General features: G+C 44.4%; 3 protein-coding genes across 5 annotated transcripts; 1 reads left to right on the forward strand and 2 right to left on the reverse strand.

The window, feature by feature from the left end:
* Positions 1 to 2,263: 2,263 nt before the first annotated feature.
* Positions 2,264 to 35,751, reverse strand: ADPRHL1 (ADP-ribosylhydrolase like 1). Its single transcript, XM_074990803.1, has 7 exons — positions 35,448 to 35,751; positions 22,656 to 22,820; positions 18,243 to 18,368; positions 15,802 to 15,942; positions 9,576 to 9,703; positions 4,726 to 4,858; positions 2,264 to 3,168 (listed from the first exon to the last, which is right to left on the reverse strand). Exons 1-7 carry the CDS (start codon positions 35,659 to 35,661, stop codon positions 3,011 to 3,013), a joined length of 1,065 nt encoding a protein of 354 aa, XP_074846904.1. The 5' UTR covers positions 35,662 to 35,751; the 3' UTR covers positions 2,264 to 3,010.
* A 6,194-nt stretch (positions 35,752 to 41,945) lies between these two features.
* Positions 41,946 to 102,304, reverse strand: DCUN1D2 (defective in cullin neddylation 1 domain containing 2). Of its 2 annotated transcripts, none has more exons than XM_074990816.1 (7): positions 102,130 to 102,304; positions 98,376 to 98,592; positions 94,647 to 94,815; positions 84,363 to 84,493; positions 60,495 to 60,577; positions 48,387 to 48,483; positions 41,946 to 47,494 (listed from the first exon to the last, which is right to left on the reverse strand). In XM_074990816.1, exons 1-7 carry the CDS (start codon positions 102,130 to 102,132, stop codon positions 47,415 to 47,417), a joined length of 780 nt encoding a protein of 259 aa, XP_074846917.1. In that variant the 5' UTR covers positions 102,133 to 102,304; the 3' UTR covers positions 41,946 to 47,414. The 2 variants fall into 2 exon arrangements, with proteins under 2 accessions (XP_074846917.1, XP_074846925.1); XM_074990824.1 differs by lacking the exon at positions 102,130 to 102,304 and adding an exon at positions 101,373 to 101,593.
* A 228-nt stretch (positions 102,305 to 102,532) lies between these two features.
* Positions 102,533 to 199,889, forward strand: TMCO3 (transmembrane and coiled-coil domains 3). Of its 2 annotated transcripts, none has more exons than XM_074990837.1 (13): positions 102,533 to 102,755; positions 109,947 to 110,470; positions 131,967 to 132,146; positions 137,273 to 137,464; positions 148,363 to 148,491; positions 150,287 to 150,379; positions 159,487 to 159,673; positions 168,876 to 168,993; positions 170,005 to 170,200; positions 175,604 to 175,754; positions 185,569 to 185,648; positions 186,295 to 186,444; positions 198,302 to 199,889. In XM_074990837.1, the coding sequence occupies exons 2-13, from the start codon at positions 110,024 to 110,026 to the stop codon at positions 198,413 to 198,415; spliced, it is 2,037 nt and encodes a 678-aa protein (XP_074846938.1). In that variant the 5' UTR covers positions 102,533 to 102,755; positions 109,947 to 110,023; the 3' UTR covers positions 198,416 to 199,889. The 2 variants fall into 2 exon arrangements, with proteins under 2 accessions (XP_074846938.1, XP_074846948.1); XM_074990847.1 differs by lacking the exon at positions 198,302 to 199,889 and adding an exon at positions 188,683 to 188,982.
* Positions 199,890 to 230,651: the final 30,762 nt, after the last annotated feature.

The following is a 230,651-nucleotide window of genomic DNA, read 5'->3' on the forward strand; positions in this document are numbered from 1 at the left end:
AGCCCCAGCTGTTCTTGCCAGGATCAGCAAGTGAAGAAAACAATAGCTCCAACCTGGGGAGCCGGTCATGACAAGCTGCTTTATTATAGGCACCCCATTGACCTACATAATGATCCCATTGCTTAGCTAAAGGCTTCTATCAGGCAGGGAGAAAGAGCACATGTCCCTGTTAGAAAGTTTTTCCCACCTGCTCATGCAGCAATGTTGAGGCCTGGCCAGGTGGTTTGTAACTGTGGTTTAAGTTTTGATAAATTAGGTTATTTGCATCCCATTTGCACTAGCTGAGTGCATCTTCTTTTCTCTACACTGCTAAAGTTATTGTCTGGTTGTCAGTGAGCTGGCTCTTGCTTCAGCACCTTCTTGGCATTAGCAAGGTTTAGTACAATTGAGTGGAGAGGGGGTTTAACAGCAACATTGGGTCAAAGCTTGTTGAGAAAGGTGGTTGGTGGTTGGTTACTGGGAAATGAAGGTTGCTCTGTACCACAAGAACAATCCACATATAAAAGTATCCAGGGGTTGGCTATCAGGAGCTCTAACTTAATGTAAGTTGAATCTTGGGTCGAGTCAGATGGTCATGATCTTATATCTTAGTCCACCCTGTGCAGAAAGGCTGTGTTAATCTGGAGACCATGCATGCTATTCTGAAGCCACATGGCTTTGCTTGTAATTTGGCTCAAGGAATTGCCTATGGTGAGGGAAAGCAACAATGGTGTGCCTTTGTGGTAGAAGTTGCTCTTATTTATGCTGATGTTTAAAGCCTGTTAGAGCTTTAATAAAGGGGTAGCCAATGGTTTATTTTCTCCTATGGAAACAATTTGCCTATGCTGGAGCTTCTGTTTGTGTGAACTCTCCTTCTGCCTCGAAAATTAAGTCTGGGCCTTTTTCCTTGCGAATGAGAGGGAAGCACAGCAATGGGATAGCGTTGATAAATTCTAGAAGAATAATATTGACAATTGCTAACTTTAATATTGCAACAATATGTTCGTTCATTCTTCCAAAGTCTAATGATGAGGGATGCTGTCTTTATGGAATGACTATTTCTTTCTTGCTGGAGATTTTTCCTAGGTAAAGGACAAGTTACAAGAGAAAAACCTACCTTATTCAGGATACATTCTTCTCTCCTCTTAACTACTACAGTTTTTATAAAGGGAATGCTAGAGGCATTGTGAACCAGAGGAACATTTTCAGAAAGTCTTGATGTTTTCTTATGTATAGTCATAAGTTACAAATAAATATTCTTCTTTGTCGAAACATTAACTTATGCTCAATATGAGAAAGCAGCATGTAGGAAAGGTGCAAGGAGAGACCATGCTAAAGGAAGAGCTCTTAATGTTATTCACAGTATAGCATATATTTTAATAAAGATATTGGTACGTGGACCATCTCCCCTCCTAATGACAAAGACATGGATCACCTGCCCCACTTTCTAGCACATAACATCCCAATGGCAATTGCACCGATTGTTTATATGGAAAAGAATGTATGTATTTTAGTTGCCTTTTTAAATGCACATCAGTGGGTAGAAAGAGACAGGCGAAAACAGGACCACACGACCAGTCAGCTCTCTGTGATTCACTAGAATGTTCTCTGTGGACCACAGTTTAAGAATCACTTTGCTAAATTTTCGCAGGGCTCAGGCTCTGCCTTGAATATGCAGAACCTCATTTGCATTATAGCGGCCGCACACGATTCAAAAGTGCCGCTTTCAAAATGCATGCCGCCCATGTGGATGGGGGGAGGGCCTTTCGAAAGGCCCCTGTCTACATGAGCGATGTGCGTTTCAAAAGTGGCACTTTCGAATCATGCGCAGCTGCCATTACACTAATGAGGCACTGCATATTCATGGCAGAGCCTCATTAGCATCTGCAGAACTCCCTCATTACCATGCCCCTTACAAAAGGAGGGGGCTAGTGTAGATGCGTTCTAAATTCTGCTCTCAGTTACTCCTGAATTAACACTGGTATAATTCCACTAATGGAAGTTATTTCTTATTTATGCCAGTATTACAAAATACACTATGGTTCACTCAGTTCCACTGTGTTATTCAGCTCAGACACTAACTTTTAAGTTAGCCATACAGTTAGTTGGTTCTCTGTTTTAAAAGCAAAAGTAACTGTTTTCACTCCAGGCCTCTTTGTGAGAGAAATCTCTGTCACATGAAACCCATCTTAGCCCGGTTAGTGACCTACTATAGCACTTTGATGACCTCAGCCAAAAATTCTGGTACTGATACAACAACGGAGAAGCATGATCTAAAAATGAAGCAATGATGCTTATGAAGAGCATAAGATGAATTTATTTACAAATATTTCAGCCAGTTGAGTTTTTAAAAGAGTTTTGAAGCATCTACAGTGGAAAAAACCCATAATAATGCAGAAATATTAAACACAGTGATGCCTTCTTGTACCCTGGGTGTGTTGTTAGTGGTGGCCTTTCCTTCCTGGAAGCTTCCCACGTAAAAATATATATCCACCGTAGTACTGATAATAGGTTAACATTGCATTAATGAATGAACTGTGAGATGTGCAAGTATCACAGAGATGTTAGATGTGAGGAGGAAGAAAGAAGGAGGTGGCTGAACAGTCAAAAATGTAACATCTACAGCGAATGGAACATCCTTATAAAAGGGATGTGCAGCAGAAAAGCATTAGTTTTGAAAATTAATTACAAATGTGAACAAGAGACTACTGATACTAGCTTTTTAGGGGCAGCATTAGTAAGGGAGACAGAATTTAATCAGAGGGTATCATCTATTTTCACTTAAAATAACCTGACTGACCTGCGTTGTACTTTAAGAGCAAGTTTGATACTCAAAAAATCCCTGCATCTGTGAAAAACTGAACATCTACTGTATCCAGCTACTTCTGAATGACTCAGTTAGCTGCACTTATACACATTCCACGTAGCTTCTGAGAACTAAACCTCACTAGCCTAGAGTAGCATTATTAGAATTAGTTATCCACAGTGTTTGACACAGTCTTTATAGAAATAGAAAAATGGAGAAACTGCTTTACTTTTCCTCCGTGGATCGTCGGTAAAGAGTCTCGCCCAAGTATTCTAGCCTCTCCCTGTGTTCAAGATCCTGGTACAAGCCTTTGGGCACCTTGTTAAGGCCGTAAAGCAATCCATACAAGCAGCCAGCAATAGATCCAGTGGCTGCGCTCTCACCTGTAAAATTAAACATAATTGTGTGCAGTTATGTTGTAGTGAAAACAACACCCTCCTTTGCAGCTGTACCATTACACAGACAAGGGTGCTTCAAACCACTACCACACAGATGTTTATTTATACGGGGTGTGGCAAAAACGATCTCAGAACAGTAGCTCTTAAGAATTCACCAATCAGTTAGAATTTCAACCTCCATCCCTCACCAGCACTAAGTGTTTGCTTTGCATAAGGCTGCATCTGAGAAGGAAGAGCTCTTCCCCAGACCTGCAGGGCTGGTCAGTAGACAGCTCCAAGAAAGGTCACAGAAACAGGCAGGCCACAGTGCACCCTGTCACTCCTGTGTCTCTTTGCCTTCTGAGATTAACGGCTCTTTTCCTTTGGGCAAGAAGCTACTGCAACAAAACATACCCTTTCCCTTAAGTGCCCCTCAGCACGCAACTAACCATTCTGGTTAACCCATGACTAGAAAAGAAGAGTAGCTGCAGGTGGTACCATTAGATTACAAAAGCTTGAAGGCAGAGAATGTATTTAACATTGTAATGGTTTAAAATCATGTCACGGCTTCATGTACCTATCCATAACATCTTGTGTCGAGAGCCCCGTTAAGTTTCACAAAGCTACGCAGGGATTGGCTAGGTCAGCACCTTAGTCATGGAGTCTCCATAGAATGCGCAGGTTGTGCGTTCTGTGGTGCTGGTGATTCAGTGCCCACAGCGGGGGGTGGATGTGGGGAGGGAAGGGCACAGTGATGTTAAAGGAACTGTCTTTGGCCTGAGCTGCCACACAAAGCTGTTAACCACTGGTGTGTGTTAAAGAGCACGTGATCTTATTCATAACAGTAAGGGTGTTAAACTGGGGCCCCGGACAAACTCCAGCTCAGGTAACCACATTCTCTCTGCCTGAACACTCCCTGCAGTTTTAATTGCACACGGTTTTCCTTTTCTTTCCCCCACCCCCTGCCTCCCTCTTGGAACAGAATGTTCAGGGGCGACCAGGGCGTGGATTCTAGTGGGCGTAATGTCCAAGTGTTCCCACCCCGCCCACTCCCCACCCAGGGCCCTCCCTTCCTGTTCCACTCCTCTCCCTGCCCCTGCTCTGCCCCTCTTCCTGCAGAAATGCTGTGACACTCCTGGTGGGTGGGCGGGGGGGGGGGGAGTTTCCCCTCCCCCAGAGCAGCATGGCCTAGGAGTAGCGCTTTTGGGCCATGCCACTGCAGGGAAGAGGTGGGACTGCCCCCGTGCTCACTGGAAGTGGTACAGCACTCACAGTGAGTGCTGGAGCAGGCAACACAGGGGGAGGGGGTGCATGTGGCCCCGTCTGTACCCCCATGTTTCACCTATGCTTACGTTGTTTTTCTGCATGCGGTTCTACAGCAGCCGTCCCAGACAGAAGTGGCTGTATATAAGTGGTGGGTGAAGTGAACCCTACCTCGAGATCTGCTGAGATGTCTGTTTCAACAGGACTGAGATTAAAGGCAGCATCTCCTGCCACAACGACCAGCTAAGCTTTAGGGGAGGCAAACACTTGATATTCTGTAGGAACCAGAGGATTACTCACCCCTGTGGAACATTGCTCGGTTGCAAAGTTCTGTCCAGTCACCACCACACCCTAGCAGAGCATCGTATGCAATCATCGGAGCGTCATGGCCTCTTCTTCCACCCCGGCCTTCAGAACTCCATCTCCTGTAAGTCTAAAGGAATAGCTGTTGTTTGGGTCACAAGGTTTGGGTCACAAGGTGTTCACCACCTCCTGCATGCAGGGTGATATACTGTGCGACCCTGTTACCTCCAGATGGTGGATAAGGGTCTGCATCCCAGGGAGGCTCATATCATTTGTGGTGCTTTATATGGAGCCATGGAAGGGCACCGCTGATCTAACCATTTAAAAATGCAACTGGAATATTAATTTTAGCTGATATTTTTTTCAAAGCCTTCATCTGCTGTCAAACTCCTTGGTTCCTCTGCTGAATAATCCCCTCAGAAGTGGCACTTTCTCTTTCACATTTGTTCAATTTGTAAATATTGTATTTCAAATCCTTCTTTCTGACCTTAACCTGTCAGGTCTTCCCCACACCCAAAGACTGCTCAGCACAACAACCCTGAAAATGATCCTCAAATACAAGGGGCAGAATACAGCTCAGCAGCAAAATTCCCTGGGTATTATGCAGTGGCCCATCGAACAGGCCCTTGAACAGGTGCATCCAGATTTTAACCTTTTAACTGCCCCAATTTCCAAACCACATCCAAAGTGCATCTGTTATACTGATGCCAAAAGCATCATTTGGTTTAAAAATTGGCGTACAAGCCTGATTCCCCACCTCCACATTAATGTAGAAAGCACAATATAGCAACTTGAGTTGTACCTCACCGACCCACGGTGGAATTTGGCCCTGGACTTCTATGAAACATGCAGCTTTTTCCTTGTGTTTCAGTCTAGTCCCTTTATGGCGTACAGAGGCCTGTTGTAACTGCCCGCTACCACTTTAAGAAGAGTGCATGTATTTATCTGTCTGTCCCTAGACCTAGATGGACACTTGCCAGATCTGTAGTGAAGCATGGCAGCATTCAGCAGTCAGTCTGCAGACAGCTAGCTAGGGTCAGGGGAGACAAGCTGTACTTCTCCATTCAGGGAACAGCCTGTTTTATTTCTCTCTGTTTTGGATTTCTTGTGTGTTCCAAGAAATAAAGAAATTCTAAGAAAGAAAGTAATGTTACCTTGCAGCCTTCCATTGGGAACAGTATATATTTTATCTTACTTCAGTGTTGTCATGCTATGAATATAACTTTCACTTAGGTATTATATACCTGTATGCTGCACTCACCCCTGTGGGCCTCAGGCTAGACTGCATCATCAATTTCTCGTTACATTTAAGCTTACAAACCAGTGGCAGTGCCCAGCTGCTTATACTGTCATCTTACACAAAAATACTTTGTCTTAGTTCTACAGCCCATAGTCATATGATGTAGCACTGATTTACACATAAAGGCCCAGTGGGATTACTTGCATCAGTGCTATTCTGGATCAGGGCTGCAGACGGTATCCTTTACTTTGAGGGATGTCACTCATTTTAGTCCTCATGATACCTCCAGATGGGGTGGCTTCTAGCTTTTTTGCAAATGGTGTATCTCAGAAATAAAGGAACTTAAAACTGAAGATATAGAATGTTATTAATACTAAGGAATGAAATCCCAGCATTTTAAGCTTCTTGCATGGACACTTTTCTGTCCATACTTTGTCACCCATAGCATCTCATATTTGTGCCTTGATAGCTTGAGAGCTATGATTGCAGAATCAAGCCTTAGAGTGCACTGCAGTTTCTATTGGTGCAATTTATTTAACACAGAGCTGAAGAGTGAAACTAGGGTGACCAGATGGCAAGTGTGAAAGATCAGGGCAGATGATGGGAGATAATAGCTGCCTATATAAGACAAAGCCCAGAATACTAGGACCATCTCTATAAAATCGCAACATCTGGTCACCCTAAGTCAAACTCATATTTCCTGCAAGATGATTTGTTCCAACTGTGCCCACTGCCTCCTTTTTGTCGCATGCAGTCAGGCAGGGATAACTGATCTCTCATTCTCACCAAATTTCTGGGCCTATAGAAGTGGCAGCCCATTATATAAATATTCCTTATTAATCTGAAGTGTATTTATTTTTATAAATAAAAAATGTTCTTTGCAAATACTTTCCAATAAATAAAATCTGGCCGTGTTGCCTAATATCCAAAGCATTTGCAATTTTGCGGGCATGCGCAAATGGGTGCTTTGCATGGACTGACAGATGCATGCATGATTTTAGAGGTCCGTTTGAAAATTTAGCCCTGGCTAGTTCTCTTTATTGTAGCACTATAGAAGGAGTTCCATGTACTACTGACCAACTGACAGGAATGCAGGGAAGAGATTTGAAAAGGATCAAACTGCAGGTCTGCTTTGAAAAGAGACTGTGAAAGTGGTGCAGTGGGGTCTCATGTATTTCCCCCTCCTGGACCACAGAGTAAATGTGTTCAATTTACAAACAAAAAGTTGTATTTTCCAACTGTCAGTCCTGCAGGCAGCCAAGGTGCTACAAGCCCAGCAAGGGTCTTTCCTTATTGTGGATCATCAACAACAAAAGCTCTGAGTGCCGAAGTGGTCACATTAGTGTGCAGAATTTGGTCCTTGTAACTGGAAGTTAGTCAGCTATTCTGTTCATAATGAATGCAGAATGATGTTATTCAGCTCAACCTCTCATATAGAAGTTGTATTGACACTCATAGGAGCAAAAAATAGTAATAACCTATTTTCACTAAAGTAAGAGTATAAGACTCAATACACACAGGGAGAAGAGCTGTTAAGTGAGCAGGTACTGTCTCCCTATCTATTACTGGTATTTTGTTATCGCTATTGGTGCCTTCCACCATTTATAAGAGCACCTAAAAGTTCAGATAGTCACTTTTTAGAACAGGACCATGCTCTAAGGGACTGGGAGAACTGATACAGGGCAAGTGGAAAAGATCTGCATCTTAACTGCCAGGCTACTAAGTAAGTTGGAAATGTGAGAACAATCTTCAAATAGTGGAAAGCCATGAACACCAAGGGAGAAGATGAATTTATTTAGTGTGGGTCAAGAACAAAAACAAAGCAGACTAGACAATAAAGTACCCTGGCCAGCAGTGAAACACCATCTCCTGAGATACTTAAAAAGAGACTGGACAAAACCAGTTTTTAGGGGTCAGTTTGGTACTCCTCAGGAATGGTCTAGGATAGTGATTTTCAATGAGCCTTGAGAGATTTAAGTGCCCAAGTCCCCTGGAAGTTTCTATGAGAATTGGTCACCTTTAGGGATCTCAGCGGAGGTCAACTCAATTTCATCTTTCCCTAGATCAGCGGTTCCCAAACTTTTCAGCATCACGCCCCCCTTTTGATTTTTAAGAAACCCTCAGACCCCCCCTGCCTCTTCTTTACCATCATCCAAACCCTCTTTTAACAAAATTAAATTCGTAATTTAAAATAAACACAAAAGCTTGATATAAATATGTTGTTTAAAATTAAAAATAAGCACCAGCAGTTTTTCTTGGCCCCTTGTGGGTGCCCACATCAGCTGCCTGCTCACCTGAGACCTGTGCTGCCAGAGCTGCCCACCCGACTCCAACACTGCTGGGGCCAGCCAGTTACCTGGACGCCCAAGCCCTGTGCTTCCAAGACGAGCCATCCACCCATCAGCCGCCTGCTGCAGCCATGGGCCAGCCTCCCAAACCGCCCGCCCAAGCCCCTTGCTGCCAGGGCCAGCTGCCTGCCCACCATCCCAAGCCACCTGAGCCCCACATTTCTGGGGCCAGCTGCCTGCCTGCCAGACAGCCCAAGCCCCTCTGCTGCCAGAACTAGCTGCCCACCCACCAGCCCAAACCCCATGGTGTTGGGGCCAGCCGCCTGCCTGCCAGCCTGAGCCACCTGAGCCCCATGCTGCCAGGGTCAGCCGCCTGAGCCCCACACTGTGGCAGCCAGATGCCAGCCCAAGCCATCTGAGCCCTGCGATACTGTGGCCAGCCACCCAAGCCCTGCGAGTCCCACAAGGTGCCCGTCCAAGCCCTTCCCTTCCCATAAAGCCAGGCACCACCAACCCCCCACTCTTACCCCATCTCCATCCCCCTCACCCGAGCCAGGCACCCCCAGTCCCCCATCTAACTCCATCCTCCTCCCTGCTCAACCCACACTCTTTCCCCTTTGCAGAAGGCAGCCAGTTCCACATGGGCCTTCATCAGCTGCCTGCTTTTTATAGCAGCTGTGCCGGGTCACCCACGTAAAATGGCGGGGGCTGCGAGCTGGAAGCAAAGGCCGGCTCTTTCTTGGGGTGGTGGGAATGATGGGTGGGGGTGGCTCATCTCGCACCCTCCCTGCAATTTCTTCACACCCACCCTGGGGGGCACACTCCCCAGTTTGGGAATCCATGCTCTAGATGTTTAAACATCTAGCCCACCTGATTTCCCTGATTGTGGTACGTCTCCATGTTGGGGTGTACTGGCCTTTTAAAGAAAAGAGAAATCATGTTGGGGTTGGGGGGAGCAAAGTTCTGACTACTTTGTTCTCCTTTCCTTTCAGGTCTTCTTTTATTTAAAGTGCCAGTATACCCTGCTGCAGTCCCATTCTACAACTGTCGCTTAGAACCTTATTCCTGATTCAACGATAACCCGTTGAATCGTTATATTCACGCTATATTATATTGTCATTATATTAACTCATGTGTTAAATAAGACGGAATAATTTTTCTTGTTAGTAAATAAACAAAAAAAACCTTTTCAGAAGAACCTCTGCACTGTCAGGCAGCAAAGACATTTAACAACTGTCTGGGATTGGCTCTCTGGAAATGTGTCCATTAGCAATGAGCTTTTCTGAGCTCTTCTTCAAGTTATATTTGCAGATTTTTACCTTTTCTCTCTCCTCAGCATCATAATTATCAGGAAAGACGGGTTTATTCTGCTTTTCTTCAGTGATTTCTCTCTCTTCCAAATAAAACTGCCATTTGGCTTCAAAGTAAAACCAGTGCTCCTGATATTCTGAATGCAAAACAAACTAATGCTGTAATATTTCACCTTGACAAGACTTTCAGGTGCACTTAAATTGCTTTTAAAGAAAGAACAAAACAGGGTTCTCCCAGCAAAACCTTGTATACTTCAGGAATTTAACGTTAATAATTCATACACACAGAAGCATGTCTTTAGCAATAGGATTAAACTGAATGTTCCATTTGATTTTATCAATGGAAAAGGTGCAGGAAGGCAGGAAAAGTGAACATGAAAGGAAAGAAAATTAAAAATTGCAAGATCTGTAGAATTATCTTAAAACATGCAACAAACTGGAAATATGGCATGTTATGAGATTGAGCCAGTGCAATCTTCTTCTGAAATGCTATAAAGAAAAAGGACAAATGTGAACTGCAGGAGGGAAAAATTAGTCTATGCCTTTGTTTGTTGGTATTCCTTCATAGCAAATCATGAATATTTAAAAAATTTATTTTTATTTGGTAGAGGTTTTTAAAAACATGACAGCTCGGGTGTGTGCTTCTTTAAATTATAAAGATGAAGACTGGAAGACTCAGAGATGTGGACTAGAGAACTTTCCTCCAAGTTGTTTGCGTTAACCAGGTTTTGAAGACCAAATAAAATACAAAATGTTTTACAGAGTCTTAATATAAATCACTTTCCACCTCAACTATTCCAATGTTATATGTATGATTTCTCTATTGTCCTGAACCAACTAATTTTTTAGACACCCATAGACTCTTCCAGGAAAAACTGGGGAGACAATAACTTCCAACAGAAAAACATACCAAGAGAACACCCTTTAGGCCTTCTTTATACTTCACCTACTTTTTTCTCCATTCAGTGAAAAAAAACTGATTCCTAAAATCACATACACTTAACTTTATGCATTTGAGTTGTCCCATTATATTCACTGGGTCGACTGATGTTCTTGATTCAGCAAAGTACTTAAGTATCTGCTTACCTTTTAGGCAAGTGCTCAAAGCCAAAGCTGTTCACTAAAACACATAAACATTCATTTCAGCCTCATCAAAGGCAATGGTGTACTCATGTGCAAAGTCAAACACATGCATGTTTATTCACAGGATTGAAACCAATAGAGGAAAGATTAAAAAAAGGCATAGCAGGCAAATCCAACTAGGGTTAAGAACTCAAAAAGCAGTGAGATGGAGAAGGCTATTAAATAAGACATTGGAAACTACAGGAATATTATTGCAGCTATATTCAGCATCTCTGCTGCTCCAAATTAAATACCAGCTAAGTCTAACTTCTATTTTCTAATACCTTCCTTTTCAACCATGGTGATAATCACGGTATAGATTTCCCAGTGGGAGAACAGAGGACTGGAATCCTAAATTAATCCAGTGATTGCATGGGTTGAATCTCTCTAGTCTGGCACCCTTGGGACCTGACCAGTGCCAATCAAGAGAATTTGCTGAATCACCAGAGGTCAATATTGCCTTGCAGATTACCAACAAGTTCACGGCTTACTGGGCCCTTAAAAGACATTTAGGGATAAATTAGATCTAACGAACAGCACAGAACACTGAGAACCAGAAGTGGTGGTTATAAACAAATGGAAAACTTGGCCTCACCCATGATAAGTGGTCATCCAGCTAATTAAAATCAAGCTGGACCATGGATGTTGCCAGATGAGAAAGTGCCTGACTAGAGAGGTTCAACCAGTTTATGATATTACTGTACCAAGTCAGGTACTCTCTAAAAACTGATGATGTGCTGTGATGTATGTACAGACAGTGTGTAAGAAACTTAAGTACATGCTCTGGAAATACGTTCCTAAAATATGTTATGGAGGCAGTTGATAAGCCTTAGACAATGGAATGTGGATTTGCATGTCTGGATCAAGCTTTGTAAGCCAGAGGACAATGAAAGCATATTTACGTGTAAGGTAAAAAAGCCATCCAATCAACAACCAGAAAACAACCAGCTGAGCACACTGGGAGACAAAGCCTGCGTCCCTAGGAAATTTTCCTGGCTCTTGAGATCGAGACAATGTGCTTTGGAGAATATAAAAGGAGCACAAAAAGGAAGTCTACCCATCTGTCACTGTGGGAACAAAGAGCCCAGCACCCTAGGATTTGTGAAAGTGGGATCCTCTGCTCTGAAGAGCTAGAAATGCTGGTAACCAGATTGAAGTGAGAAAACTGAAGGCAAAGATTATTATCAGCTAAAATGTAGTTTCAGTGCCTAGTAAGTATGTTTGGTTTGGTTGGGTTTCCAGTCACACTGCCCCCCTTTTCTCTTGCTTACTGTCAGCTAAATCTCTCTTCTCCATTAATAAACAAATTCGTAGAGGGTGAAGGTATGATGGGAGTGAAGACTACAGCACTCCTCATGCTGCCGCAGTTGGTGGCTCCAGGGAGTCCATCCCCTGCCCTCATGGATTTCCCTTGGAACCACGCCAGGACCTAGACTTGCTGCAAAGGGCAGGATTCTGTGCAGGTGCAGGACATGAAGGAGCATAGCAATGAGAGGCTCCAGTTGACATTTGCTGACATGGGCCACCCTTAACACCACCAGCAGTAGCCTGTTGATCACACCACTAGACACTTTTATTTTGTTATGGGAAGCCCAGGAAGCAGTTGATTAGTATCTTAAATCTGTGTTAATGTTGTGAAGACGAGGGCTACAGTAGAGTTTAAAAAAGAACTAGATAAATTCATGGGGGATAGGTCCATCAATGGCTATTAGCCAGGACTGGGCATGGAGGGTGTCCCTCGCCTCTGTTTGCAAGACGATGGAAATGGGCAACAGGGAATTGATCACTTGATGATTCCCTGTTCTGTTCATTCCCTCTGGGGCACCTGGCATTCGCCACCGTCGGCAGACAGGATACTGGGCTTGATGGACCTATGGTCTGACCCAGTATGGATGTTCTTTTGTTTGAAAAGACAGAGTGAAAATGTCTACCTAGCCGTTAAAAAAACATGATAGTATTTTAAGAGAAAAGTAGACTTGGTTTAAATTCACCACCACACACAACCGATTTGATCTTCAGGTGGTTGTTAAAACTGGCTTAAAAACTCAAAAGGCCTAGCGATGTTTTAAAAGTGTGTACACTTATCCTTCAATTTACGAACTTTTACTAATTTTTGCTACAATGAACCATGTCAGTTTATACCCATTTTTCAATTTATGAACACTATTTTCACTACCATGAAGAACCAGCCTTTGTCCGAGCATCCACAGAACAGCCAGTGCTCTGCTGGCAGCTCCATTTTTGATTTACAAATTTTCACCTTACGAGCAGGTTTCATCAAATGAATAACATTCGTCAATTGAAGGATAGGTGTAAATATCTGCTTTTCTATAGGCACCCTGGTGCCTCAGAAAAATAAATGAGTATTTTCCCACAACACTGCTGTAAGGTAGGGACCTATTATTGTCCCCTGTAGGTGGAGGAGGTGAAGAACAAAGAAATTAAGTGATTTTCCAGCCTAACGGAAAATCTGCAGCAAAGCCAGAAATTAAACCCAGACATCCTAGTCATGTGCCTGACCCACAAAACCCGTCCTTCCTGTCTTTGGGCCCAATGTTTCAACTCTTGGTGGTATCAAGTACTTACTTGTGCTACAGCAGTACTCATATTGGTGTCAGTGGATGACACATGACAGTAAGTGAAATAGGTCTTTAGTGCTTAAATGGGTCTCATCTTTGTCATGGAAACAAAGAGAAAAACTTCTGAGAAATGGTTTGGTAAAAATGTAGGGTTCTGTTCAGCAGAAATGCTCTTCAGTGTATCTCAGTATTCAAGGGACTCAAGCCTGAGGTGTCAGATTTTTTCCTCTTTCCAAAATAGACCCAAGCGCTACAATGCCATTATTATACAGTGCATTCTTCAGGAGTCCCGCATATCTTTACACATCTGTGGTGGGTTTACTCCGGTGGAGTGACAGAACCCTTCCATACAGACAAAGAGAGACTTCTATCTCCTAATCCTGCACCTGCTACTCTGAGGCTTTGTCTCTGAAAAAAATACCCAGAACGAACCTAGGGCAGGAGAGGCTCCAGTAAAAGAATTTAGTATGTTCTAGAAATGCATCTTGCTTGTGCACAGTCTTCTGAGTTGCAAATTTATCTCCCAAATAAATCTTAGCTGTTGGATAGTTCAAGTAAGGATTTATGTGTCGTCTGTCATTGGGCTATCCATGTTGTATAGTCTTTTAGGGCATATGGAAAAAACATTCTATAAGTAACATTTTTGGAGACACATCAAAGTGGCTTTGGAAGTGAATTATGTTACATCAAATTAAGGCCATCTTAATTCTAAAGGAGAGCATTTACACAAGAATATAATGTGGCTTAATTAATTTCCTTAAAATCCCTTAGCTATTTATGGTTAACTTTCCTCAGTGTCCTCATGTTGACAAAATCCTATATCCATTCGTTCACATTAGGACAATAATACTACAAGTTGAGCATGTCTAGTCCAGCACCCTCGGTCTCTGTCTGGTGCCAAACAAGAGAATTTGACTAACTCATTTGTTAGCAGCGTTACCAACACTTCCACTGCTTACTGGGCTCTTAGAAAACATTTAGGGATAGATTACAGCTAAATATCAGTACAGAACACTCTGAGCCAGGACTGGTGACTCTAAACAAACTTTATGGGACCATGCCCAGAAAACTTGGCCACGCCCATGGTAAGTGGTCATCCAACTAACCAACTTCATCCTGGAGGATGGATGTTGCTGGGCGAGAGGGTGTTAGACTAGAGAGGTTCAACCTGTGCAGTACAGTGATCCTGGGCAAACAGGCAGTAAAAACCTGTTACGTAAAAGATGCATTAACAGTTTCTGTCTCAGAAGTCCTGTTTCACACAACCCTTTTGAACAATGAATACAATAGAACACATCCCATATGTTTGCATGGAACTTTTGCTGTTCAGACAAACAGACAAAGAATGAATTAACTGTATTCTAGCCATCTGCATCTTCAGCTGATTTAGTTGCTTCCACTGGCAAAATGAGGAGAACCTATTGAATTTGTGGTGGAAAAATTTGCATTGATCACTTGGCTCTCTTCTACTGTACCATTAGATGGAAGGCAGCTGAAACTGCCTAGATCTTAGCATACATGTTTTGCAAATGACTTGCTGACTTCAGGGAGGTGAACAGCTTCTGATGCCCAGACAAAGGGGTGTGAGGGTGGGGGGGTGGCAGGGCGGCTCCATGCCCTTCAAGGGGTGAAGCCTCAGGCAGAAGGGGAGGAGCTAGAGCAGCCAGCTCTCACCACTGCCCACACCAGCATGCTGTACCCCCTCACCCCCAATCCTGAGAGCCATGCTGAGAGTAGGGCACGGCACTCTGGTGGCAATTTAAAGGGGCCCAGGGCTCTGGCTGTTACCATTACTGCAGGAGCAGCACCCGGTGCCCAGGAGCTCCATGCCCTTTTGAATGCCAGGTCCCAGAGCAAGTGTCCTCTTTGCCTCCCATTGTCAGCAGGCCTTCCGACACTGTACAAAATAAACCTGTGCAGTGTAGCGTTATAATGATCGTTTGGTCTGTTTACATAGTGCCTTCAATCAGTGAGATAACTTGCAACTAGTAGGAAAATAAGATCTCTTCCCTGAAGAGCTTGCAGTCTGATGAGCCAACAATATGGAAAGGCAACATGTGAGAACAGGAGATGGCGGGAACTAATAAAAGTGGTGGGATTGAGCAATGAACTTGAATGACTGTCTTTCTCATCATCATCAACAACCGTGGGTTCAGTGCCCGTTGGTGTCTGATGCCTCTCTCTCTATTTCCTTCCATCTTTCCCTGTCCAGTGCGGAGTGGCTTAGTTTCTAGCTCCGCACCAATCTACCACATCATCTACCCATTCTCTGTGGGGTCTGCCTCTCCTATTCGAACCGTCCATTATGCCAAATACCAGGGTCTTGATTTTTCATTCATCGTTCATTCTGCAAATATGCCCTAATAGCTGTATCTTCCATTGTATAACCTTCTGCAGCAGGTTCTCGTTCGGCTGTATCTGCTATATAATTCCTCACTGGTGACCTTGTGCATTCATCCTATTCTCAGAATCTTTCTATAACAACTCCTCTCGAACGGTGTTCTTTAAAAGTAATGTTAGTTCATGAGTGTTACCTGCCATGTGTCGAATGGTCTTTTTGCAATATTCTTCAGCCATTGGGACCACCTTCATCATTTCCCTTCCCCACTGCGCAAGTGGTTTTCCTTGTATCGCATATGACGCAAATAGAGCTGTACAAAAGGACCCTAAAAAGCCTAAAATTAACACATAATATTAATAATTAGCAACATGGAATCTAGATTTCTACTGTAATAATAATGCTAAAGACATCTTTGGCATAGCCTCAGTAAATCACTACTCGCTGCGTCATATCTCTAGGACAGCCTAACAAATCCATTTGACCTATGTCTTTCTGTTTAACAAGCTGACACTTGCTATGTCAGGACTCTTGCCTAATGCATGCCGCTCGCTGGATGACGACTTATTTCACATATGAGGGAGCTTCTGTTCTCAGTGGTATAACATGACAGAATGTAATGCAAACATGCAAAATAAATATCATATGTTCATATGATACTTAAAGTCTTTTAACTCAAGTCACCTGGAACAACTGACATGGACCAAGTAATTCAGTTATACTCTAAGTCACTTTGTTTGCAAAGTCATTCAGCTTGCAAACTGGTTAGGATTTTAGATATAATACAGTTTCTTGTTCATTTTACTCTGCGTAACTAAGTCATTCCTCCACAGACATTACGCACACTACTGTGATCTTTACTTAGGTTTCTTCCTGTTTTGTTTTGGGATTGCCCTGCCTTCCACAGGAAGCTGTGCAAGTTGTCCAGGGTGTATATATCCAGGATGCAGGTTACAGAATTTCACCACATTACAGACAATATTTTCCTCTAAGAAACACTCACAATGTTGGCTGCATCAGAACATAACTTGCTTGTTTCCTACAGCTACTTGTGACATTTTTCAGCTATTCTTACACTCAGTAAAATGCCCAGTACAAACTTTCAAATAAGGCTAAAAAGGCAGTCTGGTAATTGTAGATGCTGAAGTTCCACAAGAGCATGTGCTTAACTTCAAGTGTATGAGTCAATAGTACTGCTCACGGGTTTAATGTTAAGAACTGTTTTAAGTGTTTGCTGGATTAGGGCCTTAATCCTTCCAGGAATGTCCCCAGCATTTCGGCCATTCAATCTTTAACGCCTAAAGGCGTCAGACTATGCCATAATACTGCTTCTCCCCACAGAACGACTTTTCTTGTGAGCATTATCAAAGAACAAAGGAGCAATGAGAAGCAAGCCACGCACAGGTGGGGACTGGGTGTTAAAGACGTCATCAACACCCAAATAAAACAGTACAAAATGCAACCAATTGTATGACGTTAGGAGCACAATGGTTAAGCCCTCGTGTGATTTGTAACCTTAGCATTTTGTTGGTGTCACTAGATTTATTAAGTGCAAAAACAGCTATAGGAAAAAACTTTGTTGACAGACTAATTCTGTCCTTAAAGAAATCGTCAAGAGTAAAAAGCAAAGGAATTTATGAAGTTGCATCTCCAAATAAAATGTTTACACCTGATCCATGCTGCAGTTCAGTATGTGGGGTTTTTTCATAGAATCATAGAATCACAGAACCATAGAGCTGGAAGAGACCTAGAAAAGTCATTGAGTCCAGCCCCCTGCTCTAAGCAGCACCAAACCCATCAGATCAGCCCCGCCAGGGCTTTGTCGAGCTGAGACTCTAACACCTCCAGGGATGGAGACTCCACTACTTCCCTGGGTAGACCATTCCAGTGCTTTACCACCCTCCTAGAGAAAAAGTTTTCCTAATGTTCAACCTGGACCTTTCCAACTGCAACTTGAGACCATTGTTCCATGTTCTGCCATCCGTGACCACTGTGAACAGCCTCTCTCCAGCCTCTTTGCAGCCTCCCTTCAGTAAGTTGAAGGCTGTTAACAAGTCCCCCCTCAGTCTCCTCTTCTGCAGTCCCAATTCCCTCCACCTTTCTTCATAAGTCATACGCTCCAGCCCCCTAATTATTTTGGTCACCCTCGTACAGGAATATAAATATAAAACTTTGGAAAACAAACAAATAAAATCTGTTTGGTTTAGACAAAGTCTTTGATTTCTTCCTAAACCACATGAATTTGAGAACATCTTGACATCCAGTTTGCTTCTCTTCACATTTATAGATAACACAAGCTGATGTGGCCAGCCTCTTTTACAGAAAACAGTAAGAATAAACCTATGTTTGCCGGCTGCATCATCTGTATGAATGTGAAATAGTTTGATCAGGATAGTAACATGGAAATTCTTCAGTTATTTCAGGTGGTGTTTAATTGAGTCTTCTACCCTACAGCTGGCATTTGTACAAACTGAACAAATACTGTACATGAGGCAAGGCTCAAACCGGGCCTCTAGAGGTATGCAGATACAGCAGTAGTTTAACCAAGTGAGCTATTAGGAGCTGCACTTGTTTGATCTAAACTGAAAATCAGTCATACATCTCACAGGCAAATCATTTTATTTCAGGGGACGTTACCTGTAGGGTGATTATGAGTCATTCGTCCACATTCGATGCTCACTTCAATAAGGGTTTCTAGCCTCTCAGGCTTCCAGTATTTCATACCTAAACACATGGCTTTTGTAGCTGCTCCAAATCCAGAACCTACATTGAGAGAATGTTACGGACTTTTAAAAGGAAATGGTTATGCCCAAAGCATACGGCACTTTTCTGAGCCTCATTGCCTCCATGTGCGGGAATGGAACCTCACTGCCTTTGCCACTACAAGTCCTGTATGGGACACCGCAGATTCACACAAATAAGCGTGCTCCTTTGTTCCCTCGCTTAAGTCAAAAACTTCTGCACTCATTGCTCAGTCTGGCTGACACAGGAGTTGTTTTGCTTTTTCGTGACACCAATATTGAGCATAGCAGTCGGAGAACCAGACAAGTGCAAAACACAACGTGAGGAAAGCAAATCTTTCAGCTTGTGCATTTGTAGGGCCTATTTTTCAGGGAACTTTTGTAGTGCTGAATATGCTTTGGCAAAGCTTCCAGAATGGCAATGAGCACTCAGTAGTTCTGCACATTAGATCCCAGGAGTCTCCATTTGGGCACCCAGAATTTGAGGAACACACAGTTAATAAATATTGTGAAAGTTCTGGCTTAAGTGACTTATCCGACATAAACTAGTGGGCAGATTCATCAGCATGGGGAGCTCAAATAAACAAACAAGACAAACATTCAAGTTTAGTGCTGTATTTTCCCCCTACAGCAGGTTTTAACCAGAACATGCAAAAGGCTCAGAGGGTATGTCTATACCTACTGAGGAGCAGGAGGGTTTCAGCGTGCCGTGATTGATCTTCCAGAGATCAATTTTGCCACATCAGTGAAGATGCAGCAAAATGGATCTCTGGGCTCGGTGCCACATGGAATAAGGGACATCGGCATGAGCCCGAAGGGCCCTGATCTGCACCAGGGAAGAAAGTCGATCCTGATGTGTTGATTCTAGCTGCGCTAATAGTGTCGCTAGAATTTCATCTCTGGGATTGACTTTGATTCCTAGTGTAGATCAGGCCAGAGTTATACATAACACATGTAACGGGACTGTTCCACTTTCTGCAGGCTGAGAAAGGAGAAGACACGTAATTTTCCCTAGGTAGCCCTTCTGCTACAGTAAACAACCTCACGAGAGCTTCCCTGACCAATGCCCTCTTCTATCTGCAGCTCTTTCCCAAGAGGCAAGAAACCTTATATCCAGCTTCCTACAGGTCACATCCTGGCTCTCAGTTATGCACCTTTAGCCAAAGGTTTAAAGGTTTGCAACAGATGCACTTGAATGCATGCAGGAAATCAAAGCCCCAGTGCCATGTTCAGGGCTAAGAAGAGTCTTTGCAGGGCCCTCAGGGGAACCAGCTAGCTAGTTCAGGGGCACCAGAAATGGGTGTGGCCTTGGGTGGAAAGGGCAGAGCTGGAGTTCATCTGCCTCAGCCAGTCCTTTTGTATCACCAGGGCTGCAAGGACAGAATTCCCCCAGTGTAACATTCAACTGCCCTAACCAGGAGACTATCCTTTCTGCTGCGCTGCAGTCCCTTGCCTCATTCACTACACACCAGTGCAACAAACGAGACAGGGTGCCAGAGAAAACAGTCTGTCACTGCACAGTTTTGATTTATCCCCAGGTCACAATTCAGCCTGTACACTCAATGATAAAAACATAATTAAACACCACATCATTATATGTTATATCGACTATATATTTTAGAGTACATCTGTGTGTCCGTCTGCAGTGCTACATTTGTTCAAGAACTCCTCTTAAACCATAAGCCCTATGACCACAGAATTTGGAGTGCAGCTTCGTCTTATCCTAACTTAAACCAGGGTCAGGGTTTGCTTGTGCCTGGAAAGTGGGAAATGCCTGAAATTCCAGGATTGCCCAGAACATTGAAAGGGAGAAGCACCAAGAGAAGTGATAGCATACTTCAGACTCACCAATGGAAGTAGCGAGCTCAGGGAACAGGGATGTGGCAGAGTGACCACTGGAGGCAGTCACAGCAGGAAAACAGTGGCCATGTGGAGACAGGGCTCTCAACGCTGCCTGACTTTGGATGGGCAGGTACTCCACTCTGCACCCCACAAGGAGAGCCCTGCTACTCAACTGCAACCTCCTACCCCACAGTTAGCCCCACACCACATGCTGGGACAAGAAACCTGGCCCTGCCCACCCCTCAAGATCATTCTGGGTTGAGAAACGTGGCCCAACCCAGCCTCACTTTAATTGCTTGTGCTGTATTCCCCTATCCCAAATACAGGACGGGGGAGGGTGGCTCCCCAGCTGCAGCTGCCAAAGGCTGCCACTCAAGGGATCTCTCTGGCTGCCCCGCACCTGGGGGCACTGGGAATGGTGCAGTAGCCATGCTGGTGCACTCCCGGCTTCCCTGTGCCTCAGGGAGCTGTAAAGAAGGAGGCAGACATCCCCTATGCTCAACATACCTCTCACTCTGCAGGGCCCCTGCTGGCTCCCTCTGGGGGTGGGGCTGGACAGCGCATGCGTACGTGCTCTCCAGCCAGCAGCTGTGCCTGTGTGCCAGCAGGGGACTGAATACGGGGCAATTAGCCCCTTTGTTAAAATAAGTCGGGACGACTTTCTGGTGCCCAAAACACAGGGCATTCCTGCCAAAAACAGGACAGATGGCCACCCTATCCAGCCCCCCTCTGGTTTTCACTTTTCTTCATTCAAGTCAAGCTGTTTCCTTCTTCTCCAACCTGACATAGGCACGAGCAGGGGGAGCAGTGAGGCCACGGGCCATATGACCTCACCTACCCACTCCTGTAATAGACCCCAGCCTACAATGGCAAGTAGATGCTCCATCTGCGACTGCCAACTGCAAATATCTCCAATGGCAGATGATGAGACACTGGATGGGGAGGGCTCTGAGTTACTAGGGATCATGTTTTCCTTCTTGTCTCGCTGGTGGATCTTGCCCACATGCTCAGGGTCTAACTGATCACCATGTTTGAGGTGGCAAAGGCCATTCCCCTGACTTCAGACAGGCAGAGACCCTGGGTGGGTGAGGGAGAGGGGTTCACCTTTCTCTGCAGCATGGGGCTTACACCACATGGCAGATTTAAACTAGTTTAACTGGTTGAGTCTCTGTAACCTGAAGTTGTTAAACCATAATTGGAGGGCTTCAGTAACTCAGACAGAGGTTGGGGTGTTACAGAAGTGGGTGGGCAAGGTTCTATTGCCAGCCACGTGCCGGAGATAAGTCTAGATAATCATGACGGTGCCTTACACCCTTAAGCTCTGAGTCTTCTTTTTAGAGAATTCTGGTATAAGGCCTCCTAGGAACCATAGTTCCAGCATGAGAAGATGAAGAGGAAGTTTGAGGAGCATAGTTAGGAGCTCAACAAGATCATTAAATAACTGAGGCACTCTGTTTTTAAAGATATATCTCTAGATTTCTCAGGGCCACACAGGCAGTCTCCTGCTGAATTTCCTCAAGCTCTGCTTCAAATCAACAGGAGCATACAAGTGCCCATCAGAAGGGCCTTGCCCAGACCCTGACACACAAGAGAAGTATGTGGATTGGAGTTTCCAGGATTCCTTTCCTTCCCGCCCAACAGTCCCTGAAGGCTGTTTTGAGGAACTGAGCATGTGAGAGAGGAACCATCATGTCAAAGAGGGTTGACTGGCAAAAATAAACAATGATGGCATTGCACCGCAGTGGTTTAGTCATGATATTGCATCAGTTTTTGATGGCATTGACTGGTGTTGATGCAGTATCACCAAAATGGTGCAGTGCCGTATCAACTAAGGGAAATGTCTGCAAACAATACTGCATTTTAGTGACTACTGTGCCTATTTCATTCAATGAGAAAGCGACTCTCCAGTTCTTCAAGATTAAACTGTGTATATATGTGCATATGTTACTAAATGTATAGTTTATTTAGAACTATAAAGAACTGGAAGAACTGGAGTGCCAAAAATTAAAGCGCCGCAAAGCGCTTCAAATATATATTATATATACACACAAATGTGTATGTGAGAGAGAAAGAATAATGCTAAAGGATGGTAAACTTATCAATTTGTCTTTTTCAATTGCACCATTAAAAAGAACAAAAACTATAGAAGCAAAATGGAAACATGATGGAAAATATTCCTTAAAATAAACATGAATGTCAAGGATAAAAGTCTGGACCAGAAGCATAAGGCCAAGAATAACGTTTCTTTAAATAGATGCTAAGCAGCCCAGAGTTCATTTACACAAGGAGATAGTGCCCTACAAAAGGAATTTCTTGCATATCACTTGCAATCTTTGGACAAACATGAGATTGTTACAGTACTAACGGCTTAACTGTGGGCAGGGGAAAACAATTAATTTCCAGATATTTAACTTCAAATTACGTGTGCTATTAACAATCAACATATAACAGAGAGAAAATACTGTACCCTTTTCATTAAATGGTGTGTGCCAAGCTAGCAGATAGTTATCTGGCTTTAACTGTGAGCAGCCTTCAATGGTAGCAGGGTCTGGCCGTCTCCCTGGAAGTCTGTCAATAATCTCAACATAGCGTTTTACCAGCTCACGGTACAAGTCTTCTAAGCACCAGTAATCTGTTCAGAATAAGGAATAAAGGACCATTAAAGAAATGAGCAAAAGAAGAGGGGAATAGTGAAAAAGAAAAAAAAACAACTTTAATTATGCATTTTTAAAATATCACTACACTCGAGTCTCCTTGATCCAGGTGTCTGTAATCTGGGAACACCCAGGGTTCAGACCCCTGCATGATTGCAGCACCATAATGATGATAACAACAAAATAAGTGTAAATTCAATGAAACAAAATGAAATGTGTACATACATACTGTACTGTCTACCACAAATCTAACTTGTAAATGTGGGCAATGACAGAGTGCTGCCCTACACGCTTAAGATGTGTCTCCACAAGCAGGGTCTTCTGAAAGATAAACCAAAAAGCAGGGGCACTTTCGAAAGAGCGCACAAAGCGTCTGCAACCAAACCGTGCTCTGTTGAAAGTAAATGGAAGGAATGCGGCGCTGCTTTCAAAAGCCCTCCTCTGATCCCGGATCAGGAAGTACAGCCCCTTTCAACAGATTCTTTAGAAAGAAAAACATGTGTAGATGCTCTACAGGCTGCTCTTTCAAAAGAGGAGTCTTCCATGGCGCTGGCCAGCTGGTGTGTGGCGATGCCCTGGCCTGCAGCTCTATGAGCGCTATGTCCAGCCTCGTGCAAAGCCGAATGGACCCATAAACCCTGTGGCAGGAAGCTGAGAGTGTGGTAGCAGCAGAGACAGCAAAAGCTGCACTCAGCACACCCTCACCCTGCAGGCCAGATGGGCAGCAGCCAGCCCCTTTCCCAGGAGCCCCAGGGCCCCCCGCAAGCCCTCACAGGATTCGCAGGGTCCTGGCCAGCCCCCCCCAGTAAAGGGATCCCTCATGGACTGAGCCCAGAGCTCAGGGACCTGCTGGGCCTCTGGCAGCAGGAGCAGGTGCTCTGGAAGATGCAGGGCAAGCAGCAGAACATGGCTGCCTTCACCCACCTATCCAAAAGACTGGCCACCCAGGGATAACCTTACCGCACCCCCTGACCAGGTGAGGACTGAGTTAAGAAGTTCCGACAGGGCTATGCTTGGGCCCAGGACAAAGGTGGCCACCCAGGAGCAGGTCCCATGACCTGCTCCCACTACAAGGAGCTCCAGAGCCTCCTAGGGCCTAAGGACAGCTCCCCACTGCCTGCTGTCCTGGACACTGCAGCAGACAAGCCGCACCATGAGGATGAGATGCCTGGACCCAAGGGTGACCCCCATACAGCTACAGCAAGAACCCACCACAAAGTGGTTGAGCGAGGAGGGGGATCTCATCATTGACCTGCCCTCCAGGTCCTCCAGCTGTGCCACAGACAGCTGGGCATTGCCGCATGATGGTGATGGACCCTCTGGTAAGCACCCGGTGGGACACACAATCCAGCTTACAGGGTGGGGGCATCACAGCCACCAGCAGGCCACCCACACATCTCAAAGATCTGAGCCAGACACGTCCCAGCTGGCCATGGCTCCCAGCATGCCATGACGGCCACCAGCAATGATCAGCACTCAGCCCCATGGACAGTGCCATGAGCAGCATGCATGGAAAGTGGGGTGGAAGGGCTGGACTGTGCCTGGGGACTGTCCTACATGGGCAGGCACCCCTTCAGCACCTGCAATACCCCAGGCCACCAAGCCATTGGACAGGAAGGTGGGGGGCATGGCTCTTGGGGTGCTAGTGTGGGACTGATGTGCCAGCCACCTCTCCCTTTCTATCCATACAACAGTACTGTCGGAGGGCCAGAAGAGTTCTGTCCCCTCCATCATCCTGGATTGCCCACCAGAGGTGGCAGAGAGGGCCCAGGCATCCCTGCCAACAGCACTATGGCAGGCCCAAGGCTGCCACCAGGTCAAGGTGGTGGAGCAGTGCCTCTGCCTGGAGGACGCTGACCTCGCTTGGCAACAGAAGGCCTGGGAGGAGCTAATGGCCAGCCTCCAGGACCTGATGGGCATACTGAGAGAGCACATAGCCCACCTGGCCCACCCCTGCCCCCCTCCAACCCCTGGTGCCCCACAATGTACCCGCCCTGCTGAGTCCAACCCCGCCAAAGCCCTCCCATGTCCCTACCTCCCTGTGCATCCCGCCCCATCCCAGACATGCCAGGGACCCTCAACCACAGGAAGAAGGTATCCTGGGACCAACAGAGCTTGTGGCCATCCACCCCTGCCCTGGACTGATGCCACACTCCCATTCCCCAGGTTGACTTCCTCCCCTTCCCTGGGTCCTCTTGTATTTAGTTTGTCCCCTGTTCCTCATTGTGAATAGTTCTGGTCCCCGTTAACCACCTAGTTAATAGTTTTCATTAAGCAGTTTATTTTTGCACCAATCCTGTGTCCCATGCTCATGGTGGGGGTATGGTGAGGGGTGTAGGTATGCAAGGCGATTGTGGTCGGGGGACAGTAAGGGGTGCATGAGTGTGGGGGGCTTGCATGGGGTGGCTGTAGGTGGGGGGTCACTGGGGCCCATGGGAAAAGGTCTCCCAGAGGGCCGCCCTGATGTGGATGCCATCCCGGTGTACCTGGCAGCTCGAGGCAGTGGCTGGTTGTTCAGAGGTGGGCCCGGCCTCAACTGCCCACCCTTGCATGAAGGCCTTGCCCTTTCTCTCCACTATATTGTGGAGGATGCAGCAGGCACCCACCACATGGGGGACAGGGTGCAGGCCACCCTCCAGGCTCATGAGGAGACACCACCACTGGCCTTTCAGGTGCCCAAAGGCCTGCTTCACCACATTGTGGACATGGTTGAGGTGGGTGTTAAATGCCTCCTGGGTGGGGTGGGGTGGCTATGTTGGGCCAATTAAGCCAGGGCTGCAGGGGGTAGGCATGGTGATATCCCCAACCTGAAACTCCCAGGGGGGCGGGGAGTGGGGGAGGAACGACGTATGTCCTGGCCTCCATGAGGTAGAAGAGGCTGGAGTTCCGGAACACCCGGGCATCATGTGTCTGGCCTGCCCATCCCACATAGATGTCCATGAGGAGGCCCTTGCTGTCCACCAGCACTTGGCGCACTACTGAGTGGTAGCCCTTTCGGTTCGCATAGCTGCTGGTGCTGTGTGCCGGGGCATGGATGGGGATCTGTGTCCCGTCCAGGGCGCTGAAGCAGTGTGGGAAGCTGAGCATGGTGAATTCCGCGATGACTGCATCACATGCCCCAAACAGATGAGGAAGAGCATCGAGGATGACCTGCATGAGAGGGAGGGCATGCGCTTTCGTGAGGGCATGATGGGGTGTGCCCAGCCCCTGCCCTCTGTCCCCTCCCAGCCCTTGATCCCCTGGTCCCTCCTGGTCCCATGTCCCCAGCTACCAAGAATCCCCCTTGCCCTATAGCCCTCTTCCCCGCTCCCTGTGGCAGGTGTGTACCCAAGCATGCCTTACCTCCATGAGGACAGCCCAGCAGGATCCTGTGGGGGTGGTTCTGGGGCCCCAGTGAGGGGACTTGCCCCCAGGAGGAGGTGGAGGGCAGCTGTGACTATGTTGACCAGGTGGCTGACCATGGTGCTCAGGACAGCAAGCTCCAGTGCCAGAAGCTGCTGCTCAGAACCCATTGGGTGTGGGTAGCTGTCAGATCCAGGCACAGGTGCTGTGGGGCATCTGGAAACTCTGTGGGCCTCAGTGTGTGCAGGATGGGGCTATTTGGGAGGGGCACTTTAAGGGAGCGGCTGGCTGCGGGTCCCAGAAGGCTGCGACCTCATCCATGGCGTTTTCTGGTCCCCTTTGTTAAAAGAGCACCCCTGGCTATGTAGCCACTCTTTGGAAAGAGCGGATTGCAGGCTTGATCCTCTTTGTGTGCGTAGACGCGCTCTTTGAAAGGCAATCTTCGGAAGCTATCTTCTGGATGATCACCTTTCGACAGCGCGCTGCAGTGTAAACGGAGCTTTAGTGTTTTTCTGCTTAATTATCTACATGTGATCATTAAAAACAAAACAACAGTTTAAATACAGTGCGTTAAGGGTTTATCTTATGACATTTTACCCATGTAAGCTACATCTACATTAGACCGATCTGTCGACAGAAGTTACTGTCAGACGATATTTTCCAACAAAACTTCTTTCAACAGCTTGCAGCCAGACAGAAAAATCAATCCACTCTGTTAACAGAGAACATCCGGACTGTGTGGCTGCAATCTCAACAGAACGGCCAACTGGAAGCACAGCAGACAGGGCTGCCCGGTGACCCAGAAGCCCTGTCTGTCAACAGAGTCCCTCCTGGAGCGTCCACACCGCGTTTTTGTCTACAGATTCTGTCAAGAAAGGTGTTCAGCCTCCTGGAGGAGAGGAAGGAGGCTGTGAACAAAAGTGCCATATTCTGTTGATTTACTGTCCACAGAACGCATTTTTAATATGGGTGCGCTGCAAGCGTTGTCGACAAAACTCTCTGGTGCAGACGTAGCTGTACAGTACTCTGGAAGGGTTTGTACATACAAAAGCTCAGGTCCAGCCAAAGAGTTTGCAAGGCACACTTACAATGGGGCCCAGCTGGCTGGCAGGGCCGAAGGCGGCCTGTTGACAGCAGGGTCTAGCTGGTGGGAGTGCAGGGCCCTGAAGATGAGGGGCCAAGGCAAACACCTTATGTGCTTTGTTTTAAGGCTGGGCTTGCAAAAGCTTTAGAAATAGACTTTGTTTAGTCTTCATGTATGGCAAACATCCACGGGCTGGAAAATTCCATAAACTGGCATAGCCTGTTTCACAAAATTGCCATTATAAAGTGGTTCAAGAGTATTTTTCATTTCTAATTTATGTGACGATTTGTACCATAAATGATACAAACACATTTACACAAACCTTTAAAATGGTCTCAGATAGAGTATATCTGCATTTACTTCCTAATTACAATAAATAATATAAATAAGCAAAAGCAGAAAACATAGAAAGACGACATATTTCTATTTAGTTAGTTATTATTTTAATTCTCTTCATTAACTTTTGATTCAGGGTCCATTTAGGCCCTCATTGAACAACATATTTAGACATCTGGCTTACTTAAAGGGAGTGAGATGTCCCTTTGACATTATTGTGGCTTTCAAGTGCTTAAAGACATACACATGCTTCAATACCTTGACAAACCAGAGCCTCTGAGTTTATTTGTAGACCCTAATCCAGTTCAAGACAATTACTCCATTTAAAAAAAATGCCAGCATCTAGTTTTTAATTCTGATGATTCACATGTAATTAAGCACAGGGACAAATTAGTATTTTGAAATATATTTTATTAATTGTATATTATGTAATTAATGATCATTTAGTAAGATTTTTCAGGCTGTTTTGTGCAGGTCTCTGTCTTCCTATATTTCTCCAGAGTCCAGCATGAACAACTCTTGGTTTGCAGTAGGTATTACCAGGATATAAATTATGGTGAGGAGGAGGAGAAGCATTAATAATAAAAGTACATCTCTCGAATTTTTATAATTTTCTCAGTAAATGATTCTTTAGAACAGGGCCATTAACTACAGTTGCTTGTTGCTTATTTCTACTGTGCCAAAATCTGAAATCTTTACTGAAATCCTTTTGTCGCAATAATACTTTGCTTCTTCAGTGGGACTACTAGTTGGAGTAAGTTACCATTTAACATAAGTTAGGGTCAGTGAAGTTCTCAGGAAGTTCTTAGAGAGATAAGGTGTGTGAGATAAGAGCACTCTTTCTCTCTCTATATATATATAGATATCTACTGTATATTTTAGAGTGTGTCAATCTGTCTGCAGTGCTACGTTTGTTCAAAAACTCCTCTTAAACTGTAAGCACTATGGCCACAAAGTTTGGTGTGCAGCTACCTCTTATCCTAACTTAAACCAGGGTCAGGGTTTGCTAGTGCCTGGAAAGTGAGAAATGCCTGAAATCCCAGGATTTCCCAGAACACAGAAAGGGAGAGGTGCCAAGAAGAGGGATGACATACTTCAGATTCACCCTTGGGGGAGCAGCGAGTGCAAGGAACAGCAATATTGCAGAGTGAACACAGTGGCCGTGTAGAGACAAGACTCTCAACCCGGCCTGCCTTTGGACTGGTGGATGCTCCTCCCTGTGCCCCACAGGGGAAACCTTGCTGCTCCCCTGCAACCCTTCTAGTTTCCCACCCTCCAAAGACAGGCATGGGGGCAGATGAGGTCCACAGCCTGACCATATCTTCTCACCCCTGGGGACAGTCGAAGTGGGCCCAGAAGCAGGAAAAAAATCTTCAATTAAGGACCCAATCAAAGCCAGGTGCATCTTCTTGGCTACATCTACACTACAGAGATCTCTCAAAAAAGATGCCCTTGTGGAAGGTCTCTTCCAAAAGAACTTCTTTTGAAAAAGCACGTCCACACAGAAAAACGTGGCTCAAAAGAGCGATTTGCTCTTTCAAAAGAGAGCACCCACATAGTCCCCACGTTTTCGAAAGAACAGGCTTGGGTTTGAAAAATCAGGTGCCATGAGGACTGCTCTTTCAAAAGAAGGGCCCTAAGGAGTGCCTATACACGTTTTCTTTTGAAGAGGCTTTCGAAAGAAGGTGCTCTTCCTGAAACTGGAGTGGAAGGGCGCTCTGGAAAGGAGTGCCATATTCCTTCAATTTACTTTCAAAAGAAAGTTTTTGTGTGTAGACTCTGCTGGATATTTCAAAAGAGCCCCTTCCTTTGAGAAATCTTTTGAAAGAACTGGCTAGTGTAGACACAACCTCTGTGTATATATCAGAGCATGGCCAGTCCACATCAACTTATTCCAGTTGGGCTTAAAAGAAGACACCTGGTCCCTTGAGGGAAATAAGACCTGCTGAGTCAGGGTTGTCCATCAGAAAAGGGCTGATGAGACCTGCCAGAGACGTGGGGCTAGAGAAGAGTTGTAGATGGTTCCTGGAGAGAAGGCTGCAGAGCAAAAAGAGGCATTTGCTGGCTAACTTCCCCAAGCCAGACAGTCAGGGCTGGAGACCAGAAAGCAGCGAGGGAGGTACCTGCTAGCTCCAAGCTGGAGAGCTGAAGCTGACAGCTGGAGAGTGTTAAGGGCAGGGGAGCAGCTGAGGTGCTTAACACCTGACATCCCCGCAATAGGGAACTGGATCCAGGGGAACAATGAGCGAGCTAGTGTGAGGAGGTGTGGTCCCCAGTGAAGATATTTTACTAGCAGAGAGGCTGTGGGGATCCCTGCTGGGAAAAGCAGGGCTGCACTCCAGCCAGCCAGTGTCTGTCATGGCAGAGAAATGGAAAATGAATGATTGGGAGCCTCAGGGTGTTGTGTGGAAAGAGTCACAGCAGAGAAGTGGTTCAGGTTGCCCCTGGAAACACTGGTATTTTATTGGCAATAAACATTGGGTAAGGAACCAGCTAGTTTGGGACTTTCGCTGGGGCTTTTTAAACTATTTTTTGGTAATAAATAGGCCCTAAGAAGGGCTGTTATTCAAGCAAGAGTGCCTGAAATTGATTCTGAATGGGGGAACTGAGGCAGGAGTGCCTGTGGAACTGCAGAATGCCCTATGACAGAAATAATTAGTGCAAATCATACGCCCTCCGGGGAACGCTAACCTAATAACCCACTATCTCACCGGTCAGCTCTTCAGAATAATGGAAGAGATCCACGGCACGGAAGTTCATAATCCAAGGATTTTCTTTAAACGGCCATATTTGCAACAAAACAAGGTTAAAAACAGCTGTTTCCCTTCTTCCATCTCTAGTGCATCATATAAAACATTCCTCTCACCCCACATGGAATCCCAGAGTTGCAAGGACATTTTCATTGCATCCCCACTCACTACAGACTTAGAAGCCATTTTAGGTAGGTGGGAAAGAAGAGGCAGACATTTATCAGTTAGATAGCTACATGCTTCCTTGAAGATGATGAATCACACATCAGCTACCTGGAGCAAATGAAGAGTGGTTTTGTCACCAGAAGGTGGGTCCAGGACCAGGCCTTTTCTTGTATTCTTTTAAAAAGAATACTGTAGCAGAAATTACTTCAAAATGAAATCCGAGAGATTGGCAAACCTTTGCCTATTACTATGAAAGTAGTCTTCAATGCCAAACTTCACTCTGGCTCAGAACATCTTGGGAGTGCCTTGGTGGTACTGCTGTCATAATTCCTTTACCTGAAGACCCAGAGGGGAAGTTTTCATGCTGGTATCTTAGCTGTTGAACCCACACTTGCTTTGATTCAGAACTGACACCTGATTATTTAAATGTGTGTTTGTGTCTGGAGTTAAAAAGCCTGGTTGGGTTCAGTGATGTCTATATGGTATCTGCTGCTCTTGGTAATATCCATAGGTAACTTGATCCCCATTTCATGGCATAAAGGGTGCGTCTACACTATCCAGCTACTTCAAAGTAGCTGGCACAACGTCAAAATAGCACACGTCGCGTCTACATGCACCATGCGCGATTTCGACGTTGACACCGACGTTAGGCGGCGAGACGTCAAAATCGCTATTCCTATCCAAAGATGGGAATAGCGCCTTACTTCGACGTTCAACATCGAAGTAGGGTGTGTGTAGACGATCCGCATCCCACTACATCGAAATAGCGGGGTCCTCCATGGCGGCCATCAGCTGAGGGGTTGAGAGACGCTCTGTCCAGCCCCTGCAGGGATCTATGGTCACCACGTGCAGCAGCCCTTAGCCCAGGGCTTCTGGCTGCTGCTGCTACTGCAGCTGGGGGTCCATGATGTGTGCACAGGGTCTGCAACCTGTTGTAGGCTCTGTGGACCTTGTGCTGTGCAGCCTGAGTGTTTCTGGGAGGGGCCCTTTAAGGGAGCAGTTGCTCTTGCCCCAGAAGGGCTAGTCCAGCCTGTGACCCCGTCCGCAGTCTTTGATGGCCCCTTATTTCGATGGAGAATGCTTGTGTGTGTGGACACTCCGCATTTCCTTCCGGGACGGCTCCTTTCGATGTTCCCCGTCGCTACTTCGATGTTGAACGTTGACGGCACCAGCCCTGGAGGACGTGTAGATGATATGCGTCGAAGTAGCCTATTTCGATGTTCTTACTTCGAAATAGGCTACTTTGACGTAGTGTGCTAGTGTAGACGTAGCCAAAGTGTGTACTGAAAGCACTTGTGGAATTTATTCATCCTTTGTTACAGGATAAGATTTTCTGCTTGGGAGTTTGGCCAGATTCCTGGGATTGACTCTAGGCTGCAGTTGAGTCAGTAACAGCTGCCTTTGCTGCTTCTTGTATACTTTACAAATGGTTTTTTACCCCCTATGCCTTTGACAGAAATAATTAATGGGACTCAAATAATATTTGAATATGGAAACTCTGTGCTTTGCCTTAACAAGATAAAGAGCACAAAAGCTGTTTTTTCTCTAGCGGATTGTTACCAGAAGAAAAATCAAGATTTTAAACAACAAAAACTTGCTGAGTAAGGAACAAATGAAAAGCAAAGTGCTCACTGCTGCTGTGAATAATAAGAAATGGTACTTGTCTTTCACTTCCCAGGATTTATTAAAATCCTGCCTTTACAGTACAATCTCTCTAGGGAAAAAAATCACACTTACACCTTGCTTTGTTGGAGACAATGTGAAGGAGTATAAGAATAATACAGTAACAGAACTGATAACAGTTACCATATTTCATGATTCCCCATTCCCTACCTCACTTGCTTCATGGCAGGAACATAGAGTGGCTTGAATGGATATGGACATTTTACCAAAAAAGCCATTCAACATAAGTTCTCGTGTCATGTCCATTTGATGCACATCTCTCAGCTTTTAGAATCACAGTTTGAACTGTAGGCCCTGTCTTGCCAGCTCACTCACACTGCAGCCCCTTCCACACACACGGTGCTCATGTAAATAAGCATGTCTGTGTGGGATCAAGAGACCCCCCCAGCACTGAGCAGTGGAGCAAGTTCTTCAGTTGTAAGGTCTTCACAACCCAGGCCACATCCACTTTTGTGTTTAACCGGTGGGGCACACTGAGTTGGAAGCACAGGATACTTCCACAATACAAGTATGTAATATGAAAACACACACATACAAGGAGAGGTGAATGAAGAGGATGTAATGGAACGTTCTTGACACTGCCACAAAGGAAGTACCACTGCCACTACGCATGTTGTTTTCAACCAATACAGCTAATGGATCTTCTTCTCTGTTTTCATTTTTTTGGGACTGGGGTAGGGTCAAGTCTTAAGAAACTTCCCTTTCAACCCTGTGCTTCTGCATCTGCATCAAGGACACCATCTTAGAGGAGGAAGACAGGAGCCTTCAAATGCTAACAATGCTGCTTCTTAAGCTTCAAATGAGAGAAAACGATCCATTTAGTGGCAGTTATACGTGAGAACACAAAGTCACTGGTACAGGTAGTAGCCGTGGAGTGGACTGGAGTGGGTGATATGGCTCTCAATTAATAAATAAATTAAAGGAGAATAATGTAATTAAACCCAAGCAACATGGGTTTATGGGAGACAGATCCTGACAAATTAACTCGTAAGTTAAAGGATGGGATTGCAAGTTTGGTTGAGAAGCATAATAGTGTGAGTGTAACATCCTTAGACTTCTGTAAGGTGTTTGATTTGGCATCACACAATATTTTGATTTAAAAAAACCAGATTGATACACAATTAACTCATTATGTATTAAATGGATGATAAGATGTCTGACAAATGTCCAAATGTAAATGGGGACTTGTCCTTGAAGCTGTGTGTTTCTATGGCTGTCATGTGAAAGCTCCCATCCACAAGCAAAAGGAAAAAAAAAAACCTTCAAAAGAGGCTGCAATGTGCAACTGATGAGCTGGAATTCATATGCAAATTTGACACCATCAGAATGTTATCTAAATATGAACAGGGAATGGGTTTCTCATTACAGTAAGTCATTTTCCACCATAGGTATTCTCACCTTCTTATCCACTTCCACCCAGATTGCATTCACTCTGATGTAACACTCTATATCCTTATTAGCTGTTTCTTTTTCTTTCACTTCATACATTTGATGAAGTGAGTTGCAGCTCATGAAAGCTTATGCCATAATACAATTGCTAGACTTCAAGATGCCACTGGACTCCTTGTTATTTATGTTCTATAGCTTAAGCTCCTAAGTAACCTAACAAAGAGAAAGTTAAGGAGTGACTTAATTACAGTTTATAAATACCTACATGGGGAATGAATATTCCTAATGGGCTCTTTAATCTAGCAGAGGAAAATATGACACCATCCAATGAAGGAAATTAAAGCTAAACAAATTCAGACCAGAAATACGACACAATTTTTTATCAGTGCAGGTAGTAAACCATTAGAACAATTTACCCAGTATTGAGCTGCATTTCCATCACCGACAAATTTTAAATCAAGATTGGATATTTTTCTGAAAGATCCCCCTGAGGAATTATTTTGGGGAAAGCTCTGTGGCCTGTGTTATCAGGAGGTCACACCAGTTGATCTCTGTGTTCCTTCTGGCCTTTAATCTATGAATCTGTTCTAATATGTTTGTGGTGATATGCTGTTGTTTTTAGGGATAGCGGTGCTTCTGTTGTATTTCAGTAATAAAATTCACTACTACACTAAAGCATGACTAACTCGATTACAAGCAGGACTTGTTATGCCTTGCAGGTATCATTTATATTTTTATAGAGCTTAAGGAGGCAATATGATGTGCATTAATCACTGACCATATTCAGAAATATGTTAGACTGACATCTTGTCCTTATCTTTAGTGTATTAGCTGTCCCTCAAACCATTGGTTAGCCAGTAGCCAAACAAGAAGTATCCAACATTCTCTTCAACTGACCTCTGGACACTAAATTTAGAACAGTTCAGCAGCAGGCAGATAAAACATGCACTAGGAGCACAAGTAATATTTCATTAACTTAGACAATACATACATATATCTCTATATGCTAACGTTTAGTTATATATTATTACTTAATGTGAAGGGAAACAGACTACTTTTGAAAGAGAGAGAAATATTTGCTTCATTTTGAATAAAAAAAATTTGCCAAAGTTACTATGTGCTTAATTATGTATGACAGGGGCTTGCTAATCTTAAAAGTTTTGGTTCAATGGCAGTGTGGACATAAAGCCATTGCTTTCTACCTTAAGCAAATGCAGAAGTATTTGTTTAAACTTGTGTAATTCTAGAAAATTCTAGATGCATATAAAGACAGCAATAACTGTTTTAGTGTATTTAAGGTGAAAACATGATCATTTTAAAATGGCTGTCTGTAGATCAAAGATGCCCATTTTTCTAACCAGGTTAGTCTTAAATGAATTTAAGATCATCCAGTGGCATCATGAGGTACTGTACAGCATACAGCACAGAAACAGTGTTAAAGGTTAGTTTAGATGTATTTTTTTCTGTGCAAGAGCTTCATTCTTTTAAAGAGGTTTACTCCCAGAGCGCAATATTGTTCCCTGAAATATTTATTTAATCAGCTTTTCATTTTGATAGATACCGAGTGTCCTACTGTATTAGTCTTTAATTTTTATTATCCTTTAACCTTAGAAAACTGTAGGGAGGCGCTTCAAACCTACGAAATCAAATCTTGTTACTTTTTGTAATTGCCAGACTATCACTTTGACTGGGGAGCCAAGGTGTAGGCTTATATTTGTTACTCAGTAAAGCAGAAGCTTTAGCATCTGCATAGTTTCTCACTGTTCCTATATAATTTAGGGCCTGTTTTAAGGCAGCTAGCAGCTCCATAGCTTTGTTCCTTGCCAGTCTAGGTTCGGTAGTCAGTCGTTACTTACCTGTGATGACGGCCTCAGCAGTAGCCATGTGCATGAGGGTATTGTCACTCACTGGCCATTTGTCTGCAGACAGCACCAGTTTCTCAAGCCCTCCAATTTCCTTTAGTTCCTCTTGGATCTTTGCACCTAAAGTACTGTTCTCTCGGGTGAAATTTCGATAACCAAGCGCATCCCCTACCGCTGCCAGCAAGACAGCAGCTTTAAATTTCTCCATCACCAGGGACTTGGACACTTCTTCCTTTCCTTTTGTCTGAAGCAGCCACGGAGTTCTGATCTTTCTTTGTTCCTTTGCCTCTAGCTCAGCTCAACCAACTCTTTATATTAGCCATTGTGTCACTGCAAAGAGCTCTCTGTATAAGGCAAGGCTTGCCTTTTCTGGCTTTACAGGTGCCACCTCTTGTCTCCAATCCAAATGAAGAGAAAATATTTCTTAATCCAAGTATATTTACATGGGTTTAGTTAACTGTAAAAACATGTGTGTACAATACACAAGAAGTGAAATGCAAAGAGCAAAATCATTCCTGCAATGCATCATAAGGCAAGCCAGAAATACTTTAACTATCAAGTTTAAGGAACTCTATACTCAGCTAAACAAATGCCTGGTAAGAGTGTTAATTTTTTTAATAACTTGTAAATGAACACATTTTTCCTTGGGTCTGTAATATTTTAGAATTAGTTTTTCTTTATGGACCTGATTAAGAAACAGGATGGATGCACAAATCTCTCCAAATGCAATATTCAAGGTTGGTAAATTATGTAAACAGAGCCCAATAAAATTCAGCAGAGCTTTCACTTTTCTAACTATAGCCAATGGCAATGTTTTATTATCTGGAGGCACAGATGGGTTTGTTACTGAATTTAGACAAGTGACCCAGAAAACAACTGGTTCCAAAATAACCTGGCTTGTCCCTTAAAAAACACCCCTCTCCACTTTTTCTGCTGTCGCCTTAACAGTAAGAATACTTTATTAATTCAGAGCGGTTTTGGATAAAATCAAGCAAAATAATGACATATATCACACCTAGTACTGTCCTGCTCTCTAAAGGGGAATGCACTTTTCATACCAGAATGTCCTCTGGCTGCATTTTGGCTGTGATAGGAGATTACCATCGTGTTTTGAAATGAGTATTACGTGGTGATCATGGGGAACTAGGAAAATTGTTTATACAGAAATCTTGATAATCTAACATTCTGATAAACACTTTGTACTCAGAGTTTGGTTTACCCTGTTTCTACAGACATGACCAGCCCATCTGTGGCATGGTGTGGGGTGGGAGACTCCAGTGCTTGTACATAATACCTTGCCCCTGGGCACAGCTATCTCCATTCACTCTCTCTACATTGCAATAAAAAACCCAGAGCACCAAGTCCCATCCCACTGCAGAGTAGGAGTCAAGAGGTTCACAGACTCAAAGAAGCCTGTGGCCTCCTGCTTGTCATCCAGCTGGCCTCTGTCAATGTCCCTATGGCCATCTGGCAGAGTCACGCTTCTCTTGATAGCGTGTGATCCCCAGCACAGCACCGCCCACATGAGAGGGCCCATCTTGTCCCCTGACAAGACTGACGAGCAGAGGGAGCACAGCAGCTCCGCGTGGAGTGGAAAGAGGAAAAGCAAATGCTGCCTATTGAGGATCAACCCTCAAAGAGAGGATGACAACCCCAAATGTGGAAGCAGTGGGGGAGGGTCAGGCTTGGGAGTAGGATTCGGGACCATGGCAGCTATGCCACTGGGGGCTGGCTGGCAGCATCCTACCGGTTACAGGGTTGAAGGGGACAGGGTGAGAAGGCCCCTCCATGGCACTGAGTGAGATGCCACAATAGACTCAGCACTTGTCCTCTGCATCAGGTGTTAGGATTGCTGGGTTGGGACGCCCCGCAAGTTGCCCTGGAAGCGACCACCCAGCCTCAGGAGGGGGCACGCAGGATGCTCAAAACCTGGCTGTTCAGCACCAGCTTTTGCCACAATGGGATTGGCAAACTCGAGCTTGCTGTCAGGCATGTACGAAGGGCAGGGGGGCAGCCTCCCTGGCAGAAAGTTGTGGGAAGGAAGGGTAGGGGGGCACTGAAAGAGACTTGACACCCAAACCAAGGGCTGCTGGCAGAGGACTGTCTTCTGCTGGTGTTAGAGAGAGTCAGACCCATTGTCTCTGTCTCCCTGAAGATGATCTCAAGGCTCCCCCTATCTTCTAGGCAAGAAAATCTAGTCCCAAGCCCCCTGGCATTGCCTTGGCCCCCCTGTCATGGACCCCAACCCAAGCAGAATTGTTACCTGGGGAGGATCAGGGACTGGGCAGGAAGAGTCATTGCTCTGGCAGAGCTAATGCTTTCCCAAGACACAAGGAGTGTTTTGCATCCCTCCTTGCCGGGCCAGGGGACAGTTCTTCCAGGGATGTCTCAGAGTCTGGGAAAGGAGGTACCAAGCCTCCCCAGTGAATAATTAGTATAACAGAGGGCCCTGAGAAGACACCACAAAGGACCCCTCCAAACTCCCGCCACCGAATGGGGCTGGAGCTGGAGGAAGCAGAGGATAAAAAAGGGGTGGGTGAACCACGTCCAGCAGCAAGAAGACGCAGTGACCAGCATCACAACACAGGGGAGAGGGAACCACAAGGCAGACCACCTGAGATGCAGTAAAGAAGAGAAAGCAAGGGAAGGAGAGCCCCAAAACAGGGGACAGAGTGCGTGTTGGAGGGGGAAGGAATCTGCAAAGTGGAAAACCATGGGTCGGGGGGAAGGAAGGTGTAAGCAGTAGCTGGGAAAGGGGTGCACACAGCAGTGTCTTATTCCTCTCCTCTTAGGCCATATTTACACTACAGCATAAAGTCGAATCTGAGGCACTTCGCTGGATTTTACATTGTGACTGTTCACCCATCAAATACTATTATTTCAAATTTAGGGGACGCTATGGCCGATATCCTTACTCTGACAATCTGAGTGGGATTAATGGGAAGTTCGAATGTAAGAGTTTGGAATAACGGTAGTGTGTAAACAGCTTCCATTTAAACTGGTTTTATTGGCCTCCAAAGGAGCCCCCACATGTATCCCACAATGCCCCACAGTTGTCCATTCTGGCCAGTTGCATCTCTGATGCTCTGTAGGTGCGCAGGTAGCAGAAAGCCCATGAATTTGAATGGTATCAGGAATGCAAATTCATTTTCTTTCTAACCAGTTTTCCCCCTCCACCCTGCGGCAAAGATTTTGGGGGTTGGCTGCTGATGGCGAGAGGGAAGTCATCACATACCCCAAACCACGCGTGGGGCATTTTTTTCTCCACACTGCACCAGTGAAAAAACCCAGAATGCTACAGAACTGAGGGAACTATGGGAAAGGTTCCCATAATGCACTGCTGCAAGAGTCAATCTTTGGTGATTTAGGGTGGCAGCACAAACTTGAAGTTCTGGGGAGCTGAGGTATTCAAATTCAAATTCAACTCGTAGTGTAGATGTAGCCTTAAGGAGGCTCTTGCACTGCACTGTTCCTAGTCCTTCAACTTTCTTCCTATATAAAAAAATTAATGAACATCTTGTTTTTCCTCCCACCCTCCTCATTTCACTATGACTAAGAAGGGCTCCCATGGCAAAGAGGCAGCACATGCTAAAAGGATTACCTATCACCCTTGTATTCAGGGGTTGCCTTAACACTAGTTTTCATAGAGGCTGTGTCTACACTTGCATTCCTCTTTCAAAAGAGGCACGCAAATAAGGGGAATCAAAAATGCAAGTGAGGCACAGATTTACATATCTGGTGCTTCATTTGCACAACCTTTCAAAAGAGCTCCTTTTGAAAGAAGAAAAGCAGTGTAGATGCAGCTCTTTCAAAAGTAACCCCCATCTTTGAAAGATTGGATCCATGGATTATAAGATGGGTAGAAAGCTGGCTTGACGGTCAGGCCCAACGGATAGTGGTCAATGGCTCAATAGCTGGATGGCGGTTGGTTTCAAGGGGAGTGTCCCAAGGCTCGGTTCTGGGGCCAGTGTTGTTCAACATCTTTATTAATGACCTGAATCAGGGACTGGATTGGACCCTCAGCAAGTTTGCAGACCACACTAAGCTAAGGTTAAGGTAGATACGTTGGAGAGTAGAGATAGAATCTAGAGTGACCTGGATAAATTGGAGGATTGGGCCCACATAAATCTGAGGCAGTTCAACAAGGAAAAGTGTAGAGTCCTGAACTTGGGATTGAAGAATCTCAAGCATTTTATAGGCTTAGGACTGGCTGGCTAAGCAGCAGTACAGTGGAAAGGGACCTAGGCGTTATGGTGAATGAAAGGCCGGATACGAGTAAACAGTGTGCCCTTGTAGCCAAGAATGCTAACGGCATATTAGGGTGCATTAGGAGGAGCACTGAGAGCAGATCTAGAGAAGTGGTTGTTCCCCTCCATTCAGCACTGATGAAGCCACATCTGGAATACTGTGTCCAGTTTTGGGCCCTCCAGTATAAAAAGGATATGGATGTGCTGCAGCAGGTTCAGCGGAGGGCAACAAAAATGATTAAGGGTGCGTCTACACTAGACGGCTACTTTGAAGTAGCTGGCACAATGTCGAAATAGCACACGTCGTGTATACGTGCGCCATGTGCTATTTTGACGTTGAAATCGATGTTAGGCAACAAGATGTCGAAATTGCTATTCCTATCCGAAGATGGGAATAGCGCCCTACTTCAATGTTCAACGTTGAAGTACAGCATGTGTAGACGATCCGCATCCTGCTGCATCGAAATAGCAGGGTCCTCCATGGCGGCCATCAGCTGAGGGGTTGAGAGACGCTCTGTCCAGCCCCTGCAGGGCTCTATGGTCACCGTGTGCAGCAGACCTTAGCCCAGGGCTTCTGGCTGCTGCTGCAGCTGGGGGTCCATGCCATATGCACAGGGTCTGCAACTTGTTGTCGGCTCTGCAGACCTTGTACTGTGCAGGCCGAGTGTGTCTGGGAGGGGCCCTTTAAGGGAGCGGCTTGCTGTTGCCCCAGAAGGGCTAGTCCAGCCTGTGACCCCCTCTGCAGGCTTTGCTAGCCCCTTATTTTGATGGGGAGCACTTGCGTGTGTGGATGCGCCGCATTTCCTTCCGGGGTGGCTCTTTTCAATGCTCCCTGTTGCTACTTCAACGTTGAACGTCGATGGCACCAACCCCAGAGGATGTGTAGATGATACGCGTTGAAGTAGCCTATTTCAATGTTCTTACTTCGAAATAGGCTACTTCAATGTAGTGTGCTAGTGTAGACGCAGCCTAAGGGGCTGAAGCACATGACCTATGAGGAAAGGCTGAGGGATTTGGGCTTATTTAGTTTACAGAACAGAAGATGGAGGGGTGATTTAATAGCAGCCTTCGACTTCCTGAAGGGTGGCTCTAAAGACGATGGTGAGAAACTGTTCTCAGTGGTGACAGATGGCAGAACAAGGAGCAAAGGTCTGAAGTTATAGGAGGAGAGGTATAGGTTAGATATTAGGAAAAACTACTTCACCAGGAGGGTGGTGAAGCACTGGAATGTGCTGCCTGCAGGTGGTGGATTCTCCATCCCTCGAGGTTTTTAAGTCCTGGCTTGACAAGTTCCTGGCTGGGATGACTTAGTTGGGGTTGACCCTGCTTGAAGCAGGGGGCTGGGCTAGATGATCTCTTGAGGTCCCTTCCAGCTCTATGATTCCATGAACCCTTTTTCCATTATTTTATCGGAAGAAGGGTTCTTTCAGAGATGGGATTTACTTTCAAAAGAGCTGCGTCTACACTGCTTTTCTTCTTTCAAAAGAATATGCAAATGAGGCACCATATATATAAATGTCACCTCATTTGCATGCCTCTTCCGAAAGAGGAATGCAAGTGTAGACAAAGCCCGTGTCCACTTAACTTTAGGCAACTGGTGCCTGTTAACATTTTTACCTTGCTCCACCACTGCTTCAGTGAAAAGGAAAAACAACCTGTTTTATTAATTAAGTTTCATGCTCAAAGATTAGTTTAATAACCAAGCTCCATATTGCCAGTCATAAGCTGTGTCACTTTTAAGAAAACCAAGGTGTCTTCTGTCCCCATCAGTGTATTATGTCAATTATTAAACATCACTGTATAACACAGGCATGTGATTTAAGGCCAGATGTGAGAGAGAGCAATAAAAAGAGTTAGAGAGGCCTGGGAAAACTGCTTCCTAAGGAGCACAGCTCGTGTGTTGGAAAGAATACCACTGGAAACCATGATCTATGACAGGTAGGGAAGTGAAGCGGAACGAGTTGATGGAAGGAAGTTTATTCTGGGGTTCACGGCCTGAGACAGATGTTTGGTCAATTATATTTTACCCTAATGATTCCATCGCTACAATTTCTTTTTGAAATCTGAGGCTGTTCAGCTAAGCAAAATGGACAATTTTCTGTTAAGCCTAAACACTAAAGACTCATTTTTGTTGTTTCTTTGTCATCTTCTAAATGACTGGATAAGAATGCAAGGAGCTAATAAATAAGCTGAACTGTCAAACCACCAATCTTTACAAGATTTACAAAACAAGAGAGAGAGAAAAAAAAATGTACTGAACAATTTGTTAGTGTTTTGATTCATTATATTCAAAATCTATTTATTCTTTTCCATTGCAACAAAATTTACAGATGTACAGCTTTCTTAGCAACAAGACGGATGAGGTGCATTGCATTAGTGAATGCCTGCAGGCTTGTTCTCTTTAACATGACAGACATAATAAATCACATTGATTTAGAACTATCAAGTACAAACTCGATGATTCATTTAAGGTAGCCTAACAAGTCACACCAAACAAATTGGCACCAACTTTAAAAAATTACACAGTGTGTCTAGGCACTAATTCTGTACACAGTAAACAACCAAATAGCAGATTTCTGTATAATTTTGCTGTCATTAACAGGTCAGCCTAGACACTATCAAGATATCCATTTACCTAAATGCCAAGTCATGGCCTGTCCCCTTTGAATGAGTCTGAACAAAAGACAAAAGCAATCAGCAAAGCAGTTACGTGAAAGCTAGATATTTATATTTAGCACGCCTATGGATTAACAACCAAGGGATGTTGTTCTGTGGTAGTCTGAAAGAGAATCTAGGCCAAATTCCTGATTCAGTCGCAGAGGTGCAGACGACCATGAGCAACATGGAAGGAGAGTGTTCCACCTAAATCAGGGGTAGGCAACCAAAATAGCAAAACACCAATTTGGTAAAAAAAACTCAGTAATTTAAGAGCCACAATGCATGTGAATACAAGATGGTCCTTAAAAAAATAACGTCAAATCATACTTTTTGTATCTCCTATTTTAAGAACAGCACACACATAATGATTTATAATGTGATAAATGTTTACTACAGGACATTTACAAACTTTTTACATACTCTATTTTCTCACACTTTACATGTGTTTGTACCACTGTCTTCCTGACTTTCACTCCCAAACCTTCTCTCTCTCTGGAGGTTAGTAAGGGGAGTTCTCCAGTGTTTTAAGATCACATATTGTTTGCTATTTAGATATGAGTTGTTCATTTTTGGGTTATTAGATGTTCACCATTTACCAAAAATAATCAGGAAGAATTTTTTTTTCTTTTTTTAACTTTGCAATTATAGCATTGGGAGCCACAAAGGTTGCAGACCCCTGGCCTAAGCAATAATGAATTGCATCATATTGGCCAGCTAATTTCACAAAATTGCTAGGGGACCCCTACCAGGCCCTTCTCATGTGGAAGCTGTTTTCCACCAAGCTCTCACAGAAGTGAGGGTTTAAAGTGGGTGGATAAAAGGTCCAGGGAAACTGAAGCTCTTCAGGAGCACAGAGCACCCCTTCCTCTTCAAGTAAGAAGGGCAAAAGCAGACAAGACCAACCTGGCTGCAAGACTCAGTATTTTTAAAAAGTTTTCCCCTTTGTCAAAATTAATTTTAGACATTACACGATTTGAACAAAAGGCAAAGCAGTGTCAGATTGATTCTAGCAAGTGTTTAGCATGACTAAATGTTTCACAAGCTCTGCTGTAATGGAAGCTACCCAACTGCCTGTAATGGAACAATACATTAAGCAATTCTTGCTTAGTTTGTGATGTATGTAACTATACTTAAGGTTATAATTGTCTGGTAAAGGACTATTCTATTGCATTTCGTTGGATGTATGGAGTTGAAGATGTTGGAAAGGGTTAACATTTAATATCGAATGGCTATAGACTATCTATTCATCTATTTGGTTTTATAAAAACTGTGCAATCCTTTCTGCTTTTTTTTGCTTTAGCTTCATTGGATTTATGTAAACTCATTTAAAACATACATACAAATGTATTTCTAAGCAGATACTTCAGGGATTAAACTAAAACAGTTATTATACGTATTATATACCGATAGCCCATATAGATGGGGAAAGTTATCTAAGGACTGAGATACTGACATCTAGTGGATAAACTGTCAAGCAAGACATGCTTACAAATGCTCAATATGGTAAAACTTCACGAAGAATAATAAAAAAAAATTGGTAATTTTTTTTAAAGAAATATCTGCAGCGGAACTTATTACAGGAAATTTCAGTATTCAGACAAATAAAAATGTCCACCTCCACTTTTTACCAGGAGGCACAATTTAAATACATATAAATGGAAGAAATTGAAACAATATTTCCCTCGTCAACATGATGTTTATGGAAAGACAGACTATTACTGGAGGTTGTCTTCACATAGAAGTCAAGTACTAAAAAATCAAAATGTTAAGAGGTGTTTTGAAATACTGTGAGTCTTGCAGATCTTCATGACTGATGAAGCAAAATGGTACAAGAAGTTATGAAATGTTCACATGATCGACATAGAATATGATCTAAATATTAATTCATTAATAAATTACATAGCACAGGTTAATTCCATATCATCCTTAAATGTTGTGTGCCAATTCAGCTTCAATTAAAGAAAAGATTAATCACAGTTGTAAGTAATTAACAGCTCTTTCTTAAACAAACTTTTACAATGATGATGACACACATCAGGATGAGGTAGAGTTTACAACAGCCCTGAATATTAATGTAATATGAATACTCTGCAATGAAATCTCTCTCATATGCACTTTTTGTGCTTATGGATAAGACGACAGCATAGACAAAGATAAGATTAATCCCTTGTGTTAAACCATGTCTGTCACCTTCATAAATGTACAGGTCATGGGAAAAGAGAGAAGACTGACCAAATTCAGACTCGGTATAAACAAATCTAACTCCACCGTCTTTGCGACAGCCATATTTATGGGGGTGTTTCATTTTAGGTGCTCATCCTTTTCTCAAGCCCCAAAATCAGACAAATTTCAAGGTCTGTTTGGTCTCTGAATGTGTCAGTGTATCTTTGCACCTCACACTGAGGCTATACAGTGCTGTGTTATCAATCCTCCCTCAATGCCTTCTCCATCTGAATGCTCCACTGAGAACAATTCAAAGTAGAGGGGAAGCGCAGGGCAGAGAGTGGACCACACACAGAGCGAGTAACCTCTTCTTCTTTGAGTAGGAACCCTAGGAGTGCTGCATGTCCTGTTCAGCTACTACTTGGTTATCACTTGGAGCATGGAGCTCCAGAATTGAGTCCAGAACTGAAGACAGGATAGCATTACCAAGTGCTCCATCTGAACCAGAGGTGAAAATACTGGAATGATTTGAGTAATATCCTAGATGTTCCTTGTAGAATCTATTGTCACCTGTGGGAAAAGAGGTTTGAGCACCAGCTGCACTATGACAAGTGATAATACACCCAGAGATCCATCTCAACAATCTCTTGGCAGAATTTATGGAACCTGCTTGGCTCCATCTGCAATGGCAGTTAGTGGTTTAGGCGACTTCTGAAATTGCTTGGTCCTGTCTAGATAGAAGGGCATTGCCATCCCAACTTTTCATATATGAAAGGAAGTATTCTATTCAGACTTATGTGGCTTTGCAAAAAACCAGCAGATTACCGGACTGGTTTAGATGATATTCTGATAATACCTTAAGTAAGAATTTAAGGTGTGGGTCTGAAGAGACGTTATCCCTGAATAACTCAATAAAGTGAGGAGGATCTGCCTCAAGGCCCCCATTTCTCTGACTGTATGAGCTGACATAGCAGATAGTAAATAGGCAGTCCTCATGGATGAGTGAAGCAAAGAACAGGTTGTCCTTGGTTTGAATGGAGGTCTTGTGAGACATGTTAAGTACAAACGTGAATGTTGCAGTTAGAGTGGGGTCCCTCATGTGGGAGAGAATTTTCCCAAAACCTTAATAAACCTAAAGATACAGTGTGAACAAATACAGAAAATCCTTTTACTGGAAGATGAAAAGTTGATATAGCAACCAAATCAACCTTAAACTGAGCTAGACAATAAGCTCAATTTCTTTAAGTCCAACACAAATAACAGGGAGTTCCTTGGCACCTCAGACTAATAAATGTATTGGATCTTGAGCTTTCATGGGTAAAAGACACTTCTTTAGATGGAAATGGAGTTGAAAACAAGAATCCAGTGTTTATATAGTAGGAAGTGAGAGGAAAGGATGGAGGAAGAGGGAGAGAAAGAAGAAGGAATTCCCTGTCTCTAGTAGGACCAGTTAATGAAGCAAATTAAATTGGATGTATCTCATTCCTGTGAGTAAGAAAGGAAGGTAAATTGCCCTTGTAATGGCTAAGCCAGTTAAGATCTCTATTCAGGCCAAGGTTAAAGGTGTTAAGCTATAAAATGATCTCCAATTCAGATGTCTCCCTTTGTGGTACAATTTTTTTTGTAGAAGAATGACTGCACTACAAAATTCCACAAAAGAATTTTACCACAAGATTACAGAGGGTTTAAGATGCATTCACACCTGAAGTGGGAGCGCTCATGGGGACACTATTCAAAGAAGAACTATTACTTGTTTTACATAGTATTTGGACCAAGACGTAAGAATCTTCATAATGTAGGGGGAAAAAAAAATCAATCCCCTGCCAAAGGTTTTCAAGAAGGGAAGTGAAAATAGACTGCCTACACTTGGGTTATATATCTTTATTTTGACTCTCTTCCATTTTGGGGTTCAGATCAGGAACTGCATGCCCAGAAATATAGCATTTAGAGGGAACCTAGCTGTTTCACAGTAAAATGAAGGTTACTGAAATCCTCAAATCTCAACAATTCATTATTTACATAAAAGTAAATGGGAAATGGAAAGTTGATGAAAAACTGAATTATGTTTATTAAACTTGAATTATAAATGTGTGTCTTTGGTTGTTTAATGGTCTATTTTTAAAAAAAGTAAAGACGACTTATCAAACAACATTGTATATAATCACACTCAAACCATCCTTGGAGTCAAAACAACGTAGAGGTGTTTTTGTGCAACAATGTTATTGATAGCTAACATAACCATACACACGGCAGGGTGACCACTGTGATGAAGAAATTAATCTTACAAGGGAAAAAAATGGACGTGGTCAAGCTGTACATTATTGAGATCTTAAAATATAATTCTAGAATCCTGGCACCAAGTAAAAAGTGTCAGTGTTTTATTACATGTTTATAGCAAGGCAGATAGTTACATGGGGCTGACTTGTATAAAAATACAACATACTAGATAAGTTTTATTTAGGGATTTAATTTATATACCACAAATACTGCTTTTATTATAAGTACAATATAATACAGTTTTAATTATGCAACTGCTGGTGTTCATTTTGAATCATGAACGCAATGGCATGCTGTGCTGTCAAAACTTTAAAATGGCCTCTAAACTTCTCCAAAGTATAAAATCATGCAAAATCTACATCCTATATGATACAATCAGTACAATAATTGAAGCCAATATCCTATGAACAGCCTGGGCTATCTTGAGCTTCTTCTAGCCATGTCCACGAGTCAGCCATCATTTTCTTTAGGCAGAAAGGAGCAATATCAAGTTTTGTCAGTAACATCTTGCCACAACTACTGAAACCAGTGATGGTATGCACAGTTATTGGCGAAACATCTTCATTACCTGATACAGTTCAGACTCCAAACTTAGTCCATTTGGAAGCGTCTGCAGTTAGGAAGTTTTACGCCTTCCCCCTGTGACTACTGGTCGTGCGTATTCCACAAAATCATCTATGAGAACAGGCCATGCTCCTAAAGAAAAGCAAACAATGTAAAAAGTAATAGCTATAAAACTTTAATCTATTTAGTCTTTAAACACATGGGATATTAATTTCTTGGCATGATCTAGATCTTAGTCATTGGATTGGATATAACACAGTGATGGCATGGGCAGTCTTTCATGAAGAGAATCTGTCTAATAAAAGAAAATATTAAACCATGCTCTCTCTCATCTGTATTTCATAGCAAAAACTATTTACATGTTATATCGCAATTTCTAGTATGAGATGTTTATAATAGTCTTGAGCTAAAAGCAAGATTATGGTGCTCCTATTAGAGGCATTCATGTAACGGGAACTATTCACACACTAATGACACCCAACATGTTTGCAGATTTAGGGCCAAAGCAGACTACAGTTTAGTGAAAATACAAAAATACAGAAAGATATTTGTCCCCTTTTATATATTTTTCCTGTCAGAGAAGGTTTAGTTTTTATTACTGGACATTTACATTGATTATGAACTAATGAATAGAGTCAAACTTAATTTTCACTGCCAGACTTCCATACATTTAAAAAGATATTTTTGTGTAGATATTTTTGTAAGTTTAGCCATCTTAATTTAAACCTTAAAAAGGTTTCTGTATGAGAATACATGGTATTATTGTGGTTCCTGTAACATAACATGTTAGCAAGTACTGTACAAATGCAATCAAGGTCTGCTTACTTCCATCTATATATTAAAACAAGATCCTGTTCAGCCTACTTACTGACCATGCTCTTGGCAATAAATATGATCTAGTATATCTGTAGCTCTGCTACTGATAGACATTTTAAAACATTAGGTATAAATTGCGTTTATTCATAGAACTACAGTAATTTTGCTAAATCCAATTTTTACAATTATTGAAATTCATATTAATTACCTTCTTCATCATAGTTGGACATATCATCTGCAATCATATTTCCAAAATCTAGCAGAAGATTCCAAGTATCTTTTGGGATTGATCTTTTATGGTGTTCCTGTGTAATACAGAAACAAACATCGTTATTCAAGACACCTCATATTTTAAAATTCTGCAGGTGTTTTAATTTCAGGTTTTACTAAAAACAAATCTTATATTGTCATATACTAACCCCATCCTGTACAATTGTCTTTACTAATGTAGAAAGCTTTAAGAAAACTGTAGAATAAAATGTACCTAAAAAGTAACAGAGAGATAGCCGTGCTAGTCTATATACTATCAAAACAAAAAAGCTATCTAAAAAGGTAATTGTACAGAGCATATTTAATAGTAATGATTTATTTCTCCTGATCTATTATTATTATCATTATTATTAAGTTTAAGAACAATGAATGTTAGGGTCAAACACTCAGATAAGCAATCAGCCAAAGTCCAGGTCCATATTCCACATGTTCAGCCCTGGTGGCTTCAGCTTATTGGTAGCTTCTGTAGGATCACACTGGAACTCCTTCCACCCACCCCTCCCTAGTTTAGAAAGCTGCAAGAACAGCTCTTCTGGTAAGATGGGGAAGTAGTCGCTACATATCCTGAAGAATCAAACACAGGTGGTGCGGGAGGGATCCTCCCCAGCTAGAAAATACAGGAGGACCCCTGCAAGCATAAGGTTGCTAGAAAGAGGTGAAGAGATTGCCATTGACTGTTTCCACTCACAGAGGGGAGAAACTCAGTCACAGGCATGCAGACAGCTAGGTGCACTGTCCAAAAACCTAGGGCGGGTCCTATTTTGAAACAAAATCAAATCTCTGTTGCTTCCATACGTGTATGATGAATCTCTATTAGATCACAAGCATTTCCACTGCCACACAGGTTTTAGTGGAGTAGCAGCAGATACACAGCTATAAAATTACAATTTAAAAAACAAGATTCAGAAGGGTAGATGTGTTAGTCAGTATCTGCAAAAACAATGAGAAGTCCTCTGGTACCTTATAAACTAATAGATTTATCAGAGCTTAAGCTCTTGTGGGTCTTTGCCCATGAAAGCAAACTCCGATAAATCTTTTAGTTTTTAAGGCGCACAGGACTTCTCATTGTAAAAAACAAGATTGGTGTTCTCGGGGTTCTGAGTTGGCAGTCAGATCAGATCACATTAAGATTTAAGAATACAGTTGATTTAGAAGTACATTAACTCTTCTGGCTTATAAAATAACAGATTATTTGCTTAAAATGTGCGTATGATTTGATTTTAAATAATTACTTGCAGACAATATTATGTTGCGTTATTTCTGGAAAAACTGAAAGTAACGTAGTAACTCTGTGATGGGGTAGATAAGGCAAAGAGAATTGAGAGCCCATGGATCCCGCTGGCCTGGTTCTGCTATCTGCGCAGGGGAGAAAGGAGACGCAGCCCAGTTCAGGGTTTCCCAGGAAGAAGAGCAAAGATCTACTTCTGATGTAAGGAAAGCCTGGCTGCAGCTCAGATAGCTGGCTTGCCAACTGGAGCAGTCCCTGCTAAAAGGGAAGATCAGATCTTGGGGGAACCTGTAGAAAGTCCTGGGACAGAAGGGCAGGATCCTACCAAAGATATATCAAGATATATAAACGCTGTTTTGAGCTGTTTTTCTGTTCTTTATAGAATTGAAGTTGCCTTGGGCAGAAAGTCTAAGCACCATGACTTCAGACCTTGCAAGAAACAGTGATCTACCAGAGGAGACTTACAACTAGGTTTGTTAGTAACAGAGAGGAAGCCGTGCTAGTCTATACACTATCAAAACAAAAAGCAGTCAAGTAGCACTGTAAAGACTAGCAAAATAGTTTATAAGGTGAGCTTTCGTGGGACAGACCCACTTCTTCAGACCATATCCAGACCAGAACAGACTCAATATTTAAGACACAGAGAACCAAAAACAGTAAGCAAGGAGGACAAATCAGAAAAAGATAATCAAGGTGAGCAAATCAGAGAGTGGAGGGGTGGGGGGGAAGATCAAGAATTAGATTGAGCCAAGTATGCAGACGAGCCCTCTCATGGTTCCTCTCATGTATTCGTGGAACGACTGGATCATCTTCAGTAACCGTGGAGGACAGCCTATCTCGTGGAGCAGTTTGAACAGACCATCCCTGCTGACCAAGTCAAAAGCCTTGGTCAAGTCGATGAAGGCTATGTAGAGAGTGGCTTTCTCTGCTCCCTGCACTTCTCCTGCAGCTGCCTTAGAGAGAAGACCATGTCAACGGTAGACCTCTCTGCGCGGAATCCGCACTGCGATTCGGGGTACACCCTCTCAGCAATCTTCTGGAGTCTGCCAAGGATGACGCGAGCGAACAGTTTACCAGTGACGCTTAGCAGAGAGATTCAATGGTAGTTGTTACAGTCGATTCTGTCTCCTTTGTTCTTATACAACGTTACAATGTTAGCGTCACGCATATCCTGTGGAACCTCACCCTCTTTCCAGCACAGGCACAGTAGCTCATGCAGGGGTTCCAGGAGTGTGTCCGTGGCACATTTGATTACCTCTGGCGGTATACCATCCTGACCAGGGGCCTTTCCAGCTGCAATGCTGTCGATGGCTGTCTTCAGTTCATCCACAGTCGGCTCTTGGTCCAGTTCATCCATTACTGGTAGGAGCTCGACGGCATCGAGGGCTGCATCAACCACAACATTCTCACGTGAGTACAGCTCGGAGTAGTGCTCAACCCAGCGCTCCATCTGTTTGGCTTTGTCAGCGATGACTTCACCAGATTTGGATTTCAGAGGTGCCATCTTGTTCTGGGTGGGTCCTAATACCTTCTTCATACCCTCGTACATTCCTCTGAGATTACCAAAGTCGGCACAGGTCTGAATGCTGCTGCATAGCTGGAGCCAGTGGTTGTTGGCACAGCGCCTGGCTGTCTGCTGTACTGTTCTTCTGGCCTCTCTAAGTGCTTGCTGGGTACTCTGGCTCGGTGAGCGTTTGTACTCCAGGAGTGCAGCGCGCTTCTTTTCAATGATCCAGTCATTCCACGAAAACATGAGAGGAACCATCCAATATGACGGTGCATTATCGGATGCTTTCAGAATCAGGAGCGGCGTCAAACAAGGATGCGTGCTTGCTCCGACATTGTTTGGGATCTTCTTCGCACTCCTCCTGAAGCATGCCTTTGGATCTTCAACAGAGGGCATCTTGCTGCACACAAGATCTGATGGGAAACTGTTTAACCTTGCAAGGCTGAAAGCTAAGTCTAAGGTGCGGGAAGTCCTCATCAGAGACATGCTGTTCGCAGACGATGCTGCTGTAGTGTCTCACACAGAAGACCAGCTTCAAAAACTGCTGGATCGGTTCTCCAAAGCGTTCAAGGACTTTGGCCTTACCATCAGCCTAAAGAAGATGAACGTACTCAGTCAGGATGTTGCTGAATCCCCATCAATCAGCATTGACAACTATACGTTAGAGGTTGTCCACGAGTTCGCTTACCTCGGGTCCACCATCACTGACACCCTGTCGTTGGACACTGAGCTAAATAGGAGGATCGGAAAAGCGGCCACAACTCTGTCCAGACTCAGCAAGAGAGTGTGGAATAACAACAAGCTGTACACTCACACCAAAATGCAAGTCTACAGAGCCTGCATCCTCAGCACCCTTCTTTATGGCAGCGAGACTTGGACCCTGTATGCCCACCAGGAAAAGAGGCTGAACGTCTTCCACTTGCGCTGCCTCAGGCGCATCCTTGGAATATCATGGAAGGACAGAGTGACCAACACTGTCGTCCTCGAGCAAGCTGGAATCCCAACCATGCACACCCTCCTCAGGCAGCGTCGACTCCGCTGGCTTGGCCACGTCCGCAGGATGAATGATGGAAGGATTCCAAAAGATATCCTGTATGGTGAGCTAGCCTCTGGCAAAAGACCTCCCGGACGCCCCCAGTTGTGTTACAAAGATGTCTGCAAGAGAGACCTCAGAGAGGCAGACATCGAGCTGGACAACTGGGAAGATCTAGCAGATGACCGCAGCAGATGGAGGCAGGGGTTACACAAGGGCCTTCAGAAGGGCGAGATGAAGATCAGACAGCTAGCAGAGGAGAAGTGAGAGCACAGAAAGCACAATAAGGACTTGCCAGACACCCACTACATCTCCAAGAGATGCAGCAAGGACTGTCACTCTCATGTGGGTCTTTATAGTCACAATAGATGCTGTAAATGAAGTCCTCAATTGAAACTTTAAAGGGAGCGATCCATAGTCTATGCAGACTGAAGGATGCCTACCCCAGGGCAGACGAGCCCCTATAGTGACTCAAAGTTCCCATCACGATTTAAACCAGGTGTTAATGTTCTGAATTTGAATATAAATGTCAGTTCGTCCACTTCTCTTTCTAAAACGGAGCAATAATGTCTCTTCAGAGACAGAGAATCTGTCAACGACCTCAAGTTATGTGTGTTACTGAAGAGACATTATTGCTCCGTTTTAGAAAGAGAAGTGGACGAACTGACATTTATATTCAAATTCGGAACATTAACACCTGGTTTAAATCGTGATGGGAACTTTCTGAGTCACTATAGGGGCTCGTCTGCATACTTGACTCAATCTAATTCTTGATCTTGCCCCCCACCCCCTGATTTGCTCACCTTGATTATCTTTTTCTGATTTGTCCTCCTTGCTTACTGTTTTTGGTTCTCTGTGTCTTAAATATTGAGTCTGTTCTGGTCTGGATATGGTCTGAAGAAGTGGGTCTGTCCCACGAAAGCTCACCTAATAAACTATTTTGCTAGTCTTTAAAGTGCTACTTGACTGCTTTTTGTTTTAACTAGGTTTGTTGTACTCAGGTAATGAGGGGGTGCTAGAGAGGTAGCCTCATTACCATCTGATACACACAGAAAGCTACATTAAAAGAACATTATCAAGGTTGCATGATCAAGCACTACAAAAAGTTAGGAAGTACCAGAATTAAGACTACCTGTGCAATCTAATTCAGCCCCCTGTATACATGCAGTCTTTAATTATATAATTACATTAATTAATATTAATTTTTCCACTAGATCCTTGCCTCATTGAGCATAGAATGGAGTGTACTTAATGAGTAGTTATTTAACAGTTTTTTCTTTTTCAACAGGTGACCCCACACCTTGTTTACTGTCCAGTAGTCAAACCCCACTTTAAAGACAGAATTAACATTCTCCAAGGCTTTGCTGTGTTGTTCAACATAATAGAAAATGAATACCTCAGTTTACATGAATGTGCCACCATCAATTAATCACATAACTCCAAGACGAAGGACAATGAGGAGTCATTAATATGAATGGTTCCCATTCAACTGGGAAGACCTTAGAACAATGGGATGGCTGAAGTCTATGAGATCCAATTCTACTTGTCTTAGAGACAAGCAGTGAAATATCTCCAGAGGAGAACAGAGGCTGAGATCTCAGAATAGCCCTTTAGGGCTGCGTCTACACGTGCATGCTACTTCGAAGTAGCGGCACCAACTTCGAAATAGCGCCCGTCGCGTCTACACGCGTCGGGCACTATTTCGAAGTTAACTTCGACGTTAGGCGGCGAGACGTCGAAGTCGCTAACCTCATGAGGAGATAGGAATAGCGCCCTACTTCGACGTTCAACGTCGAAGAAGGGAACGTGTAGACGATCCGCGTCCCGCAACGTCGAAATTGCTGGGTCCTCCATGGCGGCCATCAGCTGGGGGGTTGAGAGATGCTCTCTCTCCAGCCCCTGCGGGGCTCTATGGTCACCGTGGGCAGCAGCCCTTAGCCCAGGGCTTCTGGCTGCTTCTGCGGCAGCTGGGGATCTATGCTGCAGGCACAGGGTCTGCAACCAGTTGTCAGCTCTGTGGATCTTGTGTTGTTTAGTGCAACTGTGTCTGGGAGGGGCCCTTTAAGGGAGCGGCTTGCTGTTGAGTCCGCCCTGTGACCCTGTCTGCAGCTGTGCCTGGCATCCCTATTTCGATGTGTGCTACTTTGACGTGTAGACGTTCCCTCGCTGCGCCTATTTCGATGTTGGGCTGAGCAACGTCGAAGTTGAACATCGACATTGCCGGCCCTGGAGGACGTGTAGACGTTATTCATCGAAATAGACTATTTCGATGTTGGCTGCACATGTAGACGTAGCCTAGAAGTGGAAGGCATACGGACAAGGAGTATGAAGGGACCTGCTGAGTTAGTGACCAAACAAAGCTGAAAAGAGCTGGTTGCAGAGATCAGAGAGAGACTCGATGATTCAGTGAAGCCATGAGCTGGACAAGTACAATCCAGCAAAGTGGACCCAGAATCCTGAATGGATACAGGCCCAAATACTAAGGAAAATGAAATAATGAGGAGGAAACTGAGGCATGGAGCAATGAATCATAGAATGCTAGGACTAGAAGGGACCTTGAGAGGTCATCGTGTCCAGCCCTCTGCCCTCAGGGTAGGAACAAGTACTGTCTAGACCATCCCTGATAGACACTTATCTAACCTGTTCTTAAATATCTCCACAGATGGAAATTCCACAACCTCCCTAGGCAATTTATTCCAGTGTTTGACCATCCTGACAGTTAGGAACTTTTTCCTCATGCCCAGCCTAAACCTCCCTTGCTGCAGTTTAAGACCACTGCCTCTTGTTCTATCCTCAGAGGCCAAGAAGAACAAGTTTTCTCCCTCCTCCTTTTGACACCCTTTTAGATACCTGAAAACAGCTATCATGTCCCCCCTTAATCTTCTTTTTTCCAAACTAAACAAGCCCAATTCTTTCAGCCTTTCTTCATAAATCATGTTCTCTAGACCTTTGATCATTCTTGTTGCTCCTTTCTGGACCCTTTCCAGTTTCTCCACATCTTTCTTGAAATGAGGCACCCAGAACTGGATACAATATTCCAAAGGGGCCTAACCAGCACAGAGTAGAGCAGAAGAATGACTTCCTGTGTCTTGTTCACCACACACCTGTTAACGCATCCCAGAATCATGGTCATTTTTTTTCCCAACAGCATCACACTGTTGACTCATATTTAACTTGTGGTCTACTATAACCCCTAGACACCTTTCTGCCATACTCCTTCCTAGACAGTCGCTTCGCATGCTGTATGTGTGAAACTGACTGTTCCTTCCTAAGTGGAGCACTTTGCATTTGTCTTTATTAAACTTCATCCTGTTTACTTCAGACCATTTCTCCAATTTTTCCAGATTATTTTGAATTTTTACCCTATCCCCCAAAGCAGTTGCAACCCCTCCTAGCTTGGTATCATCTGCAAACTTAATAAGCACACTGTCTTTGCCAATATCTAAATCGTTGATGAAGATATTGAACAGAACCAGTCCCAATACAGATCCCTGCGGAACCCCACTTGTTATACCTTTCCAGCAGGATTGAGAACCTTTAGTAACTACTCTCGTGTACTGTCGTGTCCAGGAAATGTATCTCTCACATGGAGTAATCATGTGCCAACAATGCCCAGATGCTTTGTATATTGGACAGACTTCAAACTCTCTCAGACAAAGAGTTAATGGGAACAAAACAGACAAAGATATTCCTGATCCACAGACCTGTTTGCCAGCATTTTAGTGGAGTGGGCCATTCTGTTAATGACTTAAAAGTTTGCATCTTACTGAAAAGGAATTTTCACAACAGTCTTGAAAGAGAGGCTGCTGAACTCTCTTGTATATTCAAATTCGACACATTAACATGTGGTTTGAACCGGGATGTGAATTTTCTGGGTCATTATAGGGGCTCTTTTGCATACTTGGCTTAATCTAACTCTTGACTCCCCCCGCCCCCTTCTGCCCCTCTACTCTCTGATTTGCTCACCTTGATAATTTTTTTTGACTTGTCAATCTTGATTACTGTTTTTGGTTCTCTGTGCCTTAAATATTGAGTCTGTCCCACGAAAGCTCATCACCTAATAAATTATTTCGTTAGTCTTTAAAGTGCTACTGGACTGCTTTGTTGTTTTGATAGTGTATAGACTAGCACGGCTTCCTCTCTGTTACTATTAAACAGAAGTTTGTCCATGGGCAGTAGGTGGAGCCCATCCTGCATTTGTGGAAGCTAGCCCTGAGTCCCCTCTTCCTCCCACCTGGAGGAGCCCTTAGGAGCCCCCTACCTCAGCTGGAGAAGCACTCGGCCAACTGAAACCCCAAGCCCTCCAACCCTGCCCAGAGGAGTCTTGGGCCAGCTGCAGATGAACTGCACCTCTCCTCCCCAGACCTCCAGCCTCTTGGGGAAAAGCATCTCTCTGACTGAGAAGTTTTTGCTGGTCCCCACATAGGTTTCAGAGTAGCTGAGACAGTAATTGCTACTCAGCTTCCTGGACTCCTCCATAATCTTTCTGGAATCCGTGCATGACGTTGTGGATAATTTCCAATATCACTGTGTTGGAGGTTGTATTCTCCCAGGCGCTGCAGAGCAGGCTTAGAATTTCTGAAGGGATGTGTGAGGTTTTCCAGGGTAAAATGAAGGAACTGTTCTACGAGCACTATGATCAACCCATCAAAACTGTCTGTTTGAAGTGGAATGCTGAGAGGGACTTGGCTGAAACCATGGGCAGCACGTAATGGAGGCTGTGGGAGGTTCCTTTCCCTGATATGGGCCACATAGCTTTTCCAGTCTTGGAGCCACAGCAGAGGGGATGGGAAGGACCACGCTGGAGGCGGGGCCTCAAAGAGAGGCAGGATATGAGTAGAATGGGGACAGGGACATTAGAGCAGAAAAGGGGCAGGGCAGTGGGAAGAATGAGGCTGGGGCAGAAAGGGTGGAAAAGAGGAGGGATTGTGAACTCAGATCTCCAGCTAGGGCTGAGAACTCTGCTGCAGTCCCCAGCTCTCAGCTGCCTTCCATGGTAAAGAGCACAATCAGGGCCTGGTGGGGAAGGGCCAAGCTTTTAATCACATTCCCCACAGCCGGGGCTAAGGAGGGGCTGAGAACTATGAGGGCCCCCATTCTCCAGAGGCCTGGACTAGAAGAGGCATGGGCAGGAGGCTAGCCTCTTCATCTTTCATCTGGAGAACCCGAGCTTCTTCCTCTCAGGTTCATATGATATCTGTGTATATTGAGATGGATACTGGGATGAGTACTTATATGAGTAGTGTGAACAAGCCTTGAAAGGTGGATGAGGGCTATAACTTTCTTTTGTAGCCAGGTGTACTGATCCTGAGGGATCACAGAGTGTCCCTTAAATCTTTTAATGTGTGGAGGAGGCATCAATTTTTTCAGGAAATATCGTGGTGCTCTCATTAGGGCCTTCTTGAGGTAGATGGAAAGATGAAGCCATGGGGCCCATTTCATCACAATGATAGTTGAAACAGAATGGGCTGCAACAATTGCAGACTGAAGAGACTTTCTGCAACCAGCTGGCCTTCATTAACCAAGGCTTTAAAATACTCCTTGTGAGAGCCATGGAGTTGGTCAATAAAAGAACTAAGTTCCACAAAGTTCTGATCGCTCACCACTACCAGTTCCAGGGTGGCTGAGGAGTAGGCTCAGGTGCTTCCAGTTCCAGCCATAACTGGCAAACTAAGCAGTACAGTGGTAGTGTTAGACCACACTATCAGTAATAAAGACCTGTTGCCTTTGGGCCTGCTAGTGGTCCCAGTGCCACCATGGAGTTGGGAAGGGGCCAAGTAGCTGGTACCATGATTGACAAAGCAAAGAAGCTGCAGGTCAGATGGTTGTCCATATGAAACTGGGTTCCATGTGGCAAGTGACAAGTGTATTGGGAGGTTAGCTTGTGTTCTGATTCAGAAAAATAAAATAAAAAAGGGCAGTGTGTAGCAGGTGGTTGCCAGTGAGTCAAGAGCTCTCAGTTAAATTGGTTCTGGTGCCCCAATACTGAGCAGAGGAGAATCTAGTATATTGGACACTGTCAGATCTATTGCACACCAAAAATCTGTTGGCATGGAGGGGACTGGTACTTGCAGAGGCTATTGGTACCAAAAGACTTACACAGTGTTGGAGGAGTGGTCCGGAAAGTAGGGCATGCTGTTGCCTGGCTTATTTCCAGTACTGTTGGTGAAGAGCATACTGATGGCATCTTCCCCAGGGCATATCTTCACTGTTTCTCATTTCCTTGGCATTGATGCTTCTTCATCTATGCATATTGGGTCTTTAAGTATTTTGACTTGACCTATTGATTCAGTACTGCTCGTGTCCATTGTACCAGATTTTGATAGCTTTGACACCATCAGTACCAAAATGATACTAAGTTGGGGATTGGTTTTGGCATGGATTGGGGCTCATGGACCTTTTCTTACATGGACCTCTTACATGAGTCTCAGATCTCTTTTTCTTCCTTAGTCTGGGCTTCAATTGCTGACACAAGCCACACTTCTGTAGAATGTTTCTCTCTTTCGTGTATGTCCTGCGGTATGTCCATTGGTTACTGGAATGTATTCTGTGCAACTGAGGCTCTTTTTGAAATCCTAAGAGCTGAGAGGAGGTTCCCCCTCCCCTGTCCACACAGAGTACTGGAAGGAAGACAGTCCTTTTCTTCTTCCCTTTCTTTTAAGGTATCAGCCAAAACAAAACAGCAAAGAAAGAAAAAGGGGCTTCCAAAGAAGCTCAAATTAGCAATTATAAGAGAGTTAAGGATCTGCAAAAGGACTGGTTCTAGCTCTGTCTTGTAGCCAAGGGCAGTTGAGAAGGAAATGAGGAGGGACTGCATGCACATGCTAGTCTTGTGGTAGGCTGGGAGCAGCACATACACGGGCGAGATCGAGTACTCCCAAAATACTTTGATCAATAGCACAGGACAGAGATACGCCTACACTGGAGCACCCAGAGAGAGAATACTTGAAGAAGAAGGAGATGTTTTCAAGAAAATATTCTCTATGCTATGTACATGAAGACTTCATGTAAATGAAGTAAAGTAGATGAATAAGTCAGATGCTTAATGACAATAACTTTGTTTCTAAAGCCTTTGTAAAACTTTTATTCCACTATCTACAGAAGTGTACTGATGGATATTTTTAAGTACTGTAACTGTCACAGCTTGTTAAAAATTGTTCCCTACAGAATGAGTCAACGTAATGGCTCAAACAGAAATAATTCACTCAATTTTTAACGTAAAATAATGATTCCTAAACTCTCAAGTTAACCACAACAGTGCTGAAATTTAGAAATGGGATATTTTATGCACAAATATTACAACGTGTATCATTTTAGCTTGGTACAAAACAGATCTGTGATCAGACTTCCTGCCTGATGACAGAATGTGAGCTCAATCTACAATTTAAGGAGTCAGTTTGTGTCTTCAGCCTTCATAAATAAAGGGTACAGAGTCAGCCTGGGTCTAGCCAGACCTATTCAATAAGCGCCCCAATCCCATTGTTTTAATTGGCTGTCTCCCATAGTAATGGGATGTGGCTGAACTAAATGGATTCATCTGACAGCTTGATTAATAACAGGGCCTTGTAATAGGACAGAGAAAACTCGGTACCATGGAAGAACTACAGGAAACAAGTCAGGCTCCTATATGAGGCTGTGAAGTAGCTTCTGGAAGGATTCCAGGGGTGAAAGGTCAGATCTCTATCCCAGAACTTAGAAAATGAAAGGTAGCTCAGAGGGTCTGAGCTTGGGAGAGGGAGTCACAGGAAACAGCCTGAGAGTCAACATTCTATCCCAAATCAGATAGACAAAGGGAGCCCAGAAACTGTTCTGAAGAGGAGTTCAAGAGTGTGTATGTGTGTGACAGAACCACCTTGTGTTTGCTTGTGACTGTTACCATAGTAAAAGAGGACTGAACTTAGAGTGACCCCAGTCAGAGGGCTGAGCTACATAAATGCCTGGAAGAAAGAGAAAACAAGTGGAAACAGATTGAGTATGTTTGCAGCATCATTCTCAGCTAGTCGGGGAGTGCTTCTAGACAGGCACACCTTATGGAACTGCCTGTCGGTATTATTTCCCTTTCCCAAGTTAGAGAAAGTGTACACAGTATCCATTTAGCTTCCATTAACAATGCTGCCTATCAGTTTTCATAAAGCAAAGACACTGAAAAGGAAACTGATGTCATTCACTGTTTTGTTGTTGCTTTTTTGTGTGTGGTGTGGGTACACAATCTCACAGGCTCCAAGATTCACCTTAATATTGTAAATTAACACAGATAGCAACAGAAAAATATACTTACCAATAAAAATTTATTCCAAAGGTCTAAAAATTTAAACCTTCCAGATAAGACTAAATTCCAGTATGCAATTGCCATTTCTAAATCTGCAAGAAACAAAAATACATATTACAGGGCTTTGTACACAGTGAACTCTCACAATTAAACAGCTGTCTCAATTCAGCTCTCATTTTTTATTTTATCCATAAATCTAACTATATAAGTTCATTGGCTAGTTTTTAAGCCCCTTTCTATAACGAATGGTCTCAAGACCCAGTTAAAAAGCTGCTTGAATGTTGATATGCGGAAGCCTAGCCTGTGCCTCCATGGTACATAGTGACAATGTATTTGTTAAGTGGCTGATCTGGAATGCTCCCCAGTTAAATAGGTCATATACTACCTGAGACTTTGCTCAGTTACTTTTAACTTGCATTGAAAGCCTTACTTTTCAAAAATCCACATTTTGAAGTACTAATTCACTATGAAGTTATAAATAATCAAAGTCACCTGGTTTCATTACTGTTGAATATAGAAATTCAATAGTAATAAAGACATATGGAACAATGGTGGCATAAAGGAATCCCAATTACACACAGAGAAGGATAAGAGGAGTAACAGACTCTTGAAGTTATTATTGAGAGTACTAGCATATCTTTTCCCCTTATAGCTAGCACTCATTTGTTATCATGATCCCTACCTAAACTCCATTTTGTAAAAGGTATTTAATATAATATCCATCTAGACAGGCATAAAGCAATTCACATGAAGAAAATGGTATTGACTTCACATTCATATTTGGATTTAAAACAATAACAAATCAAGTTATTTAGCTCGAAAAATGTTGGATACCTTGCCTCCTTTCTCATTTTGTATGTTAGATTGGCATTTTTTAGGCATTTTAAGGTGATAAAAAGCCTTCAGTCATCTGGAGAACAATATTTTTGCAGCAACCCTCATGACAATATAGCTTTTCTACAAGTCACTTATAATAAGAATGCTGTGATATATCAAAAGAAACTAATGGCTTTGGGTGCCTCACTTTTGGAATACTCGCCTTGAGATGCCTTCAAATTTGGTTGTACATTTTTAAGGTGTTTGGATGTCCCAAAAAAGTGAAGTTCCTACAATAAACAAACTCGTGAAAATCTAGGTTGTGGACTACAACAGGTAGTCGCTTATGTGAATAATGGCAAGAATAAAGCAAATTTTAACATCATGGATACTGGAAATTCAGAATTTAGCAAAGTAACCAAGTGAGTAGGTGTTAAAGGAATGACTGCTTTCTTACTTCACCTGGGGAGGAACTCATTCAGATGAAATTTGAACAAGGGATTTTTGGATCCCAAAGCAGTTCTGTTTGTTAAAAGGAGTACTAAATATCTACAATGAGACAGATTAGTTTTAACCATGAATTAAGCTGCAATTGTCCAAGAGTCTGAGCCCATAAAAATTATCCAGCACCTCTGGCTGAAAACAGGTTAATGATGGAATTATCACCTTGCTCATACATCTCTACTCTACAGCTGAATTAATTAAAATCACTTACGTTGATATGTGATGTTCTTTTGTTCTACAGCAACATTTATTCATTCAGTAAATTAAAATTAAAAACTCAGAATTTAGCCCACACACTCTGATGGAAGAATTTGCCACACAGTGATCCTGGGCTGCAGTAACTGGACCAGGATGAACTGCACCAGAAAATGTAAGGGTGAGATGTTATGCTCTGATGCCCAGTGGGAAAATTTCACTGGCTGGGTAAGCCGGGGTAGGGATGGCTTCCTGATTCACAGGTGGATCTACCAGACAAATTGCCTCAGAGCAAGGCCACACTGGGGCAATAGCAACAACTCATGTTTTTGTCTCTCCTGATCTTTTCTAAGAACCAGCTGATGAGAGGGATCAGTGGGAACACATACATAGATCCTCAGCCAATGGCAGGAGGAAGGCATTGGAGAAGAAGCCTCTGTCCAAGTTCTGACCAAAAAAAAGAAGGCAAACAGGTCCACTTGGGGAGTTCCTGGGAGATCACACTTTGGAGGATTAAAGGAGCTACCTTCAAGTGGAGTGACCCCTCATGGTGAGAGAAGTCCCTGCTGAAGTGATTTTTCTAGGGCATTCCTGAATTCTGAGAGATGATCTACCTCAAGACAGATATCACAGCCGATGTAGAAATCCCAAGATTGCCTCTCGGCAGAGAGCCAACAGGTGTGCTCCTCCTTTCCTGTCAACGTAAATCATGTTGTCTGTCAGGACTCTCACCACTTTGTCTGACAGATGCAGAGGGAAGATCCTGCAGGCCAGCCAAACTGCTCTGTGTTCCCTGATGTTTATATACAACATTACCTCCTCAAGTGTCCACAGATCTTGAGTCTGGAGATGTCCAAGGCACCTGACACAAGCTCAAGGGATGGAGCGGGACCACTGAATGGGACTCCCTCTTGGTTTGTCCACCACCAACTCAAGGTTAATGTCACCGGGGAAATAGTTATGCTCTTTTCTTCAAGTGGTGCTTGGCGTGGGATTAGGCTGACATCAGCCCTTGCTGGTGGGGTTGCATGTGGAGCTGGGCATGGGATACCACGCATGTGCACCCTGCCATATGGTCCAGCAGGTACAGGAACACCATGACTGTTGCGACGGGAAATGCAGAGACTTATGTGGTAAGATCTGACAGGGTCTGAAACCTGTCCAGCAACAGGGATGCTCTCACAAGGATTGAGTCAAGCATGATTCCGATGAATTCTATCCTTTGAACTAACAACGACATTTTGTCATTGACCAGGAGCCTCAAGGAGTGGCACATGGCTTGAAGAACCTTGATGTCACATTGGACCTGCACTTTGGAACAGCCTTTGACCAACCAGTAGTTGAAATATGGGTAAATCTGAACACCCTGGTGCCTGAGGTAAGGTAATTGACAAAGGTGCCTGAAGACCTTCATCTCTGCCCTCTTAACTGTATGCATAACAGTCACACCACAAGATCATACGCTGCATACGCTGTTTTCTTCATTCAGTGCAGCAGAAGAATGGTGCTCAGAGAATGATATAGCTGGTTCAGGCTTTTTTTTTGTGTGTGGGTGTGGGTGTGGGTGTGGGCGCGTGCATGCTATCCTTATTGTTCTTATCCCACCTATCAGGAAAGATGTGGACAAACAGGAAAGAATTCAAGGGAGAACAAAAAAGTGATAAAAGATTTGGATTAATAGCATGCTTAGTGTCGAGAAAAGGGCTGTTAAACAGACAATGGGGTATTTACTGTATAGTTGTGATTAACATTTTATGTCCTATGTAATCATTATAAGCTAAATACTATTAAATAGAGGATCATTGAAACATAAGATTGATCAGTAGTTAGAAAGGATAATTACAGATCAGGTATCTAAGTAAGCAGGGCTGCAACACAAGATCTGCAGGCAAAGGCCTGCAAGATTTTAGCTCAGCTATTTTAGGTCCTGGGAGATCAGAAATGCTTAATATATGTAAGTAACCAAATAATGACCCTGTGCCACTGGGTTTCCAGAAAAGATGTACCAATGGGTAGCAGTGTGAAAAACTAACAGTAAAAGTAATACTTAGCTTACAAGATCCCCAGAAGTTACATTTTTCTAATACATGCCCTAACCACAAAATGCACAATGTATATAAATGCTACTGAGATATAGACAGGGTCACATTATAAAAAGAGACTGCCCACAGTAGGATAATTGAGCTCTTCATGGGAAACTCATCCAGCAGGAACAATCCTCCCTCCAGTGATGCTCAATTCATGAGAGATCCAGACTGTAACACTATTGTTAAGGATGGGAGTATAACTATATTTGTAATTTGTGCAGAAGTATGTGTAGAATTTCTATATGCCTGGACAATCATAATTTTGATTGTAATGTTAATAAAACTTGTAAAATAGGCTAGACCTTCTACCTGTGAATGTGTGTAGTGACCCTCCTTTTGTCTTTGTGTTCCTAGAGACGCTAAATCTGAAGTAGCAGAGGTGACTTTCAGTCTACCAAACTTGAAATTCTGGTGTCCGAGACAAACCCTTAGTAGTATAATACAGTAAACCCTTGAGTTATGCAGGGGCTGTGTTCCTGCAACCCCTGCATAACTTGAATTTTCACGAAAGTTGGGGGGAAATGGGAACCAGGCTGCTGCTGCCTTACCCCAGTGATGTGACTGTCAGCTTGGCAGCCACGTGGCTAGGAGAAGAGGCTGCAGAGCAACATCAAGTTGTGCTTAACTCGTGTTAAAGGGAGTTACATGCAACTTGAAGGCGTGTATGTTGAGGGTTTACTGGACCACAATGCAAGCTCACTCTAAGTAAAAGGTTACAAATGCTGCACTTTATATAACAACCTCAGTGGTAGTTATAACTAGTTAATGTAAATATTCATGCATTTAAACAAGATTAGATGACAATTCTGTAGAGATACAGAAACCTGAAAATAAGCAGGGCATGCTTTTCCGTTGCCATTCATGAATTAAAGATTTATTTTTCTTTTGGGACAAAGTTAATATTACATAAAATGACAAGCAAAAGAAATATATTTAAAAAAAATCCGTATAGTTTGCCATTACTTGGAAAAGTTAATCATGACCTTCATAAAAATGTAGAACTTGGAAGAGACCTGAGAGGTCTTCTAGTCCATTCCTGTTTTGGCTTGCATCCACCTTACAAAAGTGGAAAGCCAGGTGTGACTTGTCTAAGCTCGTACACGGTTAATGGGAACAAAGGACTCGAATGAGGCATATTCACCAAGTTAAAAAAGCAAAGTGACAAGAAGTTGGCTGCAGAGTAACTGCCTTTGCTTCCTCCTCAAACCAGAATTAAAGGTAAATACGAACTACAACAACATGCTGTGTACAAGGAGAGCTTTCAGCTCGCGAGAGACATTAGCCGTGGGGCAAAGTCCCACTTTTCTTGAACTGCTTAAAGTGCTCTTTATGTAGAAGTGTTTAGTTTTACAGCTGATTCCTTCAGAGCAAATATTAAAATACAGTTACACCTTAAATTACTAATGTTAAAACGAAAAGAGGAGGAGGAAGTAAAGGCAGTAGTACTACCCTTATAAAAAGCCTGACAGGTAAACATTCTTAGAGAGTCTTTAAATCAGTTAGAAAAATATTTGAGTCTTAATACTTCTTGGTGGCAAGCAGCTAATTAAGTTCCTAACACCATAAATGGTACATTCTTCCCCATCTTTATTTTATGGCTGTAAAACAACTGAACCGCTGTTACTATAGCTATGTCTTTTTTGATTAATTGGTTAACTTGTAATTGCATTTTTTCATCTTCTATTGCATCTCATTAATCTTCTTACTGATCCTGTAAAGCTTTGCTACTTTAAATAAGCCAGTCACTATTATGAGGACCTTTTTGTTTATTTGTTGAGCTACATGTTACAAAATAAAGTGCCCACAGTAAAAAGTAATGCTGCTTATGCATGGACTGCTTCTTCTTCTGTATTAATAGAATGTAGTCTTATAACTCGAAGTACACGAGCAACCTTAACTATAATTTGTGCTACCTGCTCTGCTTAGAAATAGATACAAAAAAATCAATTTAAAAGAATGTTAAAGTTACACAATGAAGTTTAGTGCTAGGAAATGCCAGAATCAAGATAGAATTATTACACACAGATGAACTCAATGGCCATGTCTACACTAGCCCAAAACTTCGAAATGGCCATGCAAATGGCCATTTGAAAGTTTACTAATGAAGCGCTGAAATACATATTCAGCGCCTCACTAGAATCCTGACAGCTGCGGCACTTCGAAATTGACGCGGCTCATCCAGACAGGGCTCCTTTTCGAAAAGACCCTGGCAACTTCGAAATATCCTTATTCCTCTCTGCTGTTAAGAATAAGGGGATTTCGAAGTTGCTGGGGTCCTTTAGAAAAGGAGACCTGTCTGGACAAGCCGCGTGACAGCGAGCCGCAACAATTTCGAAGTGCCGCAACTGCCGGCATTCTAACGAGGTGCTGAATATGTATTTCAGCGCTTCATTAGTAAACTTCGAAATGGCCATTTGAATGGCCATTTTGAAGTTTTGGGCTAGTGTAGACACAGGCAATATGTTGGAGAAGAGTCAATACAGCTTTTGTAAAGGAAAATCAGGCCTCACCAATGTATAAGAATTTATTGGGGTGTGGGAATCAACAACGTCCCTTTGCATAAAACATGAACCAGAGATCATCCAGTGAAATTAACAGGCAGATGATTTAAAACAAAAGGAAGCACTTATTCACAAAATACACAACCAGCTGGTGGAACACACTGTCAGGGGATACAGTGAAGGCCAGAAGTTTAATTGGGTTAAAACAAGCATTAGATATGTTCACAAAGGATAGATTGATTCAAGTCAAGGTGATCAGGGTTGCATCCCATGCTCTGGTGTCCCTGAACCCCTTCCAGAAGTTGGACCTGGAAGAGCAGTGATGTATCACTCAATACATTATCCTGTTCTTCCATTCCCTCTGAAGCATGTGGCACTGGCAACTGTCAGAACACAGAATACTGAGACAGAAGGATCCAGGATGGCAATTCTTATGTTCCTGAGGCTGCCTGTGCAACCTAATTCAATTCCCTTCTACTTATCCACTATGATTCAATCTTAAATTACATTATTGCTTACAATTTTTCACATCTACAAAATAAATAAGCAGCCAGGGATTTCCTCAACCTGATTAGAAAATTCTAAGGACATATTCCAAAGTAGCTACAACTTCACAAAGGAAGTTGCATTGCATGCATTTAGCTATTTCGAGAAAAGAACAAAGGGGAGAGAATTTTTTCCAACTTCATTTTGGATAGTCTTTTCCCACTCTTTCTGAATTTACCCTAGGACTATCAAAAAAAAAAAAAAAAAAAAAAGACAAAACATGATTACACCATGCCCCCTTCACAAGTCCCTCAGCCTCAGAACAGTGGAGGCAGAAAGTGACTTCTATGGTTAAGTGTCATACATATACTGATCTCACAGAACTAGAGGGGACCTGCAGAGGTCCTCGATGCCAGTCCCCAGCACCCACAGCAGGATCTATCACTATCCCTGACAGTTTTTTTTTCTAAAATCTATTTGCTCCAGATACCTAAATAGCCCTCTCAATGATTGAACTCACAACCCTACATTGAGCAAGCCAATGTTCAAACCACTGAGCTATCTGGAAGCATATTGTACAATTCCATACACTTACAATAAAAAAGTCTAGAGTAGTAAGGAAGTCAGGATACATAAAAAACAAAGAAAAGAAAAGAAAAAAGAACCCCATGCAACAGCATGTCTCAGAGCCTGGGTCAATTAACTTGGGTTCATGGTAGCATTGGGCTAAAAACAACAGTGGGGACATTAGGTGGGCTCTAGACCCTCCACCCCCCAACCAGATTTCAGAGGCCAGGATCAAGACTGAAGATGAATATCTACACTGGTATCTTTAATCTTGCAGGGAGAGCTTGAGTCAGTTGACCTGGACTCAAGACTTACTGCCATCAGGTTGTTTTTTTTGTTTGATTTTGTTTTTTGTCTTTTTGCTGTGTAAATGAACCAACAGCCTCCAATGTATATATACTGTGGGTATTACTTTTTTCTTCCAGGTTCCCTGGAGTAGTCGACTTTGGATGTTTTCCTTTTGTTCCCGGACTGTAACTGCATGTGAGATATTTCTTTCTCTCTCATACAGTTCAAACAGAAGTTTCATAGCACTGTCACATCTATTTTCAAGGAGTCCTTCTGACAAACTGCACTAAAATCTGACTTATGTGCCTGTAAAGAATAGGATTTTCTCAGTACAAGTCAACTGATTAGTTACAAAATATGGCATAAAAATTGCAAACTGTGCAAAACTGAATCCCTCCTTTTCCCTTCCACTTCTGATTAATCATAATTTTTACTTTAAACTACAGGTTGAACCTCTCTAGTACGGCACGCGCTTCTCCAGCAACATATGTAATATGGCATGATTTTAGTTAGCTGGATGACCATTTATCATGGGTGTGGCCTGGTTTCCCATGGTCCCATAAAGTTTGCTCACAGCCACCAGAACTGGCTCTCAGCGTTCTATGCTATTATTTAGCTGTAATTTACCTCTAAATGTCTTCCAAGAGGCCAGTAAGTAGTGGAAGTGTTGGTAATGCTGCTAGACAATATTGTCTTCCTGTGGTCCAGTAAATTCTCTTGTTTGGCACTGAGCAGGTCCTGGGGTTGCTGGACTAGAGAGGTTTAACCTGTACAAGCTTACTTGTGATGAACGTGAATTAAAAAAAAACCTTTGCCAGGCAAGAATCATGACCAGTATGGTCCATCACAGAAACCTGTCCATCAGATTTGCAAAGACTAAAAGAAAAAAAGACCCTCCAACAAAAGACCAAAGAAGCAGAACATGAGATATTACTAGTATTAGTGAGCTATACCTCAATTAATGTGACGACTATCAGCAAAATACTGTGTCCTACATCACTGCTTTCACAGGCTGCTATGCTTCTCAGAGTATCAGCAAATAAACAGATTAAGACTACTGCTTAATTTACAACAGTGAGGCCCTTGTAAGGTAAAGAGCATGTTAGTAACTCTGTAATCAATCTTTCTTGCCTGAAGAGAGCTTTGCTAACGACAAAGTAAAATCACTCTGAATGGCAGAGATAGCTTCATCACTGGGAGAGCATCTTCCACCAAAAAAACTGTCCAGAAACATTTGATGAAGAGGGTTCCAGCTCTCGAAAGCTTACACTCAAATAAATGTGTTAGCCTTTAATTTGCTCCAGGAATTTTTTTGTTTTTGCTGAAACAGTTGAACTCTGCTACCCCTCTGAAACCGTCTGCACCAGCACTTTCAATTGTTAAAACATATTGTTCAGGGACAATTTTTTTTTCCAAATACCTGGGTGATAAAAGTTTTAATGACAAAAGTGTGAAGTGCACATAGCCTAAGTTAAAGAAACTCTCACACGTGGGAGAAAGGAACAGTCATGGAACTTCCCACTTTCAGGACTAAATTCAGAATTTATTGCTTCATGTTAGCTTCTCCCTCAATAATTTATTCATCCACAAACTGATCATACCTCTTATTTCATACAAATAACCTCTAACAAAACAAAAAGCAGTCAAGTAGCACTTTAAAGACGAGCAAAATAGTTTATTAGGTGAGCTTTCGTGGGACAGACCCACTTCTTCAGACCATAGCCAGACCAGAACAGGCTCAATATTTAAGGCACAGAGAACCAAAAACAGTAAGCAAGGAGGAGAAATCAGAAAAAGATAATCAAGGTGAGCAAATCAGAGAGGGGAGGGGTGGGGGGGGGGGAAGTCAAGAATCAGACTGAGCCAAGTATGCAGACGAGCCCCTATAGTGACTCAAAGTTCCCATCACGATTTAAACCATGCATTAATGTGCCGAATTTGAATATAAAAGCCAGCTTGGCTGCTTCCCTTTCCAGAACGGTGCAATAATTCTTCTTCAGTAACACACATACCTTTAGGTCATTGACAGAATGCCCCATTCCATTAGAATGTTGACTAACTGGTTTGTGGATCTGGAGTGTTTGATGTCTGTTTTGTAAGGGTGCCAATACCGGACTATCCAGTTACGTGGACTCCCTCCTCAAACCCTATGCCACCAACGCTCGCAGCTATATCCAAGATACCACCGACTTCCTGAGGAAATCACAAAACATCGGAAAAGTTCCTGATAATGCCATCCTTGCCACAATGGATGTAGAGGCTCTGTACACTAATATTCCACATAAAGACGGATTACAAGCAATCAGGAACACCATCCCCGATGCCACCACAGCCAATCTGGTGTCTGACCTCTGTAACTTTGTTCTCACACACAATCATTTCCGTTTTGGGGACAATTTATACCTCCAGATTGGTGGAACTGCTATGGGAACCCGCACGGCCCCACAATATGCTAATATATTTATGGCTGACCTGGAACAACAATTCCTCAGCTCTCGTCCCCTATTACCACTCGTCTACTTAAGATACATTGATGACATCTTTATGATTTGGACCCATGGTACAGAGGCTCTAGAAGAATTCCACAGAGACTTTAACAATCTACACCCCACCACCAACTTATGCCTCGATTACAACATGCAAGAGATACATTTCCTGGACACGACAGTACTAATCAAGGATGGCCTGATCAGTACCACACTGTACTGAAAACCTACTGATCGCTATACTTATCTACACCCTTCTAGCTTCCATCCTGCACACGTGACTAGATCCATTGTTTACAGTCAAGCTCTTAGGTACAATCGCATTTGCTCTGATCCAACTGACAGAGACCAAAAACTACAAGAACTTTACCAAATATTCATAAACCTGAATTACCCACCAGGAGAAGTAAAAAAACAAATCAACAGGGCCAGACGAATACCCAGAGACCAGCTACTCCAAGATCGGCCCAAAAAAGCCAAGAACAGAACACCACTGGTCATCACCTACAGCCCCCAACTCAGACCACTGCAACCCATTATTAAAGACCTACAACCTATCCTTAATCAGGATGCCACACTCCAGAAGGCCCTGGGTGACATGACTGTTCTCTCCTACAGACAACCTCCCAACCTCATGAGGATCCTCACTAACAGCCACAGTCTATACCCCAGGAATACCAGTCCTGGAACCTTTCCCTGCAACAAAGCCCGCTGCCAGCTTTGTCCACATATCTTCTCTGGAAATACCATCACTGGACCTAACCAGTTTACTCACAGAATCACGGGCACTTTCTCATGCTCCTCTACTAACATCATATGTGCCATCATGTGCCAACAATGCCCAGATGCTTTGTATATTGGACAGACTTCTAACTCCCTTAGACAAAGGGTCAATGGGCACAAAACAGACATCAAAACACTCCAGATCCACAAACCAGTTAGTCAACATTTTAATGGAATGGGGCATTCTGTCAATGACCTCAAGGTATGTGTGTTACTGAAGAAGAATTATCGCACCGTTCTGGAAAGGGAAGCAGCCAAGCTGGCGTTTATATTCAAATTCGGCACATTAACACATGGTTTAAATCATGATGGGAACTTTCTGAGTCACTATAGGGGCTTGCCTGCATACTTGGCTCAGTCTAATTCTTGGCCTTCCCCCCCCATCCCTCCACTCTCTGATTCGCTCACTTTGATTATCTTTTTCTGATTTCTCCTCCTTGCTTACTGTTTTTGGTTCTCTGTGCCTTAAATATTGAGTCTGTTCTGGTCTGGCTATGTTCTGAAGAAGAGGGTCTGTTCCACGAAAGCTCACCTAATAAACTATTTTGCTAGTCTTTAAAGTGCTACTTGACTGCTTTTTGTTTTGATAGTGTATAGACTAGCACGGCTTCCTCTCAGTTACTAAATAACCTCTAAGCTAATTCTCCCCAAAGGTTTGTAAGGAAGACTGCTCTATTTTTTAAATACTTGAGAGATGCACAGAATATTTAGACAGAGCAAGCATTTCTCTCGATAATCTTGCAAACATTGTAAGAAGTAAAGAATGTACCAAGTATACCTGCTGTTGCTTTTTTAACACTAGTAGTTCAAAATCTGGATTACTAATTGTACAAAGATGATTCCCCTTCACACAAATGTTGAAGTAATTTTTGGAGTGTCGGAGACTTGAACAATGTACTCAATGCATATTACTATAGAAGCTAAAGATGCTGCTGCATTAGAAAATAAGGCATATAATGCCATCTACAAATGGAGAATGAAACCTCCTTGGAGTCCTCACGCAAAGATGGTCTATCTACTGATCAAGGATTCCACTGAAATGCAAACCGAAATGCTCTTCTCACATACAAAGTTCTCTTGCACATTCTTAGCAAATTGAACACAGGACATCCCTCTGAACCAAGTGAATTGCTGAAGAGATTTCAGCAGTGCAATGAAGACCAATCTGACCAATTTCCTGGCAAGAAGTAGAGGTGGACAACCCTGTAGCCAGACAAAGTCTCCCCCTTACAAGCCAGCTTGCTCGCTGCCCCCCTCCCCACACTGAGGAGCACACAGGGCACGGAAACAGCTGCTGACAGCACAGTCTTTGATGCCCTCATTGAGGCCCAGATGTGCTAGCTCATCGTGACCTTGAGAAGCAGAAAGTACAGATAGAAGGCTAACAGCCCAAACTATCAAAATGAGAGAGAGGGGGGGCGACCCTCAGGAAATCACCCCAGCTGGCATTGATGGATATGATGCACACACACATACCACCCCAGAAGGGGAAGTCCCCCGCTCACACAAAAAGAATGTTCTGTACTCCTAAATTGCTTATCTCCTGTCTTACAAGTGCAAATTAAGTAAGAAATGCCCTTGTAACAAACTGGTGTCACAAAGACAGACCAGTGTGATCTGGCACCTTAGATAAGAAAGAGAATATGTAACCCAGAGGGGTATAAAAGATGGGCCCAGCAGAACTCTAACTTTGAGTGCATTCCACCAACTACCTGCTGGTCGGGTCAGGTGATTGCCTCCCGAGGTCCACAACTGGGGACGCCCAACCTCGTATTCGTCTTTCCGCAGAATTGAGTGACCGATCCGGCTTGGCTACGCTGGTATCGAGAGACGCAGAGAGGGTAAGATATACCCATGCTAGGTCTCCATTTTTTTTGTGCACAGCTAAAGAATTAGAGCTCTGTAACTAGACGTCGTTGTATTAAGATATCATTGTGTTAGATGGTAACAGATATCTTTGTATTGGATTGTAACGTAACTTGTTAAAACCTGCACTTTGCTAGCATATAAGAAGTAAACAATAGCCTTTGTAACCGCACGCTTATAACTGTAGCTTAATAAACTTGTAACTAGTTAAGCTCTAAGCCTGACCCGGTTATCCTTTTGTCACTACAACACAGCCGGCACAACAAAAAGAACTTTAACCGTTTGGTTACTACAGCCTGGCCGTAGGAGTGCTAGCAGCTCCTTGCTCTAACTTTAAAAAAAGACTGGGTTGCTTAGGACCCAGGGGAGTACCTCACCACACATTACCTGGCCACCGGCTAACAAACCCCCTAGAAGAAATGTTTGAAAGGTCCTCTGCTCTTCTGAAACAAAAACAGTCCTTAGGAAAATAGTACTGTACACTGTTTAACTCTCAAACGTTAGTGCTTAGAGCCCACAAGTAAGAGCCATAAGGATGTTCAGGCTAACCTTTGAGTCCAAGGGAGAAATAGTGTGGTAAGACCTCATTCCAAAACTGCCTCTAGGAATTTGATCATTTTCAGGTGTAATTTGACCAAGGAACAATTAAGCTTGTACCTTTGAACCACTACGTCATACAAGAGCTAAGACTCAAACCCTTCTTCAGACCACCTTTAAGAGCCAGAAGAGACAGACCACAAGTGAGATTATCTTCAATTGTCCTATAGCAAGCAAACTCCAACTTCCAGATTCAGTAATAAGATCATGAGGTGCAGATTAAACATAGGTAGAACCATGATGAATCCCAGAGTCTGATAAATCACTAAAAAAGACCTTGTCAAGTCTTACTAGTGAACTATACCTTAACAAAAACAAAATTCACCTGGAAGGCATTTAAGTGAAATGTTCTATAAATACCACAGCTGTCAGGACTACGTTGGATCCATTAAGACATCTATGGCAAGAGGCCTTGCAATCCTTTGCAGTAATCTGAACACATCTGAGAGAGGGCTCAAAGGGCCAGAAAATCCCTGGTCCTGAGATGAGTCCATGATCTCTGCTCTCCCCAGCAAACTGCCAGGCTCACTTGAGAATACAGCCCCTGCCAGCTGAGTTTTGTACACTTGATAGCATACTGCCTATTTGTTAAATGAAAGGTGTTCTTTCAATGGGTGGAAAGTAGTCGAGTGATCCGTTGACACGGCACAGTCAGCTGGATGCTCCCAGAGCACATTTGCAAAGGGTGCTTCAGCTTCTGAAGCCCACCACCTGTTTGGCTTTCTTTCTTTCCCTTGGGATTCCCTACTTTCCTTCTTTGTGAATAATATCAAGTCTTTCCCTGTTCACGTGGATCCAGATTCTTCCACTGTTTGGTGTTCTTTCACCAGGGAAAAACTAGTTGAGCAACCTGTTGCCATGCTTCAGTCACCTTCTGAAGCCCACCTATTTGGTTTTCTTTTGCCTGGGATTCCCTTCTTTTCTTTCTTTTCTTCTGAAAAATGGCTGTTTGCTTTTAACGAGTGCGGAATGAGAGCAACGCAATGTGGGAAGATGACAGTGGGTGCGCATCTGGTTAAAAGGTTGGTAACGTGGACCACTCAAACCATTTCTTTCATCAGGGAGACTTCTGAAAAATGGCCCTTTGTTTTCCGTAGGAGGGAAGTGAGATTAATGCAGTGCGGGGAAAATAACATCACACATCCACAACCACTTGCGGGGCATTTTTTTCCAATAACGCACCAGCAAAAAAAACCCAAAATGCTATGGGACTAAGGGAATGGTGGGATAGATTCCCACAATGCATTGCTACAACAGTCAGATTTTGGCAACTTAATGGTGACACTAAGTCGACTTTGTGGGGAAGTACGGACACATCTTCAACTTTATAAAAAACTCACTGTTACAAAGTCTACTTCGATAAATTCAACTTTATTTCACAGAGTAGGCGTATCATAAGCTAACGAATAGGTAGTAGTGTTTTCTTGAATTTGGGAGGCTTAATGACCCAAACCAAATTCTGTTGTATCAACAGGGAAATAAGCTCCCTTTACATGCTGTACCAAAACGCCTACAGCTTACACAGAAGTTATGGGAGAGATGCAGAATTTTCTAAGTGAGGGTCTTTGTCCTGCGTTATGCAGGAGAGCATACTAAATCATAATGGACTCCTCCGGTGTTAAAAATCTATGATTCGAACTGAAATATGTGTCTTAGGGCTTGTCTACACTACCTCCCAACTTCAAAGTGAGGATGGTAAGTAGGGTGTTGAGAGTTTATTAATGAAGTGCTGTGGTACATACCCAGCATTTCATTGAGCAAACCTCTCCCCCTCCCCCGGCAGCAACTCTGAAGTGTTAAATTCCAAAGTGCCAGCTCACATTTAGCCGTGGCTAACCTGCCAGTATTTTGAAGTGCCTGGGCAACTTCAAAGTCCCTTTACTCTTCAAAATTTTGAGGAGTAAAGGGACTTCGAAGTACCCTGGGCACTCTGAAGTATTGGCAGGTTAGCCGTGACTAGATGTGAGCTGGCACTTCGCAGTTTAATACTTCGGAGTTGCTGCGGGGGTGGAATTTGCTTAATGAACTCCCAGGTATGCACCACAGCACTTCATTAATGAACTCCCAGGTATGCACCACAGCACTTCATTAATGAACTCCCAACACCCTACTTACCATCCTCCCTTCGAAGTAGGGAGGTAGTGTTGACACAGCCTTAGAGATGTAAAGTGTGATCTGAGTGAAAAGGGAACAAGTACCACATTGGCTCTGTCCATAAACTCTGGTGTGGTGGAAGTGGTTGGCCTGACTCAGCTCTGCAGAAACACCCTAAGGAAAGGCTCCAAATATTGGAGGAAATGGAGCTTGTAAACTCATAAAACAATTCTTGCATCTTTTGTTAACATGATGTGACTAGTCATTAAATCACACAAAGACACAGCTCTTTATGGAGCAGTGGTAGACAGATAAAAACAAAACTAGTCATCTAGGGGTAGGTTTAGAAGTTGAAATACGAAAAGAACAAATTAAAATTTACTTAGAAAAATTAGATGTCTGCAAATCACCAGGGCCTGATTAAATGCATCCTAGAATCCTCAAGGAGCTGATAGAAGAGGTATCTGAGCCTTTAGCAATCATTTTTGGAAAATCATGGGAGACGGGAGAGATTCCAGAAGACTGAAAAAGGGCAAATATAGTACCCATTTATAAAAGGGGAACAAGAATAACCTGGGAAACTACAGGGCAGTCAGCTTAACTTCTGTGCCAGGAAAGATAATGGAGCAGGTCATTAAAGAAATCATCTGCAAGCAATTGGAAGGTGATAGGGAACAGCCAGCATGGTTTTGTTAAAAACAGATCATGTCAAACCAATCTAATAGCTTTCTTTGATAGAATAACAAGCCTTGTGGATAAGGGAGAAGCAGTGGATGTGATATACCTAGACTTCAGTAAAGCATTTGACACGGTCTCACTTAATATACTTATCAATAAACTACTCAAATGCAACTTAGATGGGGCTGCTATAAGGTGGGTGAACAACTGGCTGGATAACCGTACCCAGAGAGTAGTTATTAATGGTTTTCAATCCTGCTGGAAAAGTATAACTAGTGGGGTTCCGCAGGGGTCTGTTTTAGGACCGGTTCTGTTCAATATCTTCATTAACGATTTAAATATTGACATAGAAAGTACACTTATTAAGTTTGCAGATGATACCAAGCTGGGAGGGGTTGCAACTTCTTTGTAGGATAGCGTCATAATTCAAAAGGATCTGGATAAACTGGAGAAATGGGCTGAGGTAAACAGGATGAAGTTTAATAAGGACAAATGCAAAGTGCTCCACTTAGGAAGGAACAATCAGTGTCACACATACAGAATGGGAAAGGACTGCCTAGGAATGAGTACAGCAGAAAGGGATCTAGGGGTTATAGTGGACCACAAGCTAAATGAGTCAACAGTGTGATGCTGTTGCAAAAAAAGCAAACATGATTCTAGGATGCATTAACAGGTGTGTTGTGAACAAGACACGAGAAGTCATTCTCCCGTTCTACTCTGCACTGGTTAGGCCTCAGCTGGAGTATTGTGTCCAGTTCTGGGCACCGCAGTTCAGGAAGGATGTGGAGAAATTGGAGAGGGTCCAGAGGAGAGCAACGAGAATGATCAAAGGTCTAGAGAACATGACCTATAAAGAAAGGCCGAAAGAATTGGGCTTGTTTAGTTTGGAAAAGAGAAGACTGAGGGGGGACATGATAGCAGTTTTCAGGTATCTAAAAGGGTGTCATAAGGCAGAGGGAGGGAACTAGTTCTTCCTTGCCTCTGAGGATAGAACAAGAGGCAATGGACTTAAATTGCAGCAGGGGAGGTTCAGGTTGGACATTAGGAAAGAGTTCCTAACTGTCAGGGTGATCAAACACTAGAATGAATTGTCAAGGGAGGTGGTAGAATCTCCATCACTGGAGATATTTAAGAAGAGGTTAGATAGATGGCTTTCAGGGATGGTCTAGATAGTGCTTGGTCCTGCCATGAGGGCAGGGGGCTGGACTCGGCCTCTCGAGGTCCCTTCCAGTCCTACTCTTCTATGATTCTACGAAAAGGGAATATTCCTACAGCAACACAAAAAAGCCTATTGCCTATAGCCATTGCCTATGTGTGAGAAGTCGTCGCACCAAAACTCCCATCTCCAACTAGGCTTTTATGCTGTGCCTAGGAAAACTGAGGCACCTCCAGGGCATTACTACAGCAACATTAAAAAAGCCATATGAACAGAAGAGGATAAAAAAGGAAAAAACTAATTAAAAGCTTTACTGTATCAGAAAAAAAATATTTGTTGCAGGAAGTAATCTGGATTTCTCAGCTGATATTGAGACACAGATGCTGACAGCATATATTTTATTGGAATTTCTTATTTCTATCTTTTGGTATGATGCTGTACACTTAGTCTATGGCTAAACTATTATCGCTGTTTCAGGATACAAATCCCGAAATAGCAACTCAAGGGTGTGGTTTTCCATTTCCGCTACGCCTCGTTGTGAAAGAGGTAGTGGAAACCTCAAAATAGCCTCTTATTTCAAACTTCAGTGCTGTCTGGATGGCACTGAGTTCAAAATAAGGTAAACTCAAAATAACAGGCAATTTGTGCAACACAAATTGTGTAAGTTATTTCAAGTTACGGCTGCAGTGGAGCCATAGACTCATGACCAGAGTAGCCTAGGGAACACAGAAGAACACATTGCTTTCAACAGTTCCAAATAAACTAACAACAACTTTGGATTACAAAAAAGAAATTTTTTAGGCCAGTGAACAACAAAGACTAGTTTTTGTTAAAGTTAAGATAATAAAACATTTTTTAAAGATTAATTCTTTCATTCTATTGTTTCTATGTATAGGCCTACCCATAGATTAAATGGTATGAATTTAAGCATAACTTGACACACTGAGAGCTCAGCCCTGCCTTTATTCTAAACTTTGTTTAAAAATAAAACTGTTGTGCATGGATATACAGAATATTTAATTTTTTACAGATATCTCACATATTTATACAGTTACATGAACTGGTGGATGAATATACAGCCTTACCAGAACTTGACAATCACAGAACATAAACACCCAACTATCCTACAGTGAAAATTTGCTCCAGTTGACCCTCACAAGCAACCCTGCCAACCATAATAGTGAAGACACTAACAGGACAAAAGGGCTCACATCAGGAAGAATGAGATAGTCACTTGGGGGCCTCAACTTTTTGCTTTTATATTCATATTTGGTTTTGGACTTAAGTAAAGGCATTTAAAGCTCCTGATATTTTGTCTGTACATTATACATGAAAATAAAATAAAATAAAAACAAACAAAAAACAAACAAACAAGGTCATAGTAGAGAATCTTGATAGTTGCAAAGATAACCTTCAGAAAGTGCATCAACGCACCACTTCCAGAATCTGGAGACATCTACTAGGGCCTCATACATACTTACATTTTAGGTTGTCATAGCTACAGTGCTCAGGGCTGTGAAAAATCCATGTGTCACAGTGTGTGTAGGGGGGTCTCCAAGCTCCACACCCCATCCACAGTCAGATCTGACTTTCATGTAGAACAGAAGGTTTATTAGCAGAAAGGGCCATGGCGTAGAACAGATTTGCCAGAACAGAAATCAGAAGCAGTCTGTACACGCTATCTTTGGAAGAGGGGTGACCAGAGTGCGTCCCTGAGCCAGGGCCCTGGCCCTCTTTCCTCCCTGTCAAGTCAGCTACGACTGCCACTCTCCACTTGCACTGTTCAAATTCAAACCAGCCAGACCTTTCCTACTGTCTTTGTCATGTTTCCCAGCGGGGAAAAAAATGTCACCTGGTTGCGTAGATTACAAAGGCCATGGAGGGCCATTGCCTATGTGTGAGAAGTCATCACACCAAAACTCCCATCTCCAACTAGGCTTTTATGCTGTGGCTAGAGAAACTGAGGCACACCCAGGGTGTTACTACAGGACAGTAGGAAACACATGTAACCTAACAAAGGGACTATAATCCCCACTCTATCGCACCACACCTCTGAGCGCTGCAGCTATGCTGACTGACCTAACCTCTGGTCAATCCAAGAACATTTATGTTGATTTAGCTATCATTGCTCATGGAGGGAATATTCCTACAGCAACACAAAAAACTTCCATCACTGTATGCTCTGTCTACATTATGGGGTTATGCTAGAATAGGCTATTTTGAATTCTATGCCTGCCCTTTAAGTATTTGTAACTCCACCCATATTGGTGTCATCTGCAAATTTTAAAGGCATACTTTCTAGTCCATTTTTACAGTAGTTAAAGAGTTAGAAAGTATCAGTCCAGACCCTTGAGGAACCCCACTAGATATGTCCTTCCAGTTCAACAGCATACCACTGGGAACTATTCTTTGAGTACAGTCTTTCATCTGGATATGCCCCCACCTTAGAGTAATTTAATCTAGAACATATTTCCCTAGTTTGCTTATCAGAATGTTATGTGGGAATATGTCAACGCCCTACTAAAAATCAAAATATATCACATGCACTATTTCCCCTACACCTAGTGGGCCAGTAACCTTTCGGGGACCATATCAATTGGCCATTCAACCTCCCAGACACCCAGCCTTCCCACAATGGCAATTAAATTTGGCGAGCCCCATCCCTCATGTTGGGGATTTCTGTGTAGTGAAGGGAGAAGACAAAAATCTTTTTCCCTAGCCCTTTCTATCCTCTTTCTTCTAACTCTGGACCCCTTCACGCAGGGAATAGTGGGTGGAGGGCCAGCTGAGAATACAGACTGTACATAGAAGCTATATAGTGGACTGGGAACCCAAAGACCCTCTCCTCAGCAACTCTCTTTTTTCCAATTCTTACCACCTAGTCTTCTTCATGCTTTTCATTGACCCCGTATTATCTGGAGGGATCCGATGCAATCAAGGGAGGGGGGACAGTCAGTGGATGTTCAGTTGAGAAGATGCTGTCCTGCTGATTGTTATAAAATCCTTGATAACTCAGTTACAGCTACTGTTTCCAAAAGCAATTCGGTTATAGAACGAGATTCCTGTTAATTTGGCGATCTTTGCTGACGCCCTACTTTTCCTTCTGTCTGGAAAAATGGACGTTTGCTTCCCACAAGAGAGGAATGAGGGCAATACAATACGGGAAGATGTCATATACTAATGAAAATACCCAGAATGCTACAGGGATGAAGGAACTGTGGGATTGGTTCCCATAATGCACTGCTGCAAGTCGATGTCTGCGAACTGAGTGTGGCAGCAATAAGTGAGGATAGTCAAATTCAAATTTATAAAATCCAGCATTACAAAATCAATATTAATAAATTTGAATTTATCTCATACTGAAGACAGCCTTAGAATCAGCAGAACTCTAGCTTCAACCCATATTCACTGATGGGTCAGTTAGCTGCATACCACTAAACTCAATTTCAAGATTTGTACATGTGCAAGGGAATGTGATTATGGGCAACAGTCAAGCTACAACCTGAGCTAACAATGCAGTGAAGACAGGCTGTAAGAATTTCCCCAAAGCATAACAAACTAATAGAAAAAGCAATTACAGTAAAATTCCTTTAATCCGGCCTCTGATGGTCTGGAAATCCTGATGGTCTGGCATCTTGCAGAAACAGTCCCATTTAAAGAGATAATCCAGCAAAATTCAATGGACTGGCATACAGAAGTCCCCTGAGATACTTGTGCCTCAAAATTCATGTATGTTGGGGGCTTGGATGGTGGGTTGGGGCTGTAGGAGGGGCAGCTGGGTTAAGCCTGGGGTAGGTTAGGGCTGCTGAGGGGTTTGGGGGTGGCAACAGCCCAGAGACCTGGGGAAGCGATGGCAGCCACGGGCGCTTCCCACCCAGAGCCCTGGGGAAGCGGCGGCAGCAACAACAGTGGGTGCTCTCGGCCCCGGAGCCCCAGTGGGCCTAAATATGGAACAATTTGTCCCTTTTAAAAAAAATAAGTAGGTACGCCTTTTTGGTATCCCAAATATGGGACTGTCCCGCCCAATATGGGACGGTTGGTCACCTTATGATGTGGGAGGCGTGCAGGTGTGTTGATGTCCAATAATCTGGAAAATTTGGTAATCTGGCACCTGTCTGGTCGTGGGCGTGCCAGATTAAAGGAATTTTACTGTAAGTACTTTGCAAGATAGCCTGACTCTTGTAGATTACTGCTTGTCCAAAGCACTTGGCATCACGGAATTCACTGGTTTTCATAACAACATAGAAGCATACATATATAATTTATATGTTGAACCAGTTAAACTCTCAGTGGACCAAGTTCAGACCCAATAAAAGTGGGTGTAAATCCACTGAAACCAAGAAAATTACATACCTACGTAAACTTGCCTGATTTTGACACTTTTCTTGAAAATGCTAAAAAGTTAACTTTCCAAAGGCTGAAAAATACATAAAAACATAACACCTTTTAAGAAACCCAACACTACCCAATTCAAGTAACATCAAGCATTACCAGAAATGTTAACGTTCCCAAGACCTCAAGTTAGCAGTAATACAGTAATCGATCCCTAGATTCCTCTTAAGATTAATTTTCATTTCTGTTCTGAGTTTTCTCTCAAGTACCTCAGGACAGTCTGGTGTTCCTTACATAAAATACCATTTTTAGGCTAAAGAGATACCATAAATCTCTGGGTCTATCTAGGGGCAGTTGCTAAGTCCTTTCTCCTTGGACCAGATAAGTTTGGGAATTAATATACTGCTCAGGTTTTTTTGGTGACATATAAACAAGCCTATCCAGACCTACAATTCTGATTGTGGTGCTTTCCTATTTCTTTGTACAGATTTAGGTAGATATTTTTTGTAATATAAATTTTAAGTATACTGGTTTCTCTTTTGGATTCAAACCAGCTGAAACAGCAAATGGCTTCTAATATACTTTTAGGTATTCCAAGTCAGCTATTATACAAACTAAATCTGCGTTTGGTTCAGTTTTGCTCTGGCTCCAAGCACTATGATTTTTAATAGCTCCTGTAAACTCTTTCATATCCAGCATTCCATCATCCAGAACTCTCAAATAACTGACATTTTAACCGTAAGTAAATGTTAGTTACATTTTCTATAAGTACCATATAGTGAAAGTAAATAGAAATAAATACAGAAAATACGGTATAATTTTACAAGGTACAATACTACTCCTGTAGGTAAATAAAATTCTCTGCATACATATTTGTTCGTTTCTTAATATCTAATCTTGTTTTTCTGTAATGTAATGCATTGCTAAGTATACCTCTCCATTATCCAGAATATTTGAATATCCAGCAACCTCCAGTTCCGGGGCTGCCAGATATGAAAGAGTTTACTTTCAGTTGCAAGGCTTCATTCATTTTAGTACATAAATCTTTAACAGTTAAGCTTTAACTCCAGGAAAAGTTACAAAAGCCAATACTTAATAAGTTTTTAAGTGGACTGATTCAAGTTGCTTATAGGCCCTCACAAAAAGACACTGGCTGCACGGTTTTGCCAGATACTTAAGCTACAAGATGATAACTAGTCTGACAATGGGAGAAAGACGATACTTAAAGAAAAATAAAGTTGATAAAATGCCTCAAAGTTTAATAAAAGTCAGTGGGAAAGACAAGAATCACACACACAAAGTAAAACCAAGTAAAGAAAGAACAAACCCCAAAGCCAAGGATTGTCAAACAGTTTTTGCTCCTATTCTTGTTCATCTTCAATCTCCTTCCCCTCAAGCTATTTTTACCATGAAACAAGTGTTTGTTAACATCCATGTCAATATCAAAGTAATTCACAAATAAATATCCGGAATAAACTACCATTTTCTCTAAAACACCTCAAATATAGCAGAACAGAATGGCGACAATTCTTACAATGATAATACAATAAATGTTTTGTTAGCCCTCATGGTGTCTGGTTTTAAAAAGATGTCTGCTCCGGATAAATATCTTTATCATCTTTTGGACAAAGAAGGCCTGCTACTTCTAGATGTATCCACTTACAGTCTAGGTAAGCACCTTTGATTTGACAAAAGTAATAAGGAAATAGCCGGTATAAAGAGAAAAGATCTCTTTAGAGTACTGCATCAGGCAGTGAGTAAAGAATACTAGTTGTTATATTGACAGCAACAGCAAGGTATGGGTCAAGATGAACTTCCAAACAGAGTTTTGTTAAGATAACAGCAAAAAAGCAATACTGTATGCAGATATCTACCGATTAACTTGGAGCTGTTCCTACAATGTTTTATGGTAAATTAGATAAAAATGAAATGTGATACCAAAGCAGGCATACGTTAGTGTCAGCCTCCAATTTTCATTTTTGTAAAATTTCTGTACAGTATAGTGGGGTTTCCAAGGTTTAATATTAAAATAATAGTAATAATTAATATAAGCCTACCATTTTTATAACAAACAAAAGTTTATTTAGTGCTGAACAAAACAAGGACGACAATGTGGCACTTACACCTGAGCAGTCAAATCTAAGAATCACCTTTAATTCTAGTTACAGATTTGTGTTAATCTTTCTAAGGATGTGCTTGCCATACGACTTATGCAATGAATTTATTTAACTTATAGAATAGCTATATGATGTTAAATGTGGTTGGGAAATCTAGCTAATCCACCTCACCTAATGAAGTATTAAAAAAAGATTAAATGGGCAAAGCAATCATTAAGTGAATCTCACTACAGTCATTATTTGCAACTTGTGACCAGTGTGTTATTGAAGGCACATGAATTGAGATTGTTGTTTTACCCTTCTCTTCTTGGTTTCTATACTCACCTAAACCTTTTTGTCCAGGGTTTTTTGCAAAGGTAAAGGTAAACTGATAAAAATCTTTGAACTTTATTGGATCCTTTAGCTCTTGTTCCAATCTCGGCAATTGAGCTTTTAGCTTGTCTATGGTGTCACACCTGCCACAGAAGAGATATTATTTGTCTATAAACCATACATAAACCATTTTAGAAAGAAGTTTATAAATATTTATTATTATAAACACACAAATGACTGACATAAGATTCAAGTAAAGTGTGTCACTTTGTTTACTTTACTACACGTTTAAGGGACCTGAGCAGAATAAGGGGTATGTTATACACAAGCACCAAAAGTATATAGACAATAATATCGAGCCATTTAGTCTATGGATTTTTACAATAAATTTCAGTGAAAGAATGGACTATCAGCACCTAGTCTGACCTCCTGCATAACAGTACAGAGAATCTCACCCAGCAGTCCTTGTATCTAGTCCAAAACTACTCGTTAAACTAAGAGCACAGCTTTTGGAAAGACGCTCCATCTTTGCTTTTAAGACTAAGTGAAGGAAAATCTCCCACATCCCTAGACAAGTTGTTTCAGTGATTGACTACCCTGACTGTTAAACTTTCACATCTTAGTTCTGCTCAGTTTGTCTAGCTTTAGCTTCCAGAGCTGGATCTCAAAAGTCCCCTGGAGGGTGATGTAATGTTATAGGAATAAGTAACAGCTTTCCCAACTGTGTTGTTGGATATATCATACGTTACCACTTGTTTATTCTCAGAGGGCTAGCTGTGTTAGTCTGTAGCTTCACAAAAAACAAGCAGTCCTGTAGCACCTTAAAGCCTAACAAATTTATTTATTAGGTAATGTGCTAAATTTGAAGTGGGTCTTACCAATGAAAGCTCACTTATTGTTTTTCTTGGCTGTTAATACTGAAGACTTCTTTTGTCAGTATGCTTGTTTGTGCATGTGGGTGTGCAGGAGTGGCAATTGATGGATACAGTAATAAGTGTGTGTGGGCATACCTCAGACTGCATTATCAGAGCTGATCAGAAATCTTTCTCAATTCATTGAATTGAGGGACTCATGAACTTTCTATCTTAAAACAAGTATCAGAGGGGGAGCCATGTTAGTCTGTATCTTCAAAAACAACAAGAGTCCCATGACACCTTCAGATATTTTAGAGCATAAGCTTTTGTGGGCAAAGTCTCATGCATCTGATGAAGCGGGTCTTTGCCCACAAAAGCTTATGCTCCAAAATAACTGTTAGTCTGTAAGGTGTCACAGGATTCTTGTTGTTTATCTTAAAGCAGACCACCACAGTAAAATAAAATTTAAATATAACTGTAATCCCATTAAACTGTAATATACTATTTCTTTATTACTTTTATTGCTGTTACGCCAAATTTGAGGATTTTTTTTAATTTACTAAACCATCCACCATAGCCTATGTACACCCTACGGGAATCTGTACAACATGTGAAGCTTATGATCAGTGTTAACTTTAGAAATCTTTTCAAGCACTAAACTGTATCACCCACACTATTGCGTTTCTCAATCAAAAACAGAGAAAGACAAGTCCTCCATCATGATCTGAAGGCCAATGGAGTCGTACTGGCAAATCATGGCTGAAGCAAATTTTAAAATTGAGAGCCTTCTGCCAAAACACATTAATACTGAGGCATTGCCAACAATGTTCCCTTAATTTTTGCCATCTATGTCCAGAATAAATTTTGTTATATCCATACAGGCAGTATAGATGTGCACCACCAGTAAAAACAAATGCTGCTGACCGTGGGCACTCTGCTAATCAAATGGGCTGTATTTGAATCTCTCCTGGGTGGCCATCAAATGTTCAGCTTGCAGGGAACACTGATTGCCCATGAAATTAGCCAATTTGACCTTAACTGACTCAGCCTAATATAGGAAGTATCTCATGAGCAGGAAGCGTTGCTGAGTGTAGCCAGCACTATGAACTGAACCTGGACACAAGTAAAGAAAAACAGAGGAGTTGGAAGCACATCTTGAATGGCAGGAGAGAAAATGGAGGGATAGGAGGGAAACAGATCATACTGGCTCTTACCTGTTCCCAATCCAATCCTGGGCACTGCTTCAGCCCATACGGGTGCTTTCATCACTTCTCCCTGCCCATTTGTGCACACAATTACTATCTCCCCACTGGTGGGGTGTGCCATGCCCTCAGCCATTGGTTGGCCGGGGGTAGGGAGGAGGGCTGGCCAGAACCTGATTGTTTGGGAGCCGAGAGCCAGTCAGTCAAAGGGGAGGGAGCAACTGGAGCTAGATGGCATAAGAGAAAGTCAGAGGGGAAGCAAAGATAAGCAGGGACAGAAACACTGGTACTACTCACCACAATATTAAACCGTTGTGACAATGGGCCTACAGAATTGCATTAATTGAGAACACAATGTAAAAATATACATGTGAATTCAGATGATGTCATGGTAACATAACAAATGTAGATGAATAAGTGTATGAAACGGAGAAGACAGAATTAGTCCAAACAAAAAGCTTCAGATATAACTCAGAGAGGCTACGTGTACACTTAGTAAAAGCTTCAAAATGGCCATGCTAATGGCCAGGTCGAAGAATACTAATTAGTCACTGAAATGAACATTCAGCACCTCATTAGCATGCCAGCAGCTGCAGCACTTAACAATTGCTGCATTTCACCCACCAGCTTCAAAATCCCCTTAACTCCTAGGAGTTCATAGGAATATGGGGATTTTGAAGTTGGCGGGATCCTTTTGAAAAGGACCTCAGTGTAGACGAGACACATGGCATCGAAACACATCATTTCGAGGTGCCGCAGCCGCCGGCATGCTAATGAGGCGCTGAATATGCATTTCAGCGCCTCATTAGTATTTTTGATCTGGCCATTAGCATGGCCATTTTGAAGTTTTAACTAAGTGTAGACACGGCCGGTCTGTGTTAAGATCATGCTTGATAAACAAAACAGTATGGAACCAGAAATCAGTGAACCAAAACTGATGTCAAAAGTTAGTCCTGAGTGTGGACCAAGAAGAAAGGTGGGGCAGGTTATACTGCCCACCACTCCTTTTCTGGGTCCTTAAAGAGAGAATACGGGGAGAAAACCTGGCTACTAGAGCAAGCTTCTTCATCATGACTGCCACCCCTTCCATCTTCTGGGATCCCATGCTTTGTCATCCTGACAGATGTCCTACTAGACCAGGCCAGACAGAGGGACCCAAGTTCACACTGCCAGCTCTACTGGCTCCAGCTGAATCTCAAACACCAGATGGTTATGAAACAGGATCACACTAACAGCAGCTCATCTCAACTAACCTCTTCTCTTTTGTCCAAAAGGACAATTATTAACGTCTTTGATACCTTCTGAGAGACTGCTAAACAACAGGGGTTTTCCTTCTAAAAACTTTCTACAGCTAAAGGGAAAGGGAACAAGAGATGTTGTTAAAATGAAAGCCTTTCGTAATACTCTAGATTTAAAATACTGGAATTGTTTTTCCTTTTTCCCTTTTAGCTTAAATAAAAGGTTTAAAGAATTTTAATAGTGTGTTTACCATGGTACTAAGGTGGCTGGAGTCTCTGTACAACAACCCCAAATACTGTTTAATTTGGACAGTACCTGAGTTATGTTAACATCTTTGGCCCACATATTCCTTCTAAATTATACAGCAGGACGCCAACCATCACTGCTTTTCACCACCACCCTACCCAGAGGCAACAAATCCACCTTCCTTTGGCAACAACTCTTCCTTCAGAGAATTATCCTAATAAATGTATTGTAGTGAAAACTGCCAGCTTAATTTTTATTAGCGGAGGCTTCAAAAATAACTTTATTAGAACACATTGCCAAAATCTATTTTGACGTTCAAAGACATGGATAGTCATTGCAAACCTCATGGAGAAATGGTCAAAACTGCTTTACTTAGTGCAGCTAAAAGAGCATTTTACCCTCTTTAAATGAGCAATCAGAGACTCAAACACTTCTTTACATCAAAAACTTCTGGTCTAAAGGTATATCAACTCCCTGAATACTGCAGGCAGGTGATATAATTTCTAGATGTTTTCTGCCAGTACCATTTTGTCTATATTAAGCCTCAAATTCCTTTAATTTAAATCCCAATATATGCCTAGTGTTACTAGAAAAGGAAAGCTAGTGCAGCACGAGTTCAACAAAAAAAAGGGTTGAATCACCTATGATCAGCATGTCAGTGGCACAAACATCCAGATCATGAACCTATTGATCACCTACATACTCACAGCCTCATACATGTGTTGAGCAGAATTCTGCCTAAAGCAGCCCTCAGCAGAACAATACCTCTAGTAAGACGTGAAACCACTAAAATCTGCTGGTAAGTTTAAAAAGAATCAGCATGAACACCTTTCGCTGACAATGCTAGATGGTCTAGCAATTATCCTGACATCTCCAGCCAAAAGCAAGAGTGAAAATGATGAAATAAATCAGAGGGCTTCATATGACATCAAAGTGGTTTTACTCCCTTTTTTCCATACCCACTTCACGTCCAAAAAAGAAAGTTTCAACAGAGGTTAGGAACTGATGAGGTTGCTAGCAGCAGATGGTTTCTTGAACAGTGGGCCTAGTTCCCATTTGTGTTTTACAAAAGTTGTTACCTTATTAGAATCTTCCTGCAGCACAACAATCTCAAAACAACCTAAATGTTATTAGCCATGTGACATATAAGGTCAAGTCATAGGCAAAAGCTCTTCATGAGCCTCTAAATCGTAATCTTAATTAGCGAAACTCAATTTGACCCTTCTGAGAGTGCATCAGTCAACATGAGAAGAATGCATTGCATACATCTTTTCCATGAGATATTTGTGTATAATTTTATTTATATATACACCCACACAAATACATTTGATTAATCACAGTTAACTTACATGAGTAAAAAAAAAGTTAATCGTGATTTAAAAATATTAATTGTGATTAGTTGCACTGTTAAACAACAAAATACCAAATGAAATGTATTAAATATTTGTGGAAGTTTTTCTACATTTTAACACTGATTTCAATTAAAACACAGAATACAAAGTGTACAGTGCTTACTTTATATTATTTTTGATTACAAATTTGTGCACTGTAAAAATGAACAGGTGTTTGCATGCTTATTTTGTAGCTGGTGTTAGAAGGTACAGTAAACCTCCCTTTACGTGTCGTCATGGTGCATGAAACTTGCTTTAATGTGAGTTTCACATAACGTGAAGCTGCTGGGCTGTCAGCCTGCATAACTTCCCACAGCAGTGGGCAGCTAGGCAGGCTAAGAGCTCCTTCCTCCTGCCTTCTCAGAGCAGTGCTAGGCACCAGTCTGGGAAGGTAGGGAGAAGACTTTTAGCTCGACTAACTGCCTGCCGCTGCTGGCAGCCAGGCAGGCTAAAACCCCCTTCCCAGAGTGGCACAGGTGTTAAGCGGACAGCAGCGCTGCTCTGGGAAGGTAGGGAGAAGGGTTTCAGCACCAGCCCCTGCAGCTGGCCCCTGCTGCAGGCAGCTGGGGGCATTAAAACCCCCCTCCTTCCCCTCTTGGCCAGGCTCACCCCCCTCACCTCCTACACTGGGGGCTCCGGCTCCAACCTACACGCAGGGCTTGGCTCCTACCCCATGCTCACCACCCTGCGGCCCTGGCCCCAACACTCCCGTGCCCTGGCTTCAACCCCCTCCCCCCCGCAGCCCTAACCCACCATAGGGCTAACTCCCCTGCCCCGCTCCCAACATGTGGAACGCAACTCTTGTGTATCTCGGGGGACTAGCATAAGTAAGATTTAAGTGCAAAACATGTCTGATAAAGAAAAAAGTTATGGAGCTACCACTTCCAGATATTTTAATTTTTTAATTTTGGTTTTTATTTATTTTAATTGAATTTGAATATCCATTCAAACAGAGGCTGAAAATTCAAAAGCAAAAAAAAAAAAAAATCTAGTAAACAAGAAATACACTATTCATCACTTTCCAATAGGATAAAAAAGCGAGCATTAAGAAGCTGAATAAATGCAAGCTTCGCTATACAACTGCTTAAATAAATGCGCACATATATATAGTTTACCTTACTGGTAAGCAAAAAGGTTAGTGAAAAGGGTCTCTCTAAATCAACTTCTTGTAATGGTTATCAACCAATAAAAATAAAAACTTATCTTTAAGAAAATAACTGAATTACAAATGCAAAACATAATTAAAATAGATTGTATATTTTCCCACATTTTTTCTAAGTAGGAAAGACTGATTTAAATTAAAGCAATTTATATCAGCAGGTAGGAACCTTGGTTTAAACACTCTTTTCCACATTGCTACATTTTCCCTAGGGCTTTCACTTCCAATTTCCAACTGGCAGCTGAAAGCAATACCTATCCTTTACATCATCAAATATGTATTCTAACATAAAACCTTAGCAGTGACTTCATATGCTTTAATATCAACAGATTAAAACATCTGACTGTCACCTATTCTACGCATTTGGGAAATCATTTTGCTATACTCCTAACGAGGTCAATATTTAGATTTTGCTTTAAAATGCCAGTTTGAAGCACAAGCACATATTTCCGTGCACCTGCAATGTGACGGCTGTCATCTTGGCCAAAACCAGTTATTCAACAGAACTAAAACATACTTGTACTAAAGGGCCAGGCTCTCAAAAACATCACAGACTTGTATCCACAAGTCAACAAACACACTGGTGTATGGGTGACAAGCAAAATGTGCATAAGTTAATGAAACATGAAACGTGTATATTGGGAATTCATGGCATATAGTTTAAAAATCATAGTTTGCAAAGCATAAAATTGGTGGTAAAGTGGTGAGACAAATCCTAGATTCTATCACTGATTCTGGTAGGAACGTGGTGTATAGTCATTAGACACCGGACTACAAAAACTGGTTTAGTCACTCTGGCTGTGTCTACATTAGCAAGTTCTTTTGAAAGATTTTTGGAAAGAAGGGGGCTCTTTCAAAAGATCCTGTGGAGCGTCTACACATAAAAAACAAACATTCTTTCAAGTAAACGAAAAGAATACAGTGCTCCTTTCGAAATCACTCTTCCTCTCCTGTTTCAGGAAGAGCGCCCCCTTTTCAAAGCTTCTTTCAAAAGCAAATGCATGTAGATGCTCCGCAGGCCCTTTTTTATCAAACAAGCAGTCCTCACGGGGCATGATTTTTGATCCCCAGCCCATTCTTTCAAAAGAGTGGGGGCCGTGCAGACGCTCTCATTTGAAAGATCAGATCACTCTTCTGACCCACTTTTGTGTGTCTGGATGCCCTCTTTCGAAACAGTTCTTTCTGAAGAGCTCATCCGGAAGGGCTTCTTTCGAAAGATCTCTGTAATGCAGACGTAGCCTCTGAAAAGCCGTGACTAAGACTGGGTTTTTACCATATTGGAGACTAAGATTCTATGCCTGCAAAGACTTTGCATAAGCCCTATTAGCTTGAAAGGGAAGAGGTAAGGAGAGTGGTCCGTAAGTCTTTCCTGTCTGGAATTTTAAAAGCAGTTGAGAGATTAGATGTGAGTTCCTAAATTTCACTTCCATGAAAGTGACTAGTATTACTGGGTTTCCCTAAATCTGATAGGAAGAGTAGGCTAATCAGAAAGGACCACTACTGATATGAATATACGAGTCAGTAATCCTGGGAAACAAAATCAAGAAAAAAAAAACAACATGACGCTTCAGTGGAATTTTGGTAGAACTCAGAAGCATACATTATACAAGAGAATAGTAACCGAGAGGGAGGCGTGCTAGTCTAGACACTATCAAAACAAAAAGCAGTCAAGTAGCAGTTTAAAGACCAGCAAAATAGTTTATTAGGTGAGCTTTGGTGGGACAGACCCACTTCTTCAGACCATAGCCAGACAAATATTGAGTCTGTTCTGGTCTGGCTATGGTCTGAAGAAGTGGGTCTGTGCCACGAAAGCTCACCTAATAAACTATTTTGTTAGTCTTTAAAGTGCTACTTGACTGCTTTTTATTATACAAGGGAGCTATAGTCACATTCAGAAATGTAGCTTCTTAAAGCCCTTTGTGCTTATTTTGCTATGGTTAGCTTTGTAGAGGTAACACAGTCATGGATGCATGGCATAGGGTCTATCATAGTTTATTTATCTTCAAAATTATCAGCTACACTTGAGTAGTAAAATGTCACCCCACTGGAACACTCAGGTACAATAGCTACAGACATTTTCAAAAAGAAAACACTAGCACTGCTGAGAGGAACTGCAGGAACACAGCTCCATTTAAAATGCCAGATTTAGTTAGACAAATCATCTTTGTAGTTTGAGCACATCAGCTATGAAAACCACTGACTAAAAAATGAATATGGAACCAAATACCATTTTTCAGACTATGTAACATGTGAATCTAATTGGAATGGCAATATAGTTTAGTGGAAGGTCACTGAACCAGGAGAGAGACATGGATTCTATTCCTAACCTGCCAATGACTTGCTGTGTAACCTCCAGCAAATCATTGCACTTAAGTTACTGTTTATATTTGCTTATATTGTTAGCTATCTGAAGATAGGTAAAAAACAAAAAGCAGTCAAGTAGCACTTTAAAGACTAGCCAAATAGTTTATTAGGTGAGCTTTGGTGGGACAGACCCACTTCTTCAGACCATAGCCAGACCAGAACACACTCAATATTTGAGGCACAGAGAACCAAAAACAGTAAGCAAGGAGGACAAATCAGAAAAAGATAATCAAGGTGAGCAAATCAGAGAGTGGAGGGGTGGGGTGGGAAGGTCAAGAATTAGACTGAGCCAAGTATGCAGACGAGCCCCTATAGTGACTCAGAAAGTTCGCATCCCGATTTAAACCATGTGTTAATGTTCCGAATTTGAATATAAAAGTCAGCTCGTCCGCTTCCCTTTCTACAAAACAGCGATAATTTCTTTTCAGTAACACACATACCCTGAGGTCATTGACAGAATGGCCCATTCCATTAAAATATTGACTAACTGGTTTGTGGATCTGGAGTGTTTTAATGTCTGTTTTGTGCCCGTTGACCCTTTGTCTAAGGGAGTTTGAAGTCTGTCCAATATACAAAGCATCTGGGCATTGTTGACACATGATGGCATGATGTGTCAACAATGCCCAGATGCTTTGTATATTGGACAGACTTCAAACTCCCTTAGACAAAGGGTCAACGGGCACAAAACAGACATTAAAAACACTCCAGATCCACAAACCAGTTAGTCAATATTTTAATGGAATGGGCCATTCTGTCAATGACCTCAGGGTATGTGTGTTACTGAAAAGAAATTATCGCTCTTTTGTAGAAGGGGAAGCGGACGAGCTGACTTTTATATTCAAATTCGGAACATTAACACATGGTTTAAATCGGGATGCGAACTTTCTGAGTCACTATAGGGGCTCGTCTGCATACTTGGCTCAGTCTAATTCTTGACCTTCCCCCCGCCACCCCTCCACTCTCTGATTTGCTCACCTTGATTATCTTTTTCTGATTTGTCCTCCTTGCTTACTGTTTTTGGTTCTCTGTGCCTTAAATATTGAGTCTGTTCTGGTCTGGCTATGGTCTGAAGTGGGTCTGTCCCACCAAAGCTCACCTAATAAACTATTTTGCTAGTCTTTAAAGTGCTACTTGACTGCTTTTTGTTTTGATAGTGTATAGACTAGCACGGCTTACTCTCTGAAGATAGTTAGTGTCTTTTTTATTGTGTTTGTACAGTGCCTCGCACATTGGGCTCTGGTTCATGACAGAGGTTTCTAGGCAACACCTTATATAAATAACTGCCGTTCTCAAGTTTAATATCACTGAAATACTTATTTTCATCTACTTAGCCCAATAGCGAACGTTTAGCGGATGTGCAGCATTCTAGCAAAAACACTAACTTCTGGGATTCATGGTCCATAACCTATTTAAAGAAGTGGAATAAAGAAAGAACACTTCACAGAACTGGCAAGAGCAACCATCATACAAATAAAAGGGAAAATCATACAGTGAAATAAAAAAAAATAAGAAGCAGAAATACAGCAGTGTTTTTCTAGGAGCTATAATAAGTGATAAAATGGCAAAGCAGCAGACAATTCAACTTGAGATGTGGGAAAAAAAGGCATTAAGATAAATACCCGGAACAAGTGAACAAAAATACCCTAACAGACTTAGAGGAAGGTGACAGAGAGGATGTAGATGGGATAGTAAGTTGATTCAGTCTAAAGAAAGGGTAGCATGGAGTCAATCCATGGAATGCTTTAAAAGCTTAATATCTAATCCAGTTTTCCATCAACTTCAGTGGGAGTTGGCTCAGGTCCTAAAAAGTTTTGAACTACAAAAAAACCTGATACACTCACCCCAACTCTGTCATGCCATCTATAAATTCCTTTTTACTGAATTCACATTGAGTGGCTGCCTTGAACTTCCATGCTATGACCAAGACACTGATACTGGCAGGATCCAGGCTTAAATCATCACAAAACTGTTGAATGCCATCAATACCAATTTTATTTTCATCCTGTGGGTCTGCAGGGGAAAAAAAAAGAAGGTTACAATACATACTAAAAACCTTCCTGTATCCTAATGACCTGAACATTTTTGATATGCTACAGTGAAGAAGCTATTGTATTAGTAATACTCAAATCTAGCAATTCTTAATGAGGATACCAACTTGAACTGTAGTCTATTTCAAAAAGTGAGTTAAAAAGATATTGCATCTTTCAAAGACCATTTGCTAATTTGAACTGGCTTTTTATTATTTTTAAAGCAACGACTATCCCTTCTCCCTATTGCTGTTCAAAAGACTCACATAAACAACAGCTGGACCTGCCTAGCTCTAAGAAGGAAATAAAAATGCACAAGTAGATAAGGCATTTACTGGTTAGAACACTATAAAAGGTGAAAGAGAAACTTCCAATCTGACTTACAGAGCAAAGTATGAGACAAGAGCCTATAAGTGAGGTTTTTTTGTTTGTTTTTAATACTTGCAGAGTAAACAAATCAATGAGACAGGATTTTGCTTAGTTCCTATCACAACAGGCCTCAAGCTGGGTGAGGCCATTCAGCAGCCCTGTAATATATATTAAAACCTTCAATAACAAGTGGTTGAACCTCTCTAATCCAGATCTCTTGTCTGGCACACTCCATAATCAGGCATCATTTTAGTTTGCTGGACCACCACTTATCATGGGTGTGATCAAGCTTCCCATTGTCCCATAAAGTTTGTTTACAGCCACTGGTGCTGGCTCTCAGTGCTCTATGCTGTTATTTATAGCTGTAATTTACCCCTAAATGTCTTGTAAAGGCTCAATGAACAGTGGACATGTTAGTAATGTGCTAGAAAATATTGACCTCCTGCTGTTCGGCAAATTCTCTCATCTAGCACCAGTCAGGTCCTGACAGTGCCGGACGAGAGAAGTTCAACCTGTAGTTAGGATAGAACAACACATAGTAATTGCCAGTGTCAGTTTCATCTCACAACCACAATTATATATGTTTAAATATGAAAAACCAAATCTAACATAAAACCACAAAGCCCCTCCCAATCCTTCATGAATATTAGATTTTTAATTAGTCTAACAATAAAGAAATGGTCAAAGAAACAGTTACTAACAAGCATAGCAGCTATTTTATTTTACTACAGAAAATCAACTGGACTATAATACAGGATTCTCTTGAAATGCACTCTGGTTACATGAACACAACTAGCATCCTCAAAGTTACCCTTCTAACTTCTTAATATATAGTCCGTACTAATTACAATGCAAAACTGTTTTTTTTCCATATTTTACATGTAACAAGTCATAACTATTTCTTTAAATACAAAACCTTATTATATCACAGCCACAGTTATAAAGCAAAAAATTAATTTTCATATTTTGGCTAGCTAATCTGAAGATTGTAACTGTTTAGTTCTTTCTTAGACCCTTGATCCTGCAATCTGATTGTCTTGTAAATTCATGGGTTTGAAATGCAGATTCGTTTTTAAAATTGTTTTGGTTTTCCAGAGGTTTCTGAATGCTTAAAGATTAAAAGTAGCCAATAATTAAATAGGAATTTGATGCAGCAAACAGGTAGTACTTGCTTATTTCTCTCCTGGACATAATTCCATTGAAATAAATGGAATTAACTGTTAGAAGAAAAAGTAACGCTATCTAGTGTGTTGTATGGATCAGGCTCCAAAAGACTATTTTGATGTGTAAATTTTTAAATCCTTGAAACATTTGTAGTTAAATTGTGTCTTCATTGAAGTCAGTGGTAAAACCCTCACTGGCTTCAAAGAAGACAAGATTCCACTCAGTGTTGTTATTCACAATATCGGGACAACTGAGGAAATAATAAAAATAAACATGCAGAGAATTGATTTTGATGTTAGTCATTAAATAAACAGAACACGCTTTGGAAAGGATAGTACAGTTAGACAATAAAATATGTGTCATCTCAAATTTTAAACTCGACACCATCTATACATTTTTCTTTCGTTTCTATAAGCAAACCCTTTCAAAGGGTTTAAAAAGGCACCAACCCTGGCTAAGCAACTAAGATACAAAGTTTAGTATATGATGAACAAAAGAAAAAGGTGTGTAAAAAACAATAGAAACATTTTCACATTTAATTTTTCTCTGAAAATTTGTTTAGATTTTCATTATGTCCTTACAGCATTTTCAGTCTTGACAACATTGCAATAGTGTGCTTATGCATAAAAAACAACAGAACTGACTATTTTTATTCACCAAAGTGAAATGACTTAAAAAAGTAAACAGCACAAACAATGAAATACAACTCATAAAATTCCTTCAGTATTCAAGTATGGATAACCTTACAGAATTTAAGTGTGTGTGTATCTACAGATATTTAACCTCAGTGTACTTTATAATTGCCAAACAAAAAAAATGAAATAATAAAACTGATTTAAATAAAAGCAAAATTAAACTAAGTATGTGGTTTAGTAAACATCTACAAATATATACAAAAGCAATGTTGCACTTTTGTCTGAATCTCTGTGCTCCTACAACACAACCTTGTTTTTAAAATGATATTCTGAAAATCATCTAATATTGAACAAGCCTTTATGTTATTTAAAAACTTTCAAAACAGTGTAGTTATTAATGTAAAAGAAAATATGTATATACAAAGCTATTCTGGTGAGAAGCATAACCATATAGCGGGTTTAGAAAGAATTCAGGATAGACAAAAGCTGGTAAAAAAATCCATTTAACATTTTCTAGAGAAAGATTTACAATTTAAGCAACAGGTAGTAACGATTCAGAGCTGCTTCATTCTATTTAATAAACATTTACATGCATTATATATAAAATATTAACATTTCAAAAGGAGCTCTTACACTGGATCACGTCAATTCTTACACTTCCATGGCCATTTTTCCCCTTTAATTTTTCCTCTTCTTTTAAACACTACCATAAAATAAAAAGAAATGGAAAATAAAACACAACTCCACCTTTAATTCACTACCTTGTGAGTTTGTTCTTCCTAGCATATCTAAACAGCAGGTGATCTGGCATTCTGATGTAATACGCAAGCACAAAGGGTAAATTAAGGATGGAGTTTCAACTTTAATTCTCAGTATCTTTTCTTGTTATAGTTATCAGATGCCTTCTCGTAGCTGAAAGTGTTCTTGTGGTTTTTCATCTGAGCTATACTTAAACGATTTAACACAGAAATTACAGTAGTAATTTCATCATGCAAAGTAACATCACATACCAAAATTCCTTAACATGTTCATGGACAAGAGAACAAATACAATGCATAATGCGTTCTTACAAAGCCACGATCATGTCCATAAGTTACTGTCTTTAATCCATTTTTTTTCTAACATATGCAGTCCTTCCTATTGTTAAGGTGCTTTATACTTTATAAAACAAATTTTTTTATAACTCTGTAGCGAATATTATAAGACATGCAAGAAGGAAAAAAAAGCCTTGCATTCCAGAGAACTTACTATTACAGCAATATATAGAAAATGAAAAGCAGAACATTGCACTAGAAGTCTTAAAAGATGTTATCAGTAGCAAAAATGCAAAGTATAAATTTAATTCAAATGAAATAAATAAAAAAGTGATCCTTACCTTTGTACCTGTTATACAACTGTTCTAATTTCTTTCTGTCTACTGAATTTTTCATGGATTCTTTGTAGTACAAGTCTGGGTTCTGGAAGTAGTTGTCTGTTGCCACTTCTAGTTTCCACTCATTCTGCATTAAGCAATATATAGCAGTCCTTTCACCAGCCTGGGTAAATGCCATAAACTGGCGGACCTTGTCCTTCTGAGACGATTTAAGCTTATGCTTTGGGATGCAAAAGAAGCAGGAAAGCCAATGAAGCTAATCCAGAAGTTTGTGCAGCATTCTACTACTAATGCCTATCTTTTAAAGGGGTTTAGTTTTCTTGGTGTGACAACATTCACTTTAGAATTAAAGGAAACCAAAGCCCTGCTCTTCTGCAGTTAAACAGACAGCATGTCCGGAAACTGAAATGACAGCATCTATATGTATGTTGTTATTAGCAAATATCCTCACAACAGCAAATTCACGTTTGTGTTACTGCTTAGGTAAACACATTGACTTCCAGATATTTCCCATTAAATTCAGAATTATTTGATCAAAAACTCTTTAAAATACAACTGTTATGACAACTGGGTCTATTTGCTGAAAATAAATCTACCGTTAGTGATAAAATAAGCTTCAAAGGCATGAATCACACAATAATCAGAGATATGGTAAATAAAGGCCTTTAGAAATATCTGAATAGTTTAACAGGTGACTTAAGATTTTTCAGAATTTCTAGTGCTAGTGAATAATATTGTCTTCCAGTTGATTACTTAAGACAATTAAAGTCACAAAGCACTTTTCAATTTCAACACCAGGAACCATTTACTGTCACTTTCAGAAAAAGTGAGCTGAAAAGAAAACAATACTGATAAAGCAGCCAAGCAAGAGAGTCATTCCATGGTTGTGTCTACACGTGCCCCTTCCTTTCGAAAGGGGCACGTTAATGAGCAGTTTTGAAATATGCTAATGAGGCGCTGCAATGAATACGCAGCACCTCATTAGCATAATGGCGGCCAAGCGATTCGAAAGTGCGGCTTTTCGAATCGCGCGCCGCCCATGGATAGAGGAACTTCCGAAAGGAACCCCCCCCACAGTTTTCAAAAGCCCTTCTTCCTATCTGGTGAGCATCTTTCAAACCCGCTCATTAACATGCCCCTTTCGAAAGGAAGGGGCATGTGTAGACACAGGGAATATGAATTCACAAGAAGTTTTTGTAAATTTCATCAAGGCTTTAATATATTCTGATAAGAGATGTTTACTTTAACCATTGTGACTGATTACTTTGTTATTTGGTGAAGGAAAAAAAAGGTTTATAGGAACCATGATTTTTTTTTCTCAGCAGCAATGAGTTGCAGCAAATCATAGCTCTACAACATCCCAGAAAACTTCTGGAGAATGCGAGAGTAGAGGGAAGAGGTTTTAAATACAGCAAAACTCTGCTACCAGTGCGTGTTACGATTATTGTCCTCTGTACGTAAAGTAACTTTTAAAAAAAATCAAACTCTATTTGGGTTTCAATACATCTCTTTATTCATCATAGTCCACTACAATTATATACCTGGGTAGTTAACTAACTTATAAGGAAAGACATTTTGATAATTTGCTGAACTGTATTTAAGTCAACAGTATAAAGTGAAACACTGACTCACTGATGCCTAGTTTTTAGAATACACTCATAATTTATTCTGCTGCACATCACTGTTTCATGTTCAATGTGACATTGCAGTCTAAATATAGATACATCTTCTCGTCCACTCATCTCTTTTACACATTCTAGATATAGTCATATTATTAAAAGATTATTGGAGATGGTCGTATAAGACAAGAACTGCTTCATGTGCACAAGATACAGACTTCATTAAGTTATTTTCTAAATATTGAAAAAATATAGAAAAGAATACTCTTGAAATGGGAACATCATTAATTATAGCCACAACAGAAATAACTGCAAGTGATTTTGATGAGGAAATGTTCAATGTTCTTTGCTGTTTCACTACTGGAGATATTGTGAACATTTATATTTTTGAAAACGCAATACATGAAATCTTTCTACAATGAAATTGTGCACTTTTAAATAAGAGTCTAAGTTACAACTGGTTTAGTATTGGGACCCTTCATAATAGGAATCTGTGATAAAACCATGACAACTAAAAGTTTTTAAAGACAAAGCTGGTGAGGTAATATCTTTTCTTGGAGCAACTTATGGTGATGAAAGATACATGCTTTCAACAACAGAAGTTGGTCCAATAAAAGATATTACCTCACCCACTTTGTCTCTCTAATACCCTGGGACAACATGGCTGCAACACTGCTTATTTGATATGTAGTGTACAAACTTTAAGTAACCTATGTCTCTTTTCTGCTTCAAGAGGCCACAAAGAGGGAAAAGATTATTCAATTCATCTCCCTGCCAATGCATAATTGTTCTCTAAAATACATTCAAGTCCCATTTAAATTACAGATATACATACACAGACTTTTATTTTTTAAAAAAGAGGTATGGAAATCACTTTTTCTAGCAAGTTTTCTTCCTAAATGACTGCAAAATAATGTATATATGTTGTAAGAAGTCACAATGAGGTGACATACTTTATGCACTTTTTCTTGAACATCACAAACTGTCACATCAGCAAAAGGTCTCAAAACTGTTAAAACTAGATTGCACATTAAAACAGATGTTGCAAGATGAGTCAGGGCCTAATGTGGACTCTTTTGAAAATAGCTTTGATTACGTTTTAATTCATTGTAAATTCCCGCTACTCTTCTGGGCTTTCCAATTATACACTTGCATACCAGTAATAACCTTAGAATAATGCTCAGTAGAATATGACTGCTTTATTTTCCATGAATTTATATTCACTCTACACTATACTCCATCATATGCTTAATCCAATAACTGTCTAGATGTGCGGTTCTATTTCCTCAAACATCCTTGTATCTAGGTGCCCGAATACAATTTAAGCTTCAGTATTACCCTAACAGGACTGTGTTTCCCACTCCACTGGATTTGTACTCACTAGACTGACTTTCTTTGGGGACCGTGGTGGGCTGGAAGAAAACTTGCCAGATAAACTCCTGCAGCCTCTCTTGAGGAAAGAGACAATACCCTTCTTTGACAGCAATATACGAAGTCACGGTTGGGATCGCACAGTGAGGGGTGAAAGAGGGTTTCCCTACTCTGGAGGATTTGTCACGCTCGTTTAACTCTCTCTCCTTACAAAACACCACCACCGAGCAAGTCAGGCAAAAACTAGGGTGGCGGGCCCACTTCAAGACGCTGGGGCGGGGGAGGGGGGGTAGCTCGCCTGAAGCTCCCTAACCCGCCTTCCCCAAGCTCAGCGCAGACACGTGCAGCTCACGCGCCGGACAACCCCTCTCCCGCCCCCCAGCAAGGAGCAGCGCGGTCCCGGCACCTGCCCAGGCCCCTCTAACGCCGTCCCCCCAACCTGTGCAGCCCAACTCCGCTGGGGGCGGCGGCCAGGCCTGGGCCGGCCCCGAGGCAGGGGGAGGGACTCAGCTCCAGCCACCTGCCCTGGAAGCCCAAAGCCCAAAAAAGGGCAGGTCAGTGCCGCTGCCGCCTGGCTCAGCTCTCAAAATACCCACAGCACCGCCCCCTCCCCCCACGGGCCCTGCCGCGGCTCCCAAACACCCCAGCTGCCCCCGGCCGCCGGGTTCTGGGGCCCTGCCGCCCCGCCCGACATCTCCCCCCGGCGGCTGGAGACCCCGCGGCGCACTGGCCGGGGCGGCGAGTGGGGAGGCTATTTTCCCACCTACCATCTTATCACCGGCGCTTTGACCAACTTCACTGCCCAGCGCCGCCGCCTCTTGCGCAGGCGCGCACCGGCTCGCCTCAGCCGCCTATCGCCGAGCGCGCTAGGCAGCGAGGGGCCCTGGGCCCGGCCGCCGCTCTGGGTGCAGCAGTCCCCGCCTCGCCGCAGGCACTAGAAAGTCAGCGCCCCACTGGAAGGGCTCTGGAAACTACAACTCCCGTGATGCACCACACAGACGAGCCAAAGACAGTTACCCAAGATGCCCTGCGCTATCGAGCCAGGACTGCATCTCCCAGAAGGCACTGTGCGAAAAGAATGCGGCGGCAGAGGCCTCGCAGGGCGGGCTGGGAACTACAAATCCCATGGCACCTTGCGCTTAAAGGAGCCCTGTCCGCACTCCGGGACTTGGCAGCCGGCGTGGGTGTGATTTCTCACCAGAGGGCCCTTGAGACGGTTGGTTGGGCGCCCAATAGGAGCAGGGTAACGGCGCGCGGCGCCACCTCGGCTCTCCAGCGGCAGCTGCCCTGCTCCGGGCTGGCCCCGCCTGCGGCAGGTGAGCCGGGCGGATGGAGGCAGCGGCCGCCGGAGGCTAGAGCGGCCACCTCGTCTCAGCCCGGCCGCAGCCCTGAGGTAGGAGCGGGCCGGGCCGGGCCGGGCCGGGCAGGGAAGGGCAGAACAGTGACTCGGGCCCAGCAGCTGCGAGCGAGTTCCCCCTCTCCTGCCACCCGCGCCGCGACCCATAACAATGGGGTGCGGGGCCGGACGGGCCGGTGGGCACAGCCAGCCGCGCGGGCCCTCCCGCCCCGGGTAAACGCCCCCCACCCCCGCCCATACGGCCCATGTCCTGCGGGGTCACCACCTCCCCCCACTCTGGGGGGACCCCCACAAGCACCGTCCATCTTCCCGCCGGGTCGCTACCGGGCCACCCACGCACAGCACAGGATTTTCCCTCTCTCCCAGACTGAGATGCAATAGATTTCATCCCCGTCGGGGTGCCATTTCCGCTGGCTGGTGGGAGGGGGGTGGGGCATGAGGGGGCAGACTGAGGATAGTGGCTTTAGCAGTGTTGTTACTTAGCACGCTCAGCAGAAGCCACCCAGCAAATGGGAGAGGTTCCAACCCGTCCACCCCCTCCCCACCTCACCTTTGAAGGGACTACTAAGGCACTTGAAAACTCTAGGATTTTTTGGCGGATAACAGTAAGTAGTTGGGAGGAGCACTGTGTCTAATCTAGTGGCTGTATAAAAGAGAGAAAATTAATTCATTGATCAGCTCTAATACTAACATATTCTGACATCTTGTGGCAAGTCACTTAAGGGACGCTGGTTACCCTTAAAAATGTTAATGTGTGTGCTTAATCTACAGGGAGAGAGACTGTTGGGACTCCTGGGCTCCATCTCAGCCTTGGGAGGGGAGTGGGGGGTCTAGTGGGTTAGTGCAGGGGACAGATACATCTGAGCTTTATATAAGAACACAGGAAGGGTCCATCTAGTTCAGTAGCCTGTCTTCCAAAAGTGGCCAATGCTAGCTGCCTCAGAAGCCATGAAGAGAAGAGGCAATTGTCAAATGATCCATCCCCTGTCATTAATTCCCAGCGTCTGGCAAACAAGCTAGGGACAACATGCCTGCCCATACTGTATAGTGGCCATTGATGGATTTATCCTCCTTGGTCTTACTTTTGTTTTTATTGGAAGCCTCTTGTAGTTTGGGCCTTTCCATCGTCTCCTGGCAAAGAGTTTCGCTGGTTGACTTTGTTTTGTTTTAAATCTGCTGCCTATAAGTTTCATTGGGTGAGCTTCTTGTGTTACATGAGTACAGGAATAAATAACATTTCCTTGTTCTATCTTCCCACGCCATTCATGATTTCGTAGGCCTCTAACATATTCTCTTACTGTTCTGTCATTTCTTTTCCAAACTGAAAAGTCCTAGTCTTTTTAATCTCCCTTCACAGGGAAGCTGTTCCTTACCCCCTAATCATTTCTGTTGCCCTTTTTCAATTCCAGTATATTTTTTCCTAGCTAGGGTGACCAGATCTGCATGCAGTAATCACACCATAACTTTATATAGAGGCAATATGGTATTTTCTGATTTATTATCCATTCCTTTCCTAATGAATCCCAGTATCCTGTTTGCTCAATGTGCAGTGGAAATCTAAAAAGCTGTTCCCAGGGAACTATCCACAATGATTCCAAAATCTTCCCTTTAGTGATAACAGCTAATTTAGACCCCATTGTTTTTATATGTATAGTTAGATTTATATTTTTCCATACGCATTACTTTTTATTTATCAACACTGAATTCTATCTGCTCTTGTGTTGCCTAATCTGTCAGTTTTGAGAGATCCCATTGTAACGCTTTGCAGTCAGCTTTGGACTTAACTGTTTTGAGTAATTTTGTATCATCTGCAAATATTTGCAACTTCACTGTTTACCCTCTTTTCTAGAACAGTTATGAGGGGCTGGACAGCAGTGGTCCAAACACAGATGCTTGCAGCATATCCCTATTTATTCCTACTCCCCACCCCATCTTTTAAGAGTATGTGGTAGTTTTCATGATGCGCTAAGGATCCTTCAATTACTTGAATGACAAGCCTTTTGTTATCTTAATCTGCTTGCCTCCCTGTTTATAAACAAACTCCCTGCCCTAAAGGCAAAGCTGGAAGCAGCACAAACTCTGTTGCAGTTACAAACTGCCTCTGAAGCTTGGGCATGAACTTGGAGATGCATAGCTCCTCCCCACTGGATGGATCATGACCTGCACAGCATATCTCTTCCTCCCCTAACCACCTTTTCTGGAGACCACTGCCCTATACCAGCTCTCATACGGAGAATCTATATTATTGCATATTTACCCACTTCCTGCATCCAGGTGGTGTGAGGCAAGAGACTATAATGGAAAAAACCTAAACTTCTGCTCGTTTCCTTATTGCTAGAGAGCATGAAACTGTATAGAACCTGAAAAAATCTCTTTCAAATATATCTACAAAGGAAAAGTAGTCCTCACATGTGCAGAAATAGATGTCTAACAAAGTCTTCAGAAATTCTGTTCCTTAATGGATCTTTTTTTTTTTGGGGAGGGGGAGGGGGAGGGAGGTGGTCTGATGCTTCCTTGGGTTGTGAGATACTTCACTGTCACCTGCCCCTAGCCTGAGAAGGCCTTGTCTGTGCCTGCCATAGGTCAGCTCCCCAACTCCATTGGCCAAAGGCAACAGAAGCACTCATCTCTAGGCCTAGCAGATGCCACTGTCACTTTACAACAGAGGTGGCCAAAGTATGGGGTGTGCTCCTGGGGGGCATGGGAGTCTGCTTGGGGGCACGTACAGTAGTGTGAGAGAGAGCGTCATCCAGCCTCTTTGTCACCAGCTCTGCTCTGGTCCGGCTCCTAGACCCAGATTCAGCTGCTGGTCTCAGCTTTGGTCCAGGCTCATGGCTGATGCTGAGGACAAGGCTGACAATGGAGTTGCAAGCGGGTGTGGGCCAAGCTGCCAGCCTTCACCTCAGCCCAGCAACAACTCCGCTCCCACGTCCACCTTTGGCCTCCTTACCTTGTCTGCATCTCCTCCCTCTCAGTTACAGCCCCTCCTGGCCCTTGGTCAGGGTCATGGACAGTGCTAAGTGGGAAGGGGGGAGGGAGGGAAACCCCAAACCTCATGGGCTTGATGAAGGCAAGCTGGTCCATGGGCTCTCCCTAGAAGTGGGGAAAAGCAGTATAGGCTATAGAGAAGCGCTTTGTGCAGGCATTGCCCTCCACTCTCCACCCCCATTTCTTTCATTGGCTGAATAGCAGCTAGTGGGAGCTGGCAGCATGCAGAGCCACATATAGTGACATTCGTCCCCCACCCCTGTTCTATGCTGGGTAGTTGCCTGTGTCTCCATCTCCGCCTCGTCCCTTCCAGACTTTGCACCAACTCTCCTCCTGTACCCCTCCCTTCCAAACCCTGTACCCTCACCCCCTGCCCACTCATCCCACCCGGACCTCACAGCCCCCCCAGCTCACTCCTGCACCCTATCTTCTACCTAGATCCCACATCCCACCCCAGCCTACTCCTTGGCAGCCCCCTCCTGTGCACTGAGCTCCTCATTCTTGGCCATACCCCATAGCCTATTGGGACCCCACAAAATCTACTAGCCTTAGTTGGGGCCACATCTGTGAGCATGGGTGGCTTTTTCTGGTTTCATATGTTTTTTGTTCTTTAAATTCTTACTTGTATGTGGTCCCAGACTGATTCTTATGTGGGTCAGTGATCTCTGACCCAGCAAAGGCTCCACACCCCTGCATTATACTTTAAGGCACTGTAAATAATTCAAGATTATGGCAGGTTGGATCTCAATTATCCACTTGAAGCCGTCACCAGATGTGCTGGTCATGCCACTGAGTCCATCTACCTGTCCTCCGAGATGCTCCACCACCATGTCCTGCTGTGCCAAACGATCTGGTCTACCCCAGCCAAAGTATAGAGTTGGGTTAACAGCCCCTCAGCCGAGCAACACAGATGCTGAACAAGCTCAGCTCTGGGAGGTCTCAGCTGTAAGCCATTGGCAGCACCCAGGGATGCTTCCTCAAAGAGGATAAAAACCCCAAATAAATCTGCCTTACTCTTTATAAAAGGTTTATATAGAGACTGCTCATAAGGTTAACCTCCTTTATCAATGAAAGAGTGGGTGCTCCCCCCAGGTAACAATTATTTACATAGGGCGTGATAATAAAAATGTTTTCGTTAAGTATGAAAAGTAGGATTTAAAGTAAATTACTCAGGTAAAATAAACTTGCACTCGCATTAACGTGAGTTAAGCGCAACTCAAAATCCCGCTCTGCCCAGCCCTGGCTTAATGCCCTCGACCTTGTATGTCCCCGGTTCAAACCCCCCTTTGCAGCCCTGGCTCACCACCCCACTGCGTCGAGCTCTGGCTCAACTCCACCCCCTGTGCCTGGCTTTGGGTCACCCCCCTTCTGCAGGGCTGTGTGGCCCCGGCTCAACTCTACCTCCCTGCAGCCCCACCCCACCGCCAAGCTTAACCCTCCCCAATTACCCCCTTGCCCCCAAACCCCAGGACTTACCTTTCAAAAGGAGCTCCAGATGCTCTTACTGCTTCCCTGGCTGCAGAAGGTGTGTTCCGCTGGGGAAGAAAGCCACCCCCTGACTTATGCAAAATTCGAGTTATGTGAGGGTGTATGGGAATGCAACCCTCGCATAACTCGAGGGACTACTGTATACACAGTCAGCAGATTGTAACTTGAAAAATTATTGTGTAAGATGAAGGCCTAAGCCCATGCAGTGCAGGCCTGATTTGAGGCGTGAGGACAAGCTAACAATGGACAAACATGGCTAATGCAAAGCAAAGCTAAATTGTGAGCAAGAGTCAGGCCCCAATAACAGAATGTGGCACAAACACAGTGCCATGCTAATTGGTAAGTATCGGAGGGGTAGCCGTGTTAGTCTGAATCTGTAATAGCAACGAAGGGTCCTGTGGCACCTTATAGACTAACAGCAAAGTTTTGAGCATGAGCTTTCGTGAGCAGAGACTCACTTCATCAGGTGCATCAGAATTGAGTCTGTGCTCACGAAAGCTCAAGCTCAAAACTTTTCTGTTAGTTTATAAGGTGCCACAGGACCATTCGTCATTGTTACTAATTGGTAATCGGCCCTGGCGCAGAACAATAATTGGTACAGGTCAGAAGATGAAATCACAAGCTACCACCAGCTCATTTAAAAATGAGACCTTGGTACCAACTTTTCATAGACATAGGCCCAAGTTCTGGAAAAGGTCTAAAATTGCAGCTTGATGGATACAGATGATCTAATCAAACCCCAAAGTACAGGATGATGGCTGACAACATCAGAGGGTGGCAGCCTGATACGTTGTCAGTGAGGTGTGATTTGTTTGTATCTATATATGAAGTGGTGTCTTTGCAGGGACAGTCTTTGTATGACTTAGTCAGAAATTTCCATTGCTCCCTGAGTCATTCCAGTGTGGCAGGTACATATGCGCAGTGATTCAGTAGAGTCTACTGATAACTGTTAAGGTACTTTGCTTTACAATAAACCTGGCTGTGTGCCTTCAATCCTTATCTGGTCTGTGGTCTTTGGGGGCCCTCTCAGGGCCCACAGCATTGAATGCACACAAGCAGCCTCTTGTTATCATCATCAACGGAGCCAAAGACCCATGGGAACACCTTGGCAGTAAATCTTCCTAACTAGAATTAAATATTACAGGATGCATTTTGTCTAAAGCGTCTTCGAGTTATGCATATTTATATTCATAAGCCAATTTTCATAAAGCACAAGGGGGGGAGCTGTGACAGACATTAATGTACATATATTTTAAATGTAGGCTTGAAGACTGCAGCTTGTTCATGGATGTTGTAAAAAGAGCAAACTTGTATACTAGTAACTAAGTATAACCCTTATCTTCATAGTTTAACAAATAAGTTTGAGAAAACACATCAACATCTTCTCTAAAAGAAGCATAAGTGACCAGTGTGGTAGTGCTGAGTTTTACACAAGTAATCACATTACCAAACAATAAATACCAGTTGAAATTTATTAAATATTTTGGATGTTTTTCTCCATTTTCAAATATATTGATTTCTTTTACAATACAGAATAAAAAGAATAAATACAATACCAAATAAATATCAGCGTTTCAAGATATTTACTTGCAGATATGCTAAATATTCAAATTTCCTATCATGCTTTGGCCACAATTCCAGAGGACGTGCTTCTATGATGATAATGATCATTAAAAAAAATAATGTGTTAATCGAATTTGTGGCTGAACTTCTTGGCAGAGAATTGTCTCCTGTTTTACCTGCATTCAGCCCATATATATTGTGATAAATCATGGATGATGACCCAGTACATGTTCATTTTAAGAACAGTTTCACAGCAGATTTGGCAAAACACAAAGTCCTAGTGTGAGATTTGTAAAAGTAGCTATAGCACTCAACCCAGAGTGTAAGAATCTCTGGTGCCATCCAAAATCCAAGAAGTCTTAACAGAACAATAATCAGATGTGGAGACTACAGAACCTGAACCTTCAATAAAGAAAATTAACCTTCTGCTGGTGGCACTCAGATGCTAAACATGAATATGTATGTACACTGTTTTGGATAATTATCAAGCAGAACCCATTATCTGCATGGGTGCATGATTTCTGGAATGGTGTTTGAAGCAGAAAGGGACATGTAAAGCTTTAGTGCATCTGGCACATACGTATCTTGCAACACTGGCTGCAACAGTACTATATAAATGCCTTTTCTCACTTCCAGGTAACATTGTAAGCAAGAAGTGGGAGGATTATTTCCCACAAATTGTAAGAAAACTTGTTTGAATGATTGGCTGAATAAAAAGTAGGCCTGAGTGGGCTTTAGAGCCTACAAAGTTTTACATTGTTTTGTAGTTGAATTCAGTTAAGTTTTGGACATAATTCTATGTTCAGAAGCTCAACTGAGATAGAGTTCAACTGATAGAGATTGCACTATAATACTTGAAAAATGCTACTTTTTTGTTTTTTTTTATAGTGCAAAGACTTGTGATCAAAATTAAATGTAAAGTGAGGTGTGCACTTTCAGTTTTGTTTGTAATTGAAATCCATAAATTTGAAAATGTAGAAAACATCAAACATATTTAAAGAAAAGGGGTTCTATTATTGTTAGTGCAACCAATAACACAATTTTTAATTGCTTGGCAGCCCTACTATCTGATCAAAGGAGAACACACACTTTTTATTAGCCTTAATTTGAGACTGTTTTTGCAATTGTTTTTGATCCAGTGGTCTGACTCCAAACTATGTTTGACAGTTAATTTGTGTTCTCTTTCAGTACAACATGTGTTTTCGAAATGCAGAGAGCATATTGTAGAAGGCTTTGGACTGTTCCTGGTTCTATACCATAATACAATGAAGGCAATTGAATTTAATTCTCTATGGATATTGATTTCACTGCTCTGCTGCCAGTTATTGGACACTGCAGAACATGAAGATGTAGTAAAACATGCAATAAAGCTGCATCGTGGGAAAGGTGCTGCTGTCACTCAGAGAAAACAATGGGTCTTAGAAAATTGCAGAAAGCTATCTGGGCTCCTTCGCCAAAAGAATGTGGTTCTCAACAAACTAAAAAATGCAATAAAATCAGTGGAGAAGGACTTGGTGCTGTCAGATGAAGAGAAACTTTTTCAAGTGCATACATTTGAAATTTTCCAAAAGGAGCTGAATGAAAGTGAAAATTCAGTCTTTCAAGCAATCCATGGACTCCAGAGGGCTCTTCAAGGTGATTACAAAGATGTTGTAAACATGAAAGAAAGTAGTAGACAGCGATTGGAGGCTTTGAGAGAAGCTGCAATAAAGGTTAGTTCTTTCCAATTTTACTCATGCATTATGCAGCATAATACACTAAAGGTTTTTTTAGGTACAGCCCGACCAATTTCATGGCTGTTTTTTTAAATGTGTCAAGGGCAGATTTCACAGTCTGTCCCCATGACATCCAATCTCCCCATACTACCAGGAGCCTGGGGCTTCGAGTTGGTAGTCTGGCCAAGTTGGGAATGGATGGACTGGACAGGATACACCCTCACTTCTGCACTGGAGAAACCAAAGAACTAGGCTTCCAGCTTCTGCCCCTACCCCTTCCATGCAGCTCCTGCTGCTGCTCAGGTTTCCTTGCCCCAGTGGTGCCCTGAAGGAAGGAAGTAGGTTGTTTATGTATGAAAAATACAGATATACACCAAACTTTCAACATATTTCAAACTTATTCCCAGTGTAAAGATGGAATTTTGAGCAAAGCTGAGAGTAAATCTGTTCTTTTCAGGGAGTAGGTAGTCCGTCGTGTCCAATGATGACGTTTTGAGCTTGCACAGGCTCATCAGTTGTGGACTCGCATGTGGCTGAGGAGTCCAAGCTTTGAATGGCGTGGGCGTTCACAGTGGGGGCAAGGGAATTGTCCTGGCTCTGTTGGTGCGGCTGCTGCTGTTGCTTTCTTCTTCTTCTCATGAGCATCAATGACGCATACACGTTGCTGCTCTTCAAAGTTGTCATACGTGTGTCGTATGAGAGCACACCAGCCTGTTCCGTCTTTTTGCATTCTGCTCTAGCTGATCTGCTTTTAAACCAGCATGAGCAATGTTGGCCTTCACGCAGTCTTTATATCTCTTGTGAGGCCTACCTTGATTCCCTTTGCCCTGGGACAGTTCACCGTAGAGGAGTTGCTTAGGGATTCTTGACTCCTCCATTCATATGATGTGCCCTGTCCAGCAAAGCTGGGCTTTCAGAATCCTGGCTTCGATACTCGTGGTTCCTGCTCTGTCCAGGACTTCCAGGTTCATAACTGTCCTGCCGTCGAATGTGCAGTATTGACCTCAGGCTGTGTGGGTAGAAGCGCTCCAGCAGTTTTATATGTTTTCTGTACAAGGTCCAGGTTTCACAGCCATACAGGAGACTGGTCAGGACTACAGCCTTGTACACTTTCAGTTTAGTGGACTGTCGGGTATTGTGCTGATTCAACACTCGTGCTCTCAGACGTCCTAGTGTCCGTCTGGCCTGGCAGATTCCGGCATTGATTTCTTTGTCAAGGGAGCCATCGTTGGCTATCACACTGCCAAGGTACTTGAACTCCTCTGCTGATTTTTAACTCTGTTCCTTCAATAAAGATTGAAGCGGGGAGAACAGCCGATCCTGGAGCAGGTTGAAACAGTACCTCAGTCTTTCCTAGGCTGATGGTCAAACCAAAGAGGCAAGTGGCATCAGCAAACTTTTTGACGATGAGCTGGAGATCAGATTCCTTATGTGCCATAAGTGCACAGTCGTCAGCAAAAAGGGCTTCAAGGATGAGCCTCTCAAGCATCTTGGTTTTAGCCTTCAGACAATGAAGGTCGAAAAGTGACCCATCAAGTCTGTATTTTATGTAGACTCCATGGTTCACGTCCCTAACTGCGTGGCTGAGGACGCACGTGAAAAAGAGGTTGAATAACACTGGGGCCAGCACACACCCTTGCTTCACACCATCGGATATCTCAAAAGGATATGAGGACTTGACATTTGAAAGAACAAAGCCAGTCATGTCATTGTGGAACAGGTGTATGAGGTTAATGAATCTTCTCGGGCGGCCAAGTTTTGATAGGATAATTCACAGGGCTTCTCTGTTGACGGTGTCAAACACCTTGGTCAGGGCTATAAAGACAGCGTACAGATCCAAGTTCTGCTCTATGCACTTTTCCTGGACCTGATGAACAGCAAAGATCATGTCAATGGTGCTGCGGCCTGGGCGAAAACAACACCGTGTCTCTGGTAGGTTCTCCTCTGAGATGCTGGTAATCAGACGGTTGAGGATGACTCGAGCCAAGATCTTTCCAGCAGTACAGAGAAGGGAGATGCCCCAGTAATTTCCACAGTCAGCTTTGTTGCCCTTGTTCCTGAAGAGCGAGATGATTGTGGCATCCTTAAAATCTTTGGGCATGTCTTCTTCCCAGATGCTGATCAAGATGTGAAAGGCTTCAAGCGACACGGGTCCTGCCGCTTTGAAAATTTCAGCAGGGATCCCAGGGGCTTTGCCAGAACTGGTCTGGCTGATTTGCCTTTTTGACCTCATCCATTGTAGGGGGCAGGTCAAGACTGTCTATTGTGGGTTTCTGAGGGATCTGGTCTAGGGCCACAGGGTCGACAATAGAGGGTCTGTTGAGAAGGTTGCTGAAGTGCTCTCTCCATGTATTGTTGATGCTGTTCTTCTCCCTCAGAAAGGTCATGCCATCTGCAGACAGGAGAGGTGTAGCACTTGGCTTTGAAGGTCCATATATAGCTTTGATAGCACTGAAGAACGTCTTGGAATTCTTGGTGTCAGTGAGGTATTGGACTTTGTCAGCTTCACTCTCCCACCACTCATCTTGCATTTTGTGAAGTGCCATTTGCGCCTGGCGCTGAAGGTGTTTGAAATGATCACGTTTGGAGATTGAGGACTGATCATTTTGCCATAGCAGAAATGCATTCTGTTTTTCCTCTAAGATCTTCATGATGGCTCGTCATTTTCATCAAACCAGTCTTGGTGAACTTTGTTTTTCAGTCCTGGTGTTGACTTGGCTGACTCCGTCACCAGGGTTTTGAACTGGTCCCACTTTTTTGTTGGATCTCTAGTCAGAGGTCCATGGGACGTCAGCACTTCATCAAGGCAGGCAGTGAATTTCGCACAATGACCAGTCGGATGCAGCTTCCCAAAGTTGAAGGAGGGTCTGACGACCTTGAGCTTCTTGCGGTGCAGAGGTGTGATGCGCAGCATAAGGACTGATCTGACGAGTCTGTGATCAGTCCAGCACTCGGCTCCCTGCATGGCCCTGGTGATCTTAACATCTTGAATGTCCCGCCTGCGACTGATGATGTAGTCAGTCAGGTGCCACTGTTTTGATCTCGTGTGCATCCATGTGGCCTTGTATTTATCGGCTTGCCTGAAGAGAGTGTTGGTAATCGTCAGGTCATTTTCTGCACACAAGCTCAGCAGAAGGCGTCCATTGGCATTCACGTTACCAACGCTGTGGTGCCCCAGCACCCCTTTCCAGGTCCTACAGTTCTTGTTGACTGTAGCATTGAAGTCACCCAATAGGAGAAGCTTGTCACTAGGAGGAGTTGCTTTCACAAGATGGTCAAGGTCCTCATAGAAACTTTCTTTTGCTTTGTCACTGCTAGTCAGCGTGGGGCCATAGGCACTAATGACTGTAATGTGGTGAGAGTGTTGAGGGGGAAACAGAGTTTGATCAGATGCTCACTAATGCAAGCTGGTAGGTCAGAAAGCAGGTGCTGAAGTGATGTCTTGATGGCAAGTCCCACTCTGTGGATTCTCTTTTCATTTTCTGGCCTGCCTTTCCAGAAGAAGGTGTAACCTCCTTTTGATTTGCAGATGGATCCTTCCTCTGCCATCTGGTCTCGCTCAGGGCGGCTATGTCAGTGTTATAACGTGCCAGTTCTCTTGCTATGAGGGCCGTTCTTCTCTCAGGCCTCATAGCATTCTCCCTGTCCAAGAGGGTGCGAACATTCCATTTGGCAAATATCATTTTTCTTTTCACTGTTTTTCGACTGCTGTGAGGGTAAACCTGTCAGCTGTGGCATGCTGGCCATTTTGGTTGGGACGAGCAATTTTTGGGACAACTTTTTCTAGTCCCCTCCCTCATTTTGATCTGTCGCTTTGCCCCTCCACCATTGCTGCAGACAGAAGTGATGAGAATGTGCAAAGAATCTGTGTGGGAGAACATTTAAAGTGGAAAAGCCGTTGCATGGGGCAGTTCCACTCTCTCGACCTCTACACAGCCAGGCCTTCCCTTCCCTGCTGCTCCCATTTACTGCTACTGCCAAGGGAGGTATCTGTCCACCAGCCACGTAAGATAACCCAGCTACGCCCACGACGGCCTCACCCCCTGCCCACATTACATACACAAAGAGAGCATCCTGCCCTGACCCATGTCCCCACCACACTGACCCAGTGTCTGGCCCTGAGTTTCCCCAGCCCTTTCCTCCAACTCGCCGACTCCCAGCCCCTGGCCCAGAGGGCCGTCCCGCAGCCCACCCTCAGCTCTATCTTATTCTTATATTTCTTACAGGTACTGTGGTATTATAAGAACAAAAAAGCAGTAAAGTAGCACTTTAAAGACTCACAAAACAATTTATCAGGTGGTGAGCTTTCGTGGGACAGACACACTTCTTCAGGCCATAGCCATACCAGAACAGACTCAATATTTAAGGCACAGAGAACCAAAAATAGTAATCAAGGTTGACAAATCAGAAAAAAGAATGATCAAGGTGAGCAAATCAGAGAGTAGAGGGGCGGGCGGGGCGGGGAGAGGGGAGGTCAAGAGTTAGATTAAGCCAAGTTTGCAAAAGAGACGGTATTATAACCATCCCAACTCCCTACCTGGTGGGTGGATTGCAATAGACAGTACCTTGTAAGAAATGTAAGTTATTCATCCCTGGATAAAGAAAAAAATAATCTAGGAAGAACTGCTGACTCCCAACTCCAGCATCACTTTAGAAGGTAAAGAAGTATGTTCACATATGTTGGCAGTAATGTATTTTTTGGCATAATTGTCCTTTTTTGTGTCAAAACAAGCTGACTGAGATTGCCTTCTTTTTAAAAAATCACTTTGAAACTCAGAAGTGTGATAGTGAACCATGAGTATTTCACTGATTAGTGTGGCTCTCCGGCTTCACCTTGGTCTGTTAGGGTTCACCAGAGGTAGCCCCAGTCAAATAGGCCTGGCAAAGTTTAAAGAGATGGGCTGGGTGAGGTAATATCTGTTCTTCTTCGAGTGTCCCCGTGGGTGCTCCACATTAGGTGTCGGGCTCGCCCGGCGCCGCAGATCGGATCTTCCAAGCAGTTTCTGCCGGACCGCGCATGCGCCGGTGCGCACCGCTCCCCCGCGCGCTCCCGGCCATGTGCGCGATCCGGTCCCCGCCAGTTCCTCTTAACCGCCGTCGGCTGCAGACGGAATCCAACTAGGCTAAGGCCAAGTAGCGTATTCAACGACTTTATCTGTTTTTCTTTAAAGTTTTTTTCAGGCACTTAGGCTACTACGAGTTAGCCGGTTGTTATTTTGTAAAAAAAAAAAAAAACAAACAACAACGAACAAGCTACGAGCGGGACAGCTCAGCCAGTCCCAGTAACAAGCGCCGGAGGCCAGGAGCTAGGGCCATCAGCCCTCCTGCTAAGGCAGGCCATCGGATGGGGAAAACGGCACAAAGAAGGTGCTAAGTACCCACTTAAAAACTCAAAGACTCACCAACAATGTCCTCTTCAGGCTTTAAAAAAAAAAAAAAAAAAAAGTGAGTCCTGCCGAGAGGCGATGCCAGTGTCCGATGGGCACAGTCTATGCATAAGGTGCCTGGGGGAGTCCCATGTGGCACAGAAATGCACCTTCTGCGCTAAATTAACAACCAGAGCACGGAGGGACAGGGAGATGAGGATAAAAATGCTGCTTCTTGATAAGGCCCTCCAGCCCGAAGCGCCGGAGCGGCCGCAGCAGGAGGGACCCTCCGGGGCCCTTAAAAGGAAAGCTGCCTCCCTCACTCCATCAGCGCAGAAACGGAGGAAAGTATCTCCAGTCCAATCCCTGCCGGCAGCAACAGCGAGCGGGACGGGAGGAGCAAACAGCCCCCAGCCGCAGCAACAGCTGATCGGCGGCGGCACGGAGAGCCACGTGGAAACGGCTCAGCCTCCGATACTCAGCCAGCCACCCCGCACCGCAGGCAGGGCGGCGGCTAAACAAGCGCCGGTACCGGCGGCACCGCAGGCAGCGGCACTGACCCCCGGGGAACCGGCGGTGCAGAGCGCGCAGGCACGCAGCCTGCCGGCACCGGAGGACACCGCACATGCGGCACCGCCCTCGAGCGTGCTGAGCTCGGTGCGGACGGGGCTGGAATCCCCTGTATGCTCCCCAGCCCGATCCCTGCCGGCAGCAACAGCGAGCGGGACGGGAGGAGCGGGCAGCCCCCAGCCGCAGCAACAGCTGATCGGCGGCGGCACGGAGAGCCACGTGGAAGCGGCTCAGTCTCCGATAATCAGCCAGCCGCCCTGCACCGCAGGCAGGGCGGCGGCTAAACAAGCGCCGGTACCGGCGGCACCGCGGGCAGCGGCACCGACCCCCCGGGGAACCGGCGGTGCAGAGCGCGCAGGCACGCAGCCTGCCGGCACTGGAGGACACCGCACGTGCGGCACCGCCCTTGAGCGTGCCGAGCTCGGTGCGGACGCCGGAATCCCCTGTATGCCCCCCAGCCCGATCCCTGCTGGCAGCAACAGCGAGCGGGACGGGAGGAGCGAGCAGCCCCCAGCCGCAGCAACAGCTGATCGGCGGCGGCACGGAGAGCCACGTGCAAGCGGCTCAGCCTCCGATAATCAGCCAGCCGCCCCGCACCGCAGGCAGGGCGGCGGCTAAACAAGCGCCGGTACCACCGACCCCCGGAAAACCGGCGGTGCAGAGCGCGCGGGCACGCAGCCTGCCGGCACCGAAGGACACCACACGTGCGGCACCGCCTTCGAGTGTGCCGAGCTCGGTGCAGACGGGGCCGGGATCCCCTGTATGTCAGGGGCGGAGTTACCTCCTCAAGGGAGGGGGAAGACTGCACACAAGAGGAGGCATTGCAGCCCCTCTCCGCACAGGGCTGTGGAGTTGCTTTCTCACAGCCCTCCGCTATGTTGCAGACTCCAACTAGAAGGCAGGGGTCCCCCCCCAGCCTACCCGGAGCCCCCTTCTCCATTTCTGCAACCAGCCTCACCCTGGCTGGGACCACGCAGGGCATAGACACCATCGGCAATCTACTAGGGAAAAATCCCTACAAACGATCTCGTACCCCCGAGGGCAATTGCGACCGGGGACAGAGACTTAAGCATCTCAGGGGGGACTGGTTATGGAACCCCGAGATTTTTCCTCGCAAACCTCTAGTGAGAGGGTGTACCATCATCAGCGGGAACCGGAAGGGTCCAGGGAGACGTACCCCAGCGGTTCCTCGCTCTCCTCCCCGGATGAGGCTACGGCCCCGGGGGACGTCCATCCTCCGGACGATCTCAAACAGTTCCAAGAGCTGTTTTACGAGGGTGGCCTTCACGCAAGGCATCCAGACAGCAAAGGTGCAAGAGCAACACCATAAGCTCCTCAAAAATCTGAGACCTCCGGCCTCCTCCAAAATAGCAATACCGCTGATGACGCAATCTTGGAGTCTGCCACTATGATATGGCAGACTCCTGCGACTATTCCGCCTGTCCACAAGAGAGCGGGGGGGGAAAAAAAAAAAATACTTCGTGCCAACGAAGGGCATGGAGTTCCTGTTCAGCCACCCACAACCAAATTCTTTGGTGGTGGAGTCGTCGCAACGTGGGGGAACAGACAAACATGCCAAAAAGCTAGAGCTGTTGGGCAGAAAGGTCTACTCCTCCTCCACGCTACTGTTGCCAATGGCAAATTACGCAGCGCATCTAGCGAACCATAATTTCGACAACCACATTAGGTTAACCTCCCTCATAGACTCGCTTCCAGAGGGCACGAAACCAGTGCTCAAGGCCATCATCCGACCATTTTATAACCAGTGGCAAAGGATCACCACAGACAAATGGGTGCTGGAGATCATAGCCACGGGGTATGCTATCCCCTCCCAGTTGCTCCCACCGCCATGACCTCCACCCAGGGCCCCACCTCCAGGAGGCCTCCCATGTAGCGAGGCTCAAGCAGGAGGTAGACCATCTCATGCTTGTAGGGGCAGTGGAAAGAGTGCCGGAGCAACTGCAAGGGAGAGGGTTCTACTCGAGGTACTTCCTCACGGGGAGGTCCATCTTAGATTTTCGAGGCCTCACCGGTACCTGCGCAAGCAACGCTATCGGATGATCACAAATGCCTCCATCCTTACGGCACTAGACGATGGAGATTGGTTCGCAGCCCTCGACTTACAAGGTCCTACCGTTTGGGCTCTCCTCAGCCCCCAGAGTCTTCACCAAGACCTTGGCAGTGGTGTCAGCCTACCTGCACAGGCAGGGGGTATTTATATTCCAGTATCTGGATGACTGCCTACTCAAAGGGGCCTCGAAGGAGGAGGTACTACGCATAATATGTGTCACAGCAGGCACGTTCTCTTCGCTCGGCCTGCTTATCAATCTGACAAAATCAAAGATAGACCCCACACAGGACATAGAGTTCGTAGGGGCACGCATAAATTCTATTACAGCGAGGGCGTATCTACCAGAGACTCGCTTTCGGGCCATCGGCTCCCTCGCGCAAGGCTTCACCTTCAGCCCTATGGTGCCGGTTCTGACGTGCTTACAGCCGCTGGGCCACATGGCAGCAGCGACGTTTCGTAGAACAGAACGCCAGGTTACACATGCGCAGCATGCAGCATTGGCTGGCGAGCGTATACAAACCGGCAGCACACACTGTTCACAGGATGGCGTCGCCCACAACAGAGGTGCGCAAATCCCTGCAATGGTGGGTAAACCCCGGGAACCTGCTAACAAGGGTACCCTTCCACCAACCACACGTATTGGTTTTTCTTACTACAGATGCCTCCCTCATAGGGTGGGGAGCACACATGGGCGAAGAGGTGACGCAAGGGCTGTGGTCCTCCATGGAGCAGTCACTGCACACAAATATACTGGAGCTCAGAGCAGTGTTCAACGCCTGCAGACACTTTCGAGACCAAATGAAAGGCAAGGTAGTCGGGATCAGTACAGACGATACCTCCACCATGTTTTATATAAATCGGCAAGGAGGAGCTCGGTCCCGTGCCTTATGTGTAGAAGCAGTCCGGTTGTGGAACTGCTGCATCGCCAACAATATAACCTTGAAAGCCTCGTACTTACCAGGCACTCGCAATGTGAAGGCAGACCAGCTGAGCAGGTGTTTTGCACTCACGCACGAGTGGCAGATCCGTCCCAATCTGCTGCAACCGATTTTTCCACGCATGGGGTTTTCCCCAGATAGACCTGTTTGCTACTTAGCACAACAAGAAGTGCCCACGATTCTGCTCCAGGGCAGGACTGGGACGGGGGCCCCTGAGGGACGCCTTCGCGATCTCATGGAGGGGCCCCCTGCTTTACGCTTTCCCTCCCACAGTGCTCATCCACAAAGTGTTGCACAAAGCCAGGAGGGAAGGAACCTGAATGATCCCGATAGTCCCAACGTGGGATCGACAGCAATGGTTCCCCCTACTCCTGCGCATGTCGGACCGGCCACCGATGTCCCCTCCGGTGGCGCTGGATCTGCTCACGCAAGCCCAGGGGTCCATAGTGCATCCGCACCCCCAAGGCCTGCGACTACAAACGTGGTTAATCCATGGCTCAGCTCCCTAGAGAGCACATGTACGGAGGAAGTGCTGCAAGTCCTAGAAAGTAGCAGGAGGACTTCCACCAGGAAGACCTACAAGCAGAAATGGACTCGCTTTACGGCATGGTGTTCTACCAAACAGCTAGCCCCCTTTCGGTGCCTATGGCTGTGATATTAGAGTATTTACTGGACCTCAAGAGAGGAGGACTCTCGCTATCCTCGTTTCAGGTCCACCTGGCCGCCATTTTGGCGTTCAGACACGAAGAGGAAGGGCACACGGTGTTCGCCCATCCCATGGTTACCAGGTTCTTCAAAGGGCTGGTAAGCCTATACCCCCCTCAGAAACCGCTTCCACCTCCGTGGAACTTGGACCTGGTGCTTAATGCGAAAAGGGGACCACCGTTCGAGCCTTTGGCCACGGTTTCTCTCCGCCTCCTTATGATGAAGACGACCTTTCTTCTCGCAATCACGTCAGCTCGCAAGGTGAGCGAGCTTGAGGCAGTTATGGCAACGCCACCCTGCGCTGTTTTTCCAAGGAGGCGGTAACCATACGGCTGCATCCAGCCCTTGTTCCTAAAGTTTCTTTCTGAGTTTCATACTAACGAACCTATTGTTTACCCTTGTTTATCCAAAGCCTCATAACTCTAACAAGGAGGCGCGCCTACACCTCCTGGACGTGAGGAGGCGCTAGCCTTCTATATGGACAGGACCAAGTCCTTCCGGAGAACGGATAGGCTCCTAGTCTCTATCGCTCCCAAATCAAAAGGAGAATGTCTCTCTTCGCAGAGAATCTCTAAGCACATCGTATCTTGCATAAAAATGTGCTACGAACTCAAAAAGACTCCTTTACTGGCCACGCCCAGGGCTCATTCCACTAGGGCGGTGGCAGCATCAACAGCCTTTTTTTCAAGGGCGTTGCGCTAAAAGACATTTGCAGAGTGGCGACCTGGTCATCCTGTGACACCTTCGCCAAACATTACGCCCTTCACAGGGTATTCCAAGAGGATACCCGTCTCTCGGCAGCGGTCCTCTCGGGGACAAGCTGCACATAATCCGATTACCCACCTCCTATCTTGGGTTACTGCTGGGTAGTCACCTAAAGTGGAGCACCCACGGGGACACTCGAAGAAGAAAGAAAGGTTACTCACCGTAGTAACGGTGGTTCTTCGAGATGTGTCCCCGTGGGTGCTCCACTACCCGCCCATCCTCCCCGCTCCGGATCTCTGTTTAGTGTTTTGCAGGAGCATCCGAGGCGGTTGGTTAAGGAACTGGCGGGGACTGGATCGCGCACATGGCCGGGAGCGCGCGGGGGAGCGGCGCGCACCGGCGCATGCGCGGTCCGGCAGAAACTGCTTGGAAGATCCGATCTGCGGCGCCGGGCGAGCCCGACACCTAATGTGGAGCACCCACGGGGACATATCTCGAAGAACCACCGTTACTACGGTGAGTAACCTTTCTTTATTGGACCAGTTTCTTTAGGTGAGACAGATAAACTTTCAAGATTACACAGAGCTCTTCTATGGGTCTCAGAAATCTATTCAGAATGTGGAAATGTTTACCAGAGCTGAGCTACTCTCTAGAGAACCAGATCTTTGTGAAACTCTGCACCTCAAAGTAGCTCTCTGGAACTCCTTATTCAAGCCCAGGGGTATGCTTGTATGTTTGGCAAAAATGATCTCTTGATGATTAATAGCTGTTGAATTATAGAATCATAGAATACTGGAACTGGAAGGGACCTTGAGATGTCATAGAATCCAGTTCCATGCACTCACGGCAGGTTAAAGCTCCATCTATATCATCCCTGACAGATGATTGTCTAATATGCTCTAATATATCTTCAATGGTGGAGATTTCACAACTTCCCTAGGCAATTTATTTTAGTGCTTAAGCACCTAGACAAGAAGTTTTCCTCACATACAACCTAAACCTCCCATGCTGCAATTTAAGCCACTTCTTGTCCTATCATCAGAGGTGAAGGAGAATATTTTTCTCCCTCCTCTTTACAACACCCTTTTAATTACTTGAAAATTGCTATTGCTATTTTTCCTGAAATGTGGTGCCCAGAACCCAACACAGTATTCCAGTTGAGGCCTAATCAGTGCAGAGTGGAGCAGAAGACTTACGAATCTGTGTCGTGCTTACAACACTCAAGTTAATGCATCCCAGAATTTAGCGGGTTTTTTTTCCCCAACAGTGTCATGCTGCTGACTCATATTTAGCTTGCTGTCCACTATGACCCCTGGGTCCTTTTCTGCCATATTCTTTTCTAGACACACTCTATTTTGTATGTGTGAGACTGACTGTTCTTTTCTAAGTGGAGTACTTTGCATTTGTCCTCAGGGTAGATAAAAAGCAATGACTTTTTTAAAAAAAAAATGGGATTTTTTTTTAAGTTTTTTAACTTATACTAAATTTCTCAGTTAAAAAAGTTACAATTAAATCTTATCATAAACATGCTACACCTACACTTACAGTCTCGTAAACATGAATTAATAGCTCTAATCTGTTCACCTTAACAACTACCTCTTGCTTCCTGAAAGTTCTGGAATTTCATTGTCAATCTTTGCTGTAGACTAACATGCGCAAAGGCAGATGCAGGCTGGAGGATTGTTTTTGTTCTATGCTAATATGAAGATGGACTTTGGCCAGGCATGGTGGAGTTAGTTAAGGGATTGTCTAAAGACAGAGGCACAATACATAGATGTGGATGGAGGCGGCATAGAAAGGAACAGTGGAGTGCACTGGAAAGAAAAAGAGAATAAATTATTTAGTGTGCACACAACAGGTGAGGTGCCTACAGCAGCCTGGCCCAGAAGCGCTGCAGGCAGGGGCACCCCAGTCCTGGTCTGCAGCAGAGGGGAGGGGCGCTGCTTCAGCCTCTCCAACCCCTTTTCAGCCCCCCCTCCCACTCAAGGCCCCAGCGGACAGGACTATTCTGGCCTGGCCAGAACGTCCCCACCTGTGGTGGCCCTGTGGAGTGGGACATCCCTATTGCCTGCTGCGGGCGGTGCTGATCCTGTCTATACTGGTTAACTGTAACTGATTACACCCTAGTCTGGTGTGTCAGTCCACCCAATGTGGGCACTGTCCTATGCTTTTGACTAGGTCTGTTCATAGCAACAGCTTTGAAGCACTGTTTTATTTTCATGGATCCACCTGCCATTCCATGCAGATGACTCCTTCTGCTCTGTTGCAGCATTGGGGCATTTGCGAGGCTGTAGGATGAGGTGGCATAGTAAAGGACCCATGAATAAATATTGCAGAAGTTCTGCCTCCCTCAGATGAAGAAGCACTTGCAGCCAATTGTTCTTCAAGTGATCAGAGATCTTTTGTGTTACTGTTCAGATGTGGCTAATCTCTTTGTTCAATTTATAGCCTTATATACTTCTTGTTCTTTTCCAGAGTCTATCTCTGCCTTGGGTTTTTGTTTTTTTGTTTTTTAATTCCAGTTTGTCCTTATCTATGAGGAGAGCTGGCATGAATCGCTCCTCTTTGTGAGGAAAAACTACCTGGATGCCTTTAGTATCCTGTAGGCCTGTCAATTGCTGTCTAAGAAGAGTATCTGTGCATCAGATCCAGAGCTGCTGGGAGAGGGTAATTATTACTTTTCAAGGCGTGCATTCTAGCAGACAGCTATAAAGAATATAGCCTCCAGGAAAAACAAAAGTGCAAGCATTCTTTACTGAGGGACAAGACAGAAGAACTAATGATAAATCGTAGACAGTTTTCATCTTGACAATATGACTGTGGGTTCTGGCAATTCTAAACAAATCCGTAAACCAAGGCCAGGGATTTCATCATAACTTGGGGTCTTGCTTTGAGTTGAAAGAGAGCTAATGGGATAATGTGAAGTGATGGGTTGCTCTGAACAGATTATTGTCATAACGTTAAGCAAGCTACTCATAATTTGTTCCTATATGACTAAATGGGGATGGACTTGTTCTCTTCATCAAGGGGAGAACAAAGAAATCTGGAGAAGAAAGAACTGCTCAGTTCATGCTCTACGTGCAATGCAATTTTTTATGCTTGCTCTTGGCATTATATCCATTGAGGTCCAGAAAGTGTCTGTCGCCAGTGTTCTGGATCCAAAGGAAAGGAGTAGCTGGGCATCTCATTCTATTTTCCAAATTCTTACATGCTCTTACTAAGGTCAGTCTTCTAAAAATGTGGGTTTTTTTTGTGCCATCTTCATTTTCTCCCTTACCCCAAAAAATTAGTGTATGAATTAAATACAAATTATGTTAAGGCCTAAATTTATTAAAATTTCTTAACATTTATTTTAAAATAATTATGCTGAAACTATGAGCCTTTATCAAAAACAGTGAGGTAAAGGCTGCTTTTCTAAGTGAAGAATCAGGGGGTAAACATCTAGCTTTTGAGGTCAAGCTTTATAAGTCTAGCACAATAGGTCAAAGTAATTTAGGAGACTCTAGGAATTTAAGCTTTGTCATTTTCACTTAGGCATATATGAAATTTTCCAAAGCTGACTTGAAATATTAATTCACTGGCTATGGTTAACTTCTGTGCTTTTAATTAATTATTTTGTTGTAAATTTGATACATGTTGTGATCAGAGATTTATACAAAATATTGAGATTTATTTTGTGTAGTAAAACAAAATGGATATACTGTTGTGTGTTTAATTAAATCCAGTTGCCATCCTAACTCACCTTGACATAAATCATGAGAACAAGTTAACTATCTATTTAATATACTATATATTAGTTGCTATTTTCTAACATATTAAAATGTACAGTTAATAAAAATTAGACTACTAAGTTATGTAATTGTTTAAATAAAACATATGTGGTTATAATGTACTCTCTTAGATAACCAAAAGATGCACTAGATTTGGTATAAAGGCTCTACAAGTTGAAACTCTCTGATCCAGCAACATCTGTAGTCTGGCAGGACCACGGATGTTGTGAACCAGAGGGCATCTGGATCAGAGAGCTGCAGCTTCCTGGATCTGGTCTGGCTGGTGGTCTGGGAGCAGATCCCCACTGCTGGCAGTCCCACAGTTGTGGGGAGCTGGGGCAGAGGTGGGGAACCCTACGTTGAGTCCTGCTGGAAGTTCCACTGTGGGGAGTTAGGTCTGGTTCGGGGAGTCTTGCCAGCAGTTTCACATCAGTAGGGAGTCCCACTGGCAACCCCATGGTGATGGGGAGATGGGCCAGGGTGGGAAGCCCTGGCAGCCCTGAGGCGGTGTGGAGATGGGTTGGAGGTGGGGAGCTCTGCCAGCAGCCACATGGCAGGGAGCCTCATCAGAATCAGACCCCCACAGGTAGCCTGGGGATAGTGAGTGAGCGGTTTCCAGGAGGGGAGCACAGCTAGCAGGCTGGCAGCCCCCTAGCTAAGCCTGGAGGCCTCACCTCCCTTGATCCTGTAAATTCCCTCATTTGGGAGGAGGGAGGACTAGGGAGGTACAACCTATATTTGTAAATTAAGCTCTTTTAATGGTTCTATCAGTCAATGGGAATGCATCTTTCTTTCAAAAATAATAAGTACAAATAGAAAAGTTGATTAAAATAGTTATTTAAATTAAGGCTTCCATGATCATCATCAATAACCATGGGCTCAGCACCCGTTGGTGTCTGATGCCTCTCTCACTATTTCTTTCCATCTTTCCCTGTCCAGTGCAGAGTGGCTTAGTTTCTGTAGACTAGCTCTGCACCAATCTACTACATCATCTACCCGTTCTCTGTGGGGTCTGCCTCTCCTATTTGAACCGTCCATTATGCTGAATACCAGGGTCTTGATTTTTCGTTCGTCATTCATTCTGCAAATATGTCCAAATAGTTGTAGCTTCCATTTGATAACCTTCTGCAGCAGGTTCTCTTTCGGCTGTATCTTCCTATATAATTCCTCATTCGTGACCTTCTGCATCCATCCTATTCTCAGAATCTTTCTAGAACAGCTCCTTTTGAACGCCAATATTCTTCTTTTCAAATCTTTCATTATCACCCATGTCTCACAGCTGTACAACATGCTGCTAAATACACACGTTTTCAAGATGCTCAGCTTCATTCTTAGGCTAATTGCTTTGCTTTTCCAGATCTTATCCATCGCCTTCAAACTCGCTCTTGCTTTCGCTGTTCTAGTCACTATTTCCTTCTTATAGTCTAGATCGTACATTATGTTGCTCCCCAGATGTGTGAACTTCTCTACATTTTCTAGTTCAATACCATCGACACTGATCTTCCTTCCTATTTCCTTATCTCCAAATACCATTGTTTTTGTTTTATCAATGTTCATAATTGGTCCATACCACCTCCCTTCTTCATTTAACACCTGCACCATTTTTGCTAGCTTCTCCTCATCTTCCTCAATGTTAACTATATCATCCACAAACCTCAAGTTGTTAATTCTTTTCCCATGCACAGATGTCCCTTCTTCTTCTTCCTTGATCTTGTCCATCGCTCTCTCCAGATGTGCAATGAAGATACTTGGCGATATTGGCTCTCCTCGTCTCGTACCTCTACTTGTTCTAAACCAACTTTCCAACTCTCTACATATTCTCACTGCTGCCTTCGCGTTGTCACTGATATTCTTCAACAACCATATCAGTCTGCTATCCACTCCTATGACTCCAACACTGCCCAGGTCACTTTCTGATCTATATTGTCAAATGCCTTTTGAAAATCAACAAAGCAAGTGTATACATTCTTGTTCTTTCATCGAGCTTTCTCCGCTATCAGTCTTAGTGCCAATATCTGCTGTTTGGTACTTCTATCTTTTCTGAACGCTGCTTGCCCGTCTGCAATCTGTTCTTCTATCTGTGATGTTAATCTCTCAGTCAGTATCATCATCAGCACCTTACCTAGATGACTCGTTAGGGCAATCGTTCTGTAGTTCTTGCACTCCAATGTACGTCCTTTCTTGGGTATTGTCACTAGCACAGATCTTGTCCATTCTTTAGGTGCCTTCACTTCTTTCCATGCTATATTACATAGTCGGTGTATTTCCTGAATCATGCTTTCTCTCCTGTTATCTTATCATTTCCAGGGTTCTTGTTGTTGTTTTGTCATTTCACTGCTTTTTCTACTTCCTCCTCCAAAATATCAGTCTTGCTCTCAATACTCAGGCGAGATATCTCTTTCAATTCTTCAGTCAGTCTTTCTGAGACACTTGGGTCCAACTGTGCTTTGTGTAGATCGGTGCAATATCTTGTCCATCACTACACAATCTTCTTCCTGTTCATGAGCACTTCTTCGTTCTCATCTTTGATCGCCATCTGCTTTGGTTGCCATTTCCTATTAATATTCCTAATTGTCTTGTACACCTCCCTGGTCTTAACATTCGCTGTAATACCTCTCTATGGCTACGTCTACACGTGCAGCCAACATCGAACTAGCTTATTTCGATGTTGCGACATCAAAATAGTCTGTTTTGATGAATAACGTCTACACGTCCTCCAGGGCCAGCAAAGTCGATGTTCAACTTCGACGTTGCTCAGCCCAACATCGAAATAGGCGCAGCGAGGGAACGTCTACACGTCAAAGTAGCACACATCGAAATAGGGATGCCAGGCACAGCTGCAGACAGGGTCACAGGGCGGACTCAACAGCAAGCCGCTCCCTTAAAGGGCCCCTCCCAGACACAGTTGCACTAAACAGCACAAGATCCACAGAGCTGACAACTGGTTGCAGACCCTGTGCCTGCAGCATAGATCCCCAGCTGCCGCAGAAGCAGCCAGAAGCCCTGGGCTAAGGGCTGCTGCACACGGTGACCATAGAGCCCCGCAGGGGCTGGAGAGAGAGCATCTCTCAACCCCCCAGCTGATGGCCGCCATGGAGGACCCAGCAATTTCGACGTTGCGGGACGCGGATCGTCTACACTGTCCCTACGTCGACGTTGAACGTCGAAGTAGGGCGCTATTCCTATCCCCTCATGAGGTTAGCAACTTCGACGACTCGCCGCCTAACGTCGAAGTTAACTTCGAAATAGCGCCCGACGCGTGTAGACGCGACGGGCGCTATTTCGAAGTTGGTGCCGCTACTTCGAAGTAGCGTGCACGTGTAGACGCAGCGTATATGTTCACATTGCTCCTCTAACCATTTCTCCTTATCCTTTCTGGCTACTTTCCTTATCTCATTGCATTTCATCCTATATTGCTGTTCTGCATCTCAGAGACATCTCTTCTGCTCTTCAACGCTCTCTTTTCTTGAACCAACTTCAGTGTCTCCTGGGTAATCCACTTCCCATTGATCTTCTCTTCTTCTGGAACAGTCTGCTGAATTGCCTCTTCTATAGCAATGGCTATCTCTATGACTCTCTTATCTGGGTCTTTCTCTGTGGCAATATTCTTAATTTTCTCTTCGAGCGCTGTTCTGCAAGCATTTCCTGTTTCGTCCTCACATAGCCTTGCCATGTCTCTTCTTTTCTTAAGCTGTGTCTTACATTTTCTTTTGAGTTTTATCTTGATGTTTGCGATCACTAGACTGTGGTCTGAGTCTATATCCGCTCCTTGGAAAGCTCACTACTGCTGTACTGATGTTATCCATCTTCATCTTATCAAAATCGTATCTATCATGTTCTTGGACCTCCCCTCATTCAATCGCCATGTCCACTTCCTACAGTCCTTTCGTTGGAATCTCATGTTACAGATCACCATCTCATGCTCTGTAGCAAACTCTAGCAGTTCCTCACCTCCTTCGTTTCTTTCTCCATATCCAAACCTTCCCATGACTCTCTCCCAACCTTCATTATCTGTTCCAACCTTTGCATTCCAATCTCCTCCGATAATCAACACATCTTTTTTCGGTATCTCCTCTGGTGTCTTTGTCCAGTCTTTATAGAATAGCTTAATCTCTTCCTCCGTACTGTCTGACGTGGATGTATACATCTGAATGACTGAGGTGTTGAACGGTTTTGCTTTGAATCTCACTACCATCATTCTTGCACTCACCGGGTTGTATCCTAATAATGCTCTTCTAGCTTTTTTGCTAAGAAGGAATCCAACTCTTGCTTCGTGCTTCATTTGTTTCCTAACCAAATGACTTCGCAACCACATATCTCTCCTGATCCCATCCAACACATCTCTGCCAGTCCAAGTATATATCTCATCAGTATCTCTTCGTCTCCTTCTGAAGCAGCTCGAATTTGCCAGTTGCCCACAGTGTTTGGACGTTCATGTTCCAATATATAGCATATGTGTTAGCTGTAATTTTCTTTCAGTAGCCAACTTGTCGACCCAACCCCAATCGCTCAGTTGGTATCATGGATCTTGCTTATCTGGGCTATGTCCGAGCTGGCATCTTTAACATTTAGTTGTACTGGCATCAGATTTCATTCATATTCTTGTTTGACAGTCAGCTCATGGACACACATCTGACCAACCCTCCTCCTTCATCCAGGCTTGGGACTGGCATGCAGCTCACGGGGGCTTTATGGTGGAGTCAAGGCTTTCCTGTTGGTGATTTAATTCATAATTTAAATGTCCTTAATTTAAATCACTCCACCCTGTTGTTTGAGTATCCTGTGGAATCTTTTGCTACTGCTTACTACTACTCTCTTAAAGGGTGCAATCTTAGTCGTTAAAACTTGTGACAGCACAAATATTCCCTGGTCAAATCTCTATAGATAACATTGTATCTTCTGTTGTTCCTTTCTGCATCTGAAACTCTAATGGAGAAGCAGCTTAAATTTGATAGTAATGCCATAACAGTATATTTGTAATGTATTGAATCATAAGATGTCTGCCCTTGCTTCTTCACATCTGAGGTGCAGGGACCAAAAGACTTCAAATACTAAATGCATAAGACATTTAATTGGAAAGTTGCCCAAGAAATCAGGCATTAAATTGCTTTCTGACATCAGAGCACATAATGCAGTAGAATGTTTTCTTATACAGAGAGAACAAGAACCTCAACCATTTATGCAAGTCAGCTAACTGAGTGTTGGTTTCTACTTTTCCTAAGTGCTACAGATTGGATCTCTGGTTGGTATTGAGGGCTTGTCTTTATTACAGGGTTGATTCAGGCTGCAGTGATCAATCCACTGGCAGTCGATTTATCACATCTGCTTAGATGCGATAAATTGACCTCCAAACAGTTTCCTATCAACTCTGTTACTCTACCAGGATGTGAAGAGTAGGCTGAGTTGATGGGAGAGCAGCCCCCCACTCATGATACTGTATGGAAGACAGTGCAATAAGGACACCAGCTCAGCTACGCTTTTTCCATAGCTAAAGTGGTGTGTCTTATATCGATGAAGGGGAATTGTGCAGACAAGGCCTGATGCTTCATTTATCAGAGGCAAATCTAGGTCATGGCCAAACCACACACAACCTTTCCATTTTGATTCAACTTATTCCCTATTTAGAATGTTTTTCTGTGCATAAACACTCTCTCAACTTAGCTATAGCCCATCTGCAAGGGTTAGCAGGTGCATCTTGGAAAAGGAGAAATGTTTTCTTACCTGCTAATTTCTGTTGTTTGAATGCATGCTTATAAAGCTCACCTTTCCTTTACTGCACTTGCTTATATGTTCATAAAACTTTATTTAAAAGTTTATAAAATGTAATATAATAAATTATAATTTTTTTTACAAAATTTTCAACATATTTTCCATTATTTGTGTTTGCTTGTCAGTAGTTAATGAAGCCACACTTTTTAAGTTCACTATGCTCTAACGTACTTACTAAAGTGTATCTTTTTCAATTGTACTTGGCTTTGGCATTAATGTATCTTGAAGAGAGTTTCTTAGGATGTCCCTTCTGTGATATTTCCTGGTTGCCAGCTTGGCAACTGCTTCTATTAAAGAGCAGTGGAGACTGTAAGAATGAGTGGGCAAGTCTTTTCAAGTAACATTAAAAGACAGACAAACAACTTTAAAGTTTCAGGGTAGATGTACACAGCAAAGTTATTTCAAAATAACAGCTGTTATTTTGAAATTTAACCCAGTGTTTACATGATGCAACCACTATTTTGAAATAGAGGTTGACTGACTTTGAAATTAGTAAACCTCATTTTAAGAGGAACAGTGCCTACTTTAAAATAGCTATTTTGAAATAGATGCTATGAAGACAGGGAATAGAGCCTATTTTGAAATAAGCCATAGTGCATCCAATGGCTGTATTTTGAAATAGTCTCTGTGTATAGATGCTGTATTCTGAAGTAGCGAAGTGCTCCTTTCAAATGCATTTTTGTGTGTAGCAGCGTTATTTCAAAATAAGCTATTTTGGCATATGTATTCCAGAATAGCTTATTTGGGAATAAAGACACTGTGTAGACATTCCCTCAGTCATTTTCATAACATTTGCTATGAAGTTCTAATTGTTCTAAAATTGTATACAGTAGGGTCTCACGATTCATGAATTCAATTATTCACAAGTGGCCAAGGGTCTGCTTCCCCTGGGGCCCGGGGCAGGAGTGCTGGTACCTGGGCTCTAGGTGGCAGCCATATTCACAAAATTCAACATTTGCAAGGGTTCTCAACATGGAACACTTGTGAATGTTGAGACCCTACTGTATTTCAAAAATAATACAGGTTCTACCTCCCTTGTCCAGCATGGTCAGGACCTGACCAGTCCTGGACAAGAGAATTTGCTGGACAAGGGAAAGTTCCCTGCCATGGGCCCTTAAGCTGCCACCCCTCCTCCAGCCACTGGGCTACCCCATTACCTTCTTCAGTGGGGCTGCCAGGAGACGCTAGCTCAGGACCATGCTGGGGATGCAGCACCAGCCCTAGGTGGCTGCCCCCTGGCCTGCAGGGTTGTGGGGGGAGTGGGGAAGCCGGCTCCAGTCTCAGCCCTGGCTCCCCAGGGGAAACACGGGTCTGGTTCCGACCTCAGCCCCATGGGGATGCCTTCCCACAAGGGTTGCTGGGGGCATGTGGGCTCTGCTGCAGCCCTTCCCGGGGTTGCCAGACGATGCAGCTGCAATCTCCTGCCTGGCTTCCTGGTCCAGTGACATCCCTCAGCCTGCTGGATGAAGGATGTTGCCGGATGAGAGAGTGCCAGATTTAGGAGTTTCAACCTGTATTAATACATGTTAATAAGTTGAAATGTTGTCCAGTAAAAGATCAAATAAAAACTTAATTCTTATCTTCTGTATTATCCAACAGGAGGAAACAGAGTACATTGAACTTTTAGCAGCAGAAAAACATCAGGTTGAAGCCCTTAAGAACATGCAGCATCAGAATAAAAGCCTGTCCATGCTTGATGAAATTCTTGAAGATGTTAGGAAAGCAGCTGATAGGCTAGAAGAGGAAATAGAAGAACATGCCTTTGATGACAACAAATCAGTAAGTGACATTCTAGAAATCATTCTGCTTTTTAATTCGCATACTTTCATTTTTAGATTGAATTAAGAATTGCTTTTATGTCAGATGTCATAAATGGTGTCAAAATTTTGTGACAAATGTAAAATATGCAACCTTATGTATACCTTTCCTATCCTGTCTCTCTCAGAAGAAATAATTTATCTAGAGCTATTATGCCTGTTTGACATGAAGTAGGTACTATCAGTCATCTCCCTTATCACTAATGCTTTTTGTCTTTTTTGGACAGAAGTTTTAAATATGATTGTCACTTTTAACTAGTATGTTATGGAACAGACTTGCACATCATGATGATAGCATAGTGTTCAGGGTCTGCTAGCTCAAGGGTATTTGGGGTCTCTAGACTCTCAGAATACAGGTTCACCATGTTAAATTTAGTCTCCATTTTTATTTCTGTTTTCTTCCCTCCATTTTTGTTGAGCGTGTCATGGGAGAAGGAGAACCCTTGAAATTAGGTTTTATGGTACAGAAAAATATAAGGTACAAGGAGTGCCAGAAGGAACAAGGAATCTTTTGGACCTCCTGCAACTTTAACATATTGAGTAACCAAAGTCACCTGCTTTTTAAAATGAGAACAGAGTTTCATCAGTAATAATTGAAAAGTTCTTTGCATGTCCTACCTCCTCAAGAATTGTTGTTTGCATAAATATCCCACACAGATCAATAAACTTGTTTTGTATTCTGGTAGACAGATAATGGACCTGCACACATTTTCTGCTTTCTTGTGATTCACGAACACACTTAACATGGTCTGAAAAGTGAGTCGTATTGTTAAGAAGCTCATGTGTACCATGAAAGTTTCTGTTTGTAGGTTCACCAGTGTGTTGGAACCAAAAAAGGCCAATCCCCATTCAGAAAGAAAAAAAAACAATATTCAATGTGTGCTCAAGGAGTTTGTTTTTTTTCCCCCAGTTATCAGTTTCTGTGTTCATTTAGCTCCAGAGTAGTTTTCAATTGAACTAGGGAGGTTGTAGAATCTCCATCTCTGGAGATGTTTAAGAACAGGTTAGATAAATGTCTAACAGTGATGGTCTAGACAGTACTTGGTCCTGCCATGAGGGCAGGGGGCTGGACTCGATGACCTCTCGAGATCCCTTCCAGTCCTAGCATTCTATGATTCTGTGAACTGTCAGCTAGTGCTGCTCTACTAACTGATTTCCATGTACCATATTTACCTTGATGAAATGCTGAAGTTTCATGTGCCGTATTCAGTCTTTCAATTTCTTCCAACCTTTACTGATGCACCAACTGGATGGGTCAGGCAGTACTGATGCATTTGAATTATTATTGTTAAAAATGAAACACAGTACAGAGTGTGCATTTTTTATGGTCCCTCAGAGCCAGTCTGTTATGTAGATCTCTCCATTTGGAAGAGTTTTTGTCAGCAGATGAGTGGGAAAAACATGATTTTCAGCATCTTTTGATTTTTAACTTGAATCTGAAAAAACTAACTTTGAGAAACGGCTGCATTTGAGCAACACTGTTCTCATCCAGAAGTCCAATATCAGGTTCAATATCATGTTGTTACATTGTATCCTGTGCTAGTCATAAGTTCTTGCTCTTGATGCTCAGCATTTACAAGGTCCTTCTTTTCTCCCTGCACAGCCTCTAAATTGTGCATAGATTCTGCATCTGTCTCTACTGTTGGCATTTCTGTGTCTTGATTAATGACCTCCTCCTTTTGAGGCAGTGGCATTGAAATGTCACTTGTGGGTACAAAGTTTTTTCATCATTACAACTGGAAGCGTCACTGTCAGTATAGTCAATGTCTAACGGCTGAGGTATCTTTTCTGTGAGAGTGATATGGCTTTAAACTCTTTAATTGCTGCTTCACTCTGTTGCTTTTGCCGTCTCCTATTTTGCATCACTTTCAAATCTTTGCAAAATTGAAACAAAGTCATTTGTTTAAAACGTAGAAACACACACTAAATTAATTTGCTAAAGGCTATTGGTTATACAAAATTTTAATTGTACGAACTTGACAATGACTATTATATAACAACAGTTTACATAAGGCCCTAATAGCCTTATTTCAAAGTCTTGACGTTTTGTCTGTGAGCAAGTTCCCATTATTAAATTCCTTTTGTAACTGGTGGGTTATAGTGAATACGAAGGTGGTAGAACTCCCAGATTAGATAAGAGAGGGATAGTTCACTGGTTTGAGCACTGGCCTGATAAACCCAGGGTTGTGAGCCCAATCCTTGAGGGGGCCATTTAGAGGATTGGGGCAAACAGATTTAAAGAAAAAATGGGAGGGTGCTTGGTCCTGCTAAGAGGGCAGGGGACTAGACTCAATGACCTCCCAAGGTCCATTCCAATTCTATGAGATGTGTATCTCCATGTATTATGTAAAGTTTATTAAGCAACTAGAATTAAAAGTTTATTATCTCCAAAAACATCTTTAAAGGTGAAACTAAAACTGGCTAAAAGGAAAGCTTACAGCTGAGCTTGATATGGTTATTGTATATGAAGACATACAATAAAAAACAGGAATTAAAGTCACCTCTGCAGAGATCAACATCTAATTTAAAGTTAAGATTAAAGTCACCCTCAGACCAAGGAAAATCATGTTTTGGTAACAGGATTAATTGCAAATTTCAAAACCTGTAAACTATGCAAAGACTGTAAGTATTCATAATGAATCAATAATCACAGAAGCTACTCCATTCTCCAGTCGAACAGATGAAAACTCAGAAGTGACAAAAAATTGCAAAGGCCTGAGGCTCCACAGTGATTAAAATAAAATTGTGCAGGTATTTATAGCTTCTTTTGTTGTCAGTGTTATAACTGCCGGGTGCATAAGAAATCGAAATGGCTTGGTAGAAAAATGTCAAAATTTGAGGCCACTTTGTCTCTTGAAGTCTAGGCCAAATGGTCCTCCTAGAATTATTGGGCCTGCTTGGAATTAAGATGCTGCTTTTTGGCTTTGGCTTTTACTTTTGGAAGAGTCTAGTTTTTGTTGGAAAGGCTTTTGTTGGTTTGCAGTTCCTGGCAATTTCACTGTCCAGTTCATGAGTGACGTTATGGGGAATAAGAAGTTGCCCTTTAGGGCTGTGTCTAGATTGCTGAGAACTGTTAGCAAAAGATACACAAATGCATTGTTCAAATTGCATATCTTTTGCTGACAGTTCTGTCCGAACACACAGAGCCAAATGTCAGAAAAAACCCCTCTGTTGAGACATCCCTTCTTCCTCGTGGAAGGAGGAATACTGAGATGTCGAAAGAACGGTCCCAACCAGCAGATCTCATCCGAGAGATCTGCAGTCTGGACACATGCTCTGTCAGAGCTTCTGTTGACAGAAGCCTGCAGTCTAGACATAACCTCGGAGAGAGTCTGGGCCTCTATAGGCCCCTTTTGCGGAGACCTCCTGTTGGGAAGCAACCATTTGTTATATTTTTCACTGCTCTGGGCTGACCCATCCTTTGTAGATGGAGGTCATGGTTAGCAGGAGCACAAGTAACCAGGGAGCAGTTGGCAACAGCACTGTGTTCTGTTACTCCTGCTAGTAGTAGTACACTTGCCCCTCGTTAAACGAGTACTTCATTTAGGAGCACTTGCTTAAACGAGAGACACACTTACCTAACCTAGTTCACTCTACGAATGAACTTCCCCCGCTCTTACGAGCCTTACCCCACTCCCCACGCTCCAACCCACTCGTCTGATCCCGTCCGCCAGCCCCGCAGCCCCAACCCATTGCAGCCTGACCCCCCGCTAGCCCCACAGCCTGACACCCCCCTGCTGCCTGCACTCCCCGTGGCCCCGCAGCCCCAAACCACGGCAGCCTGCCGCCCCTGCTGGCCCTGCATCTAGTCCCCCCTGCCGCCTGACACCCCCCTCCGCCGCCCTAAACTGCGGCAGCCAGACCCCCTTACTGGCCCCACAGCCTGAAACCCTGCGCCGCCTGTGCACCCCGCAGCCTGACACCCCTGCTGGCTCCGCAGCCAGCTCCTGCTGCTGCCTGTAACCACCTCAGCCCTGTGGCCAGACCCTCCTGCAGCCAGCCCCCCGCCATGGCCAGACTGCTCCGCGCTGCCTGTATCCCCCGCAGCCAGACTCCCCCCTCAGCCATAACCCCCGCGGCCGCCTGTACAGCTCCACAGCCAGACCCCACCTGCCACCTGTAACCCCCATGGCCAGTCCTCTCTGCAGGAGCCTGTAGCCCCTGCGGCTGCCCATACTGCTCTGCGGCCGTCTGTAGCCCCTGTGGCCCTGTGGACAGACTGTCGCCTGTAACCTCTGTGGCCAGACCCCTCCCTGCCGCCAGACCCCCCACTCCAAGGCCAGACTGCTCCAGACCTCCCCCGGGCCCTGTGGCCAGACCACTCCGCAACTGCTTGTACCCCCCTGTTGCCCCACAGCCAGACTCCCCCTGCCTGTACCCCACCCCACTGCCCAGCAGCTAGCTGTACCCCCTGCAGCCAGATGCCTGCTCCGCCTCTAACCCCCGTGGCCCAAACCCCTGCTGGCCCTGCGGCCCCAAACCGCGGCAGCCAGACCCCCTTACCGGCCCGCAGCCAGACGGCCAGACCCCCCATTGCTTGACCACCGCAGCCTGACCCCCCTCCCAACCCCAAACTGTGGCAGCCTGAACCCCACCCACCACCAGATTTTAACCCTCCCTCTGGCTCACAGCCCCAAACTACCCCCAGCCTTTGACCCTCCCCAACCCAAGATTCACTCACCTTTCAAAAACAGCACCAATTGCTGCCACCCCTTCCCCGAGTTGGGAGCCCTAGGAACTAATCAGAGCCTTTGACATGTAATTTAATAGGAATTTAGTGCCCCTCTTACGAGTTTCTGCCTACCAGCAGAAAGTTGGGAACCAATTGTGCTCGTAAAGCAAGGGATGGGTGTACATCGTTATGGAGTCAGGCTGTGTGGATGGAGGCCGGGGTTTGTCTGCATACTGCTTTCATGCTGCCCTTCCTGCTACTGCAAGTTATGTGCAAGTTGAAATTGTGCATATTGGTGGTTTACTGTAGTTGAACATGTTAATATATTTATTATATAAAAGCAGATGCTGTAAAAGTATTTCAGTCTGAAATTTGAGTATCTGCTTTTCTACTGAGAAATGCTTTCTTTCCGGCAGGTGAGAGGTGTTAACTTTGAAGCTGTTTTAAGAGTGGAAGAAGATGAAGCAGATTCCAAGAGAAATATTTCAAAAAGAGAAGTGGAAGATGACTTGGGTCTTAGCATGCTTATTGATTCCCAAAATAATCAGTATATACTTACCAAGCCCAGGGATTCAACCATCCCTCGTGCTGATCACCATTTCATAAAGGTAAATTGTTACACATTCATTTAGAGTATTGTCTGTTGTGATTTAGCAAATGGAAAAGTGGTGATTGCAAAGAGGAGAAAGTTTTGAGAGGGGCACTCTCCAGGTGAAGGAGGAGCAATTCACAGGACCTTGGGGAAACTCCCTCTCTGGAGTATGTGTGTGTTTGTGTTTGGGAGTTACTTGTGACTGTATACTGGGCTTGTTTGTCTGTTTCTGTGTTTGGAGATCCACGTGCTGAGCTGTTTGCTTGTTTGAAAGATTGTGGGCTGAGGCTGGCAGTTATGATTTGAAATCTAGAACCCTCTGTTCAGAGGTCAAGTCATAGCTGGGAGTGGGGCTACCAATCAGGAAGGCCAGAGCTTACAAAGCCTGCTAGTAAGCCACCAGAGCAGCTTGTGAGCAGATGATTGCAAGCAGGAGGGAGTTTTGAAAGGGAAGTTGAGAGCGGAGTTGACATTTTCTACAACTAAAAACTATGTCCCAAATTTCCACATTTAAATAACCCCACATATAATCGAATTATCTATAGAAAATGCAGGCAGAATTTCAGCAGCAGAGTGGGGGCTATCCTGTTCGTTGCATCCAGTTCATTGCATCCAGTGCAGAATGTATGATTCTTCTTCGAGTGTCCCCGTGGGTGCACCACATTAGGTGTCGGGCTCGCCCAGCGCCACAGATCGGATCTTCCAAGCAGTTTCTGCCGGACCGCGCATGCGTCGGTGCGTGCCGCTCCCTTGCACACTCCTGGCCACGTGCGCGGTCCGGTCCCCGCCAGTTCCTCTTAACCGCCGTCGGCCGCAGACGGAATCCGACTAGGATATGGCCAAGTTAGCGTATTCAATGGTTTTAGGTGTTTTCTGTAAAGTTTTCAAGTTCTTAGTCTATTGTTAAGTTAGCCAGTTGTTGTTTTCAAAAAAAAAAAACAAGAAACAACAAGCGGGACAGATTTCAGTCCAGTCCTAGTAACAAGTGGAGCACCGGAGGCCAGGAGCCTAGGGCCATTAGCCCTCCTGCCACGGCAGGCTATCGGAGAGGGGGAAAACAGCACAGAGAAGGTGCTGAGTACCCCATTAACAACTGAAAGACTCACCAACAATGTCCTCTTCAGGATTCAAGAAATGTGAGTCTTGCCGAGAGGCAATGCCAGCGTCTGATGGGCACAGTCACTGCATAAGGTGCCTTGGGGAGTCCCATGTCACGCAGAAATGCTCCTTCTGTGCAAAATTAACAGCCAGAGCAAGGAAGGACAGGGAGATGCGGCTTAAAATGCTGCTATTCGACAAGGCCCTCCAGCCAGACGTGCCGGAGCGGCCGCAGCAGGAGGGACCCTCCGGGGCCCATAAAAGGAAAGCCGCCTCCCTCACCCCATCAGCGCAAAAACGGAGGAAAGCCTCCCCAGCCCGATCCCTGCCGGCAGCAACAGCGAGCGAGACGGGAGAAGCGCACAGCCCCCAGCCGCAGCAACAGCTGATCGGCGGCGGCACGGAGAGCCATGTGGAGGCGGCTCAGCCTCCGATGATCAAACAGCCGCCCCGCACCACAGGCAGGGCGGCGGCTAAACAAGCGCCGGTACCAGCGGCGCCACAGACAGCGGCACCGACCCCTGGGGAACTGGCGGTGCAGAGTGCGCAGGCACGCAGCCTGCAGGCACCGGAGGACACCGCCCGTGCGGCACCGCCCATGAGCGTGCCGAGCGCGGTGAGGACGGGGCCAAGATCCCCTACACGTCAGGGGGCGGAGCCGCCCCCTCAAGGGAGGGGGAAGGCTGCACAGAAAACAAGGCACCGCAGCCCCTCTCCAGACAGGGCTGCAGAGTTGCTTTCTCTCAGCCCTCCGCTCATGCTGCAGACTCCAACTAGAAGGCAGGGGTCCCCCCTAGCCTACCTGGAGCCCCCGTCTCCATTTTTACAACCAGCCTCGCCCTGGCTGGGACCACCCTCACCGTTCTTGGGGTTTGAGCCGCTGGAGTACTATCACAAATCGCTCTCTCCAGTGTCCATTGTCTCTCGACGATCTCGCTCCCACAGACGCAGGGGATATGCACCAAGGGAGTGGTCCAGGTCACCTTCCCAAGAACAGTGCCCATGCTGCCATGGTCATCCCTATCACGCGGGGCATAGACACCACCGGCAGTCTACCAGGGAAAGATCCCCACAGACGGTCCCGTATCCCCGAGGGCAATCGCGAACGGGGACAGAGACTCAAGTATCTCAGGGGGAACTGGTTATGGAACCCCGAGATTTTCCCTTGCAAGCTTCCAGCGAGCAGATGTACCATCACCAACAGGAACCGGAAGGGTCCAGAGAGGCGTATCCTAGTGGTTCCTCGCTCTCCTCCCCGGACGAGGCTACGGCCCCGGGGGACGTCCATCCTCCGGACGATCTCAAACAGTTTCAAGAGCTGTTTAAAAGGGTGGCCTTCGCGCAAGGCATCCAGACAGCAGAGGTGCAAGAGAAACACCATAAGCTCCTCAAAAATCTGAGACCTCCGGCCTCCTCCAAAATAGCAATACCGCTTGACGAAGCAATCTTGGAGTCCGCCACTATGATATGGCAGACCCCTGCAACTATTCCGCCTGTCCACAAGAGAGCGGACAAGAAATACTTCGTGCCGGCGAAGGGCATGGAGTTCCTGTTCAGCCACCCACTACCAAATTCCTTGGAGGTAGAGTCGTCACAACAAAGATCAAAGACATCTCCATTCAAGACAGGGGGAAAAGACAAAGATGCCAAGAAGCTAGAGCTGTTCGGCAGAAAGGTCTACTCCTCCTCCACACTACTGTTGCGAATGGCAAATTACACAGCGCATCTAGCGAACCACAATTTCGACAACTACACTAGGTTAACCTCCCTCATGGACTCGCTTCCAGAGGACAAGAAACCGGTGCTCAAGGCCATCGTGCAAGAAGTCTACGCGGCCTTGAGGACTTGGCAGCACGCTCCACAGCTATGGCAGTGGTGATGCGAAGGGAGTCCTGGCTCCAGACTTCGGGTATACCGAGGGATCTGCAGGCAAAGATCGTCGATCTTCCCTTCAACTTGCAGAAGCTGTTTGCTGAATCAACTGACTTGGTCCTTCATTCCAGTAAAGATTCAAGAGCCACACTTAGGACCCTGGGGATTTACACCCCTCCATACAGAAAGAAAAAGTACTACCCTCAACAAAGACGGTACCAGAACCAGCAACAGCATCCCCAGTACCACAGGGGTTACGAGCAAGGGCGACATCAACAGCACGAGCAGTACAGAACTCCCAGGCGATGTTCCTAACAGAGCCGTGCGTCCTCGGGGCAGGGCCAAAGGCCACAAGTTTGACACACAGATCCAGGGCTGCACCATCACTACCATCGCACAAGGTCATCCGAAGCGGTTATTCCACCATCGCCTCCGACCATTCTACGACCAGTGGCAAAGGATCACCACAGACAAATGGGTGCTGGAGATCATAGCCACAGGGTACGCCATCCCCTTCCAGTTGCTCCCAGCGCCACGACCTCCACCCAGGCCCCACCTCCAGGAGGCCTCCCACGTAGCGAGGCTCAAGCAGGAGGTAGACCATCTCATGCTCATAGGGGCAGTGGAAAGAGTGCCAGAGCAACTGCAAGGGAAAGGGTTCTACTCGAGGTACTTCCTCACGGAGAAAAAGACAGGAGGCTGGAGGCCCATCTTAGATCTTCGAGGCCTCAACCAGTACCTGCACAAGCAACGCTTTCGGATGATCACAATCGCCTCCATCCTTACGGCACTAGACGATGGAGATTGGTTCGCAGCCCTCGATTTACAAGACGCGTATTTTCACATAACTATCCATCTGGGTCACTAACGATTCCTCCGGTTCATGGTAGGCAAAGAACATTTTCAATGCAAGGTCCTACCGTTTGGCCTCTCCTCGGTCCCCAGAGTCTTCACCAAGACCTTGGCAGTGGTGTCAGCCTACCTGCACAGACGGGGTATTTATATTCCCGTATCTGGATGACTGCCTACTCAAAGGGGCCTCGAAGGAGGAGGTACTACGCATGATATGCGTCACAGCAGGCACGTTCTCTTCGCTCGGCCTGGTTATCAATCTGGCAAAATCAAAGATAGACACCACACAGGACATAGAGTTCATAGGGGCACGCATAAATTCTATTACAGCGAGGAGTGTATCTACCAGAGACACGCTTTCGGGCCATTGGCTCCCTCGTGCAAGTCATCACCTTCAGCCCTACGGTGCCAGTTCTGACGTGCTTACAGCTGCTGGGCCACATGGCAGCAGCGACGTTCGTAGTACAGAACGCCAGGTTACACATGCGCAGCATGCAGCACTGGCTGGCGAGCATATACAAACCGGCAGCACACACCGTTCACAGGGTGGCGTCGCCCACAACAGAGGTGCGCAAATCCCTGCAATGGTGGGTAAACCCCAAGAACTTGCTATCAGGGGTACCCTTCCACCAACCACAAATATCGTTTTTTCTTACTACAGATGCCTCCCTCATAGGGTGGGGAGCACGCATGGGCAAAGAGGTGACGCGAGGGCTGTGGTCCTCCACGGAGCAGTCACTGCACATAAATATACTGGAGCTCAGAGCAATGTTCAACGCCTGCAGACACTTTCGAGACCATATACAAGGCAAAGTAGTTGGGATCAGTACAGACAATACCTCCACCATGTTTTATATAAATCGGCAAGGAGGAGCTCGGTCCCGTGCCTTATGTGCGGAAGCAGTCCGGTTGTGGAACTGGTGCATCGCCAACAATATAACCTTGAAAGCCTCGTACTTACCAGGCACTCACAATGTGAAGGCAGACCAGCTGAGCAGGCGTTTCGCACTCACGCACGAGTGGCAGATCCGTCCCGATCTGCTACGACCGATTTTTCACGCATGGGGTTTTCCCCAGATAGACCTGTTTGCCACTCAGCACAACAAGAAGTGCCCACGATTCTGCTCCAGGGCAGGACTGGGACGGGGGTCCCTGGGGGACGCATTCGCGATCTCGTGGAGGGGCCACCTGCTTTACGCTTTTCCTCCCACAGTGCTGATCCACAAAGTCTTGCAGAAAGCTAGGAGGGAAGGAGCCCGAATGATCCTGATAGTCCCAACGTGGGATCGACAGCAATGGTTCCCCCTACTCCTGCACATGTCGGACCGTCCACCAATGCCCCTTCCGGTGGCGCCGGATCTGCTCATGCAAGCCCAGGGGTCCATAGTGCATCTGCACCCCCAAGGTCTGCGACTACAAGCGTGGTTAATCCATGGCTCAGCTCCCTAGAGAGCACATGTACGGAGGAAGTGCACGAAGTCCTAGAAAGTAGCAGGAGGACTTCCACCAGGAAGACCTATAAGCAGAAATGGACTCGCTTCACAGCATGGTGTTCTACCAAACAGCTAGCCCCCCTTTCGGTGCCTATACCTGTAATATTAGAGTATTTACTGGACCTCAAGAGAGGAGGATTCTCACTACCCTCGTTAAAGGTCCACCTTGCTGCCATTTCGGCGTTCAGACACGAAGAGGAAGGGCACACGGGGTTCGCCCATCCCATGGTTACCAGGTTCCTCAAAGGGTTGGTAAATCTATACCCCCCTCGGAATCCGCTTCCACCTTTGTGGAACTTGGACCTGGTGCTTAATGCGCTAACGGGGCCACCGTTCGAGCCTTTGGCCACGGTTTCCCTCCGCCTCCTTGCGATAAAGACGACCTTTCTTCTCGCAATCATGTCAGCTCGCAGGGTGAGCGAGCTTGCGGCAGTTATGGCAATGCCACCCTGCACTGTTTTTTCCAAGGAGGCGGTAACCATACGACTGCATCCAGCCTTTGTTCCTAAAGTTTCTTCTGAGTTTCATATTAACGAACCTAGTGTTTTACCCTCGTTTTATCCAAAGCCTCATAACTCTAACAAAGAGGCGCGCCTACACCTCCTGGACGTGAGGAGGGCACTAGCCTTCTATATAGACAGGACCAAGTCCTTACAGAAAATGGATAGACTCCTAGTCTCTCTCGCTCCCAAATCGAAAGGAGAAGGTCTCTCTTCGCAGAGAATCTCGAAGCACATCGTATCCTGCATAAAAATGTGCTACGAACTCAAAAAGACTCCTTTACTGGCCACGCCCAGGGCTCATTCCACTTGGGTGGTGGTGGCATCAACAGCCTTTTTCACGGGTGTTGTGCTAAAAGACATTTGCAGAGCGGCGACCTGGTCATCCTATGACACCTTCGCCAAACATTACGCCCTTCACAGGGTATTCCAAGAGGATACCCGTCTCTCGACAGCGGTCCTCTCGGGGACAAGCTGCACATAATCCGATTACCCACCTCCTATCTTGGGTTACTGCTGGGTAGTCACCTAATGTGGAGCACCCACGGGGACACTCGAAGAAAGAGAGGTTACTCACCGTAGTAATGGTGGTTCTTCGAGATGTGTCCCCGTGGGTGCTCCACTACCCGCCCATCCTCCCCGCTTCGGATCTCTGTTTAGTGTTTTGCAGGAGCATCCGAGGCGGTTGGTCAAGGAACTGGCGGGGACCGGATCGCGCACGTGGCCAGGAGTGTGCAAGGGAGCGGCACGCACCGGCGCATGCGTGGTCCGGCAGAAACTGCTTGGAAGATCCAATCTGCGGCGCCGGGCGAGCCCGGCACCTAATGTGGAGCACCCACGGGGACACATCTCGAAGAACCACTGTTACTACGGTGAGTAACCTTTCTTTACGTGCCCCATGATTAGGTGGCGTATGTGGGCATTTAGTGCAAGGAGCTCCTGGTGCTCAGAAACCAAGTGTGGGCTTTGGAGACCAGAGTGGCTGAAGTGCAGGAGCTGAGGGAGGCAGAAACGTATGTTGATAAGGCATTCCGGGACACTAGAATTGTCCCATCTCCAGTCAGATATCTCCTGTGCTGTTAAGGAGGATGAAAGGCTCAGGGAAGGAGAGCAGAGGGAAACCGTCCCATAGTTGGGACCCTCCTTCTAGATGATGATGTGGTATCCTCTCGCACTGAGGATGCCTCCCCGGGGGAGGGAACTACTCTCAGCAGGAAAAGCCAGGTGTTTGAAATGGGTGATTTGATTATTAGAAATGTAGATAGCTGTGTGTGCGATGACCGGGAAAACTGTATGGTGACTTGCCTGCCTGGTGCGAAGGTCGCGGAGATCTCTCGAGGCATCTAGATAGACTTACTTATAGTGTTGGGAAGGAGCTGGTGGTCAGGGTACATGTAGGTACGAATGATATAGGGAAGGTAGGAGAGAAGTCCTGGAGGCTACATTTAGGTTACGAGGAAAGAGACTGAAATCTGGGACCTCTGTAGTGGCATTCTCAGAAATGCCTCCAGTTCCATGTGCAGGGCCAGGCAGGCAGGCAGAAATTCAGCATCTCAGTGCCTTGATGAGACGATGGTGTAGGGAGGAGGGGGTTAGATTTATTAGGAACTGGGGAAACTTTTCAGATAGGGGGAGTCTATAAAGGAAGGATAGACTCCACCTAAACCAAAATGGAACCAGACTGCTGGCACTTACCATTTTAAAGGTCATAGAGCAATTTTTAAACTAAGTAATTGGGGAAAGCTGATTGATGCAGAGGAGCACGTGGATCAGACAGAGACTTCTCTTAGAGGAGAGTGTATTGACAGAAATTGTCTAAGTTTTAGTCAGGAGGAGAGGGTGGAAGAGGATAAAGTATAGGCTTGATCAGAAGTGAAAGAATGTCATGAAAAAGAATCAGGAAAGGGCAGACAAATAAACAGTGACAAGCTTTTAAAGTACCTATACACAAATGGGTGAACTAGAGTGCCTTGTATTAGAGGAAGATATTGATACAATAGGGATAACGGAATCCTAGTGTAATCAGGACAATCATACCGGGATATAAAATATATCGGAGGGATAGAACAGGTCATGCAGGTGGGGAAATGGCACTATGTGTGAAAGAAAATGTAGAATCAAATGAAATAAAAATCTTAAATGATCAAAAAATTCCATAGAAGCTCTATGTATAGAAATTCCATGTTCTAATAAGAATATAGCAGTAGGGATATGCTGCCGACCCCCTGACCAGGACAGTGATAGTGACTATGACATCCTCTTTGCTAAGGGAGATTAGGGAGGCAATCAAAATAAAAAACTCAGTAATAGCAGGTGATTTCAATTATCCCCATGTTGACTGGGCACATGTCACCTCACGATGAGATGCGGAGATAAAATTTCTTGGAACTTTAAATGATTGCTTCTTGGAGCAGCTCATAGAGGAACCCCACAAGGGGAGAGGCAATTCTTGATTTAGTTGTGAGTGGTGTGCAGGATCTGGTCCAAGATGTAACTGTAACCGGACCACTTGGAAATAGTGACCATAATATCATAACATTTCCAATTCCTGTGGTAGGAAGAACATCTCAGCAGTCCAATACTGTGGCATTTAATTTCAGAAGGGGGAACTATGCAAAAATGAGAAGGTTAATTAAATGGAAATTAAAGGTATAGTGGGTAAAGTAAAATCCCTGTAAGCTTCATGGATACTTTGAAAAGACACCATAATAGAGGCCTAATTTAAATGTATACCCCCAATTAAAAAAAAAAAAAACTAGTAAAAACCCACCAAGGTCCCTCACCAAAGGCTCTTGCCTAAATTAAGTTGTCATGGGGTAAGAGTGACGATCCTTTCATGGATTGAGAACTACTTAAAGGCAGGAAACAGAGGGTAGGAGTAAATAGTAAATTTTCTGAATGGAGGCGGGTAACTAGTGGCATTCTCCAAGGGTCAGTCCTAGGACCAATCCTATTCAATTTATTCATAAATGATCTGGAGAAAGGGGTAACCTGTGAGGTGGCAAAGTTTGCAGATGACAGTAAACTGCTCAAGATAGTTAAGACCAAAGCAGACTGTGGAGAACTTCAAAAGGATCTCATAAAACTGAGTGATTGAGCAACAAAATGGCAAATGAAATTTAATGTGGATAAATGTAAAGTAATGTACACTGGAAAAAATAACCCTAACTGTACATACAGTATGATGGGGGCTAATTTAGCTACAACTCATTAGGGCTATGTCTACACTAGAAGCATCTGTCGACAGAAGTTACTGTCAACGGGGAAATTTCGACAGAACAGCTGTCGACAGATTGCATCTACCCACAATTTGCTCTGTTGACAGAGAGCTGCCAGACTGCACTGCCTCCTGGTCCCAGAAAGCAGAATGGCAGTGCTGCAAAGCGGGCTGCCAGGCAACTGGAAGCCCTCTCTGTCGACAGAAGTGTCTACGCTGCACTTTTTGTCGACAGTACTATGTCCAGAGATTGTTATGCCTCAAATTTTTGAGGGATAATACTGTCAAGGAAAATGCATAGTTCTGTCGAGGCTTGGTCAACAGAATGCTATAAGTGTGTACACGCCTCCTGAGTTATGTTGACAGAAGGCCCATTCTGTTGACAAAACTCTGTAGTGTAGATCCATCATAGGAAAGAGATCTTGGAATTGTCATGGATAGTTCTCTGAAAACATCCACTCAATCTTCAGTGGCAGTCAAAAAAGCACACAGCATGTTAGGAATCATTAAAAATGGGATAGAGAATAAGATGGAGAATATTTTATTGCCCTTATATAAAACTGTGGTATGCCCCCATCTTCATTACTGTGTACAGTTGTGGTCACCTCATCTCAAAAAAGATATATTGGTATTAGAAAAGATTTAAAAAAGGGCAACTAAAATGAGGGTGAGACGTGAGGTGGTAAAGTTTGCGGACGATACTAAACTGTTCAAAATTGTCAAGACGAAAGCAGGCTGTGAAGAACTTCAGAAAGATCTCACCAAACTGGGCAACAAAGTGGCAAATGAAATTTAATGTGGATAAGTGTAAAGTAATGCACGTTGGAAAAAATAACCTCAAGTATACATACAATATGATGGGGGCTAATTTAGCTACAGCTAATCAGGAAAGAGATCTTGGGGTTATCATAGATAATTCTCTGAAAACATCCAGACAGTGTGCAGCTGCAGTCAAAAAAGCAAATAGGATGTTAGGAGTTGTTAAAAGGGATAGAAAATAAGACAAAGTGTATCATACTTCCCCTATATAAAACTATGGTACGTCTTAAATACTGCGCACAGATGTGGTCTCCTCACCTCAGAAAAGATATTTTGGCATTAGAAAAGGCTCAGAAAATGGCAACTAAAATGATTAGGGGTTTGGAACAGGTCCCATATGAGGAGAGGCTAAAGAGACTGGGACTTTTCAGTTTAGAAAAGAGGAGACTGAGGGGGGATATGAGAGAGGTATATAAAACTATGAGCGGTGTGGAGAGGGTGAATAAAGAAAAGTTATTTACTTGGTCCCATAATATAAGAACTAGAGGACGCCAAATGAAATTAATGGTAGCAGGTTTAAAACTAATAAAGGAAATTTTTTTCACACAGCACTCAGTCAACCTGTGGGACTCCGTGCCGGAGGAAACTGTGAAGGCTAGGACTATAACAGAGTTCAGACAAGAGCGAAATAAATTCATGGAGGTTAGGTCCATAAAAGGCTATTAGTCAGGGAGTAGGAATGGTGTCCCTGACCTGTTTGTCAAAGGCTGGAGATGGATGGCAGGAGACAAGTTGCTTGATTATTGTCTTTGGTCTACCCTCTGTGGGGCACCTGGCACTGGCCACTGTTGGCAGAAAGGATACTGGACTAGAAGGACCTTTGGTCTGTCCCAATAATGGCCGTTCTTATGTTCTTTTGTTCCACCTGTTTTTCTCTTATCAAAAAATCAGCTTTGCACTCAGCTTGATCTTTCATTCATTTCTGCAACATGCCTTGAATGTTGCAGATGCAAAACATTATTTAAATTTGTTACATTATTCCTAAATGTTAATGGCTGGTAATAGTCCTTAAGTTTGCTATAATTTTCTCCTGACCTTTATATTAATTAATTTTATACACTAGGATATTGTGACCATAGGAATGTTATCTTTGCCATGTGGCTGGCTGTGTACAATGATAGGATTGCCGACGATGTTTGGCTACATCATTTGTGGTGTACTGTTGGGACCATCAGGATTAAACAGTATTAAGGTAAGCGAATTAGACTTTAGTTTGTTTTTACACCTGCTTTCATTTTTAGGGTTGCTTTTACAATTTTTAATTATATACATTATTACCAACTTTGAGTGTTCAAAAATCACGAGACAGGTCCCAGAAGATCAGAATTTTAAAGAGATTGCGTCTTGTGTTCTTTTTATTTGCCTCTGATTCCAGGTCTTGTAGCAGTCATTCATGTCTTCAAGCTTTTCTCTTTGTGAGGACAGAAATTACTTTTTTTTTTTTTTTAACTCTAAGAAAGGGAGTTTTCTCGAGACTAATTACAATGAGAAGCTGATTCCCTGCTTCAGGGCCAGATTCAATTCAGGGCCCTGATGGAGCTGGAGGAAAGCATGTGGTGAACTAGTCTGGCTGCTGGGACTTCACTGGGACAAAGCCCTGAGGGAAGAGTGAAGAATGTGCGCAGGCACCATGGGGAAGTGGCCCAGGGAGTTATAACAGCAACACAGCTTTTTAAATGGACCTTGCAAACAGCTGTTATCTACAGGGATTCTGGCCTGTGACCTGGAGAAGTGGGCAGCTCCCAGCTACCTCCCAGCTCTCATTAAACAAAGGAGGGAGAGGCCTGAGCTTTCCGGCTTTCCAAAAGGGGAACTGAACTGTAGTGGCCTAGCTGGAGAGTTGTGGCTAAAAAGGCACTGCCTCCAGGGAAGGAACCCCGGGCATTGCTCTAATTCAGAGAGGAATAAACTGTAGGATGGTAGAGAGCATTGAGAGAGGCCCCCAGTGGTATTCTACGCTGGAAGGGGGTTTACTTTATTTCCTATACAAACAGTATGTGTCCTGGCCAGAGGGCTGAGTCACTGAAGAGCCATCACAAACAGTGCAGGCACATGCACTCGGCCAGGGGGCACTTGCATGAGGTGAGTGCACCCTCTTACAGAGAGGGATTGAAAATTGGAAACAAGATAAGTACGTGAATATGTAATTTTGAAAAAGTCTGTCTACTTACAGTAGAAATATGCTTACAATTTTGACTGTTCAGCAGTAAAGATGTTTTAGAATAGATCATGGATCTGCCATAATTTTCAACATGCATCACATATTAATAGAGGCAGCCTTGCAGCACACCAGCTCTTTGTGATTGTGCAAGCCATCACCTCTGATGTTCCCAGTCACATAACATGCCAATATCATTTTTCTAAGTAACGAGTCTGGTTGTTGCAAGGAAGTATTTTAGCTGGTTTGTGCAAAATGTTCAGTCATTCATGGAAGGGAAAAAAACCTACTTTTGCTCTTCATTTAATCTCTTCCTACCACCCGTTCTGTTCTTCTTTCCTCTTTCTGCACCCTCTACATGCTTCTCTGCCACCTGGTCCTCTTGTCCCTGTCCTGCATCTTCTTCCCCACTGGTTAGTTTCCTTCTCCTCTGGAAATATTTCTCAGCCACTTCATTATTTTTACCCTTCCTCTGGAAATTTGTGTCCTTTTGAGGATTAGTGACGTCTGTTCTTGAGGGCAGCTCTCATTCCATTTTCATGACTCCTTTCATAGCAACAGCCTCTAGAAAGAAGCAGTATTCATGTTCCTTCTTTTTGTAAGGCATCTTTGTACCAAAGAGTCTGGTCACCTTAAGAAATAGACGTGAACAAAGAGAGCCGGTACCACGTGATTACCAGAAAGCACTGCACAGACCACAATGTGGGGACTGCCAGTCCAGATGTTTGTACCATGCTAGGTCCCATAACACAGCATAGCTAACATTGTAATGTAGCTATGATTGTATTACAGTAATCAGACTATAATTTTTGTAATTCTTATTTTGCAGTCTATTGTACAAGTGGAGACTTTAGGAGAGTTTGGTGTGTTCTTCACTCTGTTTCTGGTTGGTCTGGAGTTTTCCCCTGAAAAGCTAAGAAAGGTATTTTTGTATAAAACTTCTACATTTCAGAATTTGATCAGGGAAGTTTGAAGTTATTCATAAAATGTCAATATTTAAAAGCCTATCTATAATATATATTAATGTAGTTTTGACCATGATTTTTAAAAGTAAGAGAAATATCTCTGGTTCTTTCCTCACATATGAGGATACAGGGGGAGGTTAAGAATTCAAGGAAATATTATCTTAGTGCCTATTTTAATCTCTCTGTTGATTTTTCACAGAACCCTTCATGATTTCCCTGAAATTAAGATACACTCATCCCTCATTTAAATGAGTACTTTACTAACTTTACTATTAAACGAGGGACACATTTACTTAACTTAGTTCACTCTGAGTGAACTCCCGCCGCTAATACGAGGCTAATCCCCTCCCCGCGGCTCCAACCTGCCCTAATGTGACCCCCGCCGGCCCCTCAGCCCCAATCCGCGGCAGCTTGACCGCCCCCGTCCCCCAACCCGCGGTAGCCTTAACCTTCTGGCCAGCCCTGTGGCAACCTGACTCTCCCCCCCTTCAGCTCTGCTGGCCCTGCAGCAGCCTGACGCACCCTCCCGCCCCCCACCGGCCCTGCAGACCAGCCCTGCAGCAGTCTTATCTCCCCCGGCCAGTCCTGCACAGTGGTCCCACCGCAGCCTGATTTCCGTGCTGGCCCCATGGCCTCAGCCCGCTGCAGCCGGACCCTGCACCTGGCCAGACTACACACTCAACCTTCAGCAGCCTGAACCCCCCACCCACCCCATGGACCCAACCAGCCACCAGGTTTTAACCCTCCCTCCCACACATGGCCCCAAACTGCCCCCAGCCTTTAACTTTTTACAACCCCCAAACCCAAGGTTCACTTACTGTTCAAAAGCAGCACCACCTGCTGCCACTCCTTCTCGAGCTCTAGAAACCAATCAGAGACTTTTACATGTATTTTAATGAGAATTTAGTGTCCCTCTTATGGGTTTTCACCTGCAAGCACAAAGGTGGGAACCAATTGTGCTCATAGAGCGAGGGATGAGTGTACACATTTCTTCCAGGGCAATCCAACTATACTGTATTTTGATGTTTGAATTCAGTTGCAGTGTTGTGATGCAGGCATGAGTCCTGTAAAGCATAGTTAACATATCATGCCACACACGATTAATTTACAACATAAATGCACTGGATGAAAATGGCGTTAGAACCTGTTGTCTTAGGTTAGGTACATATCATAGCATAAACTAATTTAATACAGTCATACCCCGAGATACACCCATTCGAGTTACGAGAATTTGACTTTAGGAGGAGTTTCATTTAGTATCCCTACTTCAGCTTACGGGGCATTTCTTCGCATTTACGAGGACCAATTTGGAGGCTGGCGGCTCTGGTAGGCAAGCACCGAGGGGATGGAGTTGGCTGCGTTGGTCTTGATGAAGAGGCCGTGCAGGGGAGCGGCAGCGCCCTGCGAGAGGGCAGCAGTCTGGTGCAGGGATGTAGATTCGTCCAAGTCCCAGCAGTAGATCACGCCGCTCTGCGAGACGTGGATGCTGGGCGTGCAGCCCATCCCAGCCCCGTTGCCGCCGCTCACCCCCCAGGTGGCTAGGGGGCCGCTCCCATCCGCCCTGCATAGCTGTTCCTCAGGCACCACTCAGTCTGTGGTGCTCCCTCCCATTTAGTGCCTGGCTCACCTGCCACTGCCGCCTTGGCTGCTGCCGGCGCGGCCTCTCTGCCTTGCAGCCCTGCACAAGAGAGGCCTGCACAAGAGAGGCATCACCCCTCGCCAGCTGGGGGCCCCCTGTGCCTGCCTAGTTCCCCACATGGCCAGCCCCTGGCAGCGCCCCTTCCCCACTTAACCTAAGCTGCGCTCAGGCCAGGCTGCCTCCCCATGCCCTGCTCTGCCCTGCCCACCTTGCACTGGATATAATGGGATTTGGTGTTATTTTAGCACAAATGGGTGTAAATTTTGGGGCTCAGGAATGCATAAAATTTTTTCTCATTGAAATTAATGGTAATTACATTTTCGAGTTATGAGAATTTGCCCTAAGAGGGGTTTTTCGGGAACGAATTACCCTCGTAAGGAGGGGGAAGACTGTATTGGGACAGTCAGACTGCGACAAAAAGTGGACAAATAAGTTAAAGAAAAGTTGACTTGTTAACATGGAGAATGAGGAACTGCAGATGTCTGGTGGTTAAGATTCAATTATGAAAAATAATGAAAGTATATTGCAAATTAAATTATTAAAACTGGCAAAGTAAGGAAAATAACAGTAATACGTTAAGATATTTTGCATGGCTCATGCTTGTTCTGGGTTGTTGAAAGTCAGTGAGATCGTGTAAAAGGAGATCTGTTTTACTGATATGTGGACAATTGTATGGGCATCTTAGTTTAATGATAATATAAATAATCTTCACCAGACACACACAAATTACAGATACTAAAGATGTAGAATGCAAACCTATTAAACGGTAAACTAGTCCATACCTTTTGACAGCAGGATTGAGCTGTACCTGCAACAGTTTATTTTCTAGTGCTTTGTTTTTATAATTTTAAGTAATTTTGGGGGATGGGGTGTCTCTTAAAATTGTTTCATAGCATGATAGCTCTCATATTTGGGAGGGTTTTCCTGATATTTAACTTTGTTTTTCCTTAATTTTATCCCATTACTCCTAGTTCTTCTTCGAGTGGTCCCCGTGGGTGCTCCACAATAGGTGTCGGGCTCGCCTGGTGCCGCAGATCGCAAATCTTCCAGCAGTTTCTCCTGTATCGCGCATGTGCCGGCGCGCGCCGCCCCCCTGCGTGCCCCCGGCCGCGTGCGTGATCCAGTCCCCGCCAGTTCCTTCTCAACCGCCATCGGCTGCAGACGGAATCCATTCAGGCTAAGGCCAGAGTCAGGTTAAATAGTGGGTTTTTTCTACGTGTCATTTGTTGTTTTCGGTTATTAAACAAAAAAAAAAAAAGAGAGAAAGCAAAGACAAAGAGAATATCAGCCAAAAAAAAAAGAAAAAAAGAGAGGAGCGGAGAAGAGAAGAGCGGACGTGAAGGCCATTTAGGCCGCCCGCTGCCCCGCAGGCCAGTGATCACTATTTGGGGTGGAAAGGCACGGATTAAGTGCTAAGTACCCTATTAACAATAAAGGACTCACTGCAATGGCCTCTTCAGGTTTTACAAAGCGGGAGTCATGCCGTGAAGCTATGCTGGCCTCCGTGGGGCATAGCGAATGCATCCGATGCCTGGGGGAATTACAGGCTACCCAGAAATGTTCTCACTGTGCTAAGCTCACAGCCAGGGCCAGGAAGGACAGAGCGATGAGGCGTAAAATGCTCTTGTTGATAAGGCTCTCCAGCCGGACTTGCCGGAGTAGCCTCACCCAGAAGGGCCCTCTGGGTTGCATAGGAGAAGGGTAGTTTTTCTCTGACCCCCTCAGTGCAGAAACGGAGGAAACTCTCCCTGGCTCAATCCTTGCCGTGCGTTTGCAGCGAGCAAGACGAGCGGAGCGCACAGCCACCAGCCGCATATTCAGGCAAGCGGCAGCGCAGCAGCGGACGTGGCAGAGGCTGAGCCTCTGGTTATAAAACAGCCGGCACGCGCGGCACCTAGAGCGTCAGCGAGGCAAGCGCCGAACCCGGCGGCACCGCCACAGGCGGCACTGGCCCCCACGGCACCAACGGTGCAGGGGCGCCAGGCACGGAGCCTGTAGGCACTGGAGGAGGACACCCACGTGGCACCGCAGCTGACGGTGCCGAGCGCGGCGCTGACAGCGGGGCCGAGATCCCTGGCACGGGAGGGGGCGGTGCCGGCCCCGCAGGGGAGGGGCAAGGCAAAATCAAAAGCCCGGCACCGCAGTCCATCTCCGGACAGGGCTGCGCTGCTGTTAGCACCAAGCCCTCCCCCTGTGATACATATGCCACACCGAAGGCCTGTGTCTCCACCAGCCCATCCGGAACCTCCTTCTCTGTTCCTCCAACCAATGTCACCATGGCTTGGGCCACCTTCACCATTTCTGGGATTGGATCCCCTGGAGTACTATCACAAGGCAGTTTCACCTCTATCTGTGTTGTCGCGGAGGTCTCGGTCTCCCAGACATTGGGGGTACACACCCCGTGAGTGGTCTAGATCTCCATCCCCGGATCCTTGCCCATGCTGCCATGGTCGTCCTTATCATGCTGGACACAGACAAACCACAGGCCTACACCCAGGGGCAGGTCCCCTGTCGGCACTCCCGATTGGGGATGGAAACACAGTTGTCTCAAGGGGAGTTAATTTTAGAACCCCGAGACTTTCCTTCACAATCCTCAAGCGAGCAAGTGTATCATCGACCGCAGGAGCCTGAGGGTTCGAGGGAGGTTTACCCTAGTGGTTCCTCCTCATCCTCCCCAGATGAGGCCATGGCCCCCGGGGATGTCTCTCCCCTGGATGACCTTAAACAGTTTCAGGAGCTGTTTAAAAGGGTGGCTTCATGCAAGACATTCAAACGGCAGAGGTGCAGGAGAAACATCACAAACTCCTGGAAAATTTGAGACCACCGGCTTCATCCAAAATTGCTATTCCGCTGGACGAAGCCATTCTGGAGTCAGCCACTACTATATGGCAGACTCCAGCCTCTGTTCCACCTACAAACAAGAGAGCGGATAAGAAGTACTTCGTCCCAGCAAAGGGCATGGAGTTCCTCTTCAGTCACCCACAACCAAATTCTTTGGTAGTCGAGTCGTCCCAGCAGAGGTCAAAGCCTTCTCAGTACAAATCGGGGGGATCGGACAAAGATGCTAAGAAGCTAGAGCTGTTTGGCAGGAAGGTATATTCCTCTTCTACCCTGCTATTGAGAGTGGCAAATTATGGGCACACCTAGCAAACCATAATTTTGATAATTACTCCAGGCTTACTCCCCTCATGGATTCACTTCTGGAAGACAAAAAGCCGGTGTCAAAGGCAATTGTTCAAGAGGGCTATGCAGCATCGCGGACAGGAGTCCAGATTGCCCTGGATGTGGCGGACACGGCGGCACGTTCAACAGCTACAGCAGTGGTCATGCATAGAAAATCCTGGCCCCAGACGTCAGGTATCCTGAGGGACCTACAGGCGAAGATCGTGGACCTTCTCTTTGATACACAAAAGCTGTTTGCAGACTCAACCGACTCAGTCCCTCACTCCAGTAAGGACTTGAGAGCTACACTTAGAGCCTTGGGCATTTATACTCCCCCATACAGGAGGGAAAAATTTTATCCTCAGCAAAGACGCTACGCTTACAACCACAGTGTGCTCAATATCAACGGGGCTACGGCCAAGGGCGCTATCAACAGCAGCAACAGTACAGAACTCCTAGGCGACGTTCTCAACAAAGCCGTGCGCCCTCGGGTCAGGCCCAAAGGCAACACGTTTGATGGGTATGTCAGGCGCTACACTCTCAATACCCTCGCTCAATGCCACTCTCATCTCATGTTCCATCATCGCCTCAGACCGTTCCACTCCCAATGGCAAAAGATCACCACAGACAAATGGGTGCTGGAGATCATAGCCACGGGTTACGCGATCCCCTTCCAGTCGCTTCCACCAACGAAGCCTCCCACCAGGCCTCACCTCAGGGACGCTGCCACGAGGCGAGGCTCAAGCAGAAGGTGAATCACCTTATGTTCATAGGGGCGGTGGAAAGAGTGCCGGAGTAATTCCAGGGGTAGGATTTATTCATGCTACTTCCTACCAGAGAAGAAAACAGGAGACTGGAGGCCCATCTTAGATCTTCAGGGCCTCAACCATTACTTGCGCAAGCAACATTTTCGGATGATCACAGTTGCTTTGATACTCACGGCACTGGACGATGGAGACTGGGTTGCAGCACTCGACTTACAAGATGCTTACTTTCATATAACAATCCACCCGGCACACAGACGCTTCCTCCGCTTCACGGTCGGCCAGGAGCGCTTCCAGCACAGGGTTCTTCTGTTCGGCCTCTCCTCGGCCCCCAGAGTCTTTACGAAAACCCTGGCAGTGGTGTCAGCCTACCTGCACAGACAGGGGGTGTTTATTTTTCCCATATCTGGGCAACTGCCTGCTAAAAGGGGCCTCAAAGGCAGAGGTCTCACGCATGATACGCGTCACAGTGGACACGTTTCTTTGCTGGGCCTAGTCATCAACCTCGCAAAGTCAAAGTCCGAACCCACACAACATATAGAGTTCATAGGGGCATGCATAAACTCTGTCACAGCAAGGGTGTACCTACCCGACGCCCACTTCCGCGCCATCAGTTCGCTGGTGCAAGTCATTGCATACAGCCCCACGGTGCCGGTCTTAACGTGCTTACAGCTGCTGGGCCACATGGCGGCAGCGACGTTTGTGGTACAGAATGCCAGGTTGCACATGTCAAGCCTGCAGCATTGGCTGGCGGGCGATGACAAACCGGCATCCCACACTGTCCACAGGGTGGTGTCGCCCACAACAGAGGTGTGCAGATCCCTAGCGTGGGGGGAGAACCCCGAGAATCTGCTAGTGGGGGTGCCTTTTCACCAACCACAAATTTCTATTTTTCTTACTACCGACGCCTCCCACATAGGATGGGGAGCGCACATCGGTGACACTGTAACGCAAGGGCTATGGTCCCCTGTGGAACAGACACTGCACGTAACCATACTGGAGGTCAGAGCAGTGTTCAACACCTGCAAACATTTTCGAGATTACCTACATGGCAAACTAGTCAGGATTCAATACCGACAATACCTCCACTATGTTTTACATCAATCGACAAGGAGGAGTACGATCCCGTGCCCTATGTGTGGAAGCAGTCCGATTGTAGAATTGGTGCATCGCCAACAACATAACATTGAAAGCCTCGTACTTGCCGGGCGCTCACACCGTGAAAGCAGATCAGCTGAGCAGGTGCTTCGCAATCATGCACGAATGGCACATCTGCTCCGATCTGCTACGGCACATTTTTCATACATGGGGGTTTCCCCAGATCGATCTGTTTGCCACCCAGTACAAAAAAAAAAAAAAAGTGTCCCCAATACTGCTCCAGGGCAGGAGTGGGGCGGGCGTCCCTGGGGGACGCATTCATGTTTTCATAGAGGGGCTCCCTACTTTACGCGTTTCCCCCGCAGCGCTTATCCACAAGGTCTTGCACAAAGCCAGAAGGGAGAGAGCTCTCATGATACTCATAGTCCCGCTTCGGATTGGCAGCAATGGTTTCCCTTGCTTCTGCGCATGTCGGACTGCCCACCGCTCCCTCTACCGGTGGTGCTGGACTTACTCATGCAGGCTCAGGGGTCCATAGTGCACCTGCACCCTCAGGGTCCGCACCTACAAGCGTGGCTAACCCATGGCTCAGCTCCTTAAAGAGCACGTGTACGGAGGGAGTACAACAAGTCCTGGAACGTAGCCGAAGGACCTCCACCGGGAGGACTTACAAGCAGAAATGGACTCTATTCACAGCCTGGTGTTCCGCCAAGCAGTTAGCTCCCCTTGACGTTCCTATACCTGTAATACTAGAATACATATTGGACCTCAAGAGAGGCGGGTTTTCTCTATCCTCGCTAAAGGTCCACCTTGCCGCTATATCAGCCTTTTGGCATACAGAGGAAGGGCCCATGGTATTTGCCCATCCTATCGTTACCAGGTTCTTGAAGGGGCTGGTAAACCTGTACCCCCCTCAGAAACCGCTTCCACCATCGTGGAATTTGGACTTGGTGCTCAGCACACTATCGGGTCCACCTTTTGAACCATTAGCCATAGTTCCCATACATCTCCTTACGATAAAAACAACCTTCCTCCTTGCAACTACGTCAGCCCTCAGGGTGAGTGAGCTCACGGCAGTGATGGCAACGCCGCACTGCACAGTATTCTGAAAGGAGGCGGCAAGCTTAAGGCTGCACCCAGCCTTTGTTCCAAAAGTCTCTTCGGAGTCCAGTCTTAACGAGCCAATAGTTTTACCCTCGCCTTACCCGAAGCCTCACAGCTCCGGCAAGGAGGCACGCCTGCATCTCCTGGATGTGAGGAGGGCGTTGGCCTTCTACATAGACAAAACTAAGTCCTTCTGGAAAATGAACAGCTCCTAGTCTCTCTCACTCCCAGGTCAAAAGGAGAAGGTCTCTCTGCACACAGAATCTCAAAGCACATTGTGTCCTGTATAAAAATGTGTTACGAGCTTCAAAATGCTCCTTTGCTGGCCCCGCCCAGGGCTCATTCTACCAGGGCGGTGGCGGCGTCAACAGCCTTCTGCAAGGGCATTGCATTAAAAGACATCTGTAGAGCGGCGACCTGGTCATCCTACGACACCTTCGCCGAGGATTATGCCCTGCCTCGGGTATTCGTAGAGGATACCCATCTGTCGACAGCAGTCCTCTCGGGGGCAAGCTGCACATAAACAGATTACCCACCTCCTTACTTGGGTTACTGCTGGGTAGTCACCGATTGTGGAGCACCCACGGGGACCACTCGAAGAAGAAAGAGAAGTTACTCACCTGTAGTAACGATGGTTCTTCGAGATGTGTCCCCGTGGGTGCTCCACCACCCGCCCATCCTCCCCACTTCGGATCTCTGTCTAGTGTTTTTCAGGAGCATCCGAGGCGGTTGGTCAAGGAACTGGCAGGGATCAGATCGTGCGCGCAGCCGCTGGCGCGCAGGGGGGCGGCGCGTGCCGGCGCATGCGCGATCCAGGAGAAAGTGCTGGAAGATTTCCGATCTGCGGCGCCGGGTGAGCCTGACACCTGTTGTGGAGCACCCACAGGGACACATCTCAAAGAACCATCGTTACTACAGGTGAGTAACTTCTCTTTATACTCCTTGCACTACGCTTAATAATTCCTACACCAACTTGATGTTCGTATAATTCAGTTTGTTGACAATTATCATGCCAGGCCATCATTAATTATTTTCATTTCTCTTCTCTGAACTTCTTCCAGGTTGTCTAATGCTTTTAATGAGGTACCCAGCACTGGCCATAGTCTACCAAATGCTGTCTTGGTAGAGCTGTGTAGTGAGGGGCTATCACTTCTATGGCATGGCTCTGTAGCCCAAAATCACATGGATTTCTTTTACTAGTCATTTGCATTAAAAGCCAATGTAACGTTCATCAATGAGAGAATAATCCTCAGGTTATACAATACAAACTTGTGTATTTGTGTGTGTTATCCTCAAGGTGTGGAAGATCTCTTTGCAAGGATCCTGTTACATGACTCTTCTGATGATTGCTTTTGGCTTACTATGGGGACACTTACTCCAGATTAGACCAACACAGACTGTCTTCATTTCTACTTGTTTATCTTTATCCAGCACACCTTTAGTATCCAGATTCCTTGTAGGGAGTTCTCGAGGAGACAAAGAAGGTAGGTGCAATTTAAATATGGATTGTCCCCATTAGACCACGACATTATTAAAATGTTGATAATAAATTCTCAAAATGGGTAAATATCATATGGTAACCTGAGACAAAATAGAAAAAAAAAGCACTGTCGTTACTCTATAATGTACGAATTTGATGGGCTGCTTGGAATAATATTCTGATAATACAAAGCATTGATGCTTGCTTGTTTTTGTGTGTTTGCATAGGCCCACTTGCTCTAAAATAGCTATAGAAATTTCTTAAGGAGGAGTCCTGCGGCATCTTAAAGACTAACAGATTTATTTCGGCATAAGCTTTCATGGGGAAAGATGCAGTTGCATCTGATGAAGTGGGTTTTACCCCCAAAATCTTATGCCCAAATAATTTGTTAGTCTTTAAGATGCCACAGGACTCCTCGTTGTTTTTGCATATACAGACTAACACGGCTACCCCTCTGAGATTTGATAACATAATGTATTTATAAAGTCTCATGGTCTCTTCATTGACATGTCTCTGCAGTTCCACACTGATTTTTAACCCTTTCAGCCATCATGTGATTTTCATGCCCGTGATAAACCACCAGATAAAGACTGCCTGAGCAATGAAAGGCTTGACCCAATAGCTTGCATGTAGTTTCTGCTGTCTGAGGCTAGCTAATGTAGTTCTTCTTCGAGTGGTCCCCATGGGTGCTCCACAATAGGTGTTGGGCTCGCCTGGCGCCGCAGATCAGAAATCTTCCAGCAGTTTCTCCTGGATCGCGCATGCACCAGCGTGCGCCGCCCCCCTGCACGCCCCCGGCCGTGTGCACGATCCGGTCCCCGCCAGTTCCTTCTCAACCGCCATCGGCTGCAGACGGAATCCACTCAGGCTAAGGCCAGAGTCAGATTACTTAGTGGCTTTTTTTCCCCACGTGTAATTTGTTGTTTTCGGTTATTAAACAAAAAAAAAAAAAGAGAGAAAGCAAAGACAAAGAGAATATCAGCGAAAAAAAAAAATGAAAAAGAGAAGAGCAGAGAAGAGAAGAGCAGATGTGAAGGCCATTTAGGCCGCCCGCTGCCGCGGGCCAGTGATCGCTATTTGGGGTGGAAAGGCACGGATTAAGTGCTAAGTACCCTATTAACAATAAAGGACTCACCGCAATGGCCTCTTCAGGTTTTACAAAGTGGGAGTCATGCCGTGAAGCTATGCTGGCCTCCGTGGGGCATAGCGAAGGCATCCGATGCCTGGGGGAATTACAGGCTACCCAGAAGTGTTCTCACTGTGCTAAGCTCACAGCCAGGGCCAGGAAGGACAGAGCGATGAGGCGTAAAATGCTCTTGTTGATAAGGCTCTCCAGCCGGACTTGCCGGAGAAGCCTCACCCAGAAGGGCCCTCTGGGTTGCATAGGAGGAGGGTAGTTTTTCTCTGACCCCCTCAGTGCAGAAACGGAGGAAACTCTCCCTGGCTCAATCCTTGCCGTGCGTTTGCAGCGAGCAGGACGAGCGGAGCACACAGCCACCAGCCGCATATTCAGGCAAGCGGCAGCGCGGCAGCAGACGTGGCAGAGGCTGAGCCTCCAGTTATACAACAGCCGGCACACGTGGCGCCTAGAGCGTCAGCCAGGCAAGCGCCGGAACTCGCGGCATCGCCACAGGCGGCACAGACCCCCACGGCAACAGCGGTGCAGGGGCGCCAGGCACGGAGCCTGCAGGCACCGGAGGGTGTTACCCGCGTGGCACCGCAGCTGACGTTGCCGAGCGCGGCGCTGACAGCGGGGCCGAGATCCCCGGCATGGGAGGGGGCGGTGCCGGCCCTGCAGCGGAGGGGCAAGGCAACATCAAAAACCTGGCACTGCGGTCCATCTCTGGACAGGGCTGCGCTGCTGTTAGCACCAAGCCCTCCCCCTGTGATACACACGCCGCACCGAAGGCCTGTGTCTCCACCAGCCCATCTGGAAAAAAGAAACAAAAAAAAAACCTCCTTCTCTGTTCCTCCAACCAATGTCACCATGGCTTGGGCCACCTTCACCATTTCTGGGATTGGATCCCCTGGAGTACTATCACAAGGCAGTTTCACCTCTATCTGTGTCGTCGCAGAGGTCTCGCTCTCCCAGACATCGGGGGTACACACCCCGTGAGTGGTCCAGGTCTCCATCCCTGGACCCTTGCCCATGCTGCCATGGTCGTCCTTATCATGCTGGACACAGACAAACCACAGGCCTACACCCAGGGGCAGGTCCCCCCCCGGCCGCTCAGTACCCCTGTGGGCACTCCCAATTGGGGACGGAAACACAGTTGTCTCAAGTGGAGTTAATTTTAGAACCCCAAGACTTTCCTTCACGATCCTCCAGCGAGCAAGTGTATCATCAACCACAGGAACCCGAGGGTTCGAGGGAGGTTTACCTTAGTGGTTCCTCCTCATCCTCCCCAGATGAGGCCATGGCCCCCAGGGATCTCTCTCCCCTGGATGACCTTAAACAGTTTCAGGAGCTGTTTAAAAGGGTGCAGGAGAAACATCACAAACTCCAGAAAAATTTGAGACCCCTGGCTTCATCCAAAATTGCTGTTCCGCTGGATGAAGCCATTCTGGAGTCAGCCATTACTATATGGCAGACTCCGGCCTCTGTTCCGCCTACGCAGAAGAGAGCGGATAAGAAATACTTCGTCCCGGCAAAGGGCATGGAGTTCCTCTTCAGTCACCCACAACCAAATTCTTTGGTGGTCGGGTCGTCCCAGCAGAGGTCAAAGGCTTCTCAGTACAAATCGGGGGATCGGACAAAGATGCTAAGAAGCTAGAGCTGTTTGGCAGGAAGGTATATTCCTCTCCTATCCTGCTATTGAGAGTGGCAAATTATGGGCACACCTAGCAAACCATAATTTTGATAATTACTCTAGGCTTACTCCCCTCATGGATTCAGTTCTGGAAGATAAAAAGCCGGTGTCAAAGGCAATTGTTCAAGAGGGCTACGCAGCATCGCGGACAGGAGTCCAGATTGCCCTGGATGTGGCGGACACGGCGGCACGTTCAATGGCTACAGCAGTGGTCATGCGTAGAGAATCCTGGCCCCAGACGTCGGGTATCTCGAGGGACCTACAGGCGAAGGTCGTGGACCTTCTCTTTGATACACAAAAGCTGTTTGCAGACTCAACCGACTCGGTCCCTCACTCCAGTAAGGACTCGAGAGCTACACTTAGAACCTCGGGCATTTATACTCCCCCATACAGGAGGGAAAAATTTTATCCTCAGCAAAGACGCTACGCTTACAACTACAGCGTGCTCAATATCAACGGGGCTACGGCCAAGGGCGCTATCAATAGCAGCAACTGTACAGAACTCCTAGGCGACGTTCTCAACAAAGCCGTACGCCCTCGGGTCAGGCCCAAAGGCAACAAGTTTGATGGGTATGTCGGGGGCTACACTCTCAATACCCTCGCTCAATGCCACTCTCATCTCATGTTCCATCATTGCCTCAGACCGTTCCACTCCCAATGGCAAAAGATCACCACAGACATATGGGTGCTAGAGATCATAGCCACGGGTTACGCGATCCCCTCCCAGTCGCTTCCACCGACGAAGCCTCCCACCAGGCCTCGCCTCAGGGACACTGCCACGAGGCGAGGCTCAAGCGGAAGGTGACTCGCCTTATGTTCATAAGGGCGGTGGAAAGAGCGCCGGAATAATTCCAGGGGAAGGTTTTTATTTACGCTACTTCCTATCGGAGAAGAAAACGGGACACCGGAGGCCCATCTTAGATCTTCGGGGCCTCAACCGTTACTTGCGCAAGCAACGGTTTTGGATGATCACAGTTGCTTTGATACTCAGGTACTGGACGATGGAGACTGGGTTGCAGCACTTGACTTACAAGATGCTTACTTTCATATAACAATCCACTCGGCACACAGATGCTTCCTCCGCTTCACGGTCGGCCAGGAGCGCTTCCAGCACAGGGTCCTTCCGTTTGGCCTCTGCTCGGCCCCCAGAGTCTTTACCAAACCCTGGCAGTGGTGTCAGCCTACCTGCACAGACAAGGGGTGTTTATTTTTCCCATGTCTGGGCGACTGCCTGCTAAAAGGGACCTCGAAGGCAGAGGTTTTACGCATGATACACGTCACAGTGGACACGTTTCTTCGCTGGGCCTAGTCATCAACCTCGCAAAGTCAAAGTCTGAACCCACACAACATATAGAGTTCATAGGGGCATGCATAAACTGTATCACAGCAAGGGTGTACCTACCCGACGCCCGCTTCCGCGCAATCAGTTTGCTGGTGCAAGTCATTACATACAGCCCCACGGTGCCGGTCTTACGGTGCCTACGGCTGCTGGGCCACATGGCGGCAGCGACGTTTGTGGTACAGAATGCCAGGTTGCACATGTCAAGCCTGTAGCATTGGCTGGCGAGCGTTTACAAGCCGGCATCCCACACTGTCCACAGGGTGGTGTCGCCCACAACAGAGGTGCGCAGATCCCTGGCATGGTGGGAAAACCCCGAGAATCTGCTACTGCGGGTGCCTTTTCACCAACCACAAATTTCTATTTTCTTACTAACGACGCCTCCCGCATGGGATGGGGAGCGCACATCGGCGACAAGGTAACGCAAGGGCTATGGTCCCCTGTGGAACAGACACTGCACATATCGATACTGGAGTTCAGAGCAGTGTTCAACGCCTGCAAACATTTTCAAGATTACCTACATGGCAAAGTAGTCAGGATTCAATACCGACAATACCTCCACTATGTTTTCTACATCAATCGACAAGGAGGAGCATGATCCCATGCCCTGTGTGCGGAAGCAGTCCGATTGTAGAATTGGTGCATCGCCAACAACATAACGTTGAAAGCCTCGTACTTGCCGGGCGCTCACACCGTGAAAGCAGATCAGCTGAGCAGGCGCTTCGCAATCATGCACGAATGGCACATCTGCTCCGATCTGCTACGGCACATTTTTCATACATGGGGGTTTTTCCCCAGATCAATCTGTTTGCCACCCAGTACAACAAAAAAAAAAAAATGTGTCCCCAGTACTGCTCCAGGGCAGGAGTGGGGTGGGGGTCCTTGGGGGATGCATTCATGTTTTCATGGAAGGGCTCCTTGCTTTACGCATTTCCCCTGCAGCGCTTATGCGCAAGGTCTTGCACAAAGCCAGAAGGGAGAGAGCTCACATGATACTCATAGTCCCGCTTGGGATCGGCAGCAATGGTTTCCCTTGCTTCTGCGCATGTCGGACCGCCCACCGCTTCCTCTACCGGTGGCACCGGACTTACTCATGCGGGCTCAAGGGTCCATAGTGCACCCGCACCCTCAGGGTCTGCACCTAGAAGCATGGCTAATCCGTGGCTCAGCCCCTTAAAGAGCACATGTACGGAGGGAGCACAACAAGTCCTGGAACGTAGCTGAAGGACCTCCACCAGGAGGACTTACAAGCAGAAATGTATTCTATTCACAGCCTGGTGTTCCACCAAGCAGTTAGCTCCCCTTGACATTCCTATACCCGTAATACTAGAATACTTACTGGACCTCAAGAGAGGCGGGCTTTCTCTATCCTTGCTGAAGGTCCACCTCGCCGCTATATCAGCCTTTCAGCATACAGAGGAAGGGCCCACGGTATTTGCCCATCCAGTTGTTACCAGGTTCTTGAAGGGGCTGGTAAACCTGTACCCGCCCTCGGAAACCGCTTCCATTATCATGGAATTTGGACTTGGTGCTCAGTACGCTATCGGGTCCACCTTTTGAACCATTAGCCACAGTTCCCATATGTCTACTTACGATAAAAAAACAAAAAAACAAAAAAAAACAACCTTCCTCCTTGCAACTACGTCAGCCCGCAGGGCGAGTGAGCTCGCGGCAGTGATGGCAACGCCACACTACACAGTATTCTCAAAGGAGGCGGTAACCTTCAGGCTGCGCCCAGCCTTTGTTCCAAAAGTCTCTTCGGAGTCCAATCTTAACGAGCCAATAATTTTACCCTTGTTTTACCCGAAGCCTCACAGCTCCGGCAAGGAGGCACGCCTGCATCTCCTAGATGTGAGGAGGGCGTTGGCCTTCTACACAGACAGAACTAAGTCCTTCCGGAAAACGGACAGGCTTCTAGTCTCTCTTGCTCCCGTGTCAAAAGGAAAAGGTCTCTCTTCACACAGAATCTCAAAGCACATTGTGTCCTGTTTAAAAATGTGCTTCGAACTTCGAAAGACTCCTTTGCTGGCTCCGCCCAGGGCTCACTCCACCAGGGTGGTGGCGGCGTCAACAGCCTTCTTCAAGGGCATCGTGTTAACAGACATCTGTAGAGCGGCAACCTGGTCATCCTATGACAACTTCACCAAGCATTATGCCCTGCCTCGGGTATTCTAAGAGGATACCCGTCTGTTGACAGCAGTCCTCTCCGGGGCAAGCTGCACATAAACCGATTACCCACCTCCTTACTTGGGTTACTGCTGGGTAGTCACCGATTGTGGAGCACCCACGGGGACCACTCGAAGAAGAAAGAGAAGTTACTCACTTGTAGTAACGATGGTTCTTTGAGATGTGTCCCTGTGGGTGCTCCATCACCCACCCATCCTCCCCGCTTCAGATCTCTGTCTAGTGTTTTTCAGGAGCATCTGAGGCGGTTGGTCAAGGAACTGGCGGGGACTGGATCGTGCACGCGGCCGGGGGCATACAGGGGGGTGGCGCGCGCCGGCGCATGCGCGATCCAGGAGAAAGTGCTGGAAGATTTCCGATCTGCGGCGCCGGGCAGCCCGACACCTATTGTGGAGCAGCCACCGGGACACATCTCAAAGAACCATCGTTACTACAGGTAAGTAACTTCTCTTTCCCCTTTCTCCCCAGATATTTTTAGTTTCATGTAGATGGATGTGGGAGCAAACAGATAAGACAGCATTCTCAGTGAAAAATTTTTGGTTAAATATCTAAGAAAATTACGAATGGACATTTCAGGGCCCTGTGTCTGAAACTTCCCCTAAATTATGTACTTATTGTGCATTTTCTGTTTCCTTTTAGAAGAACTACAGCCTCATTCCTACACATTTCTAACAGTGTAATTACACTGTGATATGACACTGTAAAATGCCAATGTGAGCATTTCATATTTAAGTGAAAAGTTTGCTTTATTTTCAAACTTCCAACCCTACAAAGTTAACCTGGCTTGTCTGAATCAAAATGTATTGTTTACTTCTCATTTATCCTTACCAGTAATAAAGGTTCTTTGGGTCAAATGATTACTCCTTGGGGAATTCTGTCACTGTGTGTCGATGGAATTCATGTTCTCCACAGATTTGTGTTGCTCTCACACAAAAAATGACCTTTTAACAGTGAAGCAAAGGGAAGCTACAAGACTGATCATGTGCCCATCCCAATGGCATGGTCATATCACTTTGTGGTGGGGGGTGGGAAGGGAGTAGCAGGGCTAGGAATCTTGTTGCTAATAAAGTCTTGATTTTTGAAAAGGAAGAGGAAGCTTGCAGCATTCCTGCATGTATTTTAAGAAAGAAAACTGAAATTAAATGTTCAGTAAAATTGGCATAATTCAAGTGGGTTTGGGAGTGAAAGTCAGGAAGATACTGTGAAACCTCGTTTTACGCATCTTTAGGTTGCACGAAACTTGCTTTAAGGTGAGTGTCACACAACTTGAAGACATGTGGCTCTCAGCCTGCCTAGCTTCCTGCAGCTGCAGGCAGCTATGCAGGTGAAGAGCCCCTTCCCCATGCCTTCCCAGAGCAACATTAGGCACCACTTTGGGAAGTTAAAAGGAAGGCTTTTAGCTCACATAGCCGCTTGCTGCTACGGGCAGCCATGCAGGGTAAACCCCCCTTCCCAGAATGGTGCTGCTGTCAAGTTGACAGTGGTCATGCTCAGGGGAAGGTAGAGAGAAGGGTTTTAGCCCCAGTAGCTGCCCGGTGCTGCAGGCAGCTGGGGGGGTTAAAACCCCCATTACCCCCCTTGCCCTGGCTCAGCCCCAATCCATGCATGGGGCTCCCAACTCCCGACACGCTACAGACCCCGCACAGGGCTCGGGCTGCAGCCACCAGCACAGCCAATGGGTCTTGGGCTCCAGCCCCCTGCCCACCAGCCCTGCGGCCCCTGCTCCAACCTCTGCGGTCCTGGCTCCAAACCCCGCATGGCCCAGCTCAACTCCACCCTCCTGCCACCCCCGTAGCCCTAACTCACTGCAGGGTTAAGCTTCCCAGCCCCAACCCACCGCCCAAGAACGCCCCCCAACTTATTTTGGTTGCTCACCTCTGCTTCAGGAGGTATTGCAAATGTCCATTCCAAAACCCACTCTCCTCCTCCTCCTCTGTTTGGAGTCAGTCGATAAGAAACAAAAAATTGAGGTGTGACGGAGTCAGCAGGGTCCTAGATACAACTAGCGGGGAAAACGTTCTGGCAATTGTGCGAATGATGTTTACATACTGAAAGTGGAATGAACATGTGCAATGCATCTGGAAGAACAAAAGTTACAGAAAGGCTAACTTTTATCAGTGGGTTTGTGGAGATGTAACTGATTGGAAATTAACGAACAATTCTGATATAGAAGAAATAAAAGAATCCATTTCAATCTTTTAGCTGTATTGTCTCCACTGTGCTAAATGGACTGAAAAGTAAAATTATTTTTATCACTAAAGAAGCAGTATGATTTGGAATGCACATATGGAGTAGATATGAAAAGTGACAAAAATTTTACATGAACACATTTCAGAGGAGAAATGTGCCTTATCTGACTGACTTGATTTAAACCCTTGTACCCTGGGTGGAGTAGCACCTTATTTTCCCGCTGTGAGCTTTTTGCCCATCACCTTACCTTTTCCCCAAAAAAGTTCAATTGTAATTAAGAAGAAAACTCCATATCTCCTTAATGGACACTAACTCAGATCATTCATGCCTCATTGCATGAAGCTTAGAAGAAATATTTTATGCATGCTATGTGTCTTCATCAGACTTCTGTGTCTTTCATTTTGGAGCATCTTTGTTAGTTAACAAACTAGAAATGATATACCCAACAATTGATCAGCTGGCTTTAGCAAAATCTTGTTTTTTAATCCACGATAAAAGACTCTGTAAATGGCTTATAATCATTTCGTATTTAGATTGCCATAATTGATAAAGATGTAAAGTATATCATTCTGTTCTGTATCTTTAGTCAAATGGAGAAGTCTCTAGATATGGTTACAACATGCCATTATATGTTCACTCTGCATCAAGCTACATTTTTATCAGTTTCTTTTTCTTACAAACAGGTGATATTGATTACAGTAGTGTACTGCTTGGCATGCTGGTAATGCAGGATGTACAGCTTAGTTTATTTATAGCTGTTATGCCAACCCTTATTCAAGCTGGAGCCAGCACATACTCCAGGTAAACAAGTTTAAAACTGTATTTGTTAACTTTGTGTCTGAAGAAGGCCTCATTGGGTTGTGCCTTATAACATTTGTCTACCCATAAGCTTGTGGATCTGTGTATAACTATGACAAAACCATATTTAGAATTTTTAATAATGGTTTCTCAAAACATTATCATCCAGTATGAGTGCATTCTTATGTATGTGTATAATATTAAAACAGAACACTCATCCTACTTCACCCCAATACTTCTAATACAAACAAATGATGGAAAAAGGTTATTTTTGTCATAAAATTAAATGCTTTCCATCTGTTCATATCCATAATCATCCTGTTGAAATCAGGTATTTACTAGAGTACTCAGCTACTGGTTATGCACAGACCCCTTCCCCCCAAGTAAATAGAGAGTGGCTGGTTTAACCTCTGTCCCTGCTTGTACCTGGATCAGGCTGTTTCTCCCACTGCCTCCCTGCATTTAAAAGGCTGAGCTGCACACAGGTTGGCTCAGCATCTGTACGTGTTGTGGGGATCGGGCCCTTCCTCCCTTCCCTGCTGCTCTGCATTGCATTGCATCAGAAAGAGCCTGATCCCCATGACAGGGACAGAAGTTGAGTCAGCCTGTGTGCCAGCTCAGCCTTTTAAATGCAGAGTGGTAGGAATGAGGGGAGAGTTAACAGAGTAGTTGACCGAAATTTTGGTGAGTATTTGGTAACCAGATTATTCGCTCTTTAATATCCCTAGTTGAAATATGAGTAAATCATTGAGCCAGGTGCTATGCCCTGAACCTCAGCCAATACGTGCTGTGTTGAATCATAAAGACAGTAGATTCTAGACTTCAGCAGGAATTACTGAGTGCTCTGTGTTTTTGATAATTAGGAAGTGTATTAGAGTGCTGAAGTATGAATTTGGGAAGCTAACTAGCAACGCTTTCTTAAAAGTCTTTGCCATTAAATTTTTCACATGGAGGAAATGCTTTAAAAGCAAGAGAACTGGCAAAATAACATACTTTCTTTTTTTTCTTTCCTAGCATTGTCATGGAAATACTGAGAATACTGATACTGATTGGCCAAATTCTCTTTTCTTTGGCTGCTGTTTTTCTTATATGTCTTGTTATAAAGACATATCTCGTAGGACCATATTATCGCAAGTTACATGTGGAAAGTAAAGGCAATAAAGAAATCCTCGTTTTAGGAATATCTGCTTTCATCTTTCTTATGTTAACGGTAATCTTTTAAAATAATAAGATTTTATATGTGTTTGTACAGTTTAATATGACATCTCTACCAAATAAATTGACACATTTAACATTTATTGCATATTTCTACTCTCCTGTATTTGATACTTTAAAACCAAAACTCAAATGCATGGAGGATCAAAACATCTAGCATTTTCCAGTTCTACTGCAATGTGATAAGTAGTAATTGATTAGGAGTAGAGGGTAATAACTTTAATTTTATGTAACCTACATAAAATCAGATTCAACTTCAACAAATAATTTTGAAGTAAAACTGTTTGTGTAAATTGTACTATAGTGTGGTGCAACTAAAAGACTGTTAGTTCTCATTGTGTGCCCCAATTTTCTGAAAGTTTAAAAGCAAAATGTTGGCACTCACACATTTATTGGGAGCAGAAGCAGGGCCGAGATTGACTAATGAAAACAATTAAGTTCAGCAAAATGTGCATAGAAGGATGCAGGTGCATCCTGAGGAAAGTCTTGTAATTAAGATTTTGTCTACATTTGCAGTGCTTTGTAGGATACATGTAGCTACATGCCACAGTGGAAGCCAGGGTGTGTCTGACGGCAGCCATGGGCCTGAGGAAAAAGTGGGAGGAGGGCCCATCTACCTGCCCCCTGAAAAGGGCCAAGGGTGGAAAGGGTGGGGCTTAGGGCAGTGAGCCCTGGGGTCTCCCTCCCCTCACCAGCCATGTACAGACCAACGGCACAGCACCCTATGATATTTCAAAGGGGCCCAGAGCTCTGGCCACTGCTACTCTGGTGGCAGCTGGAGCTCCAGGCCCCTTAGAATTGCTAGGCCCCAGGGCAACACTGCTCCCTTTACCCCTACTCTCAGTAGGCCTGGGTGTGTATTGGCATGTGGCAGTGAAGGTTTCTGCAAGCTCTCTACTACCAGAGCCTGCCTTACAGTGTGGAAAGGCTCCATCAGGGTGGAGGCAGCAGGACACTATGGAATCCACATACTTCCTGGGTGTTGGTAGTCTGTCCTATCATGTGGCCCTGAGACCACTTAGAGATCAACAAGTCTGCTACAGTCCAAGCTGAGAGCCAAGTGGCTTTTAGCTCATGTAGTAGGGGTTCATGCACTAAGCTTCAGAGGTCCCAGTTTCGATCCTGCCTGCCTATAACCAGAGTCAGTCAGGATTACAACTACACTGCCAAATATACCAGTGTCGAGGTGGCAGGTGTTGCTTGGTTATGTAGAGATCCAGACCGGGTATTCTGTTCATCTAACCATGCCTCATTTACTCTGCTTGCTGGGTGTACATTGTCTATTGTACACACCAGTGCAAACATACCTGGAGAGAAAACTTAGGTAATGCATGCCTGTTTTTGCCAAGAGGAGTACACCTTTTAATTTTTATAATTTAGATCCTGGAAGAGGTTAACAGGAGAACATTTCACAATGCATAGACTTCTGCGTAATTTAGAAAAATGTTGCTTGAGATTCCAATCCTTTTCAAAACAAGCAGAGCAGATTGTTATGTCATAGAAGTAAGAAAAGAAACACCTTATTCACAGTTTCTTGTAGGTTTCAATTAACAATCAGTCATAATTTCTGCCAATTGGTACAAAATGAGTTAGCAGACACAAATGAGATGACCTTAACTTTGCCTATGACATTACTTTACCAAATAAGATGTGGAAGGGAATAATTGCCTTTTTCAGAGGGAGAACAGGAAGCATCAATTGGATTGTAAATATTAGGATTGTCAGATCTTAATCTCTTTTTTTCTATCGGACTTCTTGAACGACGGTGTTGTTTGGGAACTTTCTCAAGGCCTTAAATAAAGGGATTAAGAAAGAGCTTTCATTTCATATATTTACTTACATAGGTATTAAATTATCATTAAAATGCAGATGTAAATAGGCTCAATAAAAATCACTTCCTCTTCCCATTAGTTTTTGCTTTCTTTATCCATTGTCATCTTTCTAACAGCTCTTCAGTGTTACATTTGATTTAGACATACCTGAAATTATTAAAGCCAGGAATTTGTTTAGCCATGTTGGTCTAGCTGAACAAATGGGCTAGGGGTACAGACAGAAGCTCTCAATCAGGTGCTATGGATTAGAAAGCAAGGATGACCTGGCCTGGATAAGTTATTGGATAGATCCCAGATGTAGTATTTAACTAAGTTGTGATCTGGTTAAATCCCATTTGTCTTGTATTTATTTTCTGCATTATTAGTTACTGTATGTGTATAATAATACTGTTGGACTTCTCTGGATGAAACAGATAGTAAATATTGTGTGGGGTTGAGGCTTTTATAATCCTCCTTTCAATCCAGGGCAATGGTTGTCAAACTTTCCAAACTACTCTATTTTTTCAGGTGTCTGGTTTGTCTTGTTTATCCCAAATTTCATCTCGCTTAAAAGCTACTAGCTTACAAAATCAGACATTAAGGCTGTGTCTACATTATGAGATAAATTCAAATTTATTTATATCGATTTTCTAATTTTGGAATTCATAAGTTTGATTTTGACCATCCTCACTTCACACCTTGCTCCCCACAAAGATGAGTCATGGCTGCCACAAACACATTGGCTAACATTGACTGTTGCAGTAGTGCATTGTGTGGGAAGCTATCACACAGTTCCCTCATCCCTGTAGCATTCTAGATATGGTCGCTGGTCTTGACATCATCTTCGCCCATTGCATTTTCATCATTCCCCTCCGGATCCCTGAAAATATGTCGATCCATTAGAAATAATGCAGAAGACACTCAAAATTACAAGAAAGAATTTCTGGTTTCCCCACACGTTACTGCAACTGTATTCTCAACGGGCCATCCATCCCACCTCCTGTCATTGCCAACACGTGATCCCTAAAAATAATGCAGAGCCTGGAATGTTAGTTTGAGAAGAATGTAGGAGGAAAGAATTTTTGGTTTCCCCCTACACTATATTGACAACATGGGTTCGGTGACTGTATTTGCAGCTGGCCATCCGTCCCACCTCCCATCATTGCAGAAAAAAGAATTGTTAGTTTTTCCCCAGCAGCAGCAAGCCCAGGTATGGGCCAAGTGGGTGGGGGGGTGGTTGTTGCTGGATGGCCATTTGAGGCATTCTCCTCTGTCAGCAACGAGGCCCTTAGCCTCTGGGGGAGACTTTTCGCCGGCAGCAGCAGCAAGCCCAGGTATGGGCCAAGGGGCGGGGAGTCACTGGAAGACCAGTTGAGCTGTTTCTTCCCCACGGCAGCAGCAGCAAAGCTGGGGGAGACTTTCCCACAATGACAGCAAAGCTCTGTCTTTTCCGCGTGACCGGCACCATTGCCAGCACCGAATGGCAGGCACATCCTTTTATTGGGTTGGGTTGGGGGCTACCCACGTGAAGTGGCTGAGCACGGGAAAGACTCAGACTGTGTGGCACCTGTGGGGGAGGTTCACACACAAATGTAACCGCTGAGAAGCAGTTTCTCAGGGTATTATGCAAGCGCAACACCCAGCACAGCCTTGTTGACACATGGTATGGTGGGGTAGGGGCAGGCACCAGGCAGCACAGAAAAAAATAGCAAGTGTACAGACAGAGCCACGAACTCCCTGCAGGGGCTATTTGAACGGGCAGATGCACTCATCCTGCTAATAGCATAGAAAGAGAGACATTTCTCAGGCTGTCATAAGCTAACATGAGCTCACAGCTAAAGGTTCGCTATTCCCACTTGGAAAATCAGGCTCTTCTTCTTACTGGAGAGCAGCAGCCAGAGCATAGCAGTGCAAGGGGCATTGTGGGTTACATACGGGACACCTCTGGAGCTAATAAATTCGATTTTAAGACATGGTGCTTCCACACTGGCCTTTAATCGAATTTCTCAATTCGAGCGTGACGCTATACCTGTCAGGTAACTGCGATTTTGTAATCTCGAGATTATTGCACCCAAAGTTGAGCTAATGGTCTTTACAGTGGACACAGTCATGTCGTAAAATCAAGCTAACTGAATTAAATTTGAACTTATCTCAAAGTGTAGAAGCAGCTGTAGATAGTATGTCTTGCTCATACTTTGTTACAGTATAAGCTTTATTATCTGGGGAATGGGAGATGCCAGATAATCAAATTTGCTAGTTATAGAAGCGGGGCCTGGCCCCTGGTCCCCAACCCTTCTGTTGCTGGTAAGATCAGTACATATTGTGAAAATAGAATTAAGTTTAATTTTTAAAATATGGGGTATCCAGATATGGTATAGCAGCCTAAATCTACCATAACTGTCTCTTTTTAGTTTGATTACCAGTAAATAGCTATACTGTTTGATAGACTAATCCATATGATTAAATATTTTGGAAAAGCTTCAAAATTCTGGGCATAAATGGAGTTGTTTAATCAGCAGGCATTCATTAATACTGACAAATACCCAGTTCTCTTTTTTTTTTTTAAATTTAATTTGTAGATTCTAGTTCATCGTAAATAAGCCAGTCTAGGCAATGCATGTCTCAGGAATTATTGCTTTCCTCCAGTGATTATAAACGTTTAGGCTTAGGTTTTCTTACTTTATCCTGCAACACCATCCAAGGCATAAATGTGCAATGTAATATGTTATTACTTAATCTAAACTAGGATGGAAATTGTCAGTTTAATCTATTCCCTCAATATGTATGATATTATTTTCAGTAAGATCCCGCCTTCAGTTGTAGGATTTTAAATACCCTTTATAGAAATTTTATTTCAAATACTTTTATGTAGGATAAAAATGCTGTTCACTATCTGAATGCTCAGAAAGTTTTCATTTCGCAAAATGCAATTTCCTTGTTTTTGTGGGTTTAAGATGGACTTTTATCATATATATTTGTTCCAAGCAGTAACAGAAGGGCAATGTAACATCTTTCCAGTTTGTTATTAGATTCCACTTCAGCAAAGCACCTATGTGTACATGCTTAAATTCATTCCTATTCCACAAAGCACTTAATCATGTTCTTAAATCTCATTAACAATGGAATTTAAGGACCCGTTTAAATCTGTTTGTTTAGTCAAGGCCATAGTCTCATCCCAGATTATGAATTCAGAGCATTTATCCTGGTTTAATAGCTGGCAGGATGTTTACTGGTTTTAATTTGTTTAGCTAAGTGAAATCCTATCTCTGTTGAAATCAGCAGGAATCAGTGAGATTAGATGTTATCCTTGGGGCATGATACAGGAAGTCTTAAAGTGTGGAGTAGAAAATGTATGTTATGTTTCTAAAAGTTGTCTCATTTATTATTCTAGAGTACCATAGTAAATACATTACTACAAAATAATACGTTGAAATAAATCTTGTAACTTCTGTTCATTGTGAAGTTGTATTGAGAGGCAGTAATATATTAAACCTTGAAAGCTGTGTTTTTGTAATCTCTAACTAAACTATCATAATGATTTGCAACTGCCAGAGAATAGCAATAAACTTTCCATTCTCCTTTATCAGATCACAGAGCAATTGGATGTTTCAATGGAATTGGGATGCTTCCTAGCTGGAGCACTGATCTCGTCTCAGGGTCACATGGTTACTGAAGAGACTATGTCCTGTATTGAACCAATACGTGACTTTCTTGCCATCATTTTCTTTGCATCTATAGGTAACTTTTTTTTTAGAAACTTTGTTAAAAGTGTCAGAATGCAAGTCTGTGCTGAAGTGTATGTGGGAAGGTTTATGGGCATCTTATTTTGTGACTATATGAAGTACATGAACTTGCTAATGTTTTATTTTTAAATACATTATTGAGATATTTTATGGATGTTTAAATTAAATCTGTAAAGTTAACTCTGGTCTCTTGCTGGCATTTAAAAAGTTCAAATTCTTGAATAATTGTTAAATATCTCAGTTGAATAGGAGCTCTTTTCTGCACAGAGCTAAATTGCTTTCAGTTGAAACAGTTTTAAAAAAAAGCCACGTTACTCTTCTGTGTTTATTCCCTGCCTTGGATATTTGTTGTTGTACTAAAAGTAATTTATTCCGATCAGTCAGATTGTCTAGTAGGCAATTATTAAAAGAGAATATGTTTTTGGTGGGGGAGAAGGGGGAATTTGGCAGGCTAGAATAAAACTCCTTGGTATGTGCAAGGGACTGGGTTGGATATTCATAGCTAAAAGTTCTCAACTGAACTTTAAAACCAACAGAGGATTTGAAGACACAGCTTCGAGATGTGCCATATCCTCCTTGGTATGACCAAGCTTGGATGCATCTCCACCTTCCCTTATTGCCCCCTTCAATGGTCATTTTGGAATATGTGGGCTGTCTGTCAGCAGTAGTTCTCTAGGGCATCTGGCTCCCGAATTCGGTGCCAGACAGGGTGCTTTTCTGTTCCTTCCTCCCCTCCATTTCAGTCCCAACCATAGGAAGAATTGTTTGAAGAACAAGAAGAAAGCTTCTGAGGTTAACCCTTACATAAATATTTCTTTGTCCTCCTCTGATGAGGCATTTATTTCTCACACATACCCCCACAGATAATTTCAGACACTTTCGGGATCTGATTAGTAGTCTTCAGCAGTCTCCCCATTCCCTTGGAAGAAGTCAAAGAGTTCCAGTAGAGACAATTGGGTATGCTTCCTCATCACAGATTCACGTAACCTTGCCCATAAATGAGGCTTTGCTGGAGTCCACAAAAACAGTTTGGCAAATCTCTGCCACTCTACCACCAACTTCTCAGAGGGATAGATAGGAAAATACTACATTACTCCTAGAGATGAGCATTTTTCCACATACATCCAGCCCCCAAATCTTTGGCTGTGGATGCGCTGAATGAATGCAACAGATGTCATTCAAAATTATACACACACTCCCACCACACACGGGAATGATCTAAATCATTTGGACTACTTTGGCTGCAAGAGCTATTTATCTGCCAGTGTGCAGCTCAGAATTGATAATTATCATAGACTCAGAGAAGATTAGGGTTGGAAGAAACTCCAGGAGGTCATCAAGTCCAGCCTTCTGCTCAAAGCAGGACCAACCCCAACTAAATCATTCTAGCCAGGACTTTGTCGAGTCTTGCTTTACAAAAACATTAAGGACGGACAGTCCGTCACCTCCCTGGGCAACACATTCCACCACCTGCCTAGTGAAATAGTTTTTGCTAATATCCAACCTAGACCTCCCACACTGCAAATTGAGACCATTGCTTCATGTTCTGTCATCTGCCAGCCTGGTTCCATCCTTTCTGGAACCCCCTTCAGGTAATTGAAGGTTGCTAACAAATCCCTGCCCCCTTTCTTTACTGCCAATTAAAATAAAACTAATTCCCTCAGTCTGTTCTCATTAGGGGACTGGGCCGCACATCTTATGTTTGTTGACCTCCCCTGGGTTCTCCAATTTGTCCTCATCCTTTCTCTAGTAGTCAGCCCAAGACTGGATACAGTTTTCCAGATGTGGCCTCACTGGTGCTGAATAGAGGGGAATAGTCACTTCCCTTGATCTCTTGACAACGCTCTTACTATTGCAGCCCAATATGCCATTAGCTTTATTGGCACCAAGGGCACACTGTTGACCCATATCCAGCTTCTTGTCTGCTGTAATCCCCAGGTCCTTTTCTGCAAAATTGCTGCTTAGCCAGTTGATCACAGTACTGCCTGTAGCAGTACATGAATTTTTTCTGTCCTAAGTTCAGGACTCTGCACTTGTCCTGGTTGAACCTCCTCAGATTTATTTTGGCCCAGTCCTCCAATTTGTCCAGGTCACTCTGGACCCTATCCCTACTCTCCAGCCTATCCCCCTATCTTTCTAGCTTAGTGTCATCTGTAAATTTGCTGAGGGTACAGTTGATCCCTTCATGTAAATCATTAGTGAATATGTTGAATAAAACCAGCACCAGGACAGTCCTCTGGTGCACTCCACTTGATACTGGCTGCCGGCGAGACATTGAGCCATTGATCATTAGTTGCTGAGCCTGATGATCTAGCCAGCCATTTATCCACTTCATAGTCCAAACTTCCAAGCTATACTTCTCCAACTTGTTGGCAAGAATGCTGTCACAGGGAGATTGTATCAAAAGCTTTGCAAAACTTAAGTATATCATATTCACCACTTTCCCCACATCCCCCGAGCCAGCTATCTCATCACAGAAGGCATTTAGATTGATGAGGAATGACCTCTGTTCCCTATAAACTGTGCACTCTGGTGGCTGCCCAGCAGAGATTCAGGTGCCGCCCAGCTGATTAGCATCTAGTAGCATTTTTTCATGCCTTTATGCACATGACAAAATTTATTCTGCCCAAGGACGGAAAATATTAGTGGGAACATTGAGCATGACTTGGTGAATCCATGTTGACTGTTCCTGATCAACATCCTCTCCTCCAACTACTTCAAAAGGGGTTCCTTGAGGGTTTGCGCCATGATTTTTCCAGGGACTGAGGTGAGGCTGACCAGTCTGTAGTTCCCCAGATCCTCCCTGTAGCGAGCCGCTGTGGCCCTCTGTAGATTCAGAGGTGGAGGAGGCTGCTCAGAGGCCCTGGAGGGTGGGCCCTGAGCTGGAACACCAGTGCCCCGCCCCTCAGAGGGCAGGGCCTGAAGCCAGAAGGGCCAGGGGAGGAGCTCGGGGCTCATTAACTGTTGGGCTGCCATGCTGGGAGGGAGCTCCTGCTTGGACTCCTGGGCGCCAGGGCAGAGAGCCCACCACCGCCCAGCCTGTCGGCGGGAGCTACCTCCCAGCTGCCCAGACCAGCCGGGGCAGCTACCGATACGGATGCCCCAGGGGACCTACCCGGACTTCCCAGATCTACCAGGGCCCTCATGCCGGTGGAGAGCCCCCTCCCCAGAGGGCCTGCCAGGCCCAAACAGACGGCCTGGGCCTAGCCACGCAGAGGCCCCGGGAGCGGCTGACCCCGGAGTTCCACCGGACCCCTGCAGTGCAGCAGCCCCCGATGTCCTTGGACCCACCATGCTGCCACCGCCAGACTACCCCAATGACGTAGAGATGTCAGACTGGCCGGAGCCCCTGAAGGCAGACGACTTGGAGGGGACCTACCCACTGGGATCTGCTGACCAGGCTGACTGGGACCCTACCCAGATGGAGGTGGAGGTAGGAAGCGGCCCGGGAAGCGCTTCACCGGAACCCATGGCGGTGTGTTGCAGCCTGGATCCCCACCGCCACAGGCAGGTGTAAGCGATCCACAGGGCCCTGGGCCGGGTCGCAGTGGAGTGGGAGGGCCTGCGACCCCCTACCCCCTCCCTGGCGGGGTAAACCCTCGCTGGAGTAAAGCCAACCCCGTGTAGGGAAGAGCCAAACCTTGTAACTGCTCCTCCCTGAACTGAGGGCTGGGTTCTTTTCCCCCAACCTTGTAACTGCTGCCCCGCCCTGAACTGAGGGCTGAGTTTTTCCCCCAAACCTTGCAGCCTTACCTGTCACCCCGCCCTGTTGCAAGGGCTGGGCCATCTGGATTACTTGCAGGCTGCCTGCTGCCTTGCCTGGAGGGAGAGGTGAGCCTTGAGGCCGCCAAGCCAGAGACGGCCTCCCCAGCCGGGCCGACCGCCAGCTGGCTCCTTAAAGGCGCAGGGCCTCCCTAACACACACCCCGTCCTGCTGGCATGGGGCCGCAGGGGGCTGTTCGTACTTGCACCCTACCTCGGCAGCCCACCTCTGAATATAGGGCTTGCGTTTTGCCTCCACCAGGTTATGGAGAGTGCAGCATACCCCGACCACCTCCAGGACACTGGGGAGGCCCAACTCCGAGCCTGGTGTAGAGGCATCTAAGATGCCCCTTGAGGCAGCTGAACGCCCGCTCAGTGGTGTTCCAGGTGCGGTTCAGCTGCTCATTGAAAAGGTCCTGGCTTGGCTGGGTGTGCCCAGTGTGTGGCTGCATCAGCCAGGCCTGCAGGGGGTAGGCCGCATCTGCCACAATGCAGGGCAGCATCATCGCGTCCCAGATGGGGAGCGCCCACGGGGGGATGAAGGTCCCCTCAGCCATACTACATCCCAGCCCTGAGTTCCGGAAGACCCTTGCGTCGTGGGCGTGGCTGGACCAGCCCACATAGATGTCCTGGAACCGGCCATTGGCGTCGACCAGGGCCTGCAGGACCACTGAGTGGTAGCCCTTGTGATTGACGTAGGCCCCGCGGCTGTGCTCCAGGAGGGCCTCAAAGCAGTTGGGGAAGCCCAGATCCTGGAATCCCCGTATGGCATCGTCCAGGTCCCCAATGCACACCAGCTGCCTCAGGAGCACCTTGTTGATTGCCTGGATAACCTGCAGGGCATAGGGGGGCGCACTCATGAGCATGGGGTTGGGTACGGCTTGCCCGCCTGTGCCCGTCCCCGTCCCCATCCCTGCCCTTGGCCCTGGGTGCCCGCCCTTCTCCCAATGGTGCCCATCACCAGGCTGCCTCCCTCCCCCCGCAACCAGTCTAGGTGTGAGCTGGGCATGGCTTATCTCAATGAGGATGGCCCCAACAGTGGCTTTGCCCACGTTGAACTGGTGGCTGACAGATCGGTAACTTCCATAGGGCAATGGCCACCCTTTTGTGCAGGGGGAGCGCCATCCTCAGGTGTGTGTCCTGGTGCTGAAGGACTGGGGGGAGCCAGTGGCACAGCTCCAGGAATGTCCCCTTGGTCATCCTGAAGTTCTGTAGCCACCAGTCGTCACCCCAGTCCTCCAGCACGAGCCGGTCCCATCAGTTGCTGCTTGTGGGGAAGCTCCACAGGCGGCTGATGACCCGGGGGACCGGCTGCATATGTTGCACCCTGAGGATGGCGTCCAGGAGGGTGGCTACCGTGGTGGCCACCCGGAGCCACTGCAGCACAGCGGCCAGAACTGTGGCCAGGACACTGGTCACGGCTGCAATGGAGGGGGAGCGCTGCTCAGGGTCCATGGGGGACCGGGATGCCACCTCTGATGCCTCTCTCTCTCGCTCTACCTGGGGACAGGGTTGCTGTCCGTCGGCATGTGCAGGCTGAGGTCCGGGGTGGGGGGGAGGGTGTCCTTTAAGAGGATGGTGGATGGCGGCCCCAGAAGGGCTCGTCCGCCAAGTGACCCTGCCCATAGTACTTCCTGCCCCTGCTCTTTCAAAAGAGCGGGCTGGCATGTGTGGACACTCTCTTTCGAAATTGTGCTAGGGGCCTTTTGAAAGAAGGGACCGAACCTTTAATCCCCGCTGGTGTGTGTGGATGCTCTGTTTCGAAAGAGCATCTTTCAGTGTTCTCTTTCGAAAGACATTCTTTCGAAACAGAACTGTAGTTTAGATGCAGCCATATTGTGTTGTCCAGTGCAGCACTGTGGGAGCTGACCTTGTCTGTAAAGACAAAGATAAACAAATAAAATAAAATTGAATACTTCAGCTTTATCCACATCATCTGTCACTGGGTTGCCTTCCTCATTCACTCATATTGGGTGCTCCTTGCTAAGTACAACCACATTAAGTATAACAAGTTTAACTCCTTTATTGAACTCCTTTATCCTTCTCTGATGATGGTTTAAGGACATCTTCACTGAAGCCTGCTTCTACTGATAACTTCTTTGCAAGTTTCCCTCAACGTAGCTGATACAGCAGCTCATTCTGTCCCACAGCTGTTGTCATGTAGTGAGTCTCATGGTTGCAGTCCTCAGGAATTCCAAAGAAGTAATATAGTGGAAGGGTTTCCCGTTGATGGGGCTCAGGTAAAGCCTTATAAAGAATCAAGGGCTACCCTTTGTTCACTTAAATTCTGTACACCTACAAGCAAGAGAAGACTCAGTAAGTCACGAAGTCACAAGGGGCTCAAAAATCTCATGTGTTCCAATTTCCTCCTTATACAGACCCTCAGACTTGAACTTAAAAAAAGAAAATCTTTGGCTACTTTGACAGCAGCAACTCAGCCATCTTCATTAGCAAGCATACATTTTGATACTTTGAGAGAAAATGAACATTGTTCCCTGCCTCCCCTCCCCCCCCACCCCAATGTGGTATTCCATCATCCTACTCAGAGATTACCTTTTGGAGATCATCATTCTTATTTTCTCACCTCATGGGAGAAGATTATTTTTAATAGGTATGTTTCGGAGATTATAACATGAGGCTGCTCCATTCATTTCAAGTCCATGCCCTCACGCTTTCAGTAGCGATCTTACAAGTCTCTGACTCTTTTTTGTCTCTTTTGACTCTTCCACATGTAGGAGCTGTGAAACTAGATCCCTCAAAGCACAAAAGGAAAGGATTCTATTCCAAATACTTTTTGGTTCCCCCCCGCAAAAAAAAGGGTGGATAGAGAGCAGTCTAGATCTCAGGATGTTAAATGCCTTCATCAAAGAGCAGAAAGTCAGGATGGTGATACTGCAGCTATTATACCATTTCTAAATCCAGGGCACTGGTTTGCAACTGTCAATCTATGAGACTCATACTTTTCTTCTCATATGTTGTAAGTGAAGTGCACTTTAAATTTAGAGTTCACCCTTTCAGGCTCCGTAATGCCCTGAAGGTACTTACAAAGGTCATGGTGGTAGATGCCCCAAACTTCGTTAATGGGTAATAGTTGCCTTCCCCTAGCATGACGACTTGGTTACGTGAAGGATGTTCTTACACAAAGGTTCAAGTCACCATTGAGAAAGCTTTGACTGTTCAACATGCCAGATCTTCATTTTTAATACAGTTCAGCAAATAGAATTCATGTGTGCCATTCTGGATGCTACAAACCTAGATCTTAACTACCAAAGTCAGATTTGCTGTCCTAACAAAACAGATTATGCAAGTACAGAGGGGTCCTGCCAGGACTTTTCTGCAGCTCCTCGTCCCCATTGCAGCATGCAACTCTCCCCTATCACATGCCAGTTACAAATCTGCTGCTTCCAGGCATGTCCAACAAACACAGATTGAGCAAGTTACTCTGCATTCCTCATCATGTACTAGTCTTCCTTGATTGATAGAAGGACCCTAGCAAACTTCCCCCTCACTCATCCACCTACATCATCACTGTTGCTTTTGATGCATCCCTTCTAGGATAGGGAACCCCTCTTTAAGAGCATGTTTTTCAAGGCGGGTGAGTCTCCCAAGAATCTATACTTTCTGATAACCTTCAGGCTCTCAGGGCTCTCTGAGGTGCCTTCCAATACTTCCTTCATATGATCAAGTGAGTCTGTCAGAATGATGGACAGTGGGGCCAGTATATATTACATAAAGTAAAATCCCCTTCCCTTTGTGCAGAAGCAATAAAACCATGGAACTTCTGTCTAGGCCAACGCTTATTTCCATTGTTAACCTACCTGGCCTCCAGAATACCATAGCTATCTAAGCAGATGCTTCTGTCCAGATCTCTACTGGGAACTCGGTAACTCCATACTAAAACAGTTTTATTTTCCCCCTGGCATTTTTCAGAAATAGACATTTTTGTCCCCACTAAGAGAGAGTTTTGTGAACAGGAGGTCTAGTGTCATTACTTGGGAGATGCCTTTCATGTGTCCTGGTCAAAGAACTTGTTCTAGGCCTGATTTCCAACACCTCTCATCCTCAGATACCTACACAAGATCAAGCAAAACAAAGACAAAGTTACAGCCCTTGTGCGAAGCATGGTTTCCACATTTGTCTGTGATCTCACCCTGCTATGAGTCTTCTGTTAACACCAGCTCTTCTCACTCAGTACTTGAGAAATATTCATTGCGACCTGAACATTTTATGAATCAAAACTTGGGTACTTAGTTAATTTTTTGGGAATAGAACTCTTCTGACCTATAAAGGTTCATAGGTACTGTTAAATACCAGAAAAGAAACAACTAGAAAGCTTATCTGCAGAAATGTAAGAGATTTTACCATGGGATATGCCACAACTGTTTCATGTCACCTCTCTCTGTTGGAGATTCTAGAGAAATTTCTCAGTTTAAAGAACCCTAGCTTCTCTCTGAGTTCTGTTAACATTCAGCTTATGGCTATCAGAAGGTTTCATTCTCCTGTAGAAGCGTGCTTGGTGTTATCTTACCCTGCAAAGTCAGAGTTTCTGAAGGTGTTATCTAATATGTTCCCGCAGGTCAGGGACCCCACCCAAGCATGGGGTTTGAATTTGATCCTTAACAGTCAGTTGAAACCTCTCTTTGAGCCACTGGCCACTTCCTAGAGCTTTCCTGTTGGCTTTGAGCACTGCTCTCACGGGGTGCATAGAACAGCAGAGTTGATGACTAATTCTTCCTTAAAGAGTTTTCTTTAAGGCAAAGGTATCTCTCTGACCCCATCTTTGGTTCTTAGCACAGGTGATGTTGGATTTTCATATGAATGTATCGGTCTTTCATCCTCAATTTCACTGGTTTAGGGAGGAAGCTGCTCTTCACATCTTGGCTGACAGGAAGGGTAGTTTTTTATTTGGCAGGACTAGCTCCTTTCATGTGTCCTAGATATTTTTGGTCCCTTTCACCGGCAGAATTAAAGGGATGTCTGTGTTCAATCAAAGACCTTTCAAATGGGTTTCTAGTTGAATTCTCTTCCTGCAAAGCTGCTAACATCCAATGCCTTCTTAGGCCTATTGCCCATTGTACCAGGTCTTAGTCCACTTCGTACTCCCTACTAAAAAATAAAAGTACCTATTGTAGAAATTTGGAAAGTTGCCACATGAGCTCTAGCTACACTTGCTCAAAGTAAGATACTTCTGCATGCATCTCAGGCAGATGCTGCCTTTCAGACAGTCTTAGACCCTGCTCCAAAAACACACACCTCCTTTTGAGGAGTATTGCTTAGGAGGGACCTGACATGGAGCACCTGTGAGGCCATTACCTAAAAAGAGAGAGGTAGGTTACTCTGTACTTTACCTAGTAACAGAGAGAAAGCTGTGCTAGTCTGTACACTATCAAAACAAAAAAGCAGTCAAGTAGCACTTTTAAGACTAACAAAATAATTTATAAGGTGAGCTTTCGTGGGACAGACCCACTTCTTCAGACCATAGCCATACCACTTTACCTGGCGTTCTTGAAGATGTTGTTCATATGGATGCTCCACTACATGCCCTCCTTCCCAGCTTCAGAATCTTGTTTACATGGGACTAACGAGGAATGAAGTGTAATGTGTCCACCACAGCGCTATTATATACCCTTGGCAGGAGTATCGATAAACAGAGACTAAACAGGCAAGCATTGCTATCACCTACCAAAAATCTTTGATCAGAGGGGCTTAGGGTACATGTGTACCTAAAGTGGAACGCTCAAAGGGACAAATATTTGAAAAACTCTAGTTACTTTCCAAGGTAAGAAATCTTTTCTTATTGTAGCATTTCTCCTAGAAGAAACTTACCAAACCAAAGCAAATCGCAATTATCCTGTAATGTGGCAATCTAGTGATTTCCATAAGTGTATTTAAGAAAAGCCATTATAAAGAAAATCCAGTTAAGATTTCATCATTCTATATTTGTTTAGAAATGTACTTGTAAATGTTTCTGGTGTTAAATTCACTAATATTGGAAAATGATATTGTAAAGTAGTAATATTTGTCACCCATTTTTTATATTTTTACAGGGCTTCATGTTTTTCCTACCTTTGTAATATATGAACTCACAGTCTTGCTATTTCTTACATTATCAGTGGTCATAATGAAGGTATCTTTTTTTCTTTATCTCTTGATAATATAAGTATGTTAAGTGCTACATGCAATATAACCTACATAATATTTAATCAGAAGAGTTTAAATACAGAATTGTCTTTGTGTATTATAATAATAAATAATAATAATAATAATTAATACCTTATGCTTTTTATCAGTTGATCTCAAAGCCCTTGACAATATTTAATGTGTGTATCCCCACAACCCCCCTGTAAGCCAGGGAAATATATAAAGTGTTATTACTGAAGAATGTAGTTAATGTCAGTTTTTGCTATATAGTCTGTAATTTTGTCTTTATTGTGAGTTTTTTGGTGTGAGGCTCCCAGTGTTGAATGGGATCTTTTTAACATTAAAGGGGGCTCTTAAATTTAAACTGTCATCTATTTCTGTAGATTCTTCTGGATATCTGCCAGCACTATCAAATCTTTTCACTATAGTAAATACTGCCTTTAAACTGTATGAAGGATAGCTCCGAGTGAACAATCTGATTTACTTGTTTAAATGCACAGTAATTGTTGGTTCAGGAGACCATTGGGCTGGTAAATGTATGGTGATAGAATGCCTAGAACAATGTTATTTAATTGATTAGAGAGCATGCTGTTTTATCTACCATGCATCTAAAATCAAACCTTTTTTTTAAGTTTGTTTTGGCAGTGCTTGTCCTTTCTCTGATTCTGCCAAAGAGCAGCCAGTATATCAAATGGATTGTCTCAGCAGGGCTAGCACAAGTCAGCGAGTTTTCTTTTGTTCTGGGAAGTAGAGCACGCAGAGCAGGGATCATTTCTCGAGAGGTGAGCTGTTTATAGATATACAGTTCCTTTTTAGTACCTGATAAGTTTATTAGGTTTTGTTTACTATATTGTGTCTGAATCAGATAACCTAAATTAGTATTCTTTTGATATCATCTTATATGTGTTAACTAAATGAGGTAGGCCTGCATAAATCACAAAACTATTTTATATATTCAGGTCTCTTCATAAAAAAAACTTTACTAAATAGTTTATTTATCATTCATACAATTTCATGTTGGGCTTCCATATTTTTAAAATGTGGCTTTCCCTTTTGTGTAACTTGTTTAAGTTTAGCATATAAAATATCTGAATTCTATAGAGACAACTAGAAGATTTTTTACTTGGAGAATTTCTGATGATATCCAAATTATAAAAGCAAAGATTGAGGACCTTCTTCTTTAACATTGGTATATAGGTATCTGATAATTATTGGAAAGTACTTTGGTTTACAGCTACGGAGTGTGTAGATGTGAGACTTCACAAACATATCTGTCAGCATACTTTAATCCTGACTTAACATATCTGTTGGCTTAAATCTTTTTAAGCAGAAATTAATAGCTTTTCCATAAGTGCCTAACCACCCTGACTGTTAGGAAGGGTTGTTTTTTTTTAAATGTCTGTCCTAAATCTCCCATGCTTCAATTTAAGCCCATTGCCTGTTGTCCCATTATTATAGGTTAAGAAGAATAATTTTTCTCTGTCCTCCTTGTAACGCCCTTTTAGGTACTTGAAAGCTTTATCGTGTCCTCTCTTAGTCTTCTGTTTTCCAAACTAAAGAACCCCAGTTTTTTCAGTCTTCCCTCATAGGTCATGTTTTTTAGACCTTTGATCATTTTTATTGCTTAGGGTTACCATATTAGAACTTTCAAAAAAGAGGACACCCCTGAGTGGGTGTGTATCTGTATCAGTATCTGCCAACTCCTGTTCTATTAATGTGTTATAGTGTATATAAACACGTGAGTTGGTCAATACTGATACAGATATTCCCTCTGAGGGCTATCCTCTCTTTTGAATGTTCAAATATAGTAGCTCTGTTGTTGCGCTTCTCTCGACTGTCTCCAGTTTCTCCACATCTTTCCTGAAATGTGGTGTGCAAAACTAGACACAATACTCCAGCTGAGGCGTAATCAGTGCAGAGTAGAGCAGAATTACTTCTTGTGTCTTGTTTATAACGTCTGTTAATGCATTCCAGAATTTTTAATTTGTTCTTTTTGTATTTTGGATTCTAAACCTATCTCCTTTTCTCTAGTATTCCCTATTGTTGGCATCCAATCACCACCAACCTTCTTGGTGAAAACCAAAACGAAATTGTTAAGCTTCTCTGCTATTTCCCCATTTTCAGTTATTGTTCTTTTCTCTTCGTTGAGCAATAGACTTGCCCTTTCCTTGGTCATCCTCTTGTTTCTAACACATCTGTAGAATGTTTTCTTGTTTCTCTTTATGTCTCTAGCTAGATTGAGCTCATTTTGTTTCTTGGCCTTTCTAATTTTGCCCCTACATACGTGTCTCATTTGTTTATATTCATCCTGTGTGACCTATTATCCATTTTCATAGGAATCCTTTTTGATATTTAGATCATTCAGAATCATTCTTATGCGTGATTTTTTCCAGGCATAAGAGGCTGATGACAAAGGTGGGGTGGGGGAGTTTGCCAGCAGAACCACATTTGGCCAGTAAGCAAATATGCAAATGAGCAGTCATTTGCATACTGCTGCCATCGGTTCGCATCAGTGTAACCATATCCTATATGTCTTGAATTTGTATACATACAGCTAAGGTACTAATTTGATTCCTCCTACCCACCCCCAGGCAACTTCTGCCTTGTTTTGTCTTTATCCCTATTACAGACCATGCCCCCCTGCCCCAGTTTCTGACTGTCTCCAAGATCTCTGCTTTTCACTTAGCTGTGGGCTTTGGTCACCTGTCTCCATCAAACCTAGTTTAATAACCTTCTCACTAGGTTAGTCAGCCTGAAATACTTTCTTCACCTTCCTCAATAGGTGGACCCATCATTGTATAGCGGTCTTTCCTGGATCAGCATCCCATGGTCAAAGAAGCCAAAGCCCTCCTAGCTACACCACATTCACAGCCAACCTTTGTACAGTAGTTGTAGGCTGTTCCAGCAGAGATCACAGTAAAAGTTTGGAACCCGCTTGTGTCTGCAAGGAGTTCTCGTTGCTTATTTTTATGTGCTCTGAGATGCAGTATTATGACACCTTTCCTTTATTTGTTCTCTAGATAATTTTACATAGAATCGTAAAAGTCTAGGACTCTGGGAGAGACCTCAATACATCACCTAGGCCAATCCCCAGGACTCAAGCAAGTACTAAGTAGAAACTAGACCATTCCTGACAAGTGTTTGTTTAACTCAGGGGTCAACAACCAAAATACAAGAGGAGGCATTTTTTTGAATTCAGTAAAAAAAGCAATAATTCAAGAGCCACAATGCATGTCCATACTTTTTTGTAATCCCTCTTTTAAGAACAATGCATACACAATGATTTGTAGTGTGGTACATGTTTTCTGCAGGATGTTCACAAACTTTTAACATATTCTTTCGAGGCTGCATTTTTTGTTGTTGCAAGTTTCTCACTGCAAATGAGACATAAAGGAAGCCCAGCCAAACTCAATATAAATGCAAAGGATTGGGTCCATTTGGTTTGAAATTCTACTTTCATCTTTGATTTTCCTCTTTTTTTTGAGCCATTCCAACCCCACTTTAATTGTGCCAATTTTATTTCATGTTTAATTTCAGATTTCTTTCTTAAAATGCATGTTGCCCTTCACAGCAGGATTGCCACAAGCTTCCTTTTCCTGTTCAAAATCAAGACTTTATTAGCAATATGATCAAAACACAGATGCAGTATCATCCCACAATGCACTGCACATATCAAAGAGAGAGTTATCCAACATTTTGAGATCACACATTCCTTGTTTTTTACATATGAATTGTTCACTTTTGGGCTTTTAGACATTCACCATTTCTTGAAAATAATCAGTTTTTTTGTTTTTGTTTTTTACTTTGCAATTACAGCGTTGGGAGCCACAAAGAATTCCTTAAAGAGCCACAGGTTGCAGACCCCAGGTTTAACCTGTTCATAATGATGGAGAGTCCACAACATCCCTAACAAGTTTGTTCCAATACTTCACTACCCTGATCATTAGGAAGTTTTCCCAATGTTCAATCTAAACCTTTCTTCATGCAATTATACCCAATATTCTTCTTTGAGTGCTGTCCCATTGGGTGCTCCATGGTTGGTGTTGGCTCGCCCAGCACCACAGCACGTAGATTTTTCCAAGTGGCACTCAGTGGGGCTGTGCATGTGCAATCCCTGTGCACTATTAGGGATTGTGCACAGCCCTGCTCTCTCTCCTCAGTTTCTTCGTTGCCACCCTAAGCTACGGACGAAGCTCGACTCCTCTCTGTCCTCAGCCCTATAGAATAGAAAGATTTAGGTTTAGAGTTAGTGTTTTCTTCATGAATTTCTTATTTAACTTATTTGAACACTAAAAAAAAAAAAAAGTCTTAGCTGCGGTTTTCTTCCTTAGTCATTAGTGTTATCTGTACTGTACATAGTTCATTGAGACTCAATTTACTTTATATATCGATATCTATATCGATATAGATATAAAAAGAAGAAGAAACTGAACAATGAATCCTCTGTTTCATTATGCCTGCTTGACTGGGATTCAAGAAATGCTCTGTATGCTGCAATCCCATGCCTCCCTCAGATGGCCACTCTGAGTGTATACGCTGTCTCGGAGAGGCACATGTACTGCAGGAGTGCTTTCAATGAAAGAGCCTTACAGCTCGAGTCAGGAAGGACGGGGAGCTATGTTTAAAAATGTTTCTCTTTGACAACGCTCTGGAGCCATCACAGAATACTAGGACTGGAAGGGACCTCGAGAGGCCATCCAAGTCCAGCCCCCTGCCCCAATGGCAGGACCAAGTACTGTCTAAACCACCCCGGATAGACATTTATCTAACCTGTTCTTAAATATCTCCAGCGATGGAGATTCCACAACCTCCCTTGGCAATTTATTCCACTGTTTGACCACCCTGACTGTTAGGAACGTTTGCCCTATTGTCCAACCTAAACCTCCCTTGCTGCAGTTTAAGTCCATTGCTTCTTGTTCTATCCTCAGAGGCCAAAAAGAACAAGTTTTCTCCCTCCTCCTTATGACACCCTTTTAGATACCTAAAAACCACTATCATGTCACCCCTCAATCTTCTCTTTTCCAAACTAAACAAGCCCAATTCTTTCAGCCTTTCCTTCATAGGTCACATTTTCTAGACCCATTCTTGTCGCTCTTTTCTGGACCCTCTCCAGTTTTTCCACATCTTTCTTGAACTGCATTGCCCCTTGAAGAGAAGGATACCGGCATTCGAAGAAAGTTGTTACAGAAAGATCCTTAGAATAGGATGGCTGCAGAAGGTCACCAACAAGGAATTATATAGGAAGACACGGCTGAAAGAGAACCTGCTGCAGAAGGTTATATGATGGAAGTTACAGCTATTCGAGCATATCTTCAGAACGAACGATGAACGAAAAATCAAGACCCTGGTATTCAGCATAAGGGAGGTTCAAATAGGAGAGGCAGACCCCACAGACAATGGGTAGATGATACAGTAGATTGGTATGGAGCTAGTCTACAGAAATTAAGCCAGTGTGCACTGAACAGGGAAAGATGGAAGGAAATCATGAGGGAGGCATCGGACATCAGCGGGCACTGAGCTCACGGTTGTTGATGATTGATAGCAATGGAATTTCTTTAAAAAAATAAATCAGTGACACACTACAGTGTTACTATTGTCATGGGCAATTTTCCTGAAAAAGGCCATCTGGAAAATGGGTGGGAGATACAAACATTTTCCCAAGCATAAAACAGGTTCATCATAACCTAACAAACCTGCCTCAAGGAAATGCCTTTGATAATCAAGCTTCAAGTCAACCCTGAAAGTAGTATTGGGATTCATAGGAGGATCAAGATATTGTGGAGAAAATCCCTTCTTACAGGGACTCCACTTCCTCCTCTGCAAGAACAAAAGCAAAATCCAAGTCTCCCCCATCTCACTCGCTGCTACCAAGGGTGAGCACGGGTGAGAAGCCAGGCACATCAGGCATTCAAAAGCCTAAAGCTTCCTTGGGCTCCCACATAAAAGCTGTGTCCGCATAGAGCGGCACCGACTCCCACCCACAGTCCTGCGATAGCACCACACACGGGTGTGCTGCCTTTGTCACCAGCACCAGTAGCAGTGGTGCTGAATGCTCAAGTGACAGTGACCCCACAAGCACTGTTCCCGGTGCCAGAGCAGCGCACAGTGCCACGTTGTGTCTTGGCACTGGGAGATCAATGACAGCAGCTTCATACCTCACCAGGACACCATGTGGTACCAAGGAAAGCAGAACAAAATCAAATTGAGTGGTTTCACAGGACTACAGCCCCATCTCCACCATTAAATCACTGGCACCTACTTATTGTTCATCATTCCCTATACCTCACTATCAACGTGAAGGAGGCAATCATCATTCTTGCTAAAGGGGATCAAGGTTTCACCAAGTACCTCGTCCTTGTTACATGGATACCTACCAATCTCATTCTCCTGTATGCACTAGGGATAACACATAGAATGAACAAGAGAGCATTCTCTTCTTGCCACGTTCATCACCAGGTGCAACCTACGTTTCTCATCACGACCCTGATTATCATCAGCTCTACTACAGAGAACACCCTCAGGAGTCCATTATTTCAGATCCAGACCTCATTGGTCATCTTGTCATTGCTGCGATCCTGTTCGTGACTGCTCTAGAATATCTCCTGTACTGACACAGCGCGAGCCATCTCCTATTGTATCAGTCTCTGCCCGCTACAACAAAGAGACATATACACATGATACTCACATTTCAGATGATTTTGAGTTCCAGCCGCTTCTGGATTCACCCATGGTTAAATCTTCTATCTGCCAATCCAAAGCAATCAACCCCATGGAACATCCTTCTCCTGACAACCAAAAACAATTTCAAGAGCTCTTTAAGAGGGTGGCTAGTAGCCAAGAGATCATGCTATCAGAAATGCCAGAGAAACAATACAAACATTTAAAAAATCTTGTGCTTGTGTTAGTGGGGCTTTACCACTTGATGAAGCTATTATGGAGGCAGCAGATGAAATCTGGCAGGATCCAGCCACAACTACCCCTACAAACAAGCAGGCTGATAGAAGGTATTTCATTCCTGCAAAGGGCACGGATTTCCTATTTCAAAATGCACAGCCTAATTTGCTCATGATAGATGCAGCCAATCACAGGGCAAAAACACTACAGTATAAAAAACAATCTTCCCAATAAGGAGCACAAGCATGTAGAATTGTTTGGGAAAAAGCTGTACTCATCTACCACACTCCTATTACTTATAGCAAATTACACAGCACTCCTAGCTAATCATGATTTTGGTAACTATTCAAAAATTACTCATCTGATTCAGTGTCTCCCTGAAGATGACCTATCCTAAAACCCATACTTCAGGATGGTTATATGACATCTAAAACAGCCTTGCAAATGGCATTAGATGCAGCTGATACAGCAGACAGAGCTATAGTCGTAGTCATGAGAACATCATCATGGCTGCAACCAGCAGGCATTCCAAAAGATCTCCAGGCGAAGGTGGAGGTTTTACCATTTGATAAAATCAGACTTTTTGCAGCAAATACTGGTGAGATTTTTCACTCTGGCAAAGATACATGCACTACTTTGTGCAGTTTGGAGATGTTCACTCCTCCATTCAGGAAAAGGAGATGCACCCCATATCACAGATTGAAAGATCAGTATTTCCCTAGACAGTCTCACAGGCCATATCAAAACTACATTAATAGACCACAAAATCAGAGGTGTAGAGCCCCAAATAATCACTCAACAGCACCACCTGCCTCCAAGCAGCAAGTTTGAAAATTTGGTTGAGGGTTCATTGAACCTCCTACATTGTCCAGTGCACCAGGATTCTCAAATGTTCCACCACCGCCCATGTCTGTGGACGCTAATAACCACAGACAGAAGGGTTTTAGATATCATTGCTCAGGGATATACTATCCCTCTACTCTCTATCCCTTCAACATCCTTCTGTTACCTGTGCCTCTTCAGAGACCCTTCCCACAAGACCTTACTGTTTCTCAAGGTACAGCACTACTTGCAGATTGGAGCTGTAGAACAAGTTCTGAAACCACATCAAGGGAAAGGATTTTATTCACACTGCTTCCTAACAGAGAAGAAAACAGGGTTGGAGACCCATCCTAGATCTAGGGCGGTTGGACAAATATATTTGCAAGCAGCATTTGACAATGACAACACTATCTTCTATAATCCCTCCACTGGATGATGGACACTAGTTTGCAACCTTCAGGATGCTTGCTTCCACATCACCATTCACCCCGCTCACAGACGTTTCTTTCGCTTTGCCCTTGGATCACAACCTTATCAATACATAGTCCTCCCCGTCAGGCTTTCAACTGTCCCCAGGGTATTCACTAAGCTTCTGGCACCAGCGGCTGTGCACCGCAGATGGGAAGCATCACCATGTTCCTGTGTCTCAATGATTGTCTCCTTTGAGGCCCTTCACAGGACTCCACAAGAGCCCTGGTACAATCTACAAGACAGCTCCTACAATCTCTAACAATCCTCATCAACATTGCCAAATCAGTCCTGGAACCTACCACACGTATTGACTTCATAGGAGCTTGACTCAACTTCGCAACTGCTCATGCTTATCTCTCTACACAATGCTATGAGATTGTAAAGAGACTTTATATCACAACTTACTGTCAGATCTACGGTTCCTGTTCTTACATGCATCCACCTCCTTGGCCACATGGCAGCCACTCTTTATGTTGTCCCAAATGTTTGGCTACATTTTCGCTGCGTTCAGCATTGGCTGGCATCAGTATGTGCCCTCTACAGACACCACATACACAGACAGGTGACAATACATCCAGAAGGTAATCGAGTCTATGCTGGGGAACCCAAGCACAAAACATTCTGGTAGTGGTCCCATTTCACCATGCTCAACCAGTTTACCAGATTACAATAGATGCATTGCTACTCATCTGGGGAGGCTCTTTGCCAGCAGTATCATGTTCAAGGTTGATGGACCAAGGATGAACAGAGACTACACATCAATCTTCTTGAGCGACGTGCCATCTTCAATGCTTCCAAGCACTTTCTCCTGTACATCCAAGACAAGGATGTCTGAGTCCTTACAGACAATACCATGACAGTGTTTTATATCAATTGTCAGGGAGGGGCCCAGTCACAATCACTTTGTACAGAGGCCATAAAATTATGGAACTGGTGTATTGTGCACAACATCCTCCTCATGGCATCATACCTGCTAGGCATAAACAGTACACTTGCAGACTCCCTCAGTCACCATTTCTTCCTATACCACAAATGTGAGATCCACCTTAAAGTGACCCAATACCTTTTTTAGATATGGGGTCACCCAGCTGTACTTCTCTTCACAACATTGGAGAGCTCCAAATGCACTCTGTATTGTTTGAGAGCAGGCAAGTCCCAGAAATCTCTGAGGCATGCCTTTCTCTTCTCTTGGAGTACTCACCTTGTAGGTGCCTTCTCATCCAATCCTCTGATCACCAGAGTCCTCAGGAAAATCATCACAAATCATCCTCATAGCTCCAGCATGGCCCAAGCAGATCTGGTTCCCCTTACTTTCTCATCTATCTCTTCATCCTCCTTACCTGCTTCCCAACCATCTGGACCTCTTCTTTCAGAAAGGGTGGGGGCCATGCTTCACCCCGGACTGCAAACCTGACATCTGCCTGGTTTCTGTGTGGCTCCCGGAAGATGCACATCACTACTCCCAACAAAGCGAGAGATGTGATGTTAGAAAGCTGACAAGAAACATCAAAACTTATCTCTACAAGTGGAACCGCTTCTTGTCTCAGTGTTCTGAAAGGTGTTCACAAAAGCCTTGTTGCATGTGATCCTATACTACATTCTTTACCTGAAAGGTACTTGCCTATCACTGTGTTCACTCCGAATCCACCTGTCAGCAATTACAGCTTTCAGTCCAACAGTAGGTTTCTCGGTGTTCACCCCTCTGATTGTAAAGAGAGTCTGGAAAGGCCTACAAAATATCATGCCTCCACACAAACGTATACCTCCAGCTTGGGATTTGGAACTGGCCCTTCATACCTTAATGGGACCACCATTCAAGTCAATGGCCACATGTTCACTAACTATGCTAAAAATGAAAACCCTGTTTCTAGTGGTGATAACATCAGCTCAAAGAGTGAGCGAGATAGCTGTATTGACTGACTCTCCCACCATACACAATTTTCCACATGCACAAAGTGGTCCTACAACCCCATCCCTCCTTTCTACCAAAAGTATGCTCTCAATTCCACATCAACAAACCTATAGTCCTTTCTACCTTTTACCTTGAGCCTCACACTTCCCATATGGAAGCCAAACTGCACACACTAGGTGTCAAAAGGGCTGTATCCTTCTATATAGACAGGACAAGGTTGTTGAGAGAATTCCAAAGACGACTTATCCATCGCTGAAAGATCAAAGGGATTGCCTCTGTCACCCCAACATATATTGAGACGTATATCTGCATGAATACTGCAATGCTATTCTATTCAAAATAAACCCCTTCTGGTAACGATGAGAGCACCTTCTACGAGATCAGTAGCAACATCAACAGCCTTCCTAAAGGGAGTGCTGTTACAGGACATATGTCATGCAGCCACGTGGTCCTAGTTCATGACACACTATGCAATACAGTCTCGCTCAGACAAAGATATGGCAGTAGCTAAAGCAGTACTGTCTTCAGTAGTTTCACTGAATCAAAGCCCACCATCCAATTAGGGGGTACTGCTATACAGTCACCTGCTGTGCAGCACCCACAGCGACAGCCCTCGAAGAAGAAAGAGAAGTTACTCACTTTGTGCAGAAGGGCTGGTTCTTCGAGGTGTGTCCCCTGTGGGTGCTCCATGTTCCACCCTCCTCCCCTCTACTTGGTGCAGTATACATAGTTAGGATGTCAATGAAGTAATTGAGGAGAGAACGGGGCTGGACACATGATCCCTAGCAGCACGAATGGCATGCACATGCGCATGCACAGCCCTGCTGAGGGCAGCTTGGAAAATCTTCATGCTGTTGTGCTGGGCGAGCCCAACACCTGCTGTGGAGCACCCACGGGGGGACACACCTCAAAGAACCATCATTAGAGCATGAAGTGAGTAGCTTGTTGTCAGATTAAGGAGAATAGTTTTTCATGTTCATCCTTGTAACAACTTCCTGTGTACTTGAAGATTGTTACCAATGCCACCCCTGACTCCCCACCCCGCTCCTCTGTTTTTCTCTTTTTTCTCATAAGTCATGAGTTTGACTATCAATTGTCGTTGCTATTGTCTGGACTTTGTAATTTGTCACATCTTTCCTGAAATGTGTTGCCCAGAACTGGACAAAATACTCCATGTGAAGGCTTACCAGTGTGAAGTAGAGGGGAATAATTATTTCTTGTCTTGCTTACAAACACTCTTTCTGATGCATCCCAGAATGCTGTTCTCTTTTTTTGCAACAGTGTTACACTCTTGACTCATATTGAGCTTGTAAGCCACTATAACTCTACATTGCTTTTCACAGCACGCCTGTCTAGATGGACATTTCCCATTTTGTATGTAATACTTCTCAGTTGTTCTTATTGAATTTCATCCTATTTATTTTAGACTGTTTTTACAGTTGGCCAAATCATTTTAAATTTTAGTCCTATTCTCCAAAGCAGTAGCCACCCTTTTCAGCTTGGTATTGTCCACAAACCCTCATACATGTACTCTTTTTATGCCACTATCTAAATCATTCATGACAGTATTAAACAGAACTAGACCCAGGACTAATCCCTACTGACCCCATTTGTTGTGCCCTTTCAGGTTGACTGTGAAACACTGACATCTACCTTCTGAGAATAGTTGTCCAACCAGTTATGCACCCATTTTTATAATAGCTCCATCTAAGCTATATTTTCCTTGTTTATGAGATGGGCATGCAAGTCCATATCCAAAGTCTTACTAAAGTCAATATATAGCACTCACATGTCTAGAACTGTCCAATTTTTAAGACTTAGGCTTTGTCTACACATACCTCTCCCTTTCGGCTGGGGCATGTTAATGAGGCACTTCAGTACAGGTTAATGAGGGTCTGACATGTATATTCAGTGCCACATTAGCATAATGGTGGCCAGTCGCACTTTGAAAGTGCTGCTTTCGAAACGCAGACTTGGCTGTATAGACGCGGGTGCTTTGAAATAAGCGCCACACTTTGAAATTCCCTTATTCCCAAAACGAATTAGGCCTCATTAACCTATTCCGAAGTGTCTGATTAACATGCCCCATCCAAAAGGGAGGGTGTGTAGACATGGCCTTAGAGTCATATAGTTGTGCCTTTAGAATGAATATAAGCACTCAAGGTATGGACTTAGGCTTGATTTTTTATCAGTGAAAAGGCTAGCACACTTCGGTGTTAATTAACACTAGATATATTTTTTAGTATGTTAGGTGCTTGGCCTTTGATCCTGTCCCTTATTGCATCCCACAGGTTGCTTTTTTAAAACTGTCCTGTAAATATACTAATGAGTATTTGCATTTCACTACTTAATTTGCCATACATTTGCATGTGGACACTGCAAGCATAAAGTTGAGATGAGGCAGAGACCTCTATGAAAAATTATCCAGAAAGTTCCTAATTGGTATAGCCCATTAATCTTACCAGCTGTTCTTTAGTTTATTGAATGACTATCCATATGAACTGTAGAGAAGTAATCATATTCTGATCTCCAATTTTCAGGTCTACCTCCTTATTTTGAGCGTAACTACTCTAAGCCTTTTGCTTGCCCCAGCACTGTGGAGAGCTGCAATTATGAAATGTGTACCAAGACCAGAAAGACGATCAAGTACCTGACAAGACTTATATAGAAAGAATGCATTTCTTTGGAAAGAATCTTCTCATTGCTCATTCTGTTTCTATGCAACTAGGAAACAGGAAGTTTTGATATTCCTGTACACATGCACTTGGTTGTGAGCCTTTATATTAGTTTTAAGAAACAAAACACCACTACATTAAAAATGTTTGGTATTTTAATGATTGCACAGCTTTTACAAAAACCTGTCATGTTAGAATCTGCGGAAATATTTTTTATTTTGATTCAATCAGTTACAGAGTAGAAATTATTTTTTTAAATATTGCACCATGAAAATCATATTGAATATTTTGACTGGATGTGCCTTTTTATTACATTGATTTTCATCCTGTATTGTTCATTCATCTTTTGTTAATAAAAAAAGAGCGGAAGAAAAAAAGATATTTTATGGTGCCCATGGTACTTTCTTATTATAGCTCTTCAAAAATTTACTGATAACATTCAGTAGTTAATATGTTGGTCTGAAATCAGTCACATATTTCCAGTGATGTATAAACCTCCCCACCTTTTGAATGCAAAGATGAGGTTTAATAACTCTAGTTTTCAACTATTTTAAACATTATAATGTATATCCTAAAATGATGCAGCCAGTATTGTATGATATTGTACTTCTGATTTTGTTATACCTTTTCAAACAGATTTTACTTATTTGCTTAGGGTTGTAACTTTGATTCATATTAATTTGTTCTAGTATTTATTGATTACATTTATGACTAAAAATTAACTGTGATTGTCTTGTCCTCACTTTTAAATTGTTTGAAAACTGAAACCAATGATCAGCATCTCCTGTTATTAATTATTGTTACAGAGATTGTTTACACTTTTTTAAATTGAGACCAAAATAAAATAGTACAATGCTTAAATATTTCAGAACTGAAAATAGGTATGAAAACATTTCATTGAGTTCCTAAAAATTCTTCTGGGTGGCTATAGTTTACTTATTTTACATTAAAATGAATGTGTAAACAATGTTGCACAAAAGAGGGGACAATTTGGATACACTTTGAGAATCTGCATAACTCTACTTTTCTACTGAGTAAAATTGCAAACATCCTAAAGTGATTATTAATATAGAATGTTTTTCATTTGTGATATATGTATGTTCTTTTGTTTTAATAAATTCTTATAATTTAGTTTGTGTAGTAGAGCAAACCTTGTGAAAGCCCACTCTTTAAATGTCATAGCCTCAACTAACAATGTATTTGACAAACTACAAAGGATTCTTAGTTCGAAGGATTTTTATCTGTTAAAACTACGCTTATTAAAATAGAAAGATGCAATTTATCAACATTTTAGATCTAGTATTACACTGCTGTATTAAATGCATTTTTGTGAGTCAAAAATAGAAAAATGGATATTGCAGATGTACTGTAGCATTTCTTAACTTGCTAAGAAAATATTTAAAAAATCTACCACATGAAGCCATGTTCAATTAATAAATGTACCATCTTTAACAGAAAAGAACTTTGGAGACTGTTTATTTTAATTTTATTCATTAAATTTAGCTACAGGTTTCAGTTGCAAATCCTCATGTGGCATTCAGTTTACAAAAGTAATTTAACTAGACTGGCAGCGTTACTGTATATTTGTTTAAAATTTACCATTCTCTGAGTGCTTGTCTATATGTATCCCACTTCTGGTGTGCATGTACTTGAAACAGGAATTTTGGTTAGTCTCCATTGGGCTTCACCTTCACTACTACATCAACCAGAGGGCATAAAAGGTGCATCAAGGCCAAATCCTTATCAGTTCCTTAGCACCTGAGGATAAAAGGTAGAAGAGAGAACAGTATCCATCTGTTGTACTTGTGTCTTCGGGAGAAATTGCATAATTATCTTTTAGTGTTGGTTCGGGTTAATTAATGTGGGAATTGTTTATATGAGCCTTATTTGTATGAATTCTTTTAATTTTTTTTTTTGCTTGGCACTGGATCTTCTGTGTCATGGCTAATCAAAAGTCCCTTGTTTTTAAATATGGTTCAGATGAGGTGATTGTTCTGTTCTATGATGGCCAATCAATGTTTATTTTGTCTTGGTGAGCAGCAGTGTTCCCTCTAATTTTTTTTCCTTCCATGTGCAGAATAAATTTTGTGATGTGCACCAAAGCAGGTGTGGATGTCCACCACTAATAGAAACACATGCTGCCCATTGCAGGTGGCTGTGGGTGCTCTGTTAATTAGCTTGGCAGTACCTGAATCTCTCCTGGGCAGCCACCCAAGCACTCTGCTTACAGAGAACACTGGTGAGCAGCATATAACCAAGAAATGTTCTTTGTCATTTTGTTTTCAAAACAGATTTTATATTTGTGTAAAGATTTTTCTTTTAAATAAGTATATGAGGCTTTCCTGGGACCAAGAAGGCAGAACTCATCTAGACCATTGATCGGCAACCAAAAACAAGATGAGCCATTTTTTTCAAATTTGGTAAAAATTCAATAATTCATGAGCCACAATGTATGTGAGTACAAGGTGGTCCTTAATAAATAATGTCACACCATACTTTTTGTAACTCCTATTTTAAGAACAGTGTGCACACAATGATTTGTAATGTGACACATGTTCACTGCAGGACCTTTCCAAAATTTTACATTTCTATTTCCTCACACTTTACATGTGTGTTTCTACTACTATATTCCTGATTTTCACTCCTGAACCCACTTTAAATATGCCTGTTTTACTTCATGCTTAATTTCAGTTTTCTTCCTTAAAAAATGCTGCAAGCTTACTTTTCCTTTTCAAAATCAAGACTTTATTAGCAACACGATCAAAACACAGATATAGTATCATATCCCACAATGCACTGCACATATTAAAAAGGGAGTTGTCCACATTTTGAGACCAGACATAGTTTGCTATTTAGGTAGGAGTTGTTCATTGTTGGGCTTTTAGACATTCAGCGTTAATCGAAAATAATCAGGAGGGGTTTGTTTTTTTGTTTGTTTTACTTTGCAGTATAGTGTCAGGAGCCATAAAGAAGTCCTTAAAGAACCACATGTAGCTCCAGAGCTGCAGGTTGCAGACCCTTGAAAGACACTAGCAATTCTCTGCAAAGATGCCTGGCAGCTACTGCCCCAGCCTCAAGTTCGAGAGCTCCTGATTTTTTTACTGCAGTATTTCTCTGTTGCTCCTGCTGTCATGTCTTCCTGAGAAATCTCAGTCAAAATTCCCTCTAAATTTTTTTGTATGTGATGGAGTTTGAAGCCCACTGAATGCTACTTTTTTTGGCAGGGCTGAGGAGTTGAGTGTGTGGGGTGGTAGGTCGGGGGGGGGACTTGCCCCCACAGTGGCTGTTCTCCAAGATCACACACAAGTCCCATTCCCCTCCATTTGCAGGAACCCAGAGGTAAGCAATTCACTCTACAACAGCATGTTCTTGGCCATGTCTACACTATCCCAAAACTGCAAAATGGCCATGCAAAAGATAGGAATCAGCAGATAGGAATAAGGGGATTTTGAAGTTACCGGGCTCCTTTTGAAAAGACCCATGGCTGGACGAGCCACAAGGCGGCGAGCCGTGGCAATTTCGAAGTGCCGCGGCCGCCAGCATTCTAATGAGGCACTGTATATGTATTTCAGCGCTTCATTAGTAAACTTCAAAATGGCCATTTGCATGGCCATTTCAAAGTTTTGGGATAGTGTAGATGTAGCCCTTGAGCCACATAGGCTATGTCTACATTAGAAGCACCTGTCAACAGAAGTTACTGTCAACAGGATAATCTCAACAGATTGCATCTACACGCAACTTGCTCTGTCGACAGAGAACTGCCAGACTGCACTGCCCTCTGGTGCCAGAAAGCAGAATGGCAGCTCTGCAAAGAGGACTGCCAGGCAATTGGGAGCCCTTCCTGTCGACAGAAGTGCATGCACTGCACTTTTGTCAACAGTGCTATGCCCAGAGATTGTTATGCCTCAAATTTTTGAGGGACAATACTGTCGAGGAAAATGCAGGGTTCTGTCGAGGCTTGGTTGACAGAATGCTTCAAGTATCGGAGAGGTAGCTGTGTTAGTCTGTATCTTCAAGAGCAACAAGAAGTCCTGTGGCACCTTATAGACTAACAGATATTTTGGAGCACAAGCTTTCGTGGGCAAAGACCCACTGCATCAGATGCATGAGTGGGGGGGGTGGTTTCAGAGGGATATTTGAAGAGTAGGGTCCCAGTAAAAGGGAGGGCCAGAACTGACAAGGTCTATTCAGTCAGGGTGGAAAAGGCCCATTATCAGTGGTATCAAAACAAAAAGCATTCAAGTAGCACTTTAAAGACTAGCAAAATAGTTTATTAGGTGAGCTTTCGTGGGACAGACCCACTTCTTTGGGTCTGTCCCACAAAAGCTCACCTAATAAACTATTTTGCTAGTCTTTAAAGTGCTACTTGACTGCTTTTTGTTTTGATAGTGTATAGACTAGCACGGCTTCCTCTCTGTTACTATCAGTGGTATGTATGAGGAGAGGAAAAAACAGGTCAGATAAGACAGGGGGATATGGCCCATTGTCAGTCTAATGTGGAGATGTTAACACCTTGGGCAGGGAAGCTCCTTTTGTAAGCTGTGAGCCACTCCCAGTCTCTGTTTAATCCTTGGTTAATGGAGTCAAATTTGCAAATAAATTGCAGCTCAGAGATTTCTCTCTCCATTTGATTTTTGAAATTTCTTAGTTTCAGGACTGCCACCCTTAAATCTGCTACTCCGTGTTCAGGGAGATTGAAGTGCTCTCCCACAGGCTCCTGTACATTACCATTCCTGATGTCTGATTTATGTCCATTTACGTAGAGACTTGTCCAGTTTGGCCAATGTACATTGCAGTGGGGTACTGCTGGCACATGATGGCATATATTATATTTGTAGATGAGCAGGTAAAGGAGCCCCGGATGGTTTGGTTGATGTGAGGTTTTGTGATGGTATCACTGGTGTAGATATGTGAGCAGAGTTGGCAGCGAGGACCATTGCAGGGGCTTGTTCCAGGCCTAGAACCACTGGTTTATGATTTGTAGTGGCTGGTGAGGATTTGTTTAAGATTGGCTTTCTGTAGGTGAGGATGTTTGTTTGGGTTTTCAGTATAGGGTGGTATTTATAAATAATATAATTATAATATAATTATAATATAATTTATAAATACCACCCTATACCGAAAACCCATGGACCGCTATGTTTATCTACATGCCTCCAGCTTCCATCCAGGGCATACTACTGTAGAAAAATCCTCTTCTGAGGTGATTTATATGTCCCTGTCCATAAGCCGTGGTGTCTGTGTGGTTGCCCTGCATCCTGACCAAACAGCCCTTAAGCTAAGCATTTAAAATTTATAATCTGCTTTACCAGCAGTGGTGACATATTTCCCTCACAAACCACATCAAAATTAGATAAATTGAAAAATATATTTACTGTTAAAATGGTGTTTAGATACACAAAATGGCCGCTGGAAAATGACAGTTAGAGAATGACAGTTGCAATTAATATTCGGCGGGCTATGAATATGTATGAAGTTATGGTTTGAAAGGTTTCAAACTCATTGGTTAATTTAGAATCCTTATACATATGTAGTAGTCAAATGCCCCTTTGATACATTGTGGCACTGAGGAGGACCTAGCAGGCAGAAGTTGTCAAACAGGTCCACCCAGGCAGCATATATTCAGGAGAGCAGGCCTGCTTGGGGCATTCCGGACCAGACCTCGGAGGAGAGCAGACAAAGAAGAAAGAAGACTACAGAGAAGGACTGAGCTAAGAGCTGGACTGAGCCTGTAGCCGAACATCGCTGGCGGAAGAGCCGAAGCTGACCTGCGTGTCAGTCATCGCTCGCTAGCCGCCGTGGGCTGACGAAGAACAGAAGAGTTCCAGCCAGAAGAGCTGCAGTCTACAAAGAGCAAAAAATCACTAGTAAGGCTCCGGTTCTTTTATCCGGAGGGTTTGCCTGGCAGACTGCACCGCCTAAACAATGGTGCCCTGCACGGGGAAACCGCAGCAGCGACCCTGCCCTTCCAGTCACCGACCCTAGCTCAGGCCGGTGTCTGAAATATCACGGTCGTTCCTAAAAAACACAGGAGGTTTTTGTTAACCAAGCCAGTTTTTCCTCCTGGCTCTCTTTTTCTTCCTCCTTTACTATCTGACCTGACGCGGCTGTCGTACAAGCGCGCCGTGAGAGTCAACTTCCTAGCTCGAACAGAACTACAGGCCCAGCGCCTGGATTACAGAGCAGGAATAAGGAGGTATTTGTGGTCTGGGTTTAAAGTCAATATAAGTAATTTGGTGAGCAGTTAATGTAAGAATAGCTTTATATAGTTTTGTAACAGAGAGTGGATTGGGACTTCCCCAAATCCATGATCTACGTCTTATATTTTGTACCCCTTGTCTCTGTGTAAAGGCACAGGAGGCCAATGCTATTGGTCTAGCCTAAAACTATTACATGCACACAGAAGGGTAGTTAGGCAAACTGCTTTATAATTATAATCCAGAGCTATAAGCTCCCCACTATTTAGGAGGGTAGAGCGGTCAGGGATAACCCTATAAAAGGAAAACCCTGGTGTTCTTAGTAACCCTTTAAGGGTAATGAAGGTCTGCAATAAAGGGCTACCATAACAAGGTGGTCGAAATAGGCAGTACCATTTTTAAGGGGATAACCTTTAACTAGGAAAACCCCACCATTTAACTAAGGGGATAACCTCTCAGAAGGAAACCCCACATATACTGGGCTCTCCCCTGCTTGGCCAGCAGGGCAACCCACTTAACTAGAGAATTGACCTAGCTTAGCGCAGGCAAATTCTTATTCTAAGATCTGCTCCCCGCGGTAGTCGGCCAAGGGTTGAGCGACCTGGTGAACCTCAGGAAGATCCAGGAATAAATAAATACAATACAGCTCTGAAGTTATCCTATCCATTTTACAGCACGCATCGAAGGCTGCACAGCCCGTCCCGGAAGCGCGGTAAGTAGCTAAGGGGTTAGATAGCAGTGCTGTTATAGCAGTTACCTATTGTTTAAGGCTATAAGCCAATTAGTATTTAAATCCTGTGCTTATTTCAAAAAAACAAGGGTCCATATATTTTGTGTCACCTAGCTTACCATAATCCACACTTTTACTTTGTTAAATAAACCCTTTCTCCCTGTTTGAACCTAACACCTTGTCCGTATTTCTTCCTTGGGTAAACACACCGCAGCAGCGCAGTTCACACACCCTGAAACCCTGTTGTGACTAGACCCACCGTAGACGGCGAGCAGGGTCGCGGGGTAAAATCCTGGGAGCATTGGAAAGGACTTAGTTTTAGTCCAGTCCATTGCTCTGGTGTGACTGACTTAGCCTAATCAATATTCAAATTTATTCTTACGTCACTCACATCCTCGATATGGCGTCACGGACAGGATGTGTGACGTTAGACGCTGCGTGTTGCCCCTGGAAGAACGGTCAGGTTTAGGGCAGAGAACTGAGCCACTTAATATTTCACACCCAAGAAAAGGGAGACAAAAATGAGTATACCTTTGCATTTGAGGGTAGTGAGACCGTAAGGAGTACAATAGAAAAGGTCACGTGGTCTGGGCTGGCTTGCCTAATCAGCTGCCACCAGAACCTAACATTGTACCCAATCGATAAAGAACCACAAAGAGTAGAATATAATAAGAAGCCCCAAGCAGGGACTCCTGAAGAGACTCTGCAACAAATTAAAGAAATGATAAAGAAAAGTGGGATAGATTATTCTATCCTAAAAACCTCTACTCTATTTAGGCCTGGAGCTAGGGGGACCACCATTTTAAATGAATGGAAAGGGGCCTTAGCAGGTGCAGGGACAAGGGGCCTGTTCGGCTGAACTAACTACAATACAAAAGTTATGGCCGGAACCCTCCTTAATTGTTTAGTGGAGACTCTTAACAAGTTTACTAGGTTGGAGTCCACACTAGACAAGACTCTGTGTATAGCTGGAAGTGAGACATCCTCCCTCAGCACAATGAAACCAACCCAAAATGTTAGTGAACAAGTTGAAGCTTGCCCTGTCACTGTGCTAAAACGTGTCACAGATCTAGCAGGCAATGTTAGTAGCACAATAACAGATAGAAGCAGGACACAAGCGGAGATGAAGTCCTTAATGGACGACACCCGCAGAAAAGACAAAGAACCAATCATGGTATGGTTGGGAAGACTGATATTAGAATATGGTCAGGAATGGATAGACCAGCGAGAAGCCTATTATCTGGCCCGAAACTCTAGCTGGCGTGGTGGCGCGGGATCCACCACGGAGGTGGACCTTAATATGCGTTGGCCCATCCTGATCCCAAGTCTGGCTTTGCTGGTAATTAAATCCACTTGGCAAGCATATTCGCTCCCTCAGGGGACGATTACTACCACTAAGGACCTAATTAGGGCCATAGCTGGTGTAACAGTGGCCAGCTGGAGGCCAGAGCAGGGAGGACCGGTAGGGCTTAATGCAGAGGAGGCAACACGACCCAATTTTTTCTGTTATATCTATGACTACTCTAGAGTACCAGTTTCCAACCTAGCCATAGAGGCAGGAGCGTCGGGGCTCCCTTATAAATCCCCAACCATAAAGATCTGGTTACGGTCAGTAGAAGGGAGACCGGTAGGAGCCCTCTACGATGTAGAGGGAGAGCTGCCAGCAACCTTCCGGCAGGGAGACCAGTATGACGGGTTTAATCATGATAAGCCCATTAAAAACCCTGACCACAAAAATGTGAAAAAACAGGCGTACCCAGTGGATACTAAGCCCAGGTACCCAAGAGAGGAGCAAAACAGACAACAAAAACCATGGTTCAGGTTTAGGCCCAGATTCTCCCAACAGGAGAAGGAGAAGGGAAAGGAGTCTGGGGAGGAAGAAGAAGCATCTGTTGTGACAAAGTATAGGCAGGCTATCACCAGATATCTGTTTAATAAGGGAACAGATCTTTCTGACATGCAGGGCAAATCTGATGCCCAACTTGAGAAGCAGGCAATAGAGTTAGGGTGGTGTAGCCAGACAGAGTCTCCCCCTTACAAGCCAGCTTGCTCGTTGCCCCCCCGCCCACTGAGGAGCACACAGGGCACGGAAATGGCTGCTGACAGCACAGTCTTTGATGCCCTCATTGAGGCCCAGATATGCTGGCTTATCGTGACCCTGAGAAGCAGAAAGTACAGCTAGAAGGCTAACAGGCCAGACTGTCAACATGAGAGGGGGGGTGGACCCTCAAGAAATCACCCCAGCTGGCATTGATCAATATGATGCACACACACAATCACCCAGAAGGGGACGTGCCCCGCCCGCACAAAAGAATGTCCTGTACTCCTAAATTGTTTATCTCTTGTCTTACAAGTGCAAACTAAGTAGAAATGCCCTTGTAACAAACTGGAGTCACAAAGACAGACCAGTATGATCTGGCACCATAGATAAGAAAGAGAATACATAACCCAAAAGGGGTATAAAAGATGGGTCCAGCAGAACTCTAACTTTGAGTGCATCTCCACCAACTACCTGCTGGTCGGATCAGGTGATTGCCTCCCGAGGTCCACTACTGGGGACGCCCAACCTCGTATTTGTCTTTCCGCGGAATTGAGTGACTGATCCGGCTTGGCTACGCTGGTATCGAGAGACGCAGAGAGGGTAAGATACACCCATGCTAGGTTTCTGACTTTTTTGTGCACAGCTAAAGAATTAGAGCTCTGTAACTAGATGTCATTGTGCCAAGATATCATTGTGTTAGATGGTAACAGATATCTTTGTATTGGATTGTAACGTAACTTGTTAACACCTGTACTTTGCTAGCATATAAGAAGTAAACAACAGCCTTTTGTAACTGCATGCTTATAACTGTAGCTTAAATAAACTTGTAACTAGTTAAGCTCTGAGCCTAACCATTTTGTTAACCCTTTTGTCACTGCAACACAGCTGGCACAACAAAAGAACTTTAACCGTTTGGTTACTACAGCCTGGCCGTGGGTAAGTGTGCTAGGAGCTGCCTGCTCTAACAGTAAAAAACTGGGTTGCTTAGGACCCAGGGGAGCACCTCACCGCACATTACCTGGCCACCGGCTAACAGAATTGGCACAGCGAGCAGGGTTGTGACACAGGCTGTACCGCAGTGACAAAATATGATAAACAACGGATTTCCCCAACATAGAGAAGGAATTCACCCAGGAAGGATGGGGTGACCCTAAGCGGGATGAGGAAATGTTGGAAAAGAACTGGGGACAATCAGAGGAATCACGGTTGCAGCTCTGTAAGCAGAGAACTGCTTGTAAACTAAAAGAGAAAAAGGAATATTGGACTGGCTGTGAGATACAGCTCCTTGGACAAAAGCCCAGGTTATAAGACCTTGAAGAAACTGCCCAACTCTGAAAGCTTTAGTTCAAGTTCTTAACTCTTTGTGTTACAAAGTGTAGTTATGTAAACATTTATGTTGTGGTGTATGTGTCATGGAGTTTTGTTCACATTAATTGTTTTGCTAACACATGTTTGTGTCATGTCATGGAGTTTTGTTCAATGTTGTCTGTCTGTCTGTCTGTCCTGCTGGTGCATCCATGAGGAGGGGACGCCTTCCGATATGGACACCTTTCAATATAGGTACAAAAGATCTAAATCCCTTTAGTAATACTTAAAATGGTAATATCCAATAACATGTCATTTTGGAAAATAAGCATGTGATTTGAGGTTAAGAGTAAGTGAGTAAGTCCTTAACTCTAAAGGGTCTGGAGAAAATTCAGAGTGAGTAACTTGCAGAGTTTAGAAGGAACTGAGCATATTTGTAAATGGAATATTCCAATATGTAACCTGCCACCCCAAAGGGGGTAGAAAAGTATTCTTTTGTCTTTCAGAAACAGGAAAAGCTGGTAGTTACTGAAGAACAACCTAAACATCATGAATCTCCTTTTAAAATGAAGAATGTGGTTTTGTATTTTATGTTTGTGCTTATCTTATTAACAGCCTGACTCATGTAAGCGAAGCAGGGGGATGATTACTGCTGTTCAAGCAAATTGGTTTGCTTCCAATTTCTCCTAAGTAGCCCAAACAACTGTCTGGCTTGCCCTGTCTGCCAAGCCCATGACGTGGGCAAACCTGTAAAGACAGTTCTGGCAACTAGATCTCTGCCTTTAGGACTGTTCCTGCAGTTACAAATGAACTTCATTCAGCTACCCAAATGTAAATCTTTTAAAATGTGCTGGTTATTGTTTGTTTGTTCTCGGGATGGGTAGAGGAATGTCCATGCTGGAAAGCTGATACTGCACAGAACTCCACCTTAATTAAGGAATCCCTATGGAAGGTGGGAATGCCTAGTGAGTACCACCATGCCACCGAGCAACCCCTAAGTATAGGACATGCGTCAGCCCACCAAAAGAATAACACCCCAGCTGCACAGCTAAATAACCTGGCAGATGCAGCAGCCCAGATCTCTGCCACCCAAGTAGATTGGGAATGTTTGTACCTATGGCTACATGAGACTCTGGGGCACACAGGGAGTGATGAGCTGGTACGGCAAGCACATATCAGGGGGTGGCCTATCACCCACCGACAGGCCAGAGACCTGTTGCAAGCCTGTACTATCTGTGCTAAAACCTGAAAACACATAGCTGAAGGACAGCGATTTGCCAGACTAAGAGATGGAAAAACACTATGGGCAACCTGGCAGGTTGATTACATTGGCCCACTACCTACTACCAGGCAAAGGTGTAAGCACCTCTTGACTGGAATGGAAGTTGTTTCAGGAATTGGTTTTGCATACCCTGCCCCATTGGCAACAGGACTGTCCACAGTTATGGGACTAAACCGCTTAACAGCAATTGTCCCAGCACCTTGAGAAATCCAGTCTGACAACAGCTCACACTTTAAAAACAAAGTAGTACAAGAGTGGGCTACTAAGCATGGAATTGAGTGGACTTACCACCGCCCATACCGACCCCCGTCCAATGGCATAGTCGAGCGCTGGAATGGGCTGTTAAAAAGCCACTTGAAGCCCACGGCTGACACTTGGGAAAACAGGATGGATAAGGTGGTGCAGCAACTAAACAATGAGCAAACCCCTACGGGCAGTCCAATCAGGAGAGGATTCTTCCCTACAGGGAAAAATTCCTCAACTTCGGCTGCGCCACTCAAGGACTCCAAATTTAATCCTGGAGATACTGTTGTAATTAAACACCCTAGCCTGGGAACACAGACTCATGTACTGCACTCATACAAAGGTGGGGGTGTAGACTGCTTTAGACTCTAAAACGGAACCAATAACCATTACCGAGGCTTGGATCACATCCAAGACCGGCTGACCTTGTGTTTTCTCTCCAGAAAAGAAGGAACCACCTGGAGTACACACCAAAAGAACTTTAATGTATATAATATATGCATGCTGCTAGATGCCATATTAATACTAATAGACTCTTAGTAATTGCTATAGGCCTAGTTGTGTTGTAGCTACCTTCAACCCAGCTGACAGCATGGCACCTCAACTCCTCGTCATCTTCCTGACAACCTCGCTGACCTTTGCCACGCCTAAGCATCCCCTCAGGAATGCCATCCAGTCCATCGTCTCCACCGCTGGTGCCATGGATTGCTGGATGTGTACCCTGCTGAACTCCTCTACCACATTGGGAATTAAGTTTGTCCCTCTGAACCTGAATGATTGGTGGGAAGTTCTGGTTCTGGTTTTGTTATTGTACCCTGTAACGGGATGAGGCTTGCTGGGATTTGAGTCCCTGACAACCTTGTTGTCCCGGGTGCTGGGAGGGTGGAACTGAATGTCTTGCTTGTAATTCCTTGGAGTGGAAGCCATCGCGTGCGAGGAAGCTCCAAGGTTAAGCTGGGCCTTCATCCTGTCCTCCTAGCCAAGCTGGTGTGGGTAGAAGTAACCGGTTTGAACTCTCTGGATTAGACCATAATTCTCATCTGCCTTCCTGTCTAATTGTTCTCTGTCTGAGTGTCAGCAAGTGATGGGTGGGTCTCAAAGTATGTAGTCCTGGCCCAACAAGGAAGCGTTTGTGCTGTAATTAACCAATCTTACTGCTTTTAGGTAAACACTCAGAACAGATTAAACAGGATGTATCTGCCATCAAAGATGCAGTTAAAATCTTACATGCTGTAACTATCTCATGGTTAAAATGGTTAGCTCAACAATTAGAATTTTCTCTTACTCCATTCCTGCATTCTACTGTAACCACTATTTTGATTGTTCTTATCATAGTAGTTGTGTTTTGTATAACACTGTGCATCATCAGGAGACTAATTAATATGGCTATCTCCTCTATGCAAATCCGATACATGGAACTGACAAGTGATCCTAGCCAGTTCCGCGATTCCCCACATACTGATCGGATCATTGGGCACTTTTAGACTTCCCCCAAGGAGGGCAAAAGGTGCTGGCATCACCACCACCTTGCGTTCTGGGATGTAGTGTGGTGCATCGGGGGTGGAATGTAGCCAGACAGAGTCTCCCCCTTACAAGCCAGCTTGCTCGTTGCCCCCCGCCCACTGAGGAGCACACAGGGCACGGAAATGGCTGCTGACAGCACAGTCTTTGATGCCCTCATTGAGGCCCAGATATGCTGGCTTATCGTGACCCTGAGAAGCAGAAAGTACAGCTAGAAGGCTAACAGGCCAGACTGTCAACATGAGAGGGGGGGTGGACCCTCAAGAAATCACCCCAGCTGGCATCGATCAATATGATGCACACACACAATCACCCAGAAGGGGACGTGCCCCACCCGCACAAAAGAATGTCCTGTACTCCTAAATTGTTTATCTCTTGTCTTACAAGTGCAAACTAAGTAGAAATGCCCTTGTAACAAACTGGAGTCACAAAGACAGACCAGTATGATCTGGCACCATAGATAAGAAAGAGAATACATAACCCAAAAGGGGTATAAAAGATGGGTCCAGCAGAACTCTAACTTTGAGTGCATCTCCACCAACTACCTGCTGGTCGGATCAGGTGATTGCCTCCCGAGGTCCACTACTGGGGACGCCCAACCTCGTATTCGTCTTTCCGCGGAATTGAGTGACCGATCCGGCTTGGCTACGCTGGTATCGAGAGACGCAGAGAGGGTAAGATACACCCATGCTAGGTTTCTGACTTTTTTGTGCACAGCTAAAGAATTAGAGCTCTGTAACTAGATGTCATTGTGCCAAGATATCATTGTGTTAGATGGTAACAGATATCTTTGTATTGGATTGTAACGTAACTTGTTAACACCTGTACTTTGCTAGCATATAAGAAGTAAACAATAGCCTTTTGTAACCGCACGATTATAACTGTAGCTTAAATAAACTTGTAACTAGTTAAGCTCTGAGCCTAACCATTTTGTTAACCCTTTTGTCACTGCAACACAGCTGGCACAACAAAAGAACTTTAACCATTTGGTTACTACAGCCTGGCCGTGGGTGAGTGTGCTAGGAGCTGCCTGCTCTAACAGTAAAAAACTGGGTTGCTTAGGACCCAGGGGAGCACCTCACCGCACATTACCTGGCCACCGGCTAACAGGTGGCGCCCGGAATGGTGGTCGTACAGCTCTAGCGGGCCTAGACAACCAGCCCCCTCCTTACCAAAAAACGCCTAACAGTCCTCGGGTGGTGCCGCTCCCGGGGACGTAAGAAAAAGCGGCAAGAAGCAACAAATGCCCTGGTCAAGCAAAACAATATTAAAGAGTTAACAGATACCAGACCTTATGTCACTTTGTTAGATGAAACAGATCAGTCCCACCAATTTCTAATAGACACGGGAGCCCAAATAAATGTCATCTCCCCTGACGTCGCCCATAAAACAACAAACGCAAAGTTGTGGGTACAAGGGGTAAATGAATTAAAAGAAGCCCCAGTAGTAAAAGTCACTTTAAAGCTACCAGACGGGGAAAGAAAAAGAACAAGGGCTATATTGGGCGCCCGGAACTTGATTGGAGTGGACTCCATCCGGGAATTTCAATTGCAGCACATCTTGTCAACACTCCCGGTGGAGATTACTGCTCCAAAATTATCAAATGTACACACACCTCAATTAACAAATCCCCAAAATTGGAAATCTAATGTAATCCCAACCAAAGGGAAAGATGCCATAAAAGCTATAAATAAGACCTAACAAAGGAGGATAAAATAGCCAGAATCTATGAAACCAAATACATCAGTAGCGCTTGGGGGATTCTAAAACCCAGTTCAGAGCCTAGTAACAAGAAATATAGAATGGTCATAGATTACCGTAAGGCCAATGACCATATTGCTGAAACACCCTACGTCGTAAAGTGGGACAGACCACATATAGAGGAAGTTATCAGCAACAAAAACTATCTTTGGGGGTGCACATTGGACCTCAAAGATATGTTTTATCAGGTACCCATGCATGACCCACAGGGTCTCCTAAATTCTCAATTCAATGGGCAGATGTTCCGGTGGAAGGTTCTTCCCCAGGGATATAAAAACTCACCAGCAGTCGCTACACAACATTTAGCTAAAACGCTAGAAAAGGTGGTTGTCCCTCAAAATTGTGAGGTGATGTATTATGTGGATGACGTTGCCATAGTGGGGAAAGAGGAACATGCTGTCAAAAAGCTTACCCAAGAAGTAATTACCCAGCTAAAAGCAGATGGCTGGAGAATAAATGAAGAAAAGTCTCAGTTAGCCCCCAAAACTGCGTTTAGTCTCCTAGGAATTAAAACAAATCTTACTAACTGGTATACAGAAATTGAGAAAGAAAAATTAAATGAATGGATTGCACGTCCTCCAGAAACCAAAAAACAGTTACAGGAGGTGCTAGGGTATTTAAATTACCACCGGTTTTTAATACCCATAAAAATGGCTCCAAATTTAGCCATTCTACAAAGAAAATTAAAGAAAGGGGACAAAATAAAATGGACTCCAGGTCAAAAAATAGCATATGAAATGCTCCTGGAGGCTCTAAAAAAATCCCCAGCCTTTGGCGCGGATAGATCCGCAAAAACCTATAACCATTACTATAGATTATACACCTGACCAAATAACAATAGACGCTGCCCAACAAAATCAGCCTGTTGGCCGTGTAGTTAAAAAACTGCAGCCTAGTCAGCTAAACTATGGGCCATATGGGAAGGTACTTCTCGCACTAAAAGAAGCCAGGATTTGGAACCATTACCATGGGACGGTAAAGGGACCAGCAGTTAAATCATTGCAGTGGTTAAAATCAGAGTATCCCTTGGAGTTTGGGGGAGAAAGCACCACTTGAGTACAGTTGCTTTACGAGGCACATTCCTCGTGGATGTCTTGGACCCTGGTTAACACTCCTATACCTGCTGAGAACAAGCCAAAATCATTGGTTATAAAAACAGATAGCCAAGAGCCTTGGTTGTTCTGCGATGGGTCTACCAAGCATTACCCTAAAGCAGGAATTTATTGCTCCAAGTGTCACTATTTGAAGATTGTGACGGAGCCATCAAAAATATCTGCTCAAGAGGCAGAAGTAAAGGGAATACTCTATGCAATCCAGCATGCTAACGACAAGCACAAGCTGGAAGCTCCAGTCTTAGGAATAGACTCGGAGTATGTGATTAGAGTCTTGTCCAAAGAGGCAAAACCCACTGCTTATTCTCACCACTGGGACCAAATCTTTCAAAGAATCGAACAAAAGCCAAGACCCTGGTATTTGGTCCATTGTCCTTCCCATAAACCAGACTCCAATCCTTTGCATGAATTCTTAGATCACCATCTTCAAAAAGAAAATGATTTGGCTCCAGAAGTTGGTCTGGCAGACAACTCTGGAAATTCCCTAAATGTGGCGCAGTGGTTCCACCAAGAATGGGGTCACTGGGGCCCAAAAACATGCGAGAAAATCTGGAAAAGAGAGATGGGAAGCCCATATGTGTCCCATAAAACCTGGCAACAGATCGCCAGAGGCTGCTTAACCTGTAATGTCAACAAAAGAATGAATCGGCCAAGGTCACAGGTTAGCGCGTTAGATCCGGCTTATTTCAAACCAGGTTCTACCTGGCAGGTGGACCTAATGGGCCCGCTGCCGGGGGCAAAACTATTCCCAAAAGCTTTAGTGGTTGTTGATTTGGGATCCCGTCAAGTCTGGGCGGTTCCCACAAAAAAGTCTACAGCCAAGGATATAATTCGGCTTTTGTCCAAGTGTGCAGCCAATTGGTCTGTACCTACCGAGATCCAGTCTGACAATGGACCTCCCTTCAATTCAAAAGAAGTTGCACAACAAATGAAGGTGTGGAATACTTGGTGGCATTTCCACACTCCTTACCATCCGCAAAGTCATGGGGTAGTGGAAAGAAAAATTGGGGTATTAAAAACTCAACTAAAAATTTTAAATCCCAATGCAGACTATAAGGGCTGGCATACATATTTAGACACAGCTTTGCTAAATATAAATCGGGTGGTGTCTAGATGGCCGAACATACAGCCCAAACAAAAAGAACCTTGGCGGCCGGTCTATGCCAAAGGCCAAAAAGTATGGGTAACGCTTCCCGGTGAAGGAGCGGGAAAATCTTTCGCTGACACTATTCAAAAAATCGGGGAATACCCTAATACCTATTATTTGGGTCCCCCGAAAAACATACTGGTACACCACAATTGGTTAAATAAAAGGGAATAGGCTACAATTCAGCTGCATAATTTTATGAGATAATAATGTTAATTTTTCTCGTTTTAGGTTTGCATTATGCTGTTGTTACTACTGGCCATGACCTGTGTTGTAAACGGTAAACTACAAAACTGGGAAAGCAATGCATTTATTAGAACCGCAACCTTGGTGGCAAAAGCTCTAAACAAAACCGACTGCTGGATATGCAGTGTCTTCCCTGCTACCAGCAGAGTTGGAATTCCCATGATACCTATTCCTCTGACCACCCAGAACATGACAAAATGTATTGGTCAGAGGAAGACCACTTGGGAAGGAACACAAGCCAAACGTCCTGACTATTTGGTAGTGGAAAGAAAAAAGGGACATTGGTGTTTTGTGTGTAATGGTTCTAATTTGTATGAGCAGAAGGTAGTCCAGGTACCCGGCAAATCTAAATCACGTGCTGGTTCACAAAGGCTAGAATGGCAGCTTAAAGAGCACAAAGACATTTTTGTTGGTAAAAGCAAATGCGAAACCTATGTTTTAAGTAAGGGTATGGCACTCCCACAATCTTGGGGAACCATGTATTTCCCACGTGTCAAGTCATACTGGTCTGAAAACAACGACCAGGGAAAAAAATTGTGCACGAACAAATGGTTCTATGCTCTGGAATTGTACACCTTCAGGGGGAGCCCCATGGCCTTTCTGTGGCTACTATCGAGGAGCTGCGGCCTCGTTACAATCCAACCCTCAACAGGGTAAGGGAAGCTGCAACCAGCCGCTCTATGCTATCACCGGCCATTACTGGGTGTGCGGTGACAAAGCATATAAAGTACTCCCAGCATATTGGCATGGCTCCTGCTATTTAGCCTACCTGTTGCCTTCCCTGCACATCCGCAAAACCTTACCGCAGGGGGGTATAGGTAACGCTTTTCCCTACGCTTTAGGGATAAATTTTGATTTTAAGGTTGAAACCAATAGAGTCCCTGGTACAAGTGACCAGGAGGACGACGAAGTAGTGCCTGACGAATCCTTTTCTCAGGATGTCATCCCCAAGCCTAAACATAACCGAAAGACATTTTGGGGTCGGAGCCCCTTAGCTAGGCGAAAGAGAGATTTGGAGCAAGCACAACAAGATATAAAAAACAGAAAGCCTCTAACTATGCAGGAAACGATAGGCTGGGCCCTACTACCACCAGTTGGTGTCGCAAGAGCTGGTGGAGCAGTCCTCAGACTACAATCAGTCTTAGAGGTTGTGGCCAATGAGATGGGGCAATGCCTCAAGGAGTTAGCTGATGAACAACATCAGATCCGTCAGGCTGTGATCCAAAATCGAATAGCGTTAGATATGATTCTCGCGGACAAGGGAGGTGTCTGTGCGATTTTTGGAAAACAGTGCTGTGTATACATTCCAAATAATGCAAATAAGGTTTTTAACAGAGCAGACCATATAATGCGTGTGGCCTATGTTCCGCCGGCACCACCTGTGTGGGATCTGTGGTCATGGGTCACCGACAAACTGGGATATGTGGGTACCCAAATATTTAAGGGAATTGCTTTATTTTTTATGATTATAATAGCAGTTTTAGTTATATACCTTGTTGTAAAACTTGTATTAGCATGTGTAGCCTACTTCAGGTCAGGGTAATGAGACAAGCCTAGAGAATAAATGTAAATATGTTTTGTGCGGGAACTATAGTTGTCTAATTCGGCGCATAGTTGTTTAACTATTAAGTCTTAACTTATAGGCTGGATGATTGGATATGGAGTGAACCGCTCCGCCTCTGTCAGGGTCACGGGGGCATGGCGCAATATCCCTAACGTGGGGTGAGTGTTGTGTCCGCGTGTCCTGTTATGTGGTCCCGGTTGTGTCCTTATCCTCTAACATCAAACCATCGTTTGGGCTTAGGATGGACCGTAGGCGGCGCAGGATGGGTGGCGCTGGCTTGCTGGGGTCACTGTACCTGTCTCCCAGTCCAGGTTCCAGGACGGGTGGCGCCATCTGCTGCTGGCGGCCGTTCCTGAGTTCTTGCAAGGGAAGTACAGGATGAGTGGGTCCACTAGTCAGTGTGATCGTACCTGGGTCATCATGGGTCGTACCTAAGTGGATGCAGTCATCATGCAGCTCCTGTCCATGGCCACGGGGGCATGTAGAAAAATCCTCTTCTGAGGTGATTTATATGTCCCTGTCCATGAGCCGTGGTGTCTGTGTGGTTGCCCTGCATCCTGACCAAACAGCCCTTAAGCTAAGCATTTAAAATTTATAATCTGCTTTACCAGCAGTGGTGACATATTTCCCTCACAAACCACATCAAAATTAGATAAATTGAAAAATATATTTACTGTTAAAATGGTGTTTAGATACACGAAATGGCCGCTGGAAAATGACAGTTAGAGAATGACAGTTGCAATTAATATTCGGCGGGCTATGAATATGTATGAAGTTATGGTTTGAAAGGTTTCAAACTCATTGGTTAATTTAGAATCCTTATACATATGTAGTAGTCAAATGCCCCTTTGATACATTGTGGCACTGAGGAGGACCTAGCAGGCAGAAGTTGTCAAACAGGTCCACCCAGGCAGCATATATTCAGGAGAGCAGGCCTGCTTGGGGCATTCCGGACCAGACCTCGGAGGAGAGCAGACAAAGAAGAAAGAAGACTACAGAGAAGGACTGAGCTAAGAGCTGGACTGAGCCTGTAGCCGAACATCGCTGGCGGAAGAGCCGAAGCTGATCTGCGTGTCAGTCATCGCTCGCTAGCCGCCATGGGCCGACGAAGAACAGAAGAGTTCCAGCCAGAAGAGCTGCAGTCTACAAAGAGCAAAAAATCACTAGTAAGGCTCCGGTTCTTTTATCCGGAGGGTTTGCCTGGCAGACTGCACCGCCTAAACAATGGTGCCCTGCACGGGGAAACCGCAGCAGCGACCCTGCCCTTCCAGTCACCGACCCTAGCTCAGGCCGGTGTCTGAAATATCACGGTCGTTCCTAAAAAACACAGGAGGTTTTTGTTAACCAAGCCGGTTTTTCCTCCTGGCTCTCTTTTTCTTCCTCCTTTACTATCTGACCTGACGCGGCTGCCGTACAAGCGTGCCGTGAGAGTCATAACTTCCCAGCTCAAACAGAACTACAGGCCCAGCGCCTGGATTACAGAGCAGGAATAAGGAGGTATTTGTGGTCTGGGTTTAAAGTCAATATAAGTAATTTGGTGAGCAGTTAATGTAAGAATAGCTTTATATAGTTTTGTAACAGAGAGTGGATTGGGACTTCCCCAAGTCCATGATCTACGTCTTATATTTTGTACCCCTTGTCTCTGTGTAAAGGCACAGGAGGCCAATGCTATTGGTCTAGCCTAAAACTATTACATGCACACAGAAGGGTAGTTAGGCAAACTGCTTTATAATTATAATCCAGAGCTATAAGCTCCCCCCTATTTAGGAGGGTAGAGCGGTCAGGGATAACCCTATAAAGGGAAAACTCTGGTGTTCTTAGTAACCCTTTAAGGGTAATGAAGGTCTGCAATAAAGGGCTACCATAACAAGGTGGTCGAAATAGGCAGTACCATTTTTAAGGGGATAACCTTTAACTAGGAAAACCCCACCATTTAACTAAGGGGATAACCTCTCAGAAGGAAACCCCACATATACTGGGCTCTCCCCTGCTTGGCCAGCAGGGCAACCCACTTAACTAGAGAATTGACCTAGCTTAGCGCAGGCAAATTCTTATTCTAAGTAAGATCTGCTCCCCGCGGTAGTCGGCCAAGGGTTGAGCGACCTGGTGAACCTCAGGAAGATCCAGGAATAAATAAATACAATACAGCTCTGAAGTTATCCTATCCATTTTACAGCACGCATCGAAGGCTGCACGGCCCGTCCCGGAAGCGCAGTAAGTAGCTAAGGGGTTAGATAGCAGTGCTGTTATAGCAGTTACCTATTGTTTAAGGTTATAAGCCAATTAGTATTTAAATCCTGTGCTTATTTCAAAAAAACAAGGGTCCATATATTTTGTGTCACCTAGCTTACCATAATCCACACTTTTACTTTGTTAAATAAACCCTTTCTCCCTGTTTGAACCTAACACCTTGTCCGTATTTCTTCCTTGGGTAAACACACCGCAGCAGCGCAGTTCACACACCCTGAAACCCCGTTGTGACTAGACCCACCGTAGACGGCGAGCAGGGTCGCGGGGTAAAATCCTGGGAGCATTGGAAAGGACTTAGTTTTAGTCCAGTCCATTGCTCTGGTGTGACTGACTTAGCCTAATCAATATTCAAATTTATTCTTACGTCACTCACATCCTCGATAACTACACAATCCATTGTTTACAGCCAGGCACAAAGGTACAACCGTATTTGCTCTGATCCATCAGACAGAGACTAACATCTACAAGACCTTTACCAAGCTTTCCTCAAACTACAATACCCAACTAAGGAAGCGAGGAAACAGATTGATAGAGCCAGATGGGTGCCCAGAAGCCACCTGCTACAAGACAGGTCTTGCAAGGAAAAAAAAAAAACACCACTGACTATCACATAGAGCCCCCACCTAAGGCCTCTCCAACACACCATCAGCGATCTGCAACCCATCTTGAACAATGATCTTTCACTCTCACAGACCTTGGGAGGCAGGCCTGTCCTCGCCTATAGACAGCCTGCCAACCTTAAACAAATCCTCACCAGCTACTATAGATCACAAAACAGTAACTCTAAGCCTGGAACCAGCCTTGGCAACAAACCCTGCTGCCAACTCTGCTCACTTATCTACACCAGTGATACCATCACAGGACCTAACACCAACCATGCCATCAGGGGCTCCTTTACTTGCACATCTACAAATATAATATATGCCATCATGTGCCAGCAATGCCCCACTGCAATTTACATTGGCCAAACTGGACAGTCTCTACATAAATGGACATAAATCAGACATCAGGAACGGTAATGTACAGAAGCCTGTGGGAGAGCCCTTCCTTTTACTGGGACCCCACTTTTTAAATATCCCTCTGAAACAACCCCCCTGCCGACTCATGCATCTGATGAAGTGGGTCTTTGCCCATGAAAGCTTATGCTCCAAAATATCTGTTAGTCTATAAGGTGCCACAGGACTTCTTGTTGGTCTCAAGAATGCTTTGTGTGTGTAAATGCTCCCTGAGCTATGTCGACAGGAGGCCCCTTCTGTCAACAAAACTCTCAAGTGTAGACCCAGCCCTAGGGTATCGGGTGGACAAGAGAGCATGAGAGGTTTGGTAACATGGAAGGGTTTACTTAGTAGAGGATAAGCATAATGGGAAGAAAAGGAGGTATAAAGGGAACAGAGGATCAGAGAAGGGATGAAGAGGGACAGGAATCAAACTGATTAACTCTCCCTGGCTTCTTTTGTTCTACTTTTGATAAATTTAGAATGCTTCTTCCTTTCTCCCTCCCTTCAGAAGAGTCAGATAAACTTATTTTCTAAGGATGCAGCTCACCCACTCTCTCCAAGTGTTTGCACCTTAATAGGTTCATTGAGTCTTAAGCACCAGTTCAGCATGCCCTGCTCTATGCTTCAAACTTATGTCAGAATGATTGAGTCAGTTGAAGTTGTGGAATGGCCACATCCCTAAATGACAACCAACCTAACTCCTGTTGTAGACAGTGCTGTGTCAACAGGAGGGTTTGTCCCATCAACATAGCTGCCACCTCTTGGGGAGATGAAGTACCTATGTCCCCAGAGAAGCTCTTCCAGCCAAATGGGAGTGTCTTAAGTAAGTGCTACAAAGACAGTTGTATCAGTGCAGCTGCACCTCAGTCAGCATTGTTGCAACTAGTGTAAATGAGCCTTAGATCTCTTTTCCTGTGAACATCTGCTATAGCAGCTGTCAGCAACAGTAGATACAAACATATATGTATTATGCATGTTTTTCATAATATAACTACATATAAGCTGTACAGGCTTTATTCACAAATTCAAGAACAGAGCAGGAGTACTTGAGCAGGATTACAGAGATGTTTTGCTAGTCCACCACTAGCCATAACTCCTATTACTAAATTAATAATTAAATAATACATTCAGTGAGTCTTTAAATCAGAGGTGGGCAATAACTTTTGACAGAAGGACCACTCTAAGAATAAGTGGTCAAGTGGTACACTCTTCCATGATCAGCAAGAAGTCCTGGGGCACCTTACAGACTAACAGATATTTTGAAGCATAAGCGTTCGTGGGCAAAGACCTGCTTCATCAGATGCATTAGTGCTGAAGTGGGTCTTTGTCCATGAAAGCTTATGCTCCAAAATATCCATTAGTCTATGAGGTGCCACAGGACTTCTTGTTGTTTTTGGAGATACAGACTAACTCAGCTACCACTCTGATACTATTCCATGATATTAATGGAGTTGGGTGTGGGGTCTGGGATGGAGGTTGGGTGCAGAAGGGAGCTCGGGGTAAGGGACTGGGGTGTGTGTGTGGTGGTGGTGAATCCAGGAGGGAGTTTGGGTGAAGAAGGGGGTTGTGACCTGGGATGCAAGAGGGTATGCAGGGTCTTGGAGGGAGTTGTGACCTGGAGTGAGGCGCAGGGCTTTGGTTTGTGACATAGGATAAGGAGGGAGTTGTGTCCTACTGGGTCAGTGGGTTGGGGTGCAATGTCTGGGAAGGGCTGTGGATGTAGGTGTGGGGGGCGCTGAGGGTTTGGGTTATGTGGGGTAGAGGTGCAGGAGTAGGGCCAGAAGGTTAGGGGGAGAGAGGAAGGAAGGGGTTGGGATGCCAGAGGCAGGGTCTGGCCAAGAGGCACTTAACTGAACACACCGCTCGGAGCAGCTGGCTGTGGGCCTATGTACTTTTCTTATCTCTGAAGGTGCCACAGGACTTGTTGTTTTCTCTGATTTTTGTGAGCCTGAAGTGGGGAGGGGTATGTGGCCCCAATTAATCACAAATTGCCCATTCTAAATGAGGTGTTTGCACACAGTGCACTCAAGATGGAGATTTTCTCATAATAGTACCTTTCAGGGCAGCACATGTATCCTGCATCTATCTGTTCATGCTTCAGCCCCAGAGAGCAGAGCTGCCATGACCACCATCCCCCTTCCCCGTTTTGGTTCCTTCTCATCACCCATGGTCACTAGTTCTGGCATTCTGCATGTGGTTGCACACAGTTCCCTTTTCTCTAAAGATAATTTTTGCTCTTTTGTAATAGTTAGTTGTTTGTTCCTGGTCTTAAATAATACTGCATGAGGTACTCACATTTACTACCTTTTCGTGTTTTCTTTTTTGCCTGTTTTCCTCCAATGTTTGATGCCTGATTATCAGGACGTAGCAATGTGTAAATCTTGGGGTTTTAAGCACTATGTCAGCACGATAACTATGCCTGTCAGTTACCACCATTCTGGCTATTTTAAATATTCGGAAGAGGATTGTATCAGAGAAAAGTGCTGGATTTGTATAGCATTCAAGAAGACAATCTGGACACCAAATGATTTTTGATGCAAGGGCATCGCAGCCCTTCCTGGACCAGAAATATTTGGTACAGGTAAGTGCAGACTTAGCCTATTTTTGGAGTGCACCTTTTGATCTCTGACTCTCGTCAAGCCGAATGGGAAGAAGACAACAATATCTTCTGACTCATGAGCAAGAGGTGCAAGTTCTCAGAATGGCTTCAGGCTTCAGAGTCCAGGAAGATTTCCACAAAGAAGCCTTGGTCTCCCTGAGCTGATGCCTATTGAAGTTGATTGGGCACTGAAGTTTAAGAATGAGCTCCCTCTTAATACTCCCCACGACAACTAGCTACTTATTCTTATTTATTCAAGTTGACGATTCCAGTGCCATCTTTTGGTCATATTAAGAGAAACACTGGCATCAATTTCTCCTGTGGCCTCAACATCAGAAGGCATTGCAGTGTAATGACTATTGCTGGCATCGATGATGCCACAGACATATATGGCTTTCAAAAGATATTTTGTGTCTCTCAGTGCCAGGTTAACTATTACTGCAACATGATGTGGACACTTTGGCACCAACACTTCCCTTGGTGCATATGCTCCTTGCAGGGTGACCCCAACAGCTCTTCTGCTCCTAAATCTCCACAGATTTATCTATCCTGACTTCATAAACAAACACTCAAATTTCTTCCCTTTGGTTCCTCATCCCCAAAGGCCTGAAACTTGCCCCATTATCAGTTTACTTTGGCACATATAATTCACACAGTTTGACCAACAGAGCCCACATGGGTAAAAATAAACAAAATGTTTTATTTAATCGTATGACACTGACAAGACCAGCCAACCTAGGTATGATCCATAACAACTTAATAAGAGGCAATGGAATGTAATCAAGACAATCTACTTGCATGTAAATTTTAAAGAGCTGTATTACTGGACAAATAATTTGTAGTAATAGAAATCAAGGATAGATGCTAAGTGTATTTGTCTGTGTTTACCTGTATCTTTTTAGAAGTTTAACGATGTAACCAGATTAGCCTCTAAACTTTCTTTTCAAATCTTAAGCCTTGTCTGCACTACAAAATTTCCAATTTATGAAGGTAAGTTTTGAGCACATAATTTTGTTAAGTTGAAGGTGTATGTCCTCACTGTGCACATGAAGTCAATTGAGTGCATCTCCAGTAGCATGGCTATCTTTGACTTTAAGAGAGGCACACTGTGGGTAGTTACCACACAGTTCATGCCACCCGTTTGCACTCTCAGTTAGGCTCCCAGTGCCTGATGGGACAAACATTGCAGTGGGTAGTTCTGGTGTATGTTGTCAGCTTCCCAAAATGCAGTTATCACCTCCTCCCACCTTGCCCTGGGCTCTGCCAAGCCTTACTTCTATTAGCTTCCCGACCTGGGGCTCTTGATAGAGAGGAACCCAGTTTTGGGAGGTGCAACCTGTAATATCAAATTTTCAGTGCCACTTACTTGGCAGTTCCCTCCACAACAAGGGGTAAAAGCGGTGACACAATGACTGCAGGCCAGGGGAGAGGCCAGGCAATCTAAGTGTATGTTCAGGTAAGCTGGGGGCTGGGCAGGGGAGGGGACGGCACACTATCAGGGCTTTCTGCAGCCTCATTGCTCAGGTCCTCCCCACAGTGCTGTGCTGCCGCTTGTCAAGAAGGCTTCACAATATTCCTGCCTGACTTTCACACAGGTAAATTGAAAGTTTTCAGTGAGAAGGGAAGGACACAGGCTATTGGGTATCCCCTGCTCAAATATGGGCGGAATATTTGCTGTACCTGAATGAACATGGTCTCTAAATTAGTTCCTTGAGGGTTCACCTGACTGCAATTTGAGTTTCCACCCTCTGTTGGGGTTGGATTGATGTTTTCCAATTCCATGACTATTAGATTTTAAAGGGTATAGAGGGACACCCACCTTTCACCTCAACCAGACAACATACTTACAATTTTTGTGTCTCAAGACACATACTCAGAAAGATGAAGAAAGACTCAGTTTTTTTAGATACATGTAGAGCCCTTTCCTTCAGTTTAGGAGTAAGCCATTCTTTGTATCTCTTCAGCTGTGCCTCCTCTATGACAGAATGAAGGGGCAAGTGGACTTCTGACAAATAATTTCAAACTGACTCAGATCATGAATATCAGTGTGGTATGGCATTGCTAAGTGCACTCCTCTTGCAAAAATCTCTGCACATTCCACAAGAGTTCAAGCAACTGATCAAATTCTATGGAAAACATCCCAGAGACAAATGCAGAACAAGGACTCAGTCCCCTATTCAGACCTTTAATAAACATCGTGATATTAATTCAGGTTCTGGGGATGATGCCAGTTTTCAAAAGGAAGTTCTACATACCCTTTCCAGAAGACTGAGCTTTCATTTTGAACTGTGTAGGAGTCACCTAATGTGGGCATCTAAGGTATGTGTACACAGCAAATTATTCTGGAGTAGTTTATTCCAATTATTATTCCAAAATAAGCTATTTCAGAATGACTGCCTCTACACTAGCAAGTTCTTTCAAAATATTTTTCGAAAGAAAGTGTGCTTTCAAAATATCCGGTGGAACGTCTACACACAAAAAGCGTTCTTTTGAAATTAAATCAAAAGAACATGGTGCTCCTTTCAAAAGTGCTCTTCCACTCCCATTTCAGGAAGGGAGCCTTCTTTTGAAAGAAAATGGGTGTGGATGCCCCGTGGGCTCCTTTTTTTGAAAGAGCAGTCCTTATGGCACCTGACTTTTCGATCCCTGGCCCACTCTTTTGAAAGAGTGGAGGCTGCGTGGACTGTCTCTTTCAAAAGAGAAGGTCACTGTTTTGATCTGCTTTTTGTGTGTGGACGCACTCTTTCAAAAGAAGTTCTTTCTGAGATCTTCCTGAAGGATTTCTTTCAAAATATCTCTGTAGCGTAGACATAGCCAATGTGTCTATACTACAGGGAAGCCCCGGAATAAGGAAAACTTATTCCAAAATAGTGTGTCTACCACACAAAATATTGCATATTTCAGATTAGAGCTCCTGGAAGCAGGGCTCTAATCCAAAATACTGTCTACACAGAATTATTTTGGAATAAATTCTTCCAGAATAGTTTTTTCCAAAATAGCTCCTATTCCCTGTCTACACAGCCCTTATTCAGAAATATCCATTTTGGAATAGACGCTATTCCTCATAGAATGATTCCATAAGCCATCCGCTATTTCTAATTTATTTTGAAATAGCCGTTGCTTTGTGTAGACACTTGCAAAGATATTTCAGAATAGTGGCCGTTATTCCAAAATAACTTTGCTGTGTAGACATATCCATACCCATAGCTGGAGATGTGTAACCTACACAACTATCCCATGCAGTGGCACCTAGACCACTTCACAGAGAAAGAATAAGTGTCCTCTCAAGCTGTAGCAGTGCCTGCATGAAGTTCTAGAAGAGGTCCCAGGTCTGAGTCTGCCTGTTGGCAGTTACAGATGCATGCTATTGTCTTTCAGTGCTAATAAGCTTGTGCTTGGCAGAGTCATTGACTTGTCTGATATTGGCACAGGGCACGTGAGTGATGAGGTTGCCCTGCTGGCTATTCTGGGGTTAGGGCTCAAAGTCTACTCTTATTGATGAGGCTGGTACTGAAATGAGGAACTCAATCTCCTTTGCTGACATAGAATATAGCGGTCTTTCGGGTGTCACTGCAACAACGACCGTGGAATCTCCCTCCTAAGCGTCACTGGTAAACTATTCGCTTGCGTCATCCTTGGCAGACTCAGAAGATTGCTGAGAGGGTGTACCCCGAATCGCAGTGCGGATTCCGTGCAGAGAGGTCTACCGTTGACATGGTCTTCTCTCTAAGGCAGCTGCAGGAGAAATGCAGGGAGCAGAGGAAGCCACTCTACATAGCCTTCATCGACCTGACCAAGGCCTTTGACTTCGTCAGCAGGGATGGTCTGTTCAAACTGCTCCACAAGATAGGCTGTCCTCCACGGTTACTCAAGATGATCCAGTCGTTCCACGAAGACGTGAGAGGAACCATCCAATATGACGGCACATTATCAGATGCTTTCAGAATCAGGAGCGGCGTCAAACAAGGATGCGTGCTTGCTCCGACATTGTTCGGGATCTTCTTCGCACTCCTCCTGAAGCACGCCTTTGGATCTTCAACAGAAGGCATATTGCTGCACACAAGATCTGATGGGAAACTGTTTAACCTTGCAAGGCTGAAAGCTAAGTCTAAGGTGCGGGAAGTCCTCATCAGAGACATGCTGTTAGCAGACGATGCTGCTGTAGTGTCTCACACAGAAGACCAGCTTCAAAAACTGCTGGATCAGTTCTCCAAAGCGTGCAAGGACTTTGGGCTTACCATCAGCCTAAAGAAGACAAACGTACTTGGTCAGGATGTTGCTGAATCCCCATCAATCAGCATTGACAACTATACATTAGAGGTCATCCACGAGTTCGTTTACCTTAGGTCCACCATCACTGACACCCTGTCATTGGACACTGAGCTAAATAGGAGGATCGGAAAAGCAGCCACAACTCTGTCCAGACTCAGCAAGAGAGTGTGGAATAACAACAAGCTGTACACTCACACCAAAATGCAAGTCTACAGAGCCTGCATCCTCAGCACCATCCTTTATGGCAGCAAGACTTGGACCCTGTATGCCCGCCAGGAAAAGAAGCTGAACGTCTTCCACTTGCGCTGCCTCAGGCGCATACTTGGAATATCATGGAAGGACAGAGTGACCAACACCGCCATCCTTGAGCAAGCTGGAATCCCAACCATGCACACCCTCCTCAGGCAGCGTCGGCTCCGCTGGCTTGGCCATGTCTACAGGATGAATGATGGAAGGATTCCAAAAGACATCCTGTATGGTGAGCTAGCCTCTGGCAAAAGACCTCCCAGATGCCCCCAGCTGCGCTACAAAGATGTCTGCAAGACAGACCTCAGAGAGGTAGACATCGAGCTGGACGACTGGGAAGAACTAGCAGACGACCACAGCAGATGGAGGCAGGGGTTACACAACGGCCTTCAGAAGGGAGAGATGAGGATCAGACAGCTAGCAGAGGAGAAGCGAGGGCACAGAAAGCACACTAAGGACTTTCCAGACACCCACCATATCCGCAAGAGATGCAGCAAGGACTGTCACTCTCCTGTGGGTCTTCATAGTCACAGTAGATGCTGTAAATGAAGCCCTCAATTGAAACTATAAAGGGCGCGATCCATAGTCTATGCAGACTGAAGGATGCCTACTACTACTACATAGAATATAGCTTCAAGTATTTATCGTTTGAAGCAATTGGTGCCTGCATCACTTGGAGTTTTGTGCCAGAAGCTGGGTTATTTCTTCAGTGCATTGGGTGACATCTGCAAGCAAATAAGGGGTTTCTGAAAATTGTGATCAATTCTTTAGGTAGATGATATAAAAAAGCTATTTTGCAGATATTTTTGAGACCCTGACATGGTTTGAAGTTGAGCAGCCTATTCGCCTTCTTTGAAAAAATACTCAAAAGAAAAGTGAATGCAACAGAAAAAAATGACACTAAATGATTTCTGGCACCATGAACACTAACCAGGTGCAGATGTTCCCAAATAACGGAGAAGTGCAAAATACAGGAGCATTTGAAATCAGGCATTAGTGCACTAAGACAGGGATGAACAAGCTTTTTACACTGGATCCCACTTTTTGTACCCACAATTAGCAAGGCCCCCCTTGCCGTGTAATCCAAACCAATGGAAATTTCAGTTACGTTCACATGAAAAAAAACAAAAAACCCTTTTGGTATATGTAAGAAAATATGTAAAATGTACAATGTAAAAACTTTATTAATCAGTATATAAATCTGCATACACATACATAAAAACAGCAACATATTTCAACATTTTTAATGATGGATGAGCCTGAGACCCAGCAGCCAATCATGCTGCATCCCCCTTACCAAATTTCATGCCCCCCTGTGGTGGTCCACCACCCCACTTTGTGCACACCTGTATTAAGAAAAAGTGACAACTCTACTCTGAAGGTGACAAGTATCAGAGGGGTAGCTGTGTTAGTCTGTATCTGCAAAAACAAGAAGCCCAGTGTCACCTTACAGTCATCTTTTTGGCAGCATATGCTTTTGTGGGCAAAGACCCACTTTGTCAGATGCATTTCTGTCCTAAATGGTCTAAAATCCCTGACAGCTAGGTCACTTTTCCCACTCTCCAAATGTTTTCTCTTACCTAGTCTTTCTTTGTAAGGAGATAACTCAGCTCCAAAATAATCTCTAGCGTATTCTTCCTCTTTCCCTTAAGCTGCCACTTGCTGCATAAAAAGACAGCTGTTCCCCTCTTGCACAAAACCCTAAAACATTTTTGAAAGGAATGTCTTTGCACTTAACACATTGGGTACATCTACACTAGAAGCATCTGCCTACCTAAGTTACTGTTGGAAGAGATGGTCCAACAAAACTTCTGTCAACAGATCACATCTACACATAAAAGCAGATCATCTTTTGACCCACTGTCAACAAAAGGGTACCCTGCTGCATCTACACAGCTTTTTTGTCAACAGATTCTATTCACAAAGCGTTTTGTGAAAAGATGCTCTGCAAGTTTTGTCTACAAAACTCTCTAGTGTAGATGTAGCCATTGAGTTTTTCATTCTGAAAGCAGTTTTGGGTACATGCTCACTTTTCCAGTCACTGCTTCATTCTTTTGGATTTGAAGGATGCTCCATTTTGCAAAAATGTCAGACTAGTGTTTTCCAGGTAATGATGCAATCGCAGACTCTCTACATTTTAAACACCTAACATGGTGAAGAAAAAAGAGATTCTTAGAAGACCACAAGCCATCTAGCTGCCATAAGAATTACGATGAAGTATAATTCTGTCATCAGCATTGCACAGTGCCTAACTGCATCTGCATCAACCAGCAGAGCTTGCAGGAACCAATTTGCCTTCTAACTAAACTACTTTAAAATGACATGTTTTAAACAGGGCATGATATGTGCCTCTGTCCTGATAATAGGGGTCAGTGATGAAGAAGCACCATAACCATTAGCCAGAGAGAGGGTGGATAGGGCTCGTATCTGAAGGCTGCTGCGATGGGTGCAGAGCCCATACAGAGACCAGCCCCCTCACGATCTGCCAGCATGCACAGTGCCCAGCAATCATTATGGCCCCACCCAACGGACGCTGTTCTACAGGGTGCATCGGGGCTAGGCCCCGCTAAGGCATCTGCAGCTCTAGAACCTAGGTTCGGCGGCCCCTAACTCCTGCAACAAGAGACGAAGGAGACATGGGCTGAACCCTACCCCAGCCACGCGCAGGACAGCCCGGTCACTGCCCAGCCTTGATCCCTAC

The sequence above is a fragment of the Carettochelys insculpta genome, chromosome 1 (assembly GCF_033958435.1).
Source record: "Carettochelys insculpta isolate YL-2023 chromosome 1, ASM3395843v1, whole genome shotgun sequence".
Lineage (NCBI taxonomy): Eukaryota > Metazoa > Chordata > Testudines > Carettochelyidae > Carettochelys > Carettochelys insculpta.

Bases quoted from the DNA above. Each gene is read 5' to 3' on its own strand.
- TMCO3 (XM_074990837.1), top strand. From the start codon at position 110,024: ATGAAGGCAATTGAATTTAATTCTCTATGGATATTGATTTCACTGCTC. The intron at 137,465-148,362 runs GTAAATTGTTAC...TTTATACACTAG, and splicing joins CTGATCACCATTTCATAAAG to GATATTGTGACCATAGGAAT. The intron at 168,994-170,004 runs GTAAACAAGTTT...TTTCTTTCCTAG, and splicing joins GGAGCCAGCACATACTCCAG to CATTGTCATGGAAATACTGA.
- DCUN1D2 (XM_074990816.1), bottom strand. The intron at 84,494-94,646 runs GTGAGTGTATCA...CTTCTGTGGCAG, and splicing joins GATGGCATGACAGAGTTGGG to GTGTGACACCATAGACAAGC. The intron at 60,578-84,362 runs GTGAGTATAGAA...TGTTTCTTGCAG, and splicing joins CCCTGGACAAAAAGGTTTAG to ATTTAGAAATGGCAATTGCA.
- ADPRHL1 (XM_074990803.1), bottom strand. From the start codon at position 35,661: ATGGAGAAATTTAAAGCTGCTGTCTTGCTGGCAGCGGTAGGGGATGCG. The intron at 22,821-35,447 runs GTAAGTAACGAC...TATTCTGAACAG, and splicing joins TGCTGAGGCCGTCATCACAG to ATTACTGGTGCTTAGAAGAC. The intron at 9,704-15,801 runs GTAACACTCATG...TTTTGCATTCAG, and splicing joins GACCATTCGACACATGGCAG to AATATCAGGAGCACTGGTTT.